At 37.7% G+C, this 284,258-nt stretch overlaps 11 protein-coding genes and 1 long non-coding RNA gene across 20 annotated transcripts; 6 read left to right on the plus strand and 6 right to left on the minus strand.

Annotated features, from left to right (window-relative positions):
• Positions 1–949: 949 nt before the first annotated feature.
• On the minus strand, positions 950–8,956 carry LOC149081107 (BET1 homolog). Of its 2 annotated transcripts, none has more exons than XM_089237891.1 (4): positions 8,678–8,956; positions 7,508–7,608; positions 7,257–7,313; positions 950–1,218 (listed from the first exon to the last, which is right to left on the minus strand). In XM_089237891.1, exons 1-4 carry the CDS (start codon positions 8,694–8,696, stop codon positions 1,063–1,065), a joined length of 333 nt encoding a protein of 110 aa, XP_089094017.1. In that variant the 5' UTR covers positions 8,697–8,956; the 3' UTR covers positions 950–1,062. The 2 variants fall into 2 exon arrangements, with proteins under 2 accessions (XP_089094017.1, XP_089094018.1); XM_089237892.1 differs by having other exon boundaries at positions 7,508–7,605; positions 8,678–8,935.
• A 1,214-nt stretch (positions 8,957–10,170) lies between these two features.
• On the plus strand, positions 10,171–27,768 carry LOC149081108 (pleckstrin homology domain-containing family J member 1-like). Of its 4 annotated transcripts, none has more exons than XM_089237893.1 (8): positions 10,171–10,294; positions 10,801–10,915; positions 12,722–12,807; positions 13,570–13,648; positions 16,091–16,181; positions 20,059–20,122; positions 23,373–23,478; positions 23,684–27,768. In XM_089237893.1, the coding sequence occupies exons 2-8, from the start codon at positions 10,822–10,824 to the stop codon at positions 23,710–23,712; spliced, it is 549 nt and encodes a 182-aa protein (XP_089094019.1). In that variant the 5' UTR covers positions 10,171–10,294; positions 10,801–10,821; the 3' UTR covers positions 23,713–27,768. The 4 variants fall into 4 exon arrangements, with proteins under 4 accessions (XP_089094019.1, XP_089094020.1, XP_089094022.1 ...); XM_089237894.1 differs by having other exon boundaries at positions 10,222–10,290; positions 23,684–23,878; XM_089237895.1 differs by having other exon boundaries at positions 10,284–10,672; positions 23,684–24,899.
• A 4,031-nt stretch (positions 27,769–31,799) lies between these two features.
• DNAlig4 (DNA ligase 4) lies at positions 31,800–56,221 on the minus strand. Its single transcript, XM_089237897.1, has 19 exons — positions 55,935–56,221; positions 54,792–54,869; positions 54,543–54,644; positions 53,618–53,750; positions 52,900–53,075; positions 48,933–49,037; positions 46,689–46,795; positions 45,448–45,593; positions 44,822–45,026; positions 43,058–43,311; positions 42,478–42,671; positions 40,969–41,106; positions 40,691–40,834; positions 40,355–40,469; positions 36,805–36,937; positions 35,409–35,544; positions 33,847–33,944; positions 32,312–32,461; positions 31,800–32,010 (listed from the first exon to the last, which is right to left on the minus strand). Exons 1-19 carry the CDS (start codon positions 56,088–56,090, stop codon positions 31,866–31,868), a joined length of 2,715 nt encoding a protein of 904 aa, XP_089094023.1. The 5' UTR covers positions 56,091–56,221; the 3' UTR covers positions 31,800–31,865.
• Positions 56,222–65,408: 9,187 nt separating this feature from the next.
• On the plus strand, positions 65,409–82,259 carry LOC149081110 (protein LTV1 homolog). Its single transcript, XM_089237898.1, has 11 exons — positions 65,409–65,577; positions 67,914–67,953; positions 71,024–71,155; positions 71,333–71,411; positions 71,990–72,131; positions 72,383–72,584; positions 74,271–74,392; positions 76,420–76,559; positions 79,139–79,188; positions 80,048–80,224; positions 82,046–82,259. The coding sequence occupies exons 2-11, from the start codon at positions 67,951–67,953 to the stop codon at positions 82,151–82,153; spliced, it is 1,155 nt and encodes a 384-aa protein (XP_089094024.1). The 5' UTR covers positions 65,409–65,577; positions 67,914–67,950; the 3' UTR covers positions 82,154–82,259.
• Positions 82,260–86,150: 3,891 nt separating this feature from the next.
• Positions 86,151–121,541, minus strand: LOC149081111 (angiotensin-converting enzyme-like). Its single transcript, XM_089237899.1, has 14 exons — positions 121,440–121,541; positions 111,247–112,690; positions 100,198–100,356; positions 98,663–98,795; positions 97,609–97,752; positions 96,635–96,826; positions 96,410–96,507; positions 93,711–93,880; positions 91,858–91,982; positions 91,643–91,741; positions 88,684–88,828; positions 88,435–88,533; positions 87,487–87,609; positions 86,151–86,582 (listed from the first exon to the last, which is right to left on the minus strand). The coding sequence occupies exons 2-14, from the start codon at positions 112,318–112,320 to the stop codon at positions 86,393–86,395; spliced, it is 2,751 nt and encodes a 916-aa protein (XP_089094025.1). The 5' UTR covers positions 112,321–112,690; positions 121,440–121,541; the 3' UTR covers positions 86,151–86,392.
• LOC149081112 (uncharacterized) lies at positions 115,759–119,824 on the plus strand. Of its 3 annotated transcripts, none has more exons than XR_016193353.1 (3): positions 115,759–116,573; positions 116,709–116,782; positions 119,674–119,824. It is a non-coding gene; the product is annotated as an uncharacterized LOC149081112 (long non-coding RNA). The 3 variants fall into 3 exon arrangements; XR_016193354.1 differs by having other exon boundaries at positions 115,759–116,237; XR_016193352.1 differs by having other exon boundaries at positions 115,759–116,782.
• Positions 121,542–121,625: 84 nt separating the features above from the next.
• LOC149081113 (angiotensin-converting enzyme-like) lies at positions 121,626–150,632 on the plus strand. 2 transcript variants are annotated; one of them, XM_089237900.1, is made up of 14 exons: positions 121,626–121,921; positions 131,531–131,849; positions 133,874–134,032; positions 135,122–135,269; positions 137,122–137,265; positions 137,353–137,544; positions 141,342–141,439; positions 143,490–143,659; positions 144,900–145,024; positions 145,788–145,886; positions 146,610–146,754; positions 148,032–148,130; positions 148,231–148,353; positions 150,278–150,632. In XM_089237900.1, exons 2-14 carry the CDS (start codon positions 131,556–131,558, stop codon positions 150,474–150,476), a joined length of 1,995 nt encoding a protein of 664 aa, XP_089094026.1. In that variant the 5' UTR covers positions 121,626–121,921; positions 131,531–131,555; the 3' UTR covers positions 150,477–150,632. The 2 variants fall into 2 exon arrangements, with proteins under 2 accessions (XP_089094026.1, XP_089094027.1); XM_089237901.1 differs by having other exon boundaries at positions 121,645–121,909.
• A 7,038-nt stretch (positions 150,633–157,670) lies between these two features.
• LOC149081114 (uncharacterized) lies at positions 157,671–182,445 on the plus strand. Of its 2 annotated transcripts, none has more exons than XM_089237903.1 (12): positions 157,671–158,698; positions 162,565–162,732; positions 163,512–163,738; positions 163,876–164,139; positions 168,414–168,491; positions 168,624–168,848; positions 171,572–171,770; positions 174,257–174,616; positions 174,913–175,011; positions 176,768–176,864; positions 178,551–178,667; positions 182,028–182,445. In XM_089237903.1, the coding sequence occupies exons 1-12, from the start codon at positions 158,152–158,154 to the stop codon at positions 182,110–182,112; spliced, it is 2,466 nt and encodes an 821-aa protein (XP_089094029.1). In that variant the 5' UTR covers positions 157,671–158,151; the 3' UTR covers positions 182,113–182,445. The 2 variants fall into 2 exon arrangements, with proteins under 2 accessions (XP_089094029.1, XP_089094030.1); XM_089237904.1 differs by lacking the exon at positions 157,671–158,698 and adding an exon at positions 160,810–160,929 and having other exon boundaries at positions 182,028–182,309.
• A 1,546-nt stretch (positions 182,446–183,991) lies between these two features.
• LOC149081115 (NADPH-dependent diflavin oxidoreductase 1) lies at positions 183,992–191,636 on the minus strand. Its single transcript, XM_089237905.1, has 4 exons — positions 190,883–191,636; positions 189,644–189,866; positions 186,056–186,676; positions 183,992–184,292 (listed from the first exon to the last, which is right to left on the minus strand). Exons 1-4 carry the CDS (start codon positions 191,541–191,543, stop codon positions 184,064–184,066), a joined length of 1,734 nt encoding a protein of 577 aa, XP_089094031.1. The 5' UTR covers positions 191,544–191,636; the 3' UTR covers positions 183,992–184,063.
• Positions 191,637–193,798: 2,162 nt separating this feature from the next.
• Positions 193,799–209,045, minus strand: LOC149081116 (poly(A) RNA polymerase, mitochondrial-like). The gene is made up of 8 exons (XM_089237906.1): positions 208,829–209,045; positions 205,607–205,806; positions 202,018–202,233; positions 199,040–199,246; positions 198,693–198,907; positions 196,337–196,563; positions 194,361–194,441; positions 193,799–194,200 (listed from the first exon to the last, which is right to left on the minus strand). The coding sequence occupies exons 1-8, from the start codon at positions 208,968–208,970 to the stop codon at positions 193,842–193,844; spliced, it is 1,647 nt and encodes a 548-aa protein (XP_089094032.1). The 5' UTR covers positions 208,971–209,045; the 3' UTR covers positions 193,799–193,841.
• Positions 209,046–214,361: 5,316 nt separating this feature from the next.
• Positions 214,362–231,802, minus strand: LOC149081117 (polycystin-2-like). Its single transcript, XM_089237311.1, has 16 exons — positions 231,552–231,802; positions 228,884–229,003; positions 228,151–228,281; positions 226,435–226,691; positions 226,090–226,314; positions 223,254–223,416; positions 222,879–222,944; positions 221,434–221,664; positions 220,765–220,886; positions 220,523–220,643; positions 219,539–219,637; positions 219,116–219,246; positions 216,838–217,062; positions 216,437–216,584; positions 215,951–216,079; positions 214,362–214,510 (listed from the first exon to the last, which is right to left on the minus strand). Exons 1-16 carry the CDS (start codon positions 231,712–231,714, stop codon positions 214,490–214,492), a joined length of 2,352 nt encoding a protein of 783 aa, XP_089093437.1. The 5' UTR covers positions 231,715–231,802; the 3' UTR covers positions 214,362–214,489.
• Positions 231,803–239,861: 8,059 nt separating this feature from the next.
• Positions 239,862–281,853, plus strand: eIF5B (eukaryotic translation initiation factor 5B). The gene is made up of 20 exons (XM_089237908.1): positions 239,862–240,215; positions 242,342–242,443; positions 242,889–242,934; positions 250,898–251,821; positions 253,417–253,567; positions 256,505–256,713; positions 257,249–257,399; positions 258,677–258,769; positions 260,558–260,937; positions 264,139–264,357; positions 264,461–264,670; positions 264,778–264,909; positions 265,016–265,198; positions 265,718–265,879; positions 268,390–268,521; positions 272,006–272,137; positions 276,526–276,602; positions 276,915–277,218; positions 278,674–278,835; positions 281,299–281,853. Exons 1-20 carry the CDS (start codon positions 240,172–240,174, stop codon positions 281,404–281,406), a joined length of 3,921 nt encoding a protein of 1,306 aa, XP_089094034.1. The 5' UTR covers positions 239,862–240,171; the 3' UTR covers positions 281,407–281,853.
• Positions 281,854–284,258: the final 2,405 nt, after the last annotated feature.

A 284,258-nucleotide genomic window follows, 5' to 3' on the forward strand; every position in this document is an offset into this window, starting at 1 on the left:
TCTTTTTTTTCTTTCCTATCTGCTTGTCTTTTGTATTAAGAGATGGTATTTTTTTTCGGTACGCAAATGGTACTCTCTGGCCCCTTCCCCTCCACACAAATGACAGGCGTGGTCGTAGACATGCTGAATTCACCGACCGGCATTTACGTAACTACCGATGGTGAAAAATACGACGGATTGATAATACGCTCTCTCACAAACTTTTCCGTTCTGTTAAAAGATACTCGAATTTTTCGGTCAGCGAAAATCGACGCAATTTTAAATAATCAACGTAAACTCATAAATGAAAGGAGTCAACTTGTTTTCTTGGGGAAAAAATAGCTGGAAACAACGAGTGAAGGGTATTTTAGTTGTTCTGCGGATGAGCGGCAATTTGCGTAGTTTGACCCCATTATATACGGCGTCAGAACTCTAGACGCCCAATCCTCAAGCTAATCCCATTTGTTGTGGCTCCAAGAAATAAAATTGCGGTAAGGACAAATGACGTCATCGAAATGTCTGCTTTTATTGTGAAGCAAGTTCAAAATTTCCTAAGGGAAAGTTTATTTTTGGTGCAAGATGGCGCAGAATCGAAGAATTTCGGCGTTTTGTAGCAGAATGGTGCAGACGTCGGAAATTGTAGCAGTTCGGCGAAATTGGCCCAGATTTTCCACTCATAAAGCCTAGGAGCACAACTGCAAAATTGTGTGTGTGTGTGTGTGTGTGGGGACACGACTTCCCGCCCTCCCTTTAAATTTTTGACAAATTTTGGAAACATCTTTCCAAAAAACATGGCACTCATGTCCATAGCTCTGTTAATATGCTAGTAAACTGATAGCACAAAAATATTTTAAAAATAAGATGTTTTCCATGATGAAGCCCCGTGAGACCTCTTCCTTGTAAGAGAGTCTTTCCGGAACTGTCTTCAAGCTAAATAGGCTCTTTAGCATAAAAAAAACAGAAAAAAAACCAGAATTAAAAACAAAACTTTAATAAGACAATTTCGGTTTATCAAAAAAAAAAAAACCAACATGAAGTAATTACAATAAATCTGTCCCTCAACAACATCCCATTCCAAACGATTTAGTTGAATTTCATAATTATATAAATCATAAAGAATACAAAAAGTGAAAACAACATTAGGTATAAGATATAACGATTATGACCAGCTTTTGCAAGTCTCGCTACTCTTCCCACCGTATTTGAGAGGAATCCGGAAGTCGAGTCAAAATCATCATCCTGTAAAGAAATAAAGGAATAAACCTGAATTTTTTACTTATTTAATTGCATTTATCATCACAAAAAAAAAAACCTACAGATATTACATATCCAAGGAGCCAACAGTGATGGCTCTTACTGGATGTTAGTGAAAAATAAAAATTGAATATTTAATATTAGGATGAACAAGTGTAAAGTATTATAAAGTTTTAAAAGTATTATAAAAATATTAATAAATTATTTAAAAAATTTTGTGGCAAACAGCGGTGGTGGTGCAATTAAGAAAGCAACTGATAATGAAATAAATGAGATAGAGAGTCAAAGGTGCATTAGAGTAAAATGAATAAGGTAAATAAGTTGTGGATCATGAAAGAGTGTGTAGGGGGGGGGGGAGAAGGAAATGAAACATATCTCAGAGAATAAGAAATATTGTTAATGTCAGTAACTGAAAGGAGGTAAGATTCAATTAGTTTTCTCTATCTGAATGAAGACTGACAGTTGAACTCACATTAGATGGCACAGAGTTGTAAAATTTAGGAATTATGTAAGTGAAATGCTTTCTTTTCAAAGTTTTATGAACACACAGTAATACACAGGCTGAATTAATTCCAGAGGAAAAATGAGACATATTAATAATTGAATAAAAACAATTCTTGAAAACGAGGAGTGATTTATAAAAAAAAGATGACGAAGAGGCAAAACATTTAAATGATTGGAAATAATAAGAAGGAGGCTGATAATTACCAGTAAAAAGTCGAATGATTCCTTTTTTGAAGTGAAATAACTGGTTGAATATAAAAATAGTCTCTGCCCCAGATTGGAAGACCATAAAGTAAATGAGAGTGAAAAATAGAATCAGGACCATAACTAGGCTGGGGAAACCGGGGCACTGTCCCAGGGCCCCCGAGTCAAATATGGGGGGGGGGGCCCAAAAAATTCATACATTTTGCATAATAATAACCCTTTCAAGAAGATACCTCAAGGAAAAGTCTGCCTCAGGGAACCAAAAAGGAACACTATGGCCCTGAATAGAATAGTACAGAGTAAATAAAAAGGACAGACTAACAAAACATTTAAGGTAGTAAAATCTATAACGTAATATTAGTAAAATTATAATCTTAGTTTATATTGAAGGAATTTAATATGAGAAGATTTATACGAGGCTGAATATCATCGTATGTAGGGTAAAGTTAATGAATTTTGTTTTATTAATACAGTAAAACCTGTCTCCAACAGAATTGCAAGGGGCCAAGATTTTTCCCATTGAACACAGGTTTCTGCTTAATAAAGGTTCAAATGGCATAATGTGTAAAATTATGTAATGATCTCGGAATTGAAATAAGATAATAAATTAATTGAAAATAAAATAATGTACTTTATTTATTCTATAACTGCTAAATATTTCCGATTGTCACAGCGTCTCTGTATAAAACTTCACACCCCACACTGTACATCAAATTTGACGACATTAATGTTCATTTGACTTTCTCTAAAATATTCAAGGAGGGTGTCAATATCTGTCATATCAGATTGGGTTTGCATTTTGTCATCTATGTTTATGTAATCCTCAGAACCAGGGCTGTAACTAGGATTTTTGTGAGAAGGACATAAATTTTACTGCCCCAACCACTGTAAAATTCTGTGATTTTACATGTTTTGTGCTTAAAATTTGCCACCCCTAAATTTTGCCGCCTGAGCAATTGTCCCCTTCGCCTCCCTCTAATTTCGGCCTTGCTCAGCACTACGACCATGGAAAGCAGCTAGCATACAATTTTGTAAGTCTTGCATATAATTTGGAAATCCAACCTTTACACTGATTTCCAACGTAGAAAAGTCTGCTTTTCCGGAAAATTTTGCTACAATTTCAGAAAGCAACTGCTCTGCTACATATGGCTTTTTAAAACCGCATCACAGTTTTTTGCTAATCTAAAGGTGGGTGAAGTAGAACTCACATTGGCAAGCAAAGATTGCACTGCATAAAAAATTTCAATTGAGCACTTTAAGATTTTATATGATCCTTTGACATATTGGTCACAAAACAGTCTAAGTGTTGGTGTGAAATTTTCTATTAAGAGAGTACAATTTTTCTTTTTGTGTTAGACAGGTTCAGTTTAATCCAGGTTTTTTGTGTATCTTGGCATTGAAATCACGAGACCAAGATTTTTTTCATTGACAACACACAGGTTTCGCCTTAATACAGGTTCCATCAAAGACAAGTTTTACTATATTAATTTGAAGGTCATTAGCAGTAAACTATCTACAGGCTTTCAAAAGATCATCATTGACAGTATTTTTGAGGGACTGATAGTCAGGTTCAGAGTGAAGAATGGTGGTATCATCAGAAAATGTTATTGTTTTTCTTTCAATGTTAAGACTGCAAATATCATTTATGAAAATAGTGAAAAGCAATGGCCCAAGCACAGAACCCTGTAGAATGCCTTTAATTACTTTCATTGAATTGCTTATGAATGTTCCACATCTTACAGACTGTGTTCTATTGTTAAGATAAGATTGGATTAAGACATGGACATTACTTCTTATACCAGAAGCTTCAAGTTTTTAGAGAAGAACTATATGGTTCACCTATCAAAGGCTTTTCTTATATCAAGAAAAACAAGTGTTTTTTGGAAACATCAAGACTGTCAACTACACGAGCAGTCAAATGAAGAAAAACAGATTCAGTATTTTTATTTGGAAGAAAGCCAAACCTATTAAAAGAGAAAAAGTTTTGTTGTGAGAAAAAAGAAAGTCTGATTCTCAATATAGTTTCAAAGATTTTAGAGATAGAAGGTGAAACAGAAATCAGTCTGAAGTTACTAAAATCATTAATATTGCCTGACTTGAAGATGGGAAACATTACAGCAGATTTGAGAAAGCTTGGATAGATTCTGTTAACAATGCAATTATTGATCAATTCAGATAAGATAGTAATAATGTCAACGGGAAGATGTTTGAGTACTTTCAAATTGATCAAATCCATGCTAGAGACAGTATTAGGCAAGCTATATTAACATCTGAAGAATTTCATTAGAGGTTGTGGGGCTAAGAAAAATTGAGTAAGTGCTATCAGTGTTTAAAATCATCAGTAGTTACATCAGGTAAGTGAGAAATATTAATAAACACTGAGAGTTCATTCACTGTTTATATCAAAGTAATTACAGAAGTAGTGAAAAAATTATGAAAGCATCAATTCGTTGTCAATCATTCTTGGAATTCGTGTACACTTCTCTGATGTGTGTCATGTTTATATGCAGTCAGAACACCATGACAGAAAGATAACACTTCAAATTTTTGCATTCTCAGTCAGACAAAAAAATTATCATCAACTGTACCTACTCTTGCTGACTCTCGTGATTTGAAATTGATGATGCTGGAAATACAGGGCAGAAAGGTTGCTAAACGCTGGTTTTGAGAAAAGAAAAGTGAATTATACAGGAAACGTCTTAGTGAAAAAGTATTAATATGTTGGCAGCATGCCCCCCATAAGGAGATGACAGGGTTCGCTCTAGGGGCCCAGTATGATTCTTATTTATGAGTTTTCCTGATTATTATTTCCCAGTACATTTTTCCGTTTCTTCATGCTAAAAATTCACTACAGAGATACTGCCAAACTATTATGTGGCCTTAATAGTTTACTCAATATGTCCTGCCAGCAATCAAATTATATGTAAGAGTGTTTTTTTTTGCAGGAAAAACAAAAATTAATTATCAATAATGAGTTATGTGCAGTGTGTATGAATGTTTTTCTAATGTGCATTTATGAGTATCTCAGGAATGTGTAGGGTTACCAGATCCAAAGACTGAGAAAGGAGGACGTCTACGCACGCGCCCTTAGTGACGTCACTATTGGGACCAATAAAACCAGTCACATTAATTTTTCCTAACTCTAAAATAGAACTGCTAAAAAAAGCAGCAAAAATTCTGGGAATTTCGATGGTTATTGGTGAATGCATGTGGGAAAAAAACAAAAACACTCATATAAATGAAGAAATATCTGTTTCAAAGCAGAGAAGAAAATTTTTCCCAGAAAAAATTAAATGTAATTCTGGAAACCTGAAAAGGGAGGACAAAAAGGTGAATTTTCCGAAAAGTAGGAGGATGCCTGAAATGACATAAAAAAGGAGAATGGTTGGTAACCCTAGGTATGTGTGTTTTATTTTTAAAGTGCTGCCATCTACTTTTCCCAACGAGAAGTGAAAGTGGCTGAAGCAATATTTTTTTGTTTTGTAAGTACAGTGGAGCTGCACATTAGCAAATACTTTTTTAAATACCCTATCATTAATGGACACTCCTCATTAGCAAACAAAATCTTTGATCTCATAGATGTCCATTATTGAGAGGTTCTACTACAGTGAAGCCTGTGTATAATGATAAACCTGTATTTTAAATCTGCCTACAGAGATAAGCACTTTTTAGATGCACTTGTCTATAACGTAAATTTTACCACTTTAGAAAATTGGGTGGTAGTACATTATGTACAGATTTTATCTTGGAAAATGACCCAGTGGTCCAGAATGTGAGATAACAAAAGGTTACAGAACATGAGTGATAAGAAATTATTTCAGAGCAATCTTGGGATGGGGGTGGGGGTGGCTGGAACAGAGCTAGAGATTGAAATGTACACAAGTGTTTGTTGTCAAACTGGTTGTAGCAGAGGGGAATTGGAAAGGGAATGCCTTTATCTCCAGGTTGGCATTGTCGAACCCAAAGCTGATTGAAAGGTAGTGTTGCCACTTCTATGGAGAAACCGGTGTTAAATTTGCATGCCAAAGTGATTGAAGCGATAGAAGTCAGAACTGCAATTAATGGCATTTCTCTTTTTTTTTTTTTTGTGGCTTCCGCCAGTACTGTCTCAATGTATGGGACCACTCAGGCATGACCCAGGGGCCTCAAGCGGAGGCAGCGATCATGAAAAAGAGATCAGGTTGGCATTTTCGAGAGTGAGCATGTTAATTGGTAGGAAGGTAATTCTAGCCTTAGTTCGAGGGCCTGAGAAAACTTACTTAGCCACCAGGAGCCATTATTTTTTTTACTCTTCCCAGTCATGTGGGAGTTGCTGTTGGTGCTTTTTTTTTTCTTTGGCATCTCATTTCATCTTAAATTTTATCGGATTCTAAATTAATTTATGATAAAGGATGTTTTAAGAGCGAAATTAATTTGTTACATTTATTTTTCATATTTTGTTACATTTATTTTTCATATTTTGTTACATTTATTTTTCATATTTTGTTACATTTATTTTTCATATTTTGTTACATTTATTTTTCATATTTTGTTACATTTATTTTTCATATTTTGTTACATTTATTTTTCATATTTTGTTACATTTATTTTTCATATTTTGTTACATTTATTTTTCATATTTTGTTACATTTATTTTTCATATTTTGTTACATTTATTTTTCATATTTTGTTACATTATATTACATGCATACATTATATGCACATAAAAATTTAATGAGCAAATACTCAAACTGTCTACAACGATAATCTCTGTGTCTCTATAACAATGTTTTTTCTAGGTTTCTACAGCAAGACTGGACAAATCACAAAAAAATCTAGGAGCCAGAAAAAAATTTTAGGTGCCAAAAAATGTATACCTGGAGAAAAAGGTCCAAAATAATGCTTCTTTTGACTTTTACAGGGAATTGTGACCACCATTACTTTGTAAATTGCAAAGATTTTGTGCTGCTCTCAGCTTGCAATTCAATATATATACTAAGAAAATTTTAGTCCTGGGATTCGTCCAGCCCTGTCCAACAATACTATTATGCACAGCTTTTACTGTGTACTATGCTGTGACTCTGTCTGCTCTTGGCAGAAATAGCCTCACATTCACACTTCGAAAAAAAAAAAAAAAAAAAAAAAAAAAAAAACTACAGAAAATTTGCTTTAGTTGATCACTACTGTTCTGCCTTTAGGAATCAAACTCAAGCCCTCACAATGTGATAGCAATCATTGTGCCTATAAAATGGCCATTGACCCTAAGCTACACTAGAAAAGATTTAGAAAAAATAATTCAGCATTTCAGTATAAAGTAACCTTGAGTATTATCTTACCATTTCTCTGAGCAATTTATTCTGAGTTCTGACTTCATCTCCGATATCGATGGAAAGCTGAAATAGAGAAAACTGGAGACGTAATTTTTTTGCTTAGTTTGTCGCATTGGAATGAATTCTTATGTAGATGTACACATACATTAAATTAACAAAGCATTTAATTGATGTTCATTTGAAAGTCAATTTGCACGAATTTAGTGTTAAATCAAATTTTGAAATGATAAATAGCCATTAACAAAACAACTGCTTACCGATTTTAAAGCAGTGATTTTGGTTTTCAAACCATCAACAAGGCTTTCATTTTCCTCTTCAACCTCATTGTATGTACCATGCTGTGAATATGATCCATCTACTTAAAAAGAAGAATAAGCTCCTGTTAAGAAAGGTGTGCATTTTGAATCTAATACAACACAAGCTGAAATGATGAAAAATCATTTTTAACGCTGGACTACAGTGTATTTTATTGCTGTCACAAGTGAAATATCATTCCTCATGTGACCAAATCAGTGTGCAAGCATGCCGCACACCAGCAAGAAAAATGTCACAACTCAAAAAACTTAAAAATATCGTAAATAAACATCACTTTTTCAATACAAAAAACTGTCTACAAGAATGAAACTTTTGCTACTTAGTGGCCAGTTTTATGGCTACAGCAATGTCAACTTTTAGAGAAAAAAATTATTTTGAATGTGGAACTAACACAGATTCATGAATCTAAGTTGTGACATTATTCTTGCTGGTGTGTGACCCAAAGTTTGCAAGCATGAAAGTGACCAAAACAATGTGTAAGTATGCGAGTGGCCTAGAGAGTGTGCAAGCATAAGTGACTATAAGAATAACAGAGAGCAAGGAGCCAGACTAGCCCGTGACAAAAAAAAAATGAGCTAGTGAGTGACATAAAGAGTGTCCCCATGTGTGTGAAAGCATGTGAGCAACCAAAAGAGTGACTTTGAGATAGGCATATTTACATACGAAGGGGAGAAAGTTAAGCACCACTGAATTGTAGGCATTAAAAGCTTTGAATGTGAAATCCCCCTGAAATCGAGTTTGAAGTTTTCCAGGTGAAATTTCAATACCACTACTACACGTTTTCCAGTTGCATCCAGACTTCTAAGCTCAATTCAACCACTCACAGGGCTGCAACTAGATGCTTTGCCTTGTCAGCCGGGGTGAGCACGTATTTTGGCGCCCCCCCCCTTGTAATAATGTTGAAGGATAGGTCGAAGAGTGAAATTTGCGCCCCTCTGGTCCAGCACCCGGTCACCAGACATGCCTGTCCTCTCCCCCCCCCCAATTGCGGCCCTGACCACTCAACCACAGCTTTTGTGGAGAAAAAAATTGGCACGTAAGCACAGACAAATGCTATTGAATTGACATTACAGTAATTTCCTATCGAGACTAGTAAAAAAAAGGTGACTCACTAGCATGAGCGCGACGCATAGCACCGCTCTTTTCCTAGGCAATAAACGTCGAATGATTCAAGTCGAGATCGGAAGTAAGTAATAGATTTAATGAAAAGTTGACGCTCTTCACGTCGATCAAAACAGTTGTTGACATCTACGAAATGCCACGTTCTGGCCCGATACGTACAAACAAATATTTTCTAACCAATTACCAAATACAACAGGTATGCTTTCAGAGAAAGTCAGCCAAATAGGTAGCCAATCGTAAGCTTCGTTGCTGTTTTCAGGACCTTTTCGATAAACATTGCATGTCTCAATTGTGCGCCAATGCGATAAGTTACCAAATGAGGTAACTTGTTGATAATACAGAGTGCTGGGTGATGACGTCATTAGAAAAAGCGGGAAAAATTAACATCGATGAACATTGAGATCTTTCTTTATATTAAATGCTGGGTTTTTCTTTAAAATTTCGGGATTTTTTCTATAACCAAGGTAATAGCAAAGCCTCTTAGATAATACTAGTCTATCTAGGAGGCTTTGGTCGCCGCTGTGGTGGTCGAGTCATAGTGACGGACTCGCATCGCGGGGACCCGGGTTCGAACCCCACCGGCGCCACAGTGGTGGTAGGCTGAAGTTGGTTTTCTGTGGTTCCCAACTTCAAGGCGCGAATGCGAGCCGATCTCCTCGTTAAAAAGTCTCGCCACAGAGAGCAACAGACCTACAACATTACAAATATTCGATCATTACACTTCACTCACAATTTGAAGTATAGATGGCAGCACTGAAATATCAGACACAACACTAGCTACACCTATATTAGTCTAACAGTGGTAACAGTCTGTACTGTTAGGTGCACTCACTTTGTTCCAGACTCTGCCACGAAGCTGTGCTTCTCGAGAAGAAATCTCGGCAATAGGATAAGGCCGGTGGCAGAGACCCTGGCGTTCATCATTCATTCAGGAGGCTTTGGTCACATAGCCTCTGGGATGAATCATGGCTGTGGCCATGCAGTGGACTACAGCCACTACAATAGGGAAGGTAATAGCGAATACCCCTATCCAGTTATTAGAGTGGACTAAGGCGAATAGATATAGCCCTTATTCTAGTGGCTATAGAGTGGACGAGTCCCGGTATTTTCATATTTTTTACACGAGTCGTCTGGAAAACACAAATCACCTCAACCCGATCACCCCCCCCCCCGACGAAGCCTTTTTTCCCCCTCATAAAATAAAAGAAATAACGATTTTTAAAATATAAATAACTTTTATAAATACGGATGTCTCGAAGAGACAGAAATTTATATAGGATTTTTTTCACGGATAAATTTTTTTTCGAATCATTGAAGTGGAGGAGTGTGACACCATTCAGAAGAAATATAATATTTCTCCTCTATGAGTGACACAGCAATTTATTCATTATTTCATTTCTATCATATATTTGCGGTAAACTAGCCAGATAGTCAAAAACTCTGTATAATTAAAACAGAAGTGGGTTTGCAATTTCTCCTCCTTGGCGACGAAAAATACTTTATTCCCATGCGTTTCACCAATCTGGCATTTTTCATATAGAAGGCAACCCTGCAGTAGCATGTGCTGTTGGTGACAGGAGCGTGTTTTTTTTCTCTCCTCCAAGTAGGTGTGTTGTTTTTTTATCCTTCTATATGAGATACTAAAAATTTTAAATGATATTTTTTCTCCTTATCGTGGATAATCCTTATATTTCAACCAGGGGAACGGGTGCAGTGTAATCCAGACCGCCAAATTAGTGACATGTTTACGAGTCATGTTTATTGGAGAAATTGATTATAATCTTGTTGTTATTGGATGCGCTTTGTTTACCATATTCACGTGTATTGAAATCGTGAAACTGGTCTTGTTAAATGTGTAATCGCGGTCCTCCCCTTCTCCCACAAGAAACCTGGGAATCCGGGGGGAGGAGCCCTCAAGAATGTGGAGCATACCTACAGCATTTGAAATAAATGCTGTATGATAAAAATCTATGGGCTTTATTTAAGTAATTAAAGTGGTTTTTTTTGTGAGTTTAAACATTAACCAATGCTTGTAAATATTTGATTTGTCTGTTCTTGGAGTTGTATAGGGTGTATTTAACTTAATTAATTTCAATTTATTTTTAATATTAAGGTAAGATATAATAGATGCAATATGAGAGTCAATGATAAGGAATTGGTGGCTTGTTCCTTAGAACCTGGCGATAAGGAAGGACGACTAAGCTACAAAGCACCTGGATTTCGTGAATGTAAGTGGTTGCGTAAATACTAGTATATATTTTGTGCTAAGGGCATAATGGGGTGGGGGGACTTGGGGGGTCTGGTCCCCCAAGTAATGTGAGAAAATGACCGAAAAAAGAGAAAAAGATGGCAGAATCTATTGTTCTATCACTTTGGTCCCCCGAACAAAATTTCTGGCTACGCCCCTGTTTTGTGCTGTCACTTTTCAATTGGTTTCTTTATGTGTGATAGGAATGTTGTAAAGTGCTTCGACTCCCTTTCTTAATGGGTTTTGTTTAAGGCTGAGAATACATACATGGTGTCGTGCTTTCTTTGTACAGCAGCTGACATATACAGAAGTGACATCACAAGGATTGTCATGTTGGTACAGGTGTTTTATTAAATCAAAGTATGCTGTGCATTTATTCAGTGTACGGCAGTTGTTAGCTTGCATCTTTTAAAGATGGAGTACCATTGCATATTTATTCTGTGTGCAGCCGCTAAGGGCTTGTCTTATCTTTTAAGTATGTTTATTCTGTGTACAGCTTATATACACAGCTATGTGCCAGCACTGAGTGTACCACATATATTTTAAACCCCACTTTTCTGCAGGCTTATGTGGGATCAGCGCCAACTTGAAAATGGTTAACTGTATAATACATAGTTCCAAAGAAAACCACTCTGAAGGAAATTAGATGCAAGATAGTCAAAAAACGTAGATGAAAGAGAAAAAAAATAAACTTTCACCAGCTAGATTTAAACCAGCGATGTTTGCCGTGCTGATCCCGCTGATCTGAGCTAATTTTGGTTGCTGGTAGTATTGGTAGTAAACCATTGTATATTGTACTTTTCAAAAGATCACCAACGAATAAGGCAAATACCAGGATCATCCTGGTCTTTTTTGGTGATTTTTTGAGTATTAGGCAAACTCATCTACTCTTCCATTCATTGTATATCGACTGTGGCAGTTGCATGCATTTGTCTTACGTCGCTTACATATATAGTCTTCTGCAGCACACGGAATAAACTTATGACACAGTGTAGGCTACATATCCATAACATTTGTTAAAGGCCCTCTTCATCTTCATACTGAGATACTCTCTGATTAAGATTGATCTTGAGTAGTCTAAAGACCAAGAGACTGGTCAACTGAATGATTCGAATTGCCAATTCTCCCTCATACAGCGTTACTAAAGCAGTTCAACATACAAGATACTGAGCCAAAATGCACATTTTTTTTTATTTCCTTACCTCCACATGATCACAAGAATGCATGCCAATACCATGTAGTGAGGAAATAGATGAGACATTTATTAAAAACAGCCAACCAACTAAAAACCTAATGTTCAGATTATGCGTGAACAGAGTGTGCCACCTATATGTGAAAAGGCACACTACAAATATAGAGAAATGCATCTGAGTGGTGATATTGTAGTAGCAAGGAGGCAAGCATGCAAAGTCACACTGGTTGCCTTGGGTAGGGACGGCATAGAAATAAATGTTACTGGAGACAGAGTTTTCTGATATCTATAGGCTCAATTACATTTAACAACTTTACTACTTATTCTCGGTGAGAAAAGTAGCTGGCAAGCAAACTAGTTCAATACTTTTGGGCATACCACTTTAGGGATTAAACAAGAAAACACCCTAAATTTAGACTAACATGGTTCTTTGATCCACTTTTTTTGAAAAGCTATAATTTTTAAGTAAATCTGTGTGAAAAGTTATGTTATGATCTTCTGATGTAAACAGGCAACTGTGAATTTAAAGAGGGTCATTTCATGTCACAAAATATGCGCGATATTAATTGTTGGTACGTCTTGATGTCATTGCAGACTATAAAGAAAGGTGGTTCAAACTAAAAGGAAATATGCTTTTTTATTTTCGTTTGAATGAGCACGGAGCTGTTTATGAAAGTGAGGTAAGAATATTTCTTCATTTTGCTCATCAGTGTTTAAAAATAAACAACATAAAGTTAAAGTCACATTCAATTGTGACATAAATCACTGTTTACTTATGACTTCGTGTACATATAAATATCTGCTAAAATGCATGAAAATACAGTAGAACCCCATTGTAACAGACTAGTAGAGGCTATGAAGGTTGTCTCTTTCAATGTCCGGTTTATAAAAAAAAATAATTCTTATGGGGGTAATGCAACAGTGTACAATGTACATTAATGAAAGTATGATAATTAGCTACAAAAAGTGTTCATTATATATGACATTAAAAGCATCCTTTCAACATAGGTTAAATTGAAAAAAGCTGTGCACTGATATTCCTATTAACTGGATTAATCTTTAGAACAAAAAAGTCCTAGTTTGTGTTCATTCCCCTTTTTTATGTTTCTATCCTGCAGTAGACTTACGTAATGGCATGATTTATAGGTAGGTTAATAGAAACTGATAGGTGTACTCTCGCAAGCTGTAACTGGCAAATACTGAACAAAACGGAACTGATTGGAGATGGTAGCATTGAGCAGCAATTCGTGGAATTCCAGATAATGAGCCACTTGGCTGGCGAGCAGTACTTTTTGAAATTTATTACAATTTGCCTCATAAACTGAAAGTGAAAGATAAAATTTTACCACCTTCCGAAATTTTAACAAACTTATAGCTGATAATATTATGTGGAACGTTATTTAAAATGATTTTGATTTCCCATTTTTTGTTTTCTTTTTTAGCCTGTTGGTGCATTAGTTATCGAGCAGTGCAGAGTGCAAGAAGAGATATACACAGAACTGCCTTTTGCCTTCTCCATAAGTATAGTTTCATTTTTATCATTGATGCTTTACATTAATGATTCCGTCCAACAATGTTTCTGAAATTGTAATGTAATTAGAAATGTATCCTGTTGGAGTGACTTTTTTCACTTGTAGTACAGGGATAGGCTGAGATAAACATGAAAGGCTAGGGGAAGAGCATCATGGTGATGCTAATTCATATATATTAGATCAGTCGGCTCCGTCATTGACACTGGGGATTAATGCCCCCCTCCTTTATCTTAACCCATGAGTGCAGGCCTATTTCTGTGTTCAAGCATTTTATACACTTAACGCTCATTTTTACGAACTCATACAAACTTCAACTGTTTTTAAAATCAAAAGTTTGTAAAATACAAAGATTTTTTTAAAAGAATGGAATATTGTTTAGGACCAGAGGACTAAATATGTAGGACTAAAAATATGTAGTTTCCTAACCAACTGTGTGTACCAGTGAATGCTAATACAGTCGATGCTGCCTTTTAAAATCATGAATTAATGTAATTTGGGTATTGTTATCACTTGCAAAGCATGAAACAAACCTGTATCAACACTTAAGAAAAACTTTGTTTTATAGTTATCAGGATTCATATTTATAGGGATTCAGGATTCATAATTATAGTTATCAGGTTTATATTATTATTTTTTCTTCCAAGATTTTCAACAAATCTATTGTTACAGCTTTTTTAATTAGAGATGGCCCTAACTGAAAAAGCAACTGATATCCAGGGCTTATTCAATAATAATAATTACAGATAATAACAAAACTCGAATATAGAATACAAACTTGAATATAGAATTCCTGCCAACTTATTCCTCCTACTCTCTACTTTCTCTCATCTGTCTTTCCAACTAATGAACATTCTCTCCTACTACTGTTCGAATCATTCTCAAAACCATCGCTCATTCTTTGAGTGCTCAATCTCTGGATATATCTTCCTTTTCAGCAGCGGCTCTCAATAAATTCTTACACTCACGTTGTGGCTGAATCAGGAAAGAGATGGGTCTGGGAAAGGGGAATCTCAGGTTGGGGGGGGGGGGATCCCATTTCGGAACAGTATGATGAAAAAAATGTCTGGAATGCAACAGAGCATGATTGACATTTTGTAACCAGTTCTGTATAAAAAAAAATGCAGCTGTCTTGTTTTTCACACTAATGGGACATTCAAAGCATATTTGCTTCTGGGTTTCTTTTGAATATTATCAAAAACCTGAGTCAATTCGACCATATTTAAGCGGTGTGCGCTGTATCTAGATTTGCACAATCATTGGGACTTGTGTTTCATTCGTTTGAAGACATTAAAATATTAGAAGAAACTATATTTGCTGTTTCAAACAGTTTAAAATGCTACTTTTTCAGAATGTTAGTTGTTTCTCTGAAAGGTATTTCCTGTGGCCTTTCTCTCTCAAATCTAATAGTATGAAGGGGTATCCAAAAATAATTGGAATCACAGTACAGCAAGCGGAGCATCTGTAGTACGAGGTTCTCCCACTAGGTAAAATGTAAAGCCCCCCGAGCCAATGTGCCAAGTAGCATTGCCTGGGAAGGTTGTGTTTGGCATCTGTGAATTTTTTTCATGGAAGCTGTTCCTCTCACGGCGATAAACCTGAGTTGTGCTTGTTTTGAAAGAAAGAAAGACTGTTCCTCGTTTTTGGTCATGACTTTTGTGAACAGTGCGGGGCTGTGAAGTTTTGATTCCTGCTCAGAAAAAACCTCAGAAACTGTTGGGATGTTAGAAGCAGCTTATGGGGATGATGCTATGGGTAAAACTCAAGTGTGGGGATGGTTTCTTCGTTTCATAGAAGGTGGTGAAATGTCGACTGACAACTAAGCTATTTGCTAAGAAGATTGCACAACAGTGTGCACAGAAAAGACCTGATTTGTGAGAGATGGCGACTAGTTTTTTTGCATCATGATAATGCTCTGTTCCGTACATCCTTCACAGTATGGCAATCGTTTTAAAAAGAAACAGTCTGACTCCAGTTCCCCTACCTGGCCTATTCACCTGATTTGGCTCAGTGTGACTTTTTTTCATTTCTATGGATGAAGAGAGACCTGAAATAAAAGTGTTTTGTTTCCATGGACAATGTGAAAACAAAAATGAGAGAGGTGCTGTATGACATCACAACAGATGAATTTGAAATATGTTTTGAACAGTAGAAGAAAAGGTTTGACAAGGGTAGGCTATTAGCTCTGAGTCTCAAGACATTGAAGAATTTCTGTGAAAAAAATTGAGTAAACAAATTGTAGAAAAGAAATTCTAGTTACTTTTGGGTACCCCCCCCCCCCGTATGCCCCCCTGAATGTAGATGCTATGTACTGCCCCGTCCACAAAATAATATTCAGAAATGTATTATATAAAAGTGATATCACTGAAGTAGCTACCGGAACATTTCATATTGGCTTCTTTAGCTTGAAAATAATTATTTTTATTTATCGCAGCTTTTTCTGGAGAGTTTGACAAGAAACATTATCTTGGTTGTCGGACACAAAAGCAGTGTGACGAATGGGTAAAAGCCTTGCAAGAGTGCAGGTAAAAGCATAGTATTCCTAATTTTGATGAATTCACCTCTTTTATTGTGTTTCAAATATGTTTTATGAGTGAAAGATTATATAAGATGCATTACTTTGCGGAACCTTTATCTTGAAAAGAAAAGAGCATTCAGAGAGTATAAAAGTGGACGAGGTGACCTATCATTGTTTACTGATAAAAGAAGACTGTTGAAGAAAGCGATAAGGGATAGTAAAAAGGAAGTTGAATCTAGGTTGGCAGATAACATTGGCTCTGACCCAAAATCATTTTTTCGATACGTCAATAATGGATGTAAGGGGACAGTTGGCCCCCTCTCGATAGGAGGCTCAAAAGTAGAGAGCAATGTAGGCATGTGTAGTGCTTTCAATGACTTTTTCGCGTCGGTTTTTAATGGAGATAATGATATTCGATATACGGGTGTTGCATGGGGTAATAAAACGCTCAACGATATTCAAGTGGAAGACGTGGAGGTCCTAAATCTTCTAAGAAATGTATGTGCAAGCAAAGCACCAGGACCAGATGATATCTATCCCAGGGTTCTCAGGGAAGGTGCTAATGAATTGTTGGGGCCAGTCGCACAGATATACAGGAGTAGTGTTGCTGAGGGTATTGTCCCGAGAGATTGGAAACTGGCTAACGTTGTTCCGATATTTAAGAAGGGTAGTAGAGAAGTGGTGTCTAATTATCGACCAGTGAGTTTGACGAGCTCCCTCTCGAAAATTTTGGAAATTATCATCAAAAGGCAGTTTGTGAAGTGGATAGACGAGAATAATGTATTGTCGGATAATCAGCATGGGTTCAGGAAGGGGAAGTCATGTGTAACTAACCTCCTTTGCTTCTATGATTACGTGACTAAGGCTTTGGGTAAGAGCAAAAATGTCGACGTTGTTTACCTTGATTTCCAGAAGGCATTCGATCGGGTCCAACATGGCAAACTCTTGAAGCGTTTACACGAGATTGGAATAGGGGGCAACTTGCTGAATTGGATAGAATCGTGGTTAAGAGATAGGTCGCAATGAGTTATGGTGAACGGGGAATTCTCTGGTTGGACAGACGTCACAAGTGGAGTTCCTCAGGGAAGTGTCCTTGGCCCCATACTTTTTTCACTTTTTATCGACAAACTCGATCAGGGTATCGATGGAATTACTAGCAAATTCGCAGATGATGTGAAGCTAATGGGGGTAATCGGAAATGAAAGCGATAGGGAGTTGCTCCAGACCAACTTAAACAAGATTGCAGCATGGGCAAATGAATGGAGCATGACGTTTAGCGTAGATAAGTGCATGGTCGCTCATTTTGGTTCGAACAACCCATGGTTCTCTTACGAGTTGAATGGTGTCACTATCCCGGATGCAACTAGAGTCACCGATTTGGGAATTCTCATTGACGAACGACTTAGGTTTTCTGAACATTGTTCAGCGGTTGTCAAAAAAGCGAATAGAATGCTTGGTCTCATTTTCAAAAAGGTCTCTTCGCGTTCTCCTAAAGTCATTCTTCCGCTTTTTCGAGGCTTAGTTCGTCCTGGACTGGAGTATGCTGTAAGGTTTTGGAGACCATACCTACAGAGGGACATAGACTTGGTTGAAGGGGTGCAGAGAAGAGCTACGCGTGTCCTTATTGGCACACAGGGCTTGAGTTATGAAGAGAGACTTCATTTTTTGAATATGTTTACATTGGATGAACGCAGTTGTCGAGGAGATATGATCGAAGTGTTCAAAATTTTCAATGGGATGGATAGGATGGACCATGAACTTTTAGTACACCGCCAATCGACTGCTTTTACAAGGGGACACCAGTATCGATTGGTGAGGGACAATGCAAGGTTATGGTGTCGCAGGGAATTTTTCTCCAATAGGATTGTTAATAAATGGAATAGCTTACCCCCGGAGGTAGTAAATTGTAACACAATTGACACGTTTAAAAAGAAATACGATAAACATGTTGGGGTAAATCGAGAAGCTATCCATTCTTAGAATAAGACAACCATAAGTATTCTTTATGGGCATTGTATAATATTTTATCATGTATATATATTGTTTGTAATTTGTGTTAATTGCATTTTTAATTGGGTTGCTGTATTTTTGAAACATATGACAACCATATTTTTATGGGCATCTTTTTATCAGCCACCTCGTTGGGCATTTTGCCTGTTGTGACGTTGTATTTGTATTTGTATTTATTAAAGAGAAACAGTTTCACTCTCCCCTGTTCATATAAAGTATGAAAGACTACCATTACTAAATCACACATACACCTCGTCCATACTCTGCAGAACTTCTAATGAATTAGTACATGCTGGAATGTGCACGTGTGTGTGGTGAACCTAATGTAAAGTTTGTTTCCGTGCAATGCTCATTAGTGTAGTGCTGTCATCTATTTTTTGAACTGTGAGTGAAATGTAATGATTAAGAGCACAAAAGATTGGATACTATCCAGAAATGAAAATGAATTTTGGAAAGAAAACTTGCATGCCTCTGCAGGAAATCGAACCACCATCTCTAGGGCTCACTGGCACATATCGAATATAGTGGTGTTCCTCTCAGAGATACGTGAATTTTCTTTCCAAAATCCATGTTTATCTTTGGATAGTATCCAGTCTTTCTTACTTTGTGTGATCCATTAGCCAGTGAAAAACATGAAATTTGTAAAATTTCAATTTTTTGATGTGATTTTCATCTGAGTGATGGTTGAGCTTTTGCAAATCGTGGTGAAATGTGCTGCTGTCAACCGTAGAGAATGAAAATTTGAGTGGTTTTTGCGAGATACAAAATCTTGTATAAAAACAGAGGTTAATAAATAGGGAGATTTTTGTAAAGGAAGCAGAGGTTCTCACAAATGAAAACAAAACTAAGAATTTTTTCCTCTGCTCATGTAAGTGGAATAATAACTAAAATTGGCATTGAGCTCATTATACAGGGGTGTATATTCATTCAACTCGCAAGTCATCTTTCTAATTCTACTGTAGGTAGGCAGAATCAGCACAAACATTTTTGGCAAATTTCATCTTTTCCTTGCCAAAATAAAACATTCTGATGTGATTAGGTGCGATAGGGACATTTAGAGCTGGATGTGGTGATGAGTAAACCAAGTGCCTCACGTAGTGTGTTGGATGCCAAAGACAGCAGGAGAGTGAAACTCTACCGTATTATTATACAGGTTGCCCTGTAAGTCCTAATTTGAGTTTTATCTCACCAACCATTCGTCGTAGAGGTATGGTTCCAATTAAAAAAATGCTCAAAATGTATTCATTAATCACCCTGTACCAGTTTTGAGAGTAAAAATACAGTGTGTCACAGAATTAAAAATCTAAATACTTATATAGACACCCTGTTGATTTGAAAGCTGTTGCCCTATCGCTCCTGAGGCAAACAAAAAATTCATGTTTCGACATGCAGAAATTGCTGAGATATAATTAAGATTAAATAACAGAAAAGTTAGGAAAGAACAGCATAAATAAGGGGAAAGAAGCATTATCCATTAGTTTATGCTGTTCTTTCCCATCTCTTCTCTGATTTTTGAATTAAAATACCTCAGTGAATAGTGAACTTAAAATTGTGAAGTTTTTTAGTTGGCCTCATGAGAGACAGTACACCAACTTTCTAATCAGGTCATTTAGGACAGGGTGTTCATACATAAATTCGTTTTTTTTACACATATTTTTAATCTCAAAGCTGGTACAGGTTGATTTGTGAACATATTTTGAGAATTTCTTAAATTGAAACTTTTTCTCTATGATGAACATTGATGAAATAAAGGCCAAATTAGGACTTGCAGGACACCCCGCATGAAAGTGTGGAATATGTGTAGATATCATCCATCTTTCTTCATTTTGTTTTTTATAATTTGAATTTTTTATGAAATAGTTGATTCATTCCAGCTACGAATTCATGAGGTCCAAACTTCAAAGTTTACGAGAGAGTATTATCGAGCTCACTGGAAAGGTAAGTTAAATTAGTAAAATAATAGTCAACACTTGTTATAACGACCATGCATTATTGCAACCTTTCTATTATAATGACCGGTAGTGGGTGGGAGATAAGTCACAAATGTTTTCCTATTCTTCCAATATTACGACCTGCAAAGACCATTCAGTCCAATACAATGTCCAAACTCAACTCTGTTGGCCCTTTTTTGCAAAGAAATGAATGGAATTTGTCCTTAACCCTCAGAATGCTTCTTTTATCCAAGAATGATCAGCGTAGTAGCCTGCTCAATCATCCTGTAATGCCGTGAATTTTTTTTTCCTTTTTAACATGAAGTTCTTAGAATAACATATAGATGGCGTATGCATATACTTTCAAGTTTTTCTTTTTTTAAATTATTTACAGGTGCACATAAAAGCATTAATCGATGAAGGCACTATTTTTTTTGTTTCCATCTCGTACTGCATCCATTTTAGATGGGTTTCACTGTATTTGCAATATGAGTTTGAATGCCCTCTGTCTTTCACAAAAGACAACTGATAAAATAATTTTTTTACACTGTTGCTTTCAGAGAAACATTTCTCTGACTATTCCCGCAGCCTAGGGGTTAAGTGTGCTTAACCTTGGATGTTGGAGAATTCTAAGATTGTGGGCAGAGACAGTATAAGATGTAGATGTCTGATACCCCCCTCCCCACCAAAGTAGAATGTTTTGCATTTTTCTGCAGCAAGCGCTCAGCTGCCTGAAAATTTTCCTGCAGCAAAAATTTCTATACTCGTGTTTTCTACATGGAAGAGTTTTTTCCTTTTTCTTTTGTTCCTTTTTTCGAAATCATTCGGCTACCTATGTCACAATTTTTGGTACATTCTGACTTGGGGGTTCTGATAAATACCAGTGTGTGAACTTTTGCATGATTAACTACTCCCTTTCTTGAGGTCAGGATTTCTCAGAATCCAGATTGAGGGAAAAGGTCTGACCATAACCCTAGGACATTTTCAATTGGCATTCATAATGAATTGCTTTTCTTTGATAAAAGAAGAATACACAGTCAAAAGCAGACATGTTTTCATGTTGGAAATCAGTGGTTTCTTGTTTACATTCATTAAATAGGACTGTCAAAAGCCCAATGCCGGCCAATTATGAAATACTCTTAAAAAGCTATGTTTTTTCAAACTTTCAATATTAATGACCATTTTCTGTGGAATAATGGTCATTGTAACGAACATAGGCTGCATTACTATGAACTGTATTTCAGGAATAAGTAGTGTTGGAAAACAAATATACTCGTGGGCTTAATGTAAGCTCCAGCTGATCTGGTGTATTTTTCAAAATAAATGTCCACTCTGATGTAATTACTTTTTTCTTGCAAGTCTATTTGTTTATTAACGTTCACCTTTACTGCATCCTCTTCCTTGTATCTGCCCATGCCTGTAACATGCTACTACATTCAAAAAGTTCTGAAACTCATTTTATTAGGGAAGAATGAACACACATAGAACCTGTTTATTTCTCTCGAAGTAACCATGTTGTTCCATTATGCATCTTTGTCATTGTTCATACAAAGATGTAAATGCGGATTGACACCGACAGTGGATCTCAATGGTCGGATATGTTGAGGGGTGCAGATTTCCAAAAATATACTGCAAGCTATCGGTGAAGATATGTAGTCAAGTACATATATTTACAATAAGTAAAGCATTGCACTGCATTGAAAACTTAAACCATAATTTAGAATTTCATTTCTTTTGTGATAGATTAACTAGATTACTCCGTTTCCAACAAAATTACTTATCACAAAATTATTAAAAGATGCAATATATTTAAAAGATAGAAGGTAGCAAGATTAATTTGTGTTAATTGCATTTTTAATTGGGTTGCTGTATTTTTGAAACATATGACATCCATATTTTTATGGGCATCTTTTTATCAGCCACCTCGTTGGGCATTTTGCCTGTTGTGGCGTTGTATTTGTATTTGTATAAGAGTATCCGGAGCGCATTTCTAGCGCGGCCAAAGCGAACGTAATAACCTGTGCAAACTTTCTCTCATATTTCTACTACTAAAGGGTATCTCTTATGGCGCATGATGGAAAACACCAAAAGAGGAAAGAAGAGTACAGAGCTCTCCATGGAAAGCATCGCCATATGACCCTATTTTATGGGGGTTTTTTTTTATCAATTCTTCCGAAAATATTTTTTTCTAATTTATCAAATGAAAAGAAATTCAACGGTATTAAGTTGGCATCAAATTCATTTGAAGAATTAAATTAATGACTTGTAATTTTCAAGGGATGTGCCTCATTCACAAGCCTCCTCTGGGAAATGATTATGATTCTCGGGTTCCATAGAAGTACAGAAAGCAGCGACTAAGGCACTGGAGAATGTGAAAAAAAGGCTTGAAATCCAAATTTACACCTTGGTATTAACAAATGACAAAAATGCATAATTGCACAGGGTAGTTACTTCGAAGGGAACTGTCAATAAACAGATTCTATCTGTGATTCATTCTTTCATAACAATAAGTTTCGGAACTTTTGAACATAGTAGTATACACATGATTGCATATTTGCTTTGTAAATAGTAACATTCACTGTTCTTTTACACTGTTGCCACCTGTGTGAGGGCCCTATCACTTATTCAAAAGAGAGGTAACTATATACATCACACTCACTTTGTTTACTACTCAGCTTATTATGCATGTTATAATAAGGAAAGAAATAGTATCTCTGCTGTATATTGATAGTGTACTTGCCCAGATTGCAAAAGGATCACTGTTTGATTTTTGCCAGAGACAAAAACTTTTCTTTCAAAGGTTTGCCTTGGCATTAACCCATCAGCTGCCATGATCTCCATTTGGGGATTTTGAAATTTTACATGCTTTACATTTACAACTTTTGTACATATATATAATTTATCCAGCCAAAAATTTCAAAAAAGAAATTTGGCAGTTAATGGGTTAATATCCAGAACTTCTCTGTTTGGTATGTTGTCTGCGTAGAACATCTCTTTAAAACCTTGTATGTATTAGCATGCGGCTCATGCTATGAAAGCAGAAAGCATTTACAATTGGTTGTTTACTAATTTGTACTGTGTTGTGAATGTGATTCTTGAGCTGTTTGAAATGGACTCACCTGGAATCAGCTTTTTCAACGAACAAAAAGTAAGTTTGTGTACCCACAAATGGATCAGAACTGCTGCAGGGATTTGTATGTTGCAAGATCAGCGCGCTAATGAATGCGGTGCCTTTACATTTTTTTTTTCTGTTACAGGATCCAATGTCTACATTTTCATCAAGTATGCTTCAACCACCAGTAGAAGAGACCGATTCGGATATATTTTTTAGCCGCGTACATCCAGTCTCCAGAGAAAGCAATGGTAAGCTTCCTAAGAAATTTATACCTTTTTTTTTAACGGTTAAATAATTTCAAATAGCTTTATTTTTTCACCAGTGTTCCATGGACTCAAACTCAATACAAAGCTGAATTTGTAGAAGACTCAAAAAAATTTTTCGACTTATTTCAAACAAAAAAACATACTTTTTGTTTTTGTTTCTAACACTGTCTTATGTTTTGTATTATAGGGAATGAAGAAGAAGCGTCACTAATTTGAAAGAAAAAAAGTCAATCATGTCGGAATGTTGGAGATTTTGCCTTAACAAGAAAAACTTGTTGTATTTTGTATGGTTTTTTTCCTTATTTTAGTATTCATGTAATTTAAGAAACATTCAAGTATTTTTATACATATGCCCTAATTCCTAAAACAAAATTTTTATGACTATTTCTGGTATTTTCTGTGCTTTATTGATGTTAGTCTATTTCTCGATATACATTGTTGAAAGTTCTTCTGACAGTCGATTACTTAATGCAAATGTAGACAAACATATTCATGAATATTTTTACTGTAGACAATCGTGATTAATTAATTTTTATGAATTCCCCCTTAAATTGTGCCTTAAATATTTCTTTTAACCTTTTGCGTTCCTATGTGGAGGTGGAATCAACATCAAGAAAAACTGGTATTTCATTGTTATAAAAAAAAACTCTTATGAACACAGAAAGATCCCTGTGAATTTGGCTTTTTAGCAGAACTCATAAGATATACAATGCAATAGGTAGCATCCAGGGCCCTTCCTTATTGTGGAGGGAGGTAATATAAAGTATGATTGTACCAATGAAAGTGCCGAAAAAACCCTCAACTCCAAAGGGTTAAGAACCGCTGTAATTTTTTGCAGCAAAGCTGCAGGTTAAACCTTACATTTTTAACTCATGTAAATAACATCTAATGTTCTATCAATTTAATGTTATTACAGGAACATTAAAATGCAACACTTTGCATTGCACTGTATGTGTGTAGTTTTCTTCAAAGAAAGTGCACATGTATATGAGTAAATAATCATGAAAAAAAGCTTTATTTTGTGTTTTACAGAGAAAAGTAGGAAAAATAATTTTTGTAGGATTTCCCCCCCCCCTTTTGTGCTCCAATGTAAGCTTGTATGTGTTGCGAAAGGCTGTAATAGAGTGCCAGTGTAACATACTGTCAACTGAGAAGCGGCACCTGTCACTAAGTTCCATTCATCTGAGTTGGCGATCAGCTTATTTTTTTCATCACCTGTGGTCTGCCAAAACTTTTTTGACTGGAGCCTCTGCCTAACTGAACATGATGCTGCCACTATCTGTGCACAGTGTTCTCATTTTGGTGGTCATGGTGTCTGTGGTAATTCTGTCTCATTTGTATATTGTTAAAACTGCTGTCTACTTTCCAGGAAAGAAATCATAATCGATAGCAAGAAGAAATGCAAAAAAAAAAAAGTACAAAAGCTTTTACCCACCTTTCTATCCCTAAATTTGATGTCCCTTCTCAAGTGATTGGATGGTTGATGCAGCAAAGTTGAAAAGCATCATCAACTGCATCTTTCTCTCTACCTTACGTATCTTTGCAGTTTCAGATCAAAAGCATCACACTCCTTCAAAGTGTTGCATTTCACATTTTCTGGCAGTGTAATTTATATTAATGTTAGTATTAAGTTTTTTAATCAAAATTATGTTCATCGTGTACAAAGTCGTGGCATTTCAATAACTTTTTTTTTACTTCTTTCGTTTTTCTTAATGTGGCTTATTTACTGGGAATTACGGTAATTAAAAACAGTAGAATCTCGATAACCTGAGGTGAAGAAGGACAGAGACTACCTTGGATTATTTGAAAAACAATAGAAATCAACATTCAGAAGAGGGGATCTAGACCCCCCCCCCTAAAAAAACTTAAATTGCATTCATTTGAAGAATCAAACAAAATGAAATAAAGCTCATTCTTGGCAAAAAATAGAAAAAAAAGGAGTTTGAGAAAGAATTTTGAAAAATTCCAGCAGCCCTGACTATGTGGAATCTCAAACTTTTGGCACTTGAATTATCGAGACTCTACTGTAGAACTTTATAGTTTTAATGTGTAGTGCCTTATCATGATAACTTGAATTGTAGATACTTATACACACACACACAAAACACTCATGCAAAGTCTAGTCATCTGAGTCAAAAGACCTCCTTCCGTGTCACTCCATTAATGTCAGAGTTTAAAAACTGTTGTTGAATGATTTCTTTTAAACAATTTCCTTGGGAATAGATTTTATTACAATGTGCAAATATTGATAACAAAAGCGATTCAAAAGTGACAACATTCTGATTCTGAAAGGAATATTCTTGCGATAGAAATACCTTATTTCTTTTCAGTTTCGAAATACTGTAAATGATAAAGTATTTTAAAAACTCGTCCGAGATGCAGCTAAATAATTTCTTTGCAATTAGAAATTTTTAATAACTGCTAAATGACAATTTTAAATAATTTGATTTTAAATGTTGAGCACTTAGACCCAAATAGATCACCACGAGTGATCAAATTCCTCCTCTATTTGATGGCCAACCTCCCTTTGTGACAGTTTTCTTTAGAATAAACAATTGCTTACAAATACAGAAAAAAACAGAAAAAATTACCAATGAGGTAGGTGGCTGAAAAAAAGTTGCCCATGCAAAATATGGTTGTCAAATATATATCTAAACTATGTCAATAATACAGCAGCCTAGTAAGAGCAATAAGAAACCGATAACTATAATAAAATGTAAATATACTGCCCATAAAAAAACTATGGTTGTCTCATCTAACAATGGGCAGCTTCTCAATTTATCCAAATATGCTTATTGTATTTCCTTTTAAATGTGTCAATTGTGTCAGAATTTATAACCCCGGGGGGTAAGCTATTTCATTTATTAACAACCCTATTGGAGAAAAATTCCCTGTGACACCATAACCTCGCATTGTCCCTTACCAATCAATACTGGTGTCCTCTTGTAAAAGCAGTTGATTGACTGCATATTAATAATTCATGGTCCATCCAATGAATCCCATTGAAAATTTTCAAAACTTTGATCATATCTGCCAGACACCTGCGTTCATCCAATGTAAACATATTCAAAAAATCAAGTCTCTCCATAGCTTAAGCCCAGTGTGTCATCAAGAGCATGCGTGGTTCTTCTCTGCATCCTCTCGGCCAAGTCAATGTCCTTCTGTAACCATTAGGTCTCCGAAACGTAACGACATACTCCAATCCAGGACGAACTAAGCCATGGCAGATCAAATTTTTTGATAGAAATAGTGAAAAAAAATCACCTTCATATATATATTCTCTGGCGATCTTCATTGGACTGCCAGCTTGTCACAGCCACGTTTTTAAGGGAAAGTTGACATTTTTATTCTAAAATGAACAATCTCGAAAGGTTTTGCAAACTGTGCTGCCCCCCCCCCCCCTGAAATGAAACATTTTTTTCTTAATAAATGCTTGAGGAATTTTTGTTTTTTCCTGTATTACAAATCCTTAGAAAGCAATTCAGCAAGCTTATCTATTTACAAGTATGAAAAATTCAATATTAGAACCACCAGTTTGCACATATTACTATCGATAAAATAATGCTTCCAGAGATGTTTAAATAAAACATAAACCATGATAGTTCTGATTTGAGAAAAATTAAGTTTCTGATGGTCCTGATATAATTTACATTTTAATGCTTTAAATATTGAAAATTTGAAGGAAAAAAAATTGTTCAGAAATTTAGGTGCAGCTGTTTGTTTTCTTTGATCTACATTGTTGGATGATGTTACTTGAAATAAACCACAATTTCCTGTGTTATAATCCGCTAATTAAAATAATTGTCCAAATTTCTTAGTGCAGATTATAGACTGCTGCACATTATCTGTAGAGTTATTTTAAGAGGTTTGAAAAAAATTCATATTTTAAAAACATATTTTTCTATAGACAGCATATAGATGGAAGTTGAAGAATAAGAATTTTCCCAAAAAATAACTTGAAATCTTGAGCAAAGACGACTCCTATTTCTTATTATTGGTAGTAAAGTTTTTTTGCAAAGGAGCAAAATTTTTGTGTGCCGATTATACACAGGAAATTAAGGTATCGTATAGATTCAATATAATCTTCAAAAATGTGTATCAGTGCCCATTCCTTGTATTCCTGGTTTTTTATATCAGATATTATGTAAAAAAAATTACAATTTTTTACATAATATCATTACATAAAAATTGTAATTTTTTTTTACATCTGTGTTTTATTGCATGGAAGTGTGTTTTGTGAGTTGATGGTATTAAATATGTTTCTCATTTGTTTCTCATGGTGTCATAAATGTGTTGCTACTCGTTCAATTTTTAAAGAAAAAACAAACTATAGTAACATCTCGTTTTAAAGAATTTTTTATAACACTTGTGTGTCCAAGATGAGAGTAATGGGTCAATCAGAACAATGGGGCTTACCATTATCCGCTCAGGAAGGGGGGGGGGGTTCAGATGTGGCAGTGATTCTAGTAGTGCCAAGGGGTTATAGGAGTAGGGTCCAACAATTCAGGGCTGAAAGACATTTGCTCCTCACTTGGTGGTCACGTTCTTGAAGCTTCCCCATTTGTTGGGATTCACCTGAATATGGGGGGGGGGGTCTGGGAGGTTTACAATAGGCTTAGGTCAGGTTTTTTTACTCCCAGACCACATAGATGGGAATGCGGGTTAGTTAATAATACCAATAGTATAGGCGGGGAATATTACTCACCTCTGACTTAGACGGCTTCTGGATTGACACTAAATTACAGGGCAAATTAAAATATGTGTTAATAAATACTAGGCTTGGGTAAGAACAATGTTTTAGAAACTGATAGCTGTGTGGAGGGCCTGGATCTTGTAGCCATTACAGAATCTTTCTTACACATCTTTATATATATAAGGTGCGATAGGTAAGGGGGTGGAATGTGTTGATATACATGAAATCATGTGTGAAGGCTTGAAAGTGTAACATGCAGAGAAGTGAAAACAAAAGACATCGTAAACTGATTGTAGGGGTTTGTTACAATCCACCAAATAGGGATCCAAACTACATCGCCAAACTTCGTGATGAAATTTCCTACATGTGTAAGCATAAGAGAGTTGTCATACTAGGGGATTTCAGTTACCCGGGTATCGATTGGGGGGAAACTTTCAGCTAGAGATCAATGTGAAAGAGAGTTGTTGCTCGATACTTTTTGTATCAGAAGCAACTAGGGATACTGTTATTTTGGATTTATTTCTCACTAGTTCCGAGGATCTTGTTGAACATGTTTTCTCACAGTGATCATTGTATCATCAGTTTTCTTTGGGTAAGTTGATAACAAAAGACTCCTTGTTTTCAGAGAAAAGTTAGTGGAAGTTTTCAATGACCGGTTGGAATCAGTTGGGGTGGTAAGTCAATGGGAAGAATTTAGTACGAAGCTATCCTGTGTTTTTTGCACGGCGTCATACCCTTTTTTCTGAAAAAAGCATGTTTCTACATCGTGCCCCATATGGTTCATGGATAGCATGTGTAACCTTTATCTTGAAAATAAAAGAGCATTCAGAGAGAAAAAGGGCATTGAAGAAAGCAATATGGGGGACAAAAAAGGAAGTTGAATGTAGGTTGGTAGAAAACATTGGTCAAACAAAGTCAATAACGAGTGTAAGAGGGGAAGAGTTGCCCCCCCCCCGATAGGAGGGTGTGAGGTAGAGAGCAATGCAGGCATATGTAGTGCTTTCAATAACTTTTTGCGTCGGTTTTCAATAGAGAATATGATATTCAATGTACGGGTATTGCATTCAGTAATAAAATCCTCAATGATATTTAAGTGGAAGATGTGATGGTCCTAAATCTTCTAAAAAATGTATGTGCAAGCAAAGCACCAGGAGCAGATATCTGTCCTTAGGGAATGTGCTATTGAATCATTGAGGCCAGTCCGCACAGATTTACAGGAATAGTGTTGCTGAGGGTATTGTCCCATGGGATTGGAAGCTTGCTAATGTTGTTCTGATATTTAAAATGAGTAGTAGAGAGGTTGTGGCCAATTATTGTCCAGTGAGTTTGACAAGCTCCTTCTCAAAAATTTTGGAAATTATTATCAAGAGGCAATTGGTGAAGAGACTAGATGAGAATAATGCATTGTCGGATAATCAGCATGGGTTCAGGAAGTCATGTGTAACTGATTCCAGGGTTCCCAGCAAAATGTGATCGATCATTTCCCTGACCAAAAACGCATACACAGGGTTCCCACTCAAAAAATTAGAAAAAATAGGACAGGGGGTACCCCCCTAGAGAGAGAAGTCTACCAGAAATTCATTTTTTTTTTTTAATTTGTAAAAAAATGCAAAAAATAATTTATTTTTTCACACCACTATTTCAATATCCTAACGCAAAATGACAAATGACTTGGTAACAAAAACAGTTTTTGGACAAAACAGTGTACTCACAACCACAGGTAATTCTATCCTGTGTCTCCTCACAATATGCTACCTTCTTTTCAAGGAGTCGTCCAGTGTGCAAACTCTCTTCCTCAATGCACAGCAAATTATGAAGACATGCAAGTTTTTTTGAGAATGATGCTCCTTCAAAATCACAGTGCAAAATGTATAAGTCGCAAGGTCCAATGTAAATAAGTCCAGGTGAGTTGGATGGTTTTAATGTGTTGTCCATCTTTTTTAAATGGATTTGTTTACGTTTTACTGTTCAATGCCAATGTCATAATTTCCGATAAATAAAGCACTTTTATTTCTAGCTCCTTGCAGAGCTTTGTAAACATTGTTTATGTCTCTACATGTCCTGAAAATACAGAAGAAATTCTAATGCTATTGGGTAGCATCAGAGTCACAAAACCTAGAATCAGTGGTGTGAAAGAGCATTTTAAGGGTGTGAGATAAAAAAAATAAATAAAACAAAAAATACACGTTGACTGATTATTCAGGAAAATTAAAATCAGCTTCCCAATCCAGATCAATTTCAGGAAGTTTTTTTGTGGAAGCTGCGGCCTCCAACTTATCAGGTTCCAATCTTGCAATAAGTTTTCACATGAGATCTTGGAAAGAGCTTCAAACAAAAAAAGAGCAAAATGTTTGGAGCTTTGAAATCTTTTTAGGAATGACTTGCACTCTTGGGGGGGGGGGGGGCAGTCTTAAAAAAAACTCAACTTAAAAAAATCTCACACTTAATCGGGGTATCTTTTACTGCTAGACCAACAGAGGTAACTGGCTTACTTCAAAGAGACTTGTTGTTCTATATAAATTTCACATTGTCAAAAATGTCTATAGCTCTTTCCAAGCATTATATATTTTTCAACCCATCTCTTACTAAAAATATTCAGAAAACAACTCTCTTTCAATTTCACCCATTTATGGTGTTTTGTAATGTCTGTGAACTGTGTGTTGCAAGGAGGAGAATTCTATAAACAAAAAATATATACCACTGAAGAGCTGTTTCATTCCCATCCAACTGCCTTCCATACAACCCACAGGTGGACCGACCCCCCCCCCCCCCCCATTTGGACATTTGAATTGCCCCCATACAAGGCAACAAAAAAAAAGCAAGAGGATAAACCAACCTGATTTCTGTGTGCATGTACCCCCACTAATTTAACGCTTCAAATTTAAACGAAATCTCTGTTGAAAAACCAGACATTTTTCCAAAGTTGAGGTCTTCATAATGTGTGCTGCAGAGGAATGTGTACGAGGTGCATGTAAGATTAAATAGTAGCAACATGCACACAGTCCATGCGGAATTTCTAATAAATTGATACATGCTGAATGTGTGTTCTGAGTATATGTGTGGGTTCCTAACATATTTATTTTGTCAGAATTGCAACTTAATGCTTGCTGAATTCGGGATTGCTTTTAAAGTGTGGGGGTGCAACAACTCCCTATAGTGGCTCCGGATGGTGTTTGCATATCTGTGTTCCTGTGATTTTGGATTTTTATTGTATACCTGAATTGACCTTTTAGTTTGTCAATATTTTTCTGAATCATTTTCCCTGTATATGTAGACAGTATTACTGTGTGTAAAGAAAAAGTGGCATTTTTAAGCAATATTCCATGAAGTATGTCCATTTAAAAAAACAAGCATCAGGCTTTGGCCATTTGGCCAATTAATTTCTCCTTTTCCCCAAGTTTGAGGCTAATAAAACAGTTTCCTGATTAAAATTTTTATGAATATGTTGAAACTGACTTTCATGTTTTCAACTGTTTTTAAATCAACAAAAATAATAGAAATAATTACTATTAGTTTTAAAAAATTGAAATAATTAGACCAAAACATGGTCACGATGGCACATGGATTCGTAACCAGATGACTGGTTAATCAGCAACCAGGAGATATAAAATATATGAATATTTCATATATTTTATTTTAAAAAATACATAATTTGAAACAAATGATAAACTTATATTTATGAAACAGGATAGAAAGGTCTCTCTGGTTGAAGATTGCCATGCCTAATTGATCGTTCGACCCATTTCTCTGTGACTATATGAAATCTTCCTGTTTCTCTTGATCTTGATAATTGTTTTATCTCATCCAAACGACTGAGGTGGCTAAAAAAGAAACAACAACAAAAAAAAATTATGAATGTATAAATCATTTATAAGCTTTTGTTTTTATACAGGGTGAATGCCATTCAATTAATTCTCAAAATTTCAGAAAAGATATATGCATCAGATTTTTACTTGATTGGGACCCAGGATTTTGTCGACTGGGTTCCAGGCAATAGCCTGACTCCACTAATAACATCTCAGAACGTTATTTAAAAATTTATTCCAGAAATTATTGAAAACCAGAACCAAATACTTTTCCACAAATTTAAAATATGCTAATGAGAATACAGCATGAACCTACCGAGAATATACAACAACATGTGTAACATCAGCATCTATAGTCGATCTAACATCAGCACCATACAGCAAAAGCTTTGCCTTAATCACTGTCAAGGGAGAGTCTACTTCTGTATCAATATCTACGAGACATTCTTTGTTGTCGACATACACACTGAAAGTTGGACATAAATTCAACTTAACATAATACAAATGAATTTACTGTTTATTTTTCACAAGATTTCAAGGCAGTTAAATTGTGTCATGATAACAGAAACTGAAGTTTTTATGGTACTGGAGAGAGAGATCTTTAAATGGTTGGGAAACATTATCAGAAAAGATAAGATCGACCTTTTAACACCCTGTGTTAAAAGTTCGATTTCACTCTAATATAAAGCAGTCATACCTTTTTTTATAGCGCCCAAGTGGTGTGGTGGTAAGATGCACGTCTACCACCATGAAGGTTGCTGTCATGGTCCCAGGTTCAAACCCAACAGAATGTAGATAAGATATTTTCCCTAATGAACTTGAGACGACCACCGATCAACTCATCTCATTAATGGCAGTAAATTGCAATATAGCGATATGGCCAGAGTTGGTGTAGTAGTTTTAGAACATATCAAATTCAGTACTAATTGCTTTTTATGGGAATAAAAAGTTCTCTGTACTTGCCACATGGTCCACAGGCATGTTGTCCCATTTGAAAGAGGACAACACCTTTTCAAACAAAAATTCAAAAATATAATGAATGGTGTGATCAGGGATGTGATGGGAGTTTCTCCCATTACAAGGACAAGCGCGGTACCAAGGTTACGTCTTTAAAAATGTTTGAAAAAATTAAAACTGATTCTACTCATTTAAATATGCACAAAAAAAAAAATCTGGCAGAATTAATGCGCTTCACTCAAAAAAAAGTAAATAATATTTTGAACACCAATGGAGACCAAGAATGAATTTAAATAAACCTGCAACCCTGTACCGTTAGTCACATCATTCAAATAACACATGATCAAATACAATGAATGAATGAGCACCAGGACTTGTACACCTAACAGTCTGAGTGCATATCTAGTGTTGTGTCTGATTTTTGTTTCAGTGCTGCCATCTATATTTAAAATTATGAGTGAAATGTGATGATTGAATATTTGTACCGTTGTAGGCCTGTTGCTCTCTGTGGGGAGTGGCAAGACTTTTTAACATGGAAATTGGCTCACATTCATGCCTTGAAGTTTGGCTGAAATCGGTTTTCTGTTGTTCCCAACCACCATCATGGGAAGTACAGCATAGACAAAGAGAAAATGAAAGGAGAAACAATGCTTTTTTATAGATATAGCCATTAATTTTTTTTTGTGGCTTTACTTCTGCTAATTATTTTTTGTGTGTTTCTGGGTGAAACAAATGTAAATTTTTTCATAATCTTTTGAGGGTGACACCTTGGGACCTTTTCCTTGTTGGAGAAAAAAAGGCTGAAATGGAAAAATAGGAACAGTTTCATAATATTTCTTCTATTCAGGATGAGCACCCATTTTAATATCAGAGTAACTAGAAACAAAAACATACCAGCAAATGCGGAACAAGCCATATGGAGAACACGATGAAAAGTATCTGAATTCCAAGTCAGCTATTTCTTTGTGAGACAGTTTTTTCTGGTCATCTATCTGGATAATAAAATCAAAAGTAAATATTCAAGTTACAGTACATGTGATTAATCGGTTATTATGCTTAATCACCAATTGTCTCAGTAAGGTAGACAAATTTATCACTTTTACCTGTGATTATGTATAACACCCAAGTGTTGGTAAATTTGGTAAATGCTAAAGAATTATCACTTTTACCTGTAATTACACATAATACCCAAAATTTACCTGATAAATACTTGAAATATGTCTTTTACATGTGATTATGCATAATACTATAATGTAGTTGGTGAATTTGAGAAACACGAAAAAATTCCCAAATGAGTATGTTTGATAAATATAGTGGACCATGATATAACTATCACCTCCACGTAATGAATAATAATAAATAATTAAATCATGATTACATGATTAAAAAATTAGTTAAGTCAAAGAATTTGCTAAATGGGATATGATCGTAAAATTAGTTATATATGAGATTATATCAGGGTATGATTATGAAATTTGTTAAAGGCCAGGATTACACTATAAAAGTTTGATAAAAGGCCTTTTACAAAAATTGAAAAAACAACCAATAAGCCTGTTATGCTTATCAGTTACATTTGCTCAAATGCAACTGATACGCTTATTGGCAGCATTCTTCAAATTTTATAAAAGAATTTTTTAAAACTTTAAAGTGTTAAAAACTCAGCCAAAGAGGAGTTGATTATATGAAGGTCCCATTTCAGAACTCGTCAAATAGAAGTTATCTCCAGGGATGTGCAGCAAAAATTGTTAAATCAGAGTTCATTATACCTGGTTCATACTCTGGCTCACAAGTGAAGTCTTTTAAATCAGGGCCTCAATCAGATGCTTGGTCAGCCAGAGAAGCATTCATTTTGGTGCCTCTTGTAATATTACTCTATGCTCGAAGAAAACCTGCATAAAACACCGGATGACTGGACTAGTGCATGACCAGATTATAGAGTCTGCTATATCTATCAAATTTACCAATGACTAGGGCCGTCTTAAGAGCACCATGGGCCAAGTCGTTTTTCTGAGGCCCTCTCCTACCTGGTATAAATTCTAGAAAACTTTTACTTGATCCACATTTTTGGCAGGCCCCCAGGGCGTGCCTGAGTGAGCCCATGCGTTAAGACGGTACTGACAATGACAGGTGGGTATTATTCATAATCGCTAATAAAAGTGATCAATTTAATGAAATTTATCAAAACTTACTAAAATGGTTGGTGATTAAGCATAGATTTTGTACATCTACCGTAACATACATTTAACCAAACAGGTTGAGATCTAAATATATGCATATTTTATTATCCAGAACTTTGATTCTTTAACCTAGATGAATCAATTATTTTGAATAATCTTGATAAGCATTAAGTCGCTTATGTTCTTCAATTACATTCAAGTATTTCCTTTTTTTCACATATGTATATAGTTTACTAGAATGAAATTTTTGGAGTGTCCAAATGTTATTTGATCACTTACATCATTCATATTTCCAAATATCTTGCGTAAGGATTCGGTCGTTACATCTTCTGTATAGCTATCACCAAATTCATCAAAATGTTCTCTCAACCTCTCTAAAGTTTTCGGTGCAGCATGGATCATGTCATCTGGAGTCCTGCAGAAATGATAATTTAATCAAAAATCCTATACAGTAGAGGAGCCTTGAAAAAGTTCTGGTGTAGGGGTTCCTTCAAAACCCCCGGCCTAGCAATCAAGACTCCTTAAAACTGAAATTACTGGCATTTGTTGGGAGAATCATCAAGAACACATGTTCTTCACGAAAACACTGTACTGTTTACTTTAAACAATATATGCACAACCCATGGCCTGCAGGTCAAATGTGGCCCTCAGAGTAATCTGATGTGTCCCACGACTCCAAACCTAATTTTGTAAAAATGAACTTAAGCGGTGCATAAACAGATCACTTAAGTGACCTGCTGTGCAGTTCCACATCACTAGAGTGACCCGTAGTACACTCCCAGATCACCTAAATGGTCAATAGTAAATTTACAATTCACTTGTGTAATGTGTGGTTCAGTTCCAGAGCAATTAACTGACCCACAGCGCATTTTCATGTCACTAATATAACCTTTGGCAATGTTCCGGATCATTTAAATTGCCCGCAAAATATTTATAAATCACTTTAGTGACTCGTAGCACAGTTCCAGATCACTTAATTGACCCACTACATATTTAAGGATCATTTGAATGTCGCAAGCAACAGTTCTAGAGCACTTATTCAGCCACAACACATTTCCAGATCACTCAAGCATAGGTGGAGATAGACTTGCAAGTTTGGGGGCCATGGCCGTTATTGCTGGGGGGGGGCATGATAATGGTGATTTAAATTCAAATATATACATACGCATTAGATCAGTAGACTCCATCTTTGATGCTGCCCCCTCCATATCTCCACCCATGCATTCAAGTGACCTGCTATACAGTTACAGATCAATTAAGAGTGCTTTCTGTGACACTCATAACATTTACAGATCACTAGGATGACCCGTGGCACATTCACAGATCATTTTGATGGCCCATGGCACATTTACAGATCACACAAGTGGACTGTGCCACATTGACAGATTTCTTAAGTAACATGCTGTGGTTTCAGGTCACTTAATTAAGTGGCGTGGGACGTTTTCAAACCAATGAAGTGGCACACTCTCCTAAAGGTTGAGTTGCTTTAAACAAATACCCCACACACTGAAATACCTGCTTTTTTTGCAAATGTGCAGTGTTTGAAAGCATTCTTGACAATTTTGCCTACTTCCTCAATTACAAGCAATAATAGTAAATAACTAAAGAAAACGTTAAAAAAAAAAGAAGAGAAATTATAAAGTTTTTCACCAACATTTAAGCATGGAATTCTCACCAAGGAATCAGCTCTTGCTTTTCAATGCATGCTTTCAGCCAACTATCTTTGACAATATCATAAAGATTGGTATTCATCAAATTGTTTACTCTCAGGTTGACTTTATCAGCTAGAATACAAAACGTTGTTGGACCTACAATGAATTCAGAACAGAAAAAGAACTGAATGCATCTAACATTAATTTGAGAAAGAAATTCCACAATTTACTGCAAATGAAAACATGTTGATTTTTGATGCTAGACTCACAACTACATCTCACACATTCATAAACAGCTTTGCATTAAAAAAAAAAAAATTTGCAAGACAGGTAGGTAAAAATTCTATGATGCATTTTAAAAGTGAATAAAAAATCAACCAATTGACATAAAAAAAGTGTGGTTTGCACTAAAATACACTGCTGGCCACCGTAAATGCAACACCCTGAAGGAAGCATGCAAATAATATGAAATTTACAACATGCATTAGCGGAGGTGAGATATGCAAATGATTAGAATTTCAGCGCAGACACACATCACGCGCGCCTGTGGCGCCACTTCAAAGCGCTATTTAAGGCTTGGAGATTTCGACGATTTGAAGTACGGCAATTGTGTTTTTCTTGTGGTTTTTTCAAAAAAAACGATCAATTATGCCTCGTAGAAAACAGCGATCATCTTTTGATCAAGTATCCGAGTTCGACAGAGGAAGGATAGTGGCCTACCGAGATTGTGGATTATCTTTCAGGGAAATCGGTAGTCGTGTTGGACGAAACCAAACAACTGTAATGCGGATATGTGATCGTTGGATGCAGGAGGGTACGACGGACCGACGTGTTCGATCGCATCCACCTCAGTACACCACTTCACGTGATGACAGGCGTATTGTGCGTATGGCAGTGACGGATCGCTCAGCCACATCACGAACCATAGCACAGCACATTCAGTCTGTACCGCATCATCCAGTGTCTGCGCGTACCATTCAACGCCGTTTACAGCAGAGTGGTCTGTCCGCAAGACGTCCATTGCTTCGTCTACCCTTGACGCAGAACCACAGACGTCTCCGCCGCCAATGGTGCGATGAAAGAAGGATGTGGACGGCACAATGGAATGAAATTGTCTTTACTGACGAGTCACGCTTCTGTCTGCAACACCACGATGGTCGGAATCGAGTCTGGAGACACCGTGGAGAGAGGATGCTGAACAGCTGCGTTATGCACCGCCACACTGGTCCTGCACCGGGTATAATGGTATGGGGCGGTATTGGATATCACTCTCGCACTCCTCTAGTACGCATTGCCGGTACTTTAAAAAGCCAGCGCTACATCTCCGAGGTGTTGGAGCCAGCTGTCCTTCCTTACCTTCAGGGCTTGCCCACAGCCATATTTCAACAGGATAATGCGCGACCACACGTGGCACGCATTGTCCAAAGGTTCTTCGTCAATCGCCAGATTGAATTGCTTCCCTGGTCAGCTCTCTCTCCGGATCTTTCACCGATAGAAAACATGTGGCCCATGGTTGCTCAACGATTGACCCAGATTACATCCCCAGCTGCCACACCAGATCAGCTTTGGCAACGCTTGGAAGCTGCTTGGTCTGCTGTACCCCAAGAACACATCCAAAGTCTCTTTGAATCAATGCCAAGGCGTGTGGCAGCGGTGATCTCCAACAATGGCGGCTACTCTGGCTACTGATTTTGGCAGGAACCACACTTCACAGAAGTCTATAAATTTAATCATTTGATGCTTGGTCAACATGTTATCTACAAAATAAATATTGTTGCGATATCTCTTGTCTTTCTTGGTGTTGCAATTTGGGTGGCCAGCAGTGTACTTATCATGGGGTAGTAGAGATTTTTTTTGATAAATTAAAAAAGTTCAAAGTTTCACTCACAGATGGGGCTTATATTACAAAAACTTTTTGCGGCACATAAAATGCAACACAAACAGTGCATGAAACGAAGTTTATTACAATTTGTGTTACATTAAAATGACCACATTTCAATATATGAGCACCCTTTGTAGCTTGGGCTACAGCTACAAAACCTAGCGTTCATAGCTACAATCGAAAATCAACAACACGATCAACTTTGCAATTGCTATTTTGAATTTGCAAAGGTTGTGTGAAAATATTCCTAAATAACAATGTTGGGTTTTAAAAATTCAAAAGCCAGTCTGTGCTGTCTTAACGACTGGGTCAATTAGTCTTGAGAACAGTGCCAGGAATCAAACAGGATTCTCAAATTATTGAAAGCTTTTACCAATTACGAAACTGTGAAACATAACAGGATTGCTTTAGAATAAAGTGAATTTGTTTGACCCATCTCAGAAGCCCATATGACCCAAGTTTGTGATGTGACCCATATGTTAAGCACCTTTTATCTAAACAATCTCAACCCGTGAATCTATCTGCTAACATCGATTACAGGAAAAGTCTTGATCGCTTCTGTGTGAATCTCATCTTCAGTTCCTCAGTGCTGGGTGCATATAAGGCATGAACTTTGTCTTTTGCATTTTCTTCGCAAGGAATTGAGGTTTAAATCTGGAGACAGAGGTGGCTATTACCGGGATCTATCTTGTTCACTTGATCAGCCAAAAAATTCTTGATTAAGTGAATCACGTACAATGTTTCCTTCATGTGGAGGAGCAGCTGTCTTGCTGTCAAAAGTTTGATTGGAAATGGGTAATTTGTGGAATTACAAAAATCAGAGACATTTCCAAATATTTGTTACAATAAATGCTGCAAATAAAAAAGCAAACACGTTTTATACAACACAAATTTTAACAAAACATTGATTATGAAAATATTATCATGCACTGTTGCATTACATTTGAGTAATGCTTACAGTTGCCGCTGTGGTGGTAGAGTGGTTATAGTGACGGACTCGCGATGCGAGGATCCGGGTTCGAACCCCACAGTGGTGGTCGGCTGAAGTTTTTTTTCTGTGGTTCCCAACTTCAAGGCGCAAATGCGAGCCGATCTCCCCGTTAAAAAGTCTCGCCACAGAGAGCAACAGTCCTACAACAATAAATCATCCAACCATAACACTTCACTCATAGTTAGAAAAAAAAACTGGTGGCAGATGGCAGCACTACACATAACAAGCATTACAGAGAAACAACAAAACTTCACGTCAGGTTTCACTACACGCACACGCACATTCCCGCATGTACCGATTCGTTCGGGGTTCCGCGGGGGGGGGTGCATGTGTGGTGTAGCAGTAGTAGGTAGGGCCTCCAAAAAATGGCTCGGGGATCCATGATGTTCTTAAGTCAGCCACCTCGTTGGGCAATTTGCCTGTTGTGGCGTTGTATTTGTATTTGTAATAGTGATACAACGACTTCTGTGAATAAAAATTCAAACTATTTTTTTTTGATTCATCATAAAAAATTCTATGCCATGATGAGTATTTTATTGCAAACAGTTTTTTTTTAGTCCATCAGTTTATTTTTTATGAATTTTAAAATGTGTACTGGAATTTTTGTCCACCCTCTTTTTATACACTGCTAGTTCCATTTGTGCATATTATATCACAATGAACGCCCTTCTGTTGCAGTTAGAAAAAATACAATACAAACCTGGATTCTGAGTACACTTCCCACCATTTTCAGAGACTTTTCTTTCCAGGAACTGCTTATTATCAGCTGAAGTTGAAATCACGCAAATCTCTTTTTCTTCAAACAACTCTGATTTCTGAAATGTAAAAATAAATACAAACTTTAAATAAATTATAACTTTGTCATAACATCTTAATTTCCAAAGTTCTTTCACTCAAAAAGTAAATCTGGAACTAAATTATGCAATTATCAGCTACATATTTACTCAATTTTGAATTAACTAGAAAGATTAAAAATTTCCAAGGCCAAAACAAAAAATATTCAGTAATAAAAAAATACAGAAGAAAAAATTATTACTTTTTCTACATCGTCTAGATTTGTAGGTCTGAACTGAGGAGCAATAGTGATGATGCTTTCAGGACGTGCTTTTCTTGGCTTCTTTGGAGATGGTTCTTCATTTTGTGGGAGTTCATAGTGGTTTGCAAGGCGTCCCTTTGATTGCTGTTAAAAACATCATCCAAAAATTTCTGTTTCAATAGAATCACTAGATTTCAAACAATCTTCATACATTTAATCGATTAAAAATTATACAATTTATAGTATACAATTTGATAAGTTCTAAAATCTATACAAACCTGCCTAAGAGTTATCAAATCTTGTGTTGTCATACTTTCATGCCATGATTTATCATATCTTATTTTCTGAACTCTAGGAAATCTGAGAGTACAATGCGTAGCAAACTTATCACTTTTGACGATTTCAGCAGCTCTAACCTAAAAAATAAAGTTAAATTGTTAGACAGCACAGTTTTCCCCCACAGGTTTACATAATAGGGTGGGTCGAAAAAAATTAATTTTTCATTTTCAAATCGCTATAGTGCGGAAAAGTCTCCTTTAACGAGGAGAAAAAACAACATAAAAATTTTAAAATAGGTTGATATCTTCTGTTCGCGCACCACACTCAAAGTTTATGGATATTGCCAAAATCAAACATTTTTCTTGAATTTTTTAATAGTTAAAATTCTGCGATTGACACGCAAATGTTTGTTATGCTTATTTTATGGTTCAATAAAATAAATTAAAACATTAATATTCCAATGTTTATTGGTCGTGCAACGTGTTCAAAAAACGAATTAATCCAAAGTTACACTCAGACAATCAAGAGACATGCCTAAACAGTTACCTAGGCTTCAACTAAAGTATGTGGCACGAATCCAGAGATAACTACATCAGATCTACGCTATTATCAAAATCAGTCATGCCTGATTTCTCCCAAAGGTCAGGCTTCAAACGTGTACACTTGGAAAAAAAGCATTAGAAAAACTTAACTGTAAACCACTGAATCCTAGTCAATTTTGGTGACTAGTTTTAAAATATAATGTAAATTACACAGACACACATCTACTTTTGATGGTTGATTGGGTAGGATGTGTGTGTGGAACTCAACGTGCAGCTACCTCCTTGTGATGAATTCTTGGTCGTTTTGTTCTGACAAAATGGGCGAAAAGCTTCACAATGAAACTTGCAAATATTTGGATAATTCCTGTTTTTTTAACACGTTGCGAGACCAATAAACATTGAAATATTAATTATGTTTTAATTAATTTTACTTTATTGAACCATAAAATAAGTATAACAAACATTTGCATGTCGATCGTAGAATTTTAACTAATATTGAAAAATTCAAGAAATATGTTTGATTTCATCAATATCCATAAACTTTGAGTATGATGCGCGAATGGAAGATATCAACCTATTTTACAATTTTTTATGTCATTTTTCTTCTCATTAAAGGAGGCAACTTTTCCCCACTATAGTGATTTGAAAACAAAAAATTCATTTTTTTCGACCCACCCTATTACACCATCCTTGAAATTTGTTGCTAAAACCATGGTTATGGGTTATTTCTGTTCTTCATTAAAAAATACCCCTCTTTTAAAAACTATCCCTTAAAATTTTGAGGAGTGAAATTACTCTTTAAAATTATTTTTTCAGATAAAACTGGTTGAGCCTGCATGATAATTTTCAAAAAATATCCGTAAAACTAGAAATCTTTATGTGAACATAACTGAATGATGAAGAATACTCAAAATCATGATTCTTACTGTCATGGGGCACTAAACAACAAGAAATTAGTTCCCTTACTTGCACAATTTGGGACATTGAAGGCTCCAACCACACATCAGGTCTTTCTTTTCCGATTATCAAATATGATGGTGGTTTTTTAGAATCATAAACTTGCCAATGTGGAGTCAACTTTTCCAGTAATTCTTCAAGTTCCTTGTCAGAGTATCCAGACCCAACTTTGGTGACAGACAAAAAAGACTTTGGCTTTTGACCTGAAACAATGGATACGATTGAGATATTTTTTACATAAATTTTATAACATCATATATAAATAAATGCTCAAAGAATTATATACAATTTGTGACAATTTTAAAAACATATTGAATGGCCTCACACTTACACTAAATAAACACAACTGAAAAAATTATAAAAGGACTCAATGAAATAGTTAACTAAAACTATGACAAAATTTAGATTAATAAAAAAATTGAACATAAAAGACAAAACAGAGCAGAAACCCAAATCCTAACCACTAAAAGTGATACATCACTTGAAAACCAATGAAACCTGTTGATGGTTTGATGACTATAAATGACAAGAATAATAATTCTCAGAATAGTAACTAACATACACCAGTTTTTAATGATCTATTATATACCTGACACTGATGGTGGTTCTGCTACAGCAAGAAGGAAATGTGAAATTATTCCTGAACGTCGTCCCTCACCAAAGTATCCACCAACTATTAGCAAATCTAGCTCGTCCATTAGATCATCAATATAATCCGGCTTCACTTTCAACCAACCACCACCTTTCCTGGCATTGGGACAGTATTTAGAGTCAGAAGCTTTGACCACGACACCTTCTTCATGATTATCTATGGCTTCATTCAAGGCATTTGCCACATCTTCACTGCAACAGCAAGTTAAAAACAAGAATCAACTGGTTTCAAAATCTTCAATTATAACTTCATTGTCCATGTACAGGGATCTGTTTCCAAATGTATGTGGTAGGAGAAAAGTCTATAACACATTTTAAAAATTAATTTAAAATTTACCAACTGACATAAAATAGTGCAGTTTGCACACAAAAAAAATCCATACTATTTTATGTCATATAAATCTTATATCCACTTACCAAGATTTTTTTTTATTGATAAATTTAAAAAAAAAAAAGAGTTCAACAGAAATTTTACTCCCAGATGGCACTGCATCACAAAATTTTGACATTACACATGAAATGTAACACAAACAGCGCATAATATAAAACTACTGCATTTTCATATGAGCACCCTTTGTTGCCTGGACTTCATCTAAACAATACTGAATTTACCAACAGTACAGCACCAACTTACATTGGTTGTAGTATAGTCTTGATCATTTCCGAATGTCTTCAGTTCCTCGTAGTTGACCAGCAAGAAAACTCTGACAATATAAATACGTTAGGGCCATACATACATACACAGGAATGTGTACAGGGTGCATGCATGAATGAGCAGTTCCTCTGTGTTGGTTATTCGTAAGGTGCAACCTTTGTGTTTCTCATACCTCTACAAGGAATTGGTAGGGGCAGGGGGTAATCTGGAGATCAAGATAATAGGAGTTATTCCTGTCTAAGCTACCAGTGAATTTGAAATTAAGTGAATCTTGAAAACATTTTCTCCAATGTGGAGGAGTGCTGTCTTGCTGCAGAGAGATTTTTTGTTGAAAATGGGAATTCGTGGAATGGCAAATAATAATTTTTGCTATGGTAGACTCATCAAAAAAGAATCAAGTTATATACAGTGCACATCATAATAAGCATTAATCATGCGGAGTTGGTGTCACATTTTAGGTTCTACAAGAAGTTTTTCATGATACAGCACCATCTGTGAGTGAAATTTTGAACTTTTTTTTTCAATTTAACAAAAACAACTTGACACCTTGACTATGTTACATCAAACTTTATTTTTTTATGTCAAATGAATGACTTTGTATTATATTTTAAAATATGTCATGGACTTTTGGCCCACACTATATTTTCACAATCCTGTTGAAATAATAACCTATTAAAACGGATAGATTTTTAAAAAAAAATTTATAAGCTAGTTTGCATGAACTTGTCAAAAAGATGTGTGCACAAAAATTCAAATAATTTTCTTAGTTTTACAAATTCAAGATTCACAAGGTTTCAATTTGATCTAAAAGCAGAACCAAATCTCAATTGTAACATGAATATACCTTAAACACATTATTAGAAAAATACACAAAAAAGAACATTTAAAATTAAGTTTCTAAAAGAGATGGAAATTAAATTTTGTTTTGAACTAAAATAGAATCATATTAATATTTGCACGTAGGCCAACATTACAGTGGAATGGAATTAAATGCCATCAAGTTTCACAGAAACAATAAGTAAATAAAGTAATCAATAAGACAATTACTTAGAAGAGCCCTCTTTCTGGTGAGTGTAATGGATTTTACTTGTGATTTCAGTAAACACACTTTTGATGTGTGCAACTCGCTCTATTAGTGGTATGTTACTCAACACTTCTCCATTCTTTAATAGCACGTCAAAAACACAGAAACATGGTTGGTAATCTCCATCTGGCTCCAAGGCTTGAACATCAGCATTTTCTCCTTTGTACACTGCAATGAAAGCAAAATCAACAGTATGGCCCATTCAACAAACAGGTGCAATTCTTTCTTGAGGCAAAATATAATTAGTTAAAATCATGAGAAAACAATTTTTTTTGTTTTAAATGGGATATCAATGAGAATAAGTATAGAATTTTTTTAGAATATTCAAATGCAAGCAAAAATTTTTTTATGCAGATGACAAAAAACACAATGACAATTTAATAGTAATGTCACACACATTACACTATAAAAGATAGAATAGGAAATACTGAACAGGGATCCGGATCACAAGCTCTTCATTATGAAGAATAATTTAATCCTTTTAAATAATCCAAGGCAGAAAGAAAACAAAAAGCCAATTAGATTAATCAGATTGGATTTTTACTTTGAAATATAGTTAAGATAAATATGAGTATTTAACCTTACTAACCAATGCAATTAAGCTTGTTGCTGTATATCACAATTTCCCCATCTAGAATGCAATCTATAATATTGGGCTTGAAACTTGATGCTATGTGCGGGGTAAGTTTCCCTTCTAATGGAGTTGCCCCATATACATGAGTAACCTCGTGAGCACTAATACCAAAGCAAAACAAAAAACAACACATTATTAAAACCCCATTCAGGTAAAGTCAGTTTCTTATATTTCAGAAATACATTAATACCCTGACTTATGTCTCTTTAACACTATGTAAACCCACATTTTTACATTGTCTAGTCCTAAAAATGATTTTGCCTCAATTAGATGCATTTTAAACAAAGCTTGAAGGCTTTACACATAGTGTTCTTAGAGAGAAATGTTTTTCAGAGGGAAAAAAAAGTTGCAACAAAAGTAGAAAAGGACGTAGAAAAGAATAAAGACAACTGCAAATTTACCTCCTGAGGAGGGTGTGGGCATTACTATTAGAATAGTTTACCTCAACCTACATTGTCAGTCTTGGAAGGAATTACATAAGTTCGGTATCAATGCATAATAAAATTTAAATTGTTTAGACAAAATGAAAGAGATCTCTCTCAATGTTTTGAAAAATTTGTGAGTACTTTTGTCTGGGAATAAGAAAATATGTACCCATTTGGGTAAAAGGAACTGTGCTGGTTTCTTCAGGATTCTTATACATACAACCAGCGTTATCTGAAAAAAATAATTTTGAACAGCAATTTCACCCCCTCCTAAATTTCAAGAGGAATAGTTTTGTATAAAAGAGGTTTTTTAATGAAATAACCAAGAAATAACTCTATTTTAAAAAAACCCCTAAAATTCAAAGGAGTATTTTCACTCCGCAATGAAATTTGGAAGATTAAAATTGAATTTGGATTTGCGAATTGAATTTCTAGATGTGTATTGGTGAATGCTGCATAACAACCTTATTCTAAGGTTGGCTATACAGTGAATACCAAAAGTAAAAAAATCGGATACAACTCTTTCTCTCTATATATATACATATACAAAGGTGATGAAGATCATATAACATATTCTATCATTTTCATCACCTCATTTTTTCTGTGTCTTTCAAATAAAGTTCACTTAAATGAATGTGAAGATGGATTTGGGATAGAAGATTTTTTTGAACAAGTAACTTTCAAGAACAAACTAATGCCTAGTCAATCAATGTACACATCATTGACTGTCTACAAAGCAACCCATGTACTTAAGAAAAGAGTAAAACTTACTTCCTAGAAAAATATTTGTACTGGTTTCCTTGCTTGTGTAGCTGCAGTCTTTCTCCATCATATTTTGTTTCAATTACAAAAGGTTTATTTTTCAGCAGCTTCTCGATCTAAAAATTGAGAAAAATATTTTCCGAAACATTATTTTTGCTCTTATCCAAAGTACTGTATATGATATTGCCCGATGGTGACAATGGAACTGATATGTGAAAGCCAGACTATATCACAGCATGGTTGACTAAGATTAGCTGATTTACTGTGATTATCAAAATTTTATGTACCAAGACAGTCATTCAATTAACTGACGATTGCTAGATTTTATATGATGGATGGTATACAGTATCACCTTATAATCTATATATATATATATATATATATATATAATTTATTTTCTGTGTGTTGGTGTTCTTTATACAAATCTACAATTTTAGATCGATCATCGCCAAATTTTGCATATATACCAATTGGGACCCAACTTGAATGATACGGCACTTTAAAAGTTTGTCAGAGTAGGGCAAAAACTGTCAGGAACAATGGTTTTTGGGCCTCAACAATAACTTTCCGTTTACTTTGGTTATCGTGGTTCCCTAGAATGCATTTCAGACATGTATATGCCTTTACAATGGTTTGTCACTTCTTTAACGCTGCCAGTGTATGTATAATAGTTTATGACTTTATAATGGTTTGCCACTTTTTCAATCTTTCCAGAGTAATGAGAGTTTTTTGAATAGATGCCATCATCATCACTTTGAGGGTAAGGCACAGGATGATCCGCATAGAAATCAGTGTTAAAATTGCTGATTTTACTGTAGAAATACGCCCAAAGCAGAATGTTTTGCATTGTTCTGCAACAATCCCTCAGCTGACTGAAAATGTTCTGCTGTAAAAATTCCCATAATATCGTTTTTCTACATTTTTCTTAAAATTCTTCCAGATTGTTCTGCAGCAGCACTAATTGTTCTGAGACGTACGACGCATATCTCTGCATATTCTGCTTTGGGGGAAATACGGAAATTTAGTGGGGTTTTCCGCCACATCAATAATTTAAAAAATTGTATTGAATTCTCGATTTTTGAAATACTAAGTTTGCTTAGTGATACAAAGTCCAGTAAATTAAATATGAAGTAATTAGTAGACCTTTTTTTGAGTTGGATATCCAGGAAATGACATTGATTTCAACTTTTTATTTACATCTTCTCAAGCTCAAAAATGAAGATGTCCCCATATTGTCTTTTAATATTCAACTGCATAAATTCATATAATTTAGGTTGTTTTAAAATTAATTATGCACCCGTAAAGTACATCGAAGAAATTCCACAGCTTAACATTTTTGGAAGCTGAAATAGGCAGATGGATAACTGGAAGTTCGGGGGGGGGGGGGATCCAAATACCTCGCATCCCTTAAAAAAGGGGGAAAATATTCATTTGTATGTTTCTTTAAATTTAGATTTGTTTATTTCTTGAGTTGCACAGGAAGTTGCCATATTGGTTAACTTGGATACGGTTTGTATGTTCCTCAAAGAAAGAGGGAGATATCACGTCATCCAAAAAGCTTCACTGAAGAAAACCTGGGCAGTGCCGGGTATTATAGCTAGAGTCATATTTATAATTTTAATCACCTGTTGCCATATTGTGTTTATATTTTATTTATTTGTTGCACGATTTCAGATTGCGGATGTACCATGATGATTATATCAATTTGTTTTTTGTTGCCTTCGTCTGAGATGACTATGTTCCCTTAGTTTTAACAACATTTCTAGATACACTCATCCTTCAGAAACACTTTGATATCTCTTTAAGATGTGAAGTGGGTGTGTCCAGTCCTTCAATAGTCAATGTATATGATACCATTCCTCCATGCTAGAAGCATGAATGTGCAATGTCCTTGGGGGGAAAAACCATAGGAAATGACATTTGAATGCTTACTCTACTCACACATGTCACTCTGTAAAAGTAATTTTTCTAAAATGTTTTATAACATGTGTTTCAATAAGGATACACATTCACATTTCAGACAAAATATAGATAGCAAAATAATGTATCCAACCAGCTGATAAAAAAAAAAGTGAAAATATGCACATGTATGCTTCTAGCATAACGAGGATGATATGGTGTATCTCTTACTTTACTGCATATCTTTTGTTGAAACTTTCATACGTTTCTCAAAACCGACAAAATTAAAAAAAAAAATTATTATGACTGAAACAAAAAAATGAATTCTTTCGAATGAATTTGTGACCGTTTTACCTGATTTGGAAGAGCCTGCTCTCCCAACATAGGACGGAATGGAGTGAACAGAGAAATACCTATCTCATGAAGTCGAACGTTTGGATCTCTCAGCTGAACACACACCTGTATCAAAAGGGAGAAAAACAAGATAAGTGGCGTGGAATTCTAAGCTTTTTTACATTTCTAATCTCTTTATACGCAAGTTGATTCAGGAAGAAGATCAGGACAGCTATATATTCAATGCATGTGGAAACAGTTATGGTAAATGTTATGCATCAAATAGCCAAATTTGATGTATAACAGCATAGGAGCAAAACAGCATAGAAAGAGGGATAGAAAAGTTATCTCTGATTGAAATCTGATATATACAGTTGAATCCTGTTATAATGCCAAAGATTTAATGCGGTAACACTACCTAGCGCCAGAAATTTTCTTGGAAGAAATCTTCTGCATGTAAAGATCACACAGATTCAACTGTGATTCAATATTATATCAAACTTGTTGTAGTGCATTAAATAAAGGTATGTATGTATGTATGTATAAGTTATGGTGAATGTGATAAATCTGATGATTATGCATATCTAACAACCATTTTGGTAAGTTTGATAAATTTTGCAAATATTATTACACTTACCAGTGATTATGCACAATCCCTAGCTTGCACTCGCAAATATGATAAACATTCAATGAATTAAAATGTTTCAGACATTTTGCTCAAACTTTAGTCTCGGATCATGAATTTGATTGATGATGTTGATTATGTTTGAAAGCTAACGTTACAAGACTGATAATAATTTATACGTAGTTATCCTTATAACACTTATTTTCATTTAAACTAACTTTCATGGCAAAATATGTGTATCACACCCATCACTTACGGGAGATACTCATAAGTGATTGAATTTAAGTGATATTTCAGCATGATTTCTTTCATATTTATCATAATTGCCAACTTCTTTCAGGAATGAATCATAATCACCGGTAAAAGAGATAAATGCAGGAAAATTTATCAAACTTACAGGGATGATAAGTGATTATGATAACCACTGATTTATGGCATTTAACATAACACATATATTTATATACACACAGGGTGTTTGAAGAATCACCCAATTTAAAATGCATATATTACGAAAAATATTGAACATAGACACTTCAGATTAATTTCATATTACAAGGCTAATCATAAATTTTTTTTACTAACAAAATTAAAGGTGCTCAATATGTCCACCTTGGGATGCACGGCATATGTCTATACGGTAGTCAAATTCGTCCTAAATTTTGCGAGCATGTTTTCATCCACTGCAAGTGAATTTCTGTGGACTACATGCAAAACTCTGTCGGATGCGCTCTACATTTTCGTCTGACATGCGGGGATGGCCAGGGGATTTTCCTTTACACAGACAACCCATGTCTCAGAATTGTTTATACCATCGCCTAATGCGTTGAGCCAGTAGGAAGTTCAACACCAGGGTATTCTCGACGAAAAGCATGGTGAACAGTTGTTATGGACTCACACTTCGCGAAGCTTAGAACACAAAACGATTTCTGTTGTGCAGTCGTCATCTTGACAAACACTGAGGTGGCGGCAGAAGGAAGAGCATTAGCGCTACCTGTCGGCAACTGCATGAAACTCGAGATTTCCTTCTTTCTACCTATACATTATTTGATCAAAACTGATTAAAAGTTAAATAGTTATGACTTTTTTAAATCGGATGATTCTTTCTGAAACACCCTGTATATACAGCCGAATCCCACTATAACGAACTCCAAGAGACTGGGGAAAATCACTTCGTAGTAACAAAATTTCATTATAAAGGAATTCCAGATTATATTATTTCGTTTATACGTAAACTTATTTGGGAGATTACAAAAGTTTTCGTCAAAATGGGAATTGACTGTATATATATATGATAAGAATTTCATTATAGGCGAAACATGGGCCAACGGTAGCTTAAATTAATTTTTCTAATTGTTGAGGTGTAGGGCAGTGGTTCTCAACCTAGGGCCATATGGCCCGATGGGATATTCTAGGGGGGCCATGGGAGAAAATCAGAAGAAAGGTGATCCACGACAGGTAGTGAAGGGTGTCATAGAGAGCTGTGAAGAGAAAAGCTTTAAAAGTGAAACATAGTTGAAAAATATTACTAATTTTAGAATTCATCAGATCCGTCCATAGAACCAGGGGCATCTTAACCCTTGGGTCTATGTGGGCATGACCCGGGTCTTCATGTCTATAATGGAGAGAGGGGAACTGCACTATATGGGATCTGGTACTATGATTTTCATATGTAAGCTAAGTATGGAGGGTCGCCAAAGCAACGGTTGATGTAATGGGAGGGTCGATTTATTGTGCATATTCGTTGAATCATCCTGTATTTTACACAGACCGTTTTTTATAATACCATTTGACTCCTGGGAGAGATAATCCACCATTTGAATCTGTGCCTAGCCAGGATTCCAGAGATTGATCTGATTTATTAAAATTTTATTCATAATAAAAAAATATGAAAATGTTCAAAAAATTTGAAATCCTGTACTTTTTTTGCAATTTCTGTCTTTGTATAAGAGGATTCATACATTAATTTCTTTCAAAATATCTTTTTTCATCCACTTCTCACGCATTATCCGTTTTGTTGACATTGCAAAGAAGAAAGTGGACAAATAGCAGTTTGCCACAGTACAGTTTGATCAACTCTCAACTCAGAAATGACCTTATTAATAAGCTAATGCATCATGCCATTTCTCAACCCACCAGTTCATCCAATTATACTGCACAAAGAGTAAATTACGCTGTCAACACATCTTAATTTCATGGTCACCCCTGCCAACAATCAAACCTCTTTTCTTAACATAAGTTTTCAAAACACCTGCATGTTGGTGATGTTAAATCAGTGAACTCTCTACCTCCCCCTTCCTCTATTTCATTTAAAGAGACATAGAACGCCCCAATTGAAGTTTACTTTTGATTACAAAGAACTCGGAGGCGTTTGGAAAAATAAAATAACTGAAAAAAAATTACGGAAGAAAAAAAAGTTTATAAAATATAGAGAAGGTATAAATGACACTTTGTAAAATAGAGCAAATTTTAACATTAGCTCTATGGCATGCTGTTTGGGACAGAGAGGAGCAATTCTTAAAAAAGAGCATGTTTGGAAATTGGAGGTTTGTAAAATTTATCGTCGACTGCAGTTTCATTTCTTTATTTGTAAGATAGAAAGAACGTTAATGAATTGATGTGACTAAAGAGAGAATATTACAGGATTAATCTATTATAACTTTTCCCTATAAAATTTGTAACATAATTCAGATTTCGATTTGAGACATTTCTATCAATCAGTTTTCCTTCCTATTCATTATATATCTCACACAGCTGTTCCAATGGTACCCTTGACAACCAGCGCCATTTATCAACCTGATGTGACCACAATTGTATAACTGCTTTTTTACAAGTGTGATTTCAAGCTACCCAGACCTTGTTTTTCAGATCAATCTACTACTACTAAACCACACACATGTACCTCGTCCATATTTCTCTGCGGAACTTCTAACGAACCGATACATATTGGAATCTGCGTGTCCATGCTGTGAACCTAATGTGAAGCTTGTTTCTGTGTAATGCTTGTTATAGTGCTGCCATCTATCACATATTTTTCAAACTATGAGTGAAGTGTAATGCTTGAAGATTTTATCGTTGTAGGCCTGTTGCTCTCTGCAGTAACTTTTTAATGAGGAGATTGGCTTGCATTCGCACCTCAAAGTTGGAAACCACAGAAAACCATCTTCAGCCGACCATCACTGCGGCAATGGTGAAGATCAACCTACTTCAGTTTGTTATCTGATTATAACTCTGATCTAATGAATCATATCAAAATATTAAAGTCTGCCATGAAAATCGGAATTTTTTCCTCCCCATAAAAACTAATGAAGATTGTATTATTTGCAAGCATATGCATATATTGATGATATATATAAACAGATATACCTTTTCTAAACTGTTGGTAACATTGTATACATCTTTGGCATCAATGTGATATGCACTCAGTACGGAATTCTCACTAATGCCCATCTTCATGTCTTTCAGGATCATTCGAATCAGCCATTTTTGTTCGAGAGCAGTGGTATTCAGAACAAGGTGTCTAAGGGTCGTTTTTACTTCATCTGTCAGTTACAATGATTCCAATTAATCAAAAAAGAAACACATTTCTATTAATATTGAATGGAAATTTTACGTCAATTATGTATAGCAAAAACATCATGCTTGACTACTAAGAAATTCTGCTGGCACATTAATATTTCACTAATTCATCAATCCCTGGTGTATATCACGATTTCAGTGACAGACCTAAATTTAGAAAGATGATGTTGTTTTCTTGGAATGTAATGCATAAAGAAAGAAAATTTTCTGGATGTTAAGCTGATACAATCCTTTGGAGGAAAAAAAATGGTCTCCTTCAAAAATCAAACGCAGCATGCAAGAGGACCGAGGTTTGATTCCACGGAGGAGACACAGCCAACTTTTCTTTGAAAAGGTTTGTATCGGCATAACAACCAGAAAAATCTCTTTCCCAAATCTTAGTTTGTTTAATTGAGGAAACTGGACTTCTCAATCAAAAAGTCAGGACACGAAAAATACAGGAAAGTCACATGAAATATGTCTTATAGGTACTCTAGTTATAACTGATATGCAATATTTTTTTTACCTTTCTTTTTATTGGCGGTGCTTGTAGATATCTTGTCCAGCATTTCATTAACATCACGAATCTTCAAATTACTTGTGCCAGAACAGCGTTTCTTCAGGATATAATAGGCAACACCCGCAAAATCTCCAGCATCCTAAACCATATAAAAGAGTCTTTATATCAATGTAGTTTTGTTCTTTATGCATACACACGCATTCACTGAAAAGCCAGAAAAACTGGTACAGACAAGGTATGCAAATAAGTGAGAAATGTAGCTAATCGAAGTAATTTGATGTGGTCAGCAGTGCCTATATGAGACAACAGGTAGCTAGGAAAACTGTTAGATCAGTTTCTGCTGCTACAATGATGGCTTATCATGATTAAAATGACTTTGAACATGACTTAGTAGTACTTGCTCGTGAGATTGGTCACAGCATTTCCAAAGTAAAGATGAAATTTGGATTTCATGCACGACCATCGCAAGAGTGTACTGTGAATATAAGGAATCCAGTGGACTGCCCTGTAAGAATTATGATGTGAATTGCCACCAGGATACTTTCACACATTAGCGAAGTCCATGCCAGGTCATGTTGCAGAGGTTCTGTGTGCTCAAGGGGGACCTGCATGATATTACATAGGTGTATCAGTTTTCATTGCACTTCAGTGTACTTGAAAATACAATGAAACCCCTCTATTGTGGACAATGGCCGGACAAAAAAAATTTGACCATAAAGGAGGGATGACTAAAAAAGCAGTTCTTATTAGAACAGAAGAGTTTGAAATAAAATGTAATTATTATTTGGCCGTAGAAGAGGGATGGCGGCATCTGTGGGATGACCATTAATCAGGGTTTCACTGTACTTAAATGATATATAAAAAAAATTTCAAGTAATTTAAGTTGCATTTACATAAGTATTGAAATCTACGATAAAAACCATATACTTACAGCTTTTGCTGTTTTTGGTGACCTGTAGTTCATGAGCTTCTGTGCGTCTGGGCTATTCTTGTCTAAACACAGCATACTGACGAACAATTTACCAAGGGTATGCTGAAAAATTGTTTCATACGTAAAGTAAAATACGAAGGAATGTAAAAATAAAATCCTAAATATAAATGATCATAAAAAAATGTCTTTAATAAGATGTGTTTCGAGTAATGAAAAGTGGTAAATAAATTCCAAAAAGAAAAGAAATACCTCCTTGATTCCATAAGCACTTCTTTCTCTCTCACATTGAGGCAACAGGAGGCGCAGCGCAGCATAAAATGAATCATTCTGCAACGTCAAATCATTCATATCAGTTCATATTTGAAAAGGAAATGTAAGTTATACAGTCAAACTCTGTCATAATGACATAGAAGATTTTGTGAAATTTTGTTATCGTTACCAAGGTTGATGTTAGCAGACATGTCAATATCAGCTCGAAACTTGTCAGTAGTGATGAATGTTCAGTTTTGCTAAGGGCAGAAGGGGGTTGGTAACCCCCAGGACACCATAATCATAGTACAATGAAAAATAATCATTCAAAAATTTAATTTTTTTTTAAATTTTAATTGAAAGTTCATTAAACACAGCACCTCATTGGCACTGGAACCTAAAAGGCTCACGCCACATGAGCCCCCTCCCTCCCGAAGCAACTTTCTGAGGTCACTGCATCCCTTAATAATTCATGCATATTCAATGCAATCCCAACCTGCATACACCCTTGTGGGCTGTATATACAGATGTCTAACATCAGATTTATCTATTGTCTCTCAGGTTGTACCTTTAATATTTCCCTTTATTTAAACAGTGCGCGTATTTTATTTATACCCCTAACGATTTTTTATTTAAACAAGGGTCCCGGCTTTATTTAAACAATGCCCTGGTTTTATTTAAACCCTGATTGATTTATTATTTAAACAAGGGTCCGGCTTTATTTAAACCCTGATCAATTTATTTTCATCCACAGTTTTATTTTGTAAACAGGAAGGGCTGTTGTTTATTTGAAAGCGTATGGATACCTTATGTTGTGTTTTAATTATTATATTTAGTAATAATTATATGCTTGTTGGTTTCCGTTGTTTTTTATGCTGGCGATTCTTTTTTTCGGCGCCCGTAATGTGTCTGACGGCCTTGGCGACTTTTGATCGGGTCGTCGGACATGTTTGGCGCCGAAAATCGCCAAGCTGCACCTTATACCGAAGCTGTGCCAAATGTTAATTTTTTGTACCGTCCGCGTATGCACAAGAACCCGATTACAATGCGGGGAAATAGCATCACATGCCAGTAAAACGGCATACCCGCATTTTCGCTTTCCGTGTCACGACATTAACACACTGAAATGAAAGACACACTCACGGTTTTTCCTTGGCCGTGAAGCTTCGAGTGGAAATCTCTCCAACGCTCTATGAAGCTACACAGAGGCACGGTCTTGTCTTTTCCCTTCTTGGAGGCAATTTTCTCGCAAACACGGCACAGATCCAAGAAAGGCACGTGCTCGGCTACTGTGGACATTACAACTGCAACATTTCCTTCAATTCCAATACAAATTAACGTCCTTCCGTGGGCTTAGGGAGGGAGGAATCAGGAAAATTCAAGATTTTGTTGACAACACGATCTGAACGACTTTGACACCTTGTGATGAGAGTTGCCAGATCTTTGAAAAATTTCCAGCTAAAATCATCCTCGAAAAAGCCAGGAAGCTGCTCCAGATTTATCGTTTGTAGTGCCATCTAGGAACCAACACGCAAACTATATTTCTGGTCTGCTGTCTACTCTCAAAATTAAAGGCGACTCAAGCGGTGATAATAAATTTCAGATCAAGAAGCAGAAATTTTCATCCACTACAGTTCCCTATGAGTAGGGTTACAAGTTCAAAAACTGAGAAGGGAGGACGGATGTGCGCGAACTATTGATGACATCGCTTTCCCCGACATTCACAATAGATGGCGCTACATTTCTCTCAAATAAAAAAACCCCATAACCACAATAATTTTTCTCAATTAAAACAGAAAGCGGAATCGAAAACTGGGAAAAGGGGGGGACACCTGCGTGTGTACCCTTGGTAACGTCACTTTTTCCAATTTTTACAACAGATGGCGCCACTATTCTGATGAATAAAACCTGCCACAGCAATAATTTTTCCCAACTGAAACAGAGCCACAAACAAAAACAGAAAAAATTTGGTAATTTCAACTGTCGACCTCTATTGGTCAATGGGAAAAAACCACAAAAACACTGATATCAATAAAGAGATAACGGGGTATAATCGAACTCCGTTATAACGCCCCCCATCCGTCCCAAAAAATTTTGGCGGTGTAACGAGCTTGGCGTTATATCGGATCATGGTGAGAATAAAATATAAATTCACACGTTTACAATGAACTACTGTATCTCAGTGTCTTATCAGTGTTAGTTCATAAAGAAAATAATCTATTTTATACACAATCAATTTTAAGATGGGAAAATTCTAAAATTTTAAAAACTGTATATTTCTTGATATAAAACTTGAGAGATACATCATACACCTCTGAATTTATTTTAATTCTGCATAAGTTTAGTGACGCATTTTATAAGTACAAAAACAAAATATACAAAGGAAAACAATGGTGGCATTTTAAGGTTCGTATATATATATTAGTTTGATAATCACAAATTTCACGTTTCTCAGATATTGAAAGAACGTCTTCTCACATAATTTGAATGGAGCAAATCAAGGCTTGTGTAATATGCAAAAACTTTTGTAAAGCAAGCAAAAAACTTGTGTAATATGCTAATTTTTTTTACACTTTCCCCTATCAATAAATCTGTTTCGTTGAATGCGTTGGTTGCTTTGGTTCCTACACGCATTCGGGTATTCAATGTGCAAGAACCCCTCACTACACCATTCTTTATTCTTCAAGTCATTTTCTCTTGCTCTAAAGTCTAAACTATAGTTATGTTGATTGATAATAACAGTGAAATGAAAAAAAAAAAACGATGAATTCTCACATTTCAGGGAAAAAAAATGATGGGAGAAGAAATAAGTTGTGGAAATTCTCTTGGAAAATGACACATAGACTCTATATACATCCAAACAACTGTTGGCGTTATAATGGGTTTTTTACATTGTAATCCCTATATGGAAGATTTGTTCCACTGAAAATTTGTGACGGTAAGCGGGGTTGGCGCTACAACGGGGTGGGGCGATATAACGGTTTCCGAAGCTAAGAGAGGCTAAGTCGGCTATAGCGAAGCCATCTAGATAGATCACACGAAGAAAGTTAGATTGGAAGAAGAGCGGGAAAATTATAGATCTGCCTTTGATACAGTACAGTATACTAACCATGTACATTATATTTCTCATCATTCTTGTATATTCAGAAGTAATAAATGCCGATTACCCCCGATATATATGAAATCGGTGGAGACAAAGAAGGTCCAAAACATTTTCTGGTGCCCTGAAATTGGCATCGCACCGGACCCCGCGTCTGGTAAGGGCGGCCTCGATACAAACAGATTATTAAGGAAACAGTTATTTTCCGGATATGATGACTTTTCTTTCCGAGTTCACCTCAGTATCATATCCGGAAAATAACTGTTTCCTTGATATCTCGGGCTGAGAAAAAAAGCCATCTATCTCACTCTAAACAGATTATTGTTCGTAGAAAGATCGTTCAGCAGGGAATATTAATGAATAGCCAGCTTATACAGAGGCATAGATAACTCGCTGAGTTCTTTAGCCAGTCAGATAGAGGAAACATATGATGGCATAGCCCCAGTCCGAATTAAGGTAGAGAGAGAGAGAGAGACGAAATTTCAGTGAGTTTTCCCTCTTTTTTCACAGAGCAGTCAATTATTATGAAATATATGCGTCACGTAATACTAATTATTCAATCGATTTTTTTGCATATGAAGGTTAGCGGAGTGTGTGTAGCAGACAGAAATCGAGCCGATGCCGGAATGCTGTTTGTTTGGTTCGTCAAGAACGAATTCCGATGACAAGGTCGCGTTTGATGCTTCTACGAGAGATTTGGGAGAGCTCGAAGGACTGTTCCCGTCGTCGTTCTGTTCGTCGGAGAGACAGCAGCTCGGAAGCAGGAGCGAGTATTTCATCGTCTATTCACCGAGGTCCATTTCATCGTGTGGTGAGCGGTTTTTTTTTTTTAGAAATCACCTATGCACCTTAGGGCCCTTTCACACCGAGCGGATGCGGACTCAGGTCCGGAAGAAGTTTCAACTATTGGCACATACGGAGCGTTTCAGACGATGCGGAATGCACCCGCAACTTGGAAGTTTTTGTGCGGCTCCGGATGGCGGGCGCATGTGTCAAAACCTAAGTGCGGGCTCCGCATCCGCACATACAGGTTTTGTACATTAGGTTATATGGAGCTATTCATACGATACGGATCCGGGTCGAACTCGCCCGCATCTTTGGCTACTTTGAAAGATAATTGTGCATGGAAATTTTTCAATTATTTTCTATAAATACCCTTAAAAACACCATATGAAGGTCCCCGTTCATTAAAAGGATGTACCCACATACGTCTATCCAACCGTTTCCTTCTGAGATAAAGGAGATATAGCAACTTCAACTGCCTTCGTGTTACATACTTTAACACGAGGATTTTTTATTAAAATTATTTTAAAAACTTGCATGCTCTTTGGCCCCCCCCGGAAAAAGTTGAAATGACGGCCCTGGGTTTCCCTTGATATTTTTCCTTATGCTTTGCCTAGGCTGCTGGGATTTTACAAAAGGTAGCCTCACATCTCAGTTTTCGATTTCTGGTTTAAAGAAAATTATGACGACAAGGAAAGGACAGCGAATTTTTTTCGCGGGCACATAGTCACCCCCTGGAGTGACGACTATGTGCCATCACTTTTTCTCGCCTGTCACACCCATTTTCATTGAATTCTGGTTTTTAACTTTACTTGGAACCATTTTGAAAAATTATTTCTGCCCAAAATTATGTCATTTTTGAGTTTTTAAATAAAATAATTTCTGAAACCTAAAAAATCAGTTTATTGACATTTTTAAGTAAACCATTTATTTTTACTTTTTTTGGAAAATTTTAATTCTCTGAAACATTAACAAAAATAAAGACTCGAAAATATAAGGCTCTTCTCAAAAATAACAAACTATAAACATAACATTGATTTCTTCGAACCACTACAAATTTGTTGTCTCTGCCAATAGGTCAAGATTTCTTGATTTTCATTATGATTCGGCACCTCGGATACCAAATTTCGTCAGCTGGATCAGAACATGAGTAAAATTTGCCAATTTTCTTCATGGTTCTTACACACGCCTCCCCAATATGATCAAAAATGGTGAGCATCGGTTTGTTTCTTATCACACTAAGAGCCTCTTCAAGTGTTTCGCTTGAGTAATTGTAGTAGGGTCGACTACCGCTTCCACACATACTTGCGAACCATTGCTGGGACAATAACAAACTATTGGAAAAAGAGCAAAAACCCCTGAAAAAACAGGTGGCACAAAGTCACCACCTAAATCCCCATTGTTTTGTTTATGCGTCATATTTCTGCCAAAATGCAGTACTTTTACAATTCAAATAGGTATTTCTTATCATAAGTTACATAGAAATATTAAATTACCTAGTATCAGGGCCGTCTTAAGACCATCATGGGCCCCCGGGCCGAGTGATATTTCTGAGGCCCTACCTGGTAAATTCTTGAAAATTTCAACCAAGTCTAATTTTTATTAGACATATTACTCATATTACTGAGACATCCTAATATTCCAGTATATCCTTCTTCTATTTCTTTCTCAATTTTCTGGAATATTTCTAATCCCTCCTCTCCTATATCAATTATTTTTAGACTTCCGATTCCTCTTGTAATTACTCCATTAGAATAGAATATCTTTACTACACTGCTCAAAACAATTAGGGGAGCACATGGTTTTAACAAAATTACGCAAAGATGTATACCGATAAGTAACATAAAATGAATCATCCATAATTTAAAGCCTAGCAGGAAACGGAAGAAGAAAACTTCATATGCAAATCAAAGTTCATGACGACAAAAACCAGAAAAAGGAGATAAGGGCAGAAATCGGGATGTTGCAGAAACGTCTGTTTTACTGCCGTAACTGTGAAATTCGATTGCGCAGTATTTTTTTTTTTTGAGACAAGGTGACTTGAGGATGTCTCAACAACGGGATTTACCGGAATCCATGGCATGGCGTGTTATAGGCAGACTGGAATCCGGGCAAACACAACGTAGTGTCGCGGACGCTGTTGGAGTCGCCAGAAGTGTTGTTGCAAGGCTGTGGAATCGATTCCAAGAAACAGGAAATGTTAGACGTCTACCAGGGCAAGATCAGCCACGCTCCACTAAAGCAACTGATGACCGGTATATACGGTTAACAGCCCGTAGAAACAGAACAGGGAATGCTACGCAGCTGCAAAGACGGTTGCTCTTGGCAGCAGGACGAAGGGTGTCCAGCCAAACAGTACGTAATCGGCTTCATGAGGGAGGGCTCTATGCACGTAGGCCAATGGCAAACAGGTGTGCAGCAGTCTTAGCTGTTCGAGGAGACCACACGCCCTATTAAAACTCATGCATCATGTCTAAACAGTACTTTTTTTTATCGTTTACATGTAACCAAATTGTTCCCCTAAATCATCTTTTCATGTTTTTTCCATATTTTCAAAGAATTAAAGCTTAATTCCAAATTTTTTTACGTCTTTTTTCTGTATTGCGCATTGATACGAGTGTACTATCCATTGTATGCCAATACGTGGCTGTCTCGCACGGTTTTCTTCACTTTTTTTCTTGCTCCCCTAATTGTTTTGAGCAGTGTAAATCAGTTTCTTCCTTTTCAGCTTTTTCTTCTCGTAGAACACTAATTTCCTCTCTAACCGATTTATTCAAACTGTCTTCTAATCTATTAATTATATCCTTCCTTATATTAATATCTTCTATATATAGGTCCAAGTGTTCAGCTAAAATCGCATGTCTTTCACGTTTAAGTTCTGAAATTTCTTTATTTAATTGTACTCTTTCCTTTCTAAGTTGTACATTTTCTTCTAGTTCTTTACGAATTTTTTCCCCTTCTAGTGGAAGTCCTTCCAGTGTCCAGCTTCTTGTCTTTTCTATTTCTCTTAATAGTTCTTTCCTTAACTCTTCATTCTGATTCTGGTAACTTCTTTCTAGGTTTTCCACTACCTCTTTGTCTACATAATCTATTCTATTCTCAATGTCTTTTATTCTTAATTATTCAAGGTTTTTATTGTCTCTGATTCTCTTCTTCTCCACTAGCTATTTTAATCTTTAATTCTTGTATTTCATTAAGTAAATCATTTCTATCTTTTATAAGTCCTTGATTAATCACTTCCAATTCTCTACTTTGTTTCCGTTCAGTAGTTTCTTCAACACCACCTGGTGTAATTACCGTTGTCTTTAGCTCCTTAATTTGTTTCTGTAGGTGTTTCTTAGTCCGATCTAATTCAACGGCTAACCTTTCCTTTTCATCAGCTATAGTTGCTACTCTTTTAAGTTCCTCTAGATCATAGTCTCCCAAACTTTTTGTTCCATCGCCCCCTTCATCAGAAATTTTTTCCTCTCATCGCCCCCCAACTCACGTAAACCCATAGGATCCTATGTTAAATCAGTAGTTTCTATCGCCCCCTTGGACCATTCCATCGCCCACCAGGGGGCGATATTGCCCACTTTCGGAAACACTGCTCTAGAAAATCCTGAAGCTTGGACCAAATATGCTCTTTCTTAATCTTTGACAAATGTCCCATATACTGTACTTCTCTTCTAATTTTCTAGTTCTTTTCTGTGCTGTGTATACAGCCCTGTTGGTCTCAGTTCCCTCATTGTTCGTTCAGCACTAGCTTCTGCCATATTTTAGAGTGTCGTCGGGTTAAGGGTCGTTCCGACTGGTGCCACCTGCCTGACCCGAAGGCCACCCGACCCAAACCACGTGGAGGTGGTGGTAAGTTTCCCTACGTATGTTCCAATCAAATTATTATAGTTTCCGAGGAATTTCTGCTTCACTAAAACAAAATTTCCACCGGAAGTCTTTTCAAAATTGCGACTGATTAATTCTAAAGCACAATTGGAACATATATGGCGCTTGGGAAGATCTCCCAGTTAAAAAATCTCTCCGCAGAGAGAAACAGGCATACAACGGTATACTATTTAATCATTACACTATATTACGGGTCACTTAAGTTATCTTTAAATGTGCTGCGGACCCTTGAGTGATCTGGAACTGTGCCGCAAACCGCTTCAATGATCTGGAACTCTGCCACGGTTCACATAAGCGTGCATAGTTGGAAAAGTTGATGGCAGATGGTAGCACTACGCATAACAAAAATTACACAGAAACAAATTTCACGGAAGGTTCACTACAAGTACAGATTACAGCATATACCAATTCTGCAGGGGAATATGGACGAGGTACACATTTGATTTAGTAGCCTAAGGTGGAAAATTTGGGGAATGCTTAGTCACAATAATTAGACTAGAACGGAAAGGCGGCAAAATCATAAATCCTCCTCCTCGATCCCCATCTGAAGCTCAAATTTTAACATCTTTTGGGGATTGACTATATTTTTGTTACTCTTCTTAGGTATAATTTCTGTACCATATCCGATTCATGTCTATCTTGAATTAGGCCTATATAAGTATTTTTTCCAAGAGCCAATCAAACCATAGCGCATTTCACTAATTAGGAAATGTAACCATAGCTGATCACACAAATTTCATTCCCAGATGTTTGTTTTTTGATGTGAAACGAGGTGTGACACGACCATAATGACAACTTTTTTTTCGTTTCAGACGATGGGAGTGACTCCAATGTCGCGATTTCAAACAAAATTAAAAGAAGAGGCATCTTCTGGAGCTTCTTGCTGTCCTGGTGCTGCATCTTGCCTGCCTCCAGTGGACAGTGACTTTGTTTTCCTCAGCAAGTTCCAATCGAAATGAGTGAAAATCGATCCCAAATTGTAACGAGAGCGTTTCCGTGAGGGAGAAAGGAAAAAAAAAACAGTGCTTCATTCGGTCCAGTTGTTGTCACTTTAAGCGGAATAAAAAGATATGTAAAGAGGGGAAGATGTGATGTCTATTTGCATTTTCTGACATTCAACAGTTCAACAGTATAGTTGAACCTCTCGTGATTCCCAACTTCAAGGTGCGAATGCGAGCCGATCTCCCGTTTATAAAGTCTTGCCACAGAGAGCAACCGACCTACAAACAGTACAAATATGTAATTCAATCAATAACACACTTCTATATTCACTTCTGAAATATAGATGGCAGCACTGAAAAATCAAACACAACACTACATACGCACTCAGACTGTTAGGCACACACATACACTTCCGGCACAACTCATCAGGTAGTAAATCGCCCATAGATGGTTATAGACCTGAGTTGTGCTCGGTTTGAAAGAAAAGAAAGAAAGTATAACGTCCCCCTGTGGTGGTCGGCTGAAGTTGGTTTTCCGTGGTTCCTAACTTCAAGACGTGAATGCGAGTCGATCTCCCCGTTTAAAAGTCTCGCCACAGAGAGCAGTAGGCCTACAACAGTACAAATATTCAAACATCACACTTCAGCAGGAATTTGTAATATAGATGGCACCATTAAAAAAATCCCCACACAGCACTATATACGAACTCAGTCTGTTAGGTTAAACATACTCACTCTTTCGGCACAACTTAATCAATAGTAATTTGCCCATGACGATGAACCGGAGTTGTGCTCGGTTTGAAAGAAAAGAAAGTATAAACCTTTCTCCCAAGTCCGGTGATGCGGACTCCTTTCAAAGCCGTTCGGCGTTGCCCTCGTAAGAACTTTTGCCACTCTGTGGTCGTGTGGGCACAGTAGCGCATTTAGAAGGGGAATGAGAGAAGGGTGTCTCCTCCTCTGCCTAGTGAGGACCAGGACAGTGAGTAACCAAACGAGTGACCTAGAGCAAGCATGTGAATGAACAGAGTGACTTGGATAGTGGGAATCTTTCCCAACGCTGGAATCTTTCTCGATGGAGCCCTGTCAGCTCCCGCCCCTGTGGGATCCTAATTTAATTTATCAGTTCTTGAATCATTTGTCACTCTAATGCGCTCCCACATTATACACACAGAAATGACGTCACCTTGTTCCGCCATCTTCTTTTTGATGTCATTTCCAGGGTACTCCTTAGTTCTGAAAATTCGCCCTTTTTTGTTCCCCATTTCAGGTTTTCGGAATTATTTTTCTTTCTTAGGAAATCCCCCCCCCCTACCTTTGAAACACGCATATCTTCATTTATATGAGTGATTTTTGTGGTTTTTTCCCACTGACCAATAGCCTTCTAAACTGAGAATATTTTTGGTCTTTGCTTTTTTGCGTTTCTTTTTTAGTTGGGAAAAATTATTGATGGGGCTGGTTTTTTTTATTAGTAAGAATAGTACCGCCATCTGTTGTGGAAATTGAGAAATGTGTGACAGTGTTAAAGCCACGCACACACGACACGCTTCTGCATGTACCAACCAATTCGTTAGACATTCTCCAGAGGATCGCTGAATACTTACCAGGTGCATGTTCGGTTGAGTAGTAGTAGGTGGAAATAAAATGTTCAAATTGCAGTGAAAGTTACTCATTGATATGCTGACCATACTACCGGTTTTACCGGACATTTTCGAATTTGGTCGGGGAATTCCCATATTTTCTGCACAGAAAAATATAATTACAATACATACTGTGTGTATATTCAACAATAAATGATCGCCCGTGTTTTTTCTCGAAGAAATATTGTCAGTCGAGGTTATTTTAATCTTCTGTGAAAAGCTTTTGAAAAGCCTACGTTACAACCGTCTATGTCATCCATCCTCAGCAGGTGAAAAGACCAGAGAAGAAGTAACGAACACGTCGCTCGTAGATGCCGTGCAATGTGGTGGTGGTAGATGATAAACAATTGTATGTTTATTTGAGATACACGTGAAAGTAAAGACAATTTTCATCGAGCTGTTGGAGGAAGCATTAACGGAACGTTTTTGAAATAAAAAGCCAAGTATTGAATCATGTTGCAAATATAATATTAGACGTTGTTCATAAGCATCTCTGTTAATTGTTGAAAACTTATATTATGTGCTGTGAAAATGTTATTTCTGTACTAATTTATCATCTTTTATTCAATTGGTGATTCAGTTTATGAAATATTGTATTTATATTGTGCGGTGGATCTTTCGCTTATAGCGTTTCCACTTAGAACGTTTCCCTCTTAGTACGATTTATTTTCGTTGTCCTAACTTTTACTTATCCCTGTGGATACGTGTAGGGAGTAGAGGTGGCGTAAATTTCACCCTTTAACCTCTCCTTCGAGATTACAAGGGAGCGCCAAAATGCATGCTTGCCCCAGCTGACCAAGCATCTAGTTGTGGCCCTAGAGAGGTCCGACAAAGGCAGTGCCGTCGTTACACATGGGGGCCCATACGTGCCTCAAGAGAAGTGGGGACCTCACAATAAGGAGATATAGTTGAAATTTTCGAGGAGTATGCGCGTAAATTTGGAGTAATTTTCGCGTAAATTAAAAAGGAGTAAATTTGCGTGGTAGGGTTTCAGAAAAATAGGGGCCGTAGCGTGAGTCATCATGACAATTGGTTCATTTTCAATGACTTGTATGGGTGGTTTATCAGTGAGTAGAGAGCACACACTGCCCCCCCCCACATGCCCTCATGGTAAAAGTGAAATTGCATCTCAATAATTTTATGTAGATGCACTAATTATTTGTTTTATTTATTTTCAAAGGGTATGGCAAGCTTGTGTTCATAAGCTAAGCCGGAGACTTAATGAAATCTGCCGTACATCAAACAAATGTCTGGTGTCACGTGATTTCAAAAGGTCTGGCAAAGAGTGTGATGTTGCTAAGCCTTCTGTTGTATACCGAATAAATATCCGGCTCTGTATATGTATCTGCTGCCTTTACTAATACTCATTGAGATTTTCCCGTTTGAAGCATTTTCCTGCTTACGCAGGTTTTTTTTTGAAAACGTCACAAATGGAATCTACTGTGATTTGATTTTCGTTAGTTAGATGGAGTTCAACCAATGATGAATGTTAAAATTATTGTTAGATGACATGCGTCCTAAGACCCTAATTTGTTTTCCTGACCGAGAAACTGAAATTAATTCATGACTAAAGTGGCACTTATTCTTCATCAGCATGATGAAGAATAATAATATATATGACATACTATGACGGTAATAACAAATTTAGTTACTGAAAGAGTGAAAAAGTTCCAATGAATGGATCAAGACTATGAGTACACTGTATAAGAAATAGGATACATTAGCAGGGTTGTTTGATTTTGCCCAACCCAAAAATCCTCCAACATTTACTCCTTAAAACTGCATTTATGCAAACAGTATGTTTTCTAACGACGTGGTTGCATTGTTGTACTCTGTCTTAAGAGAAATACATAAGTAAATCTATGTATTTAGAAAATCAATGCTATTTAGATTATATTTTTTTTCTTCCCATTATATTTTAACACATCGCCAGCGCAGGACTGAGATCTTGGTCCAACCTTGTTTGACTAGAATTTAAAACTTGTCTTTCAGCTGCAGAAAGGTACAGAGAGTGGAATCCTTTGTCTCATTTTTTAAACAGAATGAAAAAAATGGTGTTTGAATTAAAATATCCCTCCTCCTTCATTTTGTATGCTGATGAGAGAGAGAGAAAGGTGATAGAATTATAATATATTATGCTAGTGATGTGCCTAAGATCGAGTTCAGAAAATTGTAAAACAAGAAATTATTAATACAAAGTAGTGGATAGCAGATTACTCATATACAGAAACAGGCATAAATTTGGGCCTATGGACAGAGTACACCCCCTCCATTCCAATATTTGCTTCATAAAAGCTATGATAGAAATATTGGGTTTGAGATTTCTCAATATTTACATTAAATTTGTGCTCATGTCCAGGACCCAATTTTTTTTTGTTGGGAGGGGGTGTGCCTAGGAAAAGCAAAAATCGATAGACCTTTTGCAACTAAGGTCAAAGATATTTGTCAGTGAATATAGCCTATGCTGTTTTAGGGCCCATAAAATTTTTAACAACTCCTTGTAATGTTGAACGAGAGGTTAAAGGGTGAAATTTGAGTCCCCCCAGTCTAGGGCACCAGACCCAACTGCTCTCACCTTGTTGTGGTTCTGATTATGGCAATCAGGGATTATAGTCAAGCCCTGTGTTCAGTTTGTTTGCTGTTGTATTTATGCCTGTTCAAGATGAATAATAGAAATGTGTTTTTACTTAGTTGTTATTGCAATTATTAATTCATATATGTAAAAAAATTATTCTGTGAGAGAGAAACTTACCTTTAAATATTTTATTTGAAATTTCAGTTCTTTGTTCCTTGCAAGTGTATTGTAGCCACTCACCATGGTGAGCAACTTTCACTCTTTCTTATTCAAATACTTATTGCACTGAATTCTTGGTGCTGAATCTTATCACTCAATGTTTTGTTTGAAACATGTATCATTTTAAAATTATTTTGTTACTAAAGATGCATTTTTAATGACATTTTTAAAAAACTGGGAAATAGTTCTTACTGAGTGACATAAATATTGTCAGTTGTAATGACAACTCATAAATAATAATGAAATAATGGAACCACAAGTGAACAGGAGTTTGAGCCCAGCTTATCTCCTGTCAGGGTTGGTAAAAAAAAACCAAACCGGTTTAAACTGATTTCTGTGTTTAAATAACATTTACATTAAAAACAATAGAATTTTTGAAAAATAATTCAAACTTCTAATAATTAATTAAAATAAAATGTTTATAAATGCAGTTAACACAATTCGCCCATATTAATTAATCTATTTTTTACATTTTAACAAAAGCTAACTTTTGTGATTCAATTATTTTATGACTTAACTAAAGGAATTATTTTGTGTTTGAGAAAATTCCAATGTTTCCAAAATTCCAATTCCTACACACACAAAATAACATGTCCTGACTGACTGATTCATCGTCACCGAGCTAAAACAGCTGAAGCTAGAAATATGAAATTCGGTCAGTAGTTTTATTTTATGATGTAGAGCAGTGTTTTCCAAAGTGGGCAATGGAATGGTCCAGGGGGGCGATAGAAGCTTTGATTATAACATAGGATCCTATGGGTTCATTTGAGTTGGGGGACAATGAGAAAAACGTTTCTGTAAATGTGGGGGGGGGGGGGCGATGGAACAAAAAGTTTGGAAAACTATGATGTAGAGCATATATATATAGTTTCCCAACCTTTTTTGTCCCATTGCCCCTTCTTCAGAAATGTTTTTCTCCCATTGCCCCCAATGCAATCTAATCCATAGGATCCTATGTTATACCTGTAGCTTCTACCGTCCCCCTGGAACATTCCATTGCCCCCGAGCGGGTGTTGACGCCCACATTGGGAATCACTGAGTAAAGCATAGTTTCCCAGACTTTTTGTTCCATTGCCCCCTTCAGAATTTTTTTCTCCCATTCCCCCCCCCCCACTCAAGCAAACCCATAGGATCTGATGTTATACTTGTTTCTGGTCCCCCCCCCCCCCTGCTGGACTTTTCCATTGCCCACTTTGATTTACTAAGTAGGGATTTTTCTCAAAATTCAACCTCTAGAAGGAATTAATACACTGTCTTGGTCAAGTGGTCATAGTGACAGACTTGCATCATGAGGACCCAGGTTCAAACCCCACGGTTGCCACAGTGGTGATCTTCTGTAGTTGGTTTTCTGTGACTCTCAACCCCCAAAGCGGAATGTTTAGCACTGTTCTGCGACGAGCCCTCAGCTGACTGGAAATGTTCTGTGGTAAAAATCCCCATACATGTAACATTGTTTTTTTCTTTTTGCACTTTTTCTTAAAATTCTTCCAAACTGTTTTGCAGGAGCGGTAATTGTTCTGCGACGTATGTTGCAGATTTTGGCACATTTCTGCTTTGGGGTTCCCAACTTCAAGGCGCGAATGCAAATTGATCTCCCTGTTAGTCTCACCAGAGAGAGCAACAAGCCTACAATTTTACAAATATTGTCATCACACTTCACACTGAAAAAGTCAGACACAACACTATAAATGCACTCTGACTGTTAGGTACAGGTAGGGTTACTAGACGTCCTTGCACGTTTTGGAAAATTTACCCTTTTGTCCTTTTCAGGTTTCGAGAATTGTTTTTCTTTTCCTGGAATTTTTTTCTCAGTTTTCAAATCCAGTAACCCTAGGTACAAGCACTCACACTTCCGGTGCAACTCACTCAGTAGTAAATTGCCCATGGGGATAGGAGTTGTGCTCAGTGAAAAAGAAAGAAAGGTAAATACAATTAGTTTAATGAAGCATAATTAGTATACACTAATTAGTGATGATTTGTAGGATAATTATGACCAAAGTTCCAATTTCAAAACAGTGTAAAATGAGAGCTACTGATGAGAATGATTTGAAAATATTCCCGAAAGCAATGGAATTTTATATTGTGAAGGGGAAAACACTTAAAAAGGAAATGCTGTACTCATCCAACCATGAGAAATTTGCTCAAAGAATGGAAATAACAGCCATTCAGAGCAAAATGATAACTTAATTAGCATTGCATGATTTCATAATTTATGGAAACATCACAAAAATGAAGTCATTAAACAAACAACTACAACTTAAGTGTTAAATATGTTGTCGACCTTGTTCTAACCAGGCCGCAGCCCAGCAGTTGCGAAACACTAGTATACAGGATCCCCTGTTCCTATGTATCCACATCTCTGAACATCAATGCCACTGTCTCCTGGGGCAAATGGAAAAATCTGCTGTCACTTCAAACATGCCTTCCCCTAAAGACTACAATATCTAGTTCCTAGACAAAGACTTCTGAAATGTATTTCCACTCCTACCTGAACTACAAAGCAATACATAATTTACAAACACAAAGAAAATTCCAATAGGAAGGACTGCATTTGAGTAAAACATGCACCCAGTAGTAAAAAAGACAATAAAGAGAATTCCTTCATAACTCTGATTTCCCATTCAAATTTGAAGCCTCTGAACCCCACACAGCCAATCAAAAACCTCCATTTCATACCACCATTGATGCTTCATTTGTCCTTACAGCAATACAGATTTGGCAGTGAATCAGTGTCTTTCGAGGAGGTTTTCTTGACTTTTGTTTAGTGTAACCTGTAGTAAGAATGTCCACCACAGAAGTGGATTGAGTATCTCGATCACAATATAACAAACTGGAAAGTTTGAATATTCCAGCGATTTTTTAGCTTTTTGTTTGTACAGTTAAAACCTGTGTAAGTTGACAAAGTGCTATGTTTTCTGGTTAACTTACAAAGGGGTAGCCATGTAGTCAACTTACCATGTTTTACTATAGTTTAAAATGCTATCCATTGTATGAATATACCTATACTTTTTTTCAAAGTCTTTATGGTTGTGAAGTTTTGTGATGCTTGAATTTGTTTCTTAATAATTTTTCCTCCTTCCATATTTTCTAAATAGGGCAAGAAGTTTTTTGACAAGAGCAAGTCTGTGACTTACCGTTTGGTGCCCAGAGAGACTGGCCCAGACCAGTTTGAAGAAGACAAACCTAAATACACTTTTGTGTTAGTCCCTAACAAGAAACACAAAGCAGTGAGTTTTACAACTTCACTAATTTTATTACAATTTGTTGTATTGCCACTGATTGGCCTGCAGCCCAAAGTTTGTGCACCATGATCTGAATGTTCTGTTTCTATATAAAGTTTACAGCAGTATACATGATGTAATTCATTAAAATCTGAAATTGATTCTTTTGAATTCCTTTCATAGCCATCAAAGCTCCGATCAATATTTGAAGAAAATACTGGAAAGCCCCAAGCATCAGCAGAACGAGTGTTTCCATCTAAAGGTGAGGAAATAAAAGTTAAAGTGAAAGCAAGAAAAATTGTATTTCTTGTCAGTATTTCTGTAGTATTTCTTTCAGTCGAGAAATACTTCACAGTATTTCTCGTCTTAGAAATACTGTGTACTTATCTGTTTACATAAATTAAAAGAAAAATTATATTAGTGTGATTGTTATTTTCAGTTCAAACTTAATGTTGTTGACAATCGTTTTCAGTGACTCAAATTGAACTTAAAAAAAAGTCCAATAATAAAGTTCACAAAATCCAAAGTTTGTAAATGTGAAAGGCATTCACCCCAAACATAATATGCTCAAAACTGAGGTACATCACAGAACACCAAGTGCTGCTGCAGAACATTCTTGGGAAGACTTTTAAGAAAATAAATTCTGTGTAAGAAACACAAAAAATGGGAACTTTTACCACAGAACATTTTCATTCAGATTAGGTTTCATTGTTGAACAATGCAAAACACTCTACTTTGGGAAGGGGACGTTTAAAAAAATGTTGATCAGAAGATTAGTTCGTTTGAATGTGGTGGTTTGTGAAAATTGATCAGTAACTGTGTATATATTTTTTGATTCAGGTCCAAGACCAGATTGGGATCCTGATGTTGTGGCTTGTCTCGATGATGATTTTGATTTTGAAGACCCTGATAATGCACTTGAAGATGATTTTATAGAAAAAGCAAATGCTGGTGCATCATCACTAGAAAAAAAGTTTTCCAGGTGGTTATAATTTTCTGAATTCTTTCTGTGTTCAATTGAATTGTTCTGACAAGTTTCAGCCTCTATCATATTCCAGATGTATGAAATGCAAAAAGTAGCTTGAATTTCTCAAGTTTGTTTTCGCTATCACATGGGAATTAAAAAATTTTTTATTTGTTTCTATTAATTTGATAATACAAATGCAATTGACTCATTAACGAAAATTTAAAGTATTTCTACTTTCCATAACAATTTTATCTTTTTACTTGTAGAAGATTCAAGTATGATAAAAAGGAATTTGAGGATGGTGACGATGACAGGAGTATATGTTCTGATTTCAGTGGAGCTTTCTCTGATGATGAAAGTTTTGCTTTTAAAAAGGGACCAAAATCAAGGACAACTCAGTATTCAATGACATCAGCCATTTCTAACTGTACAGAGGATGTTAAGCTGCTAAACGACAAGTTTGAAAAGGTTGTTCACCAAACCTAATTAACATTTTTTTTTAAATTTGTAAGCATGAAACAGTCAGCTCTCGTTATAACAACCCCCATCATTCTGCTGAAAACTGACGTCATATCCAACAGTCGTTATATCAAAAAAGGGGGTATATATAGGCTTTGTAATAAGCAGGACCATAAATTTTGACATGAATACATTCTTTGTGCCTTAAACCACGTGATAGGTACTGACTTAATGAAATTGGTATCATCCAAGTTGTCTTTAATTAGCTGACAGATGACATACCATTGGCTTTACTTGTGTTACAAACCTCTCACAATATAGCATAGAACAATTTTGTTACGAAAGTGGGTCACAAGCCTGGTGCCCAGACTGGAAGAGGTATTGAAACCAGAGTAGCGTCATTGGATTTGTTTACCAATGCCTATCAGATGGCACCACTGGCTTCTATTTACATTGCAAATATTTTGAGATATAGCGTACAACTTTCATTATGAAAGCGGGCTGTGAGCCTTTCACCAAAACTGAAAGAGGCAATAAAACCACAGTGGTCTTATTGGATTTGTCTTAACAAGATTTATCAGCAGACATAAAAAACACATATATTCTGAATACTTCCTGAGATATGAGTGTTAAATTATTTTGTTATGTACCTTTTTAGAATGCTCCCAGTGTCATCAGATGATTTAAAAGACGTATTCATGTCAAAACATGTAACATAATTGCTACATTTCGGTTCAACTTTCTACTGATTAAGATTTTGTGTCAAAGGTGTTTATATTATTTTATCTCATTCTCTACGTCAGTGTTTCTTAACCTATGGTTCGCGGACCAGAGGTGGTCTGTGACAATGGCGTAGGGTGTCCACAGGCAGACTTGATCATTTAATTCTAACTGGATGGAAAATTAATCTATTTCTGTAATTGATATTATAGCAATATCCATATGGATTCACAAATAAAAATTGTACCTTCATACTTAGGTTCATTTTACTTTATCAAGGAAAATGCGAAAAATTATGATCTTAAACACGAGGTATCATTAATTTGAGGCCCAAAAACTTGCTGTTGTGAGTTTCTTATAAATTTGTCCCGTTTTTTCAATGATGTTTATTTACAATGTTCACTAAAATCGTTAATAAGCAGCATTTTTATAATGCAACTCACGACAAATTTGCTAATTACTGCAAAAAGTGGTGAAGGGTGTAGAAATAAAAGGTTGCTACAAATTGCAATAAACTAAAATTTAACAGGAAAAAACATTCAACAGGACTCGATTACTGTAAAATACAGGACATCAACTCTTTTTATAAACTTTGCCATAACACAGCGAAATCCCCAATTGTAGTTATAATTGCTAAAAAATTGAGGAAAAACAGTTTAACTTGACAATGTGAATATTTGTATTTACACCAAAAATCATCATGAGTTATGAAAATACTGTTTATTAACGATTTTAGTGAACATTATAAATTTAAATAAACATCATTGAAAAACTGGACAAATTTGCAAGAAGAAACTCAGAACAACTAAAAATATAAAAATGTCCGTAATGCGGGACACAAGAGGTCCATCGAATTGTTTCAGACCTTTTACTGATCCCTGGGTTCAGAAAGGTTGAGAAACACTGCTCTACGTGATTTTGCTCAGCTTGTTAGATTTTGTGGTCTGATTGGGAATTTTTTTGTTCTTGTTAAAGCTACTTGAGGAATATGATGATGACCAAATTGGTGCCCTTGACGATGAAGATATAGATGGCAAAGGTGTGATGGCAGAAAATCACACAATGGAAGAGTTTTTGCTTAGAAAAGATAAGAAAAAGTGAGTAATAAAATGTTTTGGATGATGAAATTAAATTTTTGATATACCCGGTATATCAAAAATTACTTGAGTAGTGTTAGAGTACCGTGAAACTCTAACACTACTCAAGAGATTGGAAAAATGTATTATAAAGGATTTATTGTTATATATTGTAAAAATCAAAAGTCAACTACATCCTTAGAAAAACCTTATCAGTTGTGCACATAAATATTTCCACTAATTTTCAAATTATAAACAAAACTTTTTTCTCATAGGCATGGGTGGAAATAGGGAGAGGCAATGCTCCCAGAGTCAATGATGAAGCCAATTGATCTAATGTAAATCCATATATATAAATCGGCATCATTATGCCCCTTCCCCAGCCCTTGCATAATCATCATCATACCTCTCCAGCCTATCTCCGCTTAGGCTCATCATAAGTACAGGACAACAATTCTATAATCAGAATTTTTAGGAAAGGGAAGACTAGATTGAAAACCAAATTTTGTATCCCAATGTATGTATCGGCAAAAACTTTTACTAAAAAAAGTTGGAAAATAGACCGTTTTTGTTTCAAAACCTGGAAATTTCTGACAATTGACTTGGAAAATAGTTACAATTATCTGCTGATCAAAAGCAAAAAAAAAAAATTTGTAAAAATTTCTTCAAAAAGGGAAATTGAGAACTTATAACATGTAAAATTGATAATCCGTAAAACTAACAATCGAACACAAGAAACCATAGAAACTGTCGAGGAAGAGTGAGAATTTTGTAAGTCCGTATGGAAGAGTGTGTTGCTGCGACCTTATAGTAACTGTGCATTGTAGAAAGCCATGCATAAAATATCTAGAGGAAAGCTCAATCACGATAATTTCATAAGGTGACCAGTGAGCAATGCTGATGAAGCATGTGTGTATTATGATTTCTGCTTGTATATTTTTTATTTGAAAACTATGTATGGTAAGAAAACTGTTTTCAGTCTAGAATGGGCAGATAAAAACCTGAATTTTCAGTGTGCTGATTGGATTGAAGCAGTCAAAAATGATGGTGTTAGCTTTGCAGCAAAACGTTCAATTTGAGCAACATGGTATTTGATTAACATAGGTATCATAGTATTTCCAGCTATTGTCAAGCACGTGAAATCAGAACAATTTTGTAAACAATCCTAGAGATTACTAAACTTTTCAGTTTAGCTCTAACGTGAGTGCGGAGTGTAGAAGCCAACTGCGAAAAATCATGATGCAGTGAAACCAACTACTTCTTTGACTAATTATGTCACAAAGGAAACAATGGTGAAGGCTTAAATCTCGTAGGCATTGAAATTAGTGATGTCCCACTTGTCCTATGAGGGATTCAATGATTTTGGAGAAATTTTTTTAAGGTAATGTTTCCAGACAGTCATATTACAGAGAAAGGAAATCTTGTATTCCTTGATTGTTTCATTTATACTATTAGGTTATTTGAAAAGCATAAATGTGTATGTAAAAAAATTTAATAATTAATAATATATGATTATGATGCTCATCATGTTTGTGATAACTAATTAATATTATTTTATAATTAATAAAATTATTATTTTTTGTTAATTATACTTATTTTATATTAAATTTTCAATTAAAAATTACCTGGAAGTTTTAAATTTGAATGAAAAAGTTAAGGAAATTTTTTTCATGAAAATGAGTATGAACCCTGATGTATGGTCCTCCTAGTATAATAAATGACATGGACAAGTTATGTGGATACTTTTTAATCAAAATTATTCTTCCATAGCCATCATTTCAAATGATAACAGACAATAAAGAATTGAACTTTGCACTCTGGGCAAGTTACTTTATAACCTCCCTGTATACAATGTGCAAGTCCCCTAGTGACAGCAAAAAACAATGAATGTGAATTAAATTCAAGAATCATGGCCCAGTTGCATAAGCTCTTTTCATGTTTAGTTTGTTTTAAAATCAATATTTTTTTAACAGTATCACAGTACCCTCATTATTTCAATAAAAAAAATGATTATTATTGTGTAATGTTTTTCTTTTGGTTTCTATCAGTTCATTCTTGCCCGAGAAATGTGAGGAAGATCTGAAGGATAAAATTTTGGAGAAAGCAGTCATCGCTGATGAGAAAGCTGAAGATCTTGTGACTATTGTTGTGAGGAAAAAAACATCTGCAGACAGCATTAGCATTGCAGGTGAGTTGATTGCCTTCCAATTTTGCAGCCTTATTAAAATATTCCGATTGGAAACCAGATTATTCCGATTTGTATCTTTATTTAAAGTTCCTCAAATTGTTGCTTTGCAAAAATGAAAAAAATCTCCAAAACTCTGTCCTTGCAATCATAAAATCCATAAATCAAAACCAAAAAATAAATCAAAACCGATCCCAACCTAGTGGGCTTATTTCACACATATGACTGAGCAAAAAAAAAATATTCTACAATTGGTTAGCAGAGAATCTGGGTCTTAAGTGGCACACACACACACACAAAATTAAAATTGCGGGTAAAAGAAATTTTTGTCAGAAATTATGAAATTTCATTGCTTTACTAATGAGTGTTATGCTTTTGGCAAAATTAACTCATTCAGTGCTTAATTTAAATCTTAAATTCATCTTTTGCTTTGCATTCTTAAATTTTTCAACCCGGGAGCTTTACCCCCACCCTAGTTCCATCTCTTCTCCCGTTACTTGTAATTCTTGTTATTAAAAAGTAAGTTCCTATTCACTTTGAGGGTCAAAAAGCTCATTTACTAGGTTAACCATGTTTCCTCAAGAAAAATGTGGGAAATTGGGATTTCAAATATGGGAAACTGCCAATTCTCATAAAATGTAATGCCAAAAAAAGAGCAAAGTTGCCAATTATTACCCAAATCACAGATGGCAGAAATTGAAGCTCTACTGTAAATCAGTGAAGAGTAGATTAAAATAGATTCTAAGATAGGTACAACACATATTGTCCTAAACTTTGTTCCATTGCCCTCTTTCTTCAAAAATTGTTTGCCCTCATCACCCTCCTAACTCAAGGCAACCGTTAAGATCCTATACTAAGCCCATAGCTTCTACCACTCCCCTGGGCTATTCTATCTCTATCCAGCAGGAAATGTTGCCCACTTTGAGAAACACTAGTTCAATATTGCAAATAGGTGAGATACTAATATTAAATATATACTGATATAAAATATTCAAATTAAAAGTCACAATTATCATAACATAATTTATAAGTTGGCAAAATAGTTTTTATCCTTAATTTCAGTAGAGAACAAAAACTCAGATAAGCTTTGTTGATAAAACAATATATCTTTGCATAAAAAAAGTCGGGGGAGGCAGCCAAAATTTGGGGAAAATGCTGCAATGTCCAGGAAAATGGGTCATATCGTACTATAAGCAATCCGCCCAAAAAATCCATATTTTTCTATATTAATCGCATAGATACAGGCAGGGGATACTAATGTTCTATTATGATGATTGTTTTTCACCAGCACTTGTTTGATACCATTCAAAGATACACTTTTAAAAAAAGCTTGTCGTCCTACTTTATTTAATTCATTTAGCATTTTTATGGATTTTTGCACTTCTACTGTATTGCATTCAATGTTGCACAACGAAAAAATCTTTATTTTTCACTATTTTACCCATGGACAAGGCTCCAGCCTAGAGGTGAGACAATTCTTATTTTTTGTCTCTTCACACTACAAATTCGCTGCAGAGCCCCGGAATCTCACCAAAGATCCCAACCTAGTGGGCTTATTTCACACATATGCTTTCGACTGAGCAAAAAAAAAATATTCTACAATTGGTTAGCAGAGAATCTGGGTCTTAAGTGGCACACACACACACAAAATTAAAATTGCGGGTAAAAGAAATTTTTGTCAGAAATTATGAAATTTCATTGCTTTACTAATGAGTGTTATGCTTTTGGCAAAATTAACGCATTCAGTGCTTAATTTAAATCTTAAATTCATCTTTTGCTTTGCATTCTTAAATTTTTCAACCCGGGAGCTTTACCCCCACCCTAGTTCCATCTCTTCTCCCGTTACTTGTAATTCTTGTTATTAAAAAGTAAGTTCCTATTCACTTTGAGGGTCAAAAAGCTCATTTACTTGGTTAAAAGCACTGGTTCTTAACCATGGGTCATTGGAGATACACCAGGGAGTCAGTGAGCTTTTGGAATATTAAACAATTGACTCATTGCTTTTATATTGCTATATACAGAATATCATTTTTATCATTTTGCAAAGAGGTCAGTGGCTTTCATTTTTCTTATTTTTATTGGCATAGGGGGATTCATAGACTTTATAATCTTACTTCACTAGTTGTCCGTGAAACAGAAAACATTAAGAACTCCTGGTCAAACCCCTTGACCCAAAGAGGAAATAATCTAGTCATCTATAAATTGTTTAAAAATTTAAACATATAAAAATGGTAGGAGTTATAAAAATTTTCAAGCCTTAATTAATGAAAGAACTCGTTCTCAATTTGTGTGCACCGCTGCCCCCCCCCCCCCACATAAAAATCAAAATGCCCCATGCTAAGAATCATCGTTCTAGGTAGTTTGAAATTCCTGTTCTAGTGTTAAAGACCTTTAAACTCCCCTGAACTTGATTTATGGAGCATGCTTGAATTAGGATATCAAAATTCCTGCAGAATATTAAAAATTTTTTGGTCTTATTTCAATGAAATTATGTGGCTTTTCTACTTATTTGCATGTAGTAATTATTTTCAAGTAATTAAAAATGATAATAGAGTAAATATGATCTATTTGGATTTCCACAGGTTCATGTACGAGTAGTATGTATAATCAGCCAGCTGTAATTCCAGTGGAGGTAAGTGATTGTATGAAACAGGAGAGTATGTCTTTTTAGCTAGAGGTCCTTAACCAGGTAAAAACCCCTTTCCTCAAGCTTGCATGAAAAAACAACTTATATATCTGATAAGGTTTTCGTGGCCGTTGCCAATCGGAAAAGTTCTTTAGGCAAAAAAACTGTCTTGGGTACGAGTTAATTTTACTCAACGTTTCGACACTACCAGCAGTTGGAATCGTCTGGAGGTGTCATATCTTGATACTGAATTCAAAGATTTGTTTTTTAATTGGAAATCCAAGACTTTTATACATGAACCAACTTATGATTGCAGCGTGTACATGCTTATACTTTTCCAGCCGGTCATCAGGCGCTGTATATTCTGATTGGCCATAGTGAACATTAAATTGCTAATGTCTGGTGAGCGCCATCTTTACGTCCTGGTAGCTATGTGTGGGAAATGCACCATCCAAATCTAACCGCCACTCACCACCTTCACCGGAAAGAAAATTCATAGGCAAAGTGACGTAGAGTGAGTGAGTGGATGAACAGGTGAGTGATCATGTGAATCAAGTGAATCAGACATTTAGTGAGTGAGCAGGTTACAGTCAGAGAGTTAATAAATGAGCAAGTGAATGAGTCACTCGTACACTAGCTTATATGCTAGCTCATTTTGTGTCACTCACTACTCACTCAATCATTGGTCACTCATTCACTGGTGATGAACTGTCGTCAGTGAATTGTATATCTGTGAATTTTCCCAGCCGTGATTTTTCCATCTGTAATTTTTTTTGTAAATCTCTTGTCACATCTTACATTTTTGTCAAAACAGATTATTTATAATCATTATTTTCATAGTTTTTGTTTTTCACAAATTTTCCAGAGGCAAAGAACATCGTCAAACTCTACTGTTAGAAGTTCATCAAAGGCACAAGACATAGGTGAAACAGATAAAAGAAATGATTTACGCAAACTAGCAGCAATGAACTCATGCAGGCACAAAGACGAGACACCGGAAGAGCGGAAGGAAAGAAAACAGTTGGTGAAATCTGCAAGAAAAGTAAGTAATATATAAACTTCTTTAGATGTTGCTTATTGAGTAAATACAGTCGGTGCTCGTTTTTGCAAACTCATCTGAGCATTAGTTCATAACGTTGAAAGTTTGTAAATCAGAAAGATTTGCAAAGAAATGGCATATAAATTATCTTTTTTCATTAAGGAAAGAAATTTTTTTTCTATATTTATGTGCAGACACAAAATTTGGAAAGAAAAGTTGGTAGTGTTCGCTGGAGAGCATTTCTTTTCAAAGTTGGTCTCTGCATTAATATTCAGAAAATCTCTTTCCTTTGTGTGTGTGGTGGACAAAAAAAAAAAACAACCACCACTTTGAAATGGTGTGTTGTGTGAGACCAGAGGACTTGTTTATAAATTGGAGGTGTGTGAAATTGAATGTCGACTGTAGTAAGTGTTTCTTCACATACAATCCCCTTTTTATGAAATACCAAATCAAACCACATTATGCAAAATGATTCAAATGTTACAAAAGTAGTAGAAATTTCTGAACTTTTCCCCTCCAAGTTTAACTGAAATTGTACAAAAGTTTGCTTTCGTAAAGTTAGAATGTGCTAGTCTTTAGCTTTACATGTTGTTTGCATCCCAATTTAGGCATTGATACACAGTCAAATGCCTGTATAACAATGCTTGAAGGACTGGAGATCCTTTAAGCATCCTAATATATCGTTATAGATGGAGTATACAGGGTGGTCATAAAATAACTTTGCCAATACAAAGGCCTTAGCTGCCGCAAAAATCAACAAATGTAAATGAAATTCTAGATATAGGTGTTTCAAAGTATGCAGTGAAAAATGAAACAAAAGAAAGCTCTGCAGTTATGGTCACAGCAATAAAATTCGAAAAATTCAAATAACACTTATGTGTGACAGACCACTTGTCACAACTGGGATTTTTTAATGGCTACCATGAAGCAATCTAATGCAATAACAGTCAAAATTTGGAACTCATTACATTTTACTTTTATTTACAGAATTTAAACTTTTAAATCTTAGAAATTTTGACCAAATTTACATTTTGCCACAAGTTTTGATGTTTCAATATGTCAATCCATAACTTCAACCCATGGGGAATCGGTCCTTTAAGTTGTTTACTGCATTGTTTTTCAATGGTGGTGCTGCACCACGTCCGATGACTTCTGGTCAACCCCAGATGACATGGCTTGATATTTCAGATGAAAATATTATTAGAAATGTAAGCATTAAATAAATAGCACTTATATGAATGGGGTGGTCCTTCTCCACTCACCGCAGGTCCGTACCGTTGCATGGTGAAGTGATAGACGCAGTGAATGTCGTTGGAACAGATTTGTAGCACCATATACACATTTGCAGGAAGTAGACAAATATCTCATCAAGGGGTTGGCTGGGGCAGCACTAATGTGGTTTACATTGTAATTTTCACATGTTTCTTTGTCTGCAACTAGCACTGGCATTTATTGTACTCATAGGTGCCGTCATTTATGGTTTTCAAAGTTCACTCGCATTCTTTGATTTTTGTGGGCGCTAGTGGCTTGTATATTGGCAAAGTTATTTTATTACCATCCTGCATTAATGCTGTGAAAAGAGTGCATCAGGAGTAGAGAGTAGTGCTGTTATATAGGAAATTATCATTATAGAGGGTATCAGTATGTATACGAGTTTCACTGTATCTGTAACCAACTTCCGCTGTTTCTCGATCAATATTTTGATGTCCTTGTGCTCAAGGTCAGCACTTGCTGATCATAATCAATTTGTTGAATATTCGTGTTAGTGTAGTTGCACTGCACCTTTCACAAAATTTTAATTTCCCTTTTATGGTGGTTTTTCAGGAAAGCCGGCAACTTAAAAAAGAAGTTAAGTTAGCTTTCAAGAATGAAAAGAAAAAGCAGTCTTTTGAAAAAGCGAATGCCCAGAACACAGTTGGATTCAAGTTATAGATTTCAAGATCTTGTATGGTGTGTATATGTGAAAAACTTACTGCAATATTGGAAGAAATAGCTTTTATGCTGTGTAAATTTGTCGAAAATAAACAATGTCTTATTACTTGGTGTTGTTTCATGGTGCTCATTATCAAGAGAAATCAGGTTTCTAGTGACCTGGAAAACCAGGGATATGAAAAATGGTTTGGAAAAATATGAAATATTCAGCAAAAGTTAGGGAAACATGTAAACATTTTGATAATAGTCAGGGAAAATTTTTGTGAAGAGAAAAAAACAGATATTCGAAAAATATTTTAAAGATTAAGATTTTATTTTTATATATTTATTATATACATAAGATATAAAAGTAACTTAAATTTAAACGAAATATTTTTGTTATATTTATTATATATATAAATATATGTAAAAATGTCCTCTCAACTTAATACAAGATTCCTTGAAAGACTGGGTATATTTTTGGAGATGATTACAAGGAAGAAAATGCATCTCTTCATCCGTTCGTTTGAGTGGTGAGCTGCTCATTTACCACCATGAAGGCTGCCGTCTTCAGCTGAATATCTGTCGGTTACATTTTTGAGAAATTGTTTTTTTGACTGAATAACATTCCATATAGATTTTGTTACATGTTCCTTAAGTAAGTTCCTGCTTAGAAACCAACAGATGTAGTTGCTGTTCCATTTTACGCAGCTGCAATCCAGGCAAAAAAGATGTTTTCTAATTCAGCAGTAACTTTTATTGTTTGTCCGCTAAAGTTTAAAAAAAAGAATGACATAGACCATTGTTTGGTAGAACGCTTCACTTATTCTCTCCTTATCAAACTTAAATGACCACCGATTGATAACACCTTCATTTCCAACAAAACTCAATCTGTAGTAAATTACTGTATTATGATATGGCTAGAGTTGGTGTGCTGTAAGTAGCTACATATGATGTGACAGGAATGGCAACAGATGTGTCATTATGGAAATTCATAATTAATATTCAGTACTTTTATTTTTATCCTTTGATGACAGCATCCCAAGGGTGCTGAAGTGTGTGCAGTTTTTAGATTTTGCTGTCTCTTGAACATTTTTTCTGAAATTTTGGAAGTGATAATGATGTTGCAGCGTTAGACTTGAAAAATAAAAGTCACTGGTCCCGTGAATACGAGAACCCCTACTGGTCCGCAGACATAAGTGGTCCGCTAAACAGAATCTGCGCTGATTTTTCCTAATCTTCTGGAAGAGTGATATACCACCAAGGGGTGCAAAAAGTCAGAACTCAGCCAAACCTTATTCTAAACCCGCTCTCTGAAAACGCAATGGCCAGAAGGATCAAGAGTATACTTGTATCTCACCCATCAATACGCATCTCCTGGGTAAAAGCCCATAACGACCAGTGGGGAAACGAGCTAGCGGATGCAACAGCCAAAGAAGCGACCCATACCGGAGTCTTTTGCGACCTTATATCCACCTTCTTACGCCAAGTCACTCTTCTGGAGGGACATGCTAGCAAATTGGCAACTGGATTGTGATATGTCGGCGGTGTCAGGAAGATCAACTCATGAAGTCATAAATAAAGTAGATACTATAGGAGCAGAGGCTGGTCATGCGAGCTAATCTTATTTGTTACCGGTCATGGGCTTTTCCCGGCAACCTTACATTGCTTTAAGGCGATTGCCAGCGATAAATGCTCTTGTTTTGAGCCCGGCACTACGCCACATGCTGTCCAGAAATGCCCTTTCACTTCCTTTCGCCGGCTGCCCATCTATACAGACCATGGATGCTTGGCATACTACGTCGAGAGGAATCAAAAGAAAAGATAAGGAAAATGGTGAAATTCCTTGAGAGCAACATCCCGAGAAGATAAGAGATCCAGCTCCTGTAACTCCCGCACCATCTCCTCCGTTAAGGAGATCACCTCGTCTTCACCCTCACAGCGCACTGGTGGCACTGTTTGCAAACGAGGACCAGGACGAATCCCTAATCTAATGAAGTTCCGGAGAAATTGTCAAGATCTTCAACAGTGATCAAGAGTGACTTATTAGACTTATTAATTAGAATGGGTGGATTGAACTGTCCGATCGCAATGGGGTGCTCCGCCCTTCTGTCATAATCCTTTGGTCGTTGCGCCTTTTGCGAAATGATTTCATACAATTTTTTATAATTGTTTATTATCGATGCCCGTTGCAACCTTGACTTTAACTTAATTTAATTCTTCGATTTACATAATTTTAATTACGATGCACTAAATGCAATTTTTGACGTTTCAATAAATTTGGCTCTCCTCCTTGGGGGCCAAAGTGCTCACATTCCTTCTTGCGATAGAGCCTGGGTGTGTCGTGGTTTCTCCAGTCCAGTCAAACCTTATAAAACCCACCACTGTTAAATCTGTGGGTTTTATCTATAAAAAGTGTCAAATTCCATTTTAAATTACATTTTATCAGACCACTTGGTACACATCTTTTATAATACAGCATGTCAAAATCACACAGTTTCGCTCATAAATTTTTGAATTTTGGCAGAGACGCAGGTTTCTAAATATTTTTCACAGCAATGAATATTTACCATTCGACATTTAAATGGCTTAGACCAGGGTTTTTTAACCGGTATTACGTGAGAGGTTCAGCGAGAGCTTTTTTGGGGTTCAGTCCCTTTTGATTCCCGGAACCCTGGTAGCTTCAAAAAATTTTTTGAGCTCATAGAAGTTATTTCATTTTTTTCAATTAAGCTTCATGGTGTCAGATTCTTATCGCTTTTCTGAGTAGCAAATCCTAAATAGCAATACTAAGACAAAAGAAAAGCTTTAAAGCTTTACTTTCTAACTTGCATGAGGTTATATTTCTCCTATTCTATAGATTCGTTACAACAAATGGAACCTCGTTTACACGATGTTCAAGAAGCCACTTCAAAACGTCGTATAAGGGTGAAAATCGTACAAAGCATTGAAACTTTTTTTTAAATGACCCCCTTCCCCAAACGAAAAATCAGTGATACTTGTATATCAGTTGCCATGATTAAAAATCGTGGGCACTTGTGGAATACTATTTACATAGCAGTGGAATATGGTAGCTCAGGTCGATAAGATACTCTCGAACTCTGCCACAAGATGCTTAGATATGTTCAATACCCTCTTTTGTCTTTGCCGGTACCTTTTCTGATGCAAGGAAAACAGCGCCATAATGATCAAACAGCATATTGCTATTGAAGAAAGTCTGCACATCAAACATTTGGCGTTCGAACCTCTCGGTGAGAAACATGAAAAAGCCGTTCGGAATCAGCTGTGAACTGTATAAGTAACGGTCTAATTAATCCTACTGTGCACAAAATGAAGCTGTTGGAGAAAAAAAAAATTATATGAGCATTTGTTTTTCTTTATCCTGAAGCTATGCGTATAACTAGGATGACCAAATGAGAAAAAAAAGGACATTTTCATTGATGCACAGCTCATGTTAAAATAACGAATTTAAAAATTTTAAAGCGAGTTTTTTTTAGCAAACATTTTCATTAAAACGATGAAAAATAGTCGAATATTATGAAAAAAAATTCTGCCCCGTAAAATACGGGGCATATTGTCACACTATGTGAAATTCACAAATATATATATTTTTTGACTACTGCAAGTGAGGATTCCTGTTCCGCAAAGCGAATGCGGACTTTTGGGACAACCCGTATAGTGAAAAAATATTCAAAATTTGTTAAGGGTTCCGCTGAATAGAGTCGTAACCATCAAAAGTTCCGCGCGAGCTTCACGTTGGAAAACCGTGGCTTAGACAATATAAAATGACTGCGGATCGGCGATTCTCCCGTAGGAGATTCTGCAGCAAATTACCGAGTGTATCATCGTGCAAGTGGAGGGGCTGAGTTTTTTGCCACTGGTCTCGCGGAGCACCACAATTTTTATCTCGGTGATCCGATTGTTTAATCAATGGTCGCGGACCACCAATTATTTCGAACGCTGCCGTGTCTATTGCTTAAAGGTTACTCGAGAATATTAAATAAAGCCACACCAGAAATAACAAATAACAAAAGTTTTAATTGTAACACCTAATTTTTGAATTTACATTTTCTTTTTTGCAATTCCCAACAATTGAGATGCATCTTTTCCCCCTTTTTTTAACTGAAGAAACAAATTTTCTCACGTTAATTATAATCTTCCTCTTAATTAAATTTCGCACCTGTAGTTTGCTCGGCAAATATAATTTCACATTAAGAAAAAGCAATCCAATAACCATTAGCTGTAGATTATTTTTATCCGTTAGGGACACTGAAGGGGACTGTCGCTCTTCCATCCCAGAGTCTCGTTCTTATTTTGTTCCTTCAAATACTTCAGCAAGGGATCGAAATATTCGAGTATTGGTTTCGCATCCATCTTGTCAGTCGCTCCTCCCGTCATTATCTTCATCACCTCTGACCAGTGTTCGGAGCTGCCCAACTCCATTACTTGACTGAAATGAGAGGAAAAAAAACTATCACTATACTATTAAATTGTGCGCACATGCAATTCGTAAATATTCCTCTGAGGAACTTCTAATGAATTCATGCACGACAGAATGAACCGTGTATGTGTTGTGTGTACATAAAGTGAAGTTAGCTTCTGAGGAATATATGTTATGCGTGTAAGAAATACCGCCAACTGTTTTCCGAATTCAGAAGTAAACAACTTGGTATTTTTTTTTTCCTGTTTTATTTTGAATATGTTTAAATTGGATGAACGCAGATGTCGGGGAGATATGATCGAAGTGTTCAAAGTTTTCAACGGTATGGATAGGATGGACCACGATTTCTTAATTCGCCGTCAATCAACTGCTTTTACAAGGGGACACCAGTATCGATTGGTGAGGGACAATGCAAGGTTATTGTGTCGCAGGGAATTTTTCTCTAATAGGGTTGTTAATAAATGGAATAGCTCACCCCCGGAGGTAGTAAATTGTAACATAATTGACACGTTTAAAAAAAAACACGATAAACATGTTGGGGTAAATCGAGAAGCTATCCATTCTTAGAGTAAGACAACCATAAGTATTCTTTATGGGCGTTGTATAATATTTCATTATGTATATATATATTGTTTGTAATTGCATTTTTATTTGATTTGCTGTATTTTAGTAATATATCTTGTATATATTTTAGTAATATATATGAACATCTTTTTCTCAGCCACCTCGCTGTGGGCATTTTGCCTGTTGTGTCCTTGTAATTGTATTTGTATTATGCGTGAATTTTAAATGCAGGCCTAATTGTTGATGTCCAATTTGCGTACGCTATAAACAAGACTGCATTGGGTTGGACTGAATTAATAAAATCCATGGGTTGAAAGAGAGAAAATCAATTGTGAATAGTTTTGCTCACCTCAGAATCTGTCCAGCAGCTTGCGACCGATAAATATCACATTTATGAAGAGGTCCCGTATGACCAGAGGCGTCACATAGTGCTTTGTGCATCTGGAACTGAATTATATGACTCACAAAGTATCTAAAAGTGAAATCATTATAAATTAATATTAATAAATGAATATTAATATTATAAAAGAGTATAGCCAATGGAATATTTTGAATACAATACAATACAAAGGCATGCAATATGCGTAAAAAACCCCTAAGGATGATAAATTTATTGAATTTTGTCTATAGAGAAAAATGAAAATACAGGCTTAAGAATGCGCAGTAATTAAATGTACGCAACTTGAAATTTTGCCGAAATTAGGATTAGGAGCAAGCCTAAAACAGTCAATATTACCAATATTTTTAATAACTTTTCCCCTATGCATAAATATATTTGTTTACATAGTGCCGCCATCTGCCTTACTAATAAGAAGTGATAAATTAGTGAATGCGTATTTTTAACTCTGGATGTGTGTGTTGAGAAATGAAGTGCATGCCCCCCCCCCCCGCTAGGCGTTGCAGTATATTTGATGTATATATGCAGTATATTTTTACGAACCAACGGACTCTTCAAGAATGTACCTCAACAAAGCTATGACCACAGTGTCAAGGGACGCTGTTTAGAGCGCATGGACGCTAGAATGTTCATCTTCGGATGGAATCAAGAACTTTTAGAAGACTATGATGTAGATTTTTAATTTCTCCCTCCGTATATTATGATACGTCCATTGACGAACATTGATTATATGTTAATTTATATGCGCAATCTATATGTAATATATTTTTATTTATTATTCTGAAGATATTTAATAAAATTTCCAGACACACCCATCCTCCGGGAACACTTCGATATCTCAATGAGATGGGAAGCGGGGTGTGTTTGGTTTTCAAAGGTCAAAGTTATTTGATGACTCGCCTGATGTAAGGTGTGTTTCCAGGAATGTGGTATTTTGCTCCAGGGTCAAAGTCATCTTCAGTTCGGGAGACTGGAGGACAGATTCCTTGGTATTTCAATCTGTTCGAACGAGAAAAATAAAGTCAATTTAGGGTGAATACATGATGAATTGAATGGACATCAGGAATTATTTTATACATACATATATGCACTTTTGATTTTCATGCAAGCGCGATTTTTTTTTAAAAATAAAGTTAATTCAAAAAGTACCTGAATTCCCACCACTTGGAGTTCATCTGTTCCTTGGAGATATTACCGTTGAAGAGTCCCCACCTCCAGAGATCAATGAGGTAACCGTAAGGAAAGAAAGCGACTTTGTCGAAGGCTGCGCTCATCAGGAAATTGAGATCTCCCTCTGCAATAAACAATAAAGTAAATTTTATTAAACCTTAGAGTTGTGAAAACTTGATAAGGTAATGTAAAGGATTTATCGAAGTTTGACAAAGTGATGGTCAGCAGCCTAGGTAAAATCATTCCCAGAACTGATTCTTATCAATTATTCATCATTTACAGTAGTGACGATCAGACGGTGGCCCACCTTGAGGTCCTATGCGGCCCGCCGAAGATATCAAAATAATAGTAAGATATATTTTCAATAACTTTTTTTCGGAAACCGCATTTAAATATACCAATTCCTTCAATTTTTTCATGAATTTTTAATGTTGAAGAAACTAAACATTTATGAGATACCGTGCATTTGATGATGAGGCTTTGAAGCGAGCTTGGGACATCACCACGTGTGATGAAACAAAATGTTCAGTATAAAAATAGCATTAGTGGCATAGGCGGAGATGGACATTCTCCCAACCCACGTTCACTATACACACCCACGGTGATTCGCCCCTTCTCCCGTACGAGAAGATTGTTTCCGCTCATACAACACCATCTATAGCAGAAAGTCTCCACGCGAAGCTCGTGACGTCACTGAAGAAGTCCATTTCACCTATAGTCATTGGATATACTGCAAAACAAATGTAAAGATATCGCATGCGTCGGCCTGCTATATCCAATGGCTGCAGGTGAAATGGACTTCAAAGCTTCGTGCGGAGGCCTTCTGCTATAGATGGTGTTTGCTCCAGGGGATTACAGAATAACGATTTCTCTTTCTTTTCCTCAAAAAATCTAATAATTTCGAAAGTATTGATTTACAGTTGACGCTCGTTTTTACGAACCCGCATGTTCTACCATAGTTCGTAAAATCGAGAGTTCGTAAATGGGAGAGATGATGAAAAAAATGCGGGAAATATACAAAATCAGTCCGTCACTCACGATTATTTGACGATTTCCTAAAATATCAATTATTTTTTGTTTGCTTCATCGTAACATTTCGCAATGCGTTCGATGACTTCAGTTTCCCTATCCATTATTACTGGCGAGAGTTGCGTGCGCTACAGCTGCGCCTTCTCTGCATAGTAATCGACAAGTCAGGCCATAGCTTTTCTTGCATTTCAGCAGCCATCCATATGATCTTTCGAAATCCTCCACACTCTTGTTGTTTCGAAAGTTTTCCGTCGATTGGAATTTCTACCTTCCATTTTCTTCAGCCAAGCAGCAAGTGCCGTTTCAAGCTCCGGAAATTTTGCTTTTCTGTTGAATTTTTTCTGGATGATGGAACGTCACTGGATCCACTTGTCGCAGAAACAATCTTTTGTTGATCTTTGATTAGAGTACTCAATGCACTTTTTTTAGAATCCCGTATGTTTTAACAATTTCTGTCTACATTAAAAGTTCGCACCCACATTAATTTCTTTTGAATATTTTTTTCATCTACTTGCAAAGCACAATCTTTTCCGTTTTGTTGAAATAGCAAAGAGGAAAGTAAACGAAGAGCAGTTCGTCAAATTAAGATGGTTGGTGCAAATTTTCCAAAAACACATTTTCCAATTTTTCAATTTTTAAATAATATGAAATTTTCTGCGTCCAACTGTGTTGAAGCTTTTGTTCTACCTGTATTAAAAAGTATTTTTAATGTATTTTTACATTAACTGTGTGCTGGCAGGCATTACACATGCTAATGTTTTTCACTATAAAATGCGTTTTTCTCACAACTATGTTTATTGTTAGATAATGAAAATTTTTTCAAACACCGCTCATTCAAATGTATTGAAACTTTGTATGTCTCTCACCACTGTAGCGTTACGCACTTTAACACGAGGATTTTTTATTAAAATTATTTAAAATTTTTTTATGGCACAAAATATGGATAAATTTTTATGATTTTTGAAAAAGTTGCATGTTGTTGGAGTTGAATTTCGATAAGAAAAATAACCAACAATTAAAATCCTAAAAGCTCGTGTTAAAGTATGTAACAGAATAGTGTTGAGAGGCACATAAAGTTTCATGACATTTGAATGAGCGGTGTTCGAAAAAGTGTTCCTTATCTAACAATAAACATAGTTTTGAGAAAAACGTATTTTAGTGAAAAACATTAGCATGTGTAATGCCTGCCAGCATTTAATGTAAAAATACATTAAAAATATTTTTAATACAGGTAGAACGAAAACTTAAATACAGTTAGACGCAGAAAATTTCATAGTATTTAAAAATTGGAAAATGTGTTTTTGGAAAATTTGCGTGCACCAACCCCCCTTAAGATTTCGATCGACTCCCGACTTAAGAATTGCCATATCAATAAGCTAATGTGTAATGAAATTTCTCAAACCACAATTCTATCCAGTCATAATGTATAAAGAGTGGATTACGTTGTCAGTGCATCTCCATTCCGCAAACAATCGAATGTAGGCCTGCAAGTTCGATAACAAATTAGTCAAATCTCGACCAGTTTTCTCTTTGGACACGTAGAACGTTCGAAACGAAATTTACTTTTGGTTACAACGAGCTGGGAGGTGGCTGGAAGAATTATAATAACTGAAAAATATCGCCAAAGAAAACCGAGTTCGTAACGTATAGAGTTAATAGAAATGAGAGTTCGTAAAATAGAGGGGATTTTTCAACATTAGCTCTATGACATGCTGTTCGGGACAGAAGACCAGTTCGTAAAATAAAGAGTTGACTGTATATTGAAACTGGTTTCTGTATATATATTCGTGTAATACACATGATAATCGATCACGCACTAGGAATGTGGATGCGCTTGAACCTTGAATAACCTAAGATAACCGATAATCAATTAATTTTTGACATATATAAATAAGATTTGTATACTGACCTGGATCATCGGCTACATCTTCGAGCAGCCCGATCGACTTCAGATGCATCGGAGTTGAAACGGAAAGGGCGAGAACGTCTCCGATGGCCTCGTGGAAACCTGTATATCGTGACGAAATTCAAATTAACCTTTTTTTTTGTACGAAACTGAATGAGTTTATCAAAATGAGATTATTAATAATCAAGATATGGCAATGAATTAATTGTATGGCTCACCAGGGTTGGCCCCCTCTCTAAACACGTTGGGTTGCTTGGCGTATTGCAAGAAGTATTGGATGTGACCCATTTCGTGGTGCACTGTGATGAGATCTTCCATCGTCACGTCCGTGCATTGCTTTATTCTGTGGGAGAAACAAAAACATCAATCAGAGGAATCTGTCCTAATCCCGGAAGAAAACTGATCAGGAAAATATATTGAAATCGATCAATAGGCATTGCCGTGTTAATCGGCCCCCTGGAGCATCGCGACACTAAGATTTCCGAAAGTGCATACGTAAGTTGGTACGCAACTGCTAAACCGGACATACATCTCGTGACTATTTCCTTGTGGAATTTTAACGAATTGACACGTGCTATATAGGTTTATGGTGTCAGAGTTATGCGTGGTCCGTGTCGAGAAAGTGCTGCCATCTGTCTTCCATATGAAACGTAAAAGCGGCAGATGTAGGAAGTTTCGTATTGAAATTCTACTTTTCTTTTTAACCGAACGTGCACCTCATAAACATTCCTCCGAGGAATTTCGAACGAACTGGTACAGCACCGGAACGTTGTGTTCTGAATGCATATGAGGTCCTAACGTATTTATGTTGGCAGAGTATGTGTGTTTTGTGTTCTATAGTGCTGCCGTACTTCTTACATACTTGAAGTGAAAATGGCAAATGCCCTCCAGGGCCGCAATTAAGGGAGGGTGGTAGGATCTGGTGTCTTGGGCGCTGGATTAGGAAGAGAGAGAGAGAGAGAAAGCTGAGTGTACTCTTTTCCGGTTCAAAATTACGTGGAGGGAGGACTCCAAAATGGATACTGGCCTCGGGTGGCAGATTAAATGTTCGTTTCTAGTTGCAGCCCTGGCCCTCGAACGCGCAAATACCACTACGGTGAAACTTCCTCATAACGGACGGGGAGTGTCCGTTATGAGGAGACCATACCCCATCCAACGGTATACCTCCCGTTAACGGACCCTTTTTAGAATTATGTCGACGGGCCTCAATGTATTTTATTATCCATCAAAACGGACGATTTAGAGGACAAAATTTTCGGTCTCATGGGTGTCCGTTATCGAGAGGTTCCACTGTATTACTTAATCGTACATACAGGAGCGTGCGTGCAGGCCCGTCATTCGGGGAGGGGGGCAGCGGTCCCCTCTGGATTTTGAAAATACACTAAAATGGTATATATATATATATACAAATATATATACATACATTCATACATTGAGTACATGTGCTTTGCCCCCTCCCCTCGGAAAAAGTTGAAATGACGGCCCTGCGTGCGTGTATATGCGTGGCCTTAACGTATTTATGTTTTTCGAGTTATGCTTTTGTCTCTTGTTATACTGGTGCTGCCATCCTTCTTGTATGTTCTGAAGTAAAAATTGCAAGTGCTCGAAATCTCATGTTATTTAAGTATCGTGTTGAAGGTCTGCCTGCTCTCTGCGCAGGGCTGTATCTTGAATCCTGCGAACTACGAGACCGCAGAAAACCCCAACTGACATTTTTTATGTCGTCAACTGAAGGGGGCGATTTTTTAGGGTGCCAACTGAAGGACAGGGGCGATTCCTATCAATAAATATCTTTCGCTTACACTTGAAAAATGTCCAGAACCAGCCCTGTCTCTGCGGAGAGACTTTTTCAAATGAGTGTTCTCCGCTTGTGCTTGCATTCACGAACGCACAACTGTGAATTGGTAATCCTATACTTCCAGGTGCCTAGTCCCAGAACATGATTTTGCCTGGAGGATGTTTTTAAAACGGCCTTGGAAAAATAGAACAACTTCAACAGCTACAAATACATTCTGTCCGCTTTTCCACCCAGAAATTTAAATAATGAACAAGTGTGCTTGTAATTTATTACCTGAAATCTTCACCGTTACAGAAATCCCAAGCGGACGCATGGCAAATGACCTCCCTGTCGGCGGGTTTCTCAATCATCGAGTAGTTCCAGAATTTCGCCGGCATGGCCTTCAGTCCCAGAGAAGTGAAGAACTCTTCCGATATTTTAAACATCTCCAGAGCTGTCATGTTCTACCATAGAAAATGAATCCATTATGCATAAAGAAATCAGAACTAACACGGTGTTAAAGAAACATACTACGTAGATCACGGGTGCGCCGAATTTTTTTCTTCCCACTGTGTGGGCTATACTTCACCAAGGTTACTTTTGCGGACAGTACAACAGCAATAAAACTTCTTTGAGGGCCAGATACAGATGAAAGAAACTGATGAAATCAATATGTAGGATGTAGGTTGTCCACTACTTTCGCTGTAACTGCCCAATACCCAGTTTTCTTCAAACTTTATGCAGTTGCGGACCGGTGAAAGTACATAGTTGAAAATTTTCGCGTCCGGAGGAAATCGGAGAAATAATTTGCGGACAGGCAAAAAACAACCGAATATGAGAAGTAATTTGCGGTCGGGCAAAAAATAAATACGTGCACACACAGGGAAGAAATAATTTGTGGGTGGCAAAAAGTAGGAGAAACAATGCGCAGACCCGCTGACGGCTAAGACAAAAATAAAAACAAATGTAGATATAAATACGTATTCAATTAAATCTAAGATTATGTAGTGGCTGCATGAATCGGCACCGGTCCGCTTACCAGTGCAGCGGTTGGAGAACAAAGTTTACAACAGCTAATTCTTAATCTCAATTAAAAAAAAAAAAAGTATTCCCCCGCTCAATCAAAAAAGCTATTTTTTAAAAAGTTACGAGATTTAACTGCTGCTCCCTTCGATTTTAGCGGATGATCTTGGTGGTCCGCTCAATCTGATGATTTGGATTAAGCCCTGGCCACACTCGTGTCCGGCCTAGCCCAATAATTTCCATGGTTGGTCATTGGCGAATAATGAGACCGCTCCACCATTGGTAATGATTGTCAGATGCTGGAGGCTGGCAGATATTGGAAGGCTGGTCGAAGAAACGACCAGAACCTTCCAGTTTCCAACCGAAGTTGAAGGTGCCTCCTTCCTTCACGATCTTCCAATTCGTCTTGCCACACATTGTCGAAGAACGCCGACAATCACAACACGGAGAGTGTTCTGGAAGCAAACATTCGTCGAGGAACATTGAACCAGGCTGGGCCACTGTGTAGTCCGCCTATGTCGCTGGTGCTTCGTTGCAGCAGGGGGAGGCAAACATTGGAAACAAATATTTGACCATTGGTCTAGGCTGGACATAAGTGTCACACTAGCTTAGAAGTGATATACCATATTGCTATCTTGAATCCTTCTATTTCTCGTCACGAAATTCTTAAAATGACATTCTATTTCCCTTCCCCCTTTTTCTCCAATATGTTTGCTTGTACTGCATTGCCCCTTTTTAGATTCTGTTGGATCTATGCTGCTTCCATAGGCGGAGATATACTTGTAAGTCTGGGGGACACGGTCATTATTGCTTGGGGGCGGGCACGATGATGATGATGTTAATTCATATATACATTTATACATTAGATCAGTCGACTCCACCTTTGACGCTGGGGGGAGAGGTGCCCTCCCCCGCCCACGGCTGCGTCTGAATTCCACAGAAGAAAAATAAATAAACGCAAACTTCAGCTGAGGGGGAAAAAAAATTGGGATAAGCTGTGAAACACGGCCACAACGCGAATACGTTCTTGGTGCCTGCATCGCGTGGTAAGTACTAATTAAGAAATGGGTATCATCGTATTTGTCTTTGAAATAGCTAACAGACAATACCAATGTCGAAGGTTTTTAACAGCTGTGACTGATGCTAGGGGGCCTTTCAAGTATTACGTAAGCAAATTTTTAGCCATTTTTGACCCCCCTCCCCCCTTGTCAGCAAAATTTCGTCATCAGCTCTGCCCCTCTGAATCCTAACTCATATTTTCATAAAGGGTGGTTGATGACGTAAGCATTATCCAAACCCCCCCTCCCCCTTGTCATCAAACGTCAGCCTATCGGAAACCCCCTCTTCCCCCCCCCCCCCATCGATGATGACGTAATACTTGAACGGCCCTTAAGATATACTTAGGAAAGAGAGTAAATTCAACAACTGTCGCGTGATTTCCCGCAAGGGCAAGTTGAATTTTTTCTCTCTTTCCTAAATATATCTTCGCATCAGCCAGCTGTTAAAAACCTTCGTATGAATAGCGGAGAGTGACATCATCAGTCGAATACCAATGTCGTCTATCTGCGTTGCGAACCTCCCGAGATATAGCGTAAAAAAATTCTCGTGGCGAATACGGGCCGCGAGTCTGGTGCCAAGACCGGAAGATATATTAAAGCCAGAGTGGATTCGTGTTTGCGAGACCTACCCGCAGACATCAAAAACACTGATAAATTCTGAATACTTCCTGACATATGGAGCGTTTAAATTATTTCATCACACAACTTTTTGCCAATGCACCCAGTATCGTCAGATGATTTAAAAGACGTTCGCTTGTGCACAGAGAGGGAGGCATATCTCCGCGCAGTTAAAGGGTTAAGGGGGTCGCATACAAATGTTTTATCGAATAACAATTTCTTACATTTCTTGATTGAAGAAAGAAAAGGAAAAAACATCTAATAAATTAAATATGCGTAATGCGTATCGCTAACCTTCGCTTCCATGGTAGGTGTGATGTCGAGCGACGGTTTTCCTGGAAATGGTTGCACAATGTCCATTAGAGACCCCCAGGACTGAGCCCACATGTTTCCTGCAGAAACAATCACATAATTTTTTAAAGAAATTTTCACGTTCTCAGATCAGAAAACTGTTCAAAACTATTTATCCGAGCCAATGTTGGGAACACATGTAAGCCTCGGAGTCCATTCAATACTTACCGAAAAGATGTGCGGGAATCGGTCCGTCATCCCTGATCTTGTCCTGTCCGTAATGCGAGATGAGCCTGCGTCGGACGTAAGCGTGAAGGTTCTCGTACAGAGGCCTCAGCTGTTCCCAAAGTACTTGCAGGTCCTGCTCGAAGGTGTCCGACTCGTAAGATTCTCTCCAAAGTTCACCGGTGTCTCGGAATCCTATGTTGGTTGGAATACGAAATCATTCTCACGACAGATTCTCACATAATAAATGTTATAATATACAATATATTTTTCATTTTGACATTCCTGGAGGGATATCGACCGATCTGAACAGCCGGTCAGACCGGTAAGATTAATATTATTAATATTAATAGAATCGTCTACGGCTCTCACATCCTGGGTGAGGCCCGGATGAGTGGGGACACCGCCCCCCCCCCGGTGAGTGGTCGAGTTAGTGTCAGTGAGAGTGTATGTATGAAAGGCTCACCTCCTCGCTGGGCACTCATACGATCACTCACTCACTCATGTGGCCACTCACCCCCTCACTTGGCCTCGTTCGGGACGAAATATCGGGGAAAATGTCAGGGGCGAAACGTCACGAGGAGAAATATGCCTGAGACGTATAATGAAGCTACGCCATGGGCCATTAAAGGATTAAATTGCTGAGGTGACATAGTTTTCATAAGGAAACTTGTGATCCTGGTCCATGGCCGGTATTCAATGTCCCGGGAACGAAATGCCTGTCGGAGGCGGATTTTCTGGATACCGTATAACAACTATGGTTTTATGATAGTAATAGTCATGCAATTAAATCGGGTAAAATCGAATTCCTACACATCAAATATTTTCTCGCCGGCTTCTGTGCCTTTACAATGTTTCAAGGTACCCCAGGGAGCCACGACGAGCAGTTTGAGAACCATTGATTCAAAGAATAACGAACAATCCGCTAAACTCCCATTAAAGAGAATGGAAGAAAAACGATTCTCTGACTCTCTCACCGTTGAGTCTTGCCGCTTCGTTACTGATCTCGACGAAATTCCAGTATTTCTCTCTGATCGGAGCCCCCGCAGAATCTCGCCACGATTTCCAAGCGTGAAGCAACTCGTCGTAGTCTCGAGACTTCGCCATTATCCTTGTCAAATCTGAAAAATAAAAGAAAAGATCAACTATATATTAGAGTAATACGCAGATAACGAGGCTTCGGAGCGTACTTTATAAGTACAGGGTGTCCCATACATGGCCCCCACATCTTGGAGCAGGACCCTAGGCTGGGATCTTTCACGGGCCCCTTTATGATGAATACATAACGTGAAAAGCAAAAAAAATTGTGAAAATTGTTCCGGACCCCAGGGTTGGAGCCTTGTCAGCCCACCCCTTGTGGGGGGGCCATGGTCCCATACTTACCTTTAAATACTGTAATTTAAAAATTCATACAAACTGAAGGAATTGGTATATTTGAATGCGGTTCGTGAAAAAGTTATTTTCATTAAGGGGGGATTTTTTTCGGTACACAGGAAAAAATTAGTTCAAATTTTTGTCGATAGCGGACGTTGCACGAAAGCAAATCACAAAGTTCTGGGCTGTTTCTTCAGTCTCTTCTGTGTAGGAAACCCTCGTAAAGCTTCAGCCGACGATTCGTGACTGAGGTAACACAACTTCATCAATAGTGCTTTATCCACCTATAAAATCCCATCAGAATGAAAACCTTATGCAAGCGCCAATAACAGGATGAATGAGCTGTTAATTTAATAGGGCTCTGACACATATTTGCATAACTACGATTTGATTTTGTGCAACGCCATCTATCGGCAATATTTCGAACTATTTTTTTCTGTATTAAAAAACCACACACACAAATAAGTTTAAAAAAAAATCCCTTTCGTGAGAGTAACTTTGTCGTAAAAACCGCATTCAAATATACCGATTCCTCTATTTATTAATTTTTTTTAATTTTTAAACTGGTTACGAATTTATGGCGCACCCTGTGCTTTAAAAGGGAAACTGATCTGGTGATAAATTTCAAGAAAACAAATTAAAGATGTGGCAATTTACCCGGATCCAGCGCGAGATTACAGTCGGAATCTTCACTGGTGTCGCCATCACCCGCCGCCGACGAACCTTTCTTGTACTTGCATATCTTCGCGGTGCTGTAGATGCTCTTCATTTCAGCTTTCAATTCGTTCAGCTAAATAAATCCATGAGAAAAATTCTACTTTTGGAACGAATAACACAAACTATATTACGAGTAAAACGAAAAGATTCAGCGACTTAAAATATAATACGGGGTGTCAAATTTCTGAAAAACGAATGGACACATTTTAATGAAAGTTTTGGCATATGGGTAGACACTTTTATGAAAGAAAAGTACACCATGCAATAGTCATGACATCTATAAAAAAAGGTGGTCAACTGTATCATTGTTTATTTTTAACCTGGAGTTATTATGGCCCCCTCGTGGTCCTGGGATATTCTAAGGGGGGATGAGGGGTTACCAAGAGTACCAAGAGATAATCAAGTGGGAGGAAAACCATGATAGGTGGTCGAGGGAAGCCACAGAGTACCGTGAAAAATAAATCTTTTAGGTGAAATATGGTGGAAAAAAGTGTGATTAATTTCAAAATCTAGCAAAACTGCATTACTGGGCCATCGTAACACGTGCGACCACCTAGGCATGGCCCTGGGAGACCTTATGTCCATAGGGGTCCAACATGTTGCTTTTTCGTCTGATTTTCGAGAGTAAGTTTCTACTTCCAGCTAAGTACGCATCTCCAGAACACAAATTTGCGTGGGGCCCGTGATTTTGGGAAAGGGCTCGGAATAGCACTTCCCCTCTCCAGGTGGGAAGTTCACTGAATCACCCAGGGATCCAGAGATTATTTAAAAAATTTTGCTCATTATAAATCTGCTCAAAAACAATTGGAAATGTTCTCACTCCTGGATGAGGAAAAAGAGGGAAGAGGGGCCCTGGATATAAAGACCGGGGGAAGAAAATATGGTCTGGAGGGGGCTGTGGGTGAAAAAAGGTTAGCAAACACTTGTTGCAGCGTTATATCCTCGTAAATTGCCAATGAATTTGGCACCTTCCCTCGCTTTGTCGATTCCCCCCCCCCCTTGGATGCCAAAGACCGGTTACAAAGCGGAGATAAAGCTGAAGTTTGAAAAGAAAACTCACATGCTTCTACGGGAAATCAAACCATCAACCTCTCGTAGTCCGGGCGAGGGTTCTACCACTAAGCAACAGTGGAATGGCATTTTCTTCCTTTACAGCGTATATGTATGCTGAATGGGCCCGCGCATGGGCAGCCTCTAAACTCAGATAGTTAGTTAACTGGAGAGGTTGTCATTGGTTACTTAGAGAGGTTAGTGGTTCTAGATGCACCTCCAGAGGCATGAGATTGTTTTTTTTCTGAATTTCATCTCCAACCCCCCACTTGGTATCCAGTACGTACGAAGCTAAAACTTTTATAGTGTAATCCCGACCTTACGAGAAGAGATGATGATGATGATGATATGATATATTTTTTCCAATTTTAAAGCACACGGCCACGTGTATTAATGGCGATGTCTAATGAACATAAATATCAAACCTGTTTGAGCTGATCCTCGGGGAGAACGGCGACGCCCAGGATGGACAACCCCTTGAACCATCTGCGCAGCACCGTGTCGTTAAATGATTTCCACGCAAAAGACGTAGCATTGGTCCAGGCTTCTTTGCAGAATTTCTGATACTCCAATGTCTGGTACAGCTGCTCGGAGAAATACATTGAAACAAAAAATAAATAAATCATAATTTTTTATTTCCCACAAGCATGAACGAAACATATACAGTCGAACTCGGTCAATTCGAAGCTCAAAGTCACTGACAAAGAATTATTATTATCATCATTTTTGAACGTTCAAAATTGAGGCCTAGAGATTTTTCCAAATTGTTTCTACGGGCAACGGCAGGAGGGTCTAAGGCCCGCGGAGCCATACGTTGAAGACCCATGGACTACGGTCTGACAGAAAGCGTTTCCATAATTTATTTTGGATTTCTTTTTCTTGAATGAGCATTCCTTCAATTTGCGAATCGGCACAAAATAAATGAATATGGAAAATAATGTGCAATGGCAAAAAAATGAATGAGTGGGAGAAAAACATTTACGGGCTGGAAAAAAATAAATGAAAAGTAGAATAAGAAGAAATAATTTAAGGACCGGCAACAAATAAGTAAATGGGAGAAACGTAGAACAGATTTCGCAGACTGGTAAATATAAATGAGTGGGAGAAATAAGTGAATGGTTCGGCCGAATAACGGACAATGTGGTTGTTTTCTAAACTTCAGAGGAGACGCAATAAATGTCATCGCTGAATATAGAGAAACACTTTTTTGCGTAGAAGTAACATAGACCGTTATTTCGTCAAACTCCCATGGCCTATGTAGGAATGTAACTGAAGGAAACAATGAGAGCGCAATGGTGACATAGACCGTTGTTTCAATTATAGAACCCACGATTGCAGCTATGTAAAGTGGTGTCATAACAGCGAAATTTGTTGGTTTCTGCAGGAACTTAATTAAGGGACGTTTAACGGGAGTTGCGTAGAACGTTACCCAGTCCAAAAACCACCCGATTTCACAAAAAAACGTAACTGTTATATTCGGTCAAATCCTTCAATTTGAAACCCGGGAAAAAATAATAAATGAATAAGAGGAATAATTTTCATGGTGGCAAAAAAATAAATAAATGTAAAAAATAATTTGCAGACCTCTGACAGCCCTGGTAATAATAAAAACCACACACAATAAAGACGGTATAATATTTATTAAATCTAAAATTATATAATGGCAATGTGAATTAGTTGAAATTTCTCAAAGTGGACTGAAGCGGTTAAAGCCTTAAGGCACTTTATTCGGCTCAGTTCAGTGTCGGAAATTAAATAGTCATCAACTTCTGAAAGTAAAATCGCATTGGGCATCGCGAGTCTTACAAATAAACAAAGGCAAAGGCGACCTTATTCGCTTTCAAGGTCTTGAAGGGCTAATGATGATTTTATATTTCGCATTGATCAGTAAAAATGGGCCAAGGAAATCGTCGTCTAGTGATTGTATTGATTGACGTTTCCATCAACCAAAACAAATCGGTTCACGAGAAAATGAAGTAAATGAGCTGTGCATCATAAATTCAAATCGAAAATATGTATGTATGTATATATTGATTGATTGGAGTGATGATTATCGGCCAGATATTCTTTAAGAAAGAAAAAATTGTGAAAGGCTTTGTCTTGTTATGACTAGTTTTAATGGATGACAGACGCAGAGAAAATATCACCAACATTACTGATTTGGTTTTTGATGATGATAATGGTGACATTTACATATGCGAGGAGGAACCAGAAACAAAATAGTATGTCCTCCGGAAAACTTCGTAACTTTATGGCGCAATACCATTCGTGTATCCACGGCACATACAAAGATGTAGGTCTCGCGAAGGTCTTGGATTCCGTGACGGAAGAAGTAATGGCGCAATATAAGAGAATTATCAGAAGAAAAAAAAATTGTTTAAAAACAAATACAACGCATGGCGTGCTCGAGGCATTTTTCTCAATGTAATAATGTTTTTTGAGGAAAGTGATACAAAAGACGGACGCGACGAACCCAAACAATCGTCCATTATACCGTATAATGTCCATTTTGGCAGGTCATGCTTCGTGAGTTGCCCACCTATGCCATACAGCAAACGGAAAATATTTACGACTGATGATGATTGCAATATAAGTTATAATAATACAATGAGAAAAGATTACCCATCTGTGTACATAGTTCGATGGTTTTAGGGGATATAACATAACATCCGGAAAATCGAAACGCGTGCTGCACGCTATTTAAGCACCTGGACGTTTTGCAATTTGAGAATCTCTTGTTCAGTCATTGTCTTGCCTAAAATCGTGTTATTTTTGAGTGCGAATGCTTTATTTGTTTTTTACTTTTGTGCACATCACAATAGGTTTTTCCGCATCTAAAACCGAAACTCACCGAGTTTTGAAATTTTTGTATTTACAATGTAAGTACTGTTAATATAATACGACAGCTGGTTTCATAGAACGAACAAAATAAGCACGTGTTCCCAGCGAAATTTACATGATCCAGACTTTTCTCGAACAAAACTTGAAAATTTCCTTGACTTTTTCCGACCAAAATTCAAAAACTTCCCCCGACATTTCCTGAGCATAACTCGAATATTTCTGTGACAAAAACTCGAAAATTTTCCCGACATTAATTGACCAAACCTCAAAAATTTTCCAAATAAAAACTCCAAAAATTTTCCTGCCCAAACCTCAGAAATTCCCCCCAACAAAAACAAAAATTTTCATGATTTTCTGACCCGAAAATTTCCCTAACATTTCAGCGTTCGAAATCATTGGTAGTCCGCTGGTCCGACACTACTGATTAAACAATCGGACCACCCAGAAAAAAATTGTGTTGGTCTGCGGGACCTGTAGCGGAAACTTGATACATCGAATCGATCGCGGAAAAATCTCCTATGGGAGAATCACCGATACGCCGAACGATTGACTGCAGTTCTGATTTATTATTTTTTTCATGGCTTTCTGCACCCTTTGGTGGTATATCGCACGCACTTTCTTCTAAATAATACAAGTAATATATTATATGTAATATATTCAGGGGCAATACTTGTAATAGATTTAGGAGTAAATGAATTATTATTCAGAGATTTTTTTTTAGCGGACCACTTATGATGTTTTCGGACCAGTAAGTTCTTGTATTTTCACGTGACTTATTTTTCAATTCTAGCGCTGCATGTCTTGACCAAACCTACGGGGCTAAAAGCCGGTGATCGATCCTATAAATTAGAATAAAGATGGGGGAAGGCTATGGGAAGGAATATTCATTTTTCCTCTTTTTAGAAGGGGCGTGGGGCAATGAGACAAATGTGATTGGAAGACTCTAGAGCAGGGTTTTCCAACGTGAAAGCTGAACCCCTGACGATTACGCAGAAAGGCTATTACGCAGAGCCCTCAACAAATTTTGAAATTTGTTTCAATATACAGGGTATCACAAAAGTCCGCATTCGCTTTGCAGAACAAGAATCCTCATTTGTAGTAGATAAACGTGTAAAAAATATGTGTGTATATATATATTTGTGCGTTACACATAGTGTGACCATATGACCCACATTTTACGGGACAGAATTATTTTTTCATAATATTCGGCTATTTTTCATCATTTTAATGAAAATGTTGATTTTGTCAAGCTTGCTAAAAACTGGAAAAAACTGAATTCGAAATTTTTTTTTAAATCGTAAATTCGTTATTTTAACATGAGCTGTGCGTCAATGAAAATATCCATTTTTTTTTCTCTCTCCCTCTCATTTGGTCATCCTAATTATACACATAGCTTCCGGATAACGAAAAACATGTTCATATATTTCATCTTTTTTTTTTCTCCACCACATTTATTTTCTGCACAATAGGACTAATTAGACCGTTACTTTTGTAGTTTACAGCTGATTCCGAACGGCTTTTTCATGTTTCTCACCGAGAGGTTCTTACGCTAAACGTTTGGTGTGAAGACTTTCTTCAATGCAATGTGCTGTTTGATCGTCGTGGCGCTGCTTTTGCAAGTGATCCTTGCATCGGAAAAGTCACTGGTAAGGACAAAAGGTGTTGAACACACGACATGTCTGAGCATCTTGTGACACAGTTCGCGAGTATCTTATCGACCTGGGCTACCATATTCCCCTGCCATATATATAAGTAGTATTCCACGAATACCAACGGTTTTTTAATAACGGCAACTGATGCACAAGTATCACTGATTTTTCGTTTAAGTATTCACATTAAAATTCATGAGATGCAAGATGCTGTCAAAAAGGCAAGAAAATAGTGAAAAAAATGTTTGATGAAATCTGGACCGGAGCTAGAGAGGGGCAAAGGAGGGCAACTGCCCTCATGTGCAAAATTTTAGGGGGGGTGACAAATATCAGGAAAGAACAAAAATACCGTTATAAAATCATCGGAATTCGATAGCAAAATCGTGTTTTTCCCTCCTCACAAAAATCTTAGTCACGACTCTGGATGAAATGGTCCTTAACGATAAATAAATACTATTAATAACAAAATACAGAACAAGAGAAAATAAATTACTACTCACTGGTACTTGGTCAGCAGCGTTGAGTATGAATTTTGACACACACCATATTCCCGTACGAAATGTAGAACGAGTGGTCAAAGGAAAAGAAAGAGTGAATTAACCCCTCCCTCCGGTCCAGCGTGCCAAACTTGCCCCAGCAATATAGTAAATATGAACAAATACTTTATTCTTACGCTTATGCAGAGTAAAACAAGACGAGCTGAGGCTTCACACAAATGAGAACACAGCGGAAACTACACTAAAATCGCTAGATCACCTTTGATCACTTCTCACCTCTGATGAAAGAGCAAAAACCGAAAGCGGGGTCTCAGAGGAGCACAAAGTTCCCCAACATGAGCAAAAACATAAAACTTCAAATGAAGGGACAGTCAGTTTTTAGCCAGCACTGATTGGACATTGAGAGCCATTACGTGTTACTGGGGTGCGGAATCTTGAAATTTTCTTTGAAGCCACCCACATCCAATGACAGTCACTTACGCTTTTCTTTCAACATTAAACAAAAGAATAATTGGAAGGAAATTCAAACGTCGTGGTTTGAAGCGAACAGACGTACTTTTTCCGCTGAGCAACTGAGAGTCAAGATTTAGTATCCAACCCAAGTGGGATACTCGGTCAGAGTGTGATTGGTGGTTGAATATTTTTTCCTCTGAAGACGACACCCGTTGGTGTCGAAATGCATTAGGATTTTTCGTATTTTCCGTGTATTTGCATTATTCGTTGGTGACTTCTTACTATTCTCGGGCAAAGTTGATTAACTCCTCCAGTAAAGAAATATACACTCAGTATAAATAATACAAAAGACTTTTTTTCCATAAAAAAGGATTTCTCTTCCTTTAGAAAGCCACACACGTCATGGAAAGTGTTTTTGTATCATGGTGAGGGAAATAAAAGCGATGAGCGCAAATTTTCTTGTTGGGGGAGTAGGAACAGTTATCAGCTCGCAATAGGAAAAAAAGGAATAATTCGTCTTGGTGACAATTTGCGAAGGTTTCGCAATTTCAATTTTGGCAGCGGATCAGAAAATTTTAAAACTCGCTTACAGTGTTAATAGAAACTCATCTATTTAATATGGAGTTGATGATGATTCAACCATCGAAATAATATCTCCGTTTCTTTATTACAGTGATTCTTAAATTATACCAAACTGAATTCAAGGTATTTCTGCAGCCAGAGCATAGTTTGAAAAAAGTCTCTCCGCAGAGAGTAGGCAGACCTTCAAAAGGCCACTAACAAAACATGCAAATTCCGGCATATGCCATTTTCACTTCAAAATGTGAAAGACACATGCATGGTCCCCCCCCCCCATATCCTGGGGCAGGGCCCCTGGACTGGGATCTTTGGCGGGCCCCAAAGCCAGACTTTTCACGGGCCCTTCTATAGTGAATTTATTGCGTGAAAAAACAAAAAATGATGGCATTTGTCCCGAGCCCTGTCAGCCCCACCCTTGTGGGGCCCATGGACACATGGCAACTCTAGTAGAAAACGAAACAAGCATAACTCTGACAACATGAATGCGTTAGACCACTCATACACACGCATACAACACATTCTGGTATACACGGACCAGATTTACAAACTTCTAGGAGGGGGTTGGGTGCACCCATACGATTCGGAATCACATGTAATGCAGGGTTATTAGAAATGTTTTCACGACGCGTTAGAGGACGTTTGGTGCATTTTGGCCTGCTCGATCGCCGGATCAATCATGCCTTGATTACTTTTTCCGGAGTTCCCAGACTGGAGGCATATCAAAACATTGTGGTGTACGACACCCCCTGTTGACAGACTGAGGAAGTTGTTGCTTGCATTGCAGGGAAGTCCTAGGCATATCCGGAAGTTCTTTCAGAACGTTTGGAATGAAATGCGCCTGAGATGTGAGGCCTGCGTTACAGCTCGTGGATGGCACTTCGAACACCTTTGACCTCTGTTACTTTTTCGATGCACATTTATTATTAAAACGCGTGTTCACTTACGTGGTGTCCTTTCACTTCTGGTGTTTTCTGTGTACCCTACCGCATCACGGAAGCATGCGTGCAACCATGCATGGCTATGTGATTTCGCGTCTTCTAGGCGTACCCTATCCCCCCCCTAGACGTTTGTAAACCTGGTGCTGAGACACCCTGTGCCTACCGATTCGTTAGAAATTCCCCGGCGAAAATGCTTAAAAGGTTTATTTATAGTTTAATAGTAGTAGCCTTAGCACTGAGTACGTCATTAGTTGGTTCTAGCACAAATTTTTCTCCTAAATGCTGATCGGCAAAGCGAATTCGATATGACTAGATCCGAACAGGGAACCGAATGATTTATTCCCATTGCCAATACGAACAAAAAAGGACAGTCACAGTTAAGGTCCGGACCATCGCCCTTGTACCAAATGTATAAACGAAAAATTAAAAACCGGAGGAGTGGGGGACGCGATGGTCATTATGTTTATCATGAATGGCACCCAGAAACTCGGTCGTGAGAAACCAAAATACATTTATTTTTCTGCCATTGTGAGTGTATTTATGGTCCACAGATGGCGAAGGTTGATGTTACACGAATGGACACAAGCAGTTCATCTAATTAATTTGCGGGTACGTGTTTTTCGATCAAGGTTACAGTAACGGACACACTGAAGCGTGAACCAATGAAAAATTGGCGTCACAGTACCGTTTGGACGTTATTGTGTTTTAGATATAACGCAGGATTGCGAACGATAAACTAAATAATGAATGGGATGGGAATCGAGCATAAATAACGGTCACGCTTAACGATATCAGAAAGTTGATTAATTGGCCTGTTATTAAACGTTTATTGTCTGAATGCTCAGACAGCCTTAGTCAGATATTACTTCCCTGGGGGGGGGGGGGGGAAGAGCTAGTATTTCAGATGGACGGGACCAAACTGATAGTAAAGTGCACTTGACCACGTGACTCCATATGCTGTATATACGCCATATTATTATATTTATAAGTAAGGACCGGATCCCATGTAACCCCCCCCCCCTCCTCGCTACGGCTTTGCCCTAAGTAAAACTGATATACACTCGTCGCGTCCATCCTTTTTGAACATTCAAAAACTTATATTAAAAACCGATCATATAATTCCCTTGCACGTAAACCTCCAATAAAAACCCAATGTTTAAAGAATCTAGCCTCTCCATAGCTCAGAATGATCAATTTGCCCGGGGCACCATAATGCTCTTGTCAGCCCTGTGTAACCATTGGGTTTTCTGTTCCACAGCATCTCATTTCTTGATCTAATATTCACGACTCTAAACATTGGATCGTCCCGAAAGTTCTGAGTAAGAGTTCCCTTCCCCCCCCCCCCAGAATTAAATCCTCTAAAAGTACCCTTGCAAATCACAGCTTTGAAATGTATTAATTGATAAAGTATATAATGTAAATGTGACCAATATGTGAGACATTAAAAAAAAAGTCATAATTAACATGATATGGTTTATTGCATGTATGGCAATCGTTAATATGTAAATTGGGAAAATAATTTTAATAATTGATTTCAATGAAGAGAATAAAAATTCAAAAACGGGTTTCGTTGAAAGCACAGGAAAGGATAAAAAGGAACATTTTTATTTTTAAAAAAAGTGGGGGATGGGGGAAAAATACGAGAATGTTCCAGGATATATAGCGCAGGGTGGCTCTTGACTATGGGTAATTTTCAGAAAGTCAAAATTTTGCTCAATTTTTTAGCAATTAGCAAACAACAAATCGGTAACTTTTATAGTGATACTTAGTGATGCATTTTTCTCGATAAAATGCTGCATTGTGCAGACCTCAATTAATTTTAAGTTATAGAGCAGGCACTTAGCCCTTCCGTGGAGTAGTAGAAATCGCTTAACCTCTTTTAAAATACCATACCATAGCGATATAGAGGAAGAGTGTCCCATTGAGAAATCAACTTTACAAAATGTCTGGGCCTGTCTGGGGTGGCCAGATGTGTCGAAAAACAGGGACAGCCGCAGTTTTATCCATTGTTCCTAAAAGTGCTTTCGGGACGCTTATTTGTCCCAGTTTTAAATCCCCGTAACCAAAGACTGAATAAATTGAATTACTTTTCAATATTTAATTGGAGAGTGTTTTATTATGAAATTCTGAATTTTCCACACGGTTTTTTTAGCTTCGAATCCAGAAGGACTGTCAGTCATCAACACAGTGAATTTAGACGGAATGCTCGTGTTACGCATCGTAACGGTGCAAAGTGGCCGACCTGGGCACTCGGGGCCCAGTTTGAGAATAATCTTGGGTTCTCCTTCGTAGAACGAATAATTTTCGATAATTCGTTATATTATTCAGAGTATTCTGAACATTATCATGATATTGGGACAGCGCCACCTTTCTTCTTTTTTTTCTTTGTGTTTAAAAAATTTATTTTTCAATTAATATTTTCTATTATAGCGAATGCAGCTGCACCTGCCGCACACCCCTCGGGCTGCGTCTCAACAATATATATATCCAACACCGCCAATATCTACAACAACTCTAAGCCCATGCAAAATAAATGGTAAGTAGTAATATTTCTATCCCATTGTAAGTTTGCAATTCGACACTGAACTGAACAAACCGTGTAAGACCAACACCTCCTATATGCTAGACTAGAGATTCTTAACCTACACGGGTCGTGATCCAAACCCGGGTCGCTGGGGACCGTACGACCAAGATGGGTCGTTCGAATCCACTAACAGCCAGGCAATCTTGAGCTATGGGTCACAATCCAAACATATGTAAAAAAACAATCACGTCCGGGGATTCTTGGGCAATGGGTCATAGCTTGATTTACGGAAGCTTCTAAGATGGGTCTTTCAACTCCACTTACAGCCAGGGATTCTTCAGATTCACGGAGTCTTCCGTCCATTAAAGACAATGATTCTGGAGTTATGGTCACGACCCATACTTGATTCGTAGGGGGATTTCCGTGAAGGGTCACGCACAAAGCCACTTGGAGCCAGAGATTATTGAGCGACGATTATTGGTCACGACAAAAAACTTGATTTACAGAGGCTTCCGAGATGGGTCGTACAAAAAAGATTTTAGCCAGCGATTCTTGATCCAAACTTGATTCGATGGAGCTTCCTGGATGTGTCGTACGAATCCACTTTCAGTCTTGTTATAAGTGGACTTATAGCGGCACTGGCTCCATCACTTTCGTAAAACAAACAGTCCTGTGGGTCGCGAAGCTAATCTAATGTTACTATTGGGTCGCGGCTGAAAAACGAAGAAGAACCCCTGGGCTATATATTATTTATATGGGGTGTTGACAGGACCCAAGCTTTATCACCAATAGGTTATTTTAGCCATTGCCAAACAATTCACCATTACTACTACCTTTACTACTTCATCGTACATGCCGGAAGGTGCGTGAACGTGTTGTGAATCTAACGCGAAATTTGTTTCAGTGTGATGCTTGTTATGTGTAGTGCTGCCATCTGCCATCAATTTATCTCACTATAAGTGAAGTGTAATGATTGAATAATTACACCGTTGAATTACAACGGTATTATTGAATAATACCGTCGCAGGCCTGTTGCTCTCTGCGGTGAGACTTTTTAACGGGAGATCGGTTCGCATTTACACAATTCGTCACTGTAATGCTGCTCTCCACGAGAGATGGTTTCTCAGTTGCATAATCTGGCCATCCTAGGGCTGGTCAATGCTAAAATAAGGGACTTTTGAGGAGGCGCTGTTTTTTTTGACATTTATTGTTATTTTTTTTAATTCACAAAAAGTGAGATAGAACTTTTCCTTTCTCTTCCTCGAGTTCGTGGGAGGGGAAAGGGCATCAAAGCACGAGGCCCAGTGCGTCACATACCCCTAAGGGCAGACACAAATCGATCATCAAAATTAATTCTGGTCACACGAGGAAGTTGGAAAATAGCCGAATACAAAAAAAAAACAAAAAACTAACAACTTTTAATTTATTCTCGCGGAATATTTCCATGTAAGTAATGACCTTGGCTGCGAGTGTGTGAAGGCTTTGGATTCTCTGTTTACCCATCTGATAATATCTCTCATACAAATAAAGTCTAACTTAATAAATTCCAGGATCTGTCGCCGCAGTCGCTGCTTTGCATAAAAGTCGGTATTTATAGACCATCACTTTAGTTGTTTTTTGTTTTTTTTTTGGCATTTCTTGCAATGATAGATCGAGTTACTTCAGGGGTTTATTATTTTACAGCTGGCTTTGGAATCTCGTTTTCTCTCTCTCTCTCATCCGATAAGAATGTCGTCACCAGTGTTTTCCCATCTCGAAGGCTCATCATGGAAATCGAGTTCATTCCGAATGGAGAAAAGAAAGAGGGAGAGAGAGAGAGAGACATGTAAGCCGGAATGTGAGGGGAATTCTAATTCTAACCCCGGGTAAACGTCCCTGTCGTCGAGATTTCATAACGAGCTATGTGTGGCCAGTCATTAGATGGCAAAAAAAAATAAAACATAAAAACAAAAAACATTAAACGAATAATAATAACAACAAGAAGATCTCTCACCTGTTTCTGCTTGTTGTCTTCGGACAGATCCGTTGCGTAATTCCAGTGAGCGCTGACTAATTTATTGCACTGCTCCGAGCTCTCCTTGTCGTGGTAGTGGAGGAACTGCACAGCCGCCACCAGGTCTAGGTTCGAGCCACTGATGTACTTCTGGACTTCGGCCCCTTCGTCTGATGAGGTCGTCGATGCGATGGTCGTCGATGGGACGATACTGATCGCGGTGTCGTCTTTTTCTTCGACGCTGGCGCTTTCCAGGGATGGCGAATCCGCCGAGTATCCCTCGATGTCCATGCTTTCTGGGGATTTACCGACCTCTGGAGTTGTTGAATCTTCACGGGTGCTTGTCCTAGACGCCGTCGTGGACATCTCTTCGATGCTTTTCTCTTCGGTAATCGCGTTTATTGTAGTTGAATCTACTCGCTCGGGAGTGCCTTCTTCGGGCTGATCGTTCGGCATCTTGAGAGAGAGCTCGTCCCTTTCACCTTTGACATCATCGGCAAATGTTGATGGGCCCGAACCATCAGGCTCAGCTGATGACGATGTCGTCTCGCTGGATGTTTCTGTAGAATTGGCTTCTATCACTTCTTTTTCTTCATCTGCTCTATCGGCAGGGAGATCGCCCGATATCAGTGAGATCGGCTTGTCGTGGATCTCTAATCCTTCTTTTGTGTCTTCGGGGGTCGTATCGGTTACCTTCTCCGTTGGCGAATCCGAAACAAGATCGGATCCATCGGGGTCATTGGTGCTGATCTCTTCCTTGGCGCTGAGGAGAAGACTCGACTCCTTCTCAGCTGATTCCATTTTCTCTTCATCCTTCGCCTCCTCATCGGACAACGTCGTAAACTCTGGATCCAAAGTGGTTTCTTCGGCAGCAGTCGTTTCCGAATTGTTGTCTGGAATGTTCGGTTCATCGTTGGGATTCTCTGTGGTCTCGTGGTTCGTTGTCGTCGATGAAGAAGTGACGGCGCAATCGTTGTCAACACAGGACTCGGTCGGAACAAGCGGGGGTGGAGCTGCTCTAGTACCTAATGCCGCGATCACTACGAGCAGGACTAATCGGCCGCGACGATCCATGGTGATGAGCTGCGTTGTCTTCAGTTCCTGGCGAGCATGTGCGATCAGTTCCAATGTTTCTGACCGCTTGGAGGAGGAGCAGAAGCGACGAGAGGTGTACCGAAGCGGACAAAAAAGCAAAAATGCGAAAAAGAAGATGAGATGGTGTAGCAACAACTAATGATGAGGTCGAGAGCCGGTTTGTTTTTTGTTGTTGTTAATCTCCAGTTCGATGGCACCAACGCTGCGACCGTCACGTGCGGAACATCTGCTGCTGCTTGTCCCTTTCCGCGACCCCCTTTTTTTTCCTATAGTGTCCTGTACGGAATCTCAATTTGCTGATTGATGAAGATAATAGTTATATGTGTGCTTTCTCTGGTGTCGAAAGTTCCTTTGAAGAAAGTAAAAAGAGAGAGAATAAAACACTCCTTTTCCTTTTCGATACTTGTTATTAAGAAGAAGAAAAAAGGAACGAGTAATGAGCAAGCAGAATGTTCAAGTTGAAGGCCGCCAATCGAAGACGGCTGCGGCGCAATTAAAATCAAATAACGAACTCCTGGGGGCATTTTCTCAGATGGCGTCGTTCTTTGTCGACGTTTGTCATCTCATATACACATAGTAGTTAAACATCTTTCTTCCGATTGAACAATCAATACCGATTCTTGGGATTCGCGACCACCGGCTGGATGGAGCAGACCGTATAATTTTCATTCCTGTCGCCGAACTTGGGGTCGGGGCGGGGGTCTAGTGTGATTTAACCATTTTACCCAAGTGGTTCCAAACTATTCTGACTTCATTGGAATCAATTTCTATGCAGTCGCGAATTTACGATGGGGGAGAGCTTAACGGGATAGTAGTCCAGGGTGTCCAGTTCAGAGGAGCGGCAAATATGAGCAATGAGTGGCCAAAAAAGTTTGTAGAATGGGAGTAGAGGGCGGCAAAACTTGCATAAATCTCAATAATTCCACCTCTGCCCAGATAGCAAGGGACTAGGTCAGTGAATGACTTAGAGAGTTTTCAAGCACGTGAGTGAGCAAAAGAGTGACTAGGGGCGTGAGCAAGCATGTGAATGACCAACAGAATGACCTAGAGCATGTGTAAATGGTCAAAAGAGTGTCCTATAAAGCAAGGAATCATCTCAGTGAGCGACCAGCAGAGTGACCTAGAATGTGTGAAAGCATATGGGTGACCAAAACAGTGTGCAAACATGTGAATGACCAAAAGAGTGACTTTAGAGACAGTGTACTTACAGGAGTGAGAGGGGGAGGCCAAGCGGACTATAGCACAGGATGGCGAATTCGAGGCAAGAGTAGTAAAAAAATAATGGGAGAAGAGAGGGGGCGGTAAAATCCGTATAGCCCACAGGCGGCAAAACCATAAATGCGCCTCTTTCTATGGGGTGTGCCCTTTGATAGGCGTATGAAAAGAGGAGCCCCCCCCTTGAGTTGAGGACTATTTTTGCATTGAAAAACGATCCCCCCCCCCTTAGAAAACGAGGGGCTTCCTGGAGGCTGAGGCTATTTGAGCACATCACCCCCCACCAATTCATGAATTTTCGATTTAACGCACCATTCCGCCTCCCGCTTACGGGATTGAGTCCCGTAGGTACGGGACGAATGACGATTTTCAGCCCCTCCTTCCTTCATGTCGGCGCCTCTGTGCATTTTTACTGAATATACTGATTTATTTTATTTTCATGGAGCGGTCTGTGAAGTTTACTTGGACATAGGTTGTGCCTCACTAAATGCCACTCCGTTCTTCGAATCTGAGAGGAAGGGGACTCTCCTCGAATTTGGAAGAAGAAAAACTAGTCTGTTTGTTTTTTTTGCTTGTGTCATGCGGGGAAGTTTTTGTAGGCCTTATTGTGCTATCTGTGGAGAGACCTTTTTAAATGGTAGATTGACTCGCATTCGCGCCTCGAAGTTGGAAAACCACAGAAAACCAATGTTTTTGGGAGTTGGTTCAATAATTGGAAGTTTTATCACACGGGGAGTGTACGAGAAGTTAATTTTTTTTAATGTATACGACCCCTTGAGAGAATCGTGACATTTTAAGAAAGTGCGTGTCACTTGAAAAGTCTATTTTTTGTAGTTGAAATTATGCAGTACTTCTCTAAAGTCAATGGCCGCAGATCAAACAATTAAAGACAGCCCGTATATATCAATGGGGGGATCCGGAGAAATGTCGCCTCCGTTATTTCTACCTGCTACGTTTCGCTTGCCCTGAATGTATGAGTGACAGAGTGAGTCACCAAGTAAGCGACTGACTGAGTGAATGACCAAGTGATTGGCAGAGTAACCATTTAAGTGGGGGAGTGACAGTATGAGTTATCAGGTGAGTCTGCGATTGACTAAGTGAGTGACCGTATGTGTAAGGGGTGGGAGTGACTATCATCTTATAAGTGATCGAGTGAGTGACCAAGTTAGTGTATGAGTGAAGCCAAGTTAGTAGGTGAGTGATCGTATGAGTGACCAAGTCAGTGACCGCATGAGTGACCGCACTCTTTGACTCTCATACTGTCACTCATTCATACAGACAGACAGACGGACAGACATGACCGCTGACCGCTCATTCATACAGTCACTCAATCACGCACTTGTCCACTCATATGGTCACTCATCTTTTCAATTGGTCATTCAAACGGTTACGCCCGCATTCGCTTGGTCATAAATATGGTCACTCAGCAACTAACTTAGACGCTCATACAGTCACCCACTCACTTGGCCATTCATATGGTCACTCAGCCACTCACACGGTCAGGGCAAGCGAAATATCTGGGGCGAAATGAACCGGCGACGAAACGTGTCGGGGCGGAATGTAGGGGACGAAATTTCCACATCAATATTACAATTCGATAGTCACGGACTTGTGCAGAGGCATGTACCGTGCATATATAATTGATTACATTAATTATTCAATAATTAATTTCTATGAATTCTTTTACTTATTATTTAAATGTCCTTTTCGGCTCTGGCTATTATTTAATTTTGGTTTCATTTTTTTTTTTTTTTTTTGAAAATTAATCCAAAAACGAAACAAAAAAAAAACTATTTTCTTCAAATTTTTTTTTCAGATTTGGGAGAAAAGATTCATTGAATCGTTCTTCACTTACTGACTCAAGCCGCAACAAACGTATATTAATATTTCTTTGACACTTGATTGAATTTTTTGGCGTTTTTCCCGAGTCATGTGCGTTCAAGACAGTATCAAATATAAGCGCAACATGCTAATAACACGAGCTACCAATGCAAACAAAACGCGAAATAGTTTAGGTAAATAATGGTGTTTTCTTTCAACCGAAATGGGAAAACAAGTGCTATCGCTAATCGAAAGAGAAACTTTTACAACGCAAAATTTCTACGATGCATTTCTGTGAGCAGAAGTCAAAATATTGGTATGATTCATATTTTTTTAGGAAATGAAAAATTCAATTTTTGTCATGATTTTAATTTTCCCGAATAATCCGTCAGCATGTTACATTTCTTTTCCATCTCGCACTCCCCAAAAATGCTCTCCCTCACTCATAGCGCACCCTTCGGTTGGGAACCACTGGTCTAGCTTAATGTTATTTTTGAGAAACTCTTATATTATGAACATCCTTAAAAATCGTCCTGGGATTCTCCCCTTGTCCTTAGCGAGGTTTTTCTCCTTAAGCCCGCTGTTTGTCCTTAATAAAGGAAAGGAGAAAAAATTCCGTATTCTCCGCTCGCTTTTCCTTAAATAAGGAAAGCTTTACTTCCTTACTCAAGGACAAAGATGGCGCTAGTGGAGGAGTGAGGAGACGCTCTCCTTAAGCTTGAGGACAACTACATTTCCCGTAATGGCGGCGGCGATGCGTGCTCTAATAGAAGATATATTCACATTCAAACAATCGTTTTCGTGTTTTTCGATGCTACTAATGCTTGATATATGCATTTAAGATAATGCAAGGAATTTAGGTTAACGAAAAATACAGCTCATTTTCGGGCCGTCTTAATGACTGAAAACAGTTGAAGGCTCTCTAAACCCTATTATGAAAATGCCAATCGTATATTTTGGATGTAAAAATTGACATGCAAACCTAATACACACACTCGCTATGTGCAAAAGCGCTTAAAAATTCCTGCATAAAAATGTAATGCATCCTAAAAAAACTACATGCCACCCAGTCAGACCCCCACTATATATTTTGTTAAAAATTTATTTTTTAATTCAATGCAAAATGAGTGCCAAATTCTATATTTAACTCGCATACTTTCCTTAATTGCTGCAGGTTCTATAATTTTGATTATAGGGTATCATGATTTTGAATTTTTTTAATGGTTGCATATATAACAGCTTATTAAGCACTTTATCAATGTATTGCATGAGTAATTAATTTTTATGAGTGAAAGTTTTAGTGGTATTAATGTTAATATTTTGTACTACAGAGTATGGAGAGTCTGGTGTATTCTAAAGGAAATGACAGGCAGATCTTGTATGATTTTGGCAAATTTCTTTAAATGTAAGTCTAATTTTTCTACATTTTGTTTGAAATTTTTCTGTATCTAACCATTTATAATTTTGTAACATTGAACTTACATAGGAAATAGCATTATAAAGTTAAGTGTAATTCAGTTCTTGAAATAATGTGTATTTTATTTGAGAAGCATGCATTAAGGCGACTGACTACATGTGAGGTACTTTTTCAAAAACGCCATTTTGGATGAAATGCTTGTGTTTTTAATTTGAATGTGGAATAAAACTAAGACATGTTTTTTAACATATGTAAACATAAGAAAATGTTTTTTCATTAATATTTTGAAAAAAAAAATGTATATTGCCTAGAGTAATTATACATCTAAAATTAATATAATTTCAGTATTTATGCAAAACATTGTGAAATACTACTACTTATATCAACTTGTTCTTCACACAGTATGTTGCTATAATATTGTTTTGTTCAATGAACTAAAAGTTTTGAAATATAAAAAAATGGAAAAATTTTGAGATATGGTTGTTTACGGGAAAAAAACTTTATTTAAAAAAACTCAATCATTCAAAATCATGTAAATCATAACTCATAGCTGTACAGAACCACTGGAAAAAATTTATATCTTGTAAAGTTTTGTAGGCATCAGGTATGCAGCAGACAAGAATGATGTAAATCAGTTTCTCAGAAAATGCATTAAAAAAAAGTTTCACATACATTCCTAACATTCAGAATTCTCCACATTTGTATGACAGAACTTCCTTTGCTTCAAATATCTCTAATTTTGACTTTCTGCTTTTTTTTTTCTTCTGGTCATTTTTTGCCAGTGTTGTATGATATCTCGAACATGTCACACTCGCATCGCCCAACCCAGAGTAAATAGATGCTAGTTCATCAACTAGGATTCCTAGATTTCAAGTGCAGACAATATGCCTACATAGCCAGAATTAAAGCGCAGAACTGCAATAGTCCCCAAAAGCATTGTTTGCAGTTCGATAAAAGTGCTCTTAGAGGCAAAATTCTCCAAATCACACTGTTGTTCTGCAGCGTACCATGCAAGCACTTCGAAACAGGGATTGTGCACAAGGACTCATGTATGTTGGCTTTATTACATTTATGCTGTCATTAGAGAGGCCAGCAGGAGATTTATCAGTAATTTTATGTCATTCACATGCAGCTTTCTGATGCTTACACCAACTGTCAGGTCCTCTTGGACATTGTCCACTCATGCTCTTTATGACTGGATCAACAATGAAAAAATAGCTGTAACCGCAGACTACTAATAAACCACACATGCACCTCGTTTATATTCCTTTGTGGATATTATGAAGAACTGGTACATGTTGGAATGTACGTGTAGTGAGAGCTGATGCGGAGTTTGTTTCGGTGTTTATGCTTAGTGCTGCTATCTGCCCCCAGTTTTTCTAACTATGATTGAAGTGTAAGGATTAAGTAATTGTATCGTTGTAGGCCTGTTGCCCTCTGTGGCGAGACTTTTTTAATGGGGAGATTGGCTTACATTTGCACCTCAAAGTTAGGAACCATAAGAAACCAACTTCAGCCAACCACCACTGTGGCAATGGTGGGGTTCGAACCCGGGTGCTCATGATACGAGTTCGTCACTATGACTATTCGACCACCATAGACGCTGTAACTGCATATTTTTTAAATTTCCCACATTGCTACGAATAGCAATACCATAGTAATTTTGTAGTTTATCGGTTAATTTACCTTTACCACTCAGTCCTTTCGTGGTTTTCTTCAGTTAACTCAAACGTGCACCAACCATCTTCTGAACATGGGCAATGCATTCCAATTTAGGAATGTTAGTTTTGTGTTAAAGAAGGAAACTGTCGGGTTCGTTTTCAATGACTGATTGCCACAATCATAATCACTGTCACTTTTATATATATTACTTGGTTTAATCATAATTTTCAACAATAAACATAATATTCACACGTCCTCCCTTACAGCAAACCTTTAAAACTACCTCCTGAGTCCACAGGAGCCACTCTCTAACTACCCAAAACACATCAAGCTTCTTTTCTCTTCACCGTCGATGGCCTTTCTCCCCCACCCACGCTTTCTAATCCCATCATGCTCCTTCCCAATAGGGGGAAACCTTACAGAAACTATTCATTCACTTTCCAACACATGCCAATCATGTTAAATTCCTTAGAGAAATGTGTATATGTGGTGCAGTAGTATAAGTGGGACCTTGATAACTCAACACTCTTATAGGATCGAGAAAATTGTCCACTTAAGCAGGTGTCAAGTTAGCAAGGTTTCCATTTTATCTCACCTTCAATGATTTTTAAAAACTGTTTATGTATGTCCCTGTTTATAATTATTGTGAATAGGCATCTTTAATTAGGCAGAGAAATCATATTTGGATTGTCTGAAGATATTTTATCTCTAAATGAGCAGTGCAATTGTCCAAAATAAGCAAAAACTTGCTCTTTCTCATTTAAAGTGAGTTTGGTCTAGCTTTCCCAAACATCTCCTGCTCAAAAAGTTTCAGAAAACATTCACCCTACCCAAAGATGTGAGAGAATCTTTGACACATAATCAATTGTTGAATGAACATTGAAAAAAAAAAGTTATTGAAACACACAAGTGAGCAATTTTGTAAAATTTTTCGAACTAATCAACAAATGAACAATTTCTAGAAAGTACGCAGAAGGAAAATATGAGAGGAATGTGTGTGAAGTGCATGTATGGTTGTTAGTAGTGTTCCATCACTATGGATACATTGAAATATTATTTGTAACTATTTAAAATGTTTTTAGATTTTTGACTTTGCTGAAGCGAGGGAGTTATAAAAAGGAAGAAATTACATTTTTCTGTTAATGACGTAGAACTCAGTGCTCACGAATATTCCAATATTCATTAATTTATCGATTTACCCACTTCCTCCATTTCAGGTGAAAATGCTGAATGAAATGACCTTTCGGTGCTGACTTGGAAGTTGATCATCATGTATATTCATACGTAGCACGATCATATATGTGCATGTGAAATGATTTTGATGATACTGTATACAAGTATCTAATAAATTTATTCATGAGTTGTAAATAGGTGTTTTCTGTTTTGCGATTACAATTTTTAATTCGAAAAAAATCTATGGATGTTGCTTTATTGCGGTGAATTTGACGCAAGAATCAGTTGCATAAGAAATTCACTTTTATTCACTTTTCGTATTTTTAACAACTGGATGGAATAACATAAAGTTAATCTATCCAAATTATAGTTACAATTTATTTTTTTTAACAGATGTAATTACATAGTTGATAATTTGCTTGTTACGTTACAGTACAAAGTGGGTATCCTACCTAAGAAATCTCTGGTGAATACATTTCCCTGAGTGAGAGATCACACTTCTTTTGAGAATATAGTTTTCCCAACTGACCCGCTGATATTGCAGGGGTTCTAATTGTACGTAGCATTTGTTTAGGAATATGAGACATAAATCCAAATGGCTTTAACATTGACATTAAATTCATAGACTTGGAAAATGTTCAACATCCCACCCCGATGATTGAACATAACTGCTGTGTCAACCTCTAAGTGGTTGTGCTATGCAGCATGCATTACATTTTTTTTAATGAATATAATTTAGGTGTTGTTGATTCCCTCGGGTTTTTACCTAAGAGGATATATACCTCCCTTATATATACCCTTATTAATTTCCTCATACTTCCTCTAAGGTTTTTATATCATAGATAAAACTCAACATTGAGTTAAAAAAAAAATTCACGTAAAACTAACAATCTCTATAGTAAAAAAATTGAATCTAAAAATTTAGTCACTTTCGTGGATATTTAATTTTTTTGTTACGTAATCATTTATGACCGGGAAATTTTTGAAAACGAATGTTTGCCAAGTATCTCACCCGCAAGGGTTAAAGGGATAAGCTGGCTAAAATTTAATGGAAATAAAAAAAAAATATACATATATAATTCTCAGGGAAAAAACTAATATAAGATATATAATGAAAAAAACTCTGAAACTACTTATTCAAATGAACCCTAAAAGTTGATACGTATAAAAGCAAATGCCAATGTAAAAAAATAAAAATTAGGGAGCGGGAAAAATACGCGGGAAATTAATGTAAATAAAGCAATTGTTGCCACTAATGTAAAAGAAACATTGATTTTCGATACGTATAGTAGTACAAGATATACAGAAGACTGGATGTTGTGAAGATATTTATTCTGATAGATATTTGTGAAGATATTTGTTATAATAAATATCTTCACAACATCCAGTCTTCTGTATATTTTGTATTAACAAGTGGAGAGCGACATTCATGTCATACGTATAGTAGTAGTTGTAAAATTTTTGCTCTACGTTGATTGGTCAAACGACGAGCTGAGCCGAAGAACCGAACTGAACGAACCGAAAGACCCGTTTTCTCTCCGCAACCAGTCGTGATCCTAAGGATAATGGTTAAGGAGAAGGGGAGAATCCATCTCGGGGAATTCTCCTTGAAGCTCTCTGTTGAGCAGCTCCTTAAGTTAAGGACAAGTGCTGACCGAGCGTTTTCTAAGGACAAGGGGAGAATCCAGCCCTTATAGGCAGACTTATTTTCCGGTTAAATCTTAAAGCTGGTCAAAACAGTTTGGTATTATTCGGGCCGTAAAACTGTTCTCAATTCAACAATGAAAAAAAAAAGATAAATAAATGCTACCTTTTTCTTTTGTCCGGGAAGTCAGTCATCAAATTAATATAAAAATCGTATTTAGCGAGGGTGTGTGTGTGTGTCTTCCTAAATTCGATGTTTTGTTTTGTTGTTGATGTTTCGATAGAACGTTAAAAAAACTTTATCGGCTCGCTCTTGCGAAAAGAAAATCACATTTGTTATCGATAAAGTACAATAGAAGGGAGATATCGTTTCCCACGTACCCATGTATGCAAGAAAAGAAAGATGTGGGAAAAATTTGCACATGTGTTCCCGCAAAATTATTCGTCGCAGCTGCCGATACTCTTCCCCTTTTCGTTCGCTCTATTCGTAAAGAAAACATCGTTTATGACAGATGAATTATTGCGTCTTCGATGGAATTAATAGCGCATTGTTTTCCATTTGGCTTCGTCATCGTCGACTGGATCAGACCGATCGCGATTCGGATCCCAAGACCTTAGAACACCGCGAACCTCTGGGTAAGCTGAAACGTACGTAGTCACCCTTCGAATATCAGTGTATCGATATTTGTATAGTTATTGAATATAGGTGGTGAAAAAAAAAGTTTAAGGACAACCAAAAAACCGCCATATGTTGAAAACTAATGAATGTACATACGGTGCGTGAAAATTTTAGAGTAATAATTACGAGAGTGGAGCAAAAGTTTTCCGGGTCGAAATGGAGATTCCGATCAGTGCTTCGGCAAAAAAATAGCTGAAATTTGTGTGTAAAAACAATTTTTAGTACAATAGAAAATTTATGTAAAATTTTTTTCTATTAATCGTGACCATTTCTTTTCTCCAATAATCTTTATCATTCGGGATGTCATTGATAGAGATAAGCCACAAATAATATTGTTGTGGAATCTTCTTCCAATCTTGATAAGATTATGTTTGTTTTCTTACTGCGTACCATTTTCTTTCGCGTTTTTTTTGTTTTTTTTTTATGTGTTAAAATGTCACACAATTGCTCCACAGTCTAGCGGTTTCCAACCTTTTTTTAGTCCATGCTCCACCAAAGAATCTCCGAAATCTTGATGCCCCCCCCCCCGTCAGTGGAATTTTTATCAGGTTGGGGTAACTCCCCCCCCCTCCCCCGTGAAACTCCATATTTCAACAACGGTTTTTAATGTAAAAATTCTTTTTTTTCTGTTTTGCATCCCTTTAATTTTGCAACCCGAGGGGTTTTGTGCCCCCCCCCCTAACTCCTGTCTATTTTTCCCTCACTTTATATATTTTTTGAATAAAAAGAATTACAACTCCCATTCACGATAATAAGGGAGACGAAAAGGCCATTTACTTAGTCAAAAGTAGCGGTGCGTTTACTAGAGGTCGTCGATTCAGGGAAAATTCACCGCCAACAATTCGCCGACGGAAAAATCACCAACTACAGTTGGTGAGTGAATGACAATCTCCAGTGAGTGAACGGCCGAGTGATTGATCGAGTGAGTAAACGATTTAGTGAGGGATCGTATGTGAGTTTCTCAGTCACTCACCACTCGCTCATTTGCTCACCTGCTCACTCACTATCTCACTTTGTCGATGAATTGTTTGTCAGTGAATTTTTCCTTAGCTGCGATTTGTGATGTCGATGAATTTTCCTAGCGGTAAATTTTTCTTTCGTTAAATTGCGTGACGATGAATTTTCCACGAGCGAGGGTCCTTGGTGAGACTGGGGGGGGGGGGGGGGGAGGGGTTCCGTGAGCTTGGATGAAAAAACAATTTACTAATTTTTTCCTCATTCCTATATGCCGCTGTGGTGGTCGAGTGGTTATAGTGCCGGACTCGTGATGCGAGGATCCGGGTTCGAACCCTACAGTGGTGGTCGGCTGAAGTTGGTTTTCTGTGGTTCCCAACTTCAAGGCGCAAATGCGAGCCGATCTCCCCGTTAAAAAGTCTCGCCACAAAGAGCAACAGTCCTACAACGGTAAATCATTCAACCATAACACTTCACTCATAGTTAGAAAAAAAAAACTGGGGGCAGATGACAGCACTACTCATAACAAGCATTACACAGAAACAAACTTTACGTCAGGTTGCACTACGCGTACACGCACATTCCCGCATGTACCGATTCGTTGGGAGGTTCCGCGGGGGGGGGGGGGTGGTGCATGTGTGGTGTAGCGGTAGTGGGTAGGGGCTCGGGGATCCATGATGTTCTTAAGTCAGCCACCTCGTTGGGCAATTTGCCTGTTGTGGCGTTGTATTTGTATATAGAATGTTATTTTGTAAAGGGATCCGTGACTTTCACACTTTTCCATATTTTATTTATTTCGGCAGAAATTGTCCGTGCAACACGGTCCACATTAAGGACCCCAGTGGTCCATTTCCGCGGGGGGAAAAAATAAAAGAAAGAAGTCATATCAAGAAGTTTTTTAAAAGTACAGATTTCAGTTGGTATAAAAAAATAGTGAGTTCTGAAAAACTTCAAGTTTTATTAGAAAAACTCGTTTCTTAAATTGCCCCTTTTAAAAATTAAATTTCCCCCCGGTGGGGCGTGAGGCCCACTTTGGGAATCACCTTCCTGATGATCCCACATTGGGAAGGACTTCTCACTGACCACTCAGTTAAACCACCGTGTTAACTGAATTTGCTTCAAACAAACCATCCCTTTTTAGACTTTGAAACATGTACATGTTGTGTTGAAACAAAAACTGTCTAAAAGTTATGACAGGTGCCCTCAGAGAACAGATTTTCTACAAGACTTGCTTGATATGCATACATTTTCAAAATATGGTTCTGTCATGGCACAAGTCATGTCATTTGTATTTAGAACCATCTCGAGTCCATCTAAATTACATTTTTTCCCAACACAGAAAAACATCATTCCAACACCGCTGGCAACGAAAGATGCACGCTTTGACGCATCGCCCTGGATCCACCAGCTCCGGTAAATCTGCCTTCGCCGTATCCGCAGCTGAAGATGCCCGTCTCCATTCCATTCGTAGCTAAAGACGTCTTTAATGGAACGAAGGCAGACGTCTGCCTTGGCCCATCCGCAGCTGAAGATGTTTGCCTTCGCTCAGGCGTGGATCCAGAGGGATAGGGCGATGGGAATGACCGGCCTTCTCAAGAGCCGAATAATATGGGGAATACTATCCCGTAATATACGGGACGATTAAACTAATTCATGCAATTTGCCCCCCACCCCCACATCACCCTGGATCCGCAGCTGGTCTGTTCTCATGACCTGTCTGTCCTCAACATGAACAAATTGCATAATTCTTCCCCCCCCCCCGCCAAAACAACACGCGTGTCTTTATACATTTCTCCCTCGGAATCTGACCTTCACTATAATCTCAACAGTTCTTTTCCGAAGCAACCCGTCAAAATTATTTTCACTGGAAAATGTTTAGCTTTGCTTGTGGTTATCACTCTAAAAATTTCCATATTCATTTACATCTTGAGGTCTCCATGATATGACGGTTTTACGTGTCATTAAACTTGCATCGCGAGGTCCAAGGTTCGATCTCTACAGGCGGCAGCACATCGGCTGATGTTGCTTCCCCTACTTGAAGGCGCGAATGCAAGCTGGTTTCCCCCATAAAAAAAAACGTGTGATGATTAGAGCTCGGATTTTTATGACAAGTCATGTTTTGGACATTTTCAAGCTATTGTCATGCATGTGGTTAATCGGTAGTAGCTCTCCAATCATTGAAAGTTTTAATCTGTAGTCATTTTCTTTTGAGTCACAGCATGTACTCACATTGAATTCTGTCTTCTTTTTTGAAACAAAAAAATGCTTCTCAAACGCTTTTGCTATGTTTCTGAAGAGAAGAAATGAATTGCAAGATTGACTGCTTTCCTCTGGACACGCCAAATCTTTCAGTTGAAAGCGTTTTCATTATTTCGAAAGTTAGGGCGGTAACTAGTGTTTTGTCAGGAGGGGGGCAATCTTGGTTTTGCACTATCCACTATCGCCTTCTTTCTGCCGCTGTGTGGTCGTGGGGCTGATCTAGCTACGCAAAGGTCCAGGCTCTAACCTCATTGGCGGCACAGTGGTGGTGGTGGTGGTCAGCTTACGTTGGTTTTCTACGGTTTTCCAACTTTGAGGCATAAATGCGAGCTAGTCTTCTATTTGAAAAAGTTTCTCCGCACATAGCAGGCAGATTTACAAGACATACAAGCTGAGGCATCTGTCATTTTCACTTTAAAATATGGAAGACAAAAAGCAACATTACAAAAACACGGAACACGCGTAACTCTCACAACGCAAATACGTTAGAGTCACACACAGACTTGTACTCAGAAAACACGTTCTATCAGGAACCACAATTCCCTAGAAATTCCCCAGGGGAATGCTTATCAGGTGCATGCATGGTTAAGCAGTAGTAGCTCTCTAAAAGCCCTTTGTTCGATTTTGCATCAGTTTAAAAAATGTTTCATCGTCTTTTGGGCCACCCTGTATATCGGCACCAACTCAGTTAAGCGCACACCTAAGTGGTGCCGGTCTTAATCATAACCTCGTTTTCTCTTCATTCAGTTCTCCCATCGGATCTCACGTCTTTAGGTCGCTGATAACGTTTTATTGTGTTGCCTTGACGGGGTTACAAAGAGTTGGCACTGAAACCCTCTCATCCACAACAGTCTTAAGCCAATAATATTTGCACCCTTCCCCAAAGCTTTCGGTATTAAAAATGAAACAAAAGGTAAGTAAAAGAGTATCATCGGCCGTTGATTCAGCCTCCGACCGAATATTCGTCCTTCGTCAAGTGAAGCGATCAGCAGAAAGGAAACCTTATCAAGGCTTTGTGTTCATCAAGCCCTTTCAAAGAAAAAAAAAGCTCGGCTTTCAATACAAAAAAATATAACCATCTATTATACGATATTTATATTGTGGTATCGACTACCCCCCTTTTTCCACAACGAACGAGAGCGAAATGGAGCCAAAGCCATTTATTACGCATAGTTTGACGTGAAAAGCGTATGTCCCCTTCCCTCAGCTGATATTATTGCTTTGTCTCGGTTCGCACGTACACCCAAATTCGCTGCAAACACTTTCAACCTGATTTAACACAAATTCGTATCACTCAATTCAAATCGCTCTCGATACTTATTTGAATATGTAATTATTTAACGGGAACACCACACCGTTGTCCACAATTTTTCCAGAATTTTAATTACGATGGGTGTTTGTGCCTACTTCTGACAATGCTTTTGATGGCAATTGGCGATGTGTCCCGTGTGTATTTTACTGATTAGGATCCCAGTTTACCGAATTTTATATTTCTCTCGATGAAATATGGTCATTCAGATCTTTCGAATATTTTTTTCGTGAAATACATTTTTTTTACTGCGATTTCTATTTATAACAGACTTTTATGCTTCCACGTACGCCAGCAATTTCATCAGTAGTTAGAAAATTGCATTTAAAGCAATGAAAACTTTTTTTTTTTCAAACCGAGCACAACTCAGGTCTATCGCCATAGGCAATTTACTACCTAGTGAGTTGTGCCGGCATTGTAAGTGTCTGTACCTAACAGTCTGAGTTCGTAACTAGTGTTGTGTATGTTTTTTCAGTGCTGCCATCTATATCTCAGAAGTAAAGCAATGAACTGCAATTTATGGCAAAATTTAATGACATATCCCGTATTTAGGATCACAGTTTCCTGCATTTTCCTCGATGATGTATGGTAAACATGGCCCCCACAAAGGGTGGGCTGACAAGGCTCCTGCCCCGGGGTCCTGGGACAATTTTCACAATTTTTTTTGCTTTTTCACTCTATAAATTCATCATAAAGGGGCCCGTAAAAGTCTGGTCGGGGGGGGAGCCCGCAAAAGATCCCAGCCTAGGGCCCTGCTCCAGGATGTGGGGGCCATGATGATAAAACAAAGTATGGAGGTATATTTTTGTTTGAACCCATTATGGATATTACTAATTTCAATCACAACGTGTGAATAATTTTATCAAGTTCTGCGGATCATCTATGCCATCATCGCGGACCATAGGTTGAGAAACGCTGCCCTAAACAAAGCTCAACACCAGCACACACAAAGGATTTTGAAGTTCGCTGTCGAACATCCATAGAATGAATTCAAGAGACTAGAACCCGCTGCAAAAAAGCTCAAGACGAGCACTCACATGATTTTGTATAGCTTGCAGTGGAACCCCCAGATGATTAATTCGCATATTAAAATGCCCAACATCAGTATTTTTCAACGTGTGGTTCGTGGACCTCCTGGGGTCCATGAATACTTTGTGACGGGGTCTGCGGGATCATTTCAATTTACTAAACATTGCATGAATGACATATTTTGTGCTGTGAAATCATAATTTAGTCAATTTTTTATGATGCGAAAATTATTAAAAGCACTACAACTTGGATTTTATTGGGCGGGGGGCATCGAAATTGACTTTCTGAAGCTACGGGGGGTCCGCTCCATCAAAAAATCTGGGAAAAACTTCCCTACATAAACTGAACTAAACCAGCAACCACTAGATTTCGTAGGTCGCAGTTTATTCGTATATTGCAATCCATTGCATAAAAAGCTTGAGACAAGTAGTCACAGGAGAGATTTTGTTGTTCGCAGTTGAACATCTCCAGATTTAATTCAGAGATTAAAACGCCCTGCATGAACTAAACTAAACCGGCAAGCGTAGGATTTTGTTGACCTTCATCACAATAACATGAAAAATTCAAGCATTTGTCATCTCCACTTCAAAATATGGGATGCAGACGGCACCACACGGGAAAAAAACACAACTCTCACAATATGAACACGTCAAGGGCCACCCATTCAGGCATATACCGATTCAAGACCTACGGAAGACTACATCATGTCATATATATACCGATTCGTTAGAAATTCCGCTGTGGAATGTATCACCTCGTATAGAATGTATACGTATCGTATTATACGGTTAAGTAGTTGTGTGTAATGGTAGCTCGCTGTTGAACACCCACAGAATTAATTCAGAGACTGAAACCCCCTACATAATAGAGAGATAGCTTTTTCTCAGCCCAGGATACCAAGGAAACATCTTATTTTCTGGATATTATGCTGAGGTGAGCTCAGAAAGAAAAGCCGTCTTGTCTCCGCCGGGACTCGAACCCAGTCCCTCTTGAATACCGGGCAAGCATGCTACCATCTACACCACTGGAGACACAACCCTGCCTTCCTTATAATGCGGCGTGAGGCACTGAAGTAGAGGCATTGGTAGCCTCAACCTCAGGAGAGACAGGGTCGTCTCTCCAGTGGTGTAGATGGTAGCATGCTTGCTCGATATGCAAGAGGGCCTGGGATCGAGTCCCGGTGGAGACAAGATGACTGTTCTTTCCGAGTTCACCTCAGCATAATATCCAGAAAATAAAATGTTTCCCCTACATATAATGCTCAAGGCGAGCATCCAGAGGGCAAGAGTTTGATTCCCCAGGCAATACTGTTTTATATTTTAATCGAATTTCAATTAGGCTCCTTCGGCCGATACAAAGGCTATCTTCTCTGTTCCAGATTCTTCTCCCCTCGAATTGTCTTCCAAGAAACAAAAACACAAACACTTTTGTTCACGCAGTTCTTATATCATTAGCACAACTGTATGAAGATACAGCCGCTTTGATCATTAGGGTGTCGCGACTACGATTCGGAAGTTCACTCACAGCCATGTCATCATGAACAGATACATATAAAAGTAGGTGTTAGTGTCACCATTTTTTGACTTTATCGAAATTTGTTTCCATCAATTAACACTAAAACCGAGAGGAGTAAAATTCACATTAGCGTAATTTTATTCGTCTGGAGCAGGCATCTTCAACCTGTTGCTCGCGAGCACCAGGGTGACGCCCCCTGAAGCATCCAGAATACTCGATGCTCGTGTCCGATTCTGAGCTGTTCAACGTCCCAATTTAATTTTACTTTGTACAAATTGCATTTACATAAGGATTAAAATCGCGCCATGATTCCATACACACATGCATACGTTTGCCAATATCGCCGTAAGAGTGCTCTTTTTTTAATGATAGGTAGAGGCAGTTCCCGCGACTAGAAAACGTTTGAAGACCTCTGGTCTGGAGAGAAAAAATGTGTGTGTCGAAATGACAGGCCGAAATGCCTCGAGGAATTCGCGGTTATTATCACGGCCTCTCACATCCTTCAGCAGAACCCTCGGGTCAAGGGTGTTCGTCCTTTAGGAAAGTGCGGGCGATTATATTAGTCTGAAAACTTGTCGCGGGCCACTTACGTTCTACGCAACTGTGTGTCGCGGGTCACTCAAGTAACCTGAGAATTGAACGGGTCACTTAAGTGACATGGGAATGTTCCGTGGGCCACTTAAGTCATGTGGAAATGTGCCGCGGGCCTCTAAGTGCTATAGATCTGTACCACACGTCACTCAACTGATCTGTAAATGTGCCTTGGATCACATAATTGATTTGTCTATATGCCGCGGGTCAATTGAGTGATTTAAATCTATACCGCGGGTCATTCAAGTCATCTGTAAATGGGTCGCATGTCACTTGAGTGATTTGTAATGTGGCGCATTTCACACTCAAGTGATCTGCAATATGCCGCAAGTAATTTGAGTAATGTGGAACTTTGCCATGGGCCGCTAGAGTACTATGGAATTGTACCACGGGTCAGTCAACGATCTGTAAATGTGCCGCTTAGTTCATTTTTTAAAAAGTTCGGTTTGTGTGGTCGCGGATCATGAGTTGAGCATATACGATATAAAGTAATCCTATGGAGGCCCTGGATCATGCCAACACTACCTACAGAAGAAGGCCTCCGCACGAAGCTCGTGACATCACTGAAGAAGGCCATCGCAGTTATAGCCATTGGATATAGCTGGCTGACGCATACGCCATCGTTACCCTTTTTTGTTGTGTATTCAATGGCTATAGGTGAGATCGCATTCTTCAGTGACGTCACAATACGTCCGAGTGGCGGGGTGGTAAGATGCTGCCACGGTCCTGGGTTCGAACCCGAAGAAGGATATAAGTAAGATATCTCCCTAACGAACTTGAGGCGACCCACCAATAAACAGCGCCTTCATTTCCAACCCATCTCATTAATGGCAGTAAATTGCAAAATATCGATAAGGCCAGAGTTGATGTTTGGTGAAATAGTAGTAGTGACGTCACAAGTTTTGAGCGGAGTCCTTCTTGTATATGTGTTGTTGGTCATGCCCGTATGGACCCTCTGCGTTGAGATGGCTCAGGTTCTGCTGCATCCTATATTTCACTTAAGAGTCTTATTCCTCTTTACGGCTTAATTTTTTTATCCACAGTTGTCTGTGGCCCCCCAACCACCTGTTATTGTTCTCCTTCCACTTGATTTTCACCATTGCCCTTCCCCCACCCCCCCATTCGGAATAACCGAGGACCACAGGGTTTGAGAATCACCGCCTTATAGACCTCAACCATCTTAGAAATGCGGAGAAGCAAACCTATCTGAGAGAGTCGTTCCCCCATTCGCGACCTCTCGAGCACCGAATCAAACACAAAAATCGATTCAATAAAGCGAGCAACATATTCTAGATGCCCCATATTAAAGCTGTGGTTCTCAACCAGGGGACCACATCCTCTTCGGGAGGATTTCCCTGAGCTTGGATGAGGAAAGCAATGAACTTCTTGTTTTTAAATTATTATGTGCTGAAGCTATTATTCGGTGAAGGGAGTCCGTGGTCTTCATCTCATTATCTAAGGGGAGGGGGTCCCTGGCTACTATCTTATTGGCAAGAGCGGGTGCCTGGGCTACGTCTTATTGGCAAAGGGGCAGAGGCACGCCCAGGGTGTGCGGGCGCACACCCTGGGCCTCTACTTCTGGAGGGCTTCGCCAAACCCCAACTGTACACTTTTTCTAATTTAAGGGGTACAATATCTCCTTCTGTACTTGAGGCCTCAACCGACCTTAATCCGTCTCTGCAAAGAGGGTCCCTGGCTTTCGTCTTATTGACACAAAGGGTCCGTGGCAAACAAACGGTTAGGAGCCCCTGTACAAAGAGATTTTCGTGATCTAGACCCAGTGTTTAGACCCAAAGTGACCCTTGATCACCCCTTGAGCACCCCAAGACCATATCGCCCCTTGTCACGTGACTAAGAGCGTTAGATGGCGCATATCCTTTCAACTCTGCACCAAACTGACTTATCCCTATTAATGATGCAGGTATTCGCAACCGATAGACGAGAACATGAATGGAAGATCCCTAGCGTCGATGTTGTTGGCAGCGATCGTGTACGCGTCCGCGTGCATTGCCGAGAAGCGTCAATCGTCGTCGCAAACGCCATGTTGCTGCATCGGTGACTTCGTCAACTCTCCTTCACTGACGGCGGCGCGCTGCCCGAGGAACAAAATCAATTCCTCCGCGGCAGCAACGAAGTATTTCGAATGGCTCGACGCTGAAAACTCCGAGTGGAACAATAAGATATCCAAAGTGGATTGGAACTACCAGACCAACATCACGGACGAGAACAACAAGAAACTGGTATGTACCAAAATCTTATGATCATATTGAACACACAACACCTTTTCTTCGCCCCTTCCATTAAAACGTTCGTCTCCTGTCGAAATTCTCGACATTTGTTCAACCGGTGTTGCACCAGCTCTTCGTCCTTGAAGAGCGTTTCGTCCGAAGTTATCACTTCACGTGGCAAGAAATTTGGTTGTCTCTATTTAACGAGTCGGCGATAAATCTGGTAACCTCGTCCTAATCAAACCGCACGTTAGAAAAAGGAAGGGGAAAGGAAAAAATATATAAAAGGAAAGAGTATAATAGATAAAGTAGATAACAGTGTTTATTAGAGTCATCTTTTCACATTCACCCGTGTATTACGCCCGTGATCGTAAAGAGGTTGAGGGGTCCGGACTCTGTCTTCCAAGGCCACTTTTACAAGACGTTGGGCCGTTGAGAAGAATAATAGTCTTAATAATTTCTAGGATAACGTAGCCCCGATTTTATAGATTCTGTGGGAAAGGGGAAATTAACATCCGAAAATTCATACTTTATTGCAAAACATACAGGAATTCTGAACAATATCTATGCAAAATAATATTGACACAATTAAATTTAACGAGGAAAAAAATTAATCAAAGTTTCGAACTGAATTTTTTTTTAAATGCCCGGGGCGACCACCGATAGATGGCGCCTTCATTTCTCACCCAACTCCATTGGTTGGAAATTGTGTATGGCGATGTATGACCGGAGTTGGTGTGCGGTAAAGTAGTGCATTAATATGCAATTCACAAAAAAAAGGTGACGTATACGTGAGATGAATATTTGTGTGCGTGAATGACTCTAATTAATTAAGACAATTATATCATGACAAAAAATTGGAACTTTGCCTGGTTATAATTTATAAAAAAAATTGACACGCTTTTAAGACAAACAATATTTTAATTGGTCGACTGGTCAATGCCCCAATTCGCATCCAAAGACCACTCGACCTCAGCAAATACAAAGGCGAACTCTCCGGACGACCAAACATAAACATCACCCTTTCAACGACTCACATGTGTGATTTCTGACCACAAGGGCCTGATGACGGCTCTTCAGTGTAGAGCTGAAACGTGTCGGCCAGTAGACCGATGAAAATTTTATTTGCGTTAAAAACGTGTCAATTTTTTGTCTCAATCATAATTATGTTTTTATATAATTTTTAAGTTTGAAAATAATCTTAATCTTTGTGACTTCAGTAGAAATAGAAAAGTCATACCTCGTTGAAAATATTTTGAGGGGATGTCCTGTAAAATACGAGTCATATGGTCATCCTACCGTATTTCCCCGCATGCCGGGAAACAGTGAGGGAGACCACCATGCCGTTAATACCCACATTTTCCAGCATGGGAAAATTCTTGAATATCTTTATTGTAAAAATCCATTGAATTGGCTATTGTATATTACGTCATTTTTCCCGACATGCCGGAAACGGACCAGACCCCCTAATATTCAGAAAAAGCTGGTGCACCTCGATTTTCACGGCATGCGGGGGGAATACGATGTTTCTGGCGCACGAGCGGCAGCAATATGGTATATCTGGCCCGCGGACTGAAAAGGTTGTGTACCCCTGCTATATACAGTCGAATCCCGTTTTAACGAATACCATTATAGCGAAAATCTCGTTTTAACGAACACTTTTCTAATTCTTCAAATAAGTTTACATAGGAACAATGATAGGTAACCTGGAATTCCTTTAAACGAAGTGATTCCTCCGGTCTCTTGGCGTTCGTTATAACGGGATTCGACTGTACTGAATATTTTATTATGAAGGCTTCATTCGTTTTGTCAAAGCGTCCATAGCCTTGATTTTACTGTCACAAGTGGGGTCCGTGGAACAGAAGAAGTTAAGAACCCGTGACTTGGAGCCAAATAGGCTTGAGGACATGAGTAAAGCGCCTTCTCGTCGTTAAGGAAAAAACAAGTCAATTTATAGGTGCTGAATTTCTAAGGGTTCCTTTATAGTTGCAAGTGTGTGTTGATTGATTAATATACGGTTGTGAGTATTATTACAGATAGAGGAAACGCTTAGACGCCAAGCGTTCGGCAAAGCAGTTTGGGAAAATGTGACGTGCTTCGCTTGGGAGCACTTCAAGAACCGAAAACTCCGGAGAGCCTTCAAACTGATGTCGGTCCTTGGTGACGCCGCTCTGCCCGAGGACAAATACAAAAAGGTCAGTTATCATCATATTCATAGATTATGCGCTGTAACGGAAGCTTTTTTAGAACATTTGTAACACTTAATAATCCAGGCTAATTGGTTCGACAAAAATATGTGCAGTATTATGAAACACGTTGTCCGCTAGAGGTCTCTTTGCGTGGAAACTACTAAACCGCACATGCCTATCGTGCGTGTCTGGATAAATTTCATCGTGGTAATGTAGTGCATCACCACGGTCACGCGATTCACCGAAAGGAAAATTCGTCAACGACAGTTTGCCACCGAGAGGTCGCGTGAGTGAGTCAGTGAGCAATTGAGCTCGCGAGTGAGTGGGTAATTGAGTAAGCGATTGAGAAAATGAGAGCAAGTAAACGAGTCATTAAACGAGTAAGCAACTGTGTGAGTGAGCAATTTACTCACTCACTACCTTTCTAATCACTCGCTCACTTAGTCTGTTAAATCAGTCGTTTGACCCAGGACCGTAACTAGGTATTTTGCCGCCCCCCCCCCCATCACGTTAAAATTCAATAATTTTATAATTATTTATATTTATATTTGCTCCCACCTAAAACTGCCACTCCTTAAATTTTGCCACCCGGGGCTCTGTTGCCCTCCCCGCCCCCTAGTTCCGACCCTGGTTTGACCGATGGTTACACCCGAACATCCTACATACAAAAACCAGCAGGGTTCCATGCTGATTGTATACATCGTATACGGTTGTATGAGCCACCTTGCCCAGTATGCTCGCAGTCAATGATTGCGAGTATGTACCAGATAAAAATGGTCATTAATTCAGCCTAGAGACTCGGCTGAATTAATGACCTTTCCTGACCATTGAATTTGTTGACACTATTGCACACAGAACCTCCTAGTTCTATAAAAACTTGGATGATAACCCTTATTCTGAGGCTTTCACAGTGAGTACCGGGATTTTATTTTGACCACTCAGTGTGCATAAAACATTTTCCGGTTTGCACCAATTCGTTAGAAATTCCTGCGAGAAATGGTTAAGAGGCGCATGTGCGGTGAAGTAGCAGCAATGAGGGGAAAGGAGAGAATTGAGTTTCAATTAACTGTTTCTTGTATTTCATCTATATTACAGCAAACAGAGCTGGTGAATAACATGACTGAGAATTTCGGCACCGCCAAAATCTGCGGATTCAAACGCAAGAAGGTCGAAGAAACTGGCCATCGCAATACAACCAATAGCAGAAACAAATCGGAGGAGTGCAATCTACAAATGGAACCGGGTGAATACAGTTCTAGTGTTATACAATGTCTCGTAACAATACAATAATGTCTCGTAACTGCATGCCGGGCTGTCCTAACCCCCAACACCCCCATCCGACTGGAAGCTACTATACCATATATGTGCAACCCATGACCCCCGGTGCCGGCACCAGGCATGAGGTGACGAGGCAGCCGCCTAGGGTGGTGTGTTTACAGGGACGGCATTTGCCTTATGACAGATTTGTCACGACGGTGTTTTCACTTTCGCACATCGAAATCATTTTGACGAGGGGAAAGTGGTAGTTCATAAATAAGCGCAAGTAAATACAGATATAGACCTACTTTTGAAACGCTCTATTCACCTCTTCGCTATATTCAATGCCCAATTCTCAATACAGCTCCTTGCTTGCATTTCCAAAAAGTGCATACGTGATGGGAATTTGGGAGCATCTGGTTCTTGTTTCCGCCCCACCCCAGTGGGTCGCGACACACGCTTAGAGAACCACTGTATTAGGATAATAGACGTGAAGAAAGAAAACTCTTTTCAGATAATCGTATCCAAGGAGCGGCAAACGATTATGCGCCTTAGGTGGCAAAATTTAAAATTAATGGCCGGCCCTGCGCGGGCCCAATGTGGCCCTCGACCTCGAACATAATTTTGCAAAAATGAACTGAAAATCTATGCATTTCCAATATCGCTTAAGTGACCGCACAGTTCAGTTTCAGATCACTTAAATTACCCGTGGCACAGTTCCAGAGCACTTAATCGACCCGCGGCACATTTACAGATCACTCAAGTAGCCAGCGGTGTTGTTCCAGATAACTTGATTAAGTGTTCTGCAACACGTTTTCAAATCAATGAAGTGGCCCGCTCTCTCCTAAAGATTGAACACACTTGTACGTAATACCCATTTACGAATCTCATTATCATATCATTCCCTACAATCCCTATGCACCTGAGGCCCCGGATAGTATCTGATTGGGTTCATGAAGCATGGGATCGGATCCAAGGCAATGTATCGGAAGAAACGACTAATCATGTTGGTTTTAGGATCGTCCCGTATTTTACAATACGTCCCGCACTTGCCGATTGATTCCATATTATCTGTCACTTTGGGAGGGGCGATCGCCTCCATCGCTACCTCTGGATCCGCGCTTGGGCATGGGCCAGCACTAAAAGACAAAGCAAATGAGAGATTGTACTCAAGAATAAACCGTCTTCAGAAAAGTATGTATGGTCCCCACAACGGTGGTGTTGGCAGGGCTCCAGCGTGGGGGCCCAGGGGCAGTTCGAGAAAAAATCTTTACCCAAGTGGGAGCTACTTTTGGTGTCCACTGTTTTTTGATCGATAAAGCTTTTTTTATCCTTACAACTTAGATTTAGGACCCCTCTTAAAGCGCATGCGGCGGCCGAGCACGAATCTTGTTTCAGTTTTTTTACACTGTAAATTTACTATAGAGAGAGAGGCCCACTCGGCTATCCCCTCTCACATCCCATGCAGCGCCGGCACCATAAACCATCACACTCAGGCCCCGTGCAGGCACGCATCCAAGGCTAGAGAGCAAAACGAAGTCACATCGTTCATCTTACCAGACCAGCGCACACCCGTTCCCCCCCCCCCTTCGCCTTCCGAATGCAAGCAAGTCCGGATAATACGCGACGATTGGCTGCAATTCGTTTCCCAGCCTAAAAGTACACCCGCTTGTGCGACTCGGCTCACTGCCACGTGACATGTGTCTATGCGGCGCAGCCTCCACCTTCTCACATGTAGGGTCCATAATACGATATCCTAATTCCAGGCCTGCATGTGCTGATCAGGTTGGATTGCCAATTACTGTAATTTAATACTCGCATTTTTCGCAATTTTCCAGATCTGAAGAGAATGATGGCGGAAAGTCGCGACTACGACGAGTTGGCATACTTGTGGAAATCTTGGCGAGACGTCGCCGGTAAACCCGTCAGGAAACATTTCTGGGAATTCAAGAAGCTCAGCAACGAGGCCGCAAAGCTCAACGGTCAGTCCCCGTCAGCTCGTTGATGTGAATCAAGTGTAAATTGAATGATTTTTTTGGAACTAATTCGTTTTTTTCTTCTCACCGAAGGCTTTGAGGACACTGGAGCCATGTGGCGAGAGGGATACGAGTGCTGTATATTTGAAGACATCGTGTCCAGGCTGTGGGATCAGGTGAAGCCTCTGTACCAGCAACTTCACGCTTACGTCCGACGGAAGCTCAGGAACTGTTATGGTTGCGACAAGATCCAAGAATGCGGACCTATTCCGGCTCATATTTTAGGCGAGTTAACCTCAATTTTGATTTTCTCATGTACAATAATAGGTTTTTGTTCAAGAAATTAGTTCTCCGTGACGTCCATCCGGACAAATCTTAGTGAAGCGAAGAGTTGACATCGATAGACTCGCACAGCAATTAACATCAATTACGGAATACTCGCTAAACCCGAGGGCTCGTGGGCCAAATGTGTCCTTCGGAGTAATCCGATGTGGTGCTCGACCTCAAACATGAATTTGCAAAAATGAACTAAGCGGAGCATTTCCAGACCCCCGCGGCCCAGTTTCAGCTAAGGAACTTCCGGTGCATTTCCACGTCACTTAATACTGGCTCGTGACATAAGGGCCCGTCCTAGAAATTCTGCCACTTGCGGCTAATAATACAGGGTGTTTCAAAAAGAATCACCCGATTTGAAATGCATATATTACGAAAAATATTGAACATAGACACTTAAGATTAATTATATATTACACGGCTAATCAAAGTTTTTTTACAAACCAAATTAAAGATGCTCAATATGTCCACCTTGGGATGCACGGCATATGTGTCTATATGTGTATATGTCTATATGCGGTAGTCAAATACGTCCCAAACTTTTGCGAGCACGTTTTGAATCCACGGCTGCTGTTATGCGTATCTTCAATTCGGCTAATGTAGCTGGAGGCTTACAGAAAGACAAAATTTACTTTTAATGAAAATCCAAGAATCACGCGCTCCTTATTTTCTGCTTTTGAAATCGTGATTCTCCGCGTTATGTTGCTCACAAACGCGTATCATAAAAGAAAAGTATTTCTTACTTTTTTACTTATACGTTGCTGCGAAATTTTCTAGCAAAGTGACATCGCGCGTTGATTTCATACGTTTGTCACTAGCAGCGTAGAAGGCAGGAGAGAACAGGGAGGGGATGGGGGCGTGCCCTCCCCAAGATGATAAAAAATTAAAGATATTTTCAAATATATTGTAGTAAAAAAAATTAAAATATTGAAAGAAAATACCTTTCTACTGCGTTTTCTACTTCTCTGTTAATTTAAAACGTTTCTGAAGGTTAGTAGCTCAAAATTTCTCTGGGAGAGATTTCTTGTACTTCCCCGGATCCCATGTGCCCCCTCTTAAAGGTCAATCTTGCTCACGCCAATGCTCGTGACCGGGGTGCAGGGTATTGCAATGTGGTAGGCGTGGTGCATCTTGGGTAACGAAAATTCTACCGCCAGTCGTTGTACCACTTGATCACTGTTTGGCGCAGCATAACCTTCATGGTCCTAGCACCAATATAAAACAAACTCCAATCCAATCCGAAAGTGCATATGCACCCTAGAATGATTGATGGCACATATCGCGGCAAATCCGTCGGAAAAATATGATAATTTGTTTTGGTGAGGTGCTCCCTAAAAACACCCTCGACCGCACATTCTATGGTCAAAAATTCTAGTTAAGGTGTCTTATATCACCTCTTAAAGTTTATGCCATGAATTTAGAATCACCCTGTATTACATGTGAGAAAGGCATCAATGAACTTGAACCCCTTCCATGCCACCTATCAAATAACACTGTAACAATTCTTTGACTAAAATTAGCGACCGGATTTCGACTAATGTGCCGTATGAAAAAAAAACCAATTTGATATGATACTAATTTATATTTTATAAGCAACTAGCTTTAATACCTGGCACTGCCCGGGTTTTCTTCATTGAGGCTTTTTGGATCACGTGATATCTCCCTCTTTCTTTGAGAGACATACAAACTGTATCCACGTTAACCAATATGACGACTTCCTGCGAGACTCATGAAAGAAACAAATCTACATTTAAAGAAACATAGAAATGAATAGTTTTCTTTTTTAAGGGGCGCTAAGTATTTCTATTTCTCCTTGCACCCCCTTGAACTTCAAGTTATCTATCTCTGCCTGTTTCTGCTTTAAAAAATGCTTAATTAAAGCAATGGAATTTTTTCGATATACTTTACGGACCCATAATTAATTTTAAAATACCCTAACCCACATGAATTTATGCAGTTGAATATAAAAGACACAAAACGGAGACATTAGTTTTCATGCTTGAGGAGATATAAATAAAAAGTTGAAATCAATGTTATTGCATGGATATCCAAATCAAAAGTAGGTCTGGCTAATCACTTCATATTTAATTATCTGGGCTTTGTATCTCTGAGCGAACTCAATATTTCAAAAATCGAGAATTCTATACAATTTTTAAAATTATTGATGTGGCGGAAAATATATATATATATATATATATATAAATTACACAAATTACATAAATTAAATTATATACAAAATTATATATTTATATATTTATATATATATATATATATATGGTGAAAACTGCTTCTGTCAACGTTGTACCGAAAGAAATTCAAACCGGAACATTTTCCGGAACACATGAAGAGAAAATTTTCCGAGACATCAATATAGTGTTGAAAGTAGTAGATGGAATTGAATGTTAAAAATTTTGACAGTCAGTGTACATTCAAAACTCACATTCTGAGTTTTTTTCTTTTTTAATCATTTCTTTTTTATTTCATTAAATAGAATTTAAGCTGTGATTTTGTTCAAAGCCCCTCAGTGCAAGGTAAAAAAAGTTCAAGAGTTTTCCACCGGGGGGCATTTTAGTTACTATCGTGCAGCGCATGTCTGATTTAGTTTATGCCTTGACACTTCCTCTATCTTCATCCATAATTATGACCAGTTGAAGATCTCATTTATAGTGACATATGCGAACATATATCGAGGATTAAAAATGTTCTGCCGTTCAAGCACCGATATCTTCACGGAGCACCAAGAAATCTTTGGCGGAGCACAATTTGGGAACCACTACCCACTTCCCAGCTAAAATAATCATTATGTAGGAGGTCGTGTTCGGGATGGATCGATTCTTTTTCTTATGTGAAATATATTTGAAACTCTATGAGGAATATGGCCCCGCACTCCCATTTATATATATATCTTTCTAACTAATAATTACATATTAATAATTTACATATTACAAAATTATAACAAAGTACTAATAAAGTACAATATTACAATATACAGGGCGTATAGGTAACAGGGTATGACATTTTACTGGCGTCCTAGATGCTTCAATCATTACACTTCACTAACAATTTGAAGTATAGATGGGCAGCACTGAAATATCACGCTAAACACTCAGACTGTTAGGTGCACTCACTTTGTTCCAGACCCTGCCAAGAAGCTGGGTTGGAAGAGATCGCGGCAACGGGATAAGTCCGGTGGCAGAGCCCCTGGCGTTCATTCATTCATGGCGTCCTAGAGGCATACTTCCAGCTAGAAAATATATCCAAACAGTATGTAGTACTCAGGTATGTCATTCATGTTGCAAGAGGTTGCAGTTATTAAAATTTAAAAAAAAATAACTTTTTATATACCGTCCTCGTGTGCCCAAAAACCCAATTGGCGAGTTGTTGTCCTGTCTCTCCCGATGCCAACTAAAAAAAATCCACGTTTCTAAGTGCAATATTCGCAGAGATATTCGAATTCGAAAAACGGAGGAAAGGTGGGAAAAACAACATTAAAAAAATGCGGATAAAACGGTTTTTCCGCGATTAGAGCTGTTTTTAAAACCTGAATACTACACGCTATTTGGATACCTTTTCTAGCCTCTGGGACGCCAGTAAAATGTCATATGCATGCCCTGTTACCTATGCACCCTGTATAGCTAGAAAATTCCGATGGGAGGTGAAGTGGACCTTTTAGAGAGGTCATCCCTTCATAGAGGTTTGTTTATAATGTGTATATAGTAATGGAGGAATATATTTTTTCTATTCCGCAGGGGACATGTGGGCCCAGCAATGGGGTAACATTGTGGACATCGTGAGGCCATTTCCCGAGAAGCCATCAATGGACGTCACTCCGGCACTGAAAGCCAAAGTTATTGACGTTTTTATGTATTTAAATAATTTTTGAATGTTTTCTCCCGTCGTGGTGCATCGACGAGCTGCTTATCGTTCCCTTGATGCAGATCAGAGCATTCGACGCGTGGTTCTAAGACCTAATTCGTCCTTTTATCTCATCAACCGTTCGTCGTAGAGGTTTGGTTCCAATTCAAAAAACGCCCAAAATGCATTCAGAAATCACTTCGTACCAGTTTAGTTTTGAGAGTGAAAACTCAGGGTGTCGCAAAATAAAAAATCTAAATTTTTGTGCGGTCCGCCAGGTTCTCTATTTTCCAATTGGAAAGTTGTCTTTTCTGAGCCCAACATAAAAATCTCACGTTTCTGAGATATCTGAATTCAAAAAAATCGGAGAACAATTGGGAAAGAAAAACATGAAAATGGGGAAAGATAGCGTTGTCCGTTAGTTCATTGCGTTCGTTACCAAGCGAGGCTGTGTAAATTTGAATTTTTTTTTTTTGTGGGGGGGGGGGGGTTCAGAAAAGACAGGGCAACAACTTTTTGATTCGAAGTTAGAGAATGGGGGGACTAAATAAAAATACAGATTTTTTTTTATTCTGTGACACACTGTATTTTCACTCTCAAAACTGGTACAAGATGATTTCTGAATATATTTTGAGCATTTTTTTTCAAATTGGAACCATACCTCTACGTCGAACGGTTGATGAGATAAAGGCCGAATTAGGACTTACAGGACACCCCGTACATAATTAAATCCCAATTTAGTGGCTCATCGGTGTATAAAAGTGATGATCTGTTCCAAACTGAGCACACACTATTCCTAACCAGCAGGGAACTCGTCTGGCTTTCGCTTCTGATCTGTCGGTCTATGCACACACGCTCACCCGCTACTGCAGTTAACTGCCACGCTTTGGCTCGCGAGGAGGATTAGAGAGCATCAACTTTTGCAAGCTCCCAAAGATCTTTAAATACAGTGGAAATCCCCCCCCCCCCATAACAGACACGTGTTATGAAGCACTTTTTTCCCCGAATCGCATGTACTTCACGCCTTTTTTTACAGTTCCCGTTTGCAGAAAACCTTTCGGTCCCGTGGATGTCCGTGATCAAGAGGTTCCACTGAATCTGTATTACGTGTTCTGATATCACATCATCCCCCCCCCCCCCCGCCAAAGTGTCCAATTCACAGAAGAAGGTTCGACATAAATCCCTTTGGTGTACTGACAGCCACCGACTCGTCTGTCATACCGTCTAAATCAGTGTTCCTTGATTGAATTTAATCAAAACTGCATTTATCGAGAACAACAATTTTATAAGGTGGTTTTATAAGTTAATCTCTGGACCCTTTGGCTAGGGTGGATCCAGAGGGCTAGCGTGATCGTTCTTCCCGAGAGCCGGATCGTATATAAAAATAACCGTCCCTTAAAATGCGGGACGATCCATTGAGCCTGCACTACAAATCGCCTCTTTCCCAACGTATCACCCTGAATCCGCGCCTGTTTTGGGCTAGAAATCAGTGAGCTTCCTTCTTGTGGGTGTGTGTGTGTGTGGGGGGTTCAGTGCAAGGCTGTCAACATCATGGATCCTCGAGCAAAGTAATATTCTTCTGGGACACCATACTTACCTGGAAGTATATGTAACAGATACACAATATTTGCATGCTTACTCTCGAAGATCACAGTACGAACACCGGATCTCATCATGTAGGCCTCTTATGCTCATGAGGTTAAAATGCCCATGCGTTAAAATTGTTCAGGTTCCATGGGCAGCTCTGATGAATTTTAAAAGATTACATTTCGCAAAGTCGTGTTTCTTTGCTACACATTTCCCTCAAAATTTCATTTCTTCACAGATCCCTGGCCCCTTTAACTACTTGTCGTGGCTCTCTTTGCACTCAATTTTCACCCGTGGCTCCCTTTGGGATATCCTAGGACCACGTGACGCCATGTTGAAAAACACTGTTCCACATAAATACACCTGAGTTCAGCCAGACACACGAGTGCACGAAGTGTGGATTCCAAGGGCCTTCTTTTTGTTGTTGCATGTATATTTCTTCTATGCACACGCAGAATATGACTGTTCTGAAAATGGTGAAGATGGCCGAAGAGTTTTTCACTTCGCTGGGACTGAAGCCGATGACGAAGGCGTTCTGGAACAAATCTATATTCGAAAGGCCCAAAGGCAGGAAGATGGTTTGCCACGCGTCTGCCCACGATTTCTCCGATGGTTTGGACTTCAGGTAATACTCAGGTCTTTCGTGACCAACTTCTCAATGCTTGGGGGCAACTTTCTCAACCCCGGGGTTCGACGAGAATTAATGACATATCGCGCAAATATGAGTAACTTGAGGCATGTAGAACCGCACTGGGGGCCACTTCAGTGCTCTAAAACTGAGCCGCACGTCACTCAAGGGATCTCTAAATGGGCCACGGATCGTTCAAGTGTTGTGGAACTGTGTCGCGGGTTACTTAAGTGATGTTTGAATGTGAAAATGATCTTTGAGGCCTACTTCAGTGACCTGAAATGTGCCCTGGGCCACTTAAATGCTCTGGAATTGTGCCACGGGTCATTTAAGCGTTTTGTAAATGTGCCGTTTAGTTCATTTTTACAAAATTAGGTTTGAAGGGGGCAAACCACATCAGATAACCTTAATGGCCACATTTGGTCTGCGGTCAAGGGTTTACCATATATGGCTTAAAGGGTGGGTCACAATGAATTTCTTAAAAAGAAAGTTTGGCTTCTTAGCCCTTCAAATAGCATTGAAATTAACAGAAATCGATTATAATAATATATAAGGTTTATATTAATTTTCTTTCGAAATTTTAATTTTTTTTTAAAGTTTTTTGCATTAAAAAACGATTTTTTTTTTGTCTGGGGGAGGCGCACGAGCCCCCTATGCCTCCCCTCCCGCGTACGTTTCTGATCCCAAATATGCGTTAGGAGGTAGGGAGCAGTGCTGACGAAATTTTGCTGACAAGGAAGGTCAGAGTTTTGCTGACTTTTGCTGACAAGGGGGGTAAGGGGGTCAAAAATGGCTAAAAATTTGCTTACGTAATACTTGAAAGACCCCTTTTTAGTGAGTCTCAATTACAAAATGAAAATACTGACCAAATTTAATATATTTCACTTCAGTGGTTTCGGCTCGGCGTAATTTCTCTATATAACCTTTGAACCCAGGACATGTTGTTACTGTTAGTCAGGACATGTTATTTTATATGCATAAAATAAACATGCATAATAATTAAAGTTGAATTTCACCTCTTGGAGAGCACCGGGATGGTCCGGAGGGTAGAAAAAAATTCGCTTTTCATAGAGCTATTTGTTATTGGCTTTTTACAGTATTTTATTCCACAGTTGAAGGTATACCGGTAGTTTGTCAGTGTAATAATGATTCTTACTAATCTGCGTGAAATGTTGCGTTTCAATATGCAATGAATATGATTATGTTTCGTAAGCGTACGTCGTTAATTCTCGCTCAGGATCAAGATGTGCGCAGACAGAACCGAGAATGATTTCATCACTATTCACCATGAGATGGGGCACATTCAGTACTTCATGCAGTACGCGCATCTGCCTCACGTTTTCCGAGACGGAGCGAATCCTGGTGAGTGATGAAAACTCAATACATATGAATTACCACAGTCGAATCCCGTTTTAACGAATACCGTTATAGTGAAAATATCGTTTTAACGAACACTTTTCTAATCCTCCAGATATGTTTACATAGGAACAATGAAAGAACCTGGAATTCCTTTATAACGAAGTGATTTCTCCGGTCTCTTAGAGTTCCTTATAACGGGATTTCGACTGTATATAGGTACAATCCCACTCTTACAAACGATTCCATTTGTAAGAGTACAGATTAATACTAGCAATCCATATGTAAGCAGTGGAAGCAGAACCGTCTCAACAGTATTCAAGTGCCCCTTCCTCAAGAGTACCAGCCTAATAATCTAGCGCCCGAGTAGCGTAGTGGTAAGATGCTCGTCTTCGACTATGAAGTTTACCATCAAGGTCCACGGGTTCGAATCCAGGCAAAGAACGTCAGAAGTAAGTTCTTTATCGCCTGAGGCGACCACCGATAGATGGAGCCTTCATTTCCCAATCAGCTCCACTGGTTGGAAATTGCCGTATGGCGATATATGATTGGAGTTGGTGTGCGGTAAAGTAGCCCTACAATTTAACATACTTAGTTTTAAAAAATCATTGTACTGGATCTCCCATGTTCTCCCCATGCACCTGAAGCTCCCGTGGGACGGATAAAATAATCAATCATTCTTACTTTGAAAATTATTCATCTTTACATAGAAAAAAATTAAGGCATTTTGAAGAAAAGAAAAATCTTTTCTCTCTCTCATCTTCTTAAGGTTTCCACGAGGCCATCGGTGACGTCCTCGCCCTGTCGGTGTCGACTCCGAGTCACATGAAGAAAATCGGGCTCCTCAAAGACGTTGCCGACGATCCAGGTACGTTAAGTTCATTTACGGAAATTCGGCACAGACGTTCACCCCCCAGACAGGCCGGGCCCAAGTGAGTGACTTGATCACCCATACTGTCACCCATTCATACGACCATTCACTTGGTCACCAACCGTCTCACTTAATCACGCATAAGATCACTAACTGGATCACTCATATACGAACACTCACCCCCCCCCCTTTCAGTCATACGGTCACGTCGGATGCGAATTTCTCAGATCCCATTCACACCATACGGAACGTCAGCGTTGTGTCTGTCCTGGTATCTTGTAACGTAACGTCAAATTTGTGTTTTTCAGACAAAATAACTATGTATTTTATAGAAATTCTTAACGGTTGATGACGCGTGATGATGTCGGTCTAAGGCGACTCTAAAATACCGAGCGGACTCATCGTCCTCCATCTTAAGAGTGGCAAAACCAATTTTTTGTTCAAAGTGATGTCTAATCATTTGAAAAAAACGGCACAGAGAACAGCTATTTTGGCTGTAGCAATATTATTGACGTCACACTTTGCCCAAATATGGCGGATGAGCCAGCCTAGGGTTTCCTCTAGTTTATGCGATTGCTACGTGCAAATTGCATCAAACGATATTTCCTCGATGCCTCACCAGTGAAAGAGGTTCGGAAAATCGACCTTTAAACGGTTACAGAAACGAATTTCAAATGCATTCTCGCTGGATATACATTTTGGCTTCTTCAATTTTTGCAGAATCAGATATCAATTATTTGATGGCCATGGCTCTGAAGAAAGTGGCCTTTCTACCCTACGCATACGCAGTTGATCTATGGAGATGGGAGTTATTCGGTGGCAACATCAAGCAGCAAGACATGAACAGCAGATGGTGGGAACTGAGGTGAGTTTAATGAGGCTTTTCCGAACTGTCTTTGTATATCACCGTGATGTCGAGGAGCAACTTGCTTGTGCACAGGAGGTCAATAAAGGAGGCGGCACTTGGAACACAGATACAGCAGCGCATCGCGTGATCTTCATTTCACACCACCTAACATGTGTGAGGGTTAGTTGATGAAGGATCACCATAAAGTGTGTCATGCATTCAGCTACGATGTTTATCATTGAAAGAGAAAACATTTGATTGTGATGCCGAGGCATCGCTGACCATGTGGTGTTGAAACTCCCCTGTTCGTCCTCCTTTTGTTGGCAAGAACAGCAATGATTTGATGACCAATTGTGCCTCAGATTCTTGAGTGAAGAGTGATACATGGGAATCGGGCTGGCCAAAGTGTCTGACCCCACCCATGATAGGCATGCTTCCCCCCCCCCCCAAGTGTGGGCTGACAGGACTCCAGCGCTGGAGATTTTCTGTTTATTTCACGCTAGAAATTCACTATAGGAAGAGCCCTCAAAAAGTCTAGCCAGAGGTCCGCCAAAAAGTCCAGCTTAGGTAATTCCTGCCTGCTCTCCAGGCAGACTGGCGGTAGTGTGGGCATCGTACTAGACTCTCGTGCTAGACGGCACAGTAGTGGTCGGCTGAAGTTGGTTTTCTGCGGTTTCCCAGCTTCGAGGCGCGAATGCGCGAGCCGATCTCCCATTTAAAAAAGTCTCTCCGCAGAGAGCAGACAGGTATACAACATGAAAATGGCATAACATGAAAATTCAAGCATTTCCATCTTTACTTCAGAAAATGGAAGCCAGATGGCACTATGAACACGAAACAAGCGCGATTCGACAACATAAATACGTTAGAGCCAAGCATACACTCAGAACACACATTCTCCGGCATGTGGTGAGTGAGTAACCGTATGAGTGATTGAGTGGGTTACCAAGTGGGTGAGTCACCGTGTGAGAAAGTGAGCAAGTGAGTGAGCAAATGAGTGAACCAGTGACCGTATGAGTGATTCGCTCACCTGCTGACTCGCTAACACTCTTACTCAGTAACTCTCTGATTCACTCGACCATTCACAACGTCACTTTGTCGGTGAATTTTCCGCACATGGGTGGTGACCACTCCATTGGAATGCTCGAGATCACCTTGCTCAGAATATGCTGCTCCACCTCCCGCACAAGTGTTTCAAAAAAAGTGTTCAAATTTCATGTCTCACTAGTAGCATTCCTTCAACTGGTTTTCATTTGCTATAACGGCCTAGTCTTATGCATACGTACACATTTCAGGTTGAAGTACCAGGGTGTATGTCCTCCGGTGCTTCGAACGGAAGACGATTTCGATCCGGCTGCAAAATACCACGTGTCGGCAAACGTCCCTTACATCAGGTGGGCTCTGCATTCTCTCACGAAGCTTCTGAAAACAATTTCTTCACACAATGACATTCATTATATAATAGTTTACTGATATGGTTTACACATTTTCCAGGTATTTCGTGAGCTTCATCCTGCAGTTCCAGATACACGAAGCCCTGTGCATAGCCGCTGGTGATCTAGGGCCGCTTCACAAATGCGATATTTACCAGTCCAAAGAAGCCGGCAAGCTTTTCAGGTGAGAGGAATGAATACGTTTTTTCCCTTTAATGATTTCCCGAAACGTTGAAGGGCGTCCAACTACCTCCTCGTAGTGTTACTGTATACCAGGGGGTGTTCAACTTCCGTTGCAGATCACTTTAGTAACCCGCGGCACAGTTCCAGACCATTGGCACATTTCTGCATGTCTTAAGTGGCCCGTGGCACATTCCCGGATCACTTAAGTGGCCAGGGACATATTTACTGATCAACGCCGCGGCACGAGTAGCCCGTGACACGTTTTCAAACTAATGAAGTGGCCCGCACTCTCATAAATGTCGAGTCGTATATAAGATAAGCAATTTTGCTCAAAAATTCGTTCCAGTATTGGAGGGGGTGGGCTTATATACGGGTTGGTTTCTGTGTGGAGAAAAATCCATTTCGGATTTTAGCAAGATCATTTTTGCAGCAGGGGAATTTCAGTCCGTCGCAGAATGTGCCTTCCCCCCCCCCCCCTGAAAACTGGGCCACCCGCCATCTTTGCAGCATTATGAGCTCACAGGCCGAGCAATGCAGAGAGATCTCCAACCAGTTGAACACAACAGATGGTCATTACTATGGAAGGTTTTTTAGGGCTCCTCTCATGCACCTAGACTCCACCTCCGCAGGCTTATTTCAAGGCCTGTTTATCGCATGGGCAAACGGGGCACGTACCCATGGCCCACAAATTTGTAGGACCTCAAAAATGCCTGTCTTATGTATTCTAGGTACAGCTCACATGCCCCCCCCCCTCTCCGTACGCCTCTGCCTCAAAGAAGACTGCATATAAGTGACCCAAAATTTCACCTTTGCCCAGGTCCCGAACTTTAGCGGAGCCCTTGGTAATTGCTCAGGTGGCCCATGCAATAAGACAGCTGTGCGCAAAAGTACACCATTTTATAACCCGATGACACATGAACGAAAGCCATCTCGCATATTTGGCCAGCACACTGTGGAGATTGTGCACTCTCCTGACTTCTTGATCCACGTGATAGTCATATGAAAGCATTGCTGCTGTATCGTGAAAAGTGTCGGCCGAATAATTAGGAGGATGAAAAGCATTCTCAGGCATGGCCTGGGTGGCCTCATGTCCACGGTGGAAACCCTATGTATGATTAGATCTGGTACTATGATTTCCAAGGATGGTAGTCGTTCTGCCGGGCCGGGGCTGGGTCCTGGCCGGCGTGCTAGCTGAGGGCGATGCTTTGCGACGGCTAACTTCTTGAGGAAACAAAGAGTGGCAAAATTAATGTTTGCTGGGCCGGGATAATATATATTATACCGATCCCGGCCCAGGATAATATATTATTATCCTTAGAGTGTATATTTTAGTGCGTCGCTCTAACGTATTTACGATGCTAGAGTTACGCATGTTTTGTGTACTAGTGGCGTTGCCATATTTTAAAAGTGAAGATGGGAAAATACCTGAATTTATTTGTTATGTGAGTATCGTTTAGAACAAGGGGGTTCTTGACCTATGGGTCGTGATCCAAACTTGGGTCTCGGGAGCTTCGTGTTTGGTCGTTAAAATCCATTAACAGCTAGGAGCTTTCCAATGAGTCCCGACCAGGACCAAAACTTGATTCGTAGGGGCTTCCGAGAGGTTCGTACAAATCTTTTGCCCTTAAAGCCAGAGATTCTTGAGCTATGGGCCACGACCCAAACTTGATTCGCAGCGGTTTCTAAGATGAGTCGTACGAATCCACTTACACTTCTGTTGTAAATGCATTTATTGCGCCACTGGTTTCATTAATTTTGGGAAACAAACAGTACCATGGGTCGCGAGCGGATCTTGTTATTAATTTTGGGTCGCTGTTGTAAAAGGTCAAGAGACCCCTGGTATAGAAAGTCTGCCTTTATGTTACACTCTCTTTTTTTTAACATTATTTTTCTCACTTCTCTCTCTCTCTCTTTGTGGCTCTTAGCAAAGGTATGGCGCTCGGCTGCAAGGAGCACTGGTGCAAAACCATCGAGGTGATGACGGCCGGGAGGTCCAAGAAGTTGGACGCTGGACCGTTGCTGAGGTACTTCGAGCCGCTGTTCAATTTCCTCAAAGAACAGAACCAGCGAGAGAACGAACCTATCGGTTGGGAGAGCGAAGATTCCATGATATGTCCATTTTAGTGAGAAGTCGGAAACTTCAACACTCACCTTCCGATCGTTATCATTGTATTACAACGAGAACAAAAATTGTTTGTCATTAACTGACGATATCGAAGAGTGTATCATGTTGTATTGTGCGCATATATAAAAATAAAGACAACAACAATTTCTGTAGCATTTCTTTGTGGGAGAAATTATTGCCAGGTATCCGTGGCGTTAACAGTTGTATAGACCAGTGGTTCTCAACCTGGGGCCCTATGGCTCCCTTGCGGCCCTGAGATATTCTAGGGGGCCACGGGAGAAAATCAGAAGAAAGGTGATCCCCACGACAGGTGGTGAAGGGAGTCATAGAAAGCTGTGAAGAGAAAAGCTTTAAAAGGGAAACATGAAAAATATTACTACTTTCAGAATCAATCAGAACCGTCCATAGAACCAGGGGCATCTTAACCCTTGGGTCTATGTGGGCATGACCCGGATCTTCATGTCTATAGTGGAGGGAGGGGACTGCACTATATGGGATCTGGTAATATGATTTTTTCATATGTAAGCTGTTGTTTCCAGCTTTATAGATTTATCGTGCAGGTTCGTTGAATCGTCCCGTATTTTACCATATAATTTGACTCCTGGGAGGAATGGTAATACACAATTTGAATCCGTGCCTAGCTAGGATTCCAGATATTGATCTGATTTATTCAAATTTCATTCATAATAAAAAAAAATAAAAGTATCTCAATCTTGGATGAGGGTAGAGGGGGCCCTGGCCTATACAGGGGGGCCACAAGAAAAAATGTTATCCATAGGGGGGCCATGAGCTGAAAAAGGTTAAGAAACACTGGTATAGACCACACAGTGGATCTTGAAATATTTCCCTTCGCTCCACAGCTTCCCTGGCCTTATCGTTTATCCAAGGTTCTCCGAAATATCTTAGGAAAGAAACACTTGGAAACACTGAACGATCCAATATACCAGCTGCTCGAGAAGCCCCTAAGAGCCGCGACAAACACGTTGAGAACCATTTGTATAGACCAGGGTTGGCCAAGTTCTCACTGCTCAAGGGCCGGCATAGTTGTAGGCTGCAACGTCGCGGGCCGAACAAGAGACAATACTCCGATGCAGCACCATTAAAATTACCCAGAAAACTCGCAGATTTGCGTCCGCCATAAGTTGTGAGAAAACGGGCAATTTAGTCGTTAAAATTTTACCCTGGGCTCCACTTCTTCTAATAAACTAGTAACGTGGAACTTCAGTTAATGAGCTTAATTCGTTCCACCAACGTTCTCGTTATACGAATCGCACGTTATTCGAATCAAAAACTTCCTCATAGGAAATAATGGAAACTTGTGGATGATTCGTTCCACAATTATTCATTTACATGAAAATGGCTGATAAAAACGTCATTCACTAAATAATACAACACAATAACAATATAATAAATAATACAATAAAATATTAAAAAAAACAATAATGCCATAAATAAATATACAATACGATAATATTTCTAAATTACTCTAAACAACGACAGAGACTAACGTTTAGGACGACTTACGCTCTGCACTCACCGTCAGTAAACTTATTCTATTTGTGTGACTTTAAAAAGGAACCCTATCAATGAACTCTTTTTTTGGAAATGGGTAATCGCACTATCGTTGGACAGATTTATTTATTTACTGCTAATTTGAGGTGATTCTTTTCCGCAAAGTTTTGCCCAGATTCTTACGTTCTGCTCACCTCTTAATCTCATTTGAAGTGACGGACTTCTCATTTGTGTCTTCGTCTTTCTCAGATGGGATCCCGTACAAAAGATCTTGTTCTTGCACGCAACGGAGATACATCAGTTCGTCTGTGAATATGACCATGTTCCTCCACTAGTTGTTGAATGTCGGGCTCATGCACATCCAGTCCCATGGTCTTTGCTCAATGACACAAGAAAAAAGGATTCAGAAATTGTGGACCTTGTTCATGAGCTATAGCCCTGAAGTCACGTTCAATAATGCAATCAGCTCACAGTTTTCTCCAAGAAGAATTTAGAAAGAAAAAAAAATGCAAATTCACATACACGTAGTTAAAATGCTACATCTAGTTTCGTATCGTGAACAATCACTTTCGTAAGGATGTTAATTTTTTAAGTTGGGTGCGCTGACCGAAGACTGTAGGGAAGATATCACTCGTAATTTTACCGCACATGTGCGTGGACGAAAGCGAAAAACCATCAGCTCAGTTATGATAACGTGAAAATAAATAAACGAAGCGCAAAAGTTTTGCTCGTAATGTGAATCATCGCTCGTTAATCGAATCGAAATTGGTTCAAAATATTTGCTCGTTAACCGAACCGCTCGTTAACAAAAGTTCCACTGTACTTACCCATTGTTTCCAGCTAATAGATGCAGTGCATCAAAAATTAGTTTCTTTTGCAAATTAGTCCATTCAATTGCATCCATAGTTTGAGTTTTAGACAATTTTGCAGAAAGTGCTAGCCTGCTTCAACGTGGAACCAACATCCACCAACCTGCTATGCTGAAATTTAGAGGTGACTGCTTCTGTGTTTTCGACACCAAAATATCGTGTCTGTGTGTCGAACTCTCTTGTTCGACGGCATAATATTGAACCCCACCATCTCATATGACACATTTTTGCTCTTTGAAATTATTGGTATCTGCATAGCCTAGTCGGTTGTAATTTCGAGGTGTCACTGTGAGTTGGCTTCTACTTCAAAAAGTTTCGTCACTGTGACCAAATATGCATTCAGCTACAAATACAGAGGCCGCAAAAAGAAATGTCAACTTGCTCAACGAGGTGGCGGGAAAAAATGGTGTAAAAAATTCCATAACAAACAACTTTATGAGCAATACGCGTATAGGAAAAGGCTGTGTGATGAGAACATAGTTAACTGTTATCGTCACTAAAAATAATGAATGTAAAATAGTCTGTTAATCAGGCTCTACTGTGGAAAATAGTTGGCTTAAATAATGAAAAAATCAATTCAATACCCAGTAATTTTACCTAGTCGCAGGTCGTACAAAATCGATCAACTCACGGGCCAGCTGTTGACCACCCCTGGTATAGATCCCAACGTTCTTCAACCTTTTTACTACTGCAGACGCGGGAAAATAGTTGAGAATTTTCGGAACAACGGAAATGTTGAGAAGAGTAAAAAATAAAGAAAAGAAAAATTTTTCGAAAAGCAAAAAACCCATAAACAGAAGAAAATGGATCGGCAAAAAACACGTAAATAAATTGAAACACGTAAAAAATAAACATACGTAAATTGTGGGCCGGCAAAAAAGATGCGTAAACAGGAGGTAAAAAAAAAAGAACACGAATGAAGAAAAGAAACTAATTGCGGACCGGCAAAAAAACACATAAATAGGAGATATCATTTGGGGACCGGCAAAGAAAAAAAATGGGACCAGCGGTAAAAGAGCACTGATGTAGGCAATAGAGTGATGTCATGTAGCACAAATAATATCCTCAGCTCGGTCGGACAAACTTGACAAAGTTTGGAGACGTCCCTGGAAATCGTGATGGATCTAAATGCCCGAAAAGAGAGATGTTATGGCTCCAACTGCAGAGAGGTTTCACTACTTCATGCGTAAATTATTCTCCGAATGGACGATGTTTTTCGTCGTCTCGTGAAAACGCGGTGGGAAATAATAAACATTTTTAGGGAAAGAGGGAAATGACCTCTCATTATAATATAAACGGGTGAAAGGTCGATGCACTTGGACGTTGATGGCTCCTACATTCGGTTGACAAACAACGCGATGTGATGAGCGCTCACGATAACGAAGATGACCATCTCTCATTTACAGTCTTGTATATTCCATACAGCCATCCGAATATATAATGAAAAAACATACACCGAGGTGCGTATTGTGCACCAACACAAATTATGAATAGGAAAATTAGTAGAAACTAGTTTGAAAAAATTACGAGTAGCCCAAGGACCTGCAGAACGGTTTACGGTAATTTCGTCTCCTACATTTCGCCCCCGACACTTTACCACCGGCACGTTTAGTCCCCGGTACATTTCGCCCCGGAAATTTCCGTCAATGAAATTTCACCTGCCCTGACTGTATGATTGACCAAGTGAGTGGGTAAGTGACCATATGAGTGAAAGAGTGACCGTATAAGCAGTGCCGTCTTGACGCATGGACCCACCCGGGACACGGCCTGGGGGCCTCACAAAAATGAAATCTGGTTGAAATTTTCTAGAATTTACCAGGTAGGGCCATAGAAAAACCACTTGGCCCGGGGCTCATGATGCTCTTAAGACGGCCCTTCGTATAAGTGACCAAGTGAATGCGTGAGTGGCCGTATAAATCACCAATTGGAGGGGTGAGTGACTATGAGTGAACGAGTGAGATGGTGGGTGATCGTATGAAAGACCAAGTGAATGTGATCACTCATACGGTCACTAACCTCATCACAAAAACGGTCAACAGTCACTCGCTTGATAAGTCATATAGTCATTCAGCCAACCATGCAATGACTCACTCGGTCACTCACTCATACAGCCAGTAGAGCACTCACTTAGTCACTCATTCAGTCAGGGCAGGCGAAATTTCCGGATCCCCTCGGCAGAACTGGACGTTTGTTATTGTGGATACTGCCTAATTTCCCTACCTAATCTCAAGCTCTCTCTCTCTCTCTGATGTACTTAAAATTATATCAATTCATAAATACGCGTCGTGTGTCATATAAAAAAGAATCAGATTGACGTTTTCTTAGCAAACACATTATAACATACAAGGTGATCCAAGTCCCTTGGTCGCAAATTACTGGCGAACCGTTGAGACATACTTCCAATTAGGAAAAGTATCCAAACCAAATAACGTGTACACCTCAGATACGTCATTCGCGTTGAAAAGGATTGTATAGTTATTAAAATGATAAAATTACCTTTCGATTGGTCACCCTGCCGTAAAAAACCCGATTAAAATGTTGTTTTCCCTGTCTCTCCCGAGGCCAACAAAAAACAAAACTACCACGTTTCTAATTGCAATATTCGTTGAAATATTTTTGAATTCAAAAACCCGGGTAAAGTTGTCGAAGAACAGCATGAACAAGCTCGTTGTGCTATTCTTTCCTTTCTTTGCAACGATTCAAGAAATACCTCAGTGAATATTGAACTTAGAAACGTGGATTTTTTTTCCCCTTTCGGGCTCAGGAGAGACAGGGCAACAACTTTCTTTTAGGGTTTTGTACAACGGAATGACACAAAATAAAAAAATGATTATTTTCATTCAATAACTATGCAATCCCTTGCAATATGGACGACGTATTTTTAAGTCATTATTTGACAGCGTTGCTCTCAAAAGCGCAACAGGAGTTTCTCATATTTTTCAAATAAAGGCATTTAATATTTTGATGCCGATTCTAAGCAACTCCTAAACATTCGATCTTTACTTTTGAGATGTTCATGAAGTTCCTACAGGATGTTTCGTAAAAGCATCGCCAGAATTTAAGGGCGATTCAGGCAATCCAAAAAATCACATAGTAACATAAGTGCGCAAACGCCATCTGGAAGTAGCAGACGTCCTTTAAAGTAATACAGTTGACGCTCGATATAACGACCTCCTTCGTCCCGTCGAAAACGGACGTAATATTGGGGGGGGGGTGTTCTATAGAAAGTGAAACATATATGATAGTTCTGTTAAAACATTTGTAACTTATGTAATGGAATAGTCACTATAACGTGTTGTCGTTATTACGACAACCTTATGAGCCTAGCCCCTCATCCGGGGCAATGGCTTAAATTGACAACTGTCGATAGAGCCTGGGCGGTGTACGGTATGAAATGAAATATCGTTGTAACGAGCCTCAACTGTACAAGGACGACAAAAAAAATCTTTCTGCAATAATTTATTTAGAAACAATGCTATTACATGACTTGCAAACGGTTTCCGGGTTATTAGGCCATTAGACCGTTTGCAAGTCATTTAACGCCGGCCATGAAAGCCTCAGACAATATTTCAATGCTATTACAGTAGACGTTTTTGCCAGACGCACTAACACACGCACTACATCGACGCTGCGTGGATTGCCGCACCTTTTCAAAAATACCGAGTGTATGACGTAACCAGGTGTACAGTATTTACAAGTGTATGACGCAACCAGGTTTACAGTATTTAAGTGTGTGACGCAACAATTCCCTCTAGCTGCTGCAGATGGCGTTTGCGCGTTCCTGTATGATTTGGGATTGTTATCATATGCCTGAATTGCCTTTTCATTTTGGCGATGTTTTTTTTTTTAAACACCCTGTATAATTACCAGCAGAATGACTTGAAGGTACACACACGTCTCCTATTTCTTGACAAGCCAAGCAAGAACGATTTTTGACCCTTGCATATTGGAGAGAAATACCCAAATGGGAGACATATTGCTGTGTATTCTTCAACAATGACAGAAAAGTAAGTTAGCAAACAATAAATGGCATTTTTATACTATTCAAATCTATGTAAATCATGTATATACAGTGTGTTGCATCCAACATCCCATATTTTCTTAAATACTGACACATTGTTTTTTCGACATGAAATGACATTCAGGGTCATTTGCTTAATATAACCCCCTCAAAATTTTCCTCCTGGAGATATTTCAATGCTTTCCAAGTGCAAAAGGTTTCCAATTAAATCTACTCATAATTTGGGTCCTTTTTCTAATTGGAAGTATCTCTTTTATAGGATAAATGATTCGACAGTAGTTTGCTGCATCGTACCCTGTATGTACTGAAATATAAAAATGTATGGATCTGGCTAAAGTCTCGTCAGCCTCTCCCTTGGGCATCGCGACGTAACGAAACCCTGGAGAAACGAAAAAGACCAAAAAAGTTGACGCATGTTGCGAGGGGAATAGTGTTTGAAACGGTCGTTGATTAGAAGAGGAGTAAATTAGTCCCAACTCCTATGTGTGTGTGTGTAGCTCAGATGATTCTTGGAAGAGGTGCGCCCATTGGTTCGGAAGGAATGTGACTGAACACGTGTATCCATTAACATAAGCGGCGACGCTATTGCCATCAATTAAAACTGCTCCAAGAAGTTGAGATCCAAATATCAACTGCCTTTTCTTCTCCTCAATTCGTTTTTCACCGCCCACGTACACATTATATTAATTGCAACACCGTATTTTTCTTTCCATCACAACCAGCAAAAGAAAAAGAATAAAAAAAGACAGTTCTCTGGCAATGGTGGCGCTTTTGCAACATGACGTGAAATAGAGGAAGCTCCTCCACCTGATGCTCCAACAGAGTAGAGAGTGTGTCATCTGTCCTAAGTAAAGATGAGCGTAGGTGACTGCGTTACGATGACCTACCACTGGATTGCCCATTCTTATTTGTTCCTACCTTTACTCAACTAATAGGCGTTGATTCTGTTTCTGAAAAGAAGAGCGTGGCTATCGAAAACCGTCAGCGATGCAGCGTCTAAACTAACGTGATAATTGGAAAAATACAGATGACAGAAACAGGGTGTTTGCTGTTCCGAAGAAGAGCTTGCGATGAAATTCGCGCAATTGGAATAGCAACTGCCGAGTCGTAAAGACAAGAAGCTAACTGACGCAATGACAAGAAGATGCATTGATTGTGACAGTAACGTTCTTGTTTTCCCACAAATATACTCTCTGCAGGTGCGTAGAAAGACGAATAGGAGGGACGAATGGGAGCGAAGATGAGTCCCAGAAGGAGGAGGAGGAGGAGGTCATGAAGTCCAAATACCGAGGAGCGCGTGTTCCCAAACAACCGCTTTCCTCCGAGAAGGTAGCAATCATTATGATAGAGAAGACCTTGATCACCATCCTGCTGTTGCTCCTTTCAGCCGGCACTTCGTCGTGCTCGGGTGACGTCAGGTTTTGCGTCTTCGACGAAGAGGACCCTTCGTCGTCGGTCCAGCGACTGGAACAGAAATTGAGAACGTCGGACGTGGTACTCGCGGGTTACACTCGGCACGAGTACTCCTTCGAAGCCGAATTCCTCGTGCTAAACGTGTTCAAGGGCGAGCCGAAAGTTGCCAGTCTGTTTCAGAATCGAAAGCTGTCCGCCTTGGAATCCGCCCTGAATAGGAGGCTGGTCAACGTGACGGGGTTCGTGACGGTTGAACCACGACCCCAATGTAAACACGGCATAAGGGTCGGGGAGACGTACCTGCTGTTCGCGAAGTTCGCGAGGAAACTCATTCTGGATGGCACGGATGCCATACAAGCTTATTCCAAGGGCAGAGAAGAAGAGGTCAAGAAATTGATACAAATAAGTGAGTAATTGGTACCGTCATTTTGTTTCCATCATTCCTTTTTCTTTTTTTAATTTTCTTTAATCTTCGCGTGTTTCGGTACTCATGCCAATATAACGCCTCCATTGAAAAGAATTTTATCGCTGATCCCACCCCACTTACGCTTTTGCGAGAATTATATCAGCGATCCGTCTTTTGACAAGAATTATATCGACAACCCCATTTTTAACAAGGATGTTATCGGTGTCCCTCTACCCTTTTGACAAAAGTGACAAAAGAATTTTATCGGTGAGTGTGAATCCCTTGACAAGATTTATATTGGCAACCCCACTTTTGAAAAGAATCGTATCAGCAACTTCCACTTTGACAGGAATGTTATCAGTGGCTCCTCTGTTGACATGAGCTATTTCGGAAAACCCCCATTTTGACAAGAATTTTGCCGGCAACTCCACTTTTGACAAAAAATGTTAACGGCAACTTTTAGCAAAAATTTCATCTGTGACGCTCTGTCGTTTTGAAAAGAATTTAAGAATTTTATCGGTGAATCCTCTATTGATAAGAATTGAAACTGTGATATAATTGTGTCAGTAACCTTCTTCCCCTTTTGAAAGTTTAAGAAGTTTATCGTTGACTCCTGTTTTGACAAGAATTGTGTCAGCGATCCCCATTTTGACAAGAATTATATCGACAACCCTTCTTCTCTTTTTGACAAGACTTTTATATGTGACCCCTCCTCTACTTTTGACAAGAATTTAACCAGTGAAACCCCCTTTTGAGATAAGTTTATGCCATTTTCCTCTTGAGACTTTTGCCCAATAATGAGCAGAGCCGGGATTGGAAGGGGGGGGGGGGCAACTGCCCCGGGTTGCAAATTTCAGGAGGGAACTAAAATACCGTTATAAAATCGTTGAACCTGCAGTGGGTGAGGCGGCAAAATCTTGTTCGCTCCCCACTCACAAAAATCCTAATTACGGCGTCGATCATAAGCAGAGATAGGGTTTTTCATGTATTATATAGCAAATTTATATACGGTAGTAAATACTGTCTTATAAGGGGCAGCTAGACGGAGTATTTAACGCGTAATTAACGGGAACAGATAATAAAATGTCTTTGTTGGACGCCAAGTGCAATGTGCCGTAACAACTCGCCTGGACATAGATCTTCAACCTTTTTCCGGTTTCAAGCACTGCCTGTAACCATCATCAAAATAAGAGCACCCTTACGGCAAGTTCGTTCAACATTCGAATGCATGTAATGACGATGATTTCAATTCCTGAATGAAATTCTTCCAAGGTGCTTAATTGGAACGTTGATCAAGTACTCGTGAGCACGAAATCGAACACGAGCATTGAGCACTCGGGGTACTTCAGGGAGCATCACCATGGTGCTCGCGAGTAGCGGGTTGAAGGTGCCTGCGCCTGGAAGACGAACGCGGGTACGTCGGTAAATTTCGGGCAGCGCGTTGGTCCATTGCGAGACAATTTATTATCCTTCCCCGCTCCTTGTGCGTTGAATGTTCTGTCTAGCACACACACACACACACACACACACCCTCACTTTAGAACGTTTCTCCGCTTAGTACGACTCATTTTTCGTGATCCCAACTCTTACTAATTAATAGGCCTACTCAATCGAGATTTCCCATTTAAGCGTTTCCCGCGCTTAGAACGGTTTTTCGCGATAGTTTTTTGGAAAACGTTGTAAGCGGGATTCACGGTTTATAGAGAATGTTATAAGTTTATGTTATAAGTGTAAATAAGTTGTGGTGCTTCCCTGAAATCTGGTGTCGATAGAAAGTGTAAATAGTGTTATGTGGAATTTTTTTTCAAGTGCTAAATTTATGGAAAGAGCTCACACACACACACATGCATATAACGCAAGGAGGAGGCATCGAGGAGTAAACAAAAAGCCGCTTTGTTTTGACCTATTTTAAGATTTCTGTCCTTATCCCTTCTGCCAAGGGTAAACTTTCAACACCACGCTGTCTGCCATTACTGAGGGCATTCTTTGTTTCAAAACAGCTGCCTTCACCCACGCAAAATCATTTTTTCTTTCTTTCTCTTCTTTCAAGAAGTAGCAGCTGTTCGCTCTCGGAGTCCGCGTAACAAATCAAAATTAATATGTTTTATGTGAACGTTCATAAAAAAAAAAACATTATAGCGTGAGAAGTAACGAGTCTGTAATACAGTAATTACATAATAGGATGTTACGGTGCGCAGCCGTAATGCTTACTCAATATCGAAATTCCTATCGTTAGTCATTCATATTTTTCTTTCGGATTGAAAATTACCATACGCGGGACAGGTGCGAAAATAATAATAAAAAGGGCGTGGGACGCCTCCACATTGTGTAGAACCGATTTTATTCGTGATCGGGAGAGAGGAATATACATCTAAAACTTCATACATACAAAATGTATCACTCAGTCACTCAGTCACTCAGTCAGACATACAAAATTTTCACAAAAGATCTTCAACGCATGGCCCGCAGGCCGCGTGTGGTCCTCAGAGCTAAATTTTGCCGTGGGCCCGAAGTCAGTTCTGAGAAAATAACTTTTACTCAACATTGAAAGACAACCAGAAAATTATTGAAAAAAATTATTTTAAAATTTATGGAAATCTATATTTAATGAAAAAAACTCTTAAGAATTAGTCAAAATTCATACATAAGAATGAAATTACTTCAGATTTAATGAAAATTTACATTTAATGAAAGAAATGATTTCTTATCTTATATATAAATGTGTAAGTGCGTACGTACATATATGTATGTATGTTTGTTTGTTTGTTCTTTCTACAAATCTGCAATTTTAGACCGATCGTCGCCAAATTTTGCATATATATACCAAACAGGACCGGGATTGAACCATAGGCTATTTTAAAAGTTCATCAGAACTAGGCAAATGTCCGAAATAGGCGAAAAACCGTCACGCAACTATGGTTCCTGGGCCCTAACAGTCACTTACGGAATGTTTACTTTGGTTACCGTGGTTCCCTAGCAATGCGTTTGAGACGTGTATATGCCTTTACAATGGTTTGTCATTTCTTCAACGCTGTCAGTATTATGAATAACGGTTTATTCTTTTATAATGGTTTGTAGCTTTTGCAGTTCTCCCAGCAATTGAAGAAAACCAGGGAAATGCGGGTATTTTTGCTAGTACTTAATAAAAGAAATGAGTTTCCATACTTCATCAAAAGATTTCATATTTACGTACAACGACAAAACTAATTTCAGAATTTTTGAAAATTTATACTCAATAAACAGTAGTTTCAGGATGAATGGAAGGCTTCAATAATTTGGGGCTTCTATCCAACTTGAAGTCCATTGACCCATTTGTTCAGACACCCCTGTAATTAACTCTTTGCAAATATGGGTACGTTACTATTCTTAACACTGCACCACAGTATAACTGCCGTGGTGGTGGCCCGTGAGCTTCATGAGAAGTTCTAATTTGGCCTCCCCGCGATGTGTGTTGCAAAATATTCATGCAAAAAAAGGGTACATGCACAATTCCTTTCCACTAAATGAACCCAAAAATTAATGATAATTCAGAAATGAAGAAAATTTTAAATTAATGAAAAAATAATAATCCGAGAACTGATGAAAATTTAGAATTTTCATGAATTAAAAATATTTTTTTTGGAAAATAACTCCAGCAATTATATGGAAATTTAGAAGTAATGACGGAAATAATTTTTTCCTTATAATTTAATACTATAGTTCAGGGGCGTAGCCAGAAATTTCGTTCGGGGGGAGGGGGGACCAAGGTGATAGAACAATAGATTTGGCCATCTTCTCATATTTCGGGGGGGGGGGCAAATTTCGTTGTAGTATAGTATGATGGCGATTATTGAGTTTATCAATGCATTAATTTTCTTTTTTTTCAGTTTCGGCGGCGGAGTCCACTGGCAGTGACCAAAGCGAATGGAGCACTTGCAGCAAAAGTTGCGGGGGCGGCATCCAGATCAAGAAAAGTCGGTGCACTGGCCGGACCAATAACTGTTCCCCACAGGTTTTGGGCCTACAACGATCGTGTAACACGTTTCCTTGCATAGGTACGTAGTTACGGATATTCATTTTTTTAAAAGAAAAACGAAATTGTCGCCTTTGAATCTCGATGGAAAGTTTCTATTCGTAGGAGCTTAATATACGAGAACTTTTCCTCACCTCATTTCCTTGTGTCCCAAACTTGTGTGATCTTACCAGCCTCCAATTTCATCTAGGTACTGGTATAATATAGCTAGGATCTCATGGATAACGCCGTCTAAAGGCTGCGTTCATAGTGGAGTGCAGCCTTAAGAGCACCATAAGCTCCAGAGCAAATTGACGTCCTGAGGCGGCCCCTACCTAGCTAAAAGTGTGTGCTCAGCAGTACGGAAATTTATCCTCGGAAATCATGGAACTGAATTTTAATACATCACAAGGCCTCTATGCCATTGAGGGGGCCCAGGTGCATTCATGCGGAAAGAGAGCCACGGTCTTGGATAACCTTAGTCCGCTTCTCTTGCACAGGGAGTGCAAAAGTGCCGCAAATCTTCAAGCTTAGTCTCAAAAGATGAGTGATGCTGCGGATAGGGGGCCGTTCAAGTATTACGTCATCATCGACAAGGGGGGAGGGGGGTTTGGATAATGCTTACGTCATCAACCACACTTTATGAAAATATTAATTAGGATTCAGAGGGGCAGAGCTGATGACGAAATTTTACTGACGGGGGGGGGGGTCAAAAATGGCTTAAAATTTGCAATATTTGAACGGCCCCTAGGCCCCGATGCCCAAGAATTACGGCATATATGTAATAACTCCACAATTCTTATTTTTTAAATTTCTCTCAAGGTCTCACAGACGTGCTGGAAATCGTTGGTTTGAGACAATTTCTGCCACATCAGGAGGGTCGACCAGCCGCTTACCGAATCGCAAGCAACAGCTCTTGGAACTCGACCGCGGCTCTTCCTGCCGCAGGATTTCCAGCTCAGTTCTCCCTGATGATTGCGATTCGTTCAGCAAAAGAACCCGTTTCAGGGTTCCTATTCCGGCTACTTCAGAACGGACGTCAAATACAGGTAGATATGTGACCGAAATTCTCTTTATATACCATTTTCAGTAAAGAAAAATGACGATTCTGAGGTTCAGACGAAAGAAATCTCGAAATTCATAATAGATTGTTTTGTGATTATTGTGCTTTTTTTCGGTCTTCAAGGTCGCGGTCCATCTGAGCAAAGACACGGTTTCCTTGATTCTGCCGGACGGGTTGTATGTCCGCTTCAAGCAGGAGAACAAGCTAAAGCACGGCTCGTGGCAGTGGATGTCATTCTCTATTCGCCGCAACACCGTCACTTTCTTCCTGGACTGCAAGCCGTCCGGCGTATTACCAGCTGCCATAGCCGAGGATTCGCGGAAACTTACTGGACTAGCTGATTACGTTGTTGGAAGCATTGGAAACAAGGATTCTAGCGTCTTTCAGGTATGGATATCCCCCCCCCCCACCTCCCCTATTTAAAAAAATCTGACAACACTTCTATTTGACATGAATGTCGCTCTTCACTTGTTAATACAAGATATACGGAAGACTAGAGAAAGAAAACTAAGGAAAAAGACTAAGAGAAGACTAAGGAAAAACTCATCTCTGCCGGTAGAGGCAGAGATGAGTTTTTCCTTAAAAAAATTAACATCTCAAATAATAAATATCTTCACAACATCTAGTCTTCCGTATATCTTATAACACTTCTATTCTTTACAATAAATACCATTATCCAAAACTAAAACAGAGCTTGTATCTAGTCAATATTGGCAATACAGTCATACCTTGTTTATGGGTCACTCTTCAAAAGAGCAAAAAATTTGGCCCCATAAGCGGAGTGATCCGATAAAAGGCGTAAACCTTGTCTCGCCACTTCCTATGCCCCATTGCATTGGGGCAATTAATGCATTCATGAGCATAAAACCAACTTTTCGTCATTCAAATGCGTTGTCTTGTAAATTTATTTAAGTTTGGTTATATTTGATAATTATTAATTTACCGCAATTTTTTCTCTTCCTTCCCAAGATCGCGAGATTTCGTGAAATCCCAAGAGATGATAATTTTGCTTGAAGTACTTTTTACAGTTTTTTTGCGCTGTGAAAGCTATCCCAGTAATCATAATTTTCAAAAAAAATGGTTCAGGCCATTTCAGAAATTCTTAGAGCTCAGCTCTTGTGCTGAAGGCTAATCAGCCTCCCTTATGTGGGGTCCTCTGACGAACAGCTAGAGCCGCGGCGCACAATTTGAGAACCCCTGCCATAGAGGAATATCGGGATTTCAAAAAAATTACCCGGTAAGCGGAGTGACGTGTCATCAGGGTGGCCCACTAACGAGGTCTGACTGTATTTAGTTGGAGCAGCATGCCTCTTGAAAGGGCCGTCTTAAGATGATAATAGGCCACCAGACATCGATTTCTCTGAGGCCCCATACCTGACGAGAGATGTCCGCCTACCAAATTAAATCCTTGTTATCGAAAATTTCAGCCAGATCTATTTTTTAAGAGGACTCCTCTGTACTGGCGACTTCCGGGTTGGGCCTGGGTGGCGTTATTCCATCTTATACATAGGATTTTAACGTGGCTTGCGCTCATTGGGCAAGTTCACTATTACGTCACTAAATGCGAGGCGGGGCTAAAGAGGCAAGGGATTCAAAATATTTTAGTATTGTATATATGTTACGGTAAATGTGATAAATCGATTATGCATAATTCGCCAATCGTCTCCAAAAGTGTAAATAATTTATGACTTCTACCGGTGATTATGCATAATATTTATATTTTTTCCGATACGAAATGTTGATTTTGCATAATAACCGCCAAATGTGACGAATTCAGTACGATTTACGAAATTTACCAGCGACGCTTCAGTATTTTGCATAATCGCCGGCAAAAGTGAAAAATTTAAGAAAATTTATCAAATTTACCAAAATGGTGGGTGATTATGCGTATCCGGAGTTATCGCATTCACCGTAACATATATATTACGGTAAACGGGATAAATCTGGTAGTTATGCATCATGGCCAGTCTTATATAAAGAAGAGTTAACGCAGCACCAGTCCCCTTTGAAAAAAAATGGAAGGACTGCCCACCGGTGTCCGCAAAAGAGGGGTTCTACTGTATTTTTCTTCATTACGCTGGCGTTACTCATAATTTATGCGTGTATGTTTTCTTTTTTTTCGATCAATGAGCCAAGGAACCAACAAATAAGCCAACCACGATAACAAGAGTATTTAGGGTAATTCTAAACCAGTGTTTCCCAAAGTGGGCAATATCGCTCCCTTGGTGGGCGATTGAATTGTCCAGAAAACCAACTTCAGATGAACCAACTTCACCACCACTGTGGTGACGGTAGAGTTCGAACCCGGGTTCTCGCATTCGACCACCACAGTGGTTTAGTGTACATACCTACGTTTGACTGCAGTAGTCTTGAATGAAACGGTTTCTGCTCAGCTCTGTGAACCCTTAGCCCACCACCTCAAAACCCGGCACCATTGGCACAGTGACTCGAAACAACGAGCCAGTGATACCATTGCCACGACGATGTTCAGTGTAAGTGGCTGAGCAACTGACCTCCAAATGCAGAGAGGACGAACGCAAAGGGTTCGCTCACTCAAACTGCCGGGGGTCACGATGCTCGGTACCTCTCTGGTCCACAGAGCTAAGCCAAACTAACAGGGGAGAAAGAACAACGAACCACAAAAACATCAAACGAAGACATTGGGAACCCTTCCCAGAGCTACCTAACCGTGTCAATGCCCACGACCGAAACCCTAAAAACTGTGATTCTTACCTGAATCTATATTAAGCCTCATACAGAGGCCTTCCTTCGAGGTTAGACGCAAACACGTCTTACCGGAATGGAATCTCCAACACGAATGATTTTCAACAGACGTTTCAACACCTCCAAAATGTATTTTTAAGAGATTCCGTTGATCAATAATGAGCGAGAAAGTAATTCGTTTGTTGAAAAACATTGTTATTCAACTATGGTAAGAGCGAATCACAGTGGTGCGCAAACCGTGGGTCGTGTCAATGAACCGAGGTGCGAGGTTGGGGGTCATGAGAGATTCTCCAAAATAAAAACTTACAAATAAGAAATTTTTATTAAAAAATATGTCAAAACTAAAGAATGCCTTTATTCAGCTGAGCTAATTACCATGTATCATACTGTAATTTGTTTTGTAACGTAATTTTATCAAATTCTGCTTGTACAATAACCAATATATCGGCTACGTCATGCCAGAATTACGAATGTGCAATGTCCTCGCAAAAAAAAAAAGAACGTGGGAAATGACATTTGAATGGATTCTCTAGCCATGTTACTCTATGGAAGCTATTTTCCTAAGATGTTTTGTAACGTGCGCTTCATAAGGGATACACATCCGCGTTTCAGGAACAACTTAGATAGTATAGATCAGCGGTTCTCAACCTTTTTTGACTCGCGGAGCCCTTTTCAGTACATAACTTTTATATCGGAGCCCTGTTTGACTCGAGGAGCCCTTTTTGTATATAATTTCTATGGTGGAACCCTGTAGGCCTCTTTTTTTCATTTTATATATATCTATCAAATTTATTTATTTATTTTATTTTCCTTAAGTCACCGCGGAGCCCCTAAGAAGTGCACACGGAGCCCCAAAGGCTCCGCGGAGCACCGGTTGAGAACCGCTGCTCCAAACAATCACTAAATATTTTTTATTTGCCCATTTTTACGTTATATCTGCGCATTTTTACGTTGTTTACAGTATGCAAAATCAGTTTGGGTTTAGAGAATTCTTTTATTCAAAACAACTGATGCTAAAAAAAAACTCGCAATACCATGTGATTTCATTTTGAACATATTTTTGAGCGCCAACCGAGATGGCGCTTAAGTCATAAACAAAAACCATAGCTTGCCTCGCTTTTTAGTGACGTAATTGTGATCTTAGCGTAACCCAATGTTAAAATCCTAGGTATAGGATGAAATAAAGCTCTCGGGTGAGCACAAGCGTTAAGATTGCACTGTTTCTAGCAGAGTTAAGAAATAATCAAGCGTTTTCATGAGCAGGAGACATGGGCGGAGATAAGGGGGGGATAAATAAGATAAAATAAGACATCAACATCATCATCATCGTGGGGGCCCCCCCCCCCCAGACTTCCAAGTCTATCTCCGCCTATGGCAGGATCGAGTACTTCCATCCAGGATTTTGGGACCTACTGAAAGGCACGGGGGTAATAACGGAACCCGGAGACAGGGTCACGGGTCGAAAAGGATCAAAAACCCTTCATACGTTAACTGAGAAGAGGGGAGAAATCTAGCAAAACCACCAATTCTGCCTTGTGCAAACATCGAAAAGAACTCCACCAAAGGTGATGTTTTGTGTGTGACGTTTTTCACTCACTGCGACCGATCATGGGATCCCAAATTTCCTCCCCTTTTCGGCATTCAATGTAAAAAGTGTAAATATGCTTCACACATACAAGACGCCGGACAGTATTATTTTTATACCGCCTCAAGTAAAGTCTTGGGCAACTTTTTTTTTGTAACGAACACAAATTCTTTCCGGCTTTGTTCGATTTGGTCACATCATCCTTTCGGCCATACTTTTCCCCGTTCTTCTGAAAAAATCCATCTCAATGTGTGGTTCATTCGCTCGACCTCGAAACATATAACAGATCATGATTACACGAGACACTAATAACCGACTCTCATCTTTATATATCCATTCGTCTTATGTTTAGGGTGAAGTCGAACAAATACTGTTCGCAGAGGCACCGAGTGCGGCAGCCGAGCAATGCAGCGTCTTCGAACAACCTATGGTAAAACATCTTAATTTTCTTTTCTTTAAATTTTAATAATATTTAATTAATTGGGTAATTATCAGTAATTGATTTTTTCCCCTTCATCTGATGATACTGCTTCCAAAAAAATCGATTTCTATTATGTAACAGGAGCATGCAGCTAGCATGTCGCCATCCGAATCATTCGACGTCGGTATGGACAAGCGCGTCGTCCTCCCAAAGCAGACAACGGGGATCACTACGTCGATGTCGACGAAACTGGACGACGAAGACTTCGCTTTCAACAACGACGACGACGGCAGCGGCAGCTTCTACGACGACGAATACGACGATGTCGATGAAGAAGAAGAAAAACAAAGTCCAGACATCAAAAAGGTGCGTATACAGAAAAAAGTTATGCGGCTAAAGTAAAAGTATAGAGAGCATGTGTGGTTTAGTAGGTCTTATAACATCCATTGTTCAATTTGCTGCAAACGAGTTTCAAACGAACGGACTCGCATCACGCAGACCCGGGTTCAAACACGACCTCCTAGAGATAGAAGGCCTCAAAACGCTGCTCGTGACGTCAGCAGCAAGTAGTCCATTTTCCCTCAGAATATTCGGGGGAAAGATTCCCTGCTCTTGCCGGTATCATCGTTGTGCGGGCTCAGAATTGGTGGCTTCTATGCCCCACATGCAATCACCCTGTGGCAATTGCGAGCCAACCAGGAATATTCTACGCCAAAATAAGAAGAAATGAAATAGGATGGCGTGGTTCAAAATATGGCAAACTTGTTAGGTAGTCTTTTAATGACATTACAGATGAACTTGGCAACCCGTGCGGAGGACTTCTATTTCTAGGAGATGCTAGTTCAAACCGCACCTTCGCCACAGCGGTGGTCGGCTGAAGTCGGTTTTCTGGGGTTCCGAACTTCGAGGAGCGAATGCGAGCCGATCTCCCCGTTAAAAAGTCTCACCACAGAGCGAGAGCAACACACCCATAACGATACAATTGCTCAATCATTACACTTTATTCACAGTCCGAAAAATAGATGGCAGATGGCAGCACTACACATAACAAGCATTACACCGAAACAAACTTTACGTTAGGTTCACAACACGCACTCCAACATCACCAATTCGTTAGAAGTTCCGCTGAGGGATATGGTCGAGGTGCATGCGTGGTCGAGTATTAATATTGATTTCAAACGAGCAACCAATTTAATTTCAAGAATTACTACAGATAGTTTCATTTTGATTCGACAGGTGACAGTAGGAGTACTAGCGTAACGATTCTTCTCTCGTGTATAATAATAGAGCATAATATTATCGCTACGCCAGAACTACAAGGAATTAAAAAGTTTGCAAAATATCCGTTGGCTCTAACTATGCACTGCATATTCAGCTTACCAAATAGCATAGAGTTCTGCCACGTGTTTAAAAACATAACAGCCGAAATTATAGCGAATAAAATGTTATACCGGTGTGTAGCATAAAAATAAAAAACGTGCGGTATCATACCATATATATTGTTCATTTCCATTTTGATCATTTTCATTTTGACCTGTTCAAAACCAACAACCAATTTCAGTCCAAAAACATATAGTTTTACGCTCATTTGATAGATAGCAACGTTATTTCTCGCCTGTATAATAATAAAGTAAAATCACACACAGAAAGTTAGGAAAATTTTCCTCCTATTATTTTCAAGTGCTCGGGGACACGCGAGAATCCACCTTTTAACTGTTCATTCAACTTTACGAAAGAGCAAATGGTGCCGTAACCCGGAAGCACTAAAAAAATGCAGAATGTATTCGGGAGTCCTTTATAAATTTAAATACATGGTTGATAATAACTTCTTAAAAGATGTCTTCTATGCATGGGGGTTCACTCAAATATAAATTACGGAATATGCGTTTGGGGAGGAGCGCATTATGAAGACATACGCAATATAGACAATCTTTGCAATAAATTAAGGAAATTAAATAATTCCAATAGATAACAAAAAACATTCAGTGCCACAAAATCGAACACTGAGACAGAATTACACGTACAGAATTTATAAATTTATCATCAGAAATGAAGAATGCTTGGTAAAAAATGAAAATAGAACCTCGAATAGATATAGAAATATTTATCAAGTGCCTAAAAGTAATAGAACAAACATCATTTCAAAAAAGTTTTTGCTCTACATCGCTCCAAAAATAAGGAACTTCCTCTACTCTAATAATCACACAAATAGTAATAGAGAAACACAGAATATATACAATATCTTTAAAATGATCAAAAACACAGATATTAATGCAGTGATTTTAAATCAATTATTGTCCAATGCATGTTAAAATTATATAGTAAAATACATCTAATACATAAAAGAGCTGTTACTGAAGGGGGAAAAAAAATCAATAATAAAAATCGTATAGGCCCGCTGGAAGGATCTTACCGTTCCTTGGGGCTACACAGTGCATGTAATATATGTGTGTATTTTGCGTCGTTGTCTTTGTTTAGCTTATGTTTGTATTTGTATATTGTATTACATTTTGTATTTGTATAAGATTGGTAAGATAAAACTATACTTAAGCTATCTCTCCCAATAGAATTTGTGCCCCCCCCCGCCCCATTCATAAATATATAATGAACGCATCCCCTCCACCCTCTGTGTCACCTCAGGAGTCCCGTATTTACGGGGCAACTAGCAACTTTAAGGCCCCTTCCCCAATGCTTTCTTCTGTCAGCGCCTCTGCTAAAGAATCCTCTTTATGCGCCAAAATGCATAGTTACCCCGGTTGGCCTGACCGAGCGTGTTTAGTTAAGGCACAGTGGAACCAGGTGAGTACGACGTGGATCAATCGACTCATTTAATTTCATGCATTGTGCTTACCACAGATGTGTTTAATTTTTTTACATTATTTTGTGTTTACTATAATTATATTTTCATCCCCCCCCCCTATACTTTGAAAAAGTGTTCTCATGTTTGATTCAGGTGGGGTGGATGGATTTCATGTTGCTGGGGAGGGTGTTGCTACTTTTCCAACAGATACCCTATGGAATACTCGTCTTGCCCACAGGATGGCGCACCGAAAAAGCATTCATAATTTATTTGCTGTTTCTTTGCACAGGCCGTTCTGCTGTTGTCGGAGAGTCCCGAAAAAGACGATGATATCGAGGACAACAACGACTTGAACAATTTCCTTCACAATAAAATACCTGATGACGTCGACCGAGAAGAAGATGATGATGAAGAAGACTATGATGATGAAGACGAGGACGAAGAAGAAGAGGAGGAAACAGGTTCAGGATCCGCATCACCGACCAAAGGTATTTCTGCATCATAATGATAATGAATACAGAGGGTAAAACTGTTACAAACTAAACACTCGAGCAATGAGTAATTACAACCTGTTGAGGGAGTTTTTCTTTTTGGGAAACGACAGTGAGAAAAAAGGATGACTGAGACATCCAAATGATGGAGAAATTAAATAAAAATTCCAGACAATCTTTAATGAGTTCAGAACGTAGAAAATTTCATTAAAATCACTGAAACTTGTCATTATCATTTCACCTCCTCGCCTCTTTGTCTGAGGGTTCCTGAAAGTTCCGGATCCTGGAAATTTTTCCCACGATGTTTCGTCTCCGACATTTCGCCTTGCCCCGAGCGTATGAGCAACCAAGTGAGTGAGTGATTGGATGACTGGTCAACTAAATGACAGCATGAGTGACCGAGTGAGTGACGTATGACTTGGTCACTCATACTGTCATTCGCCCACTTATTTGGTAGTCTTTTCCACAGTCAAGGCAGCCGAAATGTCGGAAATGAAATTTCCGTAAACGCCTTGCAGTGTAAAAAGAGTAATTGGGCACACCCCTCTAGTTTAGCGCCCGGGGCACCAGACCTATCTGCTTCCCCCAGTTGCGGTCCTGCTTGGAAGCAATTTGACAATAGATATATGTATTTGATGTATTACGCATGTGGACTGAACACTTAGTCGGGCGGACAAAGTATGGATTTTTTGGAGATTTTGCCCTCCCCCTTGGCCATAAAGAATGTAGGGTAAGGTGAATTTTGCCCCCCCCCCCTAATTTTGCTTGGTCAAACAGGTTCCACCGATTCTTTTATCCAGACCAAAACCTCACTGTTTCAGAACACTTACATGACTCGAAGTATCAACCTAAAACCTACATACTGTGCGTGCATGCGTGCTTACTTTCGAATTCATTTTACTGCATCCTCTCTCACTGCCATCAGAACCCCTATGGATCCGAGGCCAACAGGATATGCCTGGATGAGCCCATACGTTGAGCCGACACCAGCCCACTGCCCTATCTGCTTGCAATATACATACTGTGTATGTGTACTTACTTTCGAAAATCCCATAAACTGTATCAGCTCTCATTGCCATCAGGACCCTTATGGACTCGAGGCCTACGGGATATGCCCGGGTGAGCCCATACGTTGAGACAACCCCACTAATCCCCTACTCCATAAGCGGAGATAGACTTGAAAGTCTGGGGGGGGGGGGCGATGATGATGATGTCAATTCATGTATATACTTTAGATCAGTCGACTCCACCTTTGACGCTAAGGGCGGGAGGGGGGTTCTAGCTTCCGACGACATCCCTGCTTGAAAGTGAAAAATCACCGTCGAGCAGTGCTGTCCTAACGCATGGGGCCCGGAGGCCTCGTGAAAATGAGAGAATTATTGATTAAGCATGTAAATTTGTAGGTAGGGCTGGCATTTTTAACCAGGTGGAGGGCCTCTGAAAAGTCATTCTGCCCGGGGGGGGGGGGTGGCAGTTGTGGCACGATGCTTTTAAGATGGCCTGACCGCCGAATAAAAGGCGCAAAATGTACCTTAGACCTCTCCTTACACTGCTTTCTTATCGAGAGTACTCAGTTCCAGACTTTAATTTTAAGGGGGTGCCCTAGACAAAGCACACATTATTATAACACACATGTATTATGACTCCTAATAGGATTTCTTCTACAAAATCAAACTGTCACCAAAATCTGTAACAGCCAATTCACAATTTTCGTCGAATGCCTACTTCGACGAACGCCGATTTTATGGATGTAGGCTATTGCAAACAAAAGGCTAAATGTTTCCAAAACTAGAACACCGATATGGTTTATTGTACACTCTTTCGAAAGCTGGTGCAGTGGACAAGTTTACGGTCAATTTGTATAATTGTAGCTGGGAAAGTGCGGAATTGGGGATTAAAAATTTTGTCGACAATTCGATTTCGAACTTCGCGAATCTTTCAGCGCCTGTAGCTTACGAGTAAATCCAGATATTTTGATGGAAATAGTGTCAGCTGATAGGATTTTTTCTGCTCTTTTTAAATATGAGCTTAGTTAGTCGTGCAGGTCTAGCAGAGACTTTATAAATTTGGGTTTTCTGTCAGATTTGACACATCCCCTCCATAATCGAATATCCCCCTACAACTCGAAAACGGTTCGAGATAGGACAGGGTGTTTCATGTTCCACTTGGGCTCATCTATCACCCCCTTTCGTTTTCAGAACAAGTCACGTTCACCCTGTATAGGTCCATTATTCCAATTCGGGGTTGGTTGATCTCTCACTTGCCCATGTGGAAATCGGGCACATTCAATACAATACAATAGAGCAGGGGTCTTCAAATTTCAGACATTTCGGATCTCACTAAGATGCCCATGGAACCATGCTAATCATTCTCGCCACAGAGAGCCCCGCTCAGATGCTCATCAGATTTTGTACGTCGAGCGATTCTATTTTGGTCATTCTCCTCAACGCAATAAAAAAATAGCAACATTTTTTTTTTTCCAGCTGTCCCAGAGTGGACCGATTGGTCGGAATGCAGTCGGACATGCGACTGGGGCGTCCGCAGCCGCACCCTCATCACGCCCTGCACAGTGTTCGCCAACGACGACGACGACACTTGCACGACAGCTCAACCGCAGCAAAAGCAGAGCGAACCTTGCCTCAAAGTGGCTTGCCCACCTCCAACCACTACGGCGAAACCAAAAGTGACTCGAAAGAAGTTTATAAGAAAAGATGATAGTAAGCCGCTCCCTTCTTGGAGAAGCTCCTGGGCCAGGATAGGTGGCTCGCGAGCTACTGCGACGCCAAGAACTGGCACCGAATATCACAGATTTTCTAAACATCAGTCACTGAAGACGGACTCTGGTAAGTAATTTTTATCTGATCACAACTTATAATGAACTTCAGGAAAAATGCATCTTATATGAAGCAGAAAAAGTACATTATGGAGGACCCTCCAGGCCAAGACTTTTACTGGGTCTTCCCTATTTTCATTTTTTCAGGAAATTTAAGAGTAAAAAATTAAAAAATATATAAGGACGACTTTCGTTCCTCCCGACTAGTCCTATCAGCCGTATTCCCCCCTTCTTGAGGGGCAGGACGGTCCATTTTCATAAATTTTTGGCATAATATTGTCTTATGTTATCTTTACCTTCTAACAGCAAACTGCAAACCAAATTGTCAAAATGGAGGAACCTGCTCTACTTTTGTAAGAAGGTGTATCTGCAAGAAAGGATTCTACGGAAAATATTGTGAAAAAGGTGAGCGGAAATCGATATGCGCGGTTTTCTCTCTGTCTTTCTCTCTGTAGATTAGGTAATTCTAAGCTCTAGGACAAGCCACCAGCTTGATTCCTAGATTTTACGCTTATTTTGTAATTGGTCTCACGGTTCCCAAGGAGGACCTTTTTTTTTGCTATCCAGAGCGTCCTCCATACGATAGAAGTTCCTCAGGAATATTAACGTGGGGGCGCGTTTGGTTTAATAAAGTCCCCAATGAGGTCAAATCCTCCAGCACAATCCACTCCCATGACACAGAATAGCCGTGACATCGTAGAAAACAATCCCATGTCGACATGCCGCAAATGTGGTCGAGATAGGCAATCATGTGATCACCCCTACAACAGACTTTCAACACTATACTCACCTAACATGGAAATTCAGGTATCTGCAACTCTCATTTCCGATACTGAAGACAAGTGACAGCTGGAATGTGGTCATGGCGACGGATTCGTATCGCGAGGACCCGAAACCAACCGTGACCCCCCTCTCTGTCCCCATATAGGATATATGCTGGTTACCCAGAGGGTTTGGGCCATAGTAGGAGCTATGCGACTTCCGGAGCACTAATTAACACCGAAATACCACCAGCGGGCGAGAAGACACAAAATTGAGGTTACATTGATCTCCACGTTAAAAAAAAAATTGTCTCGCCGCGCAGAGCACCAAGCCTACAACGGTACAAATTTTCTGTCATTACACTTTACTCGTAGTTCGAAACGTAGATGGCAGCACTATAACAAGCTTTACACCGAAACAAAGTTCACGTTAGGTTCATAACATATACACTCACAGCAGAATACAGAACACACATAATTTTGACAGTACAGTTGAATCCCGTTTTAACGAATACTGTTATAGCGAAAATCTCGTTTTAACGAACACTTTTCTAATCCGCCAAATAAGTTAACATAGGAACAATACTAAGTAAAATGGATTTCCTTTATAACGAAATTTCATTTTAACGAAGTGATTCCTCCGATCTCTTGGCGTTCGTTATAACAAGATTCGACTGTATAAATCTGTTGAGTTTACACATGCACCGAATCGTTAGAAATTCCTAACACGAATGTTTACGAGGTGCATATTTAATAGTACTGTAGTAGGCTAGTAGCACAGACCTTATAGCTAGTTTTCATTTGTGTGACCCTCCATCTTTTCATTAAACTAGCGTTACCAACCGTTTTCCTTTAGGACGACATGTCCTCCTTCTTGATGTCATTTGAAGCGTCCTCCTATGTTTCGGAAAATTCGCCCTTTTGTCCTCTTTTTCACGTTTTCTTTTTGTAGCCGGTTTTATTGGTCGGAATAGTGGCGCCATCTATTGGGGAAATTGGTATAAGCGACGTCACTGAAGGTTCGTGTGCAGGCGTCCTCCTTTCCCAGTTTTCGAATCTGGTATATATAACTCTACATTAAACTATAATTAGCATCGTTCGCACCAGGGTAAAACAATGTACTCAGATCTCACAATCCTGACCCAATCGATGTTAATTACAATCCAAGAGACCAATTATCACGAAGCTCCACGAGCACCAAAGGCCCCAAGGCTGTGCTCATACGTTAATACAAGTCTAATCACCATAGCCAATGACCAACTCGGAAATGTTTCCTTTGAATATTCTCGTACACAGTTTTCATTTATCAATTTTCTTGTTGAGCAGGTTTTTTTCCGGATAAATTTATGACTGTCATTACGTATCTCATACACTGGTATTGATAGTGTTTGCATCCGCAGCTGCTTGCGATGGCCTGTGCGAGAACGGCGGAATTTGCGCTCAACATGGACGATGCTTATGTTTGCCAGGCTTCTATGGTGTACGTTGTGAATTCAGGTATGCACGAATTTTTTTTCTCTGACTTTAACTGTTCAACAAGAACATGTTGAAAAACTCCGGGCCATGTTGGTTGCAGCCCCCCCCCCTCCCCCATCCCAATAATAAGATAATTTATCATCAGAGACAAACCGGCATTTTGGCGCCCCTTCTGGTCTAGCGCCAGGGGCATCAGACCCGCCCACCTGCTCCTCTCGCCCTTAGTTGCGGTCTTGCCCCCACCCTCTCTCGGACTTTGTCGTTCCTTCTTCAGCTATTCAGCTTTCCTTCAGCAAATTATTTTTCGCATTTACGCCGGTCCGCAGCTGTAAAAAAGGTTGAAGTGCTAGACCACCTTTTCTTAATCCAAGGGCCAGTAAAATGTCTAAAACAATTCGATGAACCACTAACTTACAGCATAAGTGGTATGACCATATATCCTAAAAATGCGGGACATTTAAATTCTGGAAAATAAAGTACTCACTTCTTTATACACCTGCCCCGTTTCTTTTCAACGAAGTATATACTTGAATTTGCAATCTTTACTAAAATTGTGAATGAAGATATTTTCATCACTCTTACAAATTAAAAAAATGACTAAATATCAATACTTATCTGAATATGTATGTCTCGTTTAGTTTTTTTAAAGTTCAATTCTCTGCGATTTTCAGTAGTTCTTCATCATCCACTGATCAATAATTTTTCAGCAACACACACACAATTGACAATTTTGCTGATTTATCTCAACGTTTTTAGTGACAATGGCCGATGTTCCATATTTGAACTCCTAATTTTCATATTTTTCAGAATGGAATATGGTCACCCTAGTCATGATGACTATTTTTGTACCTAAATAAATTCTTGCTTACTGTGGTTTGCAGCAGCTCTTGACTTCTATGTCAGTAATTTCAGCAATAATTAGCAATTTCATCATAAATTGCAGTTCTGGCTACAAATACTGTATATCCCGTATTTACGACCGCAATTTCTCTCGTTGAGATGTGATTACCATAAACATTTCCTCCCCCTGAGGCGTACATAGAGGGGTACTCAGGAAATTCTTGCCCCTCCCCCAAGCTGACCAAAAATTAGGGGAAAAAAAATTAATATTTCGGCGGAAAAAATTATATCTTTATATGCTATATTAACCAATTTTTGTTAATTTAAATGCTTCTTGAAGGGTGGTAACTAAAAACTTCTCGGAAAGGAAATTTTTCTGCCCCACCGCAATCCTTTTGTGCCCCTCCAAAGGTCGACCCTGCGTACGCCCCTGGGCTGGGATCTTTGACGGGTACCCACTAGAGTGAATTTAAAGTGTGAAGAAACAAAAATAATCACATTTGGTCACCAGGCTTGAGCTGTGTCAGCCCTATCGTTGTAGGGGTCACATGATCCTGTGTGTGTGTGAGAACGGAGATTTAATTTTCTATTTTAAATCATAAGGGTATTACTGTACTTATTTATATCAACAACAATAATTAAATGATATGTCGTTTAGTTGGAATTTAGTTACCAAGTCTGCCTGCTCTGCGGACTATCTCTGGGGTCCGCATTCCCCCCCCCCCCCCCCCCGGGACGATATTGCCCACTTTGGAACACTGTTCTTTTTTATGATAACTTTACGTGCTCTTTTCAAATTATATTTTAGAAACAGCGCTCAGAATACGGGGTGTGTGTATATATTAACTTCTGAATTTGTTTCGAAAGGAAGTGCAACTTCGTTGCAGTGAAGAGGCCATATGAAAAAAGCTTCAAGAAAAAAATTGTCAAAGAAGAGAAATTTCCATGCGGTGCGTGGGGATGGAAAAAATGCTCTCGAAAAAAGTGAGAATAAATATATTTTTCTTTAATCTACACTGTGGCATATACATATGGGGCCGTTCAAGTATTACGTAAGCAAATTTTCGGCCATTTTTACCCCCCCCCCTCCCCGTCAGCAAAATTTCGTCATCAGCTCTGCCCCTCTGAATCCTAACTTATATTTTCATAAAGGGTGGTTGATGACGTAAGCATTATCCAAACCCCCCTTCCCCCCCTTGTCATCAAAAGTCAGCAAATCGGAAACCCCCTCTCCCCCCCCCATCGATGATGACGTAATACTTGAACGGCCCCTTTACAGTAATTCATTTGAATTCTTCTTTAACGTTCAACGAATTGTCATTGTTCAAAACATCATAAACGTTCTCGCAAAATGCAGCAATAATGGAAATATAATAAGATGAGCTTTGACGTGAATGTGTTCTTTATGCCTTGAACCACGTGGTTGGTACTGACTTAATGAAATTTATAAATCATCTCTCAACAGATTTTTCTTTAAAATATCTAATATACAATACCAATGTTGTCTATTTGAATTGTTCAGTTCTTGAGATACAGCATAAAACAATTTTGTTACGAATGCGGGCCACGGGCCTGGAGCCCAGACCGGAAGAGGTATTGACATTAGAATGATATTATCGTATTTGTCTGAAATATCTAACAGACGAGACCATTTTCGTATATTTTCGTAGCGAACCTCTCGAAATATAGCGTAAAACAATTTCGTTTCAAAAGCGGGCTGCGGGTCTGGTGCCCAGAGGAGAAGAGGTATTAAAACCAGAGCAGTATTATTGGATTTCTCTCTACGAGATCTACCCGCATACATCAAACACACTCTGATAAACTGAATACTTCCTGAGGTATGAGCGCTTAAATGATTTCGATACGCAACTTTCTTCGAATGCACCCAGTTATCATCAGATGATTTAAAAGACGTACTCACGTCAAAAATGAACCCCCACCCTTTCCAGAGGAAAAAAGAAAAATTACACCTGCTTCAGAAAATCTTGCGTACGCGATTCCACCTTCCCCGATTACGACGTCGGCCGGATAGTATCAAATGCCCTATACCGTGACGAATGGCGTAACTGATGTTTGATGATCAAACATCAAATTAAAAATGCTACTATAAATGCTTGCAGAGAGAGCCCAACTTTGACTTTCGACGAGGCTCTGTGTTTAGCATTGATGGACCCCCAATAAGATCAAAGACTGTCTATTAATCAACAAACACTGTATATGTTTTAAAATTCCCCCCACCACCACCACCAAATTACAGAGGGGCTAGAGAGAGATAGACAAATGGCTTTTTCTCAGCTGAACAGCCCAAGATATCAATTAAATAAATATTTTCTGGATGTTATGCCGAGGTGAACTCGGAAAGAAAAGTCATCTTGTCTCCGCCAGGACTCGAGCCCAGGTCTTCTTGCATACCGGACAAAGCATGCTACTATCTACACCACTGGAGTGGTGCGTGAAATTCACGCACTGTGCCGTGAGGCACTGAAGTAGAGGCATCATAGGCGGGGATTGACTTGGAAGTCTGGGGGGGGCACGATGATGATGATGTCAATTCATCTATACATTAGATCAGTCGACTCCACGTTTGCCTCTGGGGGGGCGATGCCCCATCCCCCGTATCTCCGCCCATGAGAGGCATTAATAGCCTCTTAACTTCAGCAAATGGCCCCTAGCTGGGACGGTAGAGAGAGAGAGAGAGAGAGTTTTTTCTCAGCCCAAAGATATCAGGAAAACAGATATTTTCTGGATATTATGCGGACAATATCTGTGTTCCTTATATCTTGGGCTGAGAAAAAAAGCTGTCTGTCTCTTTTTCTCTCTACCGTCCCACCTAAGGGCCATTTTCTGAAGTTAAGAGAGACTGCTAATGCCTTTACTTTAGCGCCTCACGCCACAGTTCGTGAAATAAGGAAGGCAGGGTCGTGTCTCCAGTGGTGTAGCTGGACCAACAACGAATTAAGCGAGATGACCCACTCCGATGAATATATTCTATATTATACAATAAGATTCTCATTTTGTTTGTTTGTTGCATCTTATGTACGTATTTTTATTTATTTATACAATATAGTTGGCCCTGGGGCCTATACAAGAGGATGCGATTGAAAACGACAAAAATATTGTTTGATATTGCACAGAAAACTAGTGATAGTGGGGGATTCGACACTAGAGCTTGGGAGTTTGTTCCATTTACCAATGGTATGAGGAAAGAAGCTGTATTCAAAGCAGTCACACACGCACACAGTGGAAGCAAAAATAGGTTTTATTTTAAGGGAATGGTCGAGTCTTCGAGAGATGTAGGATGGTTTGACTAAGATACCGAAGTATCTATGTTGAATTGACCATGGAAAATTTTATATAACTATGTTAATCGAGAAATGAGACGAATAGAGAGAGGGAGGAGACGAAGTTCGGACACAGAAACGAAAGATGACCAGCAGTCGTGAGCAAATCGGGTGGATTTATTTTAGATTGATTCGAGTTTGTTTATATTACTGGAGGTGTAGGGGGCCCCAGATTTTAGCGGCGTAAGAAAGAACGGGGGAGATATAAGTTTGGTAACAGAGTAGTCTGATATCCAGAGTGGACCGTTTAAGGTTGCGGTTGAGGAAGAAAAGTTTGTTAAGACACTTCTGGTAAATGTATATAACATGACAAGTGTACGATAACAGATGAGATGGCATGGGCCCCCTCCAATTGCTTCTAAAATATACCTTCATTCTAATATATTTACATTCATACTCCTTAACCAAAACCCCGGAACTTTTCTCGAACTCCCAACCCCGTCTCGTCTGTAATCACCACAAAATTTGTTAATCGCGACAGTATCCAATTGTCTGGGGTAAAATATGTTGTAAAAATTTTGTTTCTTTTCTTTTTTGACTCAAAATAAAATGTTCCGGACTCTGCCACGAAGCTGGGCTGGAAGAAATCTCGGCAACGGGATAAGTCGTGGCAAAGTTCTGGTGTTCATTCAGTGGTGTAGATGGTAGCATGCTTGCCCAGTATGCAAGAGGGCCTGCAATTGAGTCCCGGCAGAGAAAAACATGACTTTTCTTTCCGACTTCACCTCAGTACAATATCTAAAAAATATGTTTCCTTGATATAAAGGAGCTCTTGGTCAAATGCCTCACTTTTCCATAAGAAAATCAGATACAGCTTACAATTAATTAACTTAACGACCGTTACAATCACTGAAAAAAAGTTGATCCTAATATAATTTCATCTTAATTATCAAAAATCTCTTCATACTTCATAATATGCTGTTTTTCAGTTTGCGATTTCACCACCCAGTGAGATTTGCTCAGAGATAAATACTTATATATTTTTTACATTTATTTCTTTCAGAGTCTATTACGCTCCCGTGTTCCAAACGTTTTACAGAACTGAGTACATTTGTGATAAAGAAAATTTGGTGCTTTCGGAAAGCTGAGAGATCAGACCAATCAGAAAATAAATATTTCATCCAAAAGTAGATGGGATTCATTGCAGTAACCACCTATTCTTCTATCATCGTAATTACATACAATTCGAATGGATGAATTTATACAGTTTGACATTGAGTTGAACACTAAATTTTTCCTGTTTTTTTTTGAAAACTTGTAATAAATGATATGATGGTAATGAAAATGTGTTCTCAAAGACTAAACAATTTCTATGCACGAACTGAAATTATTTCCGCTTCCAGTGTCATATATCCAAGTGACTTACCATTAATTTTCGGGTTCAAAGTGCCAAGCAATCAATTAAACTCTCATCTTCTCCACCATGGTTTCTCTATTAACAATGAATCTTCGTCAGTCAATGGCAAGGTAATTTGGCATGGGCATTCAAAAGATCATTAAAAAAAATCACTTTTTAATAAGTTATCTGTGACTTATGTCGTAAATTTTGTATTCTTAAAAATTTCTGAGTGGACAAAAATTTAGATATGCACAAAAATTTACAAACTGCGAAAGAGTTAATTATATTTCCCCCCCCCCCCCAAACATTATCCGCTAAAACACAGTAAATTCTTAGAGGATCATCCTCCTTCCCTTTACTTCACTAATTGGTTACTGCCATAAAGTGAATTCATTACTGTAGATACCATTGCAAAGTGGGAGAAGAAAATAAAATTCCTTCCTTTCCGTCGCAGGCCATTGCAAAGGAAAAAATTACATCTTTTTTTCTTTATAAAAGAAAATATGTGTTATGTTGTGTGAAGGTAAATATGTTTTTCCATTTCACTCCCGGGGTTTTACTTTAAGATCTTTTTTCTTTACTTTTTTTGGCATAAGATTTAAAAAAGTAATTTGTTACCCCATGTTCAATTGGAAAAATTGTTGCATTGACGTCTGCTATCACCACTCTAATTTTGGCTGCAAATGATCAATATGAGAAGAGACTCATTTCAACAGTTGTTCACACTTAAAAGCAAAAATCTTTTGAAGAGGTTCTGTTGTGGAGACTATTCTAAGTAGCTGTACTTAGCACTTTCCTTAACAATAAATCTGTCTCTTTGAATACATTGGTTTTGTTCTGGTTCCTTTTCAGGTATTCAATGTGCTCTCTAAGACCCCTAACCACACCATTCTTTATTATTCAAGTCATTCGCTCTAAACTATTATTGTGCTAACCGATAATAACAGTGGCATGAAAAGGATAAATCCCCTCCTCTCAGAAAAGAAATGATGGGCAAAAAAAAAATGTTGTGGAAATTCTCAGAAAATGACAGAATTCATACACATCCAAACAACATACCAGAAAATAAATATTTCATTCAAGAGTAGATGAGATTCATTGCAGTAACCACCTATTCTTCTGTCATCATGATTACATACAATCTGAGTGGATCAATTTATACAGTTTGACATTGAGTTGAGCACTAAGTTTTTTTTCCTGCTGTTTTTGTTTTTTTTCTTTGAAAACTAGTACTAGCAACTAGTTTGCATTACAAAGTATTGGCACTAAAACAGGTTTTTTACATTATAATCCCTATATGGAAGATTTGTTCACGGAAAATTTGTGACGCTGAGCGGGGTTGGCGCTACAACAGGGGTAGCTATAACGGGCTTGACTGCATATTAATATATATTGCATTATTATTAATATTATATTAATGCAGGCATTATATGAAATCATGACTAACAGATATGACTGCTGACCGTCCAGAGAGACTGTGGGATGGTTTGCACTCTTTCTCAAAGGTCTAGATGATCTCGGAGAGCCTGATGATGTCAGGCTCATGCAGTTATAACAAACTATTCGCACAGAATACTGTTCAAAAGTTATTATCTTATCCATTAATCTCTCCAACAGAATAGTGAACATTCTATATAATAAGCTTATTTTAATGAGACATTTTACACATCATCCTTGGTTATATAGACAGTAAACTTGAATCAGGACCAGGTCTCTACTAGAAGTCTCTTGTTAAGTTCCAAGTTTTTAAAGTACTGCTCACTATCCGAAGCAGACATTGCACCAGCTTCAGAAATCACATTCTTCAGAGCATCTTTTACACCGGTCGGCATATCCTTTGAGTTACCAGCTATGTATATGATAGCGCTTTCATCATTGATAATTTTCCACAACAAGTCCTTCTGTTCTCGTATTCTATCTTGAACGTAGCTGAAAAAATGCCACACTACCATTATTCATGATTCAATATTTGCAATAGAAATTTTCAAATAAATTAAATAACAAAACCCACTGAGAATTACAAATGTTGTCTTTAATTGAGTGAGACTTCTAGAATAGAGAGATACAGTGAAATCATATAACAATACTCAATATAACACTAATCCCTCTACAACTACAACGAAACCTCGCTACAACTATACTCAATACAACAACAAATCCCTCTACAACGATATTTTTCCAAGTCTTGTTTGGAAATGCCTAAGTCTAATGTTAAACTTATGCCTCTTGATATAACAATAATCCCTCTACAACAATATTTTTTCTTGGTCCAGTATAAATAAAATATTTCTGATATATAAGGTGTTAAGTTAATACAGCCAATTTTACTTATTTACCATCTAATGGTCTATCGCTATTATGTCATTTACTGCCATTTCACACCAAAAGTGGTTGCCATTTCTTAATAGTTTTTATGGGACCTAACTGTTAATGTATAAAAGTTTCATGAATGCTACATGATCGTGTGCTGAAATAAAAAATTGGCAATGGACGATCACTTTTACAAGTGATTTTTGTTGTTGATGTCTAATGATTAGCCAGATGACTAAAAATTTAACAAAAACAATTTTAAGCAAACTGATTAATTCCTATCTCTCAAGGTGAGTCTAAATCTGTGTGCTATGCATTGTCCTTGTGTGGTTTGCTGAAATTTCCCATTAAAATGTATGCCACAAAATATTTCATAGCAAGTCAAGCAACACACACTGGACAGACATCGAACATGGGAGAACCCACGCACAACTGGTATATTAAAGAGACTTGCATTTCATCTCCATCATCTAGCATGGTGGAAGACAATTTGTGTACGTGTGAAAAAAGAAGAGGGAAAAGAAAAAAAAGCAGAAGTCTGTTATACTTAGTTATTACCTCACAGTGAATGCGAGTAAATATACATAGATGTGCACCTTTTAGAGGTTTTTTAGTTATGTATGATGATTCTCTGCTCACTCCTTATGGCCTACAAGAGGAGGAGTTAATGAATGAGTTCAATACTAATCAGCTTTGCACTTGTTATGAGTTCCAATTCATAACAAGAGTTTCATGACAAGTACCAAAGTACCACTGTACATTACAATTAACCCTTTCCGTGGCACAGTAGAAATCACTAAACACCTTTGAAAGAAATGCTATATCTTTTTTGATGAAGTAAGAAACCTTCCTCAGATTTTCAGTAAGGGGATTAGGGTAAGAGTGTGAAACTGGGACATCAACTTCACAAAATATCTGGACTTCTCAATACTTAAATAAAAGGCTTAAATAAAAGGCGAGATATCTTGTCAATTCTGCTTAAAGAGTTAAGTTTCTGTATTTTCTCTAAATGCTTATGTATACTACATATGATATACTGACTGTCCATGACCATAGTATATCACCATAGAGAATGACATATGTTTGTGAAAGCTGATCAATCACATATGTGTCATAAATATAAAATGTTCAGGTGTTGCTGCCGCCATCTTTCTTCCAGATAGGAAGCAAGAAACTGGTAATGAATGAATGTTTTAGCTTTCGTGGGATGAAAATCAAAATCACAACACAGTCTGTGGCGTACTAAAATGAAATTGTATTTAGGGAAGGGGGGGGGGGGGTTACCAAGATTATAGTGGCTTTTTTGCAGTAACATCCCCCCCCCCCATTCTGCATGTGCTCATTAATGTATATTTCCTGATCAAATGGAATGTTTAACTTACATTTTTTTTTCTTGATCTCTCGAGAAAGCCACAAACAACGAAAGCATTCCAGCATCTATAAATGACCGCCATTCAGCTTTGCAGAGAAAGTCCTTGGCTTTGTAACGGCATCCAAAAAACAAGTAATTAGACTTTATACCCTCAGTGACACGCTGCTGGATGAAGCCCCTGAACGGAGCACAGCCAGTGCCAGGTCCTATCATAATGATGGGTATATTACTCCGAGGAAGGCATATTGCACCTGATTTCAGTTGATAAGCAACCTTGTCATGAACACAGAGTCTAGACAACCAATTCGAACACAGGCCAAGCCTGGGTTTCATTAATCGAGTTTTGTAATTCACAACAGCAACTAATAAGTGCAATTCCCCGGGGAAGTAATTCAAAGAAGATGCTATCGAGAAAGATCTTGGTCGTATTCCAGGTATCAATTCGAAATAATACTCCAGAGGAATGTGTGGAGTGGTGTGTGGAAAGTCCTGAAGAACTTCCAGTATGTTTCTTCTCGGTCGATTACAATAAGAATATAGCTCTTCTCGCCCTTCTGGGATTGTGAATTCTTTTAGTTTTTCTTTTTCGATATCACTCTTACTGAAACGCCAAATCATGTCGAAAAAAGATCTAAAAAATAAAGATTAATATAATTAACATAAGCTTTACAATATCACTTTTTGAAAATATCAATTTATCTCACATTATTAAGTAATTTTCATCTTCAAAAAAATCGATTCGACTTTTGAAACATATACAGTTGGACCTGCTTATGACAAACAAAGATAAAAAAAAAATTTCATATGCAGTGAACATCTGATAAAACACACAAGTACAGTTTATAACAAGCGATTTGCTGGGGATTGCTGAAGAATTAATTTTGAAGAAACAAAAAAAAATGTTCACAGTGAATTTATAAAAATTAGGGAGCATTCGCCATAAAAAAAGCCTAATTTTCCTTTTCTATCTCTTCAAGAATTAAACTAAGGAAGGGCTTGACATTGAGAAATCATTTAGGCACCAACAAAACTTTTTAGAAATAAGTATTATTTTGCAACAAAAATGGTATAAAAATAATCTTTTATCGGGACTTTGCAACCAATTTCTTTCCTAAAAATTTGGTGCTGTCTTCATAATCAAATTGAGTAACCACACACAGTAAACTTTAAACACCTGTACCAAATTTTGTCTCCATGGCGACCTGGGATATGTCAAACCCTGGATTAAAATCACTTATCACTGCATATGCTTGCTCTTCACAAACATTATTTTGGGGTATTTTTAACAAAGGATGGACCCAGAAAAGTCACATTCCCATTATTCTCAGGCTTCCTCAACATACATATGTGACATGTAATGACTGAATTCAATTTTTATTCATGCAGAGTGACTGATAGATTATATCTTGCATACAAATGGAACAATTCTATTTTAATAATGGGGTAATACAGTTAATTCTTCACTTTAATATAAAAAATAATATAATTTTTATGCGTTCAAAAAATCTCTCAATTTCTTGATGCAGAATAAATAACACTGTCGGTTTCCTGCACCTTTTTTCCAAGAGGTTGAAAGAGGAATATTGTATTTAAAAAAAAAAATTATGAAGAATAATTATCAATGATTTCTAAACCAAAAAAATCAAATTCGAGTGAGAAAATCTGTATTTTTCTCCATAAAAACATGACCAAAAATTTCTTCCATTCCCCTAAATTTCATTGCAGGTTAACGATCGGATTATATGATAAACAAGTTTTTATCAAAGTCGTATCTCTGAACTTTATGCAATCAGGGATTATTTGCAGTAAATTATGGTTTCTATTAAAATCTAAACTTAAGCACTTGTCAGCGCTGGTGACATGCATGGCAGCTGGGGAAAAAGAAAAGAGTTTTGAGAGAAAAAAAAAGGGAAATTTGTCTCTCAAAGAAAAAAAATTTTTACATCAAAATACTCTCAAAGGTTGCTCGATAAACTATCAAAAAAGTATCATTCACACCTTCTGTCAGTTTTGAAAGTGCTTTTCTGTTTTAAAAAAATTATGATGAAGAAAAATAAATCAAAGATCATCAAAAAACAAAGATGGAATGGGAGGGAGGAAAAAAACTGCATACATGCTTACAGCGGAGCTCAAACCCACAACCTTTGTAGTTGGAGCTCTACATTCTACTGACTGCACCACAGCTGATGTCAGATTTCTGTTCGGGTTAAGTAAGTTGCATCAATTGTCAAACTAAAAAAACACACCATTTAACTTCGCCAAATGTAAATTTTTGCCAACTACTTTTCCACAAATAACGTATACCAATCATGAAGAGTTAAACCACTTGTCGTATTATATCTAGGAATGTAAATTTTGTTTACACCCTTCTCCCCACTTGTGGGTACACTAAATATTTTACAAGAATACACTTGAATAAGAAGCATCAAATATCACAAATAATTAAATCGGGGATGGATAGATTGTTAAAAAAATCTAGGCACCAGAACAATTTTTTAGGTGACAAAATAATTGGGCTGAAAATAATGCTTCTTTTGACATTTTCAGAGCACAGTGACCCTCTTTCATGTTGACAGATATGCTACTATAAAGTCAAACCATTTTGTGCTGCTCACATCTTCAGATTTGTCCAGCCGTAAGTTAGATACTGCTCTAATGCAGGAGTAACCAGCTTTTTCTTCCAAGCCACGCCATAATCAAGATTACTTTCAATGTGTTTGCCACTGTATGAATTTTAACGTGCAGACTAAATGTCCAATTTTTATGGGACATAAGAAGAGACATAGAACTCAATGTTCCTTTACAATATTATTCAACTGTCTTCTTATTTTCATAAAAATATTAAATTTGCCATTCTTCTGAGTTCTAAATTCTTTTTATTTTGAGTCATAAATTTGATTATCACAATGCAGATTGTGTATGTGCGTATATCAATAGAACTTCATCTTACCTACACCATGTTAAGCATAAAAACCAGAGCCTGGGGACTCATAGTGCTTCCCCCCGAATAAACTTTGTAAGAGTACTTAGTCCCCCAAGAATTCATGAACATACAATGTCTCCTATGCGAACGATCCTGAATCTCGGACAAGAGACATCTAGCAACTATGCCTAACTAATACAACTAAGCCCAATTTGCTGTCACAGTCCTGGGTTCTAACCCGAGGGAGGATATAGATATTTCCCTAACAAACTTGAGGCGACCACCAGTAGACAGCGCCTTCATTTCCAACCCATCTTATTAATGGCATTAAATTGCAATATAGCTATATGGCCAGAGTCTGTGTTTGGTGAAGTAGTAGCAACTATGCCTAAAGGTAGAAAACCGAACAGGATACATTGGATAGAAATTCATCACACAATTCAAAAGTTCCTACCATACGGAATATACTACTTCACCAAACACCAACTCTGGCCATATCGCTATATTGCAATTTACTGCCAATAATGAGATGGGTTAGAAAGGAAGATGCTATCTATCTTATGAATCAATGTCCGAATATTTCTGGCCTACCAAAATTTTTTTCTTTTTGTTTTTGACCCGCTCTTAAAAAAGTTTTCCCATCACTGTTGTAAATGATTAAAGCACTTAGCATACCTTTTAGGAATACTCTGTATATCCCAGTAAAACTGTGCGCATCTCTTTAACGTGCATGGAGTTGGCAAATTTTTCGGCAAAACATATGACTCATCTGTGGGTTGCAAAATAAATTCTTCACCACAAGGATGATCCAGTAACTTGAGGAAATCATCAACATTTTGCGGGTCATTCTCTGGCATAAAAACAGTGACGTCTCCAGGTTCATATCTCACATTGTCATCTGAAAAAAAAAATAGAAATTAAGATGACATGAGATCAATGCGAAAAATAATAATTATTATTATGAATAAAGAGACAATGCATTAGTGCTCTAAAGAAACTATAATTGAATTTAAATAATCTAAATAATAATGAATCACAATCGATTTTAAATAGCCATATGAATTTTTCTATAACACAGTCCAAGTTCACAGATGGCATTTTTGGTTAGGGGCCTATATATCGAGCATACAGATGGTACTACATACTATCAAATGATATCTAAGCTACCTTAATTTATGTAATTTATTGTTTTCAGTGTAATTATTTGCTGTTTATTTCTTTTGAGAGTTTCTGATGCCCATTGTGTTATTTCTTTAGATATGATCAGTTAGCGAGAGCTGTCATCAAATATTATTTTGTGATGCAAGTTTGCTTAGAAAAATAAGTCTATGAAATTTGCATATCTCTTAAGCCGGATCCACACCTGCAGAATTCCTCAGCACAAAAACTAGTTTTGATGCGTGGTTATGCCTGTTTCTCAAAGATTATACAAGGGTGAAGGAGAGGGATTGAACACATATATAAAATCTAGAAAGGAGTGATCGAGACTCTTTGGCAATCTATGTTAGCAGATGGCTGAAACTGAATATTGTTCAGATGTGACCCGAGCCACAAAGAATACCCATATTCAAATTTTATTGTTTTGCGCAACATAAATCATAATAAACATTAATTATGGAGCGTTCGTGTCACATTTTATGCGTTATGTCAAGTTTTTCCTGATATAGCGCCATCTGCGAGTACCTTTTTATTTATGGGAGAAAAACTTTTTTTCACCACAATAAGCATTTTGGTGCACAAACACTACTCTATTTTTTTCAATTGATCTATTTTTTTCAAATAACTGTAAATGTGTCAAATGAAATTTCAAGTTTATGGTTTCATTAATTTTTACTTTGTGAACGGAGTATTTTTCAGGTTATCCTACACTTTATAAATAATAAATAAGAACTCAAATAATTATCCTTATGATACCGATTCTGAATTTCAATAAGTGAACAGCTTGAAAATGTTCCACCGAAGTGACTCTTTGGTTGCTCAAGACCTCCGCCTGCTGTCTTCGATCCATACGGCTGGATTCGCCGCCGACTGTCTCGGCCTTTTCATCGTTGACATAACTGATCCGATACTTCGGAGGGAGCAGAACATCATCGTTAACGAGGCTATCAATGCGACGGCGGTCAGGGAACACCACGTCCAGGAAAGAATCGAGCCAGTAGTCGAATGTGGCGTCGTAGCCATCCTCGTGCTGATCGTCGAACAGAGCGATGGGCATCCGCTCGTGGGCCCCCAGCTGCAACAATCGCTTCCTCAACCTCTTGGCCACGACATTGTACAGCGCGTACGACGAATCTCCCAGACCGACGACACAAAACTCCAGTTCTTTGAGAGCATCCGACGGCAGGCTCTTGATTAGCAGCCGCTTCCAGAAGCTCTTCATGTCGTCTGGTACTTCGCCCTGGCCCGTGGTGGAGCAAACGAATACAGCCAGTTTCTCGAGCACCAGCCTGCGGACGTCGTAGTCTGCTAAATTACAGCAACGGGCCTCGAAGTTTACAATCCTTAGTTTCCTGAAAATCCTTTCGGCGATGTCTTCTGCATTGCCTGTTTGAGAACCAAACAGTACGATGGCCATCCTTAGCGAGTTTCTGTAATATTGAAAAGAGATGAGCGGTGATAATTGTGGTGCCCGGTACTCTGGCTCATCAATATTTACAAACAATTCTCGATGATTGATGGAAGTTGTGATGATGATGCTACTAGGAAAAAGTGCGATTTGAACAAATGTTGACCATACGTTTTGCATTTAACGGGATGTTTTAGTTTGCATATTTTCATAGAAGCCAATTAGAATGCCGAATGTAAAAGAGGTTTAGCCTTTTATTCAACATTTTCTTCGTTACGCTTAACAACAGCTGTTATTTTTATGAGTTGTATTTATATATGATCATTTGAATCCGGAAAGGCAACCATGCTTGAGTATCACTATTAAGACCATACGTCCCGTATTTCTTGAGAAAGTTTTTTTCTGTTTCGGTTTTTTGCGTATTTTTTCAACGAATCCGACTTAATATTTTATTTCATTTACAAGTCAACGGTAAAAATTATCTTCCCAACTCAGAAATGGCATTACGATAATGTTACTAAATAATAATATGACCTAGGCTGACCATATTTCCTCGAGAGAAATACGGGACATCGGTATTTCAAATACGGGAAAATACGGGACTTCGCCAATTATCGCCAAAAACGACGCCAAAACCAAACAAAGTTGCCAAATATTGTTGAAATTACGGAAAAATCACAATGGCGGGAAATGATGCATTACTGCAAATTGCCGTAGATTAAAATGTATTCCACGGAAAAAAAACGTTTACCGAGGCAAATGTGGGAGATTAATATCCCATATATAGTTGTAACTATCATAAAATAATTTGAGTTGAAAAATAATTTCAACCTTCGACTTTAATAAAGAATAAAAATTCAAGTAGGCTTCGTGTGAAATACGGGAAAAACCGGGACACTTTTGCCAAAAAGTCGGGACGGCCAAAAAAAGAGAAAATACCGGGACTGTCCCGGGAAATACGGGACGTATGGTCACCCTAATATGACCCCTTTGTTGCAGGGGCTTAGCAGGATCATCCTTTGAAGGGAGCAGGAAAGGCTTGAGGGGGGGGGGGCACGAGAAACGTATGTCAAACATGGTTTTGTTTTGCCAATCTTGCTCTTCAGATTACAGGAGAGGGTAAATTCAGTGTTTCTCCTGCACGCCACGCATGGTTTGGCAGGGTGCCTACCCATGAGTAGGGCTAGGATATTTGACCTAAAAAACGAACCTATAAAAACGAAAAATATGGCCTAAAAAATGAATAACAACATAACATATGATCTGTAAAGAAAGGGAAAAAAATTACACTTTCACTTTTCTGTATCCAGTAACATAAGTTTTGCCAAAATAGTGTGAGAATTACAAGTATTTATGTATTTAATATTATTTAAAAGAATTAGTTGTTGCTTGAATAAACTTCACTTATGAACTGCCACATGTATGTTACAGAATCAGTAAGTAACAAGGGCAGACTCAATGGAATGAGAAGTTTTCCCTCCAGGTATAGCCTTATCCTAAAACAGCGAAGAATGGGAAAATAACGAGGCCGCCTTATCTACATGACCAGTTTAGAATCCATTGGGTGACAAATTATTCAGGAAGAAAGTAGTGGGAGGGGGAACCTTGAAGAACTACCAGGCAGCCATGAGTATAAAATAATAGCTTGTAACAAGTCTGTTCCTGGACATTTCTAGTTTGAAGAAAGGGGAATGAATGAATTGGTAATGTTAATATGATGAGCATGCAGATGTTCTGAACACCAAGATCTACCTTTTAAATTTCAAACCTGTACAAATCTTTCAGTTAGAGAAATTGAGATGGTTAGGAAAACAAACTCATTTTCACTGAAAATTGGCAAATCCGCAAAAATTACTAGGAAAGTGTAAAAAAATGCCCTGAAACGATTGAAAATCATGAAAGAAATGCCTTGAAATCATGAAAAAATGCATAACATAAAAGTAGCCCAATAGGCAAAAAGCATTAACAGAAATTTATTAAAGTACCATAATATAAATGTATTTTCATTTGATGTTTTTATCTCATGTTACACAAATATTTTAATTTTTGATAGTCTTTGAAGCATGGGACCCATGTGCCCCTCTACCTGTATATGCCTCCGAGTTAAGATGTGATTAAGTGAATATCACTAGAATATAACTACTACGTATTGCCAAAACTATTCAATTAATTTTTTTGGAGAGAAATATTTTTACTCAGGATCTAAAATAAAATTTAGAGGTTGTATGCAAAAAAATTTCAACAAAAAAAAATATCCCATCTGATATTCAATCTACTTTAAAGTGATTTATTGAAGGCTGATTTTAATCATGAGGTCAATCTGACATCACTGTTGTACAGTTCAGAAACATCAAGTTTTTCAGTATGGTGTTTTCTTATACTTGAAATCCCGAGAATAGTGGAAAAATTGACAGCTAACTCTTCTTCAGGTTTGACCATATAGCTTTCCAGTTGTTTTGCTGACAGACTAGCTAGCTGGCTTAAACGCTCTAGTTCTGAAAGCGACACATTCTTAGAAACGTTCAAGTCCTCCTCAATCGGATAGCGAATCCACAAGGGAAATCCATCGCCTTCTCTTGGGTCGTCTTTACCACTGAGCACACATATGCATCTTCTTCTAAATGGAAATTTCGACAAGAAAATGAGAAACTCCAACAGTAGAGCAGCTAAAAAGAAAACATATAAATTAAAAATTTTATTCACGAAAAAAATCATTTGCAGAGTATATTGTATGATGAATATATCAAAGACAGAGATGTTCCACTTTAAACGACCAAGTAAATACACTATATCTACTCTCTTAACCACAACTGATAAAATAAATACCCAATGATTCATTATTTTTTCCAGCAATTTTTCTCCAGAATGATAATTTCTCAACATATTGCACAGCTCCTGTACTTTGTCCTTCATAAAATTTAAAAAAAAGCATCAATTTGATGAAACAAACTAATTGAAACAAAAATTGAACAGATTGAAAACAAGAAGGGGCTGTTTCAAACACAATTTCGATTATAAGCAAAAAAATTTCACACAATCTTAAATTAACCCCCATGGTCCCGTGTATGTTCAAATATACATGGTCAAAAACCCATTATGGCAATTGAAGACTAAAAGTGATAAACGATGGAGGTGCCAAAAAATGCAAACACTTTTTCATGTTAAAGTATCAAATGAGGAATGCTTTATAATGTGGTAAAAGTGAAAAAAGCCGGGTAATCCTCAAAGTAATTCAAAAGAGTGTGAAAATAGATCGCTAGTATGAAGGGTTTGTGCAAAAACTGTTTTTTGTGATTTCCCAACATTGTTACTATTGACACTTACCATAATATCACCACTTTTAGTCTTCAATTTCTTTTTCTTAATCTTTTTGGAATTTCAAAAAAATAAAACTTTAGTGTCATTTCAGTATAAAATACGGCTATATAAGTACAATACTTTTTTATCTAGAAAGAGTTGATTCCTTGTGTCATTTTTTGAGAGCTGCTGAAATTTTATGTGTTCAGAGATTTACAAAATCGAGCCAGATTGAGGACATTAGAAATAAAATTCATGGAAACAACTGTTCAACTTTGTAGAGTAAGATTTTATCTGTTCATAAATAAGATCAAGCTGTATATTTTGCTCTTAATTAACCATTTCAGCAGATTAAAAAATCTACTCTAATCAATTGAATTGCTGTGTTGATATATTGTTTCAATTAACAGTATGCTAACACCATCACTTTACATCCATATTTAAAAAAAAAGATTTTTTAATATGTTTTTATGGGGGGTTAACCATAGAGGATTAAAATTAATTGCAGCACAATTAAACTAGAAAAATTATTCCAAAAAGTCAAAATTTGAAACGAACAACGTTAGTGTATATATTTTATAGGAAAAATCACAATACAAAATTTCCAAAGTTAATTTTTTAATTAAACTAATATGATCTAATTATCTCTCTCATGATTTATTTAATTATCTCTTATCTTATGAAGCTCCAATAAAACTAACATCTATTACGTATGTTATAGTCCTCTGATGACAAAAATTACCTATGTATGTCACATCATGGGATGATCCCCTAATTCTTTTAAATGACAATTTTAAGAAGTGGTTTAATGACCGAGCATTAAATGGTAATAAAATTGACCTGCAACCCCCAAGATGCTGACAGACTCGCTTCACGAGGACCCGGGTTCGAACCCCACCGTGGTGGCCGGCTGAAGTTGGTTTTCTGTGGTTCCCAACTTTGAGGCGCGAATGAGAGCCAATCTCCCCGTTATAAAGTCTCGCTACAGAGAGCAACAGACATACAACAATACAATTATTCAATCATTACACTTCACACATACTTAGAAAACTTGATGACAGATGGAAGCACTACACATAACAAGCATTACACCGAAACAAACTTCATGTCAGGTTCACTACACACACACATTACAACATGTACCAATCCAACATGTTAGAAGTTCCGCATAGGAATATGGACGAGGTGCATGTCTGGTTCAGTAGTAGTAGTAGCCCCCAAGATGCAGGGCTGGTATGGGCCTCTAAGTAAAAGGATTTTTCTGAGACCCCCCCCCCCCCATCTGGCTAGGAATGATTGTCTACCAATTTAATGCTCACTCTCCAAAATTTTAACCAGAACTCATTTTTAAGAGACCCATGTATTATGACAGAACTACCAAGATGCAACACTTGCAACCCCAAAAATCGTCTTTCTGAGGATTGTTATGCAATCCAATGTGGTTGTTGGAAAACTAACTTTTTATTAAAAAATTATTAAATTTTTCAAAAACAACTACTTCATACCCTGTAATAACATTGCTCTTTTGATGGGAGGCAAAATTCCCTGGGGGCGATTCTGCAGGAAGAAAATGACTAAAAGTGTCAAAGAGAAGTTTGTTATCCACGACCCTGGAGTTTCATAAGTAACGTTTGCCTCTTTGGCCCATTTTTTTACAGCAAAGACAAGTGGATGTACTCTGGAATCCAGGCTTCCGTAATAATGCAAAATTTCTGACATGTGCACGGCAGACCTGAAATAAAGCATTTAAAACATTATCTGCTGATGTTTTAAGAACTGAGTATGACTTCAAAAACGAGTTGAAAACAAAAGAGGCATATAATGTAAATAAGGAAAAATTTTAAGACGGAAACCAATCACAGGTGATGTACCAACTCCTCCTTAACAATAATTCAGCCCTCATGCGAACCTGATGAACACTCATGCTGGGCCTAGGACTTCCATTTTATTTTTAATGAGCTGAGAATCATTCAGGGTTAATGAATATACTTTACAAAAAATCAATGCTTTCATATTCACAAAAGTGTGGAAAATATTTAAAAAAAATTCTAATAAATCAGTACAGCCTTGATCATAATCCATTTCAACTTGGGGTAGCTCCAGGGATGACCAATTATGAAATTCACAGGTGTTCAACCTATAGCAGAGTGCAGGCCATTTCATTGATTCAGAACCGTGTTGCGGGCCACTTAAGTGACCTTTAAATGTGCTGCGCATGGTCCCCACATCCTGAAGCAGGGCCCCTAGGCTGAGATCTTTTGCGGGCCATAAGCCAAACTTTTCATGGGCACTTCTATAGTGAATTTATAGCGTGAAATCACAAAAAATAATAGTAATTGTCCTGGGCTCCAGCTCTGGAGCCCTGTCAGTCCTACTCTTTGGGGGCCATGGCGCCGTAGGATACTAAAGTGATCTGAAGATGTGCCATAGATTGCTTGAGTGATCTTTGACTGTGCTGTCTGTTAATTAAGCTATCTATAAATGTGTATCAGGTCACTTGAACGATCTGCAAATGTTCTGTGGGCAACTTGAGTGATTTGGAATTGTGCTGCACATCATTCCAGTGATCTGTAAATATGCATGGGTTACTTGGATCACTTAGTGATCTGGGAATGTGCCGCAATGTTCTATAGATATGCCACAGGTCACTAAAGTGATCTGGGAATGTACTGCTTAGTTAATTTTTATAAACTCAGGTTTGAGGTTCGGGCCACATGACATGACTCCAAGGACTACATTCGGCTTTCAATAAAATATTTGGTCTTCACAATAAGAGGAGAGTACAGTCAAGCTTAACAAGATTCACATTACATGACCCGAACCATTTACCTGCATGAGATTCTGGACCACTTAACAAGTGTCATTACAACCTCCAATTGGGTTGGCAGTTTGATTAATAACCAATGCCCTAGATACAAAAATAATCACCGGGAAAAACAGATTCAAGTATTAATAGAGATTTACATGTATAGATAGACAAGTATTAATACAGATTCGAGTAATAACAGATTCAAGATCATATCATCAAACATGAACTTACAAAATTTATCTACAAGATCATTATTCATTACTTATCATCTTTAGTTTACCAAACTTTGATGTGATTATGATCATTGTTGTATACAAGTTGGATTTATAAATAAAGGCTAGATGCACCCATCCCTTAGGAACACCTTAAAATCTTCAAAGGATATAAGGTGGGATGTATCTGGTCTTATCTTATTGGGCATCATACTGGACTCTTTTCATGATGATCCATGTTTGAAACCTGTTGTTGACACAGTGGTGGTCGGCTGAAGTGGGTTTACAACGGTTTTCCAGTTTCAAAGCGTGATTGTGAGCTGGTCTAACATTTGAAAGAGTCTCTTCACAAAGAGCAATACTTGCACAACAGGGAAATTCAGGCACCTGCCACTTTCTCTTCCAATACTGAAGACAGGTGGCAGCACCACACGAAACATGCGTAATTTTGACAACATAAATACATTAGGGGCAAAATGAATTCACTCTGATGTATACAAGGTGCATGTGCGGGTAAGTAAAAGTAATTACCATAGGGAATGGCTCATTTCACTTTAAAGTGGGCTTTTTTATGGTGATAGCTCAAAAAAGTGATTGGTGGGAGTGTTTGCAGGTTGAGGTGTTTTTTTTTTATTTTTAGGACAAAATATAAAATTTTTATCTGTAAAAGTTTAATTTGTCTTATGCACCGGTCCTAATTTCAGATCGAGAACTCTATAAGGATAAGGTGGAGATACAACAGCCTTAGCATGGAAAACTTTGAAAGACTTAATGCTCAATAAGCATAATCAAAATGATTTTGAATCTAAAAAAAATTATTCCACCATATTCATTACTTACATGTTATTCACTGACACATCACAGTCAAGATCAAAAATCTTATGCTTGAACTTTATTATCGGTACCCTCGCATTCAGAATCTTCTGCACGTAATTCACACCAGGAATAAAGGTTCTCACTATTTCATAGATGCAAGATATCGCCCTCTGCTGTAAGGCTCTGGAGTCACCAGCAAAAGCTCTTGTTTGAAAGAACAGCTCAGAGAAACTATTTGTCTGAATGAGAAGAAATATATAGATGCAAAATTTATTTCCTTTAAGTCACAATTGCAACTTACAACATGATTGTGTCGATACACAAAAACATTTTAATGATATGTAAAATTAAAATTCAGAGAAAACCCATACTTTTTCCGGGTACAGTTTTAGGACAACATCCAAGTCAGAGCCTTCGCTGCCAAAACTATTCACTGATGAACCAAAGGGCAGCACAGATGCATGTGGAAACATGCCTTCCATAGCATCGTTGATCACACGACAGAACAAGAAGCGCTTCCTGATACTCAAATCTGTCAATCTATTGGTCTTACACACATCTTCGATGATTTTCGAAATCTGAGAAAAAAAGAAATACACTAAATAATGATAATCATATTTATTCCTTCAGACATGTAAGGAAATAACATCATCACATCTTTTTGTGTATTTTGAAAAAGTACTGTATACAGAATGTGAATGTGACCTGTCCTGCCAAATAAAAGGAGGTGATAGATGAGTCCAAGTGGAATGTAAAATGCCCTACCAACCCTGTCATATCTTGAACTGTTTTCAAGTTATGGTGGATTATGGGAGAAAAATGTGTCAAGTCTGAATAAAAACCCAAATTTATGAAATTCTGGACAGACACACACACAAACCAAGAACATATTTGGAAAGAGCAGAGAAAATCCTATAAGGTGACACTATTTCCATCAAAATATCTGGATTTATTGGCAAGCTATAAAAGATTGGCAAAGTTTAAAATCAAATTGTGTAACCACTGATTCTGTAAACACCTTTCTAGCAACAAATGGTCAAAAACTTTCCCAAACTTTACCAAAAACTTTCCCATTGCAACAGCTTTTGAAAGAGCTTACAACACACCATATCATGCTGTAGTTCAGGAAAAATTCAGCCTTTTGTTTGTTCACTGAAATCCACATTTGATGAAGTAGACATTTTTGTAAATATTGGCGACACTTTAATTTTGCACTTTGCCAAACTCTCAGCACTTGTAGCTTGACAATTAATCCAGATATTTTGATGGAAATGGCATCCCCTTATAGGATTTTTTCTGTTCTTTCCAAATACGTGCTTAGTTTGTGTGTATGTCTTTAAGAAACTTCACAAATTTGAGATATTTTTGGATTTGACACATTTTTATACCATAACCAATTACCCACCATAACTAGAAAACGGGTTGAGATAGGACATGGCTGGCATGTTGTTTTATGTTCTACTTGGGCTCGTCCATTCCCCCTTTTGTTTAGCAGATTAGATCATGTTCACCCTGTATACTTACTTGTGTACAGCCTCAGCCGAGTAATCTTGTTTGAAAAATTGTTCCTTCTAGTAAATATGTAAATTTTTGAGAATAAAAAATTAATTTTTTCCAAAATATTTTGCTTCGCAATTGCCAATTTTTTTTATTTCAATGATACAGTGATCAATACTCTTTTGCGGACACTAGCAGGAAATTTTTTTTCCCATAAAAAGAGGGGGTAACTGTAAAAAAAAGAAGGGGATCCCATGAAATGATTAATTTTTAGAGAAGGCTATTTTGATAAGTTGGAGATTGTGTTTGAAACTAGCGCATACTTTTGTATTACTACTTAATCATACATAGAACTCATACACATTCCTCTGCAGAATTCTAATGAGCTGGTTGCATGCAAAAGCATGTTGTGAGTGTAGATTAGGGGGGTGTCCATTAGTCATAGGTAATTTTCAGAACGTTGCTTTCAAAACTTTGCTGCTCCCCACCAATCCTGTTTCAATTAACAAAACAAAAAAACCAATCAATGCAAAATTTTAGCTCAATCTGACAATTGCTAGGTGACATCGTTTATTTTTCCCTATATCAACCACTTTCTTTTTCTTTCTTAGAGAAATTTATAAGGATACATCTTGGCAACCCCAGCAGTTGTTTAAAAACATTCTGAATCCAATTTCTTGGAAAATTTTGTCCCTATTCAAAAAATATGTGAAATAACATGAAAAATTTTAGAAATATCAGGTTCTTTTTAATAACCCAAATAATTTCTATAAGAGAAACACATTTTTATATAATTTTTGTTGAATCAAAACATAATGTGAAAGAATGAACATTGAACATTATTTCTTCCTAAAAGAGGATTTGGTAGCAGTTGGGTATTCTTTACGGTCTATAGCAATGAGTTGTTTCACAGATCACTGGAAACAAATTTCTTTGGGAAATTGGATTCAGAATGTTCATAAACAATCGTTGGGGGTTGCCTGGATGCGTCTTCATAAATTTCTCTAAGAATAAGAAAAATAGGCTCTCTAAGAAGAAAAAAATGAGATGGGTAAGAGTATATTGAAGTGTATAGAAGTAGTATTTTGAATGGAATTAATCATTGCTTATAGGAAATCAACATTGGCATTTGTGGTCACCTAGCAGTTGTCAGATTGAGCTAAAATTTTGCACAGATCTTTTTTTTTGTTGGTTGAAACAAGGGGGGGGGGGGGGAAGAAACTAAAATTTTAAAAATAAGAAGGTCATTGTGGTGGTGTAGATGCATGACCTTTACGTATTTATGAGATAGATGGCTTTTTTCTCAGATATTTTGCTGATGTGAATTGAGAGGCTACTAATGCCTCTACTTAACGCCTCACGCCACAGTGCGTGAAATAAGGAAGGCAGGGTCATGTCTCCAGTGGTGTAGATGGTAGCATGCTTGCCCGGTATGCAAGAGGGCCTGGGTTTGAATCCCAGCGGAGACGTGATGACTTTTCTTTCCGAGTTCACCTCAGCAAAATATCCGGAAAATAACTGGTTTTTTTTATGTATTTATGTTATCTGGGTTATGCTTGTTTCATGTTATACTGTTACTCCCATCAGTCTTCCATATTTTGAAGAAAAATGACAAATTTTCATGTTTAAGGCCTACATACTTTCTGTGGAGAGTCTTTTTCAAACGAAAGACTGGCTTGCATTCACGCCTCATTGGAAAACCATTGAAAAAACTTCAAGATTTGACCTGTTCTATGCAACTAAAATTTATAACTAATTATGGGTGGTTATTTTGCAATAAGCCATTGCTACTGGACATTTGTTCGGATATAGAGTCCCATTGATTGAGATAAATAAAATTAGTGTGCCATACCAGACAAAGACCACTTGAAGTTTGATCCTGCTGGATAATGGAATCATTATTAATGATTTCATCTAGATGATTAGGATGCTGTTTCCCGTGTTTCCTTCCTTCGAACTTCAGAAGTCGAGACTGTAGAGGAAATGTATCACTGATGGTTCTGAACTGGCACATCCTTAAGAACTTTTTCACCATGTTCTCATTGGAAAACTCAGTCAGCAAATATTCCTGTTTTTTTATTTAAAAAAAAAAGATGGTATTTCAATCAGCTTTTCATCAATGACATTAGCATACACTGAAAATCAAAACATTTTTTCATCATGCAAGGTATTTCAATGAAATCATGAAAAAATGCAGCTTTCTACAGATGGCACTGCGATTTGAATCAAGGCTAAGAGAGCAGAGCAAACAATAAAAAATCTTTATATGCTCAAGTGGTTGAGTTTTGAAGTGCAGAAAGGTAGCCACTATATAAAGAGTGCCCCATAAGTCAAAACTCAGCCTTTATCTGTCAATCATTTGTCGGTATAGAGGTATAGTTCCAGTTTAACGAATGCTCAAAAGATGTACCAGTTTTAGAAGTGAAAATAAAGTGTGTCACAAAATAAAAAATCTAAATTTGTATACAGTCCCTCTGTCCTCTATCTTCTAATTAGACAGTTGTTGCTCTATTGCTCCTGAGCCCAATAAAAAATCTCATTTTTTTGAACTCTATATATGCCGAGATATTTAAATTTGAAAATCAGAGAAAAGTTGGGAAAGAGCAGCATAAATAAGGAAAATCAGAATCGTCTGTTAGTTAATGCTGTTCTTTCTCAACTTTTTTTCAATTTTTGAATTCAAATATTTGAATAATAGCGAATATTACACTTACAAGGAAAGGGCCACAAAGTGACATCTTCAAAAGTTTTAAATAAATTGCCACTGATCCCACTCATTTAATTATGCACAGAAATATCAACAAACCGGTGGAATTATTATGGGTCACTCAAAAAAAAAAAAAAGAATAATAATATGAATGCCAATAGAGGCCAAAATGAATTTAAAAACCTGCAACCCTAGAGCAGCGTCACTCAAACAACACGTGATCAGGTACAGCACAGAAAAAGAAAGAGGAGGAAAAGAAAAAAGAAAAAGTAGAGCTAGAGTGTGTAAAAAGAGTGAAAATAAATTTGCATAGATATCGCCAAGTGCAAGGAGCAATAGTGGAATTTCTAACAAATAGGTACATGTTGGAATGTGTTGCATGAGTGTATGCATATGCATTGCCCTAATACATGTAGCCTGTGTTATCTGACTTCTGCTTGTTTCGTGTACTTGCTAGTGCTATCATGCGTTTCGTGTTTTGAAGTAAAGATGCTTGAATTTTCATGTTACGTCAGTATCGTGTTGTAGGACTGCCTGCTCTCTGCGAAGAGACTTTTTAAATGAAGGACCAGCTTGCATATGCGCCTCAAAAATTTGGAAAATCGCAGAAAACCAGATCCAGCATGGTCATTAACAAATCATCTCCCTTTATTTTCTCCATTCAATCATGTCAGAAAGAGTTGTTCTTTCAATATCTGAAAAACAGGAAATTTGTGATTATAAAACCAATACGGACTAAAAGAAATTTCGCCATAATTTCCTTTTGTTTTTGTTTTTGGACTTATAAAATGCATAGCTAAATTTATGCCGAGTTAAAATAATTTCAGAAATAAGTGTATGTTTCTGTTAAGTTCTATATCAAGAAATATCCAAGTAATTGCGTAAAATTTTTACAATTTTACGAATTTTCTCTACTAAAAATTGAATGCATATAAAATGTTATTTTATTTATGGGGTAACACTAACAAGACATTGAGATACAATAGTTTGTAATAAAGGTGTAAACTTATGTAATGGAGCTCTTCTGAAACACTACTCCATTCATTATCCAATTTAACGCCAAACTTGTTGTATCACCAAAATTCTTTGGGATGGATGGTGGTGTTAAATCGAAATTGGACAGTGCTTAAATTTTTTTATAATTTTTTTGAAGGTGACACCTTGGGACCCTTTCCTTTTTAGAAACAAGGGTTTCTTTTTCTTTTTTTTTGCTTGCCTCAGGAGAAACAGGGTTAAACTTACTTTCTAATTTAAGGACAGGATGTCAGTAAAAAAATTTAGATATATTATTTTATGGCACAACTATATTTTCACTCTCGAAACTGGTACAGAAGATTCTTGGATGAATTTTTTAAATTAGAACTACCTCTAGGATGAACAATTGATGAAATAAAGGCTGGGTTAGGACCTTACCTGTCTATCCTGTATATATCTGACATTAAATCGATCTAGAGCTGTGAGAGTAAATACTCTTTGTGGGGCCCTATTTTCTAATAAGACAAGATGGTGCCACTAAGTTCTTGTAAAAAAGCCCAACATATCTCAGTCATCAACAGTCAGAAAGTTTAATCAATCCATCCCTAGCCACTAAACTTTCTCTAATCCTGGGTGAGCTCATTTGATTAGCAAGTGTTTGTTCACAAATTTCTTCATCAATCAGTATGTCAGTTGGGTTACCCTCTTCCCCATTTGAATAAAAATCATTTTGTCTGATTAGCCATATCACTATGATTACAGAATAGCCAACAGCAATCCTATTCTGAGTGCATGTGTCCTCCGTTGAATAAAAAATCCCTATAGCTGCCAACTTTGGAGAGTGAGAATTGAGAGCTTTTCATGCAGCTCCAAAGCCCGAAAAAATATCGTACATAGACATATAAAAAAAAGGAATTTTTTTAAAACAAAGTAGGGATTTTTAAATAATGAATATAAAATCTTTGAGGATTTATTTTCTATTTGAAAAAATCATGATTGCCATCGCAAAATTTGCAAGTTGCTAATTATTATCTAAAAATAAGTTGAAAAAAATTACTGTCATCACTACACTCAAATCAAAATTATGTAAACGAAAATTGCCAACTGATCTAAAAGATACGACAGATGGACTAAACGGGATGTACAGTCATCTGGGACAAAGGTCACCTCACTGATCTGACTGTGGAAAGGCGGAACTGAAACTGGCGATGTGGCAAATTTTCTCTTATCCTTGCAAAGCCAAAACATTTCTTAGTGATTTGGCACAACGATGGCAATTTACTTCACATATATGACATCATTTTCTGGTGGCGGGGAGGCTTTTTTTAAAGGTAAGTTCTTCAGAAATAATATTTTTTCCTCAAACATTAAAATTTTTTGCAATCAGGGTTAAAATTAGGAATGAGCTTCCAAAGTCCAGAAGATGAAGTCAAAATTTTGGGGTCTCCCAGAAAATTTTGAACACTAGGCAGTGATGAGTTCCTATCGTGTTTATCAAAAAAACTGTGTGCATTTCTTTAATGTTCCGCAGTGATTTTTTGATTCATCCAAAATTAGACTAATTTAGACCACGTGGTCTGGTCTTACCAGTTCCTGCCTTTGATGAAAGCTTTCATTTTCTTCCCTGTCTTCTATGAAAGACTCCAAACATACCCAAAATTGAACAGTTTTCAACAAGTCCCTATTAGTAACTACTGATGTAAAAAGACTATAATTGTAAAACCAAAAAAATGAAATTAAATACTCAATAAATACTCACATTCCCATAGTCGCCAGCATATGATATAAAGTTTTTAACATCCCCAAAATTTCTGCATAGATTTTTTGCTCTTGCGACATCGTCCTTTGATGTAAATTCAATCAAAACAGTTGCAAGAGCTTGCTTCTTTCTGAATGTCAACATATCTTGGAAACACAATGGCTCATGGTCTTGATTTTGTCCATCAGACGTAATTAAACCTACCAAACCACGGGGGAGAAAATTATTGTAGAAAACAAACTCGCACAAAATATTACAATAAAACCCTTGGAGAGGGTGAAGCTGACAAGTAACATCCATACAAGTAACAAGTATCATAAATACTTGTTTTCCTCAGCCACCTCGTTAGGCATTTTACCTGTTGTGACCTTGTATTTGTATTTAGCCAATTAAAATTGCTTTTAATCAGGCCACTGGCTAAAAGTGGTCAAAATCATTGAAATGGTCTCAAACTGATGCATTAATAGTTTTAACAGTTTTCTTTTAAATTAAATTTAAAATTAAGATCGGGTTTAACTTTTAACAAGCATCAGACTGTATTTTGAAAAAACAGGGTTGCATTCACCATGTGTGGTTCTAACCATGCAGAAAGTCTGTTTCAACTGTCCTGGCTGATATCAGCTTTGACTATTTTGAGTGGTTTACTACTATCGGTAACTTCAAACGGTCAAAAGAAACAGCAATCAATTTTTCTTAAATTATTAATTTTGTAACGAGTAGTTTCTCATACAATTGCCATAGTGTTATGCCACCCTCTTCTCACAGCAGTCAAGGCGTTGACTAGTTGAGGACAGGAGGGGGGGTCTGCTGCGGGCACTAGATCAGGAAGGGCACTGAGTTTACTGTCTTTCCATTCAAAATTACAGAGGGGGAGGGATGGTGTAAAAATAGACTGACCGAGCAATTTTTGTTTCTAGTTGCAGCTCTGACAGCATGTTCCACAACATGCCTATTTATATTCACTTAATTATCAATTGATTATCTTAATTTTATTTATTATTTTAATAAAATAGAAATAATGAGAGAAATACTTAAAATTATTACTTAATCAGTTTCAAAACCATTTTTTTTATTCTGAAAAGGCACAGTTAACAAGGAACCCTTGGTTGCCCAAAACCTCAAAAATGTTTCTTTTCTTTTGATGTGATACTAACATGCTGTTACTAATAGGAGGGTATGGTAGTTTCTGTGATCTAAATGAGAGCTCTGAACGATCGCTATCCTGTGCTGACAGCATGGAAAATGGTTGAGTAATACAGTTGTACTAAAAATAACACAAACATTCCAGATAGCATAAAAATTGAGCGGCAAATGTTTTGCATTATTATATTCTGCTCAGGAAACTACACCGACCCACCTGGGAGGAGGGGGACCTATTTTTCTTAATCTATAGCGACCAGAGGGGGTTATTCTTTCCCGGGAGAATATACGGATTTCTGGACTCCAGCACATCTATATTAGAGAACTAATGATATTTTACACCAGATTAATAAACTCAATCTTTCAAGAAAAGAAACTAGCATTTTCCAAGTTGGTGACAAAATTGAATCCATGAAAAAAAGAAAAGTCTGATTTTTTGTCAAAGTGCATCAAAAAAGACAACCTGAAGTTCGAAAAACTTCATGATTTCTTGTCACAAGCCAAGCTACATCTAACTGTCGGTGATAAGATAACTGAAAGCACATGGAAGGATTAAAATTCTCGTTTGAAAAATATTTTTCAGAGCCGGAAATGGGTGATCAGCGGATATCTAATCCTTTTAAAGAAGAATATTTTGAACTAGCTTCATTGTCGATTCCAGAAAAGGAGAAATTGCTAGAGCTCACATCAGATATCCCTCTGAGGAATCTCTAATGGTGGAATATAGTGAACCTAGTCAGTTTTTGGGTTCATCGCGGAGACAAATACAGTGAATGTTTTAGAAAAGCCATAATGTTTTTATGACAAGAATGTCGCTCTCCACTTGTTAATACAAGATATACAGAAGACTGGATGTTGTGAAGATAGTGTATACTGTATATCTTGTATTAACAAGTGGAGAGCGACGTTCTTGTCATATATATAGCCCTCTGGTGGCTCGTCGTCCATGAGCTATTAGCTGATCGGTTTCACCGTCCATTGCACGGTTCCGTTCGGCATATATACGCTCTAGCGAAGGAAAATCTCTATCTCCTCTGTAGCTTAGTGGTCAGAGCACTCGTCCGGCAATCGAGGGACCCGGGTTCGACTCCCGGTAGAGGCAGAGATGAGTTTTTTCCTTCCTTAAAAAAAAAAATTAACATCTCAAATAATGAATATCTTCACAACATCCAGTCTTCTGTATATCTTGTACATAATGTTTTTGTTTCTGTTTACTAGCACACAGCTTGTGGGATGTGCTTTTTCTTCATATACTTATGTAAAAAATAAATATAGAAGCAAATTCAATGCAGCTCCGGATTTGAGATTGTATTTGTTCACTTTTGAACCTAATTTTCAAAACTTTGTAATTCAATACAGTCCCTAATATCACATTAATTTTTCTTTTTTTAATCTTTGTGTTAACTTGTTTGCTTACTTCAAAAATAAAAAACTATATTATGAAAAAATAGACCATTTAATTTCATGCAACATATGCTAGTTTTCGGAATCTGTAATGGGTGAAACATGGGATGCCTGGTGGATTCTGGGTTGGGGCTACACGGAAAAGAACCGAGACATCTGGGGGTACGTGGACTGAAAAAGGTTGGGAATCGCTGGTTTAGGATATAACGGTTTGGATAATATGGTAAAAAATATGTGTATATATATACCCCAGTTTTTACAATAATGACCAAAACCTTTCGGTTTTTTTATGGCTTGAATTTGATTTTACTCAATTCGACAGTAAATCTTTACTCAAATACACTCAATTACCTTATATGCATTTCAATATTCATATACTTCATTTCTTCAGTCATTAATTTCAATAGAGTTTACCTTAATTTTTCATCATTTTAAATGAGTTCCGGAATTTTAAATGTCTTTTGAAGGTCAACTACTCAAAATGTCCCTGGAAGAAATTTCCCCCATCTCCCAATGTAAGTCCTGCGTACACCCCAGAATTAAGATCCAATATAAGATTAACAAGCATTGTACATTGAAGAGAGAGAGAGCCACGATGATGCAACAATCGCATGTTTGCGGCCCGCGTTTCAAAAGCGATGAGAATAGACTAGCAAAAGGATCCCGTCGTTGAATTACCATTGTGCGAGCATCGGATGGACCGTCTTCTGATTTCATGAACCACATTCCCTGGAAATTGTTTCAACAATCTTTTCAGTGAACTCGTCATTGCTGCGTGAACAGACGGTCGCTTGAAGCGAAATCCTATCAACGTTAACATCGATCAAGGTAATAAAATGCAGCGCGGAAAAATGTTTACAAACAAACAGTGAATGCGACGAGGCATTACAAAGCACATTGCGCTTTTATCCCTACATTATTTTGAGACTTTGAAGAAGATGATAATTAATGTGATCTTATGACCTGTTGCTGTTTTTTTTTTTTTTTTTTTTGTTTCTTTTTCCTCCTCCTCCTCCATCTGTATTTTAAATGTTGGCAAGAAATCTCATAAACCGGTTTTCTTGTTTGAAATTTGGAAATAGAGCAGGAAAAAAAGGATGTGAGTGCAGTAGATTTCTCTTTCGTAATTTTTGAAGGAAAATAAAAATCCGGCGTGTAGAAACAATAAATACTTACAGAGAAAGATGATAAATGGGGAAAAATACTGTGAGGTGACCGTGTGGGGGGGGGGGGAACAATTTCCGTTCATAGGGTTACAATTAAGTTTCGTGATTATGGGAAAAGAGGTAAAAAAACAGTGACAGCTGGAAAGAATCGCTTCTATTTACATCCCTTACCGTTAAGGGGCTAAACCTGACCCTACTTTGCGTGTTATCAAGAAAGAAACAGTTGTGATTCTGGGGTATGTGTTAGTGCACTTGCCGGAATAACCAAAGGAACAGGATTCGATTCCTGGTCAAGACAACAAACTTTTTCTTTGCACAGGTTGTCTTAGGCCCCTTTAGTATCATATGTCTCTTTCTCTGATGTGTTGTGAGATGAAAATAAAACGCGTGCACGTCTCATGCAACAACGACATTACTACTACTAAACTAGACATGCACCTCGTCAATATTCCTCTGCGGAACTTCTGACGAATTGGTACATGCTGGAATGTGTGTCTACGTATAGTGAACCTTCCGTGAAGTTTGTTTCTGTGTAATGCTTGTTATGTGTAGTGATGCCATCCGAAATCAATTTTTTTAAGCTATGAGTTTTTCCTCAACTCATAGTGAGTGAAGTGTAATGAATGAATAATTATGCTGTTGTAGGTCTGTTGAACTCTGCGGCGAGACTTTTTAACGGGAAGATCGGCTCGCATTCGCGCCTCGAAGTTGGAAACCGGCAACAACGACATTGCCTGCTAGAAGAAGATGGTGTTGTTATAGATATATATATATATATAGACATATATATATAGACAGGGCCGGTGCCAGTTATGAAGTCAACGAAGAAGCAGCCTAGGGCGACATGTTTACAGGGGCGCCATTTTTCATGTCAGTTTTGTTATGACTTTCACTCTCGCAGATTTTTAGTCATCTAAATCATTTTGAGGGGTAAATTCGAACACAAATACAAATGTCACAACAGACAAAATGCCCAACGAGGTTGCTGAAAAAGGGTGCCCATAACAGTATGGATGTCGAATACATATCTAAACTTCGTAAAATCTGTATCTAAAATTCGTATCTCATGGGTTGCGAAATACTATTCGCCTCAGGCGGCAGAATTTTTAGGACTGGCTCCGTGTATCATTGATTCTTGCCAGGGGCGTAGCCAGAAATTTCGTTCGGGGGGGGGACCACTTTCATTTCGGGGGGGACCAAAGTGACAGAACAATGGATTTGGCCATCTTTTTCCCTTTTTTCGGTCATTTTCTCACATTTCGGGGGGGGGGGGGACCAGACCCCCAAGTCCCCCCCCCCGCCCTGGCTACGCCCTTGATTCTTGCACTCAATATCAACCACATATCAAAATGTGCGTTAAAGTTAATTAAATTGGGTGATGTCCGTTTCGTCCTTTTCCGATTCATCCTTAGGTCAAAATAGTCCCGTTTCATCCAATCTCTTCTTTCCCCTCCCCTTTCCTGGATTACTGTCAATCAAGATAAAATTCCTGGTGGTTTCACACTGAAAGGAAAGGCGAGTGATTGGAGTACCAGCAAAATGCCTTTAAACAATCCATATTTGACCATAATACTCAGGTAATCATTATAATATAGTTTACAAATGATGGAAATTATCTTCATTCATAATTTCCGTAGAGATTGTCAATTGAATTATGCTTCATTGGAAAAAAAAACTGGAAAAGTGTATAAAAAAGTGAGAACGACCAAAAACACGAAAATATTACTAAAAATACAGGACATCCTGAATAATATAGTCAAATATGCATTGTTTCAGATATTTTGCCGGTACGTCAATCACTCGCCTTTCCTTTCAGTGAGAAAACCACCAAGTGTTTTATCTTGATTGACAGAAATCCAGGGAAAGGGGAGGGGAAAGAAGATATCGGACGAAACGGGACTATTTGACATAAGGATGAATCGGGAAAGGACGAAACAGTACTTAGCTATCAAATTGCATGTTTTTATTATTGGAGGGCTGGTCCTAGAAATTCTGCCGCCTGAAGCGAATAATATTTTGCCACCCTTAAGACTGTCTGGAAAGTTTTCTTTCCTCGCCTCTATTACCTTGATACAATGGTTCCCAAAGTGTTTGTCATTACCCCCTGGGGGAGGGAGTAACGTTCATAATTTAAGATGTCACGAGCGAATTTCCTAAATAAAAACGTCTTGATGAGAGTAAATATATCAAATCAGTATAATAATTCTTCTTTGAAGGGGGAGGGAGGGTCCTATAGTGGGCGATCTTTCATATTTTTTCCTATGGGTGTTAGAAAAACGTCTGCCCTTCAAAGGATTAATTGAGCTATTTGCACATCATACAACGCATTAAAACTTTACATAAAATTTACTAATTTGCAGGAAAATCTTATTCAGCGAAGTATCAAAATGTGCTTTTGCGCACTTTTATGAGAAAACATGAAAATTAATTAATTAATATTTATTCTGATCCCGAAGACAAAATTTATTTATTGAAAATCCAAGAATAGCTCTCCTCACATTTCCTACTTCAAAATTATGACTCACCGAGGTGTTACATTTTGTTATGTAGCGTAGATACGTTTCTCCTACTCTTTTATTTATACGTTACTGCGAAATTTTCTAACGAAGTAACAGCCTTGAGTTCATACGTTTGGGACCAGAGGCGTAATACGCAGGAGAGAACATATGGGGGGGGGGGGAGGGAGCGTGCCCTACCCAAGACGATAAAAAAATTTAAAATATTTCCAAATATTTCAGCAAAAAAAATAAAATATCTGTTAAGAAAATACTTTTATACCGTATGTTATCTTTATCCATTTCTGATAATTTAAAATACTTTGAAGGTTAAGAGCTAAAATGTTTTCTCTAGGAGAGATTTCTTGTGTTCCCCAAACCCAATGCACTCCCTCTAAAAGTCGATTCGTTCTTGCGTACGACGTACGCCAATGATCGTGACCAGGGTGCAGAGTATTGTAATGTGGTAAGTCTTTTCATGGTGCAACTTGAGTAACGTAAATTCTACCATCAGTCATTATACCGCTTGATCATTGTTTGGAGCAGCATAATCTCGATGGCCCTTGCAACAATTAAAAAACAAACTCCAATACAATCCGAAGGTGCACATGCATCCTCGAATGGTTTATGGCACATATCGCAGCAAATCCGTCGGAAAAATATGATATATGTTTTTGGTGAAGTGTTGTTGCGCACTCTCCAAAAACACCCTCGACCACACATTCTATGATCAAATATGCTTGTTTAAGTGTTTTATATCACCTCTTAAAGTTTGTCCCATGAATTTAAAATCACCCTGTATTTTATCAATAAACTAGAACGACTTACGCCACCTATCAAATAAAACTGTTACAATTCTTCGATTGAAATTAGTAACCGGAATTTGATTAATATGCCATATAAAAAAAGCAATAAGACATGACATTAGCTAATATTCTATAAGTGATAAATATTAATTAAATTATCAAGTTTGCCTCGAAATTATAACAGTTGATAATTGTGTGTGGTAAAAGATTATCAGTAAAACTTGCAAAGTCTTAATTATAATCAAAAACGGTATAAATGTTAAAGATGGCAACAGTTTGCGAGTTTTATTAATATTGTTATACTGTACACAAACAATAACTGTTGAAATTTCACGCAAATTTGATAATTTAACTAATATAATTGCTTATAAGATATTAAATTATATCACATTGCTTTTTTTCACGCGGTAAACTGATCAAAATCGTGCCGCTAATTTCAATCGAAGAATTGTAACAGTGTTATTTGATAGATGACGTAATGGGTTCTGAATCATTGATGTCTTCCTCACATGTAATATAATACTGTACTATATAATTGTTTTCAATATTTTCCAGAAGGCATATTTTTACTGATGAAATTTTATTTTTACCCGTTTATTGATTATGAACAAAATGCCTGAGAAAGGCACCATTTTTTCATGGGAAAAAGTTAACAAAAGATGTTGAGTCTGAGAATGCTTCCGATTTTTTTTTTTTTTTGACCGAGAAAGCAGAAAAAAAAATCCCTACGTTGTATAAGGTGGCATGGTATTTTGCCATTCTGCAGATATCGAAATTCTGTAAGCAAAGAAACAGTGCTGTGCAAGTGAAATAAAAGACTATGTGCCCACTATGTGGGAAAAAAACTGTTAAAGGGCACATTTGGTGCAAGAATAAAAATTTTTTTTCTTGCCGTGAGCATGTCAGTGCTCATCATGCCCCCCTGAGGGGCCATACAGCGACCTCAGTTGATTTATGATAATAGCTATTTAAATTAAGAGGTGCCAGGCCCTCTTTCATTTTGCCATAGGACTATGATATTGTTTTGACGACAGTAGGGACACAAATTTTTTGGATAAATATTCAAAAATCGTTTGAGTTCTGTAGAACAGCCTCGTTACCATCAAGGGTTCCGCGAGAAACTTTACATTGGAAACCCTCGATATAGAGAACAGATATAAGTATATAAAAATGGGCAGTCAGGAGGAATGGAACATTCCGGAATTGAAACAGCATCACCCCATCACACTAGAGATTCTTCTATTATGGTGCTGGCTGAAAGAGGCATTTGTCGGAAAATGAATAAGGAATCAAAACTTGAGCTGGGGGATTCGACTAAAAAAAGAAAGTCAACTGCAAAAATTTTGATAAAGAACGAAAAAAACCTTAACAAAAAAGAGAAAAGGTCTAATTTTTTTTTCTTCAAGAACCAGCTTTTCAAGAGATACGGCATTTTTTGTAGTGCAAGAAAGGAGGTGTGTTGAGATATGAATTAAGCAATGAATAGCAAAGAGTTGAATCTCAAGTTTTCAACACTGAAAAATATTGTATTTACCTGCACTTATTTACCCACTCGCACTTTCCCTTCAAAATTATTTCGATGTGTGAATATTTTCGAAAGTGGTTTTCGAAAAACACCGTCACATAATAAATCCGTCAAAAAAATGTCGCCTCTTGGCCTTTATGCCTGACGCCGGCCCTGGGAAGAAACGTTTCGTATTTCATAGTCGTGTCTTTTTTAAAAAGTATCAAACATCGCAACAGATCGAAACAATGTGGATTTTTAATAGCAGCCTGACGATACATAAATCCAGTCATGAGTCCTATTCTTCATTCACATGTCTTGCACGTCGTTGGATGTTTCATAAAATGGCTTCTGTGTTCCACTCCGCTTCATTTCTGTTTCTTCGTAGACTGCAATTAAAATTTTTCAAAGAATTAGCAACGTTCGAAGATGTAAACGATTGCAAGCTTTTGAATACTCAACCCTCCCAGTTTGTTTTCGAAAATGCCCCCTCCCCTTGAAATGATGAGAAAAGAGGTAAAAAAACAGGATTATATGGGGGACGAAGGGGAAGAATGTTTAAAAATATTTCTTCAGCTTAAGCCGATAGAGGTCGAAGACACCGTGCAATGTACACTGTTTTCAGTAATAATCATTTGACAGCGCCTACACGCATTCGTGCATAAAACTTGCATAAATGCACAGTTTGTGTCCGCAACAACTACGTAATTCCCGACTCTTCGGAAATAAAGTGATGGTAAATTGCCCCAGTCGCAATAGGACCAGCTGGGCCGCGTCATAAGCGGGTACTGGGTCTTCAAACATTGGAACAGAAGTATGGTTTCAAATTTCACTCTCTACGTGCGTACATTTGATGACTAAATAGACATCTTGAACTCGAATCCATTTGCTGATTAAAGGCTAATCAATAGTGTGAAAAATTATGAGGGGGGAAAGGGCCTAGGGTTGTTGTACGCGAGGATGACGCGTTAATTTCATTGCATTTCCTGTTCAAGAATTATTGAGAATGGGAAGTTCGACTGGTTTAAGAATGGATAAGGTTTCGGCACCTATCCCTATTTCAGAGTCATATTTCGTAACATAATTTGGGAATCGATGGAGATTCAGAATTAATAAAAGAGTCTGCGATAATTATCGTGCCTCCGCTTGACTTTTTTGATAGGCTCTTATATATCAAAAAACTGTGCCCCCCCCCCCCTCATCCCGTTAGTTTTTTTTTTTTTTATATAACATACAAACATATATACAAGCATATACATAAACACATTCAACATACACTTTTGACCTCAAGGGACATGCCTGTCCTTCCAGTAAGTCTACAAGGGCCTCTCCGTGGATTATTTTTCTTAGCAACAGCCTATTATGGTTTAGGTCGGTTAATAATTGTTCAATATAAAGCATTCTTTTCTTTTTTTTTTTGTATTTATGTTACAAAGAAATTTTACATACAGATGGATTGTATCATGTGGTTGTAATTATTGTTGTAATATAAATTCTAGACTGGTATTCATAGAAAACGTGAATGTATTGTTATTAGATCTTATGTAATTATTTGTATGATTGATTGTATGGTATAGATTCATTATTTTTGGAGCGGTGTATCTATAACTCTTTTGAAATAACGTTTTATTTATTTTCGGCACTTTATATATGTTATTCAATCTAGATGGCGTTCTATTTTGTTTCAGTTCACCCGTTAAAACGCCACTGCTTTGAAGAAATCAATTGGCCTGCCTGTAAACCTGCAATCAATTGACGGATTTTTATGATAATAGTCAATAGCACATCTATAAAGATCGTTGATATACGAATATGTAACTTTGACTGACCAGTATTCCGGAGGAGGCAGTATTCCCATCAGACGCTCTCAACGAAGAGTCCGAATCCCACCTCATGAGCTCTTCACGTACCATCTTCTCCATGTGATGACGTTTTGCCTTCTCATCTAAGCCATCGTTCTGTAAATAAATCGATTATGTAAATTAACTATTCTTGTTGCTTCGAGAATAAAAGTACGTACTAGCGTAATAATTCAACGAACTCGGTGTTGCCCAGAGGTACGCAAGAGGAACCATCAATAGGTGATGAGTGATTAAAAAAATTCAAAATATTCAAAAAAAAAAAAACCTTATAAGCTGTTTTAATAAATTTATTCCAATTCAAAATGCTACTTTTTTTGTTGGCTACAAACTCAAAATTTCTCTGAGTAGATTCCTTGTGCCCTCTTTCCTATCCATAAGTATATCGAAGGTCAGTCCTGCGTAGGCCCCTGGTGATGTCCATCGCGAATTGCTACTGGTTTCTTTGTTATTTACCTCAGAAATGGTACTCAGTATCTTGTTCATGTTCTCCCGTCGTTTAGTTTTAGCCCTATCCATAGCGGCCATCTTATTGAGCACCGCGTCGATCTTGGAAACGATAGACCCGATCGAGCTTTCTACTTTGTCCACTCTACTGGATAACCTGCAATGAACCAATAAATTAATTTCGGTTTTGAAAATATGCAGCATAATACTTACAGGTGGGGTTCAAACAGAAACGATATAAATAGCGAAACGAGAAGTTCTCACGCATGCAACTCGTAAATATTCCTCTGAGGAATTTGTGACAAATTGGGGCATGCCGGATATTGTTGCATATGTGTTCCATAACCAGGTTTCAGTTCGAAATATAATCGATGAGAATCCAATTTGCAGTATATATACAATAACTCAACTGATTGAATTCTTCCTGTGAGACGATGGCTTGATAAGTGGAGGACGTAGTGGCATCGAAGCCCGCTTTATCTTGGTTCTGTTTCCTGATCTCTCGATCGAGTTCCAGCCTTTGGCCTTCGAGATCGGCCATCATCATCTTTGTCTCGTCCATGTCCAGCTCCCGGTCGTTGTTCAGATCGTACTTAGCAAACAGCATCTCGATTTCCATATCCGTGAAGTTTTGTCTTGATAAGAGAAATGAAATAGAAATTATACATGTAACGAAAAAAACTTTTTCACGACAAATTATCAGAACCTGATTTGAAAACAGCTGAATGGTTAGAGATTACCGAAACTAAAGATATAAAATGCATATCGAGTGAAAAATAGATGGTATCTATAATTGAATTTCCTTTATTCTACGCCATCTACAGCTGTAATTTACTTAGTGTATTACTGAATCACGTGCAAAAGTGACATTATTACATTTTTTTTACAAAATTTTCTTGTTTTTTTTAGTATGGCTTTCTATGGAGCTCGCTTGTTTTATAAAGCGAATATCTCTGTTATTTATTGAAATAGTGTGGCTTAGTGTCCTATACCTCTGTATAGTGTTATAAAAGTAGAGAAAATTAATAGCGTTATTGCAATACTGACAAAATTTGATATAAAGCCCTTTACCTTCAGCATATAGGTATGATTTTACGTGTTTATATGCCAAAAGGGAATCATTCAGTAGAGACGAAAAACAAGTTTTCATAACAAGTGGTTTTTTTTTTCTTTTCATGAAGCGATTCACTGTTTTCAGCTTCGAAATTATTTTTTAAAGTATAAAACAGTTTTTACAAGATATACGGAAGACTGGATGTTGTGAGAGCACTCGTCCGGCAATCGAGGGACCCGGGTTCGACTCCCGGTAGAGGCAGAGATGAGTTTTTCCTTCCTTAAAAAAAATCAACATCTCAAATAATAAATATCTTCACAACATCCAGTCTTCCGTATATCTTGTATTAACAAGTGAAGAGTGACATTCATGTCATATATAAAACAGTTTTGTTCGGAATTAATGCCGCTGAATTAATTGCTTTATTTAAATTACAGTAGGAGTAGGAAGTAGAGGAAGAAATAAATACCAGCGTATTATATAAAGTAAGCATGAATATAAATCAGGGGTTTTTGTCTTTCACAGACCCTTCCTGCCAATAAGATGAAGTCCACGCAGTGACGTAGCCTACCTTCTTGAGGCCCCAAGGCAGACATTTTCTTGGGGCAGGAGCCCCTTAAAAAGGAAGAAATTATGTAAAATAATAATGTGTACATTTTTCATGAGGCCTCCCCCTTTGACTCTGGGCCCCGGGCAGTTGCCCCAGCCTAGTTACGGTCCTGAATAAACGGACCCCCCCGGAACTAATAAAATAACAGCCGCGGACATCATAGGATTATATTCGGTATTTAAAAATGCGAAACAGTGAGTGAATTGTTTTCCTATTCTAACTCACGCCCTTCGGAAATCTTTCTGAAGTTACCCCCACCGCGAAGTGGTCCGAAAGCACATGGTTTATTAGGACGCCTTAATATAGGTATTATAGGGGCTCTATGATTAATAACCCCTGATCTAAATAATGTTCTCTATGTGGGCGTAGAGAGAAGAAACTGATCTGCATACTACTATTATTACGATTGTAAATTGAATCAAAATTAACTGGTAAATCTCTACCGTTGCAATGAAAACGTATTTGACCAAGTGAACAAATTGGGTAAATTATATCGTAGCTCACCTACAATATCAGACTCCATTTCTTTTAAAAAGTAGCAAATAACAATAACAAACTGTGAGAAATCTTATTTGATAACTCAAGATTTTACTCTCCTCTTGCTCCCCAGCACAGAGTACATTCGGTTTTAAACGCAACTGACGGTAATGGGTAATGACGAGAATTTTTTATTCTGAAGAATTAGCACAAGCTCGTGGCGCCACTACTTTGTTCGACGCATCGCAGAATATTCGGTCGATTCTAGGAATAGCTCCGCGATGAATAAGTTATGGGAGAAGTCTACGCTGAAGCTGATGTGATCACGCTTCACGACAACGTAGTTGGTTACTAGCTAACGAGATTTTATTGCTTTGATGAACACGTGCGATTTTTCATGAAACTTTCATTTAAAAAAGAAATCACAGCATCACTATCTCAATTACTAAATTGAAATGCAAATGCATTTACGAGATGTTAATGCTTTTTGAGGATTATTAATTATTATCAGAAGCACAAAGGAAGCCGAGTTGAGATTTATACTCACTGCCTGAGCTTTTGTCGAACTTCCTCGAATGTCAACTTATTGTCACCGTCAGAATCGGCGAGTTTCAAAGCGTTCTGCAGGTCTAGCAACTGGTCACGTTTCCCAAGTTTACCCAATATATTGTTGAAACCCTATTTAGGAAGAAAATACAATGAAAAGCGACATTCGCGTGAAATTTGTTTCTGTCATTTTCGATCAAAGAACATGTGAGTCGGTCTGCCCTTCAAAATAAGCTCGCAACAGCGAGCAGTACATGCACAATTACAATTATTACCATTAAGATGTAATAATAATCAAGTAATTTTTAAAATGGCTAGTGAGCCAATTCGTTGAATGCTCCAGCTCACAGTCAAAGCGTCAATACGCTTTGACTGTGCGTATTGACTCACATATAAAGTGATGATGAGAAGCAAATCTACTCACCTTCTTGAAGTAGTCGGCGATTTCGAATTCGTTCTTCTGAGATGCAATTTCAGTTTTCACCTCCGCGTACGTGTCGTTAATTATAGCGAGAAACATATTCTGGAAAAAAATCAAATTGAGAACCCTATAAACTTGAAAAATGGAAATTTCTTAAAATGTGTAAAAAACTTTAAAAAAAAAATCTGTCAGTCAGTAAAATCTTTAACACTTTCTAGGCTGCGCACACACTGTGACGAAGTTGTACGAGGTGCAAGAATTGCGACTAGGAAGAAAAAATCGCATAAGGGTGAAGGAAGAGATGTTCGCATATGGTAAAAGAGGAGGAGGAGAAAATGACTGGTGAGGTTCTGAAATGTAAGAGTGTGATGATAATGGTGATGATGATTCCTCTGCAGATGTTATTTTTTACAGAGAAAAAGGGATAAAATGGGCCGATCAGTAGATAGCGGAAATCAGCAGATCGAGGCAGATCGAGACAAAAACAAGCTTTTTTTGTTCAAGTCAAGCACCTCGTGAAATTGTCTCTTTCTATCCTTTGTCTCGCTCTTAGAGTATGTGCGGTGTAGAACAAAACAATACAAAGTTTTCGTCGCTAATCTCTATTATACATTCCCACCTCACTATATATGCGGGTGATTTTCAGCTGTAATGGTACAAATGTTTATCGTTTCTTTTAGCGCGATATTGCAATCCTGTCGCCCTCGCTTTTCTTCCCCCCCTCCCTCAAACTCTTCTACTTCGTTTTAAAAATGTGACAAAGCATTCCACGCTCGGCAACTTTCTGCAACTTAAAAAACGAGTTTTAAATTCCAGTCATATGAGATTAGATTGAGATCTCGGTTCCCCGCATGCGATGGTGGTCTTTTTCAATTTATTCGAGAATATTTTTGTTCTACACTCAGGTTTGCTTCTAATGCTATTTAATAAACCACGTGGTTTTATAAAATAAGATGAAATAAAAAGTATTTTCATACTTTTAATTACCATCAAAACAAAGAAGACAAAGAAGACGTAACTCAGGAAGTAAATCGGTCCTAGAATGCGGTTCGCAGCTTCGAGTTCGTAGAAATTGAAGTCACCCAGAATCAGACGTAGCAGAGTGAACCTGGAAACGAGCACGAGTAACAGTCAGTATCGAAGTTCAGTTATTTCAACTGGATAGCTTAAAATACGAATAATTATTAATTATTTATATTACATTATTAATATAAAGTACCGTAACGTACACTGCTCGAGCGAATGAACTGAAATCTCTCACAACTGTTCCGAAGAGTAGGTATCCGAGTTGGGCAAAAGCGAAAAACACGATAAAGAACATGATTCCAAATCCGGCTACATCTTTGGAACACTTTAAAGAATTGAAAAATAACATCGGTGTAACATTTTATCAACGTTATAATCAAATATACTCCAGATATTGTCAGACATAAGTAACAGAATAGCAAAAATGTAATTGCATATTTGAAGCACTTTCGATTTTTCGCTGAAGAGAACTCATTCAAGTAATTATTCTAACGACCAGGGCCACAACTAGATGCTTGGGCAGCCGGAGTAAGCTGCGCCCCTGCGATGTTGACAGAGGGGGTAAAGGGTGAAATTTGCACTCCCTTGCCCTGTGATCCGGCGCCCAAGGCACCAGACCATAGGAGGAATAGACTTTACAGTCTGGTCTGGGGGAGATGCACGATGATGATTACTGGAGGCAGGATGATGATGATGATGATGTCAGTTCATGTATACGCATATACATTAGATCAGTAGGCTCTACTTTTGACACTGCGGGGCAATGCCCCCCCCCTCCGTATCTCCGCCCATGCACCAGACCCAAATGCTCTCCCTTAGTCGCGGCCTTGCTAAAGACCATAATCATTATAAATGACAGTAATCTCTCTCACCCTAGATAAAGTCGACGAGAGCTGCGTCATGGTTTTGTTGAAGCTTATGTATTTGAATATCTTGATCCAAGCGAGGAAGACCGTTATGGCAACCAGGTTGTTGAACTGCGTTTGCCAATATCCGAGGAACTCGAAATTCGGGTAACCCTCCGGTTGGTTCAGCAATTCTTCCAACATGCCTTCCATCACCATGTTGCGGTATACGCTGAACCCGATGCATAGGAAGGAAACCTGCAAAAATATCGTTATACTAAAGTATTTATTTTATACATACCGTTACAAAATTCCAAAAATTCTAGCGCCATTTAATTTGCCCGTGTAGGAATGAGAAGAGATGGGTGAAGAGAGGCTACGCGGGATTATTCCACATGATCAAAGGAAAAATGTTCTTGAATGGTTTTTCTTCTATGGTATGGATTATTTTGAGAATCATGTAGCTAAAAAGGAAACAGGCATTAGGCACTCCTTTGACTAGTATGTGGGAATGGTTTTCAAAGTGTTTTGCGTTGCGACGTGCTGGAGATATTGATGTGATCATGTTCTCAGTGCGTTGAAGCGGTTCTTTTATGGAAGCAGAATATCTACTGGACTAGTATATATACTCTGCTATATATCTATATATATTATTGACAATCATTCGATTAACTGACGATGGCTAGATTCTTATGAGAGGGACTATATTCCATCATCGTATAATCTTGTTTATAACTTGATTGCTTATTGGCGTTTGTTGTTTCGATTTTAATCATTTGTTACATGATTTCAGATTGACGATCATTTTTGTATATATTTTATTTTTTGTTGTTTACAATAAAACTTTCCGTATACACCCATCCCCCGGGAACGCTTTGATATCTCTCGGAGATGGGAAGTCGGGTGTGTCCGGTCTTGAAAGGTCAAAGGTAAGTACTGGCTTGGGTGGGGGAACTGTGGGTAAGTGGGTAAATAGGGCTAGGTTAAGGAAACCGCGAATGAATGGACAAGGGAGCAGCGGGTAAATGAAAGCCTGGGTAAGAGAGATAAGACTAAATGATTTCTGTGCCAAGCGAACAGAGAGTAAATACTTTCTGAGCCAAGAAAGCCACTGACGGCAAAAGGTTTGACCAAAGCCAGAGGTTATTCTGCGAATACATGTTGCGTACACAGAGAGAGAGAAGAGAGAGATTTCGGGTCCATGAATGTGATGGAGGCAAAGACTGCCCATGAGACTGGACTCTGGACTCAGGTCCAGACTAACGATGGAATTCAAATCGTATCATCGGAATGTAAAAATACACCGGAACGCGCGAATGAAACGTGGCTCCATATTATTTCAAGGTTATCGAGGATTGATACAGATTCTTTTAGAAGATTATCTGACATTCTTTATTAAAAAAAACTTTCAGAGAAGTGTGTTTCATAAAGTAAAGTAAAATATTTCCAAATATTTTCTGGAAAATGCTTACTAGTAAAAGAATGATGTCTTGAACATTGAAGAAATCACGAAAGTACTTGCATTTGTTCCTTTTAATCTGAAAAATAGACAAAATAAAGAATAATCGCACGTGATTTTTCCGTTATAACCAGAAATTGCTATCCAGCCTTCCAGGGCCGCAACTAGATATTTCGTCACCAGGGGTAAACCGGCATTTCGGCGCCCCTTGTGATGTAGAAGAAGCAGTTAAAGGGTGATTCGGCGCCCCCTTCTAGTTCAATGCCCGGCGCACCAGACCCGCCTGCTCCCCCTAGTTGCGGCCCTGTAGCCTTCTATTTCCCAAAGGAGAAAACAAAAGAGTTCGTGAGTTTATTTTGTTCAAACAACGCCGCCTTCGTGTGCTTACCTCTAGTATTTCTTCAATGAGATAATACACTACGAACACAACGAACACGATCTCGCAAATAAACAGGAAATAATCTCCAGTGGAGACGTATCTCAGCAGCTTCAAGGTGCGGAAATTCCAAGACGGAATCATTCCACCAGTTGCCGGAAACTCGAACACTAACCTTTTTCATGAAAAAAATATATATTTTATTTATATAAATTTCCATTTCTTTAATATGATAAACAAATGGAAATGGCGATACTTATGAAAGTCACATTATAAATTGAAAAGAATGCAACGTCCGCAGAGAAACAGATTTGTAGTTTTGCCGCCTGTGATCTACATAAATTTTGCCCCCCTTTTCCCATTTTAAATGGGAAATTGTCTAATTTTCTTTACCACACCTTCAAATTGGCCACCCTAGGCAAGAGCCCGCTTACCCCCCCCCCCCCACGCCCAGTAAATACAATACGCCTCTGTCTCTAGGTCACTCTTATGGTCACTAACATGTTTGCACACTCCATTGGTCAATAATTTTGTCGCTCACTGACTTGGTCCTTTGGTCTCTAGATCACTCTTTTGATAATTTACATGCTTGCATAGTCATTCGCATCAAGTACACTCCAGATCGATGTTTCCAACCACCGGGCTACGGCCTTCTACCGGGTCACGGCACCAATTAAATCAGGAAGTGAGTTCATCGTTTCATTTTTCTCCATTTATCACCCATTGTTTATTCCCTTTAGTCACGTTTATGTCCGGGATTTCCACTCAAAAAAGAATTCGACCGGGCTGCGGGGTTTCAAAGATTGAAAACCACTGCTCTAAATCCCTCTTTTGGAAGCTTCTGGGCTATAGAGCCGGGATCAAGGGGCAATTTCTCAAAACTCTTCGCCTGTCAGGGATTCTTAACCTATAATATAGACCGTAGTTTTCAACTTTTTTGTCCCATCACCCTCGTCTTCAGAAATTATTTTCTCCCATCGCCCCCCGTGCCCGCGTCTCCGGTGGTGTAGATGGTAACATAATTGCCCGGTTTGCAAGAGACACTGGGTTCGAGCGCCCCCCGGTGGAGACCAGATAATTTTTCTTTCCGAGTTCACCTCAGCATAATATCCAGAAAATATGTTTCCTTGAATTCAATAAATCTTTTACTGTACATTGAAATTTCGAAAAATGTTAAAAAAAATTTTTGTTAGTTTAGTTTTTGTATGAATGAATTTAAAGAAAAGAGAGAAATAAATCGAAATTAGCTATATGAAAAAGTGGAATTAAATAATCTACAAAATGAATGATTAATGTAATTAATTACAAAAACTTAATTTTATAACAAATTGAAAACGCATTATCCAAGAGGGTGCGGGATGGAAGAAGGTTAAGAACCACTGAATGTACATCTATCGAAAACACCTTTAGGAGAAATATAGTAACTTTCTCGGCTGTCCAGAAACGATGAAGTAGCTGATCGTTGTAGCATACACAGTTACTACTTAATTGTGCATGCAACTCGTAAAACTTTGTCTGGGTAATTTCTAACGATTGAGTGCGTGCTGGAACGTGTTGTGTGTATATATACGTGGCCCTAATGCATTTATGTTGTCAGAGTTATGCGTGTTCGTGTTCTACTGGTGCTGCCACCTGTGTCTTCTATATTTAGAAGACAGAAAATATCAGATTGGATTAGATTTTTTGGTTTATTGGCGCAAGGACCCAACTAGGTCAAGCTGCGCAAAAACAAATGACCATATGAAATTAAGATAAGACTTGTTCTTGTCATGTCAAAAAGTAAAGTATGCATGATAAAAAAACAATGTTGCGTGAAAATAATGTCGTAGATTGTAAAAAAACAGTAATTTGTTATATAAACCAAATAGAAAATGTCAGATGAATGAATAAATTTTCATTTTATGTGTGTATTATTTTGGAATTCTGCCTGAAACGAGAGAGACCGCAAATGACTTTCTTTCTTACAAACCAACCAACACCTTCTATAGCAGAAATCCTCCGCACGAAGCTCGTGACGTCACTGAAGTCGCCCATTTCATCTACAGTCATTGGATATACCGCAAAAAAAAAGGTAAAGATTTCGCATACGTCGGACTGCTTTATCCAATGGATACAGGTGAAACGAACGACTTCAGTGACGTCAAATCTTCGCACGGAGGCTTTTTGCTATAGAGAGGTGAAAGGATAAAATTTGCGCCCCTCTGCTCCGGCGCCCGGGGCACCAGACCTGCCAGCTTCACAACTGTTGGCACAACTCCGGTCTATCGCCATGGGAAATTTACTACCGAATGAGTTGCACCGGAATTGTGAGTGTGTGTACCTAACAGTCTGAGTGCGTATATAGTGTTGTGTCTGATTTTTCAGTGCTGCTATCTATATTTTAGAAGTGAAGTGTTTGAAGTTTAATGATTGAATAGTTGTACCGCTGTAGGCCTGTTGCTCCTTATTATCATCGTTCAATGATATCGTATAACATTACGTGTAGACTTAACGAAACAAACAAGGCTTTCGTGGGCCCTCGTGTAAAGTAAAATGCAAAGTTTACGCGGGTTTTTTGGCCGAAGAAATAAAAGAAATAAAATCTTGAAAATATATGTTCGCCACCAGGGCGAACGAAACGTCGAAAGACAAAAACTTGACGTCACGTCGTCCAAAAAACCCAAAAACTTTGCATTTTACTGTAGACGAAACGTTTGGAAAAAATAATCTTGGCCACGGCTAGGTACGGATCCAGGGGGGCAATATATCGGGAGGGTGTATTAAATTTTCGTAAGATATTTTAAAATCAATTTGTTTCAGTCCTTGATACACTCATCGTACAAGTAAGACGTATATGAAATTTATTTACTTGACTATGCAAAATAAATTCAAGTTGGCATTGTACAACGTGAAATCCAAAAAAACTGCTCTCGTGGCTCTAGAAATCCAGAGATTCTCTTTGAGATCCGCCATTATCCCTTTCGATACCGCTGACTCTGTACCAAGGTCCATATAAGAACCAGCACCGCTGTATGTAGCCAACAGTCCCCAGTGGCTTGATCCGCCGAGTTCTTTTTCGGTGTGGTAAGTCCATCTGCAATGAGGAATATTCTCGTCTCATCAAACAGGCAGAACGTTTTTCTTATAGTTCTTTTAGTGTATAAGCGCTGGATTTCTCGTATAAAAATGAAAAGGGAAAACCAGAATTACTTACGCAGGATCCGCCCTCAGACCGAAAGATCGTTTGTCTTCGGCTTGAGGAGAATAAACGTCGTAACATTCGGATATCTGAGTCTTGAAATCGTCATGGACGACGCAGGAGTCGTTCCTGACCCGGAGCTGCCTGATTCTAGGAGATCCGAGTAGTCGGTTCTCGTAAAGTACGTTCCTGTCTTCCGCCTGGGTGGCTGTCCCGTTGTCGTCGTACCATTTCTCCCAGTACAGACAGTCGTGCATCACGTACGTCTCGAACTGAAATAAGAATGAGAAAAAACTATCATGTACATGAATTATGAACTTGATTTTTGTTACCAAATTCATTCATAATTTTCATTTGATTAAGCACACTGAACACTCATTAACCAGAGCCAGTGCCGATCCCAGAAAAATTCTGGCGCAATGAGGCGAATTATATTTTTACACCCTTGAGATACGGATACACCCCTCAAAATGATTTCAATGACTAAAAGTCTGCGAGAGAGAGAGAGTTAAAAACACCATCATAACAAATCTGACATAACAAATGCCGCTCTTGTAAGCATGCCGCCCTAGACGGCTGCCTCGTCGCCTCATGCCTGACGCCGGCCCTGGCCAGAGCTGTATGAGTACCGCAGAGGTCCATGGACGAATCATCTCTCTCTTCTTTTATTCCGGGCACATTGATACACGTTTCCTGCATCCAATTAGCTTCCCTGGGCCAAGGAAGGTGAAATGGACTACTAACCACTTGCCTGCTGTAAAGTGATGCAAAGGGAACTAGTTATGGGGAGCTCCACGAATATCAGGGATGAGAGGTTTTGCCTCGATTTCCCCTACCTATATATATAAACTCTATACTCTGCTATTATCCTAGTTTATGCAGTACTATGCATGCAGCACCACCAGAATACGAAACACGCATCCTTGCCAATGTAAACACGTTAAGGGCCACACATACACTCGGAACACAAACTCCGGCATGTACCAATTCGTTAGAAATTCCTTAGAGGAATGTATACGAGGTGCATGAACGGCAAAGTTCAGTGGTTCTCAGGATCTTCATTGGTGTATCCAGGTATACCCGTACAGATACGTCCAATAAAGAAACCAATCCGTTAAGGGGGGAAAAAACTTTGCACTTAATACTGGATGGCCCCTACAGAATCTAACTTGAACGTGTGTAGTGGCCTTAAGGTAAATTCTGTATGCAAAAATTTATTAATTGGTCTTTGAATCGTATATATATATTTTCTTTCATTTTATTTTATTCTGCTAATTTAGTTGACTTTAATTTCATTACACTAACATTATTACCGTAATCTTCTCTAATAAAGCCGTGGCTCATCTAATTTTTAAGGTTATTTTTTAGGTGTCGCGGCTAATTTTCAAAGCCGAGAGAGTCCTATCTTTTTTCTTTTACTGGTAGGGAACGCGAAGGGATTTTATTGAAATTCGATGAACATTTTTGTAAAACAGGATAATGTCTAATCAGCAAGGTTATAAAATCCTGAATGAAAACAGAAGGTAAATTAATCGTAAAAAACTGAGTTTTAGTTCTTGAATTAAGCAGCTGATACAAAAAAAACGTTTACAAAAAAAATTTTTTTTTTTGGACATTTTTCCGAATAGGGCTTATACATCCTAGTGATTTGTTTAACGGAAATTACAGAACACTAATTTTGACTTCTTGTTGAATTCTGTAATTAACAAAATTTAATGGAAAATAACGCACCCTCCAGAAGTCGATAACTTGAGTCGATCCTTTGACGTTATTCCTCGTGTCTTCATAAGGCGATTCCAGGAAAAGCTCGCTTATCACTTTCGTCAGATAATACATGTTGGAACTCATCATAGCGAATGTCACTATCAACGAAACATGAATATGAAAAATGTTATTCACGAAAATCAAAGTTTTCAATATGTTCATTTCCATAATTTGTTTTAATACCTCCAACTACAGTGTAACTTGAAGGGATTTTTTTGTACATCAATTGGAAATAAAATGCGGCACGAAAAATGAAGTTTTAATTTCAGGGCTCGGAAGCCAATCAGTGTAAGTCAATAAAAGTAAAAATGATATAAAAGGATTTTTTTTATTCCGCGGTCAGTATACAGACAGCCCAGCATCAGCTAGTACTCGTATCAGCAGACAGTCCAAATCGGCTGGGCCCAGGCATAAATCTTCTTGATACGGATACGGTGGTCAGTATAAGTGACGCTAGCTGCTGTTATACTTTAATATATAAATAACGACTTGAATGCTTTGGCAACTGGAATTTTAAACAATGAAAAAGCACTTGTGCAATACGAAAGTCAATTTCAGAAAAGTGACTCAACACTAATAAGCTTCCGATCCCTCTATTTGTTAATACTCACTTCGGTAATCTACCGGTATATTTTACCACGAATGAGCAAAATTACATAAACAATGAATAAATGAAAAAATTGACGAGCAAGCAACTCACATATACAGATGACAGACAGGAAAACCAGGTATATGACGAGTTCCTTAATCGTTGTCTTCACATACCACTCGCGGTCAGCCTCTGAGCCAGTTCCAACCATCTGTCTGGTCGCCCATACACCTACAATATAACATGTTTAAAAAATTCTTCATGTCGAAATTAGTTTCGAACAGTTAATTTGTGTTTTATAATCCAACTCATATCAGTGTTATTCAAACTTATTTCCCTACTCTATCCCATGTTATTAGAAATTTTTTTTTCACTTACTATCCTCCTTTTTTAGGAGGACGAACCCCTGAATCCAACATTGTACCCACAGCTTCTACATCCCCACAGGCGCATTTCAACATTTTCCGAAGAGATATTTCCCACTTTTGACTGCTTTGAAATTACTGATGAAATCAATTGTGTATATGAGTGATTCCATATATTTCACGGTTCGAGTTCCCTCTGGAAATGTATGAGATTTGCATACCCCCCCCCTCCCCGTATATTGTTTCATAACTGAGGTTTCTCATCCGAAATTCCTTTGCTCGTCTCTCATCAATTAATGATAATTTCCCATGAGATTCCCTTAAACCTGGGGTGCTCAACCTTCAGGAGCGTGCGGGCCACTTCAATGGTCTGCAAAAGTGTCGCGGGCCACTTAACACATATTGCTCACTAGTCCCGAGTTAACTTGTGTTCTTATACTCATACGTAGCCTCAGGGCCGGTCCTAGAAATTATGCCGCCTGAGGCGAACAATATTTTGCTGCCCTTTAGATACGACTATCTGAATAGAGTTTTCTTTCTTCACCTCTATTACCTTGATACAGTGGTTCCCAAAATGTTTGTCACGACCCCCTTTTTTTTGGGGGGGGGGGCATGTGTAGCGTTGATGATTTAAGATGCCACGAGAGAATTTCCTAAATAAAAACGTTCTGATGGAGTAAATATATCAAATCAATATTCTTCTTTGGGGGGGGGGGGGTCCCATGGTTGGTGCACTTGTTAACATTTTTTAATGTGGGTTTTGGTAAAACGTACGTTTGCCATTCAAAGGATTAGTTGAGCTACTTTGCACGTATATATCATATAAGGCATTAAAATTCCACATGAAATTTACTAAAAATAATTTGAAGAAAAATCTTATTCAGTCAAGTATCACAAATGTGGTTTTACGCATTTTTATATATATAGGAGAAAACATGGAAATTGATAAATTAATATATTTTTTCTGAATCAAAAGACAAAATGCATTTATTGAAAATCTAAGAACGCTCTTCTCAGTCCTTATTTTCAAAATCGTGATTCTCCGCGTTATGTTGCTTACATGTTGTTAGGTTGCGTAAAGATTTCCCTAACTTTTTATTTATACGTTGTAGCGAAATATTCTAGCGAAGCAACAGCCCTGGAAGGTTACTAGCTCAAAATTTCTCTGGGAGGGATTCCTCGTGCTCCGCGAAAGCAATGTGAAATACATCAATGAACTAGAACCACTTACGCCACCTATCAAATAAACGATTACAATTCTTCAATTGAAATTAGTAACCGGATTTTGATTAATGTGCCGTATGAAAAAAGCAATATGATATGATATCAGCTAATATTTTATGAGCAATAATATTAATTAAATTATGAAGTTTGCCCCGAAATTTTAACAGTTGTTATAAGTGCGTGGTGAAACATAGAACATTGTTAGTGAAACTCTCAAAGTGCAGCTGTCGTAGGCTTTCTCTAATTACAATTAAAAACCATGTGAAAGCCAAGGACGGCTAAAGTTTGCGAGTTTATTAATATTGTTGAACCGTTGACAAATAACAACTGTTAAATTTTCGAGGCAAACTTGATAACTTAACAAATATTATTACTTATAAAATATTAACTAATATCATGTAATTGGGTTTTTTTTTCACGCGGCACATTGATCAAAATCCGGTTACTAATTTCAATCGAAGAATTGTAAGAGTTTTATTTGATAGGTGGTGGAAGGGGGTTCTAGTTCATTGATGCGTTTCTCACATGTAAATGTAATACTGTACTGTATAATCGTTTTCAATATTTTCTTGAAGGCATATTTTTGCCCGTTTATTGGTAATGGACAAAAGTGCCTCAGAAAAGTGCCCAAAAAAAATCATGATTTTTTCCTTCCCTGATTTTAATACGGAAAGTTTTATATTTATCTGCACTTATTTATCCACGCGCGCTTCCCCTTTAAAATTATTTCGATGTGTAAAAATTTCCGAAAGTGGAAACATATCGACATGAATCAGTCATGAAAAATGCTGCCGCCCCTGTAATCATGCCATCTCGTAGGCTCATGCCTGGCGCCGGCTCTGCGTAGCCTTTGTGCCACGGACCATTTAATTCATGTGGGAACTGTACCACGAGTCACTTCGCAGGTCATATCAGATCACAGTCTGAGGGCCACATTTGGCTCACGGGCCATAGGTTGAGCATGTGTGCTATAAACATACATCTCGACCCAGTGGAAGAGGTAATAATTACCGTGAAGCATCCGCGACAATTTTCATACCATGGGCTGACCGAAGGGAATAGAACTCCATAAAGTTAAATTTTCACTTCGATCTTTATAATAATGCGCTTATTGTAGAAAAAGAGTCAATCGACCTTTGATAATGAAGTCAAAGCGACTTAAATATTGGAATGGATAACTTTTCTCGTACCTTTGACGCTGCGCATACAGGAATGCCAACAACCTATTCGTTCCGTTTCGGGCACAATATCTGTTTCATCCGCTCTCAGATCCAAATCATCGACATCCAGGATGTCGGCATCATCCTGCTTCGACGTCCAATTTCCGCCACCATTGGAGCGCCTTTTGGCCATGCCGACTTTATCTTTAGGCTTGACTCCAGAGATGCGAGTTCAATAAAACAATTTTGTTTCTCTGAAGACGCGTTTTAATAAAACTAAATTTATCAGTCTCGCCCTGTGATCAGACCATGGATACCTCGACCCTTCGAATGATATTCTGAGGATTTGTTTCGTGCAGCTGAAAGAATCGACTAATGGAATAGGCACTCCGGTTGCTTAGGTAATTTCAAAACAATTCCTACGTGTGCTCGGGTATGTGATATGATGATCTGTGCAAAACAAAATGCGGCACGCGATGCAATAATGCACTGAATATGACACGGAGTTGTTTGTTTTTTCTAAAGCCCGAAATGAATCGACTGAGATTAATGTCAAAGTCAACAAAATATTTAAAAAAAAAAAAAAAAAAAAAAAAAAAAGAGGAATTTGTACCGTTTTTACTCTGTTTTAGCACTCAAAAAATTCTTTTCAATCACGTACTTCTGTACAGTACGTGTTTTTTATTTCGATTTAGTCATTATTTCTTTTTAGGGCCGTAGCCAGAAATTTCTTTCGGAAGGGGAAGCAAAGTGATAGAACAATCCTCCATTTAACCATGTTATTCCATTACGTCAATCATTTTTGCATGCATCGCGGGGGGGGGGGGGGGACTTCTCGCTACACTCTTGATAGAATTAGAGCAATTATAGATCCCGAGAACTCAACAATCAAAAAAAAAAAAGAAGACAATTCTTGTAGTTTCTTCACGTTAAAAGAAATACCAATACAGTAGTGTATTTCTCCGATTTTTTTTTTCTTTTAATATGCTTTTTTTTTTTAACATGTTCACTGGTGAGCTTTTCGGGATCCGGAAATTTTGCTTCCGAAATTTCGTCCCCGGTACATTTCGACCCTGACATTTCACCTGCCCTGACCGTATGAGTGACTGAGTTAGTAACCAAGTGAGAAAGGGAGTGATTGTGTCAGTGACAGTACGAGTGACCACACTAAGTGAGCGACTGATGAGTGAGTGAGTGTGAGTATGAATGTATGGTTGAGTGAATGATCATATGAATGATCGAGTGTCGAGTGAGGGACTCTATGAGGGAGTGATTGAGCGCGTGAGTAGTCAAGTGAGTGTGCGAGTGACCATATTAGTGACCAGGTGAGTGTGCGAGTGACCATATTAGTGACCAAGTGAGTGTGCGAGTGATCATATTAGTGACCAAGTGAGTGTGCGAGTGACCATATTAGTGACCAAGTGAGTCACCTTATGACTGACCAAGTGAGTGACCATATGACTGAACAAGTGAGTGACCATATTAATGACCAAGTGAGTGACCGTATAAGTAACCAAGTGAGTGACCGTATTAGTAACCAAGTGAGTGACCGTATTAGTGACATAGTGAGTGACCGTATGCTATCGTTATATCGTGTATAATCGATAAATTATTGTTATATCGGGATTTCACTGTATTAAAAAAATTACATGTATTACATTGACAGTTTTGCAGCCTGCTCATTTTATTTAAACAATGGACGAAATGTCCTACTCACTCGATCACTCATACAATCACACACTTGGTCACTCATACTGTCATTGACTTGATCATTAATACGGTCACTCCCTCGGTAACTCATACTGTCATTGACTTGATCATTAATACGGTCACTCCCTCGGTAACTCATACTGTCATTGACTTGATCATTAATACGGTCACTCCCTCGGTAACTCATACTGTCATTGACTTGATCATTAATACGGTCACTCCCTCGGTAACTCATACTGTCATTGACTTGATCATTAATACGGTCACTCCCTCGGTAACTCATACTGTCATTGACTTGATCATTAATACGGTCACTCCCTCGGTAACTCATACTGTCATTGACTTGATCATTAATACGGTCACTCCCTCGGTAACTCATACTGTCATTGACTTGATCATTAATACGGTCACTCCCTCGGTAACTCGCATCTTCATTCACTCATATAGTCACTCATCTACTCACTTGTTCACTCATCTACTCACTTGTTCACTCATCTACTCACTTGTTCACTCATCTACTCACTTGTTCACTCATCTAGTCACTAATCTACTCACTTGTTCACTCATATAGTCACTAATCTACTCACTTGTTCACTCAAACTATAACTCACTTGTTCACTCAAACTATCACTCACTTGTTCACTCAAACAATCACTCACTTGTTCACTCAAACTATCACTCACTTGTTCACTCAAACTATCACTCACTTGATCACTCATCTACTCACTTGATCACTCATCTACTCACTTGATCACTCATCTACTCACTTGTTCACTCAAACCATCACTCACTTGTTCACTCATCTACTCACTTGATCACTCATCTACTCACTTGATCACTCATCTACTCACTTGTTCACTCAAACTATCACTCACTTGATCACTCATACGGTCACTCACCCACTCTCTTGGTTATTCATATGGTCACTCCTACGGTCACTCACTCACTCACTTCCTCACTCACATGGTCAAGGCAGACGAAATGTCGGGGGGGGGGGGATTCATGGGTGGAGATACAGGGGGGCGTGGGGCATTGCCTTCCAGCGTCAAAGGTAGAGTCCACTGATCTAATGTATATATGTATATATGAATTGACATCATCCTCATCGTGCACCCCCCCCCCCCCAGCAATAATGACCAGACTTTCAAGTCTATCTCCGCCTATGAGGGGATTCCGGGTTGGAATGTGCCGGACGAAACGTCGAAGGCAAAATGTCGGAGGCGAAATTTCCATAAACCGAGCTTTTCGGACACCAAAAGAGGGGATCGCCAAAGAGTAGCACAAAGGAGCACCACGTATTGAGAAGCCCCGCAATATTATGTATGATCAGTGTTATGCTCGAATGAGGTGCTACTACTATCTATCTTCTATATATATAAAATTGATTTTCTGTGTGTCTGTGTGTGTGTATGTTCTCTATACAAATCTACAATTTTAGATCGATCGTCGCCAAATTTTGCATATATACCAAATGGGACCCGACTTGAACGATAGGCTACTTTAAAATTTCGTCAGACCAGGGCAAATGCCCCAAATGGGCAAAAAACTGTCCGGCAACAATGGTTTTTGGGCCTCAACAATCACTTTCCGAACGTTTACTTTGGTTACCGTGGTTCCCTAGCAATGCGTTTCAGACGTGTATATGCCTTTACAACGGTTTGTCACTTCTTTTAATCCTGTTAGTATATGTATAATAGTTTATGGTTTGCCACATTTTCAATATACTCTCAGTAATGAGGCTTTTTGAATATACGTCATAATCATCATCAGCATCGCTTTGAGAGTCAGGAAAAGGGTGATCCTCATAGAAATCAGTGCTAAAATTGTCGATTTTACTGTAGAAATGCGGAAATTAGTGGGATTTTCCGCCCCATCAATAATTTTAAAAAATGTATTGAATTCTCGATTTTTGAAATATTCAGTTCGCTTAGAGATATACGAAGCCCAGGAGATTAAATATGAAGTAATTAGCTGGACCTACTTTTGAGTTGGATATCCATGCAATAACATTGATTTCAACTTTTTATTTTTATCTTCTCAAGCATGAAAATTCATCTGAAAATATCTTTTGATATTTATTTGCATAAATTCATGTGGGTTAGGATATTTTAAAATTAGTTATGAGCCCGTAAAAAGTGGATCGAAAAAATTCCACAGCTTTAATTAAGCATTTTTTGAAAGCTAAAACAGGCAGATGGGTAACTTGAAGTTCAGGAGGTGGAGGTTTATCGAAATACCTAGCGCCCCTTAAAAAAGGAAAAATATACATTCATTTCTACGTTTCTGTGTAAATCTAGATTTGTTTATTTCATGAATCGTGCAGGTCGCCATATTGGTTAACTTGGACACGGTTTGTATGTCCCTCAAGAAAAAAAGAGGGAGATATCACGTGATCCAAAAAAGCCCCATTGAAGAAAACCCGGGCAGCGCCGGGTATTATAGCTAGTTTAACCATATAGTAGGTGTATTGGCGTACCCGGGGGGGGGGGTTAACATCTGAGATGAGATTATAGTGTTATTTTGCAAGAAAAACTCCATCCTCCTCCCCAAGAAATTCTGCACAATCCTAAGAAATCAAACATTCACCTCGCGAACATTTGTCTGGGATAAAACAAACGGATCGAGGCGCATGCCGGAAAGTATTTCATCTGTGTGACCCTACAGGAAGTTATACAGAGTTATGCGTATTTTGCGTCTGAGAAGTGCTGCCATCTGTCTTTCACAATAGAAGCGAAAGGGGTAGATGCCTGAATTTTCGTGTTTACGTAAGTACGCTGTTGAAGGTTTACCAGCTCTCTGTGGAGAGACTTTTCAATTAGGGGACCGGATCGCGTACGTGCCTTGTAGTAGGAAGACCAACTTCAGCCGACCACCGATACAAATACAGTATATACGTATGGCCACCCTCGACAGTACTATATATACAGGGTCTTCATAATTAACGTTCCACTTTCAAATGGCCATAAAAAGGAAACTACTGGACAAAATGGTAACAATGTAATAGTAATAGTTTACAAGAGGTCATGGAATTCAATTTTACACAAAAAAAAAAAAAACACCACCAGCGAGGAATGGCGCTGTATGCAATATTGTTAAACGAAATAAGACATGAAGACATCGGTTTAAGATGTTTTTAATCGTTTCTAAAACGTGCTACAAAGCATGTGCAATGTGGCGTCCACCATTTCCTGAAAGCAAGTTAAATCGCATTACTGCGTTCTCAACAGTAGCTCTTATCATATCAGGAAGAATGTTACGGACATGTCGGTGTATCGCATTTTTCAATTCCGCCAAAACCCCACAAACTGTTTCGTCTTAGAAACGATTAAAAACATTTTAAACCGATATCTTCATGTCATTCGGTACAGCGCCATTCCCCGCCGGTGGTGAGCTTTTGAACTATTTTTTCTTTTGTTTTTTTGCGGAAAGTTTCATTCTGTGACCTCCTGTAAACTATTACCAAGATTCTACGCCAAAATAAAAAGAAATGAAATAGGATGCTGTGGTTAAAAATGGGGCGAACTTGCTACGTAGTCTTAACGACGTAACAAATAAACTTGCAACCCGTGCAGATGCCTCCTATCTCTAAAAAGTACTGTACAGTCCCGGTTTTTTCTCTTTTTCTGGCTGTCCCAACTTCTTTGCAAAAATGTCACAAATTTCACACATTTTCAATGAAGCCAACTTGACTTCATTCTTCATTTTATTCTTCAAATCAACGATTTAAATTATCCTTCGAACTCGGAAGCGAACACTTCTATAATTACGACTACAAATAACAATAATCATCTGACAGCTATGTTTTTTTTAATTCACTGCAGTATGGAGTGACGCTTCATTTCCTGTGATTGGCGCTTTTCTGTGATTTTAGCACGAGTTTGCAACTTTTCTTATTTTTGGCATCATTTTTGACGATAATAAGCAATGTCCCGTATTTAGAAACCCAATTCTCCGTACTTTTCTCGAGCAAATATGATCAGTCTACTTATTCTTCTCTACATACTGGTTGACACCTCAGGGCCGCAACTAGGGGGAAACAGGCGGGTCTGGTGCCCGGGCGCTGAACCAAAAGGGGCACCGAATTCATCCTTCAACTGCTTCCTCTACATTACAAGGGATGCCGAAATGCCGGCTCGGCTCTCCCCGGGTGACGGAATATCCAGTTGTGGCTCTGGACACCTGGAGGCCTATCGCTGAGTTAAGGATGCTACTCCCCAAGTAGCACAAAGATATAGATCTATATCGCAAAATTTCAGTTTCCAATATAGATCTATATCAGGACACGATATCGTTCTGGCTAAAAAAGGCATAGTCAGAGATAAATAGATCTATATCGTGAATGTGATATATTCAAATATTTCAAATTTTGGACGATAGATGGCGCCTTTTCAGAAGAAATATTAAAAAAAAAAAAGTGTAATTTTCTGGAGGTGGGTGGGTGGGTTTGAACTCATGAACCCTTCATTTTTCCCATCTCTAACTCTACATCTTACCACCCCACCACTACAGCACCACTGCGCTATAAGTAAACTTTACTTATAGCTCAGTGTACAGCACTGGTTGTTAGTTGTTATTATAACATTAATTTACAAGTAATGGATTTTTACTTGTATTTTCAGTCTAATTTATTCATTTTCATGTATGCACAAAAATTACTAAATAGAAATTGTGAGACATATTTATCATTTTGAGGCAGATAACTGAAAAATTATATTATAATTAAAGAAATTATATATAATACAAAAAAACAAATTAATGTATTTTGTAGTATATTAATTATTTATTTAAAATTATTAATTTATGCTAATAAAACAAAAAATACAGAATAAAAAATATGCAACACAAAAAAGTTAAAATTCTCAAAGTATGGTAGAAAATGAAAACATCAAAGGAAAAAAATAAATAATAAATAATTTTAAGAAAAACACACATATACAACAAAACAAAAGCAAATTTTTCTAAATTAAAAAACACGTGCAATTATAAAGTGGCAATTAAAGTTACTGTGGATAAGTTTTTGCTCCTCCTAAAATACCAATGTAAAACATACACAGTAAGGATTCAATTATAACTGATGAAATGATTTTGATATATCAACATTTATAACAACACACACAAGTGTCTATTAACATTCACACGAAAATTTGTACCGACTTTAAATTTTTCCAAATTTTTATTTGAAGGCAATATTTTTATTTAAATGCACACGATATGTTGATATATCAGCATATATTGTGTATCTGATATGTATCTTTGTCAGAGGTTCACGATATAGATGTATGTCAGGTTCACGATATAGATGTATGTCAGGTTCACGATATAGATGTATGTCAGGTTCACGATATAGATGTATGTCAGGTTCACGATATAGATGTATGTCAGGTTCACGATATAGATGTATGTCAGGTTCACGATATAGATGTATGTCAGGTTCACTATATAGATGTATGTCATCTTCAGGATATAGAGCTATGTCTTCTTTGATAGATCTATATGAGGTCTATATCGAGAATCTGATATGTATCTTTGTCAGGTTCACGATATAGATCTATGTTTTTCAAACTATATTAAAATAATTTATTGTCCCAAGTTGTCCTTCAAAGTAGAGATTATTCACAGGGAATCAAATACATATTCGACTGAAAAATTAAAAACTTGATCAATTAATATCATAAATAATTTGCACCATGCAGGACAAGATAGTTTTATATCATAGTTATGACATCTGATATTTCTCTGACATTTCGATATATAACGATATGGTCCAGATATTGTACTATATCGGTGTGCTACTGGGGTCATTGCATTACGCTTGCTGTGCGTGTGATACAGTAATAAAAAAAAATGAGCTGTGTCTCTTTGGTATAAAGGTTGGTTGGTATCATTATTGCTTGCAAAGTTATGTAAAAATAACATGTGTTAAGTCCTTCTGAGATAGCTCGTTTCATAAAGGGCGTGACGAGAGATTCTGAGGTACAGACCCCATCCGGTCAGGGTCCGAGCATGGGCGAGGATAGACTTGAAAGTCTGGGGGGGGGGGGGCAGTCATTATTTATGGGCGGGGCACGATGATGATAATGTCAATTAATATATGCATATATACATTAGATCAGTCAACTTCACCTTTGACGCTGGGGGGAATGATCCCCCACGTCCCCCCCCCCCCGTATCTCCACCCATGAGTCCGAGAGAGAGAGAATCCGAGCTATACAATACCTCGCACTTTTTTAATTTCTTCTCAGATAGTGCCATCTATCTTCTGAAAGTCGAAATATTTGGTGATGGTCATTTTTTGACGTCATTTCGACGTTTCCTAAGTGAACAAAATGACCGTTTTTATCACGTCGATTTTGAGACACTGTGTGACTTACCAAAGGCGTCATTATTGACATCAGTAGACAACTTACGGTGTCTTTCTTTGAAATGCTGTAACATAAATTATGATTGTATAATCTTCCTCGTGAATTCAGAGAATTTCACGAGACAAGCAACTCCAATCATATCTTCCAATATGCATTTGTATTGTTCCGCACCAAATTCAAAATTTCGAGCGCATTGCCAAGAAGACATTGTTTTTTTCTTTTTTTCGACCGCCCGCCCACGTTTCGATTGCTGGAATGCTCCTTAACCGTTTCTCCTGTATTTCTTGAACTGGTTGCCGTCTCTTCACCTCATGGATGGACTGGACAATGTTGGAGAAATTCCTCGTGCGCATATTTTGATTAAAAAACAAGACGGGGAACAGGCACTGGGGAAATAAAGCGGTATTTTTTCCCCCTGTTGTAAATATTAAATATTTGTAAATAGGTGTGTGTTTCTTACACCACAGAAAGTGCGCTTCGAGATCTTTTAAGTAATTAAAGGGAAGGAAGAGAAAAAAAAGATCTTTTAAAAGTTCTCGTTAAATCTTGTTTTTCTTGACGTATGCAACATATGCTCGATGGCAAGAGACAAGAAGGCGAAAAAAGGCCAAGGAGAAGAAACGTACGCATACATTTGGTGACTCTTTTAATTCATTTCAACTCCGTCAAACGTGACAAATTGAGAATTATTTCACGAAAATGTTTGTTATTATTTTGCCCGATCAATAAAATTTATATAAATGTGTTACCTAGAAATCGCGGTGTTTTTTTTTTTTTTAATTTAGAAATTTATGATTTCGGAAGAAAAATCGTCAATCATTACTGATTTTTATTGAAAAATATTAAAAATGTGTAGCTTATCATAAATATTTCAAGGTTCGTAGACTCTGACTTAGATATGAGGACGCCTCGGGTAAAGCAAGAATTACTGTGAGACCCCCGGAGGTGGTTTTGCCACCTGCGAGGTACACAAATTTTACCGACCTTCCATTCTTATCTTATTTTCTTGACCACTCACTCTTCAACTTTGCCACTCGCTTGGTCCCACTCTTGTAAATGCCTGTGGCTCTAAATCACTCTTTTGGTTACTTACATGCTGTAGGTCACTCTTTTGATCACTCACTGGCCTAGTTCTTGTTCTCTAGGTCAGTGGTCATATGGCCCCCTTGTAGTACTGGGATACTTCAAGGGGGCCACGGAAGAAAATGTAGAACTCGTATGACAGGTGGTTTGGAGAGCTGAGAAGAAAAATTAAGGTGTGAAGAAATAAATATTTTATATTAGTGACTAACACTTACAGTGAGAAAGAGAATCCAACAAAACCACCCATAAAACCAGGGCCGCCTTTAGGGCATGGACCCACCCAGGCCTCACCGCCTACATTTTGCAACAAGTTCCCTAAGATGGAGTTTTTCTCAAATCCCCGGCTAAATTTTTCAGACCCCCTTCCCTATATGAAATTTATTGTATGAAAAAAAAAATAATGCAAACCATATTAGGCCCCAGGCTGTAGCTCTGTCAGTCCCACTCTTGTGAGGGGCATAATGCCCATAAGTGACCCCACCTTATGATATTTTGTATAATACAATTAATTTTGAAAATATGTAGGCTGTTTATTTCCACGTGAAGTATGGGACTACCATAGCATCACTTTGCCTAAGGAGGGGGGGGGGGTGGTCCCATGATATTGAGACGGTCCTGATAGAACTGGGACTAGCGAGGAGATCAGCAAATTCTAGGCTAGTGTCTAGGCTAGTCTGGAGGTCAATTTTCTTTGCAAAATTTTCGTTCAGTATAAATTCACTGAAAAAAATCATTTCAATACGTATAAAGTGTCTTGCTTCTAAATGAGAGTTGAAAACTCTGGGTAAGACAGGGGAGCCACAAGAAAAAAAAAATGGTTCAAAGGGGGGGGGCACGGGCAAAAAAAGGTTAAAAAAACATTGCTCTAGGTAACTCTTTTGGTCACTTACCAGGGTTTAAGCTGGATAAAAAATTCCTTTTGTAAAAAGCGAAATGGGGGGGGGGGAAGCTTTAGGAAAATGCTACAATGCTAATTTAATGATTAATGGTTGGATGTCTACTCGTTGCGTGCCTCCTGTACACATTTTTGCAAAAGTGGCTACTACTTTCACATTCTATGATTTTCTTTCGCATTTTGCAAAAAATGCGACCGTAGCTTAAACCCTGTCACTTACATGCTTTCATACACTTTTGGTCCCTCATGCTTGCACATACTGTAGTCTCATTGACCTAGTCCCTCATTCTATAGGTCACTTTTGATTATTCACTTGCACATGCTGTAGGTCACACTTTCAGTCAGTCACTGAACTGGTCCTTCACATTTTGGTCATTCGCATGCTTGCAGACTTGATGCCACTTTGTTTCATGGTCACGGACCAGTCCATTGCTCTCTAGACAGAAGTGGGTTTATGGTGGGCTTACTAAATTTCACATTATGATTACCATTGTGCTATAATGAATTGTGTTTTATGAAGGAAAGACTTCTCTATATATGAAAAACCATTATTTTTCTGCCATAGTTTTTATTTCATATATTTAAGAGAGAAAAAAATTATTTTAGTAACTTCTTGGCTTTAGGTCTAAAAAACTTTTTTTTTTCAATATGCATTATTTGAAATAGAATGACCCGTGACAAGTTTTCAGAAGTTAATTTAGAAATTTCCTTTTATACTTTTGATGACTGTCATTTATGCACTGATTTTACTCTTTTTCCATCTGTCTTAGTGGCGAGGAGGTGGCTAGCAAAGATTCGATGAAAGAACAAGATCCTCTTGTTAAAACTCAGATAAAGAAAAGTAAGAAAGGGAAAAAGGCCGCGGATGATGAGTAAGTTGTATGTCTCTTGCAATAATCTAGTGTGAAAGAGATCCGAAACTTGAAATATGTATTTTTTATTTGAATCAAGCTATTTTGTGACAAAAATTTCCATTGTTGATATAATGAAAAGTTAATCTTTTACCTGAATTCATTCAGAGAGCTCACTGAACTTTAATGCATATTCAAAATATATACTACTACTAAACGACACATGCACCTCATCCACATTCCTCTACGGAATTTCTAATGAATTGGTACATGTTGGAATGTGTGTGCAGGTGCTGTGAACCTAACGTAAAGTTTGTTACTGAGTAATGCTTGTTATAGGTAGTGTGCACTGTCATCTGCCATCAATTCTATATCTTCCGTAAACCATTTCAAATGTATTTCTGCTCTATTTTGAAAACTTTTTGCATTATTTATATGTTTATTTCACTGTTTTGTGTCTTGATAGGGTCGATCATAATATTTCAGAAAACTTGTCCGGACTTTCATTGGAGGTAATTTTTTTCAAAAGTATTTTCAGTGTTTCATATTTCATAACAAAGATTTTAAATTTTGTTAAGTGTATTACAGGCATCTCTCACTTTACGCAAATAGTTGGTTTAACAAAATAATAGTGTAAGTCAAAATCATGTAAAATGAGTTGAATTCAGCATGGGTAAGTCTAATTGGGTCTCCAGTTTGATACAAAAAAAAAATTAACCAGTTCGATACAAAAAAAAAAAATTATTCCAAGCATTATTCTTTGAACTTATAAATCTGATGATAAACAAAATCAATAAATGTTCTTTTTTGGATGAATGAGTGTAATACTATTTCATAAATGCTGTAACATACACATACAGTGAAAAACCAGTTTATAGCATTTATAAAATAGACAGTTGAGCATAACTAGAGATGTAAAATTCTGGAGAATAATCTTTAGGAGAATATTTGAGAATATTCTCTGTAAGGACTACTATTATAAATAACTTAATATTATTATTCTTGTTGAGAATATGCTCCTGTTGTTTATAATATAAATATATATATAATATCCTTGAAAATATTCTTTGGAAGGACTATTTTTACAAATTACTGGGGAATATTCTTATTGAAAATAAGAATTATTCTGAAGTTGTTTATAATATTCCTCCCAGACAATATTATCCTCAATGAGAATAGTCTTGAGTTATTAATAATAGTATTGCTTCCAGAGAGTATTCTCAAGAATATTTGTAATAATGCATTATAATAAATAATCTCTATAAATAACTTGAGAATAATTATTATTTTACGATAAGCATATTCTCTGGTAATTTATAATAGTAGCCTTTAAGAGAATATTGTTCCCCCCCCCCATCTCTTTTCCCGTCAAGAAGACAGAGAATATTATAGTTTGTAGACCACAATATTTAAGTTTAAAAGCAAGAAAATAAAACCAACATGGCTGAATTGTACAACTTGCAAAGAAATGTGAGTAATACACACAGAATTTAAGTGTATGTACATTGAAGAAAACAGTTAAGACAACAATTCTTAGAATGAAGGTGATTGTATAAGAATTTCTTCCTTTGTCAGTCAACTTCTAGTTTTACACTTTACTTTGAACTAATTTCTGAAAATTTATCTAATTTTAAATAACTTTTTAAGGTTTTAATCTAAAGGTTTTCAAAATTTTATAACCAAACTTTTAAAACTTCTCATCATGACCAAGAGAATATTCTTGAACTAAAAGTTGTCATTGGGGGGTAATTATACCAAAAATTGTTTTGTTGTAAATGTTTCAGGCAATGAAAACTGATTTATATTTCACAATATAAAGAAAATTAGTAAAAAAATTTAAATTATTTAAAAGAAAAATAGGTATTCTCGATTATTCTCCAATTTTTACATCCAAGAAAATATTCTCAGAATATTCACGTTCTCTGAGAATATTCTCACCTCGCATCTCTAAGCATAACGATATTGTCTATAATGATAAACCTGCCTATAACAGTATTTTCTGTTTTCCCATCAGAATTCCTATTCACTAGGAAATAGCTCAAATTGTCTACAATGATAACTCATATTGTCTATAACAATATTTTTTCTAGGTCCCCACAGAATTATTATAGACAAGTTCTACAGCATTTCTGTCAGTCTTTAATCGCATGATGAATAGACTGGCTCTGGTCAGTATGGGTCTGCTCTCCTGAAATTCTTTGGATGATAGGCTCGCACATTTCTTTTACAATGAAACAGTCAAGATTTGTCTTAGGGGACAGCATTCTTCATCTTATTGATGATTTTTGCATAACTCTCTTAATAATAATTTTATCTCTCTCACATAATTTTTGCATTTGTGAGAGTTTATGATTTTTGCAAGCTCATTTTCAGATTTTACATTATTGGAATCAAACTTCAGACCAAATTTTTCAGGTTTGTTATGTTTAAACGAAATCTATGTTTTTCAAAATTGCGCTACAGTAAAAAAAACATAAAGTGAGATCCCGTACAGCAAAGGATACCCGTATATTGTTCTAAAATACAGTGGTATCTCCAGTTGAGAATTTTATTCATTCTTGAAAGTTTATTTTATCATTTAAAAAAAAAGAAATGAAATGGCATCTGAAAGCGAACTGTACCATTTAAAATAGTTTGAATTGCTTTAATTTGGTCCACATCCCTAAAAATATTTTAACTCGTATCAAAGTTATTCACCATCCTACTGTGCAATGCATCAGGGGCATGTGCAGGATCAACTTTTGGAGGAAGCATGAGGATTTTCTTCCAAAGAAATTTTGAGTATCAACCGTTGGAAAGTAACCTATTTAAATTAACAGAGTAATTGAATGAATAGCATATAAATATATTTTCTTTCAATATTTAAACTTTTTTTTAGTAAGATAGTTGAAATTTTTTATCGTCTTAAGTGCACAAGTCCCCCCCCCCCTAAAGCGCTCCCTTGTATATGCTATTGCTATGCAGAATAAAAGTGGGTTTTCCTACAAGACAAATGCAGTAATGCAATTTCTGTTGCATCAGAATCATTCAAACTTCAAAACACCCAAGAGCGCAGTAGCCCGGTCGATACGATTCTCGCCTACAGTACCAAAGGATGTTTAGAAGTCCTGTTTCCTGACACAGGGGTACAACAGAAACGGCTACATGACCACAGAAAAAATTGCTACTGCAGGGAGTCCCCCATCAAGGGGTTAGCGCGCCAACCTCTCGATGAGTATAAGAAACAAGCCTGCCGTTCAGAATCAGCAATAAATTGTAAGTCCCAGTCTAATTGGCCCTCGTGTGCAGAAAATGACCGTGGTGCGACAAAAATGATCAAATGATTAAAACACCCAAGCCTTCATGTGTTGAATGATCTTTCCCTTGTATGTTTAAAGCTTACATGTCAAACTCACAAGTTCAAGCATTTCAGTAAAAAGTTTTAGGTGTAACTTGGGTTATTCTTGACCCCTGAACACTCACACTAACCTGATTAGCGCAGCACTCCTGTCGTTCAATTTTTCTTCAGCTGTATGCAGAGAATCGGGTTCGTCATTTAAACTTTTTCCCCGGTGGGGCAAAGAATTAAATCGATATACACTGCTCAAAACAATTAGGGGAGCACATGGTTTTAACAAAATTACGCAAATATGTATACCGATAAGTAACATAAAATGAATCCTCCATAATTTAAAGCCTAGCAGGAAACGGAAGAAGAAAACTTCATATGCAAATCAAAGTTCATGACGTCAGAAACCAGAAAAAGGAGATAAGGGCAGAAATCGGGATGTTGCAGAAACGTCTGTTTTACTGCCGTAACTGTGAAATTCGATTGCGCAGTATTTTTTTTTGAGACAAGGTGACTTGAGGATGTCTCAACAACGTGATTTACCCGAATCCATGGCATGGCGTGTTATAGGCAGACTGGAATCCGGGCAAACACAACGTAGTGTCGCGGACGCTGTTGGAGTCGCCGGAAGTGTTGTTGCAAGGCTGTGGAATCGATTCCAAGAAACAGGAAATGTTAGACGTCGACCAGGGCAAGGTCGGCCACGCGCCACTACAGCAACTGATGTCCGGTATATACGGTTAACAGCCCGTCAAAACAGAACAGAGAATGCTACACAGCTGCAAAGACGGTTGCTCTTGGCAACAGGACGAAGGGTGTCCAGCCAAACAGTACATAATCGGCTTCATGAGGGAGGACTTTATGCACGTAGGCCAATGGTCTGCATTCCATTGACCCCACACCACCGTGCGGCCTGAAGAAGATAGGCTGCTGATCATCAAGATTGGGAGCAACATGATTGGAGCCAATACAGACGAGCTGGTTGGATGGTATGGGATGGAATCAGCATAGGCGGACGTACGGACTTGCATATCATTCGGAATGGCACTTTGACGGCCCGAAGGTATGCAGACGAGATACTGCGACCTCATGTCATCCCTTACGCTGGAGCCATTGGAGATTCCTTTGTCAGGGGTGGGAACTCTGCGCCAATTGCGCCGCACTGCGCCAAAACTAATATCTTGCACCATCCTGCTCCAATAGCGTATTTTCGCATTATTCTGCGCCAAATAGCGAATTTCGCTTTAGTATGGCCGGAATTTCGGGAAGGACGCCAAAAGTTTTTTTTGTTCCTGCTAGCCACGAAACGTTTCTTTACGAAAAGAGCGTGTTTTATTCCACTATACTCAAACTATCGGCCCCTGATCAGGCTTTCCATTGCGAAATCCCGATATTGCCCGTGATCGTGGAACTGAAGATGGTTTGCAGTGCCTTTCAGCTTTAAAGTGCAAATTCGAGTGTTTCCGTTTAAAAAAAAAGTCGTCACTGGAAGCAGCAGAAATTACTGTAGTCGATTGTCATTGTGTTAAATCCCGATGTTTCGTGAAAAAATTGTCATTCCGGGAGTAAAAAGCGCATGTCCGCCGAATTACGAATGTTAGTTTAGAAACTTTGCCGAATAACGAGTGTTAAATCGACAATGTTGCCGAATAACGAGCGCTAAATCGACAATGTTGCCGAATAACGAGGGTTAAATCGCCAATGGTGCCGAATAACGAGCGTTAAATCGCCAATCTTGCCAAATAACGAGTGTCAGATCGCCAATCTCGCCAGATAACGAGTGCTGAATCGCCAAACATCGAGTTGATACTTCCGAAATTTTCTCCCATTTTGCAACAATTTCTTTCCAAGTATAAAAAAATTAAAAACTTATAAACATTTTTTTAGCTCATTTGAAGTGCTGCTGTTCAAGGCAGCAAATAGTGCCCTCAGTAAGCAAAAATCATCCTAAATAGACGGGTGCAAAAAATTTTATGACAGCCGCTCTTTCAAACAAGGTGTCAAAAGCCTAAAACACCAAAAACAAAAATCCAGCTGATGAAGAGATGTTTCATAGCAAAAGACAGTGCAGTTTTATTTTGAAAAGGGTTGAGGGTTAACGAAAATATTCTTGTTAATTTCACTGCTCCAATTTATAAATATCTGCTCCGAATCCCACATTTTGCTGCTCCAAAATTGCTCCAAATCCAGAATTTGCTGCTCCAAATCCAGAATTTGCTGCTCCAAATCCAGAATTTGCTGCTCCAAATCCAGAATTTGCTGCTCCGAATCCAGAATTTGCTGCTCCGAATCCAGAATTTTGCTGCTCCAAAACTGCTCAGAATCCTGAATTTTGCTGCTCCAAAGCTGCTCCGAAATGGACTTAGTCACTTCCCACCCCTGCTTTGTTTTCCAGGATGATAATGCCCGACCGCATAGAGCCTGCTGGTGGAGAACATGCTTGAAGCTGAAACAATACAGCGTATGGAATGGCCAGCGTGCTCTCCTGACTTGAATCCAATCGAGCATGTTTGGGACATGCTCGGACGACGCATTGCTGCTCGACCAAGGCCGCCTGTTACTGTCCGAGACTTGCAGATTACACTTCTTGAGGAGTGGAACAGTATTCCCCAAAGTCTGATCGATAACCTCATCGCATCCATGGCAAACAGGTGTGCAGCAGTCTTAGCTGTTCGAGGAGACTACACGCCCTATTAAAACTCATGCATCATGTCTAAACAGTACTTTTTTTATCGTTTACATGTAACCAAATTGTTGCCCTAAATCATCTTTTCATGTTTTTTCCATATTTTCAAAGAATTAAAGCTTAATTCCAAATTTTTTTACATCTTTTTTCTGTATTGCGCATTGATACGCGTGTACTATCCATTGTATGCCAATACGTGGCTGTCTCGCACGGTTTTCTTCACTTTTTTGCTTGCTCCCCTAATTGTTTTGAGCAGTGTATATAAAATTGATTTTCTGTCAGTGTGTGTGTATGTTCTCTATACAAATCTACAATTTTAGATTGATTGTCACCAAATTTTGTATATATACCAAAGGGACCCGACTTGAACGATAGGCTACTTTAAAATTTCATCAGAGCAGGGCAAATGCCCCAAATGGGCAAAAAACTGTCGGCAACAATGGTTTTTGGGCCTCAAAAATCACTTTCAGAACGTTTACTTTGGTTACCGTGGTTCCCTAGCAATGCGTTTCCGACGTGTATATGCCTTTACAATGGTTTGTCACTTCTTTAACTCTTGCCAGTATATGTATAATAGTTTATGCTTTTTATAATGGTTTGCCACATTTTCAATACTCCCAGTAATGAGGCTTCTTGAATAGACCTCAGAATCATCATCAGCAAGCTTTGAGAGACAGGCAAAGGATGATCCCCATAGAAATCGGTTCAAATTGTCGATTTTACGATAGAAATGCGTAAATTTGGTGCGGTTTTCTGTCATCAATAATTTTAAAAAATGTATAGAATTCTCTGATTTTTGAAATAGAATTTGCTTAGAGGTATATGAAGGCCAGGAGATTAAATATGAAGTAATTATCCGGACCTACTTTTGAGTTGGATATCCATGCAATAACATTGATTTCAACTTTTTATTTATATCTTCTCAAGCATGAAAATTAATGTCTCCATGTTGTCTTTTAATATTCAACTGCATAAATTCATGTGGGTTAGGATATTTTAAAATTAATTATGAGCCCGTAAAAAGTACATCGAAAAAATTCCACAGCTTTAATTAAACATTTTTGGAAGCTGAAACAGGCAGGGATGGAAAACTTGAAGTTCAAGGGAGTGGGGGATTGAAATACTTAGTGCCCTTTAAAAAAGCAAAAAAATATATTTATTGCTATGCTTCCTTAAATCTATATTTGTTTCTTTGATGAGTCGCACAGGAAGTCGTCATATCGGCTAACTTAGACACGGTTTGTATGTCCCTCAAAGAAAGAGGGAGATATCATGTGATCCAAAAACCCTCATTGAAGAAAACCTGTGCAACGCTGAGTATTATAGCTAGTATATGTATATTTCACCTTGTTTCTACATTTCGATTACATTTTTAATGCCAGGGGTAGACAACTTACTCCCGCCCAAATGATGGAGCCTACAGAGAATCATCAATTGTGTTGAAAGGTTGATGATTGTAGGGTGTAAAAACATTAATCAAAGCTTTCATGCTCACAAAGGTATGGAGAAAAATTAAACGACCGCTCTTTAAAAAAAAACTCTCAAGTCAGAATCATCTTGATCTGATTTCATTTCGATCTCAGATGACAAGTCGTGATCAATCTATTTCTTGGCGTAAAAGTCTTCATCTTCTTCATTAATCAGCTTTCCACCGATGGATACTACTTCCAGTAACATTTGTAAACGTTTTATTTCTTGTTTATAAGTAAAATTATGAGCCATTTTGGCTGCACAAACAACAGTCCAAAAAGTGTACTAAAATGATACACAGATGCTCACACTGGGCTTGCATAATACAAGGAATCAATTTTTTACACCAAGAAAAGGTAGAAAATTCTGAAAAAAATAGTCGAATCCTTTTCTAACAGATACTGTTATAGCAAAAATCTTGTTTTAACGAAACTTTTCCCAAGATAAGTTTACATAGGAAGAATGGAAAAACCTGGAATTTCCTTTATAATGAAATTTTGTTATAACGAAGCAATTTCTCCTGTCTCTTGGAGTTCGTTATAATGGGATTCGACTGTACTCATTTAATTGAGGATAGATGACCTTCAACCAAGAGTGGAACTGGAGGTGGGGGGGAGAGGACAACTACCCCGGGTGGCAGATTTTAAAAAATTTGTACAAAGAACATTTAACAGTGGAAAGGGCAGCAAAATCATGTTTGTCCCCCCCCCCCCCCCCCACACCACCAAAAAAAATCCAATCCTGATTACGGCACTTAGCTTCTCTGGAAATGATAGTGTATATCATTTCCAGGTGTTTCCAGGGTTCACTTCAAAAGTGTTTTGTAATGACAATATTTATTCAAATCGGTCAGGTTGCTCGGGCCTGACACGATTGATTGTTGGTTAAGCATTATTAGTATGAGACTATTTCAAATATATAATTTTCATATGAAATTATTTTGTTTCAATTTAATGTATAAAGCAATAAATGCTAATTTTTTTTCTTCCAGGATTCCAAGAATTCTATGAAACCTAACTTTGCAGAAAATGGTGATTCAGATGATTACGATGTTGGTTCAGTCAAATCAAAGCAAAAGGGAAAAGCCACAGACACTGCTAAAGAGGCAAAAAAAACAAAAAGCTCTAAAAAAGAAAAGACTGATAACTCTGAAGAGAAAAATTCTATCGCAGAAACAAAAACCAAGAAGAAAGGAAAGTCAAAACGTGATGTTGCAGTTGATGACAGTGATGGCGACGATATCATAAGTAGAATGTCTGTTGAAAAATCAGTGGTGTCTGACGATAGCGACAACATGCCAGACATTAAAAAGAAATCTCAAAAAGTCCATAAGAAAAGTAAGAACATCGATGATGATGAACCTGAGGCTTTCGGCGTCAAGTCAGCAAAGTTCCAACTCTTAGATATTGAAGATGATGATGTGAAGGAAACAAACGAACCCTCAGATAATGAAAAGGAATCACAGGTCGAAACTAAAATCGAAACAAGTAAAGAAGACCAGAAGGGAGGTAAAAAATCAAAAAAGAAGTCTAGGAAAAAAAAAGACGATGACGATGAAGATCTAGAAAAACTTTTAGAAGAAATTGCTTTGGAAATGACTGGACAAAAGCCGGAGAAGACTGCAGAAAAGCCGGAGAAGACTGCAGAAAAGCCAGAAGAATCACCGGAAAGTAGAACCACGGATCAGGCAGTAGCTGCTGATGCTAATGTGACAGAAACAAAGGCCAAGAAAAAGAAGAAGAAAAAGAAGGATGATGATCAAGAAGAACAAACTGAAGAGAAGGAAGCTGGGGCAGAGGAGAAAGAAAGCTCACCTTTGGTCGCTACTGAAGAGCAGTCTACTGTGAAAAGTGCTGCAGAGAAGAAACGAGAGAAAAAAGAGCGTGAAAAACAGAAGAGAATAAAGGAATTTGAAGTAAGTGTATATGGTAGAATTCTTATTTAAGAATTCCTCACTATATGTGTGCTCTAGACTCTGGCATTCCCAGATTCAGGTTTTTAGGGGACAGTAGTGTAACTACATGAATTGAATTTTTACAGAGATTGCTCTGTGGCTCATCAAATGCCTGGAATTTTGTGAAAGCACACTTAAAAATTTTGTTCGTGCTTTCCGGGGGGGGGGGGGGCATGTACTTTCTGAGGCTTGAGATAAGTATGGGAGGAAAAATTCGTACCAATTTTTCAATTCTTTTTCTTTTGCTTCATCGGCTATTATGATCATGCTATGTTGTGATCTTAAAAAGTAGTTCCACTACTTTTAAGTACAAAATACTATACTATATTGGTATACAATACATACAACCCTGTGGAGGTTATCGCAAATAGTCTGATGAAATAGTAAGTTGCTTCCCTGAATGAACGGCTATTATATCAAATTTTCAAATTTCTGAGGAATTTTCTTCTGCGGGTTATATATTGTAAATTAAGGAACTTTCGCTGCTACCAACCCATGCCAGAGACATTGCATTTATCACATAAATTTGCTTCGTTCCCACAAGATTGCACATTCACCTTTTTGAAGAATTGTATAGGATTTTATCTCTGTTCTAATTGTAAAAAAAATTTCTGACATCATAGGAGAAAAAAAACCAAATCTGCAAAAACTTGATTATAAACATCCACAGTTTTTCTCATTTAGCCTCTATGCGATTGTGAGTTTCACACCTCAAACATCCGGGTTTGGGACCCTCTAGGCTGCTAATGCGCTGTGGAGGTTAGCTAAATACAATTCTCTCAAGTTTTGCAACTTGGCTATCACTTTGAAAAAAAAGTTCTGTTGCCATGACACAAAGGCAGCTTTTGGGATATGCAGTCACATGGGTCGCCGCTCTAGGAGGGTCACCAAATCTAAGAAGAAAGGGCAAAAAAAATTATAAATTTTTTTTAGGAATGGTGTGTGTGTGTGCCAGTACAAATCTGAAATATCTCCCATATTTAGGTGTGAATTGTGTGGCAGTAGATTGTGGACTATTGGGGAGGGAAAAGAAAATCATTCCAACTGGAAATTGCTCAAAAATGAGTTATATGAATCAGCAGATGATTAGCAGAATCATTTGCTTTAAATTTATGCACACGATTTTATTGAAAGAGCTAAGGTTTTCTGAAATGGAAAATCAATCAGAAGGTAATTTATTAGTAGATATATAATGTGCTTAATTTAATTTAATTTGTTTTAAGTTGGTAATACGTGTTAATTTTCCTTAGTTTTGATGGGTTTCTTTGCAACTTTTCTCTACCAATAGAATACTTGGCAATGAATGTAACTAAACCTAGTTATAATAGTAAATAACAGATGGGGGGGGGGGGAACCCTAATTTTATTTTATATTTTATTTTTTGAGAGGGACCCACTTTCACTCAAAAATGACCCAGGTGTTGCCAATAATCTGGGTCCCGGGACACATTTAAATTTGAGTGGAGCGGCACCTCAGTTTTCAGCAGTTTCAGATATTTGACTTTGGTAGCTTCACATGATTTTTTTTAAATGTAGATTTTTGCTTTTTATTCCAAGCGGCAGGGTAAGTCATCCGCAAGTACCGAGGCAAAATCAAAACAACAGCAGCCGCCACCACCACCACCACCACCACAGCAGGAGGACACTGCCTCCTCCATGGTAGCAATCGCAGAAGACACCATGGAGAAAGAAGATGAAGATGATGATGGTATGCCTTTTTTTCCCTTCCACATAATTTTCATGAATTATGGCAAATGACATATTGAGTGACAAAGGAGTTTTTAAGCAAGACAAAGATTGCATGTTCCTTAACAACGTTTCTCCCTCCAATATGTTTTCTTTTACTGTGCACAACAAGTCCATTGGTTTTTGGGAATTTTCTAGTCATGTTTGAATATTTTACATGTGTATCAAAATAACATTGAGTGTCATTTATTTTGCAAATTTACTTAATGTACCCAAGACTGTAGCGAGAGGGAGGGAACATGGGTTCCTCTCCCGGAGATGTGAGGAAAATGACTATACATATACTGTACAATAATATTATCTTATAGGTACCTTATCTGTACAGGCACCATCTTCAGGCCCCTTACATATGGAGCAGGTGCAGGAGAATTTTTTAGGTTATATTTTGATTTACAAAATTTTTCAAGTGTGTCTAAATCTCTCCTGGTGCAGCTAGTGTGTGTTTCATGGAAACTATTTAATATTTTAATTTAATATATTTAAATTATATAATTTAATATTTCTATGTAGAAGTTACTTACGATAAAAAATACCTATTTTAATTGTAAAAATACTGTATTTTTGCCGAAATATGACACATAAACAAAAAAAATGGGGATTCGGGTGGTGACTGTGTGCCACCTGTTTTTTCAGGGTTTTTTCCCCTTTTTTCACTATTTTGTTATTGTCCCAGAAATGGTTCACAAGTATGTGTAGAAGCTGGGTAGTCCACCCTACCACAATTACTCAAATGAAACACTTGAAGAGGCTCTTAGTGTGATAAAAAACAAACAGATGCTCATAATTTTTGATCATATTGGGGAGGCGTGTGTAAGGGCCATGAAGAAAGTTGGCAAATTTTACTCATGGCCTGACCTAGCTGATGAAATTTGGTATCCGAGGTGCTGAATCATAATGAAAATCAAGAAACCTTGACCTATTAGCAGGGACAACAAATTTGTAGTGAATTCGAAGAAATGAATGTTATATTTATAGTTTGTTATTTTTTAAGAAGAGCCTTATATTTTTTGAGTCTTTATTTTTGTTAATGTTTCAGAGAATTAAAATTTTCCAAAAGTAAAAATAAATGCTTTACTTAAAAATGTCAATAAAGTGATTTTTTAGGTTTCAGAGATTATTTTATTTAAAAATTAAAAAACGACCTAATTTTGGCCAGAAATAATTTTTCCAAAGAGTTCCAAGTAAAGTTAATAACCGGAATTCAATAAAAATTGGTGGGACAGGTGAGGAAAAAGTGATGGCACATAGCCCCCCTCCCCCCAGTAGGTGACTATATTTCATGCGAAAAAAATTTGTCGTCCTTTCCTTGTCATCATAATGTTTTTTAAACCAGAAGTCAAAAGCTGAGATGTGACGCTATCTTAGTAAAATCCCCAGCAGCCTAGGCAAAGCATAAGGGAAGATATCAAGGAAAAGCCTCAAAAAGTTGCACAAAGTCATCTCAGTATACTGTACTTGAACACAAGCTTTTAGGATTTTAATTGATGGTTATTTTTCTATTGCATTGTAACTTTAACATGCAACTTTTTCAAAAATCAACAAAATTTTTACCCATATTTTGTGCCATAAAATTTTTAAAAATAATTTTAATAAAAAATTCTCGTGTTAAAGTATGTAACACGTAGGCAGTTGAAGTTGCTATATCTCCTTTATCTCAGAAGAAAACAGATGGATAAACATATGTGGGTACATCCTTTTGATGAACAGGGACTTTCATAGTGTTTTTAATGTTATTTATGGCAAATAATTAAAAAAATTCCATGCAAAATCATCTTCAAAAAGCCAAAGATGCGGGCAAGTTTGACCCGGACCCGCATCATGTGAATAGCTCCATATAACCTAATGTACAAAACCTGTATGTGCGGATGCAGAGCCCGCACTTAGGTTTTGACACATGCAGATGCTATCCGGACCTGCACGAACACTTCCAAGTTGAGGGTGCATTCCGCATCGTCTGAAAGACACTGTATGTACCAATAGTTAAAACTTCCGGACTCGCATTTGCTCCGTGTTAAAGGGCCCTTAGAAGTCAGCAAAATGTGCCCTTCAGCACATTTTGCTGTTTGTTATTTGACCTTATTCTGATAAAATTTTGAAATACTTGAAGTACATCTACTCACATTGTCTTTGAGGAATTTATTGACCTTTCGTAAGTGAATGGGATGACAGGTGATGACAAATTTGTGAGATGTACAACGAAAGTAATACTTTTGATTACCCATCAACAGTCCAGAAACTTCTTCATCAAACACCAAAGAGACTTGCCTTGCAGCTGTTGAATTTTTTATAGTGAAATCTGTGACACCGCAGTTTGTACGTGGGTGGAAAAAGAAAGTTGAAGGGAAAGAAAAGCAAAACTTGAGAGTTATATATATATATATAAAAATAAAAATAAAAATAAAAATCACCTCCTCAATCAATGCAAGTAGGTATATTTCACCATACCTGTAGATTATGCTGAATTCTTTGTCATAAGCTTAATTATATGTATTTAGCTATTATTTATTTGTGGGGTATTTTTTAGACTGGTGTTGTGGGGAGGGTTGCAGTATAATGTAGGCTCATATTCACACATAACTCAAAGTTGGAAACATAAAAAACATTTCAGTCAACCCTTCTTCGTTCTGCAGCTCTGTTTTCTAACCCAGACTCTGAACATGAGAAGCTTTGATGATGCTCAAGCGACCATATAACACTAATAATTTCACTCAAAAATTGTGGTTGGAATCTTCACTAATTGTTTTTAGCTTTTGAAAAACAATTGATGTAATGTTGAGAAGGAACTCATTTGGTCCTTTCGTTTAAAAAAAAACTTTATTCAATATTGCCTTTAAAAGTTTAATCCCTGTGTACTTTTTCTAATATGCAATTATTTTTTTCCATCACTGCTCATTTGAAGATGTGGATGACAAAAAGAAAAAAAAGAAGAAGAAAGGAAAAGCTGAAGATGACAAAAAAGATAGACAAGGCAAAAAGCCAGGCAAGAAACAGCTTGCTGCTATGCAAGAGGCTCTGAAGAAAATGCAAGAAGAGGAAGAAAGACTGAAGCTAGAAGAAGAAGCTAAAATTAAAGCAGAAGAAGAGGCAGAAAGGCTAAGGCTAGAAAAAGTAAGTTTCATATCATTTAACAATATTCCTATTGACTTACATGACTGCCATTGACTTACATGACATCAGGGCTTGGGGGGATGAATCTCCAAAAATTTACATGCCTAGTCTGGCCCTTAAAATAACACATACCAGAATCGGTTTTTATAAGCTAGCATGTGGTTGAAAAAAGAAATGCATGCTTTGTCTAAATATTTGCATACCCTATGCATGTCAGAGTCAGACATTAGATTTGTCTAGCCCAGTTTTGGATAAATTTTTCTAATAGACACTTAAGGTTTACCTTGGGGTATAAATATTCCTTGTTATAAACTATTACTTGACTAATTGAAAACCTAGGGTCTTTTTTGTGTGAGCAAATTATTTGCAAAATTGTTTAAATGTCTTACATTTTACTCAACTTATTAATTTAGTTGTCGCTGTTGATTGTTTTCCCTCTGAAGAATGCTTTATATTTGTGAAAATAGACGTATAACAATTTTCCACACACATGCAAATATATATTTTTATGAAATGGGTTTGTTTTCATTCTCAGATTCGGTTAGAACAAGAAAGAAAGGAAAAGAAAAAACAAAAAGAGAAAGAAAAAAGAGAGCGTTTGAAAGCTGAAGGCAAATTGCTGTCAAAAGCACAACGTCAACAGAGAGCCAGGATGGAAGCTACTTTAGCAGCTCTCAGGCAGCAAGGTACCTTCTAGTTTTCTTGTTTTGAGGTTTAGTAAATTTTATTGAACACTGTTTTATACTCTTAACCTGTTAAAATTTAATGCAACAATTTTAATACCTTGCTGAATCTTGAATTCAGCAAAAAATTTCATTTCACTTTTTTTGCTTAACTCTTTTTTCATGTTGCTAAAAGTTGGGCATTCAAAGCCTTCACCTTTTGAAATGAAATTTTGGTTTATTGGTTCTTAGAAATGATAAATTGTTTCGACATCACTGTAGATTTTTTGATAGAACAAACTTTTTCTTCTTTCTGTATGTATGATTTTCAGAAAGATTAATTAGTTTCATAATAATGGGTATAATACATATACAGTCGAGTTTGCTTATAACATAACCCCTTGATGATTTGAGAAGTTTATGTTGTAAGCAAGGTCTTGAAATTAGATTACGTAGCAGGTGTATACATACATAAAGTGCATTATTGAGATTGTCACAGACAAAGTAAGCTTGTGGAGCTTGTGATAAAATTAAATATAGAATGAGTATATATTTTTTGGTTGATATATGTGTCGAGGAATTTTAAAAATTTATTAGAGTATATGATATACTGAACATGCATAAATTTTTGCTTAATTTAATTGATTTCGCTGATATTATTTGGGACTATACTAATAGTTTTCATTCGAAGTTGGCATCATATTTATAATTAATTTATAAAGAAGCAACCAGTATTCATAAATTTTGCCATCAATTAGCATGCTCTTGCATATTCTTTCAACAAAGATTTGATTCTTTTAAAACAGAATAATGTTCTGCTTTACCTGATCACAACAGTTGTTTTTTTATCACTGCCATCTACCAGGTGATCTAAAAGTATCAGAAAAAGTAAACATTCATTTGAAAAACAAACTGATGATTTGAAAAGCATCAACGATGCAGTTTTCACAGAAACAGGATTTTTTTTTTTTTTTTTACATAACAAGTAATTTCCTGTAAAATATAGTAGCCTATGTACTGACAAGCAGAGCTTTCTAGCCATCCATCACAGGCGTGGATCCAGAGTAATATATTGAGGAAGGCAAATTAGTGGGAGTAAAAGCTGTATGATGAATATGCGTCCCATATTTTACAAGCAAAACCATTATTTTCAATTGCATTTCTGGCTCTTAGAAGCTATCTTTATCTACCTTCGAATATACTTTACCCTTAAAATCATACTTTTTCTTTCTCTCTCTCTCCTAAAAGGAATTTTCAATATTTAGGAAGTTATTTTTAATTTATTTTGATGCTTTGTTCAGGTGTTGAGGTTCCACAGATAGGAGAAAAGAAAGAGCGAGCTCCTCGGCTTGGTGACAGACAGAGAGTCAAGAAAAAATCTAAAGACTCTTCTAGTGAATATCTTTTTTTTTTGCTCAATTTTTGTTTTATTATTTCTGTAATACTTTGACTTTTAGAAGATGAAATGCAGTGAATAAGTGTATTCTCCACTAAACGCGGGTATGTTCAGCTTCGGGAGTTTGAACCCACTTGACCCAGTGACAGAGTTTTGCACTTGAGATGCGTAGTTGGAGTCCGGCGCCTCCATCATCATCTTGGCATTGATGAATCGGTTCAGCTTCGATTTGACGTCAAAATACTGATCTTCGACTTCTCTCATCTCCGATACCTCGTCTGGAAGGGCTTGGTCATACTCAATGAACCTTTTGAAGGCATCTTCAATCTGTTCTAGTCTCACCAGGACTGCTTCCATTGATGTAGAGTCCTCCAGCGATGCTACGAAACTGGCAATGCGAGTCAGAGAGGCCTTTTCTCGTCCTCGTAGCTTGACGATTTCCGTCTGAGTCGGCATTTTCAGGCAAGATCATCTAATTCAGATTTGGATCCCGGTCGAGCCCCCAAAAAATGTTCTGTTCGCGTCTGCGAAAGAATGGAATTCCCGGTTTAAACGAAACAACAAACTTTATTTAATTCCGAATTGATCAGATGAAAAATGAACCAGTCATGCTTCTCGAACGGCGGTAACAACAACACTATTCGGACACACTTAGTGCCGAGGACCAAACATCCGCATGAGAAAATTAAAGAAAAAATATATTTAAAAAAAAAAAAGTGAACACAACGCCATCTGCTGGCTTATTACTGAACTGTAAACAATAAGGTCATTATGACTGGTCGCTTATGTGATGGTGCAAAGTAGCATTAATTTTTCATTGTTTTTTCCTAAATTTGTTTACATTTGATATTACATTGAATATTTGTTCACTTGAAACTAATCAGCACAAATAACCAGTGTAGAATAAAATCTTAACTCAACAAAATCGTTTAATGTTGTTCGATAATGAATTCATCAACAGTGCTTGTATAGCCTTCATATTTTTCTATGGCATAGGTTATGGGTAGCAGACCCTAGGACAAGAGTGACGAACCTGTATCACTCAGTGGCATGCAATGGTGCTGAGTGGCAAACCAAACAGAGGTTTTGCTGCAAACATTTTTGAAATGATAGGGTAAATATTCGAAGATACTGCAGATGTTTCATGCATCGCTGCATGACTCTGCAATTGCAAGAACTTAAAGTTGTAAATTAAGGCTTCTCCCTGATGTCAGTCTGTATTGTATAATAGCCTAAACAAGTTTTCTTCAACCTTTTTACACCTGCTGAGCTATGAAAATAGTTGAACATTTTCACAGACTGGCAGAAATGTGATAAATAGTTTGAAGACTCGCTGACCACTTGGCAAATAAAAAAACTATATATAGACTATTTTATTTATCAAATCCCTAAAATTAAATAGCTGCTACATGAACTGGGCAAAATATTTCATTGACCGGCTCGAGCAGGTCTGAAGCCAGAAATTTTGTTCGGGACCACTTGTATTTCAGGGAGGGGGGGGGGGCAAGGTGATGGAACAATAGATTTCCCCATCTTTTCTCATTTTTCAGTCATTTCTTCATATTTGAGCGGGGGGGGGGACTAGACCCCAAATCCCGCTCTTGCTATGTCCTTGGGCAGATTTCCATGGATTGGCAGTTGAAGAGTATTGACCTAAGCCATATTGACAAATTTCAAGATCGGCAGCTATGTTCAAAGTCCCTTAAAGTATGAGTTCATGAAATCAAGGAATGAAAAAATTACCAGAACAGAATATAGTTGTATCATTCTTGACTTTTTCTTGTAGAAGCAGAATCCAACAAAATGGAGCAAGCTGAAGGAGAAGTTACAGAAGAAAAAAAAGACGAGCATGCTCCCAATGTTGAAGCACCCGAAGAAGAACCTGCAGAATCGTCATCATCTGAAGAAGAAGATGATGATGTTAAGGATGCCTGGGACGAGACTTCTGAGGAAGAGGAAAGTAAATCTCCTTCTAAAAGAGTGAAAATTTTGATCAAGTCGAAACGAAAAACTGAAACTGAGGATGAGTCTGAAAGCAGTGAAGAAAGCAGTGATGAAGACGAAAGCGATGATGAATCTGAATCCGATGAAAGTAGCAGTGACAGTGAAACTGAGAGTAAAAGTAATGAGGAAAAGCTACGAGAGAGAGCAATCGAGCGCATTAGGGTAAGTTTTTTTTCCTTTGCCATAGACTATTTCTCACAAATTAGGATACCAGTTTGAAAAATTGTTTGACACAGATCAGATTTTAAATCAAAATAATTTTTTGACAACACATGTGACTATAGTATTCAGTATCTCATTGCAAAGAAAAAAAATTCATTGCATCTAATAACAAGAGTTGGACCTTGGTATGTCAGTTGGTGTAACAATTGTGTTCTGAACAGGGAGTACTAAAATTGTTGTATAATATGGCAAAAATTAGTACAGCTTGGGATCCCATCAAGCTGTTGCATTACGTGAGGTGCCATTTTTAGTCATCACAACAAGTTCTACAGGTAAAAAAGCAAATGATGAGCATTTGAGAAAATTAGGGTGCAAAAAAACCCCCGCAAAAACTGATTCTTTCTCAATGAAAAACATAAGTAGCTGATAAATAGTTTTAAAAATATTGAAAACACATTAGAGAGACTAGGACAACTTGTAAGGACTCCAAAACGTCCAAAGTCACTAATGCCAAATGTCTTATTAGGAATGTGAGTTATTAAATATTTTTATATGCATTGAATAATTAGGAAACCCCCATTAAAAGCCAATGTAAGTAACATTAAGACTGGTAAAATCATTGTATTTGCAGATGATGATGTACTTTTCTACTCAACTGATGACAGTCATTCACTAGCAAATTTGTGATAAACACTAATTTATTGATAATTTGTAATTGGTTTATCAGTAACAACTTACAAATAAATATAACAAAAACTAAGTTTATGTACTCCTCTATAGCTAATATATGCTTTGACCAAAATCTAATTTTTCATAATAATAATTGCCAAAATATTTCTACTTCTAACTGCCTGAGTCTTGAACAGGTTTCCATGATAAAATACTTATAGTCTGTTTCAGGTTAACTTTGCAGTGAAGAGAAAGGTAGAGAGTGTATTCCTTCGCCGCAAAATATAGTTCTCGCATATCGGAGGTTTAAGATGAACCTTTATACAGAATATTTCAATTTTTTCTATGATTTTGAAAAAAATACTGAAAAAAAATCATTTTGAACCGATGTTTACTTGTTTAAAATTTTTAAATTATAAAAAATATTGGTAACCATTATTAAAAATCCATAGCAACGCAACGACACTCTGGCGCGATATCCTAGAAATTTTCCCCGCCAATATCACTGTCGTGTTTTTTTTCGTTACCCAATTATATACTGTATATATACATTTTTTTTTTTCGTTATTTGGTTGAATTTTCCATAACGATACAATTTTTCATTCAGTTTTACATGCAGGTATAGGCTTACATAAAAACGAATATTCAATCAGTTTTATTTTCTCCTAAAAATAGGCTTCAGTGAGTTCAGATATTCACTCATAGATTACAAGAAGTGTTTCTCTTCCACGAGAGTGCCGATACTATTGTGATTTGTGAGAAGCCCTCTATGGGTGCAGAAGTTTTGGTTATAGGTCCTCCTTTTTTTAATTATTTATTTTTTGCCATGTTTATGGGATAGTTTTAGTTTCCGATCACGGAGAGTGTTGACAGAGTCGCGACTTCCACTCACACAAACGGACGCCATCTTCCACCCACCTGTTTCTCCTCATGCCCCTTGCCTTTAGCGTCTCTTCAGATACAATAAATGAGGGGGGGGGGGTCCACAGTGGTTTGGGCTTTCATCTGTTATGTGACAGTTGTGTCTTAATTTTCACCAGAGATAGCCACGCTAAAGTTCTCTGCTCTTCCATTCCTGAATACTATATTTTTGGTTTTTGAATATTCGTTGTAAACAAAACTCCATAAGAATAATCCGTAATAACCATGAGCAGCACATCAACCGTAATAAAAGACTAAAGCTGTCGGGAAAACAAGTGGCATCGACGTATACCGTTCGGAAAAAGGGGGGAGGTCGAGCGACGGAAATTTCGGCAAGAAAAGTGAGTAAAAAAATTCTAAACTTTTCCGTATCATTATTATTATTTGGTGCTATTCCTGCATTTACACGTGAAAACAGAGTTAACCTGCTTCTTCTTAATTTATTTAACATTAATTTTTTCCATATAAATTGAAGAAAAAATTAAAAATCCCCCAAGTTTTTGAGAGCCATGGTTAATATACAGTATTTTAAAATTACACGTTGCTTTCATAATATTGTTTAGATTTTTTTTTTTGTAAATAAATTTCAGCTGAGGGAAGGGAAATATTGCAGAAAAATATATGACTTTTTTGAAATTTTTAATGTTACTTACGGCACATCAATGAAGAGTAAGTGACACGCTGATAGAAGATAATTATTTTTTTCTAAATTTTAAAACATTTTCTAATCAAAAAAAAAAACAAATTTCAAAACCAGATTTCAAAAACCTCACTTTAATTTCTGAAAGTATCAGCAATGGTTTTCTTTTAATTCCATAATTATTACTAATTTAACTGTGCAATTACGTTAAACGTAAAAAATATTTTTCTCAGTGAGATTGGCGAGAATCGGCCATACCTTACCGAGGCCGCGCATCGATACATTGGTTAAGAGGCTTTCGTTCCCATAGCAACGAGTGATGCGGTTCCCTCGTAGCTTCCCCTTCACTGCAAAGTTAACCTGAAACGGACTATAGGTGTATTCACATTAATCACATTCTCAGATGAAAGACTTGTGTAAAATATTTGCCAAACAAACCTTGATATATAATTAACCCTTAGCTGTCCAGAGGTTTTTTTTAGCACTCCATTGGCACAGTTCATACTTTGTAGCACCTTCTCTGACATTCCCCCACAGTAAAGAAGGCTCCTGAATGTTTGTCCCTTTGCAGTTTTTGTATAGCTGATCAGTTGTGCTAAGATGCAGAATTCATGCAGAGGCCTTCCTATTATTGTAATGGGTCATTGTAACAATGAAGTACCATTGTTTCCAGCTGCGGTCCTATTAGTCCACCTCAACTTGGGACTGTAAAAGTTTAACCCATATATATAGATCAGTCCTTCATGTTAACGCTATACTACTCATTATTGCATTCCCTACTATTATAGCTGTGACAGCTTATTGATTTAGCTGTCTGGGAGGTTTTAAAAGATTGCTGTTGTGATTTATTTCATTATAAATCAAAATTATAATTATCCATCTCCTCATAATTTTAAAAAGTTATGCTATAAAAAACTGAGCTTGTGTCAAACTTTTTTCATTGATCAATAACTTTTCTCTCATTTTTTTAGAAACGGCGGGAAGATAATGAAAATAATAGGAATATATCAAAGCTTAGGTCTCCAGTTGTGTGTGTGCTAGGTCATGTAGATACAGGAAAGACAAAGATCCTCGATAAAATAAGAAAAACTAATGTTCAAACTAATGAGGTTGGTGGTATCACTCAGCAGATTGGTGCTACAATGGTCCCTCAAGAAGCTCTGAAGGAACAATGCAAAATGGTTAAAAGTGTAAGAATTTATTGTATGATTGCTCATTTTTCCATTTCTCTTGCAACACTTTGATACATAAATTTGGTCAGTGTAACTTAAATTATTTAACTTCTTATTTCAGTTTCTCGAATTGGAATTGAATGTTCCCGGGCTGTTGATCATCGATACACCTGGTCATGAGTCTTTCAGTAATTTGAGATCACGTGGGTCTTCACTTTGTGATATTGCAATTTTAGTGGTAGATATCATGCATGGACTTGAACCTCAAACGATTGAGTCGCTGGATCTCTTGAAACAGAAAAAGACTCCATTTATTGTTGCATTGAACAAGGTAAAAAAACTTGTGTTTTATCAACTTCTTTGTGATTGCATGGTTTAATGCAATCACAAAAGGTAAACCTTTGCAGAAAGTCACTGATGAATCAAATTTCTCTCCAGATCGATAGGCTTTATGAATGGAAATCAGTGAAAAGTAAAGATATACAAGATGTCATCAAAGGACAGTCGAGAAATACAAAAATGGAGTTTGATGACCGTGTGAAAGACATTATCCTCCAGTTCGCTAATCAAGTAAAATTAGCAAATAATATCAACTATACATAGCAAAAAAAGTTTTTCAAGTTTATAAGTGGGCTTGGTTGTGTCCTTTTAAAATGAAAAACCAATTTTTTTTCAGGGTTTGAATGCTGTATTATATTACGATAACAAAGATCCAAGGTCATATGTCTCTATGGTACCGACATCCGCAATCACAGGCGATGGAATGGGCAATCTAATGGCTCTTGTTGTACAGCTGACGCAAAGTATGATGGCCAAGCGCCTAGCTTTTTCGGAAGAGCTTCAAGCAACTGTATTAGAAGTAAGTATGAAACTAAAGGTTCTTATTTTGACTTTGTTTTTGTGCCAGCTAATCTTTATGCCTTCTCAATATTGGTGATGTATCGTAACACAGAACAGACCAGGCATTACGTGATAGACAAGCATAAAATGTATTAATGGAAACACTACATTAACATGAAAACAGGACATCCACATAAATAAAATAGCACAAATGCAGCCATGTGCATATCATACCAACTCTATTTTTGATGAAAGTCTGTGCTCGAAGTGCCATCTATGGATCTTAAAATGTTACAAAGCTCAATTATACTCAGATGTAGCAGTCAAGCAGTTAAGGAAAAACTGACATTCTGCTTTAATTGATTTTACAATGATTCTCTCTGTCACTAGTGTGAAAACTAGCGGAATTTCTTGTGGCATACCTGCTGCAAGTTGGCCATTCCTGCTTTAAATATTTGATTCATGCTGAAAAGTTTATGTTGTAATAATGAATATTGTTTGTTATATACTGTTTTTATTTTCCTTTTTTTCCTTCAAGGTCAAAGCAATATCTGGTTTAGGCACTACAGTTGATATAATTCTTGTAAATGGTCGATTGCACGAAGGTGATACCATACTTTTAGCAGGATATGATGGTCCTGTTATCACTCAGATACGTTCCCTACTTATGCCACAACCACTAAAAGAGCTTAGAGTAAAGGTGAATATGTATATATTACTATCCTTGTTAGTGTTAAATAATGCAAAACCATGGTTGGGACATAACTAGTATCAGAAATGGGTTCAAACTGTTCAAAAACTGGTTTAAACTGAAAAACTGCCAAAAGCATCAAAAACTTTCAATCAATGATTAATATACGTATATTTTTTTCATACTAGATAACATACCCAAATTTTAAGCATCTATAACTTCTATATCCCTTTTATACTCTGGATTCACAAATGTGGTGGTTTTTTTCTCACTGTAGAATTTTTTCATGCTAGATATGTTGATAAGTAATACCCTTTTTTTATGCAGAATGCAGTGTTTTACAGTTCAAAATATTAATTTGTTACAATTATCACATGCAAAATATTAATTTTCATACTCAAAATTTTACACTCTGCACAAGATTCTATTCCATACCAAAAACTACGTTACTGCATAGTTTTGAATGAGGCCCTCACACGGAGAAACTAAAATTGAACTCGAGTTGCCTCAACTTCAGAGTTGCATTGACTTGAATGAGTCGAGTTGCCCATTCTCCCTCACATGGTGCTACTAAAAAAAATATTCAAAGCCCGGGAAACTGAGTAAAAACAACACAGTCTATAGTTTTTATCTTCTGGTACTATCTTGTTAACCGGGATAGGAAAAATGGAAATTTGTGAAAAGTAAATAAAAATCATTACAAAGAAATAACTAAAGTAGTTTCTGTTGTATTAGTGAAATTGCTACAGAATTTAAACTCACAGGTAAATACACAATTTCTTTATTTAAATTGATATAATTTTGAAATGACAATAAAATTATATTATTTTTTAGTATAATTTCATTTGTTTGGAGGGATTTTAATGGAAAAAATTTTCGCAATAAAATGTCTGTTTCCTCAATAAATATGCCTCTCAGTACATATATGTTGGATTTATTTTTATATTAGATTATTGTTTATTACTTAAAGTATTGTCACATAGGATTTTGAGTAGTTTCATGGACATGAAAGGGCGAAAGCTGCAGTTCCAAGAGGCAAAAGACAAACTATAGGCAAAACTAGAGACAAACAACATGAATTGTTGTTTGTTTCAGGGAATGATTTTCTCCAAATACTCCCACACAGATGTGCGTGTAGGTGACCCAAATTACAGACATTCCAAACAAGGGGGAAAATCGAGGAACATCCCTATAGAACTACCTATACTCCCTACTTGCTTAGGTACATGTTGTGGAAATAGACCGTATTTTGAAAATTCCTAGAGAGAGGTGCTTACCCAGGGATGTCTTAAGAGTATCATGGACCCTTGAGCCATGTGTTTTTTTCTGAGGCTCTACTTGGCAAATTCACGTGGTTACTCCTAAAATTTTTTTACCAGATATAATTTTTATGATGCCCCATCTTCTTTTGAAACTCCTCTTCCCCCCCCCCCGGGCTGTGCCCACGTGTTAAGGCAGCACAGGCCCATCATTTGGATGGGGGAGGGTCACCCCCCAGCTTTTTGATGTGACAGTTTAAACAGTCAAAAACTGTCGGGTGTCAAAAACCTACCAACCCTGTTCAGAATATCTTGCTTGTAATTTTGTAATTTTTTTTTCTCCAATATTTGTAATGTTTTTCATTTGTGTATGGGTAAGATTTAGAATTGATGCTGCAATTTTTGAAATTTATGCATAAAGAAAACAAAGGAAGCTAAATATTTTTTTAATTTTCGTTTCCAAATTTCTTTTAAAATTTGTTTCCTTTATACCATCAAGAAAGCCAAAATCATCTTTGTCCCTACCATCAAAATATTTGATACCATAGGCAAAATATTTGCCTATCAAGCATGATTGATTGAGAAATATGATAGGACCTCCAAATATCTGAGGTACTTAATACTGAGGTGGCTTAATCAGGGAAGTGACCGTAATTTTTTTTTCTTTGAAAAGGGGGGCAGTGAGAAGAATTTAACTTTGCAAGAGACAAGCCTAGAAAAACAACTTAAACCTGTTATTCATGAGCACCTTCATGCTCCTCGAATCATTTAAGAGTGCTCGATGACAGAAGACATCGAAAGTCTATTGTTTTCAAAGTACTCTCTGTAAAAACAGTCTTTGATTATGTTGTAAATCGTCAATATATTACAGTACTCCATGTAATTTTAATGTTATGCTTAGTGTATCATTTTATTTGTATTATACAGTAATTAAAAATAACTTTTTGTGAACATAAATTTCCACTATTTTATAGCTTTTTTTATTTAACATAAAAATTCTGTAAGGTCTAGATTATCTGAGACAGGTTTGGTTCACATTAGCTCAGATAACTAGGGTCCAAAAATTGTCATCAGTATTTTTGTTTTTGATTGCCTACACACAAATCATGTCAAATTGCCTGTTTGCTCAGGTTTTTATTCTTTTTCCATCTGACATTGATAACTGGTTTTTTCTGTATATCTGTATGAAAAGTTTTTTTTTCATGTTTGCTTTTTGTCTAACATTATATCAATTAAGTTTGGTGCCATACACATATATAGAGTCCGTATCAAGAGTATAAAGAGGTTGAAGGTGCTCAGGGTGTAAAACTTACTGGAAAAGATTTAGATAAAGCAATTGCTGGTCTCCAGTTACTAGTGGCACAACATCCTGATGAAGTATCTATTTTGAAGGTATGAAATTTGTGTTTCAATAATCAATTATAATCTATATATTATGTCTTCTTGCAAATTTTAAGCATCTATAACTTCTATATCCCTTTCAGCCCCTGCATTCACAAATGTGATTTTCTTTTCTCTCTGTAGAATTTTTTTCCCCTCAAATTTAAGCGAGTTAAACCTTGACTTAAAAGATTGTGTAAGTTTCGAGAGGTGAATATGAACTTGGGGGGGGGGGGGCTTTTATCAGTGGGTAGCACTTAAAGTTGAACTTTCATGGGATTTTTTGATATTTCTTCAAAGAGAAAATGCCTCCTGGCAAGTGATTTATTTTACAGTGAGACTCGCTTATAGCAAAGTCGGAAAAAAACAGTGAAACTATTCGTTTCACGTAACTGTTGATATATATCCATACCAGTTTTGAAAATGATTTGTTCAAGCAAATTGTGCAAAATTTGCATACACGATAAGCATTTTTCAATATTTTAAGTATATTCTTAAAATAAAGATTAAACTAATGTATTTAGGAAAAAAAAGTTAAAATTTAATTTAAATCTTACAGTAATTCAAAGAAAATATCTGTCACTTTTTTTTTGTCTTTTTTAGCAAGAGCTGGGTCACTGTGACATATTTTCGCCTGACTTTTTTAGACCATTCAAAAAGAAGTGCTTCCACATCAATATCTCTCAATATCAATATCTTATATGAATCTCTTCTTAAACCATCCAAGAACTTTCTCTTCAATTTGTCTTTGTTCCAAGTCATTGATAACTATGTTGAACCTCGAATCTTTTTTAATGCCTCACTTGTTTTCCCCTCAATTTTTGGCTATCAACCAGCCTATAGCTGCAATTTTCAAAGCAATGGTTATAATAGTGTTTTGCACTTTTACATTCTCAAAATTAACTCGTACATAATGACTCTACCACAACCAGCACTCAAATCTACCTAAAGATGTTCAAATATGCACAGAAGGTGGTTTTTAATTTTGGATTCTTGGGAACAAATAGCATTAAGAGATGCAATATGAAAAACTTTGCTATATATAAAAATTCTTAATATCCAAGTTTGGATAAGCGGTCTGACTGTATAAAGTTTAGAATAAAATTCTGGAAAAAAAAATTATGTGAAGATGAATACCCTGCATAATACATATTTTGGCTGAAAAAATTTAAAAGATTTGCCAGTCATTTGTGTTTTCAATGCAGTTTTGCAAATCAAAAATATCTTGTAAAAATACAACGGTGCATAATCATATCTATGTATACGGATATACTGTGAAAATATCCTATGTAACAATACTCTTTATAACTACAATTGCCAATGCAACTACATTGCTCCATGGTCCTGATGCATTTTTCAAAATGTTAATATATTGCATTTAATTTATATGACGATAACTTTATAATGATACATTTGTCTGATTCCTTGGGTATTATTATATATCTGTTTTGCAGTGTATAGATGTGACTTTTCTGTATCCACTTTTTGCTATAAATGCCCCCAATCTTCACAAGGAGCATGTGGAATAAGTGAAACCTTGATACAACGATACACTGCGGACCAAGAGAAAATATCGTTGTGGAGAGGTTATTATGTTGAGGGTTAACATCACCACCACCAAATTTATATTGTCGTTGGAATCTCTTCTGAATTAGCATTGTTGATACCACGTAAAATGCATTTGTAGGTATTTATTCACGGCAAACTATTTAATTGAACAGTTGATTTAAATAAAATTCAGTTAGTTGTTTCACCCTGTAAAGTAGTAAAGTAGCTTCACAGCAACTTCATTAACACTTTAAGAGATCAGATAGTGCAAAATGTCGATGTTACTAAACATCCTCGAAAGAACAAGACCTGGTGAAGAATTTGAAAATATATCAAATCAAAATTTTGAACAAAATATAAAAAATATTGTAGCAGTTATGAAATCTCCTCAAAGACTATTTTTATGAGAATTTATTGTAGGAAAGGATATCATTGTATTGAGAGGATTATGACTGTAGGGGGATTTATTGTTATATCGACATAGCTGCCAAGTCTCCCGAATTTTAGCTTCATCCCACGATCTCCCAAAAAGTTCTTAAACCTCCCGAATTTTTACAAAAATCACAAAAAATCCCTAATTGTCCCTAAAAATTCTCTACTTCATTTAAAAAAATCCCCACTTATGAAAACAATCCCTAAGGAATTTCTTGTGGGGCATGAAGCCCATCGAGATTATATTATAATATAAGCTTGATGATGAAGCCTCTTTTTTTTCTTCTCCTTTCGAAATGACGTCAAACGTCGTAAATGGGGAAATTCCCTTTTTAAGGAAGTTTTACAACCCCTCTGATGGTAACAAGAAAGTTGTTTGTCTTATCGTGAAGGGAAATAGCTTAGCAGCCAATAGTCCTGGGTAATAATTGAAAATTATAGTGACGTGCATATGGTCAAATTTTCTTTTGTTGAAGTTACATATGTGCGATATAACAAAACATGAATACTGATAAGCAAAACATATTTAAACAATTTTAAAGATACTAATTCCAATGCATTTCCTTTTATCACACGTTCCAGAGAAGGGCCGACTTTTCCTTTTTGTACAAGTTGTGTTACGGACATAAACATTGGTCATGGAAAGACTGCCATCATCACTCATGTGAAATTTAAAAAAAAAAAACCCATCAAGAACACACAAAAAGTCAGTGTTCTTCAAAAATTGACGCTTTTTTCCCTTCATCTTCCGATGATTTTCGGGTGGTTCGCGCAGAATGTTTGTTCACAGCGTTTCTGATTGAACACAATATTTATTTATTTTTTTAGATCACCATTTTGAAGTTTTGGCTTCCAATTTCACTTGTTTTTTGCATAGGGATTTTATTCCCAAGGGTTTAATTTCCATGTGTGTAAAATTCCTATTTTAATTTGACTAGTTTTTCAGTAGGGATTTTATTCCCTACTCTTAAACTTTTATGTGTGTAAAATCCCTATTCTATTTGGAAAAATCCCTTTCGTATTTATTAGGGAGTGGTTTTAGCATGAAATACGGGTTCACGCGAAAATCTCCCAAATTTTCATTTTCAAAAGTTGGCAGCTATGTATCAAGTATCATTGCAGCAAGGTTTCACTTTAACCCATCCTTTGATTCTAACAGAGATGAGAAAAGAAAAACTGGTGTTTTTGAGAATTTTGTTTATTTTATAATGAAAGTTTCCTAAATAGCAGCTCGCTATAAACAAATAATTTTTGTACCTGTAACATTAATTATTAGCTCTTTTTGACAATCATTTGCAAATCACTTGTAATAGCAAGATTATCATTATAAGCCATACTCATTATTACAGACTTTCACTGTATTCAAAAATTATTAACATAAGCACATCAATACATTTGTTCTAAAATAGTACTTGCAGTGTTTCATTTCGATACAATTCCATTAACATTTTGTAAATAGTTTCTCCTGAAACCTATGAAGATATCTATAGCATTTCTTTCTCTTTTATTTTTCTAGGATGAAATTAGTTCATCATTTCGAGAAGCGATGAGTAGCATCAAACTTGCAGAACGAGGTGTATATGTGCAAGCCTCTACCCTTGGTTCCCTTGAGGCTCTTCTTGAGTTTTTGCGTTCATCAAAAATTCCAGTATGTTGGAAATTGCAGTTGATATTGCAGCACACATTAATTTATTATTATTTAATACTAATTTATCAATCTAATGTATATAAGTATAATTTGTTATACATCTAATAATAATTCTTTATGCCATATTCACCTGCATTAAATTATGTGCAAAAAAAAAAAAAAAAAGATTGACCAAAATACACTTGGAACCTTCATGTAAAGGAATTTTTAGTTATAGATTTCAAGTAATTCTTGAAAAATCAATTGGCCAATTCTTTTGACCACCTTTATGTTCTGCCTCCTGGAGTCTTTTCTTGTTGCCACAATTTTGATTTTGAGTGTAGTAATGACAAGTGATTTATCCCACCGTTTTGGGATGGTCTGTGATTTCACTAATTGGCAATGTCGTGTTTTTCCAAAGGGGAAAAAATCCGTACACTTTTATTTTCATTTCGGGTTATCAGACATCCTCCATTTTGATATAATTTCAAGCATCCTCCTCCGCATGCATGTGTATTCATTTTGTTGTTTTTTTCCCATGCTTTGACCAATCACCCTCTAAATTCCGAGAATACAAGAGCCCAAGTTGCCTCAAAATAGGGTAGATACTATTGTAACCATAGCCCAGCTTGCTCCTGTATAATATGAAAAAAGACAATTTGAAAAACAGCTCTGGAAGAAGAAAACCACAACATCCATTTTAAGAATGCCTTGTTTGCTCACCAACATCTATTGCCATAAACTGAAGTAGTGGGAGGGAGTGGAGTATTACCTCTTCCATTCAAAAATAAATAAGATTCCAAAAACACTCAATGTTGCTTTCTATAGTGATTTAGAAATTGCCCCCAGCAAAAAATTAAAGCTCCCAAAAGAAAAATATAATCTACTGAGCCAGTAGGAACAGTTCATTATAAGTGAAGGGAGATAAATTGTGGTTTATTTTTTTCTCTTTTCAGCGGTTCTGTTTTAGTGGGAAAAAATTGTGATGATTTTTTTTGTCAGTATAGTGACACCATCTGTTGTGATGACTGAGAAAAATGATGTAATCAAGGATGTGCATGCAGGCATCCTCTTTTCTCAGTTTTCAAAACTGGTAAACCTATTTTTATTAATGTAAAATCCCTAAAATTTTATTTTCATAAATGGAAAATCCCTACAATTTTGCTCACATAAATGAAAAATACCTACTTTGTTTTTTTAAATCACTGCGAAAGTATCCCCTAATTCTCATTCTTCAAAGTTGGCAGCTATGCAGTTATAGTTTTATGTTTTCATTGCTACCTTAATTAGAGATGCCATTGATGCGTCAAATACCCAAAATTTCGGGAAAGGACTCATTAAAAATTTGGTTCCCGTGTCCTCCGGGACATGTTCTTTCCTAGTTCCAAGATTGAAAAAGTAGAGAGGAAAACCTTCCCAACTGTTTTTCCATTTTTTTTCTTTTCACAGTCTTATCACAATTGCAAGCGACCTTGAAAAAGTGATACTGTATTCGTATACTGTACTGCAGCGGTTCTAAACCTTTTTTGACTCGCGGAGCCCTTTTCAGTACATAATTTTTATATTGGAGCTCTATTTGAATCGAGGAGTCCTTTTTGTATATAATTTTTATGGCGGAGCCCCTTAGGCCTGTTTTTTTCATTTATCTGTCTTTACTTAGTTATTTTATTTTCCTTGAGTCACCGCGGAGCCCCTGGGAAGTGCACACAGAGCACCGGTTGAGAACCGCTTCTGTACTGTATTGTATTGATATACACGCGGGTTGTTGAAGATATTTCGTTTCCCTTAATGAGGGGCCGTGTACAGAATTTTCAAACAGAATTTCTGAGTTTTTACTCCCCTGTGGATTTTCTCCCCTCCGGTTATATATCGAAAATTACATACTTTCACGGCTATCTGCCGGCATTCAAAGACAGCAATCTATACAGCATAAATTTGATTTGTTCTTACAAGATTGCCAATGCACATTTTTGAAAAATCGTAAAGGATTTGGAATGCCCGTTCAAAGTGTGAAACATTTAATGAGATTGTTCAAAAAAAAAAAGTGAATCTGTAAAAACTCTACCTTGAATATTCACAGTTTTGTCATCTAGCTGAAAATCACTGGTGTGTACGCAAAATCGGCTTTAGGAGGGGCAGAAGGATTTCTTCCACAGAAATTGTGAATCATTAATGCTCAAAAAGAATTTTAAATTAACATAGTATAAAAGACTGTATTTTCTCCAGTATTTTAATTTTATACAAAAATATTTCTAATTTTTCATTTTCTTGGGGTGGGGGACTCCATACCCCTGATTTTGCCTTTGGTGAAAATCCAAGTTTGGAACCCGCAATTGTGTAGTGGTAATCGGCTAAAAATATGATTTTCTAATTTTGAGTTGGCTATTCCTTTGAAAAAAGCTCTGGTCGCCACAAAATCACACAGACCTACAACACAAATATGTGTACATTAAATTTCAAATCCATGAAAAACCAATTTGGAGGATAGATTCAGGTCCACAAGTAGGGTAAGGGGAGAGCAGGTGGGTTAAGTCCCCCCCCCCCAGGCTCTGGACTAGAGGGGGCTTCGAATTCACCCTTTATAACTGCTTCTTCTATATTACACTGGGTGCCAAAATGTGTGCTTGCCCCATTTGGGAAAGTATCTAGTTGCAGCCCTAGATAGATGGATGGCACCACCTACTGAACACAAAACACACTGAATGCTGGGCACACACACACATAAACTCACTTTGGTTTCACCAACACAAATCTGACATAGCTCCCATATTCAGGTGTGAAAATATGTGGCAGTTAAATGGCGACAGATCAGAATGGTGGACCAACAGGGAGGGAAAATAAAATCATTCTACCAGGAAATCGCTTTGCAATCATTGGTATGAAATCCTTGCTTGTATGAATAGAGAGAATCAGAAGATAAGTGTCTGAGAGAGTGTGTACTGAGAGTGTGTACTGAGAGAGAGAGAGAGAGAGAAAATCTCATTTGCTTTTTTAAATTTAAATCAGAAGATATTATTGAAAGAGCTAAGATTTTTTTAAAGAAATGAAAAATCAATCAAAAGGGAATTTATAGATTGATTTATTAATAAATATATAAATGTGTGCCTCTAACTTTTAATTACAGTGGATCCTGCTTATAACACTTTTCAAAAAACTGTCATAAAAAAAAACTTTGTAAGCAGGAAAACACTTTAAACGGGAAACCTTAATAAGAATTACTTAAAGTTGAAATCATGAAAATCAGTTGTACTAAGTGGAAAAATGTTCTAAATGGGAATGTTATTTACGGGATCAACTGTATATTTGGTTTAGATTTATTATTTGTGCTACATTCCATATGTTAAATTCTCATTAATGGGCTTCTTTGTAAGCTTTTCCTACTAGTAGACAGTGAAAATAAATGAATCTTTTTGGGTAGAACATGTTTTTAGAAATGAATCATTTGATTTACAGAGATACCTCCTTATCCTACCTAGAACATGGCCCGCTGCTTTCTCTCAACAAAAAGATATAAGCAGGTGAGGGGGCATGCTGGAAAAAAAATTCATAGAGATATCAGTGAATTATGGGAAGGGGGCATACTTTTTTTCACGATAATTTTTTTCGCGAGAGACCCACTTTCACTCAAAAGGGAACCAAGTAAATTAAAGTACATTGGCATCTCTGTTAATCTCGATTTATTAGAAATATGGCATTGAGTATGTACATTTACACTATACTGAAGCTTTTAAGTTATAATTTCTTGCTAATTTAGATGCGTTAAATGTAAATAGAATTGTGAAGTATTCATGTATATTTTGATTGTGTTCATTACATGGTTTTTTTTTAACAACAACTAATTGGCTGAACTCAACGAGAAATTAATCATAAGTTTCCTTTCAGTGTTCATAGCAGCTTGGAAAGTTAAAAATGTAAAATATTTGGCAATAGTAGAGAGAAATATGCAAACATTTGGTAGAAGTCAGTGAAAAAACTATTAGCAATTAGCTGTGAATCAGCTGTTGGTAAAAGTTCATATGTTTTAAGTTTTTACACACTGAGCTACATCTAATTTTCATTAAAGAATTAAAAAAACACATTGAAATAAAATTGAATGCTTTGTGTATTTAACTTACCGTCCAAGTTCTAAAATTTTATGACATGGCATTATTCCGGATTACAAATTTTTTTTAGCAAAATTGAAAAAGAAATAAGAAAAATTTTATGATTTAAATAAAATACCTTAAAGTCAGGAAAATAAGTTATCAGATAAACAGGGTTTTATTGAACACAAGGGCAGTAGTTATTGAAATATCCGCAAGAGCTAAAAACGAACTTCTGAAGCTATATTACCCTCTATTATGGGAAATTTCAGCTCTTGTTGAATAATAAAAGTTATTCAAGTTTCCCCCCCCCCTTTTTTTTTTCAGTATTCGGGTATAAGAATAGGACCAGTTGTAAAAAAAGACGTCATGAAAGCATCAATAATGTTGGAGCACGACAGTCAGTAAGTAATATTCTAGCGTTACCATGTATATCTTTGAACAAATGTTGCATCTGTGTGGGTGTTGCATCAAACACTTTCCTTTTCAAATGATCTTCTATTTTATTATTGTAGAAATAAATATTTGCTTATTTGAAATTTTTTTCTAAATGATCATTATATTGGTTCCAAATGCTTGAAAATTTCTTTTAAAAACTGTTACCAGAAAGATTTTTTTAGAAAAGAAATAAATGCTGTGTCGTGCCTATTTTACGCTTCATTGAATTGTGAGTTAAATTTAAAGGATAAAATACAAAAAAAAAAAATGTTTTTTAGGTATGCTGTCATCCTTGCGTTTGATGTTAAAGTTGAAAGAGATGCTCAAGAGTTGGCAGATAGTCTTGGTGTGAAGGTATTCCAAGCTGACATTATTTATCATCTTTTCGACAAGTTCATGGAGTACAGAGAAGAGCTGAAAAACAAAAAGAAGGACGAGTTTAAACATATAGCTGTTTTCCCATGCAAGCTGCGCATTCTTCCTCAATTTATTTTCAACTCGAGAGATCCGATAGTTGTTGGAGTGATTGTTGAAGCTGGTGTTGTAAAAGAAGGCACTCCTCTTTGTGTACCATCTAAAGAAGTGAGTAATGCATATAACATTTATGTTTTCTTCTTAAATCATCACTTGCACTGAATCTCCTCAAATTTATACATTTTTTTACTGTCATATGCAAATTATTACAAAATTTTCTATTTACTATCAATCCATTCTGGAATGGATACATAATTTATTATATTAGAATATATAATAACATTTATGCTGTAATGTAATAATTTATTAACCAACAGGGCCACAACTAGAGGGGAAATTAGGTAGGTCTCACCAGACCGGGTGGGGGGGGAGGGGGTACGAATTTCGCCTGTTGTTAAACTCTCCTTTAACATTACAAGGGGTGCCAAAATGTGTTTACCCTGGCTAACCAAGCATCTAGTTACGGCCCTGTTAATTGACAGCAATATTTTGGCATCCTAAAAGCTTGTAGTACTGAGCTAGAACACATCAGAAATGACTTGGTGAGAAAAACTGATATGAAACAGAACGGTTTACCAGCAAAACTCCCCAAATAGTTTGTTATTCCCACTCACGATCAACTAGATCATACATGCTTAATCCATTATGTGCGTGCGAAATGTGGTTCTCAGCATCATTGTGGCCTGTGAGCTCAAACTTAATTTTGTAAGGATGAACTAAAGCAGCACCTTCTCAGATCACTTGACCCAGCACATTCACACTTCAATTAAGTTGTCTGCAGCACATTTTTCAAACTCATAAGTGGCCCGCAGAACATTTACAGATTACTTAAGTGGTCCTTTTTTCCTCTCCATTGCCTTCAATATACCCATCTAGCATTTGTATTCTATTTTTCTCATAACTATATGCATATTGTTTTCTGACTCTCTCCAAAGTGGCCGTAGTTCAGAAAGTTGTTCAGAGGATATTTGAAACGTTGAGTCTATCAGATGCATTTAGCTCCTAAGAAATGTGGCCATTAGAAAAGGTTTTACTGTATTATCTTAATAAATTTCTGTTAATTTAAAAGGCTTTTTGAATGTCAGTAAGTGAAAATTTCTCTCAAAGGAATTTGTTGTGCTGCCTCCCCCCAAACCCAGTGTGCCCCTTCAAAAGGTTGATCATGCGTACGCTCCTGATACTATATCTCTAAAATAGCTTGCAGCATTTAAAACAGACATACTGTTTGGGAGTCAGTTTAGTTTAACTCATTCTCTAATTAATTTCTGTTGGTTTTATATTTCTTTCACATGAAAAATGTAACTTCCACCATGTTTTCAGATTGGCTGGTCTTTTGATTGTACTACAAACAATCTACAAAGAAAAAAATTTCAAGCCTAGTATATTTAGTGTCCAAAAAAGAAAAAAGATCAGCATGCACACCGAGACAACTGAACTATTCTCACAAAAAAAAATTGCGTGTACATATTCTTGTTTTTGTATGTGTTTTGAATGATTTCGATATATCCAAAGTTCATCACAGATGTCAGAAAAAAAGTGTATTTGTTTTTTTATTTTCTGCAGTTTTTAGAAATAGGAACGGTATCTACTATCGAAGTGAATCACAAGGCAATGGAAAGTGCTCGTAAGGGCCAGGAAGTGTGCATCAAAATTGAGCCTGTTGGAGGTGATGCTCCCAAGATGTATGGGAGGCATTTCGATCACACCGATATATTGACAAGCAAGGTGAGGAATTTGAAGCCATATCTATTTTATCTTTCTAAACGTGAGAATCAAAATTGTATTTGGTATTTCTTGACAACTGATATTAAAGCAGAGTGTGTTGAACAGATTTTGTGCAGTTTTAATAAGCTTTCAAATTAAATGAGACCTGCAATCACCAATAACCATTAAACAAAACTGTCAAATTACCTATCATTACCACTCATAAATGGAAGTACACCAACAACAAAAAAATCACCATCTAGCCCAAAAACGAGGCATGGCAGGAAAGTAACAGGGATTTTCATGAAGGGTGGGCAAAAACGATTTTGCTGTCCCCACTACTGTAAAATTTGACAATTTTAAAACTGTTATTGTTTCCACCTAAAATTTGCCACCCAGGACAGTTACCTCCTTTCCTCTCCTGCTAGTTTCAACCCTACCTATGGTTCTATTAGGTACAGACAAGCATCACCGCTAACCCCCCAGAGAGACCATTTTGGGATGGTGTGCACTGTTTCACAAATGAATGGACAGCCTCGAAGAGTCCTATTAGATCAGATTATTTTGCTTCTTCACTACCAAAATGAAACATTTGGCACAATTCGATGCAATGGTGACAATTTACATTACACTTGTGACATCATTTTCATGGAAAGAACAAAAGCAGCATTCTTTTTTAGGATAAATTCTTTGGAAACAGCTTTCCCTACTTAAAAATTGGGATCTTTCGCGATCACTGTCAGAATTTGGGAGGTATAAGAATTTTTCTGCAGTCCGATGATGGAGTAAAAATCTAGGAGACTTGGTAGTTGCATAATTTGTAAGTTCTGAACATAATCTCATTAGAAAGTTTCCACTCTGTAGTCCAGGCAGAATTGAAGATACATTACGTATATGATAGTCATCATCAGTAGGGACAAATTGATTTCCTCAGTTTAACCAGTTACAACTGAAACCTGGAAGATCACTTCGCCCACTAAGACCTTACAGAAGGAATATCTGGCTTAACACTAGAACGGCAGATATTGGTAATTTTGACTAGAATGGGAAAAAAATCAACATAAATTTTTATTCACAGAAACTTCTTAAATGTGTCTATTCAGTCTCATTTAATTTATTTTTTGCAATAAATTCGTGTGCATGTACAGGTTTTTTGGAATTTTGGATAAAAGGGCTTGTTATGACAAGGTCTGATCCTGTTTTATTACATAAAAAAAGGTTTATGATTTTCTGAGCTCTTGTAATTTGTGGCTTCATTTTCACTTGGCAGTTCACTGACAAGGTTTGAAGTATAATACGCTTGAGAAAGTTGCAGAGATGGCATGTGCAAAATGAAAAAAAAACCATGAATATCTGCCAAATCCTGAGCAACGTAAAATAAATCTGTAAGGCAACTTTTTTATGCTGTGCACTGAATCCTTTTCTCGATGATGCTCATCAATGACACTCAATGGTGGAGCAATAAAATTTTATAATTTCTGGCAGAAATTTCCTTTGTCTGCAATTTCAATTTTGTGTGTGCATGGTACTCAAGAGACACCTAGATTTTCTCTACTTACCAACTGTTAAATTATTTTTTTGCTTAGTCGAAAGCTTGGTAAATAGGTAAAACAGTGGCTCCCTACATCACCCAACAGGGCCTCTAGGCTTGGATCTTAAGTGCGCCCATCTCCTGTAGTGAATTTATAGTATGAAGAAACAAAAATGATAAGAATTGTCTCTGTCCCCAGACTGGAACTCTGTTCATTGGCAGAATCATGAAAAATAAAGATTTTCATCGTGCAACATTGTAGCAGCAAATGTAATGCAGTAAAAATGGAAAATCCATAGAAACGCTGAAATGAATGGTACAAAATGGGCACTGGAGGAAAGCAAATACCATGATAGAACATCTGTTCCTTCAATATTAATGTTCACATTATAAAAGACTTCATTTCAGCATATTTTGCAATTGTGTTAGTTAAATATTTCTATAGCGATAAAAATGTCTGCTAGTGTTATTCTAGGTAAATCTTCATTTCCCCACTAAACTAAGAAACCTAGAGCTGTTATATTTTAGGAATTTAAGAGCCTGAAAAGGATTATGAAATTTCAACAACCTGAAATAAATTATTTGAGCGTAATTGCATGTTAAAGTAGCTTTGCAATCAAAATGACCACTTCCGTCGTTCTAGCGTTAATTCTGCCTCAGTGCCATCTTAATGCACAGTCTGGGACCTCATGATAGTGAAATATGGTTGAGATTTCTGATCTTAGCCACGCAAATTGATCAGCAGATATGATAGCCAGGAATTTACAGGCCTCAGAAAAAGCATATTGCCCGGAGGCCTAGGATGTCTTAAGATGGCTCTGTTCTGCTTGGAGACTTTTTCTTATGAAACCAGTCACAAAAGCCTACATTCTTTTGTAATTAGCTATGCATTTTAAAAAATGATGCTGATATCTGTTGACATGATCTGTATAATATTTATCTTGTTTTTTCAGATCTCTCGGCAATCCATCGACGCATGCAAAGACTATTTCAGAGATGATTTAACAAAAACCGACTGGCAGCTCATGGTTGAACTGAAAAAGACATTTCAGATAATGTGATCATTGAATTTATAGCGATACAACAAATCTTAATAAATTGTTCGAAATTTTAATCGTATAACATGGTTTTTGATCAATGAATTGCAGATGTACTTTGAACAAAATCCATGATGTTTTTGAGACACCAATGAGAAAGCGTATTTATATAATTCGAGAGGAAAATATCAAACTTCAAGACTTGCAAGATGTTGCATGTAAACATACTCGTAAACGTAAAATCTACATGTGTCCTCCATATTATCAGCTTATATTTTCTATAAAGATTTTAGTTTTACACTGTGTATGTGTTTGCATGTACGGGAAATATGGCTTGTCTTTGTTTGATATTGCTCAGAAATCTACAAACTCTCGTTGAACTTGAATTGTTAGGTTTCGAAACTATTTTTATTGCTTGAATTCTTGGCATGACCCAGTGTTCATGATGAATTAAAGAGCTGGTACCTATTCTTTATTTGCTTATTTGATAATGGCGAAGGGTGTAATTTGGAATTATATTACACATTTTCACTATTCTTTTTTGTATATAGTAATGCCTGATTTACTGCTGCATGCAGTAGCCCTGCATATTGTGCAATCTCATAATATATTTTTTTTCATTTAAACATTTTAAGCAAAGCTTGAACGGCACGTTTTTTAAAAGAGAAATGTCAGTGAAAGTGACATCAAAGAAACGAATAGATGAGAAAGAATAAGGGGATTGTAATTTACAGGACAAATTCCTGTAATTTTGGCGCCCCGATTTTTCACACAAGGGATTCTGCATTGGTAGAAATGGCCACATTGAACTTTGAGACCCAATTAGCTATTATATTGTTAAAATATATCAGTGGAGAAATTTATGATGACACGTTATTAGCCTTGGAACAAATTACTGATGTAGGTCGGGATATCACTTATAATTTCAAAATCAAATGCCATTCACTTTACCAGATCATCGATGTTTGAGAAAAATAGCGATGGAAGAAGGAAGAATATAAATGTGTGTAAGGGGTTGTAAAACTGTGGCCTGCAATATAATCAAAAATTTTGTATGCTTTTTCATGAACAGTGATTTAGAACTGTTGTGCAAAACCTTTAGGAGTGTGATAACATATATCTTTAGCATATACTTTCCTTTCTACAATGCATGGTTGCAATGCAAGTGGTTAACCATTAGATGACACTTTTATAGAAGTTTTGAGAATAAAAAATGTTGTAAAATAAAAAATCTAAATTTTTATATGCCCCCACCTCTAATTTCTAATCAGAAAGTTGTTGCCCTGTCTTTTCTGAGCCCAACAAAAAATATTCCATGTCCAATTCAATATTCATTGACAAGGAAAGGGTCCCAAGGTGATGCCTTTGCAAAGTTTTGAAAAAAATTACCACCGATTCGATTCTACTCATTTAAATATGCATAGAAATATAAAAAAATCCAGCAAAATTAGTATGGGTCACTCAAAAAAAATATCTAAGAATATATCTCTGTAACCAATGGAGGCCAAGAATGAATTTGAAAATCCAGCAACCCTGGACGTCATTCAAATAACATAAGATCAGGTGCAGCACAGAAAAAGGAAAATAAAAGCTACAGAGAGTATGTAAAAGCAGTGAAAAAGAGATTTTTTATAGATATCGCCAAGAAGTGCGAGAGGCGATGGGTAGCCAAGTGTTCATTATTTAATCATTTTTTGCACCTTTAATAATAATAGCATTCTGCAGCTAATTTTTTTTTTTTGTGAGATGCATGTAAGTTTTTTCATTATTTTTTGAAGACAACACCTTGAGACCCTTTCTTTGTGAGAAATTTTAATTCAAAAATTGGAGAAAAGTTAAGAAAGAACGGTAGAAACTATAGTCTGTTTCAGGTTAACTTTGCAGTAAAGGGGAAGCTATGAGGGAACCGCATCACGTTGCTATGGCAACGAAAGCCTTTCAACTAATGTATCGATGCGCGGTTGCAGTAAGGTATGACTGATTCTCTCTAATCTCACTGAGAAATCTTTTTTACATGTAACGTAATGCATATAAAAAATTTTGCACAGTAAGTTAGTAGTAACTAAATCGGGGGAAGGGAGGAAGATCACTGTCGATACTTTCAGACAGTGGTTTTTAAAAGTTTCTTTTTTTTTGATTGAACCATAGGCTACTTTAAAAGTTCATCAGAGCTGGGCAAATGCCTAACAGGGGAGAAAACCCGTCTGGTAACAATGGTTCCTGGGGCCCAAGTCACTTTTGGAATGTTTACTTCAGTTACCGTGGTTCCCCCAACAATGCGTTTCAGACGTGCACATGCCTTTACAATGGTTTGTCACTTTTTCAATCCTCCCAGTAATTGAAAATTTTTGCTAGTAATACTTGTGTACGAAAAAAACATAGCAAAGAAAATTTCTAGGATATCAGGCCAAAATGTTGTGGTTGCTATGGATTTTTGATAATGGTAGACAGCCAACAAATCCTTTCTGTAGAGCTTGTGTATGTGACAGTACATAGCCAAAGCTCACAATTTTTACAGTGCTACCAGTTAACGACTTATCTGAAGATGATAGGATAAGTCTGTTCAAGCTCTAAAGAAAGAGGATTCAGTGGCTTCGTAGTTTAGTGCACTCACCCGGCAAGTCAGAGGACATAAGTTCAATTCCCCGCAAGGCCAGCCCCATTCAAAACCTTCGTAGTGATAGCGGAGAGTGACATCATCGTTGACCCCAAAGCAGAATGTTTAGCACTGTTCTGCGACGAGCCTCAGCTGACTGGAAATGTTCTGCGGTAAAAACCCCCATACATGTAATAGTGTTTTTTGCACTTAAAATTCTTCCAAATTGTTCTGCGACGTACGTCTCAGATTTTGGCACAGTCTGCTTTGAGGATTGTTG

This window comes from Pholcus phalangioides, unplaced genomic scaffold, assembly GCF_987345545.1.
Source record: "Pholcus phalangioides strain wild (caught in Gottingen) unplaced genomic scaffold, Ppha-v1.0 ptg000010l_1, whole genome shotgun sequence".
In the NCBI taxonomy this organism is placed as follows: domain Eukaryota; kingdom Metazoa; phylum Arthropoda; class Arachnida; order Araneae; family Pholcidae; genus Pholcus; species Pholcus phalangioides.

What these genes read in the sequence shown, in the direction of transcription:
- LOC149081116 (XM_089237906.1), bottom strand. Translation starts at nt 208,970, where the DNA reads ATGTTAACGTTGATAGGATTTCGCTTCAAGCGACCGTCTGTTCACGCA. An exon ending in CATCCGATGCTCGCACAATG is followed by an intron (nt 205,807 to 208,828) that starts GTAATTCAACGA and finishes GTGGTTTGGTAG; the next exon opens with GTTTAATTACGTCTGATGGA. An exon ending in CTTCAAGTGGTCTTTGTCTG is followed by an intron (nt 199,247 to 202,017) that starts GTATGGCACACT and finishes TTTTTTTCTCAG; the next exon opens with ATTTCGAAAATCATCGAAGA.
- DNAlig4 (XM_089237897.1), bottom strand. Translation starts at nt 56,090, where the DNA reads ATGTCCACAGTAGCCGAGCACGTGCCTTTCTTGGATCTGTGCCGTGTT. An exon ending in TTACCAACAGTTTAGAAAAG is followed by an intron (nt 49,038 to 52,899) that starts GTATATCTGTTT and finishes CTTTTGATACAG; the next exon opens with GTGTGTGTTCAGCTGAGAGA. An exon ending in TATTTGGAAATATGAATGAT is followed by an intron (nt 33,945 to 35,408) that starts GTAAGTGATCAA and finishes TTTATTATCCAG; the next exon opens with ATAGATGACCAGAAAAAACT.
- LOC149081113 (XM_089237900.1), top strand. Translation starts at nt 131,556, where the DNA reads ATGAATGGAAGATCCCTAGCGTCGATGTTGTTGGCAGCGATCGTGTAC. An exon ending in TATTCCGGCTCATATTTTAG is followed by an intron (nt 137,545 to 141,341) that starts GCGAGTTAACCT and finishes TCTATTCCGCAG; the next exon opens with GGGACATGTGGGCCCAGCAA. An exon ending in CTCCGGCACTGAAAGCCAAA is followed by an intron (nt 141,440 to 143,489) that starts GTTATTGACGTT and finishes ATGCACACGCAG; the next exon opens with AATATGACTGTTCTGAAAAT.
- eIF5B (XM_089237908.1), top strand. Translation starts at nt 240,172, where the DNA reads ATGGCAAGAGACAAGAAGGCGAAAAAAGGCCAAGGAGAAGAAAC. An exon ending in AGAAGATGAAGATGATGATG is followed by an intron (nt 253,568 to 256,504) that starts GTATGCCTTTTT and finishes GCTCATTTGAAG; the next exon opens with ATGTGGATGACAAAAAGAAA. An exon ending in ATGAAGTATCTATTTTGAAG is followed by an intron (nt 268,522 to 272,005) that starts GTATGAAATTTG and finishes TTATTTTTCTAG; the next exon opens with GATGAAATTAGTTCATCATT.
- LOC149081117 (XM_089237311.1), bottom strand. Translation starts at nt 231,714, where the DNA reads ATGGCCAAAAGGCGCTCCAATGGTGGCGGAAATTGGACGTCGAAGCAG. An exon ending in AAGTTATCGACTTCTGGAGG is followed by an intron (nt 226,692 to 228,150) that starts GTGCGTTATTTT and finishes TTCTTATTTCAG; the next exon opens with TTCGAGACGTACGTGATGCA. An exon ending in TCGCCGACTACTTCAAGAAG is followed by an intron (nt 219,247 to 219,538) that starts GTGAGTAGATTT and finishes CTTCCTAAATAG; the next exon opens with GGTTTCAACAATATATTGGG.
- LOC149081108 (XM_089237893.1), top strand. Translation starts at nt 10,822, where the DNA reads ATGAGAGTCAATGATAAGGAATTGGTGGCTTGTTCCTTAGAACCTGGC. An exon ending in TTATCGAGCTCACTGGAAAG is followed by an intron (nt 20,123 to 23,372) that starts GTAAGTTAAATT and finishes TTTCTGTTACAG; the next exon opens with GATCCAATGTCTACATTTTC. An exon ending in AGTCTCCAGAGAAAGCAATG is followed by an intron (nt 23,479 to 23,683) that starts GTAAGCTTCCTA and finishes TTTGTATTATAG; the next exon opens with GGAATGAAGAAGAAGCGTCA.
- LOC149081110 (XM_089237898.1), top strand. An exon ending in ACGAGTGTTTCCATCTAAAG is followed by an intron (nt 71,412 to 71,989) that starts GTGAGGAAATAA and finishes TTTTTGATTCAG; the next exon opens with GTCCAAGACCAGATTGGGAT. An exon ending in CTAGAAAAAAAGTTTTCCAG is followed by an intron (nt 72,132 to 72,382) that starts GTGGTTATAATT and finishes TTTTACTTGTAG; the next exon opens with AAGATTCAAGTATGATAAAA.
- LOC149081111 (XM_089237899.1), bottom strand. Translation starts at nt 112,320, where the DNA reads ATGGATCGTCGCGGCCGATTAGTCCTGCTCGTAGTGATCGCGGCATTA. An exon ending in TAATCTCGCGCTGGATCCGG is followed by an intron (nt 97,753 to 98,662) that starts GTAAATTGCCAC and finishes TTTATTTTTCAG; the next exon opens with ATTTGACAAGGATAATGGCG. An exon ending in AGATGTAGCCGATGATCCAG is followed by an intron (nt 88,829 to 91,642) that starts GTCAGTATACAA and finishes TGTTTATTGCAG; the next exon opens with AGGGAGATCTCAATTTCCTG.
- LOC149081114 (XM_089237903.1), top strand. Translation starts at nt 158,152, where the DNA reads ATGAAGTCCAAATACCGAGGAGCGCGTGTTCCCAAACAACCGCTTTCC. An exon ending in GTCACTGAAGACGGACTCTG is followed by an intron (nt 174,617 to 174,912) that starts GTAAGTAATTTT and finishes ACCTTCTAACAG; the next exon opens with CAAACTGCAAACCAAATTGT. An exon ending in GGTGTACGTTGTGAATTCAG is followed by an intron (nt 176,865 to 178,550) that starts GTATGCACGAAT and finishes TTGTTTCGAAAG; the next exon opens with GAAGTGCAACTTCGTTGCAG.
- LOC149081115 (XM_089237905.1), bottom strand. Translation starts at nt 191,543, where the DNA reads ATGGCCATCGTACTGTTTGGTTCTCAAACAGGCAATGCAGAAGACATC. An exon ending in CTTATTGAAATTCAGAATCG is followed by an intron (nt 189,867 to 190,882) that starts GTATCATAAGGA and finishes TTTTTTTTTCAG; the next exon opens with ATGACAATGTGAGATATGAA. An exon ending in AGAGATCAAGAAAAAAAAAT is followed by an intron (nt 184,293 to 186,055) that starts GTAAGTTAAACA and finishes GCATTTTTTCAG; the next exon opens with CTACGTTCAAGATAGAATAC.
- LOC149081107 (XM_089237891.1), bottom strand. An exon ending in AAATCACTGCTTTAAAATCG is followed by an intron (nt 7,314 to 7,507) that starts GTAAGCAGTTGT and finishes TCTCTATTTCAG; the next exon opens with CTTTCCATCGATATCGGAGA. An exon ending in ATAAATTGCTCAGAGAAATG is followed by an intron (nt 1,219 to 7,256) that starts GTAAGATAATAC and finishes ATTTCTTTACAG; the next exon opens with GATGATGATTTTGACTCGAC.